Below are 288,358 nucleotides of genomic sequence, written 5' to 3' on the forward strand. Positions count from 1 at the left end.
TTCTTAGCCGCACAGTGCTCACAAATCAGAGAACTGTTTCTGATGCAGGACTTCAAGAATGCTACGTTTCCATGCAGGCTGCAAGTGGATTAATCCAGCTAAAGAGTAATTGCCCTTGCATTGTATTGACTCTATGCATGAGGGAATTCAAATCACCTTTAAGTTTCAGTTGTGTAGGATTGGAGCCAGTACTTGAGACAGGCTAAGGTGTTTATGTGATTTCATTTAATTTGGAGTAAGACTGCAACGGTCGTATTAATGGATTAAAGGGCTGCTTGTAAATGTAATGATGTGAATCTGCTGACTGCCTGCCTAGGAAAATATCAAAGGGGGAAGTAAATAAACAGCAGTCTGCCCTCTCTTAACAAATACAGTAAAAGTGTGCTTGAGCCAGGCACAAAGTGCTCAGAGTGGCTGATCAGCGGCCGACTGTGTGCTAGTGATGGGGATGAATCAGGCGTGCAACTGTGTGATTGTTTCTATTCTTGTGCCGCCACACTGGTAGGCTGTAGCTCTAAGTAAGCTGTAATTCTACACCCCCTTATTAAGCATCCTCTTAATTTCTTCTTCATTCTCTCATGCTAAGATGATGTAACCGGTGCAGATCACAAAAAAAGCTTCGGTAAGTGAGTTTGTCACAAGATATAGTTGTTTTGATTTTAACAGCCGGCAGTAGCTTTGTAGACACAACAACAGCCAAAAGCAGCAGAAAAAAAAATAAAGGGCTTCTATATGTGCATAACCAGTAGGAGATTTGTCAATATTTGGGGGGTGGACATGTTTGATGTTTGCACAACTCCCCTTATGCAACAGAAATATATATATATATATATATATATATATATATATATATATATATATATATATATATAAACACATGTTCTGGGAACTTTTTGTTCATTATATTTTGTAATATGCCTGAAGTACAATGGCGATATGTTGGATTGTCAAATATACGAGGACTCCTTCTCTATCTCACACTGTATTTTTACACATTACATTATATTTTTTCAGTATGTGTCAATAAGCTCAATGCTTGGTATGTAAGGGTCAGAGCACTGTGCGAAATACGGGCGGGTCCGGGGGGGCTCGACCCATGAGACCCCCTGAAAGCCTCAAAAGCAACATTTGAAGGGGGTCTCAAATTCTGACGAAAAAATAAAATACTACAATGGTCACTAAAATGTGTTTAAGCTCACAATGTCCAGTATTCAGAATTCAAAACATGTATTCACACATATGTTGTATTTGTTGCCAAGCGGAGCAGCCGGTCCTGCGCACGTATGCAAATTAGCCATGTGCGCCAAACAGAAGAAAGACGTGACGTTGAGAAGTCATGCTAAACATGGCTAGCAAGCTAAAGCTAAACCAGAGTGTATCGCTCACACACTTTGGGTTCACATCCAAAAAGGCGGCACTCAGAGATGAAGAGGCACCGGAAGACGATGCCGGTGCAGCTAGCACAGTGGGCCCACTCGGTACCAGAACAGAGGACCCTCTCCACCCAGTGACTCCCCAGAAGAACATCGTGAAGTTGAGGCCGAGTGCTCCGAAGACGCAGACGCAGGTGCTGAGGTAAGGTTAGCTGCTACTGCTACTGCTGCTAGCACAGGTGACCTGCCGGCTGGTTGGACATCGAAGCAGGTGGGCGAATGGAAAGACCGCAGGTTATGTAGGTCTTGTGGTTGGTTGTGGTCAGAGAGAGCACCCGCCGTGGTGCTGTTTGGCTTGTTGTAGGCTGTCTGTCTGTCTGTCTGTCTGTTAGCATCTGCCGTGGTGCTTTTTTCAGTTTGAGAGATGGCCTGTTTGCACGGTTAGGCCAATGTGCTTTGTGTATGTGTTCAATGGTGTATCTGTCTGATCGTACTTAAGCCAATGCAACCTCCTATGTCAGTGTTGCTTTACGAATACTATAGCATATTGGATTATCAAAAATTGTGAAGTGCATTCGTGTGTGTTGTCATGTAGGCTATAGACTGATTGTCTTGGCTTGCATCCATGAAATCTTGTAATGTTATAGGCCTACTGCATATTGAGAACATTTAGATTGGTATTTCGCACACTGGGTCAGAGCCATGTTCATGGCCATGAATTCTAACTCGCACAAAACTAAATAAGACAAAAGAATCAATGATTCTGGCCGACTAGACTAACATAGTCAACTAAGCAACCCCTCTCTTCTGTCAGGGGATGGAGAGTGGGGATGCCACCCTCCCCCCTCAAATTGCTCACTGTGCAGCAATTGCTGAATGGAGCAAATGGTCCATAGTAGGTTGATATTAATATTTTAACAAGTTCTATGAACAAATCAGTCGAAAAATACAACTGAAAATAAATATTTTTTTATGCAAAGTGTGCCTGCCGGGCCAGAAAATACAAATCAGAATGTCTGTTGAATCGACACATCAAGTTGAAATATTTGGCCAGTATTGGGAAATATCTGTGAATGAATCCTTAACAATGGGTGAGATCAGTAGACAGACTTGTACTGAATTGTAGGAGATCTGCAGCAAATGTGAACTAGTTCATTTTTTGGACTGTGAACTTCAAAATTCACTTCAGCTGTGAACAATGAAAGTGAACTCGTTGTAATCTGCACGAACTTTGAGCTAGCTCCTGTGAAGTGTGAACATGTGTCCTTGTTTCCTTCCACTGAGCTGAAGTAGCGTCTCAGCATGGCTATTAATCATTCATATCTTTTCCCTGAACATTGTACATTTTCCTGTAATATTAATGATTCTGCTTATTTATTCTCACTGATAGACAGAAGTGCAACATACACACAAACTCAAACATCATTTTTATTCTCCAAATATACAGAGCAAAAGCATCATAGATTCACAGACCAGTACAGTTAAAATACAACCATTTTTCTTTTTTTTCTTAGATACAGAGGGCCACTGCCTGAAAATAGTGGTTTACCCAGTAGAATTTACATGTTGTTTTTTCATTACAATTATGCTTATGGTTCACTATTTATACAAACTCTTGAAATGACCTTTCTAAGTTAAGTACTTTTTTAGACCTGGGTCATGCAGTATTTGCAAACCAGTTCGCCTCATTTGGAGTCGGGAACAATTCAACCAATCACAGAGAGGCGTACTCATTTGACTTACAAATGCTGTCCTGTGATTCTTTCAATTAGCTGTGACCTATCTGGATTCAGTGCGGTTTGGTTTGCAACGTACAGTGTTGCAAACCAAACTGCACTGAATCCCGGTGTGCCCTGTGGGCTAAAGCGAACCCCGAGGACTATTTGCAAACACCATTTAGCCCAGGCCCTTTTCCTTGTAGTTGTTTGTTATTAAAGTACTAACAAGGTATTGATTGGTAGAAAAGAAAAGTGAGAGAGAAAGAGATAAACAGTGATAGAGAGCATTTACACAGTAAAGAAAGGGCTTTTTTTTAATGATCAATTCAATGCTTCAAATGGCACCGTCCTTAATGTGTTCCACTGTGGACAGCAACACCTATCGTACAATGAGGGAGACTTCAAAAAGCCTTATGTAAACCACCCTTTGCAGGCATAGGCTAGATATTGGCAGTACTAATGTTCAGCACTTCTCTATGCATTTTTTTCCAGTTTATTCAGACCAAGCAAAAAGTTTTGTGCGGTAAACAAATATAATATAGCCAGTGGGCAGAGGAGCCTTTAGAAACCGATCTGATGTTTATAACCTCTGTCTCTTACCCCAGAAATGTCCGGTTTGCTACAGGCTAGTCTTTAGCATCTCTGAATAATAGACTGCCCCGCATCCTCCCGCCATGAAAGGCTTGCTTTGTTTTATGAGGGAAAAGGGCAGCAACCCCTTGTAATTGTTCTGGGTCTTTGTGTTTATTCATCTGTTATGCCCTGGCATCTGTGCGCCGCTCATAGCCAGGCAAACAGGCGCCGCCAGCACCAGCCGGAGAGGCGTTCGCAGGTGAGTAGGGCAGACTTTGTCCCCACACGGGCTTTGATTCCCAAAGACTGACATGGCACTCGCATCCTGTGGTGCTCTCATGCCCACTCTGGCTGCTGCCATGGGTGTATGGGACAGAAGGCTGGCCTATCAAATATTTATCTGTTTGCTGTGCAGTGTGCAGATTCTCTGGACTGGGAAAATGCATTATGTTTGGATCGGCTGCATCAGATAAGTAAAACTGGACCCTTTGGACGGGAAAGCAAATTTGTTTTGTTTTTAGGGAGAGACAGGCTGCAAGTCTGCGTTATGATAAGTTTTGAATAGTGAGCACTTTTGACACTGTGGATGTAAAATGATGCATAATATATGCAAATAATAACATAAATGAAAACTGTATCTTGCCCTATGCAAACTAGATCACACTGTAATTGACTGTGGCTGATATCAGGGCAAGAATGTCCTCCTGCACTCATAAATGTTGAGAGAAATAAAAAATGGAGCAGGCTTACTTGACAGTCATCATGGTGCCAAATGCAATATATTGCTGGGCATCTGGGCATCTCTCAGAAGGGCTGAAGGTATAATAACCTCTTACTGCATCGCACTTCAAAGCTGCACCAGCTAAGCTCGGCTTCTCATCCTATAGCCTCCTGTGTGCTCGGTGTACGGAGTCTGAGTCTTCCCCATGAGATCTGGGGGAAGAGAAACTGCTCACACAAGCCTTTCATGTAATTTGCGAGGGACAAGTAAGGTTGATGAAATTTTTTGGAAGGGAAACAAAGAGAAAATGATTGTCTGTCGTGCAGTTTTTGATGCCATGTGGATTTGTTGAGCTCTAATATAATGAAATCTGACTGAGAAAGAAAGAAAAGCCAGGAAAAAAATTATATACAGAGAAAGACAGAATTAGAGATTTATATACAGTCTGCTAAGTGCCAAGCTGGATTATCAGCGTTGAAACAGAGCTTTTTGTCTTAAGCTGTACAATGGGCGCCAATCCATTTGTAAAATTAGAGTCCAAACCACTGCCACTCAAGTGGAAAACCCCATTCAACTGCTTTGAATATAATCATATGTAAAGTGCTTACAACAACAACAACTTGCTTTTGTTGGAAGTGCCGCGCGTGGCTTTTTCATGGTTTTAGAAGCAGATTTCATAGTTTGAGGCTCACTTCATCCCAGCTGACAGCTGCACTATGAAAAAACTACATAATTAGATAAGATTTATCGTAACCTAATATACTTTCTGTCAAGTTTTTGTTTGATTCGACAGAAAACAGAAGTGACACTGACAGTGCGGGCCACTGTTTTAGGATTGTTTCACAACAGCAAGCTGTTATTTTCCAGGAACTCGTCTTTACCCTTCAAAGATCTGATCGAATAACAAACAAGCTGATTCTATAAAGTACGGCTGGAACAAACCTTGAAATACAAAGGGTATATGAGGCTTTTGATGGCTTAAATCAAATGTGATGCAATGTGTGATGTAACCAGGGCTGTTGCAGAAATGATCCGTGTTTCTGTAAAGGGTTGCCCTTCAATCAATAGAGGCCTGCTATAAGGAGACAACACTCTGATCACAGACTGTCATACTTAGAGGTCCGAATTTAACTCGACAAAGGGTGCTAGCGTGGTAGCATCCTGATTAGAAGACATTTTTGCCCACTTGCTGTACAGTATCTGCACTATGCTCAAATCGGCATGAGGTTTCTTAGTTTTTCGGTGCTGCAAAAAAAAAAGCAAAACTCCCCAGTCACCACTTTGTGTTCTGCCACGGAACAAGCACAGCGCATGACTTACGACACTCTTGACAACGAGGCTCACTTTGAAATTTCACATGAAGTATGAGTGTCTGTGTAGCTGCAAGTTAAATCACTACTCTCTGTCTCTACTCTCGGCTAAGAAAAACAAATACAGTGTCAGTGATTAAATAATAAATCCAATTTCATATATGTCACACACAGTGCAGAACGGAACGAAATAAAAACGATGCACTTGAAAAAGAGTCAGTGCGCCACCATCAGCTCCACAGTAGCCAAAAAAAGTGAACAGCGGACAGCAAAAATAAAAACACATTTTTTTCTAAATTTGCTTTTCGTCTCCCTTGATGACCGCCACGATCACAAGTAGGTATGCAGTCAGGATGCACTATGCTCCAGTGTCAACAATGATATTGACAACAGCAATGGGATAACCACACAATAAAGAAGCTCAGCTAAAATATGTTTACATTTCATTGAACAGGTACCCTCAAGTGTATGGCTGATGATCTGCGGCGTTAGCAGGGGAAACTCACAAGCACAACATATGTTGCAGTTTGTGGGCTTTCCTGCGTGCGTGCCTTGGAGCTAGAATTGGTGCTGTAACACCGTGGCGGATCCAGCTCTCCATCAACAGAGGAGCTGATAGCGTATGCCTATCTCGCTTAGTCAAAGTTTGTATTGACACAGTTCAAACATACCCTCAAGGCAAAGTAGATATGGACAAGAAGAGGCGCTCGTGTCTCGTTTAGAGTCCTCCGTGAGGAAAAACAGAGTCAGAAATTAGAAGCTAGAAAAGAAATTACAGTTACATATGTACACTGATATTCTTTATCGCAGAGTGTCACAGTAAAATAATGACTCAGGGATTTAAAATGAGATCTCAGCCCCTCTTTATCTGCCCGGCTCTGTGGCCCAGATACTGCTGCGGGGAGAAAAACAGCCATTCTTTCAAACGTTCGAGACGTCTGTGGGCACATGGAGAAAGTTTTCTTCCACCTACACAGGAGACCAGTTTCAACAAGAAAAGCTTAACATACAGTGTTTGAAGGGAAGGTGGGGGAGGGAGGGGGGAGTTATCGCTTTAACAACTAAAAACCACATGCACATTCATTTTTGTGCTTCAAACTACGAGTGAGCAGCAGGACATTGGCTTGCACTCATTACCGTGCCGTTCGTGCTGAGTTTTTATGAATGACAATCTTCAAAAGGCAAAAAACGGTCTTTGCCATGGGAGCTGATTGTCACACAAAGCCTTGTGGTATTCCTGTCCTCTGCAAACAATCCCACTGGAGAATCCAAGTAGTGAATGTTCAAAGTCCAAGCTTGTGTTGGCAAATAACCTCTCTGTGGCACAATTCTGATTATGGGTTAAAAAAGGAGGCGGTCGATGGGTTAAGCAGGAGGGAAATATAAGGCTTCTTGATCCACTTTTCTGGACATTGAGAAGTCTCAACAAGTCACACAGTGTGTTAAAGCCAATCAGCCCCTGCACCTCCAGGTGTCCAGAGGAAACAGTAACATAGTTACTTTAGGGGCTCCTGGGAGCTGATTCTGTCACAGTTTTACAATCCTGGCTGCTTGTTACACCCCGTTCAAACACCCTCCCTCCCTGGTGGTCAGACGTGGGTCTGCATGCGCTTCTGCAGCGGCCGGGTGAGGTCTGAGTTCTGCGATGAGGACTGGGAGTAGTGGGAAGAGGAGGAGGCTGATGCCTTGCTGTCTTTGTCAAACTGCACGTAGCCGTCCGGCTTACTGTAGCTGCTGACGCTGCTGTCACACTGCGTGTCGATAAAAGAGCTGGAGTCGCTGAGTGAGCCGCGCTGGAACTCCCGCTCGCACAGCTCAATGGAGCTGCTGCCCATGCCCAGCACGAAGCGCTGGCTGTAGTCGTACAGGCGGTTGGGACCTGCTCCCAGAGTGGAGTAGATGTTGGTGAAGGACATGCCCGTCGGTACCCGCTGCTTGCCCAGGGTACCTGTGTTGGTGGGGTTCCTCACCTCGGTGGACTGATTGCCAGCCATGGTGGGCGTGTGGTGCTCTTTAAAGGTGTTGACACTGTAGTAGCCGTTAGTAGGGTCCTATTGAAAACACAGGAAAGACAGATTAGCATTGTTAAATGGTTATGTCAAGGCTTTACCTAATTAAAATAGGAAACAGAAGGGGGTAAAGGAAAAGAAAATCATTCCTTTGTCTGTATGGATTTACGTGAATTCTTCTCAAAGCTTAGGAACCAAGGTCATTCTTCAGGTAATTACCATTCACATTTGTGAATAAATAAGGAAACAGGCTGCAGTGTGCATCATGAGAAAAACAGTGCTTAGTGCTAGGATTTAGTCAGCCCCCATGCTAACCTTTAAAGCATGTTTCTTGCTAATTAAACGGGCCTTGATTATTCATAGTTTGGCATCTAACGTGTCACTGCAAAGTTCACTCACATACCAGCCTTAATTGGACCTAAACGACTCGTAGTGTCTGTGACTTCATGTATGCCCTGAAAAGGCTTCTGAGGGTACAGCCGTGACACTTGTTTGTCTGCTACGCTGCAGGCATCGTGCTGTTGCTAAGGGTCCGGTTAGGGCGTGTGTGTGCGTGCGCGTGTGCTATTTCATGTTTTTCTCGTGTGAATGGATGTGAATGTCAAGCATGGTGAACATGGTGGCAAATCCCAAAAGAAGAATGCTCATAATGGGGAAAATGAGAGCGGCAACCTGAGAGGATCCTCGTTATGCTTGTCATTATCAGACGGCAGACGGGGAGATTGTTTGCGTCTGGCCTTTATCTCTTGTTCAGTCCCCCCTCTGCTCTCACCTCATGCTCGCTGCCATTAACAAGGATCAAAAAATCCGGCCCCCGGAGGGAGCAGGTAAGCAGGCGGACACAACAGAAGCCCACTCGAGGGAGCCAAGGCCAACATTGGTTTGGACAAGAGGCCAAATTAACTTCTGAATTTGTCTCTGGACAGCGTGTACAGACTGAAGTTTATCTGCACGTCCTAATGGATTTGATTTGACAGATAGCGCATTGATGGGAACAAATTGTTGCTTCAAAAGAAAGATAAGTATATTTCAAATTGAGTTTTGAATAATGACATACCAGGCCTGCATCATTGAAAATGGTGAAAGATGCTTCTGAGATAGAATAATCAGCATGTCTTCCTCCCTGTCCAATATGTTCTCCAAAACCCATAATTAACACCTTAAGTAACTTAAATAACAGCTAAAGGGCCAACCGGCTTCAGATTTCTCGCACCACCCTTGATGAGAGTCTAATTAATAAAAATCAGACCTCTAACGAGAGTCATTTTGCCTCCGGACGTGTCCTCGGAAAATCACGTGTAGCAGGAGAGGGATTAATGCTTTTCAGCTATTTTTGGTCCCAGAGTTGAAGACCACCCTCTGCCCCAAAGGCGTTCCTTCCCTCTCTCTCACCACCTCTCACTCTCTCGCATTCGCGCCTCCTTGTCGCCGCTCGTGAGTCGTACCTTAATGTGCTGGTACTCCTTCTCCTCCTCTTGTAACACCTCCAGCTGCTTCAGGACCGACTCCTGCTGGAACTCCCCTCGCTCGACCTGCGCGGAAATCAAGCAGAGCATACTAAGAGTCTGTGTAGCCTCTGAATCGCTTGCACTCAGAATGAAAAAAGACATTTTGAGATGGAAGGATCTCACATTTATCACTCGCGCTTCTATTTTATAATATCAGTCAGACAGCTTCACCTTCACTCAGAGCTGGCAGGGAGCATTAATAATGCATTTATGAATATCTTTTATTTATCTTTACAAAATGCAGATTTGTAAGGTGGGTAAGCTCATTTCCCTGCACTGACATCAAGTGCCGACTGTATGAAGTATTTTTGAAAGAAAATTTAATCCGAAACCGCACACTGCAAATAGCCCAGCCCTGGAGCAAGCCGCATGAAAACCAAAACACTGGTACAGATCCAAAGAGGAAACAGTTCTTTGTATGTCTAGAAGGCATGTAGATACAGAAGTACACCCACTGTAGGATTACCCAGTATGCATCAGCATCTCCATAGTTACAATGTATTGGGGTTTGTTCTGCTCGTTGGGCGAGCCGCATCATATAGGTAAATATAGCCCCTTTGCTTTGACTGCAGCTCAATATCTACATGCCTTTCTGTTCTGCCATTGCTGTGCATGCAAAACAACATAATTCACACAAAATACCCCTTAGAAAATATGTTACAGACAGCTCAAGAAGGACATGCAAAAAAAAAAAAAAAAAAATCCAAAAACAACAACAAGAAGTGGAAAGTAGTATGTTGTGACACTCACACTCACCATCAGCTGTTTCATGGAGGTGTGCTCTTCGTTTTCCCGTGCTGCATTGTGGTCCTTGTGCACAATCTCCACCCGGATGTCGTTTTTCGCCGACACCACTCCTTTCAGATCTGGCAGAAACAGATGAGACACATGCATCTCAATAAGCTGGATAAACAGCATTCTGTATTTGTTGACTTTATCATTTCTCCCCGTGCAGTTTGCAGCATTACAGAATTTAGCTAAAAAGATCCCCGGGTTTGGTCTGTGAGAGCTCCCCCATTCCCCCGAAAACAATACAAAGCATTATTAATCATTTGCTTCCTGCCAACACAAGATTATCTTTTTTTCTGCATACATATGCAATCTCACACAGCCTTTCCACGGTGGCTCATTCTGTTTGGGATAATGCTGATGATACTGTCATATAACAAAGTCTTACTTTCTGTCTTAATTTTGCTTGCAAGTTCTCTCTGGTGAGCACAGATGGAGACGGGCAGTGAGGGCATAACCAGGTGCGCTTCCTCTGTAGTATACAGACAATAGACATGCTGAAGGGACCAGTAGCACAAATCGGGTCTTGGATAGAGACAGCGTCTGACTGTCTCTAACCTGAGTCACTTGGTACATGGGTGGGTGGCAGTGAACATAACGCAGGATGTAAATAGCCTCACAAGCGAATGCAGCCAGACTGAGATTGCATGAAATGAGCCCTTATTACAATCTGGCTATCTGTGCACCACAAAAAGATGTCCATCTCCGTAAGTGATTTTATCTTCCATTAAGTGTGACAGCATGTTCCAGCAATTCACATTGTCACAGACATTTCTTCAAGATGCTGGCCATGTCTTTTTATTCTTTTGCAGACAACCAAAATTGTTTAACCTTAAGAGCAGATTCTTTTCCCCATTACTGTTAATTAAATCAATATCTCCATTTGAGGAGATGGACATTTTATTTGTGTGCTTGGGGGCGAAACAGTACTTTGACATGCATGCTTCAGTGGAAGTAACATGGACGAGGAGACGTACTTCTCTGGGAGCGGGTGCAGCAGAACGCCCCGATGGTGCCCATGAGGACAATGACGGCCACAAAAGCTCCCACGGCGATGCCGATGATCACCGCCACTGGGAGCGATTCTGCGGAGAGCAACGAGGAGAAATGTCATTCCACAATCCGATAGTACAAACATTTCAACTGTGCGGGGCACATGACGGAACGTACACAACAGAGCGCAGCCGTAATGAAGAGGCAACCGTTGTCTTTCAGGCACACACATGCACCGACTCTCCTCATCTCCCCCAACCTTTTCTGTCTCTGCAGCAAACAAGAACTAAGGGAAGATATGCTATATTTTATCCCTCTAAGTGATTCTGACAGTATCCCTCAGGCACAAGGCCATGCAATAAAAACACACAGGCACAATACCACAGAAGGAAACAGCTCTGTACCGTAGGTCCAAATGACAGCAAATTCAAACGAAAACTAATTACAAAACCTTTTCTCATCAGCGAGGGTGAACATTTTTGTACACCAATATTGTCCTACTCATTATCCTATTGTCTAATAACTTTTAATTTACACTCATTTAAGCTGAAAGAAGAATTTCACTGGAGGCTTTTATTTCCATTGAGTGTGGGCATTCGTCTAAGCATAACCACGTCTGCGTGTTTCTGCGTGGATGTTGCATTTGCGACGAGGAAGAGATTAAAACCTGCATCTATATGCTCCCCCGACATTAAAGGTCCTCATTAAAGCACATTTAATGATCTGAGTTACCAGCCCACGTTTATGACCTTCTCGCATTTTAAACAAATGCAAAACAACCAAGTGCTCTGCCTACACCATTAAAGCCTATTTAATGTCTTCATTGATCAATGTCACTTTCACATAAGCAGCTTATAATTTATCGTTTGTGATAAGTGGATGGAAAACACAGCTTCCCCGACGGTAGAGGGGAAAAGGTCGACGGATAAAAAGTATTCATGTTCGAGGCAAAAGAAATGGAGAATGCTTTAAGTTACTCTTCTACATAAAGACAGCAGGAAGCACAGGATGTTTGTATTCAGGACACAGCCTATGTGAAAAGGTTACCACTTCAAATTAAATTATGTTAACCCAGAAAACTAATTTGTCAGGAATGTAATGGTGTCATCACCACAGTTACAGTACTGTACATCAGAATGTAGGCCATGCAATGTAACTCTGTATTAACAAGTTGCAGCTGGAATTGATAAAATGTCAATTTTGAACAAATTATATCTTACAGAATTTAAAACAAATCTCAAATGTTGTTCATGCACATAAAAGTGCTCCATCAAACATTTACCATACACAGATACACTGAAAATTGTGTTAATATAATACATTTATTCAAGATTTGTATTTGTTATTGTGCATCAACTATCAATTATTCATTGGTGGTTTGTTATGAAATCCTGTTGTCCTGCACCCACACAGAAAAGCACATTCATACAGAAACCCAATCACTTTAAAATGTAGGGCCAAGGTCGCAGGGCAGGCACAGCCACAGCCACGGTGATGCACACAGAACACCACTATCTACCGTCTATCACTATGTACTGTAGGAAACTACAGTCATGTGATTTGAAGAAGAGGAAGGTGGAACTTGTCGAACCTTGGCTCCCACCTTGTTCCTTAAGGCGTATGATCTCGGTGTCAGAGCCAAAGCTGTTCCACGCCGTGCAGTTATAGATGGTCTGGAAGTCAGCCGGGACGATGTTACTCATGGTCAGCGTGGAGATTACTCCTTCTTCTGTGGTGACGGTCTCCACGGTGTAGCGGCCGGACGTTCCAGACTCCAACACGGTTTCCTTCCATGACCAGGCCTGAAAAAAGACACAGGGTGAAGAGTTGAATTGTGTGCCAATAAGACATGCTAGCAGTGTAGCTACTGTCCACTGTCATGGCCACTGTCTATAGGTGTAGGCCCACCATTTCATAGTAGACTGTACTCTAATTATGCATTTACAACAAGTTTTGTTGAGGATGATGGAATAATAACGAAACCTTGAAACCTCCACTTGTACAATTTTCTGTGATTTTGAAAAGCTATAGCTGACAATCCTGCTCCTTTGGTAAAGTCTCACAAGCTATCTCAACATGGTCAGCGAACAGAAGAATAGGAACTTGCTAATGATGACCCTAACAACGACTGGACGAGTGACCTATAGTATTCAAGAGCTAACCAAGCCAGCACATATCTGTGCTTCACACTGTGACCCAGTGTTGACCAGTGAATCCACCTTTCAATGAGTGCACGAGTTCACTGGAAGGTGTTTACTGTGAGGGTCATTATGTTATTTCACGTTGATGTTCTCGGATGATTCTCACACTATGGACGTCACCTGTATGTTGCTAATGGTACACATCTCCATGGAGATGCACGATGACCATGAATAGATGAACCTAGGGCTCAATAATAAATGGATAGCTACATGGTATTCTGTTATAAGCTCATTTTGCACGGTACATAACTCAGTGATTCAGAGAGTTATCAGATGGCACTGAGTCAGTAGGAATACACCAACAACGTTATATCTGCTTTGGTTAAAACACTTCAGAACATTATGGGTAAAAATGTTGCAGCTAAAATGTGTTTGTTAACCGGCCATTTGCTGCTGTTCATCTCTGTTTGACAAGCTGCCAGCTGACTGAGATATCGCTGGCATCTGTAGACTGAGCTAATGTCTGATAGATAATTGCAAACTGCGTTTACTCCAGGCAGATCTCTTCTCACCGTGGTGTTTGTAATACTGTGTTTTTTGGATTCTGGCTGTTGGGAGACTGAAAGCAACCATTTGCAGAGCAGTGCTTGCTGTGAACAAGAAGAATATTAGAAGGTAGGGAAAGCAATACTGTGTGTTAGTTGGACTACAGTACATTATTATGATGGCAAAAAGAGCAAGATTCAAAATGTTGTAAAATAAAAATACATGTATTTTTATTGTTTGGATCATTTGAGGTTCTTGCAATTTATAACTGGAATATTAGAAACACATATGTGGCAGTTTTGGGGATTTTGGCGTGGGTTTTTTGGAAAATAAGTGCTTGTCTTATTCGTAAAAGTATATAAATTGGATCTCACCGGGGCAAAATGTATTGTTCTTCACGCAGGACTGATGCAATGCTGGATACACCGCATGCTGGTGTTGGTGGATGTGAGCAGTGCTAAGCATTATTCTTCAAAAACATTGGATAACAATAGCTATTTGCATATACAGGATTTATTTATGCAGTGCTATTATAATGTAACACATGCCATTTAGTGGCTAGTTTTGTTCGAGGCGTCTTAGTGCAGGCTTGTTTTGGGTGACCATGGTGAGAATTACATTATTCGTTCTCTCTGATTTTCAACTAACAAACGACGGAAATACATTAAAGAGCGAGAAAGACAAATTGGTTCCCAGAGGATAAACAACACATTCAACATCAAGCTTGGAATAATGGACAGGTGGCCTAATAGAGTTGTGAAATGCGGTGTTACATTGTTACAAATTTTGCCTTGGCTCAAGTGCTTTCAGTTTACTCTGAAGCGAAAGAACACCGTTAATTGACTTCTACTGTAGGACGCAAAGTGAATAAAGTGAAGAGCTTTCCTTGAAGTTATTCTGAAATCATTTCGTGGAGTGTTTTTAATTGAGGTGGTTGAGAGACCGTAAAGCCCTTTGAGAAAAATGTGTGATTTCTAATCATTGACTTGACATCACCACATCTAAACACAATCCTATGACATGGAGCAAAAGAAAAGAAGATGGCCTGATACTTGACCCTGCAGCCCGGCCTCTACATGCACCAATCCCAAAAGATTCTGGTTATTAATTATGTTGCTTGTTAATGCCAGACATCAGTATAATAAAGACACACATCAGATGACAAAGTATGGCAATTAACTCACACACATTCACACACAAACTAATAATAATCTCAAAGTGAGCTCAGAGAGAAGACTGTTTATATAAGGTCCATAAATCTTAATGGGATCAGTGCTAACAGAGCATAAATGTGTGTTAAATGAGAATCTGAGCATTCAAACTTTCCATGCCCACCTTTTCATAGCAAAACAAATGATGGAGCTAATCCTTTAAAACCCTTCAACTTTTTTTCTTTTTATTTACTTGCCTGTGCTGTCCATATGTAGTTAACAGATCAATAGTTCAGTCAGGCATTTATATTTCAGATATGAAAAAAGATGGAAATAATTTGCATTGTTCAGGTTCCACAGATCCATAAAATACCTCTTCATGCATTACAGCACTGGATGTGTCCTTGCAATAACATAAAAAAAAAGTCAAAGTTGGCACAAAGCTGAAATCAGAAAAAATAAATAGCCCAGATGTACTTACAATGCGGTCTGGGGGAGGCGTACTTCGAATGAAACATTTGATTTGTCCTTTCTCTCCGTGTAAAGCCTGCTGAGTCTGTGTACTGGAGATAGTAGGTGGCCCTGAAAAAGAACAATCATAAAAAAGTTTGAAGATGAGTCACAGAAATTGAAACATGAATTATTAAATTCATTTTCACTTTCAGGTCTTATGACAATTCTGCTCAATCGAGTTTTTGAGGTACATTATATTCTCATTGCTCTCTTGTTCCGAGCAGTAACACCTGAAGTGTTCAGTAATTTGGGACTCCTGGGGAAGATTATATTGCAGTGCAATATGAACATGCCTCATCCCTCGGTACAGTCTACCCAAGGACACGCCAGGACTGAACGAAGGGCTTAAGTGAGGGCCCAGACCTCATTCTGGTTCAAGAAAATTGTTGATTTATGGCTGGCTTGATTTCTCCCATGGAGAAAGACATTGCTGGAGAGTGTTACAGCAGTTCTTCGGAGAGTATTCAGGACTGCAAAGATGTAAAAAAGAAAAATACCACTGCAGGGAGATGAGACACTTGTCCGCTTTATCTCCTCAAATCAATTTGCTTGCAGCGGATTTGATCCCTGAACCAATAGGTTAGCAAACAAGTAAACATCGAGCATCAGCGCTTATACACAATCCAACAGTGACTTGTATGAATTAATAAAACGGAACATCCAAACTCCGTCGAACAAAATGTTTTATCTCAGATTTTCATGCAGCTTTGTATTATTCATCGCTCACATTGTAACTACAAATACATCTTTTATAATCTTTAAAATTTGTTCTGTGAAATTCAGATTTCTCCCGGATGATTCAGCCTGATTCAATGGAATGACTTGATTGGAGTTATAAACTGTGTAAACAGTTCAGTCAACAGGAGCTGCAGGTATGGACTCGGAGCCAGCGTGTGTTAAACCTTGGTCAGGCTACAAGATCTCGTCTGACAAGGGCAGCTCGGCCTAAACGACTGGTCTGCTTGCCATCTGGTCCGGAGGCTGTTCACGCCAGGTGACAGCACTAATATGAAGACAAGATGTCACACATGACCCAATTCTGTCTTTCAAGTCTATTTTCCCTTCGGTCTTGAAGAGCTCACTGTAAGTACAATTCCAGCACAGCAAAAAATACAGAGGTTCACGTGTGTTTTCTATTTAAATAAATGCAAATACAGTACGAGAACAATGCCGTGGATGTGACCCGAACATACTTTTATATTTCATATAGTCATTCCAAGCAGTTAACAAGAGTGGTATGAAGACAGATGGTAATCTTGTAGAATTAAGGTACATGAGAATTTACACTCCGCAATCTGCATATGAATGCAGAATATGTAGGCAAGGGACAACTTTGGTTGAATGCAGAAAGTGTGGAGAGCAAAAGAGGGAAAACGAAATACAACATCTGAACCAATCAGTTACCGTCTGATGCAATTTATCTTTTCATTACCTTGTTTCAAATTACCAAACATACAAATGCAGATATCTGTTTGTAAAGATCAGCCGAAATGACGCAAGCAGTAGAGGAAGACTTTCCCTGGATATGTTGTTTTTATCCGACGGGGATAGAGAATTATTATTATTATTTTCAGCTGGCTGTTTCCATCATCACCGAGAGATGTCAAATTTGGAGCCAACATAATCAATCATGTCTGGAAAAAAAACACGTGGGCCTCAATCAGCAGTTTTCAGTTCGTTCGCAGTGCAGGATGACCACATCCTGGACGATTTGGGTGTTCTTTTGGCGAATCTTTCTTTTAGACCCTCGAGACGCATTGTGGGGATAATTCAATTTAAAATAATACACAAACAAACCGACATGCCCTCTTTCTCTTGATTTCGATTCTTAGATTTAGTTTGGTCCCAAACTGACACACAAAAAAACAAACTCAAGGCTTCCAGTTTTTACAAGGCCCCTTAAAAAGCAGTTAAAATCAAACATTTAGCGCGTCTCTTGTGATGGTTAAGGTTAAGAATGTGGGTTTAAGGGGGTGGCAAGCGAGGCAGCTTCTTGATTAGTGAGACAACTCGCTTCTCCGCCAACTTCCCTCAAACTCCCGCTCTCTGCCATCTCTCTGACGATACATAATTGCAGTTTATTACCTGTCTCTTATTAAAATGAATTAGCATTTTAATGAGACTTTGCCAGATGGCGTCTTGGTATGCTACTGGAGGATGCTGGAAGGCTGCTACTGCTGCAAAATGAATGCTGCAGACAATTTAAGAAAAATGTATTGAAAGCTGTTCCTCTTTTTCCACTGGTTTGCCAACATGGAGCATGCATGTACTTTAGCTCCTATCAGGACATTTATATTAACTTGTGATTCGGAGATGACAGGTAAGTTCGTAAAAGCTACAACTGTCAAAACAAGATCAATTGCTTGCAGGCTGCAAAAAGGCTGCTGGTAGTGACTGGGAAGGATCTATTCTATGGATCAGAACTGCAAATGAGGAATATAATGAGATAGCTTTATCTCCCTGGCTCAGCCTGGGTTGAAAGTATGCGTGTGTGCCCGTGTGTTTGCCACTCAGACTATGTGATCAGAGCACAAACACGTTGGTAGCGGGGAGGTGGGTGGCACTACAACATCAATGTTAGCAGCAGGGGAGGTAATCAAAACGTTGGGTGCAATGTTTCGCTCATTCATTTGAGGAGGTGTTAACTCTGGAGTGGACACTGCAATCTGATTACACAATATCGGTGTGGGAGTTGAAAAGGCCAGGGCTCGCATTTCCTTCCCTAAACTGAGGCGTCCGCTTTGAACAGGGGCTTGACATTTCCTTGCTAACTCGGCGCAACTCTTTTGATTTGTCTGTTTTCTTTTGTGATAAAAGAGAGCATGAAACGGCTAGAGAGCGACTTGAACGGAGGAAGAATATGTCTGGTGCGGTCACTAGTGGCCACATTTTCCTTTGGGAGAAATCCATGGTGAGGGGAAGCCGTGATATGTTTAAACTGCCAACCAGAGTCAGTTCTTGTTTTTAATATTTTAACAACTGTGATAAATTAAATATACCAAGCTCAGCTTTAGCTACACACTTCTTAAAAACACTCGAGATTAAGGGTGTTGTGCTAAAGGAGATTTTAAATATTTAACCCGATACTTTGTGTCTTTTAGTTATTTCACACAGTCCGGTCATACTGCAATGTGTCCACACATAAGGAGAACAAAGTAATCAGATACAATTTGGTTAGAGAGAGTGACTTTAATGTTATTAAGTGGCTTATTATCGTCAGTGCTAGCCTATAGCAACATTAGGGTAATCTTCCTGCTGTTTTATCTCAGCTGTGCTACATTACGTTAACAGCAGCAGGTCAGATTGGGGCCGCAACACAAATAATTTCAACTTCATCTCTAATTGGTCAGCCGAGGTATAGCTATCACGTTTACTTCTGCAGAACACACACTTTTCTGCCCTGAATGCTCTGACAGCCTCGCTGCATTTGCCTGTTTTGGCTCAATACATCTTTACAACAGGGACCAGAATGCATTTTCTCCCTGTCTCTTTTCCTGCACGCAGTGTGAGCCATACTGCCCTCACTTCACACTGTGAAATACATTTACAGTAATAACTCCGGACAGATGGCACAGGCCAAAAACAGCCGCCGGTTTTGTCTCCAGCCAGAATCAGTGCTTTACCTGATTTTACAACTTTATAGAGGTGCTGAAAGCATGATTTCAGGCAGTATTTGCAAACAGTCTTGAGTCATTGCGGTACGGTCACATTAACAGAAAACATCGACATAAAATATCTGGATCTGCCTCAGAAAGCGAGCATCTTGCTTGCATTATGTATACAACTGTGTATTTTAAGTAGGAACACACAAAAAAAAATTAAAAAACTTCTGTTCTTGCGGGGAACATTCTTCAGGAATTGGATCTTTGAAGGGAAGCAACTCGTGTATAATGAGGATCGGATTGGTTGGCAATGCATTATAAAGAAAGCTACTGGCAATTTCATGATGCTACCCACAAGAGCATGAAAAGTGCTCTGAAGAATGCAGACGAACACAAGCGAGAGAAATCCTTGACAATATTTATGTCGAAAATTCTCTTTCTTTATTAGCATGAGTTGAAACTACATCTGCGGTGTGAATCCCTCATTATTTGATCAGGTACGGATAAAGTTGAAACCTACTGATTATTATCAGTGGGCGCTGACCTCTAATGTGCTGCCTGTTTATTTATAGACTTCCTTTCCACTTCATTGGAGGTACCAAGGATGGTTTCTCAACCATTATGTCCTCCCTGGACAGACAGAGGACACCTTGGAGCTGTTGACCTCCAAAGCTGTTGTGCTCCAAAAATCCCGTAATCCTCTGTGAACACGCCTAAACTTCTGAATGAACTTCCCTGATAGAAAACTTTTAGCTGTTTAAACATGGTGAGGAAATATATAAATATATATATATATATATATATATATATATATATATATATATATATGACAGGTACAAATAAAGAGAAAAAGTCAGTTCAAAGTCTTGCAGAAAGCCTTGCGGATCATATCTCGCTATGCGCGAATTTAGCTGGTCAGATGAAGTGCGCTGCATCTTAAATGCAGTTTTCTCCTTCATTAATTTGCACTTTTCTTTCTTATACGGTGTTATTGCCAGTTTAGAGCAGGCTGGAATGCTAATTAACTAGGCACATAAAGGCTGTCTAGAAAGAGAAACAGCAGGGGAAAAAAAAAGATCTATAACAACCCAGCGCTCTGTGGGATATTGTGGGATTCTCAGGCCCTCCCTCTCCCTTACTGTGGTAATGGGCTTTCTCTCCCTAGGCTGCCCAGTACTGTGCGTGTGTCATTATACATACTGCCTTGCCCAAAGACACACACACACACACACACACACACACACACACACACACACAACCACAAACGGCTGCACAGATCTACTCGTACTCGTGGATACAATAATTAATATGTATTGCGTGAATATATGGTCCTTAAGTATACACAAGCTAAATCCTTCCAAGCATGTCAGATAACTTCTTGCCGGAGTCTGGAAAAAGCCATGCATATATATTGTGTGCCATGTATAAATAATCACACGCATGGACGTGCACCCGCCCGGTCATACATGTGACCACTTGATGGCCACATATGAAATGCTAAGGAGCCTTTCCATCCTGAAAATGTTTGACTAGAGTAAGCAATATGTATCCATTAGCGACTTAAACACAAACTGCCTCCCCTGCTAGCTGTTTGATTATAATTAAATTACATTCTTCCCCGGGGAAAGCAGGAATCCTCATGTCTATGTGGTGTGCCACAGTGGGAGCCGGTGACACACAACGGCGAAGAAGAGAGAGATACAGAGGGAATGACAAATTATAAACACATGTAATTTAAATGACGGCATTAAGGAATCTGGGGGGATAACTGCAGGGAAAACAAACAGAAAGAGCAACAATCAAATGTGCAGCAGACACCGTCGCGTCGTGACACATGCAAAGCGCCGCCTGATATTTACTGTATCACGGTCGTCCCCACCCAAAAGCCTGCCCCAGCCGCCGCGTTAGTTATTCACTGTCGGATTCGATTGAGTCCTGCTGACTGTCGGTGATGTCGGACGTATAGGCCGAGGAGAGGTAAGGAGCGCTCGCATTCATCAGCAGTTACAGACAGTGGCACAGGACAATCAATGAGCCTCGGGAGAGAGCCACACGCGCGCCCGCCACCACTCCAACCGCAGTGTTTGCACTTTCACAAGTTTGACAATCTGATTCGCCTCAAGGATCGGGTAAGAAATGACTCAGGGTTCCTCATGTGGTTTGGGGGGGGAAAAAAGCAGATGAATTTCAATTATTCAGAAGGGTAAAAAGGAAAGGAGGCTTTTTGAATGTCAAATACCAATTCGTGCAGGGAGGGCACGACGATGCCAAAGAAGAGAAGACGAATATACACATATAAAAAAGACGAGAAGACATCCAGGCCTTGCGTGAATGAAGTCTGCGGAGACTAAATAAACATGCCATTTCAGCTTTGTTGTATGTTTCCCAGTGTGCTCCAAGTTGTTTATGTGTTGTAATCTTTATTAAAACAATCCATCTCCTCTCTCTCATGGCATCGTTTTGGAAAGCAGCACAATCTCAGTAGTTACAAGAGCAGGAAAGGGATGGATCAAAATAAACTGGTGCGATGAATATTATGTATTCTGTTTACAAGGAAGGCTGGAGAAAGGATGCCAGCATAGGTTGCTGTGAACAGAATGGGAGACAATAGAATTAGTCATGATTTTTCCTTACGCCTCTTTCTGCCTTGATTCCCGCTGAATTCCTGGTTGAGAAGGAGGGGGCTCGCTGCAGTTCATAGAAAGTCACGGTTCTGATCTTGTGCTGGAGGGAATACTGGTATCCCACTCTCTCTGATATGCAAAGCTCGTGTCGGGTTTTGAAAAGAAAATCTTTACACACACTGTTTGCTACTTGATGTATCTTCATCCCCAAATCAGCACCAGTGTTGCTTACAGGCAAACTCTTTTGTTAGCTTTGGAAATGTGCTCCGATACACTGTCAGCATTAACTCCACATCATCTCGCCAGCCTCTTAAAAACCCTCTCTTGTTTTTCTTCGTTTTTTTTTTGTTTTTTTTCTCATATTTGGCCCCGGTTCCTTCAGATGGACAGGGGGAAAATAAGAGACATGTAAATTCCACAACTCTGCCACGCCGAAGCATGCTCCCTGAATATCAAGTACTGATAATGAAGTCATTTGTTTGAGAGTTGCCAGGTCTCCCACCAAGGCTGGTATTCATTAGTCAGTCAGTGCCTCAGAAAAGGCAGCTTCCCTGTGACTCACGCAGAATATAATTAACATTTAAGTACATTTCACCTGTTTATGAAATGTGCGGCCATGTCTTGAAAAGACCAATTCTATATTTATTGCTTCATAGACTTAAAGGCTTCATAATGATGAGAGCTGATGAAACGGGTCTGTTATATCACATTACCTTTGGGGGGGAGAATTAATTTGCATGGGCATGCTATGTGCCACATCCTTATGCAGTCTGAGTGTGTGAGTGTATGTCAGGGCTTGTGTTTTGTTTCAATACCTGCCAGGTAAAATTAGCTGCGTCTCCAAGAAACTGCTACACTGAAAAGAAGACTACAGGAGAGAAATAAGGCTGCATATTCTGTTGGAAGTTTCACAGACGGAAGGCTTTTGTAAACCACAGAGGAAGCAGAATACTGACTCCTGTGACAAATTGCTTTCTCCTTGCCGCCGTTGACCCCAGACATCAAGATTCACACTTGTATGTGGATGCATTTGACAACTTTTGTGGGTGTGCATCTGTGAGCCTTTTTTGTGTGAAAAACATACAGTATTAGTGATATAGCTCACCGTTGACCGTGAGAGAAACCTCCTTCTCGCCTGCTCCTACACGCGGGACCACGGCACGGCAGACGTATTTGCCAGCATCCTCCTGCCTCACTGACTTCAGCGTCAGGAGGTTCTCGTTGCTGAGAACCTGCGGCGACAGAGTCAAAGATCATCAAATGCAATGACAGCAAATGCACCTTCGCGTCTGACATAGCAACAAGGCAGTGCGATGGGGGAAAAAAGGAAAGGCAGCACATTGAACATTTAATACCTTAAAGGGCACCTCTCCTCAATTATTAAAATCCAATTTAGGGTTTGAGCTCAGTGGAGTAAAGGAGTTGGCTTCGGCCTTTGATGTTGACAAAAGAGAAGGTGGAATGAGTCAGAATTTTGGATCAAATCAACAGATCTCATGTGAGCGCGGGTCACATAGAGGCTGGGACCTTAATGGCCTCAGAATCTCAGGTTTAATAGACTTTTAGGAAAGTCTAGAATGCAGGCTTTATTGGAGAAAAGCAGCTTTTGTAAGCCACCGCCGCAGTATGTGACTGTTTATTAAACAGGTAGCAGTGCAGATCAATACACTCACCACCCCAGATCCCCTCTTCATCCACACTATGGTAAGAGAGGGATTTCCTGTCCAGGCGCAGTTGAACACAGCGTCAGATCCAAGGTCCACCTGCAAGGACTGAGGCTCGGCAGCCATGCGGGGACCAACTGTTGAAATAAACATCATTAACTGTTAATGATTCATCCATAATCAGGCATCAGCTGTGGTGGTTTGTGGAGCTCGATGTCAAAATATGCAGTAAAAGTAAAAATCCATAACGGTATCACGTTGCTGGCACCAATGAAAGGCGTGCAGTATTGCTGAAGGAGCCACTCACAGTAGACGTCGACGTTGCGGCTGATGTTGGTGCTGCCAAGAGGGTTGGTGACCTCGCAGGAAACGGGCTCGGTAAAGAAGGAGTGGTCCACAATAACCTCGTATGTGTCTCCAGAGACCTCCTTGATTATACTTCCTCCTTTGGCCCACCTGGTGAGAGGATTAGAAGGCGCAGGAAGGAGAAGACGGTGAGAAATGCAAAACTGAAGGAAAAGGGGAAAAGGCATTAAGACAGGTTTTCACACCTCCTTATGTCAATAGCATTCTTTTGTGTGAATAAATCATAATTCTGGGGGCAGGTTTTTCTGTGCTGGCTTCAGCATATTTTTGTGGCAGCCCTCCATGCTGTGACAAGCTCCCTGGCGACTCGGAGCAGACAGCACGTTCCTCATTACGGCAGGCAGAGAGTGCGGCACAGAGTGCCAGCTAAGAAAAACAAATCACAGAATGATAAATGGGTTGCTCCCCCACCTATGAAGACGTTCCTTGACACGTACTGTATTGCAGGCAACAGCTGATGTTAATAAATTGACACGGGATCACATAAAGAACATCTGTTTGTGTTTGTGAGTGATAGCTTCTGTGACAGGGATTCAGACACTCCCCACATATTTAGGTGAGACTTTTAGGATGTCAAAAGCGACGGTGCACCGCTCTGCGTGGTGCGGATGGCTCTCTGCTGCTACAACAGACGAGGCCCATTTATAAAAGCGAAGCGAAAGCATCTGCGGATGTCTCAGGTCTCTTTGGGAAGTTTAGACGGTGCTGTGGGACATGCAATGCATCATGCATCTAAACGCTGCCATCCTCCACAATAGAGATGTGGCAGCATGCTGATGTGGCAAATGAAAACAATGACGACGGCGCCGGCGCCTGTCTCCGTTTTATATTCCTGCCAGTACTGAGAGCAGTTTTCACGGGATAGGGACCCCATTTGTTTTCCATGACTAAGCTGGCCCCATGCTTGACTGAAATGCTATCATTTAAATGAGAACAGATTACCTCATTCAATCAGTAAGTGAAGTGAAGCAGAATTCTAATTGGGCTTCATGGGATTTTTCGGTGCTTTTTCTCCAGCAGTAGATCTTTTCGAGTTGTGTTCTTGTGTGACAAGGATACAGCTAAGGGCCCTGCAACACCTGTGTTTCCAAAAATGTTGAAAATAGGGCAGACGGGTGTTTTTGGCCTGTCTGATCTGGTAGTAGAAGTACTTATACAGTATCTGTGTGTGTCAGCAAGTATGAACAGATACATAGATAGCCTCAAGATAGAATATTTATCTATAGTTTAAATCTCACTCTTTCAGTAGCAGGATATCATATCCCCCAAGTATTAGCATAGGAAGTCATATGTCTGCTACACATGGGAAGATGAAAAGCATGTGAAAACCATTATGCTAATATCAATATGAATATCATTATGAATGTTTCCGCTGCTGTTTGCATGAAGATGATGATAAAGGTGATGATGATGATGACGGTGTTATTAATTACGCTGGTGATGGCTGTTGAAAACAATAATGACTATGATTAAGGCGATGACAACACTGGTAACGACGATGATGACGGCGATGACAATAATGAAGATGATGATGATCATCATGGTATGAATTACAGCAGTGATGAGTTGGTGCTGGAAACAACACTTGACAAAACCATTTCTCAGTAAGGTTCATTTCGTAACTGTTGCGGAGCTTTCTGTCATGTAACATGAGCTTCATCAGCAGACGGAGTTATCCCACTTGTCAAAGAAAAGTAGAAGTTCCAATTTTCATTATTTTTCGGAGCACTTTGGAGACTCAAAGTTCATTCTTGCTCTCGAAAACCGCAGCAGACAAAAGAACCTTTCATGATGGTCCATTTTGTGGCTGTCGTGGAGTTTTAGGTCACATCACAAGTAGTAAATAGTCCTCAGAAAAAATGGACGATTGGGCCAGCACACCCTCACACCTAAATGATCAAATAGATTGATTGTCAGTGATTTCTAAAACGACATCTGTCACCACTACCAGTCGCCAACTGTTGTAGCGCACCAGTGACAGGCGTACTGGACCTTTTGTTGCACAATCGCAGTTTGGCTAGGTTTAGGAAAAGATTGTGGTTTGGGTTCAAATAACTACATAACTTATGTAACTTAACTTTTGTACGTAAGCACATTACATACCTGACTTATGTTATGTGATGTCAGTTTACTATGTTACTATTTGCTGTTGACTTTTGGTTTCCATTCATCCTACATGGACCCATTTGCTCTTTATACTTCGTCACCTGACTTCCTCCTTTACTGCCATAATTTTAAAAACATCCACGAGAGTTTGCAATAAATGCAAATATGGGTTGTTATAAGCTGCTTGCATTGTCGATCAATATGGTTGGATTATTGATGACAGGCTAACTGTGCAAACCGCATCTGATGAAGATCATATACTGATGATGGTTCTGACAGTTTTGACCGTCACTAAGACAACAAAAATCATGCATATGTACATATAGCAATCAGTATCTGCCAGATTCCACCTACGCTTCAGCAGCTCATACTGTAGGAGTCGTAACGGGCTGAGCGCAGATGTTTGGGCAGCCGGCTGCTCCCGAGTGGAGGTTGCGGCTGCCAGATTTGGGAGCCCTTGACAGTGTTAGAGCGAGCGGAGACAGAATGCCGTCGTCCTCAGGGAGCATGGGAGCTCTGTTGGGGTGTTGGGCCTTGTCCAAGACTCATGTCTAAACATAGCTGGCCCAGGGTAACACAAACACCTGCATTCCCTTTGGGAGGTTAGAAGGGCCAGCGCAAGCTTACTCAATAGCTGACTCACTTTACACTGCTGTATCCTATTCAGGGATTTGATTCAGCCAAAGGGTGTGAATCCCGTACGCTAGACTGTGTGTGTGTGTGTGTGTGTGTGTGTGTGTGTGTGTGTGTGTGTGTGTGTGTGTGTGTGTGTGTGTGTGTGTGTGTGTGTGTGTGTGTGTGTGTGTGTGTGTGTGTGTGTGTCTACGTGTGCGTGTGTGTGTGTTTTTGCGCGCGCACGGGTCTGTAAGCTAACACTGTTATACAGATAAACAGGTCTGCCGTTAATGGAAGCCAAGGATGAAGGAGACGTGGAAGGGGGGGAGAGTTTTGTATTCACTGAATGTGATTAAGGCAATAAAACAGTAACAATTAAATTAGGCAGGTATCTGTGCCATCAGCATCGAGACCCACAGTAAATCAGGCCCCACAGTTATTATCAGCATGGTTAAGCACAGCGCAGTGCAGTTCCATTCTGCTTTACATGCATATTGTAAGTGATGACTGTTGAATTCTCAGTGGAATATAAAATAAATATGCAGGTTTTAGTAATGGCATGCTGTGATTTCGACATGCGCATACATTACCGAGCTAATTTATGTTCTGCCAAGGAATTGAAGTAAACAGATATGTACTTATATGTGTGTGCTATCTATTTGAAAACAAAGACAAGTGTCATGTAGGGTATGGCAGTTAACCTGGAAAAAAAAAGAAAAGGTGGGTATAACCTTGAAAATATACAACTTAATAATTCGCTTTTCTGTGGTATTCAGGGGATTCTTTTTATTTTATTTTTACTTCTTTGATATTACATTTTTCTGAACTTTTCAGGGTTATTTGAAAGTTTGAGGTTGTTAAATACTTTTATGTGTACTCTTAACTTTTCAAGGTAATTTCCAACCTGTCAGGGTCTCATTGATTTGTTTGCAGGAACGGTGCACATTAATCTACAATTTTGCAATTATGCTGTCAATTACTGGAACCAATTACATTTCAGGTGTTGCGCCCCGGCACTTATGTTCTTTTAAATAAAGCAAACACACTAAAAGGAGGTTTTACTCCACTATACTTTGTTCTTTCACACATTTTTGGTATGTGTGGCAGCAGCTGATGGAGGCATAACGATGTGGCAAGGGAATAGTAGTCTTGTCCAAAAACAGACAATGGCGTGTATCAATTAGCTACCTCCACGGTTTGCAAGGAAAGAAGAGATGGTGATTATAGTGTCAGTCAAAAGCAAACAAACAATCCGGCTGTAGCAACAACACTGAGAGTTTGAGTGTGGGGAGGATTGGGATGTAATTTGCTGCAGTTCCATGCAGAAGGAGGGGGTTTTGTTGTCGCTCTGTGCACGGTTGTATGTGCAGACGAGGGACCTGATTTGCTTTGTTTGTTATTCTTTCTCTTCTCTCTCTCGTGGGTTCTTGTTTGGATCTGAGGAAACCCTCTGTGTCTTCATCAGAGGGTGGTTGAGTGATTGTGATGTATGCCAGTTCGCCCTCCTACCATTATAAACAGTAATGAAGATGTTCCGACCCACTCGTCTTTCCCTCTCAGAGACTGTTGATCCCCTGAGTGCAAACTGCAACACATGCCCATTACTCTTACTTCATTCACACTTTCAGCACCACTTTTATCTTCCCTTCCAACCCCCGCCTTCACACCTCTAGTCCTCGCCGATCCCCTGACTTCCTGCCTCTGTACTCTCTCCTTGAGCCGTGCTCTGGCAAAGGTTCAGGTATCTGTAGAGATATATCTTATTTCCATTTTCACGTTTAAAGTCAGATTTATTGAACCAGTGTGGCAATCATCAGGGGTTACAGGCAGCAGAAAGCACCATGCTTTCGACTAGTGCCCCTAATATCTTGGGTCTGTGTCTCAAGTGTCCATTGAGTTGGAGGATGGCAAAGTGGCGCAGTGCACATTGGGAATGGATGGCTCTCTTGAGGATAGAAAAGAGGCCATCCGTCTAAGGACTACTCTGTCCTTGTGCCGTATCTGATCTGGGGTAGACGGAGTGTATTAGCACTGAAAAATGGCCCCACACTGCTTGACCAGCTTCCTGCTCTCCTCTGTGATATTGCTCTCTAGAGGGGGAATTTGTGGGGGGCTGTCCCTAGTCGAAGTCTCTCAGGCAAGCATTATGAGGCCTAAAAGTGCGCTGTCTACCATGTCCTGAGCTCCAACGGTGCACGGGAGTCCTGAAGCGCTTGTATAAATTGCAGATAAATCTAAATGGGAGACTGTGAAACTGGAGAACTGGTGGAGAGTATAACCTTGAAGTATCAAAAGTTATTAGTCTGCGCGGATATTATTTAATCCTACAGTGGATTGTGTCAATGACAGAGAAGCAGACAAGCGAGAGAGAAGAGAAAAGGGAAGAAATAAATTACATAAAGGGAAAGTTCAACCTCCAACCTTTTTTCATTCTGTAGTTTGTCAAAGTAAAAGAAAAAGTCATCGCAACAGGCATTGCATCTCAGCTCTTGATACCCCGGGGAGAGGTCTGATTCTCGCATTGATCCAGTCTCATAACAATAGAGGTGAAATCCCTTTGCAGGTGCAATAGACGTCCTGTCTATGCTCTGCACCTACACAATCAAATAGAAACCTTGTTTTCCACAATATCGCTGCCCTCCCTCCTCCTTTTCTTTTTCAAAAGGGCAGAATCCATCAAAAAGGCAACATCTCTGTTTTGCCACCTGTGAGTGTGTTGTACATCCATTTCATTTCCCAGTACCATTACAAGATTCAGAGCCGGCCAATTCCCTTTGCTATCGATTTCATTCCATTTATTTTTTCGCCGGGTTTTTAAAACCTCCCACACAGAAAAAGCATCTCTTGACAAATCACTTCAGAATTTCACTTCTAGATGACCGCGCTAGATTTTATGAGGATAATTACTGTTCATTTTGTTGTTTCATCACAAATACAGGTGTCGTGAGATAAAATACGAACGCGATTCTAACAAGATTGCAACTAAGAATGTGCCCATTAATAAAGGACAATGGGAGGAAGGCAGCATTAGATATTGCTGAAGAAAAGAAATACTTTACACTTATTTCTGTTTTTGGTCAAACTTGACTCAATAAGTGCCAGGTTGTTTCATTTACAACCGTGTTTTCAGTGGGGTTGTGAAGTTAAATTATAAAGGAAGCAGGAAATGGGGCTGCTTTGTGTACTTGAATTCAGCCTTGTTAAATCATTTTTACTTTAATTATTTGAATACAAGCCAATTTTCAAGGACTCTTGTACATATTGGATGATTCTGCAGTGAACAATTTATGTGTAGTGCCAATATTGTGCCAATGCAGGTAGCAGTGTACTGCGGCAAAGTGGAGAGTTGGGGTGTGCAGGTTGGGGTGGTGGATGGGTGTGCAGCGTGTCTGACTTTTATTCAGGATAACGCAGAGTTTGGCATAAACACATCTTTTCCTAACCTTGATCACACTGTACAGTAGGTGTTGGGCACAGATAATGTGCATAGAAATATTTCTTGAAATGTTAGCATTTGAAGATTAAAAAGTAAAATTGCAGAGGAAAAACTTCTGATATTGAATATCAGCAGTCTGTGTGGCGATAAGGTTGCTGAATACGTGTAAGATCTGGAGGGTTAGCTGCAGGATAAAACAGACAGCCATCTAAAGAAGTATCGACGCACTATATGAAAGGTGCAAAGGTGTTCTGATTGTGCAACAGCTTCAGAAACCATTGAAATCCTCTGTTATGTTCCATATCTTTTGCCACGTCAATTTTAAGTTAAAGTGAACTAAAGATACTTTTTTCCAAAAACCTCTACATGACATCTCAACTGAAAAACATGCTCTCTAAACTGTTAGAAATGCATACAGCAAAAACAAAATAAATACTGCAGGGGGGTCACACATGTTATGCGAGAGTAAAGAGTCATCTTTAAGTTGACTCTTTTGCCACATGTTTTTTAATCTTCCTCTGAGTGAGTCTTGGCCTCTTGGTCTTGTGTCTTCTTGGCCACTTATTGAGTTTAGTTAACTGACTTATGAGGACTTTGTTTTCATCCCTCCTCAAAATGTTCTCTTCTAAAATCTAATTTTTAGAATATCTGATTCATAAAAAAAATAAATTAAATAACCAAACAACATAATAAATGCATGGGCTTAAACACAAACTTACAGTATGCACTGTAGACCACATCGACCACTACTGCACAACACACACACATAAAAGCACCAGCAGAGCCCCTGGGGGGAAACCTGCCTTTCTTCTATATAGTGTGGAGCACAACCTAATCTCATAATCTTGACAGCTTCATCAGATGTCATGCACATTATGTTTCCATCTTTCCTCCAACACACTGTTGGACATTTAATGTTCAAGGGAGATGATATGACCACGAAGCAAACAGCCATGCAACAAAACACTGTATTGCTCTGCTGCAACCCAGTGGAACATGACAAGGTTTCCCAAATGATTTTTCTGAAGTGTATTTTCATTAAATGTTTCAGCATGATGGTGTTCCATTGTTTTTTCTGTTCTCCATTTCAAAATGTGTTGTGGGCAGATAAAATGTCATCATGGCATCATATAAAGGTGTCTGGTAATGATTAATGCTATCAATAGTGAAGTGTTAAATTGACCTAATGTGTAAATATATCATCCACAAGCATTAGTGATTACAGACAACCTCATTTAAAGTTAAGTGTAGCAGCTTTTCTTTCCAGTCTGCGTTGCACGATGGTCCACGTTTCATGCACTCACGGCGAGCACTCTAGCAACACTTCTTCTTGCGATCTCACCTGTAGAGCGTGACAGGAGGGTTGGCCTTTGCAGAGCAGTGGAATTTCACAAGGTTGCCCTCCAGAACAGGCTGAGGCTCCACTGAGAGATTGACAAGTGGGAGATCTAAAAAAAAAAAAAAAACATACAGACAAAAAGACAACCAATTACAGGGCTGGCAACCTCATCAAACATCCTGTTGTGAACTGTGAGCCTGAGACAAACACTATATTGTTGACATTTACTGCGGCTGAATAAGGCTCAGAAAAAAGAAAAAATATATATGGCAGAATTTTTCTGCAGAAAAGACAAAAACAGAAAACACGCAACCTCAAAAGAAAACAGCCAAACACACCTACATGCAAAATAAAGTCTCTGTTTTATTCAGGGGATCTACATTTTCCAACTGTTTTTCCTTGTGACCCAAAACTGGAGGCCTTTTTATGTAGCTGTACCACACATATAGTACTTCAGGTAAACACGTCTCGCTTAAAACCACCAGATAAAAAAGCCTTTTTTATTCAGATTATATTACAATACACCGGCGGAACCGTTGTGACAACTCATCACAGTTTGTGGCAGCATTTTCTCCCCAATAACAGGCAATTACTCCTGAATAATTTGTTATCTCCCGACCACCTACCCAGGGTTTAGGCCCAGTTGTTGAATAACACTCTAGTGTATTTCACAGGTGTGGGAGAGTACATGCTATTTTTACTCTTATATATTCATTAACAATGGTATAGTACGTATTAACAAATCAAAGGAAAACTTGACTTGATAATGAGTTTCAGTAAATAGCAATTTGAAAACAGTGAATGGTCCATAGCTCAAACCACTGCAATTAAAACAATGAGCAACCTCAGTGATACAGTACAATTAAAACAGTTCTTAGAATAACAAGCATAGAGATTATGCAAATTTAATAAACAACTTAATTTATCCTAATTGACAAAGGTGGGATCCTTTTTGAAGATACGTGTTAATTTCCATATCAATCCCGTCCCATGTGAAACAAACAGCTATTTACCACGCAGACTCGGAGAATGAATTTCAAGTAGGTGAAGCTACAGGATTTGTTGGGGGCTGCATTGGCATATTTTGTTGAGTGTTTCCAATGCAACAAGGGGAAAAAATGATCAAACTGACCTTGCTGACCAGTAGTAACTGTAATTTTAATGGAAAATCAAGTGGATGGAGAGTTCCCCACTTGTACTATTTATGTGTTCTCATTACGAGTAAGCTTTCAAGGAAACCAAACTCCACCCAACACATTGTCCTTCATGAGAGCAATTTTTTGCAGCCTTGATGCTAGAATTTAAATGTTGGCATGTTCAGGTTACATATGTATGAGCTGATTTTCCGGTCAGGAGGAGGAGGGGATGGTGGTGAACCTTCATCAGGGCGAGATTGGCTGCCAAGCCAGAGACCACTGTTGGAGATGGCATTTCAATTTTATTGAAAATGTATAATTTTTAGCGAGATGTCAGGACATTTTCCATCCGTGCTCATGGGGACGCAACCAGGGTAGACAAAACATGATCTTCTCCTAAACCTAACCAAGTGGTTTTGAGCCTAAACCTACCCAGACCGTAAATACAGCATTTTGAAAATATAGAATTTAAAGGTGCAATATGTAAGAATTTAATTCATACACAAAACATACAAAGGGCAGTATATCACCAGAGTAACCACTAACTGCTGTCAACTGTAGCTGCCATGAGCTAGTTAACTCAGTTAGCTGTGCAGACTGGGAGCTTGGAGCACCATGGAAGTGTTGGTGTTTACACCACTAGCACAGGAGCTTTGGACCAGGATGAGGCTAGCTGGTTAGCATACTACACATGCTTTGCAACAGTACATACACGGCATGGCATCTAATCTAATGTTATTTTTCTGCTGTTGATAATTTTAGTGAGGTTTTTAATGTTTTCAACCCACATTCTTACATATTGCACCTTTAAAATTGTTGCAACATATCCATGGTTTTCAGAGGCGTACATTGCCAATATTTATTCTGGTAATTAGGTTGGTTTTTCCACACGATGGTCTTATATGTGTGTCTCATCTCATATTAAACACACACTCTACAGTATGTACTATCTCATCTCCAACGCTGAATGTAATTTGGGTTTTTCCATTCATATTTGACCCTAACAACATGAAATAGTGCTTAAAAAACCACCTAAAATTAAAAATAGGATGCCACTTCAAGTGACTCAACCTCCACAGTGCCATAGCCGGTTGCTATTTGTGGTTCCAGTGGCGTGCTGGTAAGGCATCATGGGCAGTAGATTAGTCACATGGAGTGAAGAGCTGGTTCTGAGTTTGATGCTAGTGCAGCCATCTGTTTCAAAGGTGCACTCATGCTATCTGCGCTGTGTTCAATAACACTAATGTACTAGCTAGGGACTGTGTGGTGGGGCCTGGAGATCCACACAGAATTAAAGAAGCACACAAACACTGCTGCAGTGAAGCCAAACAACACTGTGTACAGCTATGTCATTCTGTGTGTGTGTGTGTATGTGTTTGTGCGTGTGTGGGCATGAAGTGTGGGGAAACTGCTTTTTACCCTGTGGCTGCGCAGATGCTCTGGGCTGGCTCAGCTGCCACAAAGCCCCAGAGAGGGGGGTGGTCCAGGTGCCATATTCCTCCCAGCTCTCTCTCTCTCTCACACACACATACCATATTCCCCATCAGCAGACTTATTTCCCTCATAGACAGTTGCCCCCCGCACCCCCACCCCCACCGACCACTCTACCACCTTCAAATCCGTGAGCTCCACCTGTGCCAGTTCTCCCCAGGCCAGTAAAGCAAACAACAACATTGTGGACCCTGGAACAATGAAAGGCCCAGCGCACCAGCTAGTGTCTCCAGGTACTGAGAAGACAACTGTGTGTTTGCAAGAGTGCACATGTTTGGGGGGGCGGGGCGTGGTATTTGTGCATACGAATGGGCATGTGGGTGTGTGTGATTATAAAACGGGAAAACTATCCACGCCTTGAGCGGCAATGTTAACTGCCCAGTAGGTGTTTTTAGCGTCCCGAGCGGTTAATTGTGTGGACAAAAATGTGGGTAGAGGGAACCTCAGAGGCAAAACGACAGATGTGGCAATGGTGAAGGTGGTGATAAAAATCCAACAAGAAGCTGGAGAGTAAAAAGAAAAGCAGACACAAGAAGAGCGCGTGGGAGATTTGGAAGTCTGTGTCTGAGCTAATAGACACAGAAGCTAATTGTAGAAGCTGATTCACAAGCCTTTCTCACTAAAAGTGTTCCTATAATGTACTTTTCAATCATGCCAACCTTTTTCTCTAGTCTCGCCGCCAAGAGACTTCTAAGGACACAAATGCTCATTACTGTCAACCTGCCGACTAATTAATGTTCTGTTCAAATTGATTGAAGCCTATAAACTGACCCGCCCCTTAAAAAGACCTCAGTCTCTCTCAGCGAGAGGTAATGGCCTGATGACTTTACATCTATTTCGAAGTCAGGCGGCCAGTTTTGTTTTGTAGTTTCAACTCCCCAAAGAACCACAAGCAAAGACAGCCATGGGAGCAAAGGCAACCAAATGTCCTCCAGCAAAGGCCTCGTGTGTGAATCAGGGACTGACACATCTTTAGCCTTTGACCCGTCAGATATGACAGACATCTGCTTAATAACAAAGTTTCCACTTTGATGTATAAATGCATGAGTTGCTGGGCAAATGCATTTGAGGTGTCTTGTGACAGCACATCAATATGCAAGACTGTTAATTCCTCAGATTTGTCAAGAGAGTAGTGGTGAGGAACAGAGGAGGAGGAGGAGGAGGGCTGGATGGATAGAGGGGGATAGTGGGACTGATGAGAGCTCCAGTGAAAACAACAGGATGAATGGGCGGGGTAGCGTTATAGTTGGCCGACAGCTTTTGATCGGTTAGTTCAAAGTGGAGACCAGATGGTGTTTTTGGAACAATCTTCCAACTTCTCTCTGTTTCCTAGAGATAGTGCCAACACAAATTGTTTTTCCCTTTTCTTAAAGCTCAATTTCCAATCTCTCCGGGTCACTGTAGACAGCTGTTCTCCAGTAGGACCAGCCTCCAACTCCAGGAGTGTCGGCTGCCTCTGAAGGATGGGGAAGCTGTTTGTGGGCCGTCCGATTGTGGCTTGTAGCCTTAGCAATATGGCCGCACTCGTCGCGTGGCGGGCTGAGAGGAATACTTGAGGGGAGAACAGACTGGAGGAGAACCTGAGGTCCAGCATATTGATTAAGAGATACAAAAACATTCAACCGCGTAACAGTGAAAAATTTGGTTTGTTTAATCAAGGCAGATGTTCTGCAGTTAATGCAGCTGCTTAAATGAGGTGTGCTGCTTTCCTCGTAGCACCTCTGCAAGTGTCTAAACGTGTGCAGGAGCATCAAAGATTTGTCACTGATTCAATCGATAGTGCTCAAATACTCAGAGCGCTGGAAGTATGATATTTAGAAATGTCTTCAAGCAGCCAAAAATATAAAACCACATGAGATAATTCAGTTTTGCGGCATCATTATAACTTAATCTAATGTACACAAAAATGTGCTTTTTATTGCCCCCGTACTCTCTTTCCCTCTCACTTTCAAATTCCTCCTTCTGTCATCTGCCTTCAGATGAATTTCCCATTATCTGCTTGATTAAGCAGGGAGAGCATGTAGCTGCTACCAAAAACAAATCCTCCCCAATTGCACATCTGCATGTTCTTTATTAATTAGTCTCAACAAATGGCATTCATTTTCCTCCCACATGGCTCAGCTTGTTTGCAATGCAAACACACGGAGAACCTTGGCTTTGCTCGTCCCCAGCGCATTCATTTCAGACTACATGCTTGAAAGAGTGAGTTTCTATGTGGGGCAAAGCTCTGCAGATATCCAGCTGGACTAGAAAATATTTGAGGAATATTTTAAGTTGCGTGATGAATGGGATTCGCGGGACATGAAACTGTGGCATCAGAATCATATTCCATCGCAGTGGTTTTACGTCGGGGGGTAGGGGAGTAGACTGATTTAAGTCCAAAGGGCATAATACAAGTTAAGTCATGCTGCCGGAGAAAACAGCATCAGGGGGTAGCCACCCCTCTGCTATCAAATAATTACAGTCTGCTAATGGACTGGTTTGGACAACTGAAGTCAGCAGTCTATCCAGGGTTCTGAATAACCTCTGTTGGCTCTAAATCCCCCTCATTTTGGCAACATCACCAGGACATACTGTATTTAGATGCTAATTTGTCTAACCCTAGGTCAGATAACTCTATATGAACTTCTGTGGGAATGAAAATGCTGAGGTGGATGTAAATCATGAGCATTAAAGTGATGATAAAAGGAAATACCGTTGTGAAATGCATTGGATTTTAGGCTGGTTTAAGCTGTCGAGCAACGTGCCGGGCTGTGTTCAGATTACTCTCATTTGGTTTGCTATAAGGACGGAGCAGGGACAGAAAGGGCGACTAAGCTTAGAGGTGAGCGGAATACAGAATGTTGAGAAGGGCAGACGGACTGAGAAGATTTTAATTACTTTTGTTGCCATTAATATTATCTCACTAATACGGTCAATGAGAAAACTCTTGGCGAAAAAAAATAAATGAGACTTTTTAATTCTTAACATTGGGACTTACATACAGAGAGACATGAAGTAAGAACGACCAGCATTTATGCAGAGAGTGTAAATGCTCAGTGGACGTGATTCACAGTTTCAGGGGATACACCAGCATTTGGAGAAAGCTGCTTATTTGCTGTAGATGAGAGCATCAATATCAATTTAATCTCTGTGCGTTCAATACACAGCCAGCACGCAGGGTGTCAGAGAAATATTTGCAATGCATTAACCTTGTACTCAATAGCTGTCAACTCATAATCTTCGACTTCTTGTTAGGAAAAGGAAATTAAAATAATAAAAAAAGAAAAAGTCGAAACTCGTACGTCTGACTATCCACAAATGTTTCTTCCCCAAGACTGCTCGCTTTAAATTCATCGCAAAGTGTGATTATTTTTTTTAGAGAGGCTATTGGAGGTCGTTAGGTCACACTTTCCACTTCTGACTTCATACCCCTGCCAAAAAATGAGGAAAAAGTTTTACCCAAAGATCAAAGAGACTTTTAGGCCAGCAAATTCTAATATAACTCGGTCAGATCTCGGAAGGACAGAAGGGGTTGCAGTGTGCAGTCTAGCTTCAGTGACTTACTGTATCCGACCCTCACCAGGGTCCCACTTAGACTAAGAGCAACTGTTCACCGGGGAATGCCATTAATCCCTCCATCTTTGTTAAGGGACTGCGGTGCATTGCTGCACCACTGAAACACACACAAGTCCACGGGACGCAGAGGACTATGGGATGGAATTTATTATGTGCAGTTAACAGGAAAACCAAAAAAGACACTTTTCCTACATCTGTGGAGGAATTAATCCTTGCATTTTAGCATCAATCTATGTATTAATTAGCATTTTTTTCATCTTTTCCTTGAAAACTGAACATAGATTTGCATGAGTCAATTCATTTCATTTTTATTTCACATCACAAATTCAGTCTCTAGCTCTGGGGAGTAGCTCGTCATATGTGGATGACAATGATTAGTTTTTAGCATGTATGCATACAGTATGTAGCTGGTACTGTGTATCTGGGTACAGATGACACGAAAAACACTAATTTAAATCAGAGACTTTAGAAATTCTTCAGGCTTTTGAATTTTCCAGTCTTAATATTCCCTAATGACATTTTGTCCGCACAAGCGACACCAACGATGACTTCATTGGCATGCCTGTCTTGAGTGAAGCACGTAGATGCACAGATGGGAGCACATTATTCACAGAACGTACAGTATGTTGATAGCAACAAACCATGTTATTAGTATGCCACAATTCCTCTCTCCAGTTGCTTTGACGATGCGCTGCTTTGATGGGCATGAATTACGGCCACAACTACCGTATCATCCACGGCTGAAAGCTTGAGATGGTGCCTATTACGGAATATGAGAACATCCGCATTTCTGAGTGATGAGTACCAAAAAGACTTCAAAGCCACAGGGGAAATTTGGTAATGTTTGATGATCTCCAACTTTACAAGGACCGATTCCTGCTAAATGTGTTGTATAACAGCGCTGGCCTGGCTACATATTTCGTCTCCGAGCATTCAACACTGCCAGCAATTATGAAGCCCTATTGTTAAATCCTGACATATGACTGGTTCTTGCTGTAGAATAGAAGGGACACCCAAGTGCTATTGTAAAGAAGAGATGGTCAAGTATTACATTTCTTTCTCAAGCTGACACCGAGCGCCTGAAGGAACCATTGCTTTGATAGGTAGGGTGATGGCTTACACCTCCTCCGAGAAAGGCTCACTAAGAAAGGTGTATTGTGATCAGAAGAAATAGGTATGGTTTCTGTTTCTTCTGCTATAAAAAAGGATATACACATTCTCCTGTCAGGCCTTTTTCTATTGCCTGGCACAGCCTCTGACTCCGTACAATGTCAGGATACTTCTCTGTTTATTATCGTGTTTTAATCATTATTGAGTAAGTGACAAAGAAACGAGAAATGAGTGGTGAGCACAAGTAATGTTAGCCCACATTATGACCAAATTATTTTTGTGAGAGAACAGCTATGACAGTACAAGGTCAAGGTTTTTTTGTTTGTTTTGTGCTGTTATTGTTAACAGGAATAAAGGATTGAAATGAAAATGAAATCTTCCAGCATCATTTCATTAGCCTTTTTGGACTTGGAGTTATCAGGTCAATCAGTGCTATCCAGTTCACCCTCTGCGTTATGTGTTGCCCCATGCAGCTGTAACATTTGCTGAAACTTTGCTGGCCATCTGGGGACAATTTCCTTCGGATACACTTAGAAATGATTGAATTATCCAGACTGTCTGATTTGCTTCAGCCTGGCCCTGAGATCCTTTAAAGACTCAGGGCACAGCTTTGTGTGCTGCCTTGTCTGTGTGACAAAAGCATCTTCCCATCAATAGTTACAAAGCTGTCTGGTCCTTAAAGGGGTGGAGGTCAAGTCTCATCTGCCACTCTTCCCCTTGCCAGTGTCCCATCATTTATTTATCCGCCACCTGCTTTTATTGTTCCGGAAAGACTTGGTGCTACTCTCCAGTCACCTTTTCTGCAACGCACTGTGGATGCATATTTAATTGGTTTCCAGATTTCCAACCTCATAATACCCTATTTTCACAATGCTATCATAGTAATTGGAATTTTATCAGTTGCAAAAGTAGATATTAACATGAGTAATTGCAGGAAACGCAGCTGAATACCTTTGTTTACAAGAAAATACAATAAATGCAACTGTAATTTGAATACAAAAGCATATCTCTACAGCAGATATGTATTTACTGTATGTATTCAGTGTATTGCACGTGTCTGCAGAACACTTCACAGCTCAGTGTTTTTACTCAAAGCGCAGCATCGGCGCACATTTGCACCGAAGCAAATATTTTTGTTTAAAAAACATGTGGTATTTCAGGTGCTGCGGTTGAGCCAGGAGCCTCGTAATCGAATTAGGCAGCATTGAAATTAAGCAAATTGATACCCAACACGAATGAATCAAAGTTCAATTACAGCATGTTTCATTCCAGGAGCAGCTTAATTTGGAAGTGGATCTTAGCAAAAAAAAAACTCCGGAGGCTCTGCTGAACCGTGCTGAACACTTTACCTGTCAAGTCTGAGGGGGAGGGTGTGTGGGGGGGAGTGAGAGGGAGAGCTGGAGGGAGGGAGGTAAACGTGAGGCTAAGCCTTGTGGGAGACAATTTGAATCTCGACAATTAGTCTCTGCTGTCGCTCAGTTTGATCTCACACTGTGAAAAATGTTGTCAGGAGCTTTAATTGTGTAAAGAGCACATTTTGGAATGCTAATTAGAAATCTGCTGCACTCATTTTTCAGGGTTAAATCGTATATTCAGAGGCGAGGATGATGCTATGATGGCGAGCATTTATCACAGACGCATCATTATACATGGTGACAAATCAGTTTACATGTGGGCAGACTTCCCTCTCAGACTGCATGACAATAAAAATGACGAGGACAAACTGCAAGGGTTGCAAACACCAACAACTGTTAATCATTTTCACTCCCGCGCCTGAGTTGGCCTGATCGTGCCGTGCCCGCTCTCGCCATGCTCGCCTCTTGTGGTGTACATAATGAAAAGAATGGAGCCGTCAGTCATATTGGCTCTCTAAATAGCATTTTCTGCTTTATTAGTCATACTTAATGGTGTTGAAGGGGCTGTGAGTGATGCAGAATCCCTTTGTTCAAAGCCCTTCTCTTACTGTGAACGGTTCTTGATCGAAAAAAGATTCCCTGACAATTGAGGCTGAATGTGTTTTACACGCTGGGCTTACTTTGCCTATTTTAGAGGGGAATTGTGCATGCTCTCATCAAAAAGATTGATGGCGTGAGCAAGGAAATAAAAGAGGTGGAGACAGTGTAGTGCCACAGCAGGCAGGTAGTCGGACCAAAAAAAGACAATCCCATTCATTTTGGACGGACAGCTCCTTTGATATTTCATCATAGTGAACAAAAAAAAAAAGTGATGCATCATCAATCTATCCACCCACCTACATGGTATGAAAGCAAAAAGGAAACCAATTATAAATATCCATCAGAGCCTAAAATGAATCCGAGATGTTTACAGAGTGTTAGTCACGTATGCCTGTCTGACAGTTTCACGCCTCTACATGTGAGAAATACCTCAAATACTGAGTAATGCATGTCAAACGCAGACTTTCTCCCCTCCCCATCTGTACTGATCGCAAACCAAGGGACTCCAAAAAGACAGTAACTTAAACAAAAACATCAAGAGTAAGAGAGCATTGTGAGACGCAGACAGAGAGGGAGGAGTGGGAAGCTTACGCTGGATGTCGATCGTGACACTGGTCTCCTTGCCGTTGGGGACCGCCTTGTTGGAGGCCTTACAGATGATCTGCTGACCCGTCTCGATGTTGGAAGGCGATAGGTAGAGCGTGCTCACGGTGCTTTCTCTCCTGCCATCCCGGAGCAAGGTCTGCAAAGAGTGAAGGAAAGTTGAGTAAAAGTGAAAGGTTACAATTCAGGCAGTTGAAATGTTTTGGGTCTCTGAATCCATAGCAAGTGTGGTTGGCTGATCTGATCGGATTGCCAGGCTGGAACCTTGGCGATTGAGTTTTCATAATCAATAAAGAGAATCTCAAACTATTTTGGTTTTGGGCGGTAAACCCTAATACTGTACACCCAAATTTTAGAGTCAAAAACATATTGGATTGTATCTTTAGCAGCTCAGATTCAAGGTTTCAAGAATGTTTAAATGATATCCAAACAGACAAGCTTTGATGGAGAAGGTATAAAACTGTGAGGAAAAATTCATGAATACACACATGTCGTCCCTCAGGGGACCAGAGGCAAACCATCAGAACACCCCAGCCTGTAGTTTTACTGCAAAGCTGACTGAAATGAAAAAATAAAAAAATGTAGCAATATGTTTTTTGAGCCTCTTTTTGTGTGTCTGGAGAGCTGCGCTCTAGTGCATGGCTTGTCATACTCCACAAAGGAAATCAATCTTCTTTTCAGCGCTCATCCTCTGAGCCCTACATTGTGGAAGCCATCTGGAATCGGTTGGTAGCGCTCAGTAGCTCTCACTCTCCCTAAAACGCTCAGGGGAGGGCTCCAGGAGTCTATGTTAACCAATGCGGCCCAGAACAAAGTCACTGACTAGAACAAATTGCGTGGGCAACAGGGCACAGTGTGGTCAACCACAAAGTCAAGATGCATTTCCCTGCCATCTCTTTAAAAGGGGGCTCACAGTTGCTTTGTGTTTTTGAAGGAAATAGGACCGCGCTATAGTGAAGTACATCAGACATTTTCTTTATATAGAAGCAGAACCTCTATGTTGACCAGAGGGAGCTGGCAGGAGACTCGCTTTACTGAGCTGCTACCTTTGGATTAGCCTCACAAATGTGTGGATTGCTTCCATGGATTTTTCCTTTATTTGGATTCTTAAAGCACATCATACAGCAAGAATAATAGTCACACCAATTTAATTCAATCCGCGAACAAATACTTCTTCCAGTTGTTACGGCTCTTTGCTAAATGTACAAAAGGTCTGAATTTAAAACAAATTTCCAAAAAGGAACAAAAGGTACGTGGAGGTGTCATGACTGAAACTTAGCCAGGTACTTAACGCTATATTAAAGTGTCCTAAGCAGCATATATATTTCAACCACCATAATCACTACCCATTAATCAGTAGCTGAGTCAAACTGGGGCTCATTGTCGATGTACAAACCATAGTAATTATCTCCTCATTTCTCTACTTCAATGCAAGGGTTTCTTTTTAATAAAACTCTAAGTATGTGCTCTCCTTCTCATTTAAGCATAGCTTATTCTGAATAATTAAAATGTCATTGAACTTGTTAAAATCAGACAGACATCTCTATAGAAATCTTTTTGTCTAACCACTTCATAGTTCGAGTACTTCAAGGTTCCTCTCTCGAAACCCTCCGTATTGTTGGATTGGAGATAAACAAGGGTTTTTTTCCTGAGCCTTTTCATAAGTATGAGGATATTATAGATGCCATACATGTTTCTGTGAAGTCCATTTGTATGTGAAGAACCATGTGATGGAATTCATAGTTGTGCGTGAGTCACTTCCAAAGCAGAACGCATTAGCTGTCAGACGCGGGATATGTCAATGTAATATCCCTTCTGACACAATCAGGATTGTTTCCCTCGTCGCTCTGGACCTGTCTGAAGTCATTAATCTTAGAAAGGGGGTTAGCTGGCTGCTGCATTGAATTCAACACCATGCCACATTACAAATTGATAAATTTTCATATCACTGCCTAGAGCCTATGTAGGGAATATTTTTAACCATGCTAGGAGAGGAATGGCAAAGAGTAACAAGATTGAGATGGAAAGCTTTGCTTTTTTCATGTATATTTAAAGCTGCAGCTGTTGATTTCTGACCACTAGAGGGTAAAGGAGACAAAGAAACACAAAACAATGAGCCAAGCAAATGCTTATCAAGTTGTGAAATGTGTTAGCAAGCAGAGGAGAAACAAGGGGGCTCTTTTTTTGGCAACCTGTTGTATTCAGGCTTAATATCTGCAGGCATGGGCTGTGCTTGTACAACTTCTCTCTGACATCCACCTTGTTTTGTATCACTTTGTGGGGGTACTTATTTTCAGTGTGCCTTTAACATATCTTCAGCTCCGCAGCCACAACAACAACAACTAATCAAGCTTAAAGGTCAAATTTGTAAGACAGTTGATTGTTGAGTCTCGCATTGGGTCGGTGGCTGGTCTGACCTACCAACCCAGAGCGTCAGTATCTGAAGAGTTGGAATGAGACTTAAGAATAAACTATCTTACAAATCAGACCTTTGACTCAAAGCTGTAACTGTCAAGCCAAACTGTCACTTAACTAGAAGGTGACCTGCCAGTAGAGGTGACCAGCCAGTGGCTTCAGAAAGCCCAGCCATCTGGATTATCTACTAATTAAAAAAACAGCTGAACCAAATGGATTATCTGCTAAATAAAACTTGATGTGCTGCCAGCTAAGCTCATTTACTGATAACCCTAAACCTTCACTGTGTTTACCTTGAACCTGCGTTCTACCTGTATTCATGTTAATGGTGCCATTAATCCATGTACGAACATTTTAAATGTATTTGGCCCTCCACATGCACACCAAATGCACCACCGTGTTTTCTAATATTTAAAAAGGCAGACTCTCTGTGAGATTTTTAATGGATGGATGGTCATGAATACCAGTGGATTAACTATAAAAGTTTGGATTTAATTTAATTTTTTTAAGCCAGGATCAAAACTTTTATTATTTCTCTCTGAACTTCTTTTATAAAAGCAAAGTCGGAACATATTTGCCAAACAGACTACAACAGACAGGATGTTGTAACTCAACTGCAGCGAAGTCTGAAAACCAACACATTGAAAAATTGGGCATTGAGTCAGAAGTTTAGTTAAAAGCGCTCCATCATTAAACAGTTTTTTTTTAGGTGTTAGTCACATTATGTTTGATGGCAGCAACTGTGATTTTAGTTAACTGTCACCGCAAAAAAAAAGAGAACCTGCTGGTGTTGTGCATGTAGAGAGAAGTCAGTCTATGACCAACCAGTGAACTATACAGCCAAATGATTTACTGTCAGTTAGCTCACTACTTAATAAAAACCACATGCATAAATGCTAACAATAAAAAGGACGTCACTGTTAATGGAAGACATGTTCTATGAGAACAGTAGTCTATGAATTACCACTAGCAAATAACAGACTACCAATACTGCATCACAGAAGGGTGTAGGACCGAGGTGAAAGGGGGATCTCATGTGAGGAGAGCCCACAAAGACAGTAGAGTGAATAGCCATGGGTGCCACATAGAAATGCCCATATATATAAAGGGGCCTGGATATAAAGGCCCTATATGTACCTTCTCTCTTGTGAATATTACAATTACATAAAATAGACCATTCTTTTGCATTTTAATTTCATTACAAAGCATGCAGTCTCAGATTTACCATGAATTATCTAATTTGGTCAATATATAAGTTGATATAAAACAATAAGACGTGCCTATTACTCATCTTTTATGAGTATTTGATTCATACCCCGAAGTAATCTCAGGCATAAATCTAAAACATTAAGTCAGAAATGAAAATGACCCACTGAGACCTGGCAAGCATGCAGGGAATGCCTTGATTGGGTCAGTAATGGGGAATGTAGTGGAGAGAAGCCTCCAGGGGATGGTACTGAATTTACCAAGTAAGCAAAAGATTATAATTTATACATCATTAATATTCTGCAAAGCCAACCAGCACGCCTTTGATTTGATACAAAATGTATATCTGGTTTGTATTCAGTCAGCCATTTTCTCTTATTTCTGGACCACACAAGTTCTTTAACATAATATATACCTTTAAGAAATGTCCCTCACCCTGGTCACTGTTTGACTTAACTCGCTACTCATTCCAAAATTATCATTTCAAAAGTTGTTCAAAGCCATTAATTAAAGTCATCTTTATTTCAGATCACACTTTTTAATTTTAAGGCTGAAAAAAAAAGACGAGGTTAATTAGCTAGCCAAAACCTTTTGAGATCTTTCAAGAGTTGCACAACAAATTACATTAATGTTGGAAGTAAAGAGCCCTTTGGCTTACTTCGCTGCTGGGAAAACTACACCTGTTTCATAATGAAAAAAAGTTGACATGTTTAATGCCCACTCAAATTTTAATTGGCTACTTTGTTTGTAAGCATTTCCCCACAATATTACTCAGCGAGTGCGATGATTAAAATGCAATAAAGTGGTCTCATTACACACACACACACACACACGCGCGCGTGCGCAAAAAAAAACAAAAAAGAAAACTTTGATGACGGATGGGAGAATGAAACTTAGATGCAGTAAAAGCAGCTGCTTTGAGCACTTGTAGGAAAGAAGGGATGGGAAATGGAGGTAAAACTAGGATTGGAAAAGGGATAATTATTTTTTTCCTGCTGAAAATGATATCCATCAATAGTAGCAGCTTCATGTAAACTTTAGCAATTTTACCTGATATTAAGCAGCAACACGATTTTACTGCAAAAGCTGAGAGGGTATACAATAAAAAAGCACTATTCGGCTCTTGCCAGCGAGAACAGCTCATAAAAATGTCATTATTTCTTTTTTTTCTTTTTTTTTTAAACCCCCTAACACTGAGATAACTCCCCAGACTCCTGCTCACCTCTCAGCTTGCCACCGGAGCATTCAGAAAAAATATGTAGCGCATTTAGGGAGGGGGAATGCATCATGTTTCTCAAATGATTTGTTGTACTACTCCGGTTACAAAAGTATCACAGAGCAAGTGTGCACACCTCCGAACCACAGCTCAGACCTGGAGGCTGCGCATTACAAACAGTCCTCTGCCGCTTGCCACTGAGCGGCTCTACTGGAGCAGATGGGAGATGAGTGTTTGAGGGAAGAGAGAACATTATTCATTAATTTCCTCTGCCCACATTTTCACAGCTAGACTTGAGATTTGAACCGTTCACCTCACTGCGACAAGCTCTGCCACTTAATTTTTTGGGCTGCCCTTTCTATAATATACTGCAGTTTTTAAAGCTACCCTCACAAATGATAAGCAATGCATCAATTCAGTGACCCTCTTATTCCACAAAACCAACACACACTTTTGCTTGGGCGATAGCTTTAATCTTACACTTTCTCTTTAACCACTGGTCCAGTAAATAGTTTTCTAAGAGGTCATAGCGATGAGGTTTTGGAGGCCTTAGTGGGAAATTATCTTTGGGTCAGAACTATCATTAGGCATGACACCATCAGGAAAGCCATTTCTGCGAATCCTCCACCACATCTGCTCACATTAGTCCTCTTCATCTGCGGGATATATGAGAAGACCATCAGAGCAGATGATTATGCTTACAAAATGTCCCCCTACTGCTCTACGGACCCCAAAAAAGAGTCATCTTCCTTTAATCGAACCCATTGCTTTTTAATGGTAGGCAATAGAGATAAGAGGGAAGAGGGACATACTTGGGCTCAGTGCAGGCATGTGAGCATCCATCAGCTACCAGCACAGAATGTCCTCATATCTGCCTTTGCTCTGAGAGGAAGTGAAGGCAGGAAGCGCACTCTCCGCCCACCATTAGCAAGCGGCACCTCCAGCAATCACTTTATTCAAATCGGCCTGGTGCCGTACCCCAGCCCAATCAATGGCATTTATCTGCTCTTTGAAAAAAGCCGATAATGGGATGAGGCAGCGCGGGGAGCGAGAGGAGGCGGGGGAGGTGTTAGTGCTCTAAAGTGCCTGGTCTCTTTATGTCCTTTGTTTTAATGGAAATAGAACATGACAGTGTTGATTGCATGATTAGCCTTGAGGGTGAATGTCAGTCAAGAGTCTATGGGGTCAGGTGATCGCGCCGGCAGACTGGTGTGAACGGTGGCGATGGCATACCAAAGCATCAGAGGTGGGAACAAGATCTGTCAGCGAGAATCAGACTTTGTTGTGAAAAGGTTCAGGCAGATTCCAGCGCAGAAAGCGACGAGGTAGATTTTTATAACAGGTTGGGGAGATAAAGAGAGACAAACGCCAATGAAGAGGAAGATCAAAACACCAGAGAGAAACGTAAAGTCACTGGCGGTTTCATGATCTCGCCATCTGCTTGTCTGAGTTGATTTGTATACTGGGGGGAAAAAAAAGGCCAGCCATCTTTTTGTAATCAAAACACAACCTGGATTTTCAAGGGATTTCATTTCAAAAAGCAGTCTGGATGCTGAAGCAAACGCCCACCGATGACTCAGGCTGTCACCCTGAAACATCTCACGGATGTTTATCACTTTTGCGGTAGTTATTTATGGCATAGCACGACATGCACAAATGGTAAAGTAACAGGTATTTTCTCTCCCTATGTCAGGTCACTTTCTAAAAAAACTAAAAAATGAAAAAAGGGTCTAGAGAGTGAAGGCACAGCCACCATGCAACCCTCACCCATCATTCCCACCCCACCCTGTCCCCAGCCGGTCCTCAAACCTGGTACGACACACACCTCTAAGCTTACCTTGGAGTACATGGCCCCATTAAGGACCTCTCCGTTGCGGATCCAGATGATAGAGGCTGCTGGTTTGGCGTTGTCAGCGTGGCAGGTCAGATTGAGCGGGTCACCAGCCCTCAGGCTCACCACCGGCCCTCCGCTGATGACTGGGTCCTCTGGGGGAACTGTCGAAACAGACACAGAGAAAGAGGAGACATTACACACATGATAAACAACAAGACAACAAATGTTATTAGGAAACCCATATGGATTGTGTAAAGCAAATAAAATCTGGACTACTAGTAAAGTTGTAGACATGCAATAGAGTTATCATGACCTCTGCCAGGGAGGTTGTTTTCAGTTCAGTTTGTTTGTTTGTTTGTTTGTCAGCAGGATTACTGAAACATTTTCCTGAAAGTTGGAAGAAGGCTGGAACATGTGCCAAGGAAGAACCCCTTAAAATCTGGATACATAAAATATGTTTCACTCTCGTTAACGTTGCGAAACAGGGTATTTGGCCTTAGGGACTCCTCAGCAGCAGACTCCCGTCCACTGAGCCAACTAGGTAACACAGTTAACACCCACTGAGCTGAAGAACGAGTGGGAGCGTCGGCAGCAACAGCAGAGGGGAATAATCTAGAGAATTAAGGGTTTATTTTGACCAAACCACAGTTGACGACTGTGAGAGTGGTGGGAAGACTAACAAATGTGGTTGTGGTGTGTTTTATGTTTCTGTTGAGTTTTACAACGTGTTTTAGTGTGTTTTACGGTGAGTATTAAAGTACTATTAAATTATATTATTTTCACATGTAATTCTGCGAGTTATGGGTTATTTTCAACCGAACCGCTTTCTCATTGTATGTATGTAGTTACTAAATGATTTGTGTGATCAACGTTCCTATATAATGGGCATTATAGATGCAACGTCTGTAATTTTATAGTTGAACATATTTTTTTCTGATTTCTGACAGATGCTTCAATTATGAATTGAATATATTTGTAAATATTGAAGGTCCAGTGCGTAGGATTTTTTAATGGCATCTAGCTGGTGTTTGCAGGCCGCAATCAACTGAACACCCCTTGTCTCACCCATCAACCAAAGGTGGCCTCTCAAAACACAAAGACCCGTGTTTGGTTGGTCCATTCTGGACTACTGCGGAAACATGGAGGAAGACATAAAAGGCAATACGAAAACACAACGACCCTTATTTCCAGTTGATTATACATGAATGAAAAGATAATCATGAATATTGTATTACACGTCTGCCCCTTGATCCCCTTATATCCTACTAACTGGACTTATACGTTAATGAATCAAGCTGTCATGTTCATGATGTTTTTCAGGCAAAGCAAGTGATATTTGTACATACATACATGATAATCAAGTGGGTTTTTTTTTCAGATGTGTGTCAAGTATGTGAAATATTTCCACTTTAGGAGCACATAATAGTTGCACAGCTGAGATGATGAGGCTTCAGCGAGGCACAACCATACTTTTACATCATTCCAATATATCCAGACATACAGTATATAGCATATCATGCATATCAGTTATTAAGTTCAATTTGTGTTATTTTATTGAATGCAGAATAACAGCACACTGGCATGTAATGACTTTGCTATATCTTTTTACATGCAGTTATTAGTATAATATATTGCCTTTCTACATAACTAACTTCAAATAGCGCCTGCAGAAATTTGACCACAAGAGCGTGGTTATGATGCCAACAAGGGGTTTTTGTATAATAATGTTTGTTTCTTCCAAAAATAAAAGCCACATCTGTGGTTACTCATTGAGAGAAAGTTATGACTTCCCTATGAGAAATATATTTACCCTGTACAAAAAAACCCGGCAATAGATGGTGCAGTTTGAGGCACGGAAAGCTTTACACAAGTCACAGCACGACTCTCTAAATAACAATCATCTCAAAGCAAATGTGATTTCTCCACTTTACATAGAATACACACATAAATGTCAGCATTTAAATGTCATTCTGTCAATGTATGACCCCCCTCAGACACACAGATGTAGATTTCTTCACCATATTTCTCCCTCTCTCAGCTTTGACAAATACAACACAGAGAAGGAAGCATCACAACAGCGTTATATGTGCCTGTAGATGGCACTGATCAAAGTCCTTTTCCTGTTTTACCCATGAGCTGATCTGTTTGTTTCCTTTTTTTCTTTATGAAACTGCAGTGAATTATTGATTGACCTGAGTGCTCATTACAATGCAGATCTGGGGCAAGATGAAATCAAAGGCTGCAGGCAGCTGCCATATTCCCCTGCAAAAGCATCGTGATTGGAAGGAAGGTCGTTATGAGCTAGATTTATGCTGTCAAACAGCGCTGAGATAAAAAGGGAGGAAATGTAATTTTGGATACTGTTTTGTACATTTAATGACAATAAGTATAAAAGGGCTCTTTTATGGCAGACATAAATTAGAGCATGGTGCCAGAAAAGATTGCATACAGTATTTTATGTTGCTCACTCTTCAGTGAAATGACTAATTTTGTTATCACTTTATTCAATTCAGTTTAAAGTTTCTGAAAAATGATCAAACAAAATTCCTCGTTTGATCTCAGACCTAGATAACAGCATTTACTTTAAAGTTATAATCCTGATGATTTTCATTAAATCAAACAGCATTTTTGATAGTATTTATGGTGGGCCTTTTTTTCAGCAATAGCCATTCAATATATTTACGTACCTCTTTATTTAGTATTTTTCTTTTGTTAGTAGCTAGTGTTACTGTTTTAATTTCAGATCACCTTCACTGCTGTCCACTCTCCTACAGATGTAACCAGTTGCTCTTAAGTTCTGCTGAAAGGAGTGATTACAACTCTAACATAATCCTACCACCTGGGCTGACACACCCTAGAAGTATACTTTCTGTCATATTTGAAAGGTGCTTTATTCTATCATTCAAGTGCTGCTGGAATTGGTCCTCAAACCCGTAAATGAGTTAGCATGTTTGCATTCCTGGTAGCCTTAAAGTCAGTGGGTTCTTTGAACGTGTTTTTCAGTCAGATGAAATAAGGTCTGCGGTTAATACGTACATTCAACAATATATCAATTATAAAGCATTTAAAAAAAGCAGTTGCTAACAGTTAAGTAAACAAGACTACAGAGGTTGTCAGGGACATTTAAAGTCATCATGCCAAACACGGGGACTCATCTACAAACAATTTTAACTTTTACAATAGATCCAACTTGTAGATTGATCAATTTAAAGTAAAGTGTGTACAGTTTACTATACAGTATATATGTTAAGGTTATCTTGAAAGAATTGTATGAATATCATAAACATGTTTGCCAGAGAGCTTGTTGTCTGCAGTGATCTAAAATCCAATTGAAAAATGTGTTTGATTGTTTGGCTTTTTGTTGTGCTAACTTAATGGTTAGCCTGACCCATGACTGTGGGTTTATTTCAATTATTTCGTTTCACCATATAAATATAACACGAACACTGTTCAACTGAAATTTCTGAAAACTAAATGTAACCTGAATCCTAATAAACTAATAAATTAGCACTTTGCGATGACGGTTGTTTCTTACAGTGCTGTAGGTCATTTCCAGTTAGCGTGTGTTAAATGTGTCGGTGGGGCGAGGATTAAGATGCAGATCTTAGTCAATTGCACAAATGATCACGCATCATTTGTAGCATCATCGAGAGCAAGAGGACCCACACATTCAGTCTGGTCATCCACAGTCACATCGCGTTCCAGCTCTTTGTCACGCACAAGCTCATCCTAGTCTTTGAGTGTGGGGTTGATGAGTGCACGTTGGTGGCATTTTGGTCTTCTGCTCTTCTGAGTAAGGCCGTTTCATCACAAAAGGTTATTGACTAAAAAAAAACAAAACATGGAAAATGTTTTTTTTTTTTTTTCCCAAGTGATCAGAGAACATATTCATCAGTACCACACATTTACAGTGAGTAATGACTGAATCAGACCAATGTGGGAACAATGAGGTCTGGACTCTGACTAGACCACACTAATAACTCTCACCAACTGGACCAGTAAATCTGCTATTACCACAGGCTATTCCTGCTCACCAGCTCCTATTGTGTATTTGAGTTTGAAATGCAGTCTGGCTCCCTTTCATCTGCTCCTCATTAACATGCAGAGGGTTAGGAGAGGTAGAGGAATCTCAGGTCAGCACCAGCAGATCAGACAACAGGGTGTGCTGATCTAGGCAAGTAAGAGCGAATCTTTATGAGAAAGTGGTCACCTTCTGGTCCTTTACCAGCAACTGGAAACAAGGTCAAGAGGATCGCATTAGTTTACTCTTATGCTAAAAGTGGAGCTGCTGCACGGTATGCAAATGAGACGGGGAGCGAGCAAAAAGCACCGTGAGCCGGGACTCTCGAATAGCTCTCCCATTCGTCATTAAGGAAAATGAACAAAATGCGAGGCTCAGTGATAGCACTGTGACAGCTGATTGCATAGATGTAGTGTTCTCGGCTTGCTGTCAGTGCTCTATCACACACATGACTGAAACATTAATTAAATGTCAAGCATATAAGGCAGCCATAAAGGGTTTTTTATGGAGAGGGGGAGATTAGAAAAGGAGAGTCTGGCAGTATGTGACTGATAGGTCTCCGACTCGACTACTCGAACTTGAATATTCTCCCTTTGTTGCTTACAAGTGCTCAAAACTCTCAGACATGCTTTGTATGCTCGCTTTCGGAAGAATAGCCGCATGTAATATCCATCCATATCTATAATGTAAATAGGTGCTACAGGGTCAGAGGGTGACGCCATTAATGAACAAGGTTACACCCTCGCAGACTGTCACTATGTGCCTCGCTTTGACCTTTAATAATATCCGTTGTCCACTACTATTCTACCGTATGTTTCCCAGTAAGGCATGTCAGAGCGCGCTCTGCAATAGGAGTTTATGATTTCGTGCATAGTGGAGCTACACGGTAGCGAGGAGGTCACAGGCAGACCAAACAGAGCACTGCTACACTTTCAGGTCAAGAAGGACATGGCTGGCTGCCTCCATCCTGCATCCATAACTTTGTATCTCTCTGTCCTCCATTGTGTTTTGAGGTCTTACTGTATGCGGTGGGTGCCAAACGCGGAGACTGTGTTTTGCGACAGACTGGGCTGGAGCTGTTTTCTGTGTAAGTAGCACATGTGCAAGCCTCTCAGCGTGTGCTCCTTTGGCATCTTTTTTGAAATCACCACCGCTAAAAGAGCATGGGAAAAGGCTCTCTCAGAGAAAAAAAAAGGGCAGCCAGACTTGTTTACACAATAGTCCTGTAATAGTGGAAACTTCTGTGCTCTTTTCACTTGGCAGGTGAAAGCCCTTATGTCTGCCGAAGAAATGGAAGGATTTGACCAATAACCCAACATCCATTGAATACAGATGAATGACCAGGAAAAATAATTTAAATAGATCTTTAGTTCTTTCTCTTCATCCGAGATCTTCCACCGATCCTGCCTTATGACTGCCAGGTCTGACAGTTTTACAGAGGCCAAGCCTTGAACTTGAATCAGCCATCATCATTACTGGGCTGTTTGCAAACTCGGCAGTCCCTAATGGTTCTAAATTAGCTCTTTACTGCAGCCATTCGATGGACTTGGCATAAGTAGTGTGGTCAGTGGTACAGATTGATCGCTCCTCTTTAATTACAGCGCTGACTCACTGCAAACTCTGCTCCACTAGCTACTTTTTTTCTTGGGGTTAATCATGTCATACCTTTCCGCGCTTTTGCAAATTTGCATTCTCCTGTGCGTGCGTGCGTGCGTGCGTGCGTGCGTGCGTGCACACCGACACCGACAGGCAGACGTAACAGTTTTTATACAAATCAAAGACCGACCGAGAGCACGTCAGTCGTGGAGGAGCTTGTGCCTTTTTTGTGCAAAGTCCACAATAATCAAAGATGTAAGGCATGTGGTTTCAGCGACAGACTAGACTGTGAGCTGCAGCAAGTTCATTATTTTTGTCGTTTGAAAGAGTTTGTTGAGGTCACTTTGGCCCATAGCTTCTTCAGATCAGAGATATCACGTAGGGTTGTAAGCTCCGAGCAGTCTTTTTTATGTTTGAGGGAGAAATCCAATTGGTCTTTCACAACTTACATTAACCTATCCGAGTCCCTTAGATGGGTAATTCTACCATTTTGTTTTAGGGCTGCTAACATTTTATGGAGGTCCATTACCTCACCCGGTGTGAGATAAGATTTGGAATTCATTTATGTATTTCCCCATATCTACAAATGGTAGACATACCTGACTTTAAACCTCACCTCAATCAAAAAGAAGAAAAAGACAGTGATGTCAGAGAGCCTGGACTTCAGTGAGATCATTTTGTTTTTACTGCATAATCAAAGATATCCATAAATGAGACCAAGGCATATTGATGTGTAATTAACTCGACAGTGCAGGGCAGTAACTCTGTCACCTCTGCTATGAGCCTGAATAAACCCTGGGGGTCATAAAGCTGCCTTTTGTCCCGCGATACACACGATCTCTCAAAAGTCCCCTGAACATGAAACACAAAATATGTTAGAGGGAAGCTGAAAGCATGTGCTGGAGCTGGCTGGGAAGTCCTCTTCAGTCTGGTGTTGCTGATGTTGAACCTGCTGAGCTTTTCCAGGCCAGACCAATATCAGGGGAACCTCTCCAAAGCAGCCGATGAATTCCTGCGAGCGCCCCGGCTTTCCAGGAGCGCAAGTAACGGAGAAAAAGCAATTTGGAGGCGAATGAATGAGGGAGCGCTCCTCACAAGGAGGCAGGACGGTGTAGGGGAGGGGAGGCCGGCGATGTGTAGCTGCTGTAGCGCTGTGCTCCAGCAGACGTGTCCTGAACAACAATGAGCTTCCTGACTTGCCTGTCTATTTCAGAGGAACGCTTGCACGGGCCGCCTGTCACCCCGTTGCGACAGCTTGCAGAGTTTGTGATAGATAGATCAGGAAAAAAAGAAGTCGAAAGGATAGGGGAGGAATGCCCAGCACAGGTGGATGCAAGAGACACACGTGCCTCACTGGCCCAATTCAACGGCCCTCGTCAGGTGCTGTCATTGTACATCTGCTTGCAAGCCAGAGGATCCTCAGCCATGTGTGCACACACGCACGCCCGCACAGAAGACGAGAGGAGGAGGACGAGTGAATGAATGAAAAAGAAAGTGAGAGAAATACACAGCAGCATTTTGCTCTCTCGCACAGGACGACAGATGGCAATCACAAACAGCATGGCAGGCTGTACAAAATGCATACACCAAATAAAAAAAGCAGCAGAGGACTGATTCGCAGGAAAGCGTGTGCTACCACATGGTAAAGAATAATAAACAGAGAGGGCAGAAATGTGATGAAAGAAGGAGGTAGAGGGGGGTAGAGGAAGAGAGAAAATGCAAATGAATGGAATATGAGACAAACAGGAGAAGATTCAAAGGCTGGGACATGTTTTGCTAACATTTTTAAGAGCAGTCTTGAAACGCTTAGTAATCTGCTGGCAGTGTTGGTGTCATGATCTATCAAATGAGCAGTGCCAAATAAAAAAAAGAGGGCAGTGGAGATGAAGATGAGATGAGGAGTGTGGAGATGCCAGAGCTGTCAGAGACGTGCGGAGCCTGCTCTTTCACAGCACAGCCATGTGCAGCCCCAGAAGCCGCTCGCCACAGATGGGGAGGGTGCTGACATCGCTGCTCATCACCCGGCTATATATCCATCCATGTGTGTACGCGTGTGTGCCAGTTTGAGGATGGAAGGCAGCGAGTTTGGGAGTCGGGTTCAAATAATCACAGTTAAAAATAAAAAAAAAAGCTTGCTTCAAGGTTCTGTCAGTTATTAGCCCACATTGGTTTTTACATTTTTCAGCACGCCAATCAGTAGTTTTCTCGCAACAATTACAGTTAGCTGAGGCAAACCTGTTTACTATGTAGCGTGAATTCAAATCAGCCCAGCACCTGTACACAGTTGGTACTGTTGTTTCGCAGAGCACAGATGTATTCGTGTCATTTCTCCTCCGTCTGTTGAAATGCAGAGGGAAAAAAAAAACAAGAAAAAAAACAAAACATCCTACATACAGTCTGTCTACCATAATCACGCACCTGCTCACAGCCTCTCTGATATCATAGATGTAGTAATCATTCCATCTCGCGTTCCAGACAAAATGGCAGAAAAGGCAGCATAATATAAACGTTACAGTCATATTTTCTCCCAGAATGACTGCCGTTTAGGACACCTTATCTCTCTATATACTTATACTGAGATGCTTGGCTAGACCTAAATTAACTTTTGTGGGAGACAAATTGGTTACTTACACCGGAGGCTCAAAGGCTTTTTTTTTTTTTTTTTTTACTTTTGGACTGATGGGAAATTTTTGCTTGAGTGTCTCTTGAGAATTTGGCACACACACACACACACACACATACACAGACAAAGTCAACAGCAGCATTCAGGAGGAGGGATGCAGTATGAATATGAAATATATGAAGTAAAGAAAACACAACTCACATGTGCACATGTGTGTAAAGTATGATTAGACGCAGCAATCTTTTTCCCTTTTACTGTAAATCAGAAAAACTTAAAAAAAACAAAACAAAACACTTACACTTGTTCTTAAATAGCAAGATAACTAGACGTCGAACCCTGCTGAGTTGTCAGGAGGCGCTACAAAGACTACACTGACTCTGCTTACACAAAACATTGCCTGCCCCAATCATAATAATAGCACAGGTGAAAACACAAATAGAGGATGGAGAAAATTACTTGTTTGTCGAAGCTCTTTTTTTTTTTTTCTTTCAAGGAACAACAACAACAGCTGCCAAATTGCACGCATTGTTATATAGTCAGGCCAGCAGTTGCAAACAATCCCTCTTATTACAGACCCATCGCTGACCAGCGGTTTCCACTCGCTGTGGACAGTATCACTGTCGGAGTTAGCAGTGAAACGAGCTCTCAGCTGAGACCGGGGCTAGCACCACGGACAGCGGACAAAATACACATTCATGAACTGTGCGGAGCAGCATCTGCATGCTGTTTCAAGCATGAAAACTTCGAATTCCTCGTTTCTATGTCATTTTTGTTTTTTTTCCCCCTGCCCTCAAAGTTCACCTCCATTAGCAGAAGGATGGCAGTGTGATACTTGAGAAATAATGAATTCAGACTTATCCACAGAAACGGCTGATTCAGCTTTGGCAGTTGGTAACAACAAAAACAAAAGATACCCTTGGGCTTTTGTGTACATGAATATTGTAGCTAAAGCACTGGTCCAAAACATTAACAATGCAGGGAATGGAAAACAAATATCTTGCACACAATGGCTCATTCAAATGGCATGTTATCAATTATGTTTGTCAGAAGACCAGCATCACACTGTGTTTATGAATGCCTGTCATTATGAAAGATCTCGTGCACCGTCTTTGATGTTTCACCCCCATGCAACAACTGTATGTACATTTCATTTTAATAATGGAGTGAACCAGATACGGGTTCAAATGTAAAGCTAACACAATAGCGTGCTGGAAAGACTAATATCACAGCAGAGATAACATATGAAGGAAGGAGAGGAGATCATCTAGAATCTAGAATTACACTTCACACAACATTTATTACTACCTGCTCTGTGTGTGGTGACGTAATTTTAACATCATAAGTACTGTAACAATAACTATTAACACGGTATAGTACAATTTAAAGTAACATTATTTATCTCTTTTCACCTTAAAATAACAGCCTCTAAATCATGTTGATGGCACAGTGTCTTGTAACAGGGTGAATGGTGTCTCTGTCACTTGTTTCTGCACTATGTAACTTCAGTGAGACGGTAGGATCACAGCATTACATACATGTTTACTTCAACATACAAGCTTTCAACACATAACATTATTATGATGTACTGAGTTTTGTGCGTCGTTACACCTACATTATTGTTACAGACCTTGGATTTGTATTTACGACAGTGGTGTTTCACTCAGAAACTGTGGGGGGCGCCAAATCACACACACTGCCAATTTTTACATAATGTTGCTTAAGATTTGCTACGTGATCCGGGTACATGCCGAGTGCTTTATTGCTACTAGGGAGCCCAGACAGAAGAAAAAAGAACTGGCTACTTTAAATAATGTTGAACATAAAACTGTCAATGTCTAGATGTTTAATAATTTTTAAACCTACAATGTTCTTATATGTACACGACGAACCAATTGTGTATGAATACCAGATTATAAGTAGATAAGCTAAAATATATACCAAGCTAAATTAATTAATGAGTATAATAATAACCATGTGGCAAAATGTGCATATACAGTAGGGGCACCCTGAAAAAAATGCAGTCTGCCTCGTGTAATCTGTCCATTTAAACACTGCTGTTCAAATGTTTGGAATTTTACTCGTGAATTCAATATTTTACACACGAAATGTACAATGTGATTTGTTACAGTCAGATGGCTGAGAAGACTACTCTATATTTACGATTTTAGCTGTCATGCTTTTATCTTGTAGAAAGTTTTCTTTACAAATAGATGTCATTTTGTAAGAAGGGTTTGTAAAAAAAAAAACGTGTATTGTACATGGAGGACACAGCTGTACAAGGGTTCAACTTGACCATGAAAAGGCAGAAAGAGACAAAGGTTCTTCTGAGCAACAGTGAAATAAGAGTATAAGAAATCACCAGTTACTGGTGAAAGAAATTGATGCTTGACATCAAAATCTGTGCAAATTTAAAAAGGAACAGGTTTCTCTGTCAGTCTCAAGTGCACAATAATGCCAGTAAAAGCTGGAAATAACAGGGACGTTGCTCGAGCAAAGCTATTCTTAAAACTCGCTTGGTCTAGAGTTAGCACTATTGGAATTGGATCGTGGAGTATCAGCTGAACAAACTTTGAACTGACAAATGTTGAAACTGTTTAAACCTGTTTAAATCTAACCACTGAGAGGACTGCAGGGTGCCCGAAGTACGACAGATCCCAAAATTTTTAGATCCCAGTTGAACAGTTTCTGGACTGGATTTTTAATCATTGACTTTTCTTTTTCAGGTGCCCAAGCTATTTTAAATGTTGTGTCTGAATCATACAGTTTCTATCCATGTTAAAAGAGCCATTACTGAAGCAGATAACAAAACCATGGAGCATATTACAAGCTTTTTAGTGGTAGTCTGGAATGTTCTCCTAAAGTTGCAGAGAATTACAGATCCTGACAGCTATATATTCTTCTGTGTTTTCAGTAAAGTGAACTATTTCCTCTTAATGAAGTGTCAAACTTTTTGTTTATTTGCTTTCAGTAATTTTAACCTCTTCAAGCGTTTTCTAACTTTTCCCTGATCTCGGTAGCATGGTTCGCAATATGACCTTCGTGACCCTGCACTGGGCAGAGCGGGGCCACGGGGATAAGTTATATGAAATGTTTGTCAAAAACGTATCTGAAAGTAAAACCACATTGAACACCCTTGCTTGCCCTTGCTACAGTGTGAAAGGCAACACTTTGTCACATGCTTCTTGCAGTAGGGCAAAAGAAAACAAAAGAACAGTCTCTTTTCTTTAAGTATGAGGATAAGGAGACAAAAGTTAAAGGACTTTTTAATGAGTTCGTGCGAGAAAAACCTGAATAAAAAATTCAGTGATGGTATTTCGACTCTGATTAATGGCTGGAGAGTGAGTGCAGTAGTGAGGAGTCATCTCAGCCACTCTGTTATCTCGGGAGTCTATCTCCGGTAAAGTAAATACCTGATGAGCAATTTTAAAACTTCAATTAGCAGAGATTACATGGATGTAAAAGGCGCCTCTGCATTAATCGTGCATCCTTTTAACGCAGCGTTTTTAAATTAAGAGGATTCAGTTATAAAAGAAATCCACTTCTCCGCATTAGCTAGGAGTGATTCAGTGAGTCATGGAGGGAGAAGAAGACCACGTTAAATAACGCATGAGAGAGATGGAGAAACAAAAACATTTAAGACAGACGCTGATTTATTAAAATGTCAGCAATGAGTCATTAAATGGCAGCTCATTTCCTTATGACATTACGACATGCTGCCGATTCGCAAAGAAACAGAACACCTTAAAGTAGTTTTGCAGCCAAAGACCTTAATCAAACAACGGTGATCTCCGTTCCCTTTGTTCTAGTAGTCCCAAACCTGAGGTAGAAAGATTAGAGCAAAGGTCTTGGAGCAGTGCCAACTTGCTGCAAGGGATATAATTAGCCTCAGGGGTCTTTTTTGGACCTGAAACCCTTTCGTTCTCTTGCTTCATGACTAATTCACAAGACCTTGATTCTCCTTTGGCATCTGAGGGTAAGCCTGCGAGCCATGCAAACGCTCGGATAGGTTAAGTTCACCTAACATTTGGCTCTCGGAGCGTTTTGATGAAGGAACTTCATTATTGTTTTGTAAATGTTTATGCGTTCGGTGTTGTCATCTTTAATTTAATCACTCCTGCACTGGAAGCTTTGACTGAAATGAATGAAAACCAAACAAAAAGGCTTTTGATAGTTTTATGCGTTTTCTTGTTGACAGGCGGGTCAGAGAAAGGTCTCAAAGGAACTGGTTTGACTTTCAAGGACAAACTCAGCCAATCATTAAGAAGAGAGGCAGGAAAAATGAAAAACACGTGGCACGGTAGTTGCTCTGTGGCAGTGATAAAGGTCTTTCTCCATGTGTTAGTAAATATTTATGTTATGTTTCTTCCGAGCCCATCAAAGTCAGGAGGAGAGAAGTTCCTCTGATATGGCACATGGAGGAGTTTGGGCTGATATTGAGTTATGAAAGATGGAGGGGAGAGTTTTAGATTTATTCCGCTGTCAGCTCCGAGAAGGGAAGCTGCGTGTGAGCGTGTGCACTGGTGGATGTGAGTGTGTGTGTGTGTGTAAGCAGATTGCGTATACGCGTATGTATATGTGTGTGTGTGCGTGCATAGGTGTGCTGGGCCGTAGCTGTCTTCCAAGTCGATAGACACACTCTGTCACCACTGGCAAGTAATTGACAGCTTGGAGTTTGCAGTGACACAGGCCTTGCATATATTTCCTCCATTACCTTGTGTGTATGTCAGCTTGGAGTTCTCCCTGGCAGTGCGTTCAGGAGTCAGCTCACTCGGCGGGGGATTAAACAAACACCTTCCATTCGGGCTTATGGGGAGGAATGATAAACTCTCTCCCCCTCAATCAGCCAAAAAGGTAATAAAGGCTTCCCCTTTTTCTCATTCTCACTTCCTGCTGCTGTACATTGCTCTCAGTCTGAAAGTCAAGCATTTGCAAATAATTTGTTTCTTTCTTTTAATTACTCTGAGTAGTCAGTGCACGGTTTGCCAAATCAGGAAAGCACAGTGTCAAAGGGATTAAAACAAAAACACGAGAATTATTTGCATCTGCTGTATAAAGCAGCTGTTCACTTCTACATGGGGCTGTTTTCAAATGAAATTGCAGTTGCGTATGTAATAAAATCTGCCCAAGGAGAATCAGAAGGCTAGAGGAATTGCCTTTAAGTATCTTATTCTGAAGCCCAGAGTGCTCCGAATGGAATGTAGTTTAATGGCTCATCCAGTCTATTGTCAATGACCTTGCTCTGGTGTGTACATCATGAACTGTCAGCGACTCCTCTTTCCCTCCTTGACACATGTTATCAAATGGCAAGGTTTCAGTGTAAAGCACTTTTTCAGAGCAGAGAATTAAACAACTACAGAAAGAAGGGCAGTAGCAGTAGGCAGAATAGTGCAGTTGCAACAGACATTTTTAGCCCTCTGTTGAAGTATCCATAATTATTCACTCATATCCATTTGCAGGGGGCTTGGCAGCCACAGAAACGTTATGCCGCAATTTGTCTTCCCCTCTCTCCTTTTCTCCTGCTGCCTTCTCCCCTACAAATCGTTAGTTTCACTTTTCATTAGGCCGGATCAATAAGGCGGATCAGTCGCTCGTGGCGAGGATACTGCGTGGCAGACGCCCCCCTCTCTCTCTCTCTCTCTTTTTCTCCTCAACTCTTTTCTTTCTCCTCATTCGTTCTCCCTCGTTCTCCTTTTGCTCCGTCATCGACTCTCGCTACCTTGCCAGCGGCCGCCCGGCGAGGGAGGCTGTGAGAGGCAGCAGCCGCGGAAGTAGCGGGAAGCTTGAAGGGCCCGCGAAAGAGACGTGGGCCGCCGATTGCACTCACGCTACTCAATAAGGCAGAAGTGGCAACGCTGAATGATAACCCAATAAAGTTTAATTAAGAACCAGTAACCTCTCAAGCTTATAGTAATAATGAAAATGGAGGCTGCATGCAGGGGGAGGAAATTAAAGTGGAAATGTAAAAAGTTCAGTCATATTGACACTCTCTGCCAAATGGGGAACACTGGCATTGATTTAATTCCTTTTTGATGGTTTTAACACAACATGTTTTTGTTTCAAGGATTTACTGCAAGTACTTTAGCACGTTTTCTGTATGACTGCATGTGATGTGCGCGTATATATACATATATTTTCTGTGCAACGAGGGCTCGTACTGTATAATTTCATTGTTGTGAAGCACCACTTTTGTCGGGGCTCTGGTTGCACTTCTGTCCACTGTGGGCTCGAGAGCCCAGATTTGGGTTGACTATTTGGGATGATGCATATGAGCTAATTTTCCTGCTCTCCTTCAGGACACCTGCACGTTGATCACAGGATTGTACCAAACAAAAGCAGAACACTGCGTGTGCTACATTTGTGCTGATGAATGATCGGATATCACACATTGAGAACAATTAGGACTGTGGTGTCGATGCCATTTTGTCGTCAAACTAGCATGAAAAACACATGGGAGTGTGAGAAGCCAGTGACGCCAGCGAAGCCTCCATGAGTTGCTTTGCACCTCAGTGACTGGAGGTGGTTGGTTTCTAGAGAGGTGTTGTTTGGGTTGTGCGTGTGTGTTTAAGTCGGACTCACCCAGCACGGTGAGACGGGCAGGACGGGACCTCATGGCAGCCTGGACAGCCTGGCACTCAAACACGGCGTCGTCCATCAGCTCGACGCGCTGGATTCGCAAATGATGCTCTCCTGAACTGTGGTCGCCAATCACCGTGTAACGAGGATAGCCTGCGGAGCGACAACACATTTGTTCATTTGAATCCCCTTCAGAATCAGAGTCCATGGGACGTTTGCCTTTTCGCATGTAAAAATAGTGGAACTGGAAATGTTCACATTTTCACAAGTGGAAACACAACATGACACATGGGCTCACATGAAATTTGTTACTTTGCATGTTAATTACAATTTTTCACACACTTTCACATGTGAACTAACAATTTAAAGGGGCAATATGTAAGAATTTTTTGTTGAAAACATTCAGAAATCAACATCAATTCTCAACGTAATGTGAAGAAATCACAGTTTTGGCATTTTCATTTCTATGTTTTCTGTTGTAGAGAAGTATACTGAAGTTAGCATGCTAACCAGCTAGCCCTGGTCCAAAGCTCCTGTGCTAGCAGAGCAAACACCAACACTCCCCCTGTGCTCTAATGTCAGCTGAAATAATGTTTCCGCATGAGAAAATAACGATCACATGTGAATTACAAAGGTTCATTATTTGCTTATTTTCACATTTGGATTAGAACCTTCACGTGACAACATACAGCCCATTTACCAAATGGCAAATTTATAATTTTAATGTTTTGCATATATAGAAAACAACAAACTGACACACAAGCTACATGTATATACAGCAGGTTCATTTTCAGGTCAATTTTAATTGGGAAACATAAATAGATGTGTAAGTGTTAAAATACAAAATGTTAACTTTTGCACATGAATTGTATTGAGCTGCTCAAGATAAGTCAGAAAGACAGGTGAGTATGAAAGGTTATAGGTGTGTATATTTTTTAATTGTTCATTTGCTAATTTACTCAGGCACTGTCGTACAAGGTTAAAACAGGAATTGCATGAATGTTTTTATTGCACTCCCGGCAATGTTAATGAGCTGCTGTGGAGGTTGCTGCGTTCTGGAGAACGATGTTTTACTGCAACCGTAAACAGGAACAGCCAGAGTTTGAGTTGTTTCAGCATTGTTCAGTGAAATGATTTACAGTTTAATAATGCAAGAAAGCAGAGCAATATCCAAGAGACCTGGGCATTTTACACAAGTCAAGCGAGACGGGGGTTTAAAGATATCCCCTTAACTATTATCGAAATATGCATTGAGAGTGCGCTGTGGAGTGCATCCGTCCACCGGGGCAAATAAGCAGGAAGAAGAATGTGTTTGACTGGGAAGCTTTATGGGTTGTTTCTCATGCTTTTGGAATTACTCGTCTCTGAAGATCCCTTTTCCTCCTCTCTCACTCCATCTTTCTAATTATTGGGCATACAGTATGTGGGATGAAATTAGACTGTTCATAAAAAAAAAAAGCACTTCAAAAGATGTTGAGAATATCCAGCTAAGAACTTATTTTTTATCTCCGCTATTCCTGAAGTAATTGTTCAATGATGAAACTAGTGTATAGGACTGGGACTGGATCATTTTACAGCAGAACAAGGCCAGGCTTTCAACAAAGCCTCATCCTAACTTTGGCCTTTGACAAAAGAAAACGACACGCTTTGTATTCGCACACTTAGTTATTGCCTTTTCCAAAAAGTCTATCAGTACGCACCCAACTGTAGGGTCATTGCCAACAAATGTTGGGAAGTAAAACATTGATTTCTCAGTAAAGGCTAACCACCGACTCATGTACACTTCAGAGAGTCACAAACTCAGGTCTTTCACTGCAAAGATTTTGCAGTTTTAGCACCCAAAAAGGGACTTAACAGACTGGGCAGCCTTGTAACACCTTTTAGGTCCTTGAATGTGTCTACTGCAAAAGCTCATTGTATGCTCAGAGTCCAATTACTGACTGTTGCTTCATTGAATCCAGTTGCCTTTAATAGAGCATGAAGTGGGCCTCATTTTATGCTGGTGGGGTGAGTTACAGCCGATTAAGCCGTCCTCCTACGTGTAGCCTTTAATCTTAAGGGTCCATACAGTGGGAGGATGAAGGACAAAAGAACACCTAAACATAAACATAATAGCTGGGGAGAAAATAAACCGAGGAAGGCAGAATGTGGCCAGCTAACGTAAAACAATAAAGAGCAAAGACGGAAGCTACAACAAGTGGATGTTTTGTGGGAAAACTGGTCACACAGGTGATTAAATGTCTCCTTTCTTTGAATGTTACATTACCTGCGACAATGTGTCCTACACTGAGCTATAGCAGGACTTCAGTCTGACCGGTTGTAAAGGTAACGGGGTTAATAGAGACCTGATCACAACTAAAAGCTTCCATTAATAATATTAATATCCATCGACTGAAAAGGAGCTTTCTGCTTGTTCATGCCCAGAATGATGTCTAAAATAGAGGACGCGCCATTATGCGCGCAAGGTCACCCGGGGAACCATTTTGCTTCAATTTTATGTTCATTGATGAGATCCAAAGCAATAATGCCATTGTGGATCACAAGGGTAATGATCATTGGACAATTCTGAATGATGTGACCTTGAGCTGACTCCAGTCCAACCTGTGAGCGCATCCGGTATCTGCTCCATGAACTACATTTTTCCCTCCAATGCGCTTTTGTTTTGCTCGTCTTAATTGTAGCAAGGTATGAGCCCTGTAAATTTCTGTTACACAAACAGATGATCTGGCCAATTACCTCATCCGTGCCTCCAGCAAGCTAAGAATAATTCTGCTGCGTGAGGATATGGCTCTGTTCCAGTTTCATCTCTGTGCATTAGCTGGTTCCAAAAGGAGAAGTGATTTGCATTTGCGGTGGACAGTTAATGATAAGAATTTTATAATCTCATTTCCGAACAACAGAAACACACTCTAATGTGTTTCTGCCACCTTATTAGCCCCCTTGATCATGCGTTGTGTCAATATGACTACAATTATCATGGCGCACATGAAGACTGATCACCTCTGCTCTGATGTGTACATAAAGGGCCATTGATCTTAGATCTCAGCGAATTTCAAAGACACAATGTGTTACCTAAAGCAAACAATGTAAAATAGGCCCATTAAGGAGTAATGAATCCATCAGGAGGAAATGGATTTGTCTCGAGGCTGGATCAATGGGGTACCGGGTGCATGTGTGTGTGCATATAAGTATACAGACACTTGAGGCGTGGCCTAGTGATTTATAGCAGTCACCTAGAGCATGTTTCACACACTGTAACCACCAGGGGCTGGGAACAGGTTAGCTGAAGCTGCGAACAGGTGACCGGTGTTCAATTCACTCTCATGAGAGGCAAGACTGACGCAGGCTTTGCTGCCCATTCTCCTCGCAAGAGCCCGTTCTCCTATATCCTCAGCGCGTCACGTACACAAACACTCCTTTCTTCATCTCCACCAGGAGAATTCGCTTATAGCTGCTTTTGTCACCGTCGTCGTGCGCAACAGATACGTCCCCTGTCATGCATATTCATGACATTGATTGGTATGTTCTGAGCGGTTGTGGGGCTACTTCACTTTTCTTTAATTAGAGTGGAGAAGCGTGACACAAAAGGGAATGAATAGGAAATTCAGGGGCAGATAGGAATCATTGGCTTTTGTGCTGTGATTTCTTGCGCTGAATGGTGAAAGAGTTCTCTCAGTTTAATCACTGCTCCTGTGAATGGAAACAGGTCCCAGGCGGAGCACAACGTTGCCGACACAGCTCCTTTCTATGAATAGCCGAGCAGACCTATATTATTGAAATGCTCCATGCGACATTTGATTCGTCGCACTTTTTATGTATACAGCTGCCACTTGCCTTTCATTGTGTACATCTTGCGGTGCATGTACCGTCACTCTTTTACTACCACGAGCATTGCTTTTTTTTTTTTTTTATGTAGGCAGGAGTGATAAAAAGAACAGCTGTGGAGCGCTTTATTTTGAAAAAGTGTCACTCCCCTCAATGGAAGGCACTCAGCCCCTGTCGGTATCATGCTGTCGATTCTACCTATCTTCTCCAGGCAGGCAGCAATTCCCCCTCGCACAGAACCCTGCGCATTTTCTAAATGGTTTAAGGAAGATCACTCCAACTCTGTGTGTTGTGCCTGACTATGCAAGGTCAGGATTACTGTGTCTTGTCCATAAATGTTAAACTATCCACAGACGTGATGTTAAAGGTCGATCTACTGTGGTTCCCTTGAGCTCTGCGACCCTGTTTTCTCTGTTCCGTTCCAATTTTGTTCATTTTTCAAAATAAGATTTCATCTTGATTGTGTTGTCCTTTTCAATCAATACAAATAGAAGAGGGTAAAAACAAACTCAACATCCCTGCTCCAAATAAAATTGTGCCCCATCTTGCTTCCTCTATCTCTTTCTATCTCGAGCAATCATAAGTACTCTCCCTGTCTGCCTCCTCCTCCTAAGGAGACTCAAAGACTGCAGGACCATTGTTTACTGCAACCCCTCGGGCTCCCCAGGGCCTGATAAGAAGCTGAGGAGGGAATAGGGTGGCTTTACTGGGGCTCTGTCAGCCTCTGAGGTTTAATTACAGACCACATCGGCGACAGGGAAGGCCTGTAAGAGCTTTTGCTAAAGGTCAGAGGGTAGAGGACCCCCAATCTCCAGTGAAATACATATTTAATCGTCCCTGATCATGTGAGACTACTGTATTTTAAAAGTGGCCGCAGCTGACTATTTTCTCACTGTGCCTTGAATTGCAATTATTTCAATTTCTCAGTGGTCACACAGGGGTGGTGTGTGTGAGGCAAATTAGACTCTAAAATAGAGACTGTGCCCTTATAGAGCACAGCATCCTGCTGCATACTGTGTGCACGGATTCAAATGGATCTCTGTTTCGTAAGAATTTAATGATCATTTCAGTAAATGATGCGGGCGTGTTACGCTTTAATGGATTTTCTCATTCAGGAGCTCGGCGCTTCAAAAAGGTTGTAAATGTTTATTTGGAGGAGTGATATGTTTCCTTGAAACTCATCAAAGTCATGAATATACATAAACCCTTGATTGGTGGAACAACAGGCTACTAAATGACAGTGCAGTAGTCACTTTTACTCCAAATTAAACAATTAAGGCAATTATACACGAGGTGCAGTGTAATTAGAGTACGCCAGCTACTCTTCAAAATGCCATTTAGCAGCCTGAAGCACCAGCAAAGACCAGTGCCACTATTGATTTTACATTTCATTTGGATTTTTGTGCCTCCCTGCCAAACACAAAGTAGAAAAGATTTAGGTCCACATCGCACACAGAGATTTTTAATTCTGTCTGGTCATGTCGTTATTGATGCTCCACGTGACACTTGTAACATAACACTTCTATTCAAATACACTATTATGAGACCTCTGTTATCTAATTATGTTCTAATTTATTTGGCAGAGGCCTGAGTGTTGACACGTGGGGGCTTCGGATGACAAAAAGCAGCCATTTGAATATGACAGTTATATTAGAGAGTGTTAATTAATAGGGGGATCGGAGGGTGATGGTGAAATCCGGGGTGACACGCTCAAGGGGATAAATGTCGTTCCTTACCAGAGAGGTCTCTGCCAACACCCAGCGCCAGGCCATCTTTGATCCACAGGACGACGCCGTGGTAACCGGGGATGGTGCAGGGTAACGTCACAGGCTGGCCCGCCACCACCACCAGGTCCTGGGGTTGCTGGGAAAACATGGCCTCGGCCCCTTCGGAACAGAAAAGAAGAAGGGAAAGGTTAGATCTAAGTCATTAATTTGTTATTTTAATATAAGAGAGCATTGAAAATTCAACATCAAAGACGGGAATAAGTGCTTTTACAAACACATGCTTTCAATGTCTTCAATGTTTGAAGGTCTGCGTGAAGGGAAAATGAAGGGAAGCGCACCGCATGCCCATTTCCACCAATTTCACTCAAACATCTTGTCAAAGTCACGTTGAAAGTAAAAAAAAAAAAGTAAAGGGTGAGATATGAACGTGGCACACTCTTCTACAGTTCCCGAGACAAGATACTGTACACGCATCAGAGGTGTCAGTGCAGCACCAGGACTGAAGCGCGGGCTAAGAGACAGCCGTCACAGCTCAGCTTGGTTCATTTATGAAGGATGTCACCGTACAGATGGGCCGGGCCCGTACACACCGCAGCAGATAACACGATCTTGTCTGCCAACACTGCTCTAGTGGCATACATTAACTCGAGCTCACACCCATGTATTCCAACTGTGCAACCGCTATTAGCTGCACTCCTCCGCCGCGTGTTCAGGCGGAAAGTGCTGTGCAGTGAACTCCATTAGAGGCAGAGGGTGTGTTAATGGTGAGGGGTACGGAGAGGGGAGGGTTAGTGTTGTGGATCAGAGAGGAGGGTGCAGAGTGGTACTGATGTGTAGTTAGACACACTGGCAGGCTGCCTATCAACTAAAGCCTACACACACACACATACAGACATATACACACTGGCATGCAGTCATACAGACACATTCGGGAGCACAGATTGCAGCGAAGGTTTAAAAAGTGTCACTTCCTCTCTCGCACTTTTTCCGAGACAGTTTTGTTCGCGGCTGTTCCTTTTTTTCAAACTTCGCAGTTCAGTCGCTTGGATCAGACCGTCTACCTTTTTTTCCCTGGAACGACTTAATATCCATCACGTACACAAGCACACATACAAACAGGAGCATGTACCCCAATTGTACACACACACGCACTTTTTAAAATTAATCACATGCAAATGAAAAGCTGATAGAAGAATAACACGAAGTGAATTACAATAATAAGCCGAGCAAAGACGGCAAAAGAACGTGAAAGGGTGTTTTCATCTTACAGCATCTTTCTATCATGCCGCAGCCACCCGCTGCAGTTCTTTGGATGCTTAGTTTTATATTCAAAGAAATTACTCATCCTATTGCAGACGAGGAAATTGATTTGCTTTGTTGTACGATTTCAAACCACATCAGAGAAGAGATTGTTGTCATACAAGAAACTGATTTTAATTTAGTTGGAAAATGCCATTAGAATCCCCACAAGTCATTTTTCAGCCTTGAACTGAATTCCGCGTGATGGATAGCTTGTTAAAGATGTAAGCAGAAGTTTTCATATTGATTTTGGGCACTCTCCTCCTCACGTACACTGTCACGCCGACAGAAATACACAACCCTGTACACTGCCTCATTTTAATATAGATCTATTACTAAACCGACATCAGGAACAGAAATAATGCGCCGTACCTCAAAGCATATAATGGGCTTTTCATCATCTTGAGACTAAACAGCTTCTCCCTGGCTAACCAGACCCTTCGTAAGTGTGTATGTATACTGTGGGTAATGCTGCCTGCATGAGACTTTATCTCCCGATATGTATTGCCCTTCAAGCCTAGACAGCTTTGTTCGGGCCTTGACTGCGTTCCCATGTGAGGAGCTTATCTCGGCTGTACTCTGCTACCCAGTCAGCAGCACGCCAACCTATAGACAACTCCTCAACAGATCTCTTGGCATGTTCCGTAAAAACACTGTAAACGCCAGGGAATCTTGTATCTGCTCAGTCATGACTGATGCTATCAAACAGTTCTCCCTGTGCTGTAATTGATTTAACATTGGAGGGATCTCTCTGTTGGCAGCACACAGGTCCATGTACTTCCTACAACCCACCTATTTTCTCAATCCTGCGTCTTATTCTCTGGATCCCTCTTGCCTCATTTGTCATGGAGAGAAAAAAAAAAATAGACTGGAGATTATTTTTCAGAGATAGACTTCCTGACGTGCTGCTCCCCAGGCAGAGCAGCGCGGTATCAGCTTGATTACAGCATTCAATTAGGTGAAAAACATTCTCAGCTGTCTTATATGTTGTTGAATACTGTCTGCACAGTGACAGATTTTAGCGCACAGTTTGCAGTGGGAGTTCATGCTAATTCCGTGTCACACTTTTGCCCTGAAACTGTTGTAAACAAATATCTGACTCTCAAACAGCCCCCTCAAAAATATTAATTAACTGCACACAACTGAATCACACGCTTCTCACACGACCTGCGCACGCATGTGAGCCATTACTTTTCGCTTAAGGAGCACGATTGAGCTCCACTGATTTTGAACATCGAGATCAGTTTACTCGTCACGGGGAGCGCCACGCTGCCTGTGAAGACAGTTGTGTAATGTCTTCCCCGGCTCTGGAGGGAGCTTTCCAAAGTCTTAAAAACTGATTATGTCACAAGTTTGGTCTGGGAGACTTCAACTTGGAGAGATAAAGCCTGGGTTTCAAACTGGAGGTGCAGAGTTTAAAAGACATAAGGATTTACCTGTCAAGGTGGGTCTAATACTTGATGAAGTTACATTTTGTGAATTATAGGCTCCAGTGCTGTTGGATCTAAAAGTTAGGCTGACTTTATGCACGTACAAAGAATAACTAGTGTTACTGTATTACTAGCATATGAATAGCACTTTAGCCCTAAAGGAAAAAAGTATTGGTATTGAAGATGAAATAGGTAAGAATCAGCCTCCTTGAATTCAGACTCCCAACAAATAAGTGCTTGTTAGCTCAGTTGTTCGTGCAGCTAGCCAGACTACCAGGGGATCGTTGGTGTTTACACTGCTAGCACAGGAGCTTTGGACCAGTGGGAGAAGGTTTTTTAGGCCTGGGGCTAGCTGGTTAGCATGCCAACTTCAGTAGTAATCTCTTCAACACAATACATAGACGTCTTTGACACGACATCAATACTAGTGTTTCTTCAAATTCTGTAGATAATTTTGGCAAATTTTTCAATGTTTTAAATGTACAGCACTTATCAAAAAGGAATATTTCTGACAATAAATGTAGTTAGTAATCAAAAGTACAAGTGTTTAGATACACCCTTTTCAGCCTGGCCAACTATGGAATCAGTTTTTCAGCACTTGCTGTTAAATGAATTATATTATTTGCACTATTTTTGGATCTGGTGCAGCAAGCAATCTGCAAAGCAACTAGGGACTAAAGTTATCAAATAAATGTAATGGAGTAGAAAGTACAACATTCCTCTAAAATGTAGTGGAGTGGAAGCATAAAGTAGCGGACAAGTACCTCAAAACTGTACAAATGAGGTGCTACAGTACATGGCACTGAAATCATCAGCATGGAGAGTAGTCAACAATAACCACCAGCCAATCAGGATTCAGATTGAGCAACACCAACACTGCTCTTGAACAGAGGGGGCTGCCAGTGAGAAACTCATGCTGAAACCCAAAGTTTAAGACCTTGAATGAGGCTTCAGACGCGCTCCTCTCGGATTGGGAATCGACACTTAAAACTTGGCCCTACCGCTGTATTATATTAATATCCTTCAAGTGAATTAGCCTAAAAGTTTGTACTGTGTTGCCAATCCAAGAATGATGTCCTAGCAGGGCTATTAAAACACACCGGTGATAGGGAGAATCAAAGCCTTAACTGACACCAGCTTGTACTTGTCACTTGAGCAGTTAAAAAGTGACCTCCTTCATTCAATTTAAAGCCTGGCTGACTCTTGCAACAAATGTGTCTTCACGGGGACACGGCAGTACAGAAATGGGGCGATGTGTTTTAGAGGGCTGGGGCTCACATCAAGGTGGCTACATTCATTCATCCATCCCCTCTGCGCCAAATAAATCTCTGTCACATCTGCCAGATTCATCCTTCACTGGGCTTCACAGTTTGGGCAAAAGACGTGTCGCTCCCTCTTTATTTTGTGCCAGGCATGGCATGTAACAGAGTAAAAGCAACCCCTGTCCCCCTCACTTATTCATGAAAAAAAATATTTTCATAGTTAAAATGCCCAATTAAGAATTAAGCACCTCACTTTCAACTTCATCGCTGACAGTAATATGAGGGGAGCAGGGTGATTGTGCTCAGGTGCCCACGGAGCTGGAGATCCACGTTAATAACGCCTTATTAAGCATCCTAATGGGGTTTACTAGAGAGCTTGGTAAAACATTAATAATAATATGAAAAACAGTCTAGACATGCTAGTTTGCTGTGAGACTAATGGGCCTCGACTTCAGGGGTTAGGTTCGGTAACTGTGTGGGCACACAGAGCGGAATCAGACACATTTTGTCTGTCGCTAGAGACAACAGACGGCCCCTGGGCTATTCTCTCTCAGCAGCAGCCAAACCTGCACTATGAATATAACCTGAGAAAAAAAAAAAGAAAGTTTTTTTGGTCTCTGTGTATTGTCTCGGAAGATAAGTGGCAGTAACAGAGGAATGTTTGACGTCAGCACTTTTTCTAAATTGAGCATCGTGCTTCTTTCATAAGAGCTTATCCATCCATTATCTAACCACCACCTTTCCTTAGAGACACACTGCAGATGTCAAAATGTAATCATATACTTTAATCAAGGTGGGTGTGACATAACAAACGGAGAACAACAGCTTTTCAACAATGGCAATAGTGCAGCATGAGGTGATAATGCACATCACCTTAGAGGACCAGTATGTAGGATTTAGTGGCATCTAGCGGTGCAACCAACTGAATATCCCTCACCTGAGGGGTGCAATCTGAGGGCTGAACTTGTGAAAGGCCTGCTTTAGAGCCAGTGTTTAATGTGTCCTTTCTGGGCAACTATAGAAACACGGTGGTGCAATATGGCAGACTGTGTCTGGCAGACTAGAAAAGCAACCACTCCGCTCCATCTATAGATTTAAAAGGCTCATTCTGAGGTCACGGAAACACAACAATTCTTAGTTTCAGGTGATGATGATGAATATGATGTTCCGTTTCTACCAATAGGGCCCTCTAAATCCTACTTTAACCCCACTTCTGGTGGACTTTACATGGCATACATCATGAATCAGTCAGCCAGCTCAGGCTAGAGAAAAACAAGTATTTGCTAAAAGCTTGTCTGTGATGAACCACATTCAAACACACAATTATAATAGGCAATGTTTTTATTTTTATATCCACATTCAGGTTATTCAGGTGTGAATGAGAGTGTTGGATCCCCTTGCAAATGTTTATGCATTATCCCTTACTGGATATGTTTATGTGCATCAAATCGTTTATCGCCCTGCATTTAGAAAGGGGAGGCTAGAGATGTTTGATAAGGACTGCCCAGTTGTTTCAAATGGTGGAAAAAAGGCAGGTCGTTAAAGACTGTGCACCGAGCCATATTCATAATGTGGACCGGCACTTTGCATCGCCTAATGTTGTCATTTCACTTCAGATAATTTGTTTACCATTGGACGGCTTCTGCATTTCCACACACTCCAGCACTATTTTCCCCTCAGTGCTAACTGCCCCCAATTTCATCGCTCTTTGCCAATCAGGCCTGGAAATTACCGTTACGGACACACATCCAGCCCACTTCAGAGAAATAATCAGCATGCCGTCTGTGCAGCATGTGGCCACACAGCACCAAAGCTTAGCCCAGGATCATTATCAAAAACTATTACCCCTCTGGCCTGGGCATTTTATACCAGCAATTCAGAAGCACAGGAGGGCTTCAGAATATGGAGGAGTGGGTGAGTTAGTTATAGGTGTTGTAGTTTGGTAGGCAACGACCACGGTTTCTTTTTTTAATGACTTTGCTGCTGGTGGTATATAAATGGACGAGAGAAACCATTGGGGGGAAGTGAGGGGGAGAGGTTTATTTTTATCTTCGTCTAATCCACTGGTCCAACGTTGCCATAGGTGACAGATGCTAGGTGCTTTTCATAAAGGTGTGAATTTAGAGCTAAACTGAACACATTCTTATAGATCCTACTGCGGTGCACAGCAGCACTGGAGGCAAATGAAAAAACATCATGCACCCCACAGGTACCAGAAATGAATGTTTTTCTAAGCACATGACCAGGCATTTTTTTTATTTTCTAGTCTTTTCGAAGCTCTTTAAATTATTACTCGATGCGTGTAAAAGGACTCCAGTGGTGTCTTTAATTCTGACTTGTAGTTCTACATAATCGCAAATCTCCAGCAATATTGACCTAAATCTTTATCCCTCCCAACTGAACTGAAACTCGCCTCTTGCAATGCACACCCTCCCCATCTCTCCGCCAGACCTCCTACTCCTCGGAGGCAGCGACGCACATTCGTGTCCTTCGTCACCAGACGCTGATTAGTCATCAGCCTACAGCTCCAGCATGCATGCTCTCATTCTCACTATAGGTCTAATGGCTATGATTTGTGCAATTTAATTATCTGCAGTATGATTATTAAGTTGACATTGTCAGTGAAGCGTGCTGTTGTGAGATTCATCAATCCACTGAGAGGATAGAAACCACAGAAAAGGCTGCCGTTGGTTATAGACTTCCATCCATGTTCGGAAAAGTCTGTTTCAGATTGGTGATAAACGCGTTCTGCAAAATGTCTGAGAAAGCGATAGAAGGAATTCGACAACGAAAGCGAGCCCAATTTCAGAGGTGTTAATGCAACATCACTGCATGTGTGTGACAGAAACTTGGCAGGAAACAGCCAATTAATTACCGATCATAGCCACTGAAAGTCACACTTTGATCAACTATCTTTCATAATCTAATTTATTCGCAGTGGTCACCCAGTATTTCTGATTGGATGTGATTGATTTACTGCCTGAGTTAAACTCGGCAACTATCACTTCTTGATATTTGGCACTGTTAACTCGTTAAAACCACAACCTGGAATATTTCAAATAACATTCTTTAGTACGCAATAAACACAGATGCATGACATGTGGAGCCTACACACACACACACACATACATGAGTCCTACACAGACTTTGTCACGGCGTGCTACTCTCAGCGTTCAGCATGCAGGCTTCGCTCACCTTGCTGGAATAAATCAGTGAAACTCCATGAACGGTACAGCATGTAGTTACTAAGAAAAGGAGGTCTGCACCCACAGACAGTGCACAGAGGATGGTTTAAGTACAACACCTTTTCATAAACTCGAGTCGTTCTGACAGAAATTGCCTTCAGTGTGTTCTGAAAAGTGAACATTACATGGGAGCATGGAGGAACAGCAGGAATGACAAGGCCTCAGATATTTGCTATAGTTCATTGTGGGGCTGCTCCGGGTGTTATTCATTGTAATAATGTGAACCTTCCTTCTCGTCGGATGCAGGAATTTTTAGAGATCGTGCAACCTGCTTTCACCGAGCTTCCAACACAAATTGTGAAGCCCTATTTCTCAGAGCTGCTTTTGTTTTACACGGGCTACTTCATTAAAACAAAAATGTAATCCTTCAGATGCAGCTGGCAATGTTGCAACAATAGTTACCAATAATGAATATTTCATAAAGCTCTATCAGCCCATTAGAGGAGCCATGTATTACTATCAATCTGTCTTCCTCATCAGAATGTTCAAATCCTTTTTCCCTGCCTGTCCACTTGTAAAAACAAACACTGTATGCAGACTGATAACACGCCAAGCCTATCTGCGCTGTGATGGCTGCCATTATGAGTAGAATTTGTCTGTGGGAATGCAAATTCATGAAGCAGGGAAGATAAACATCAGTGCTGCCGGAAGACGTTGTATTTATGCCCTCTCTCACACTGTGCATTAGTGGAGCATGACAGTTGCCAAGGCATAATCAAGACGGATCGCCTCCAATGATGACTTCTAAAAATTACAAATGGCAACAGCGGGGAGGCCTTGCAGGCACCCACTTCATCATCAGCTACACGGCCAGAAGTGAGATTTCATGGACATCAGAAACTGGAGTATCAGAGGCCACAAACGGTTTATTAAATCTCTTTAGGCTCCATCTTTTCTGGCAGTTTGAATACAGTCGGGTTCAAAGGTCATTGAGGCATCGTGAGCCGCGGAATGGATTCTTACCCGCCTCAGAAATTCAGAGCAGCGGACAAAACAAATCTGTTTCGGCGTCCCCCATGATGAATAAAGAGAGTGAGTGCTTTAATGAAGTGTAAAGGTCTTCAAGGTTGTGAGCCTCTAAGTAGCGTGAAATCAAACAATACACACATCTTCTTCCTGGACGTATTCTGAAAAAAGAAAGTCTGACCACTGATTGTAATTACTGTTGTAAAGCAGCAACTCCTGCGGGTTGGTTTCCAAGGTAACTACAGTTCAAAGAAAACAGTTCAAATATTCTAGTTAGCATAAATGCGACTGAACACCACATAACCCTCCTCCCCTGACTGGTATTGATTAAAAAAAAGTGTGGGGAAACGGAGCGAGTCGCTTTGGAAACCGGACTACTTTTTTAGCGTACACGTTTGCATAATGGGAAGCAGGGACATAAAAGGGATGCAAATGAGCTGTGGAGGGAGATGGAGAGGAGAAGAAGTTTGGGAGTTCAGATGGGGCCTGATTGAATAGGAAGGGTCCCTTCTGTTTCTCCACTATGTCATTAGATCCTCTCTTTGTCAACTTTCACCACTTCATCGCCTCCTGCCTCTTCAGGGCTCTCGATGACTGGAGTATTTGTTTGAATGTTTGTTTGAAGAGCCCAAGGCCAGTCTTGCTTTTCTTTTGCTGACATGTGAACACTTGAGTGTTTACCGCGTCTATAGATTCCACGACGCTTGATGATTTGCAAAGGGAATGTATTGTTTGTGCAGGGGAGGGACCTTGAAGGGTGCTCAAAGTGAGCCTACAGTGGGATTGATCATGTTCGTTAAGGGATGATGAGCATTTGAAACAGACTCAGGTGGCTGATTTGATGGATGCTGTGCGGAGAGGGCCTTAGTCCAATAGGGCATATCATATATTTTGAGGGAGAGTCCCATTTTTCTATTACATGATATGTCACAGGCACAGAAAGCCACATTAAGCTGCCTTTTGTCCAGCCATAACTCATATTTTGTAGGGCTGACAAGATAAAAGTGTACCTTGACTTTCGAGACTCGGAGCATTTTTTTTCTCCCTCTGAGTGAGATTAAATCAAGAGGTAGATCAAAGCCCTTGGAAAATAAAGCCAAAAGGGATGTAGCTGTGTGTCGGGAAGGTTTAGGAAAGGTGTCCAATCCACATGAAGGTTTTAGCGAGTCGCTAACAAGTCTTCATGCTTTAAAAAAAAAGAATCTGTAGTGGTTATTCAGATCAGATGTGTTGCCACTCTGGATACAAATAAAAGCTTTCAGCCTAATAGGTTTTGCATATTTTAGTAATATCCATTAATTATTTGTTTATTGCAAATAAGTCACAGTTAGAGTCAAATTATTACAGTAGATAACTCATGGAAGGGTGAACTGAGGGGTAAAGAGGCTCCATAAATAGGCCCCCGATCTCAGAAATATTTTGCCCAAAGCGGAGGTTCTCACAGTGCAACGGTGACGGCACTTTGAGTTGTTTACCTTTTTCAGCATTCCACTGAAACGCACGTCGCATCTGTCAAGGTTTCTCTCGCAAAGGCGTGTTGTATTTTTATCTCCCGCTCTATACAGCGTAAGCTGCGGGAATCAGGCGTCACCATTTTGTTCTTTATGAGGAAATATTCAGGTATACAAGACAACATGTTAAGTCTGTGCCATCGCTGGCTAGATGAACAAAGAAGTGTGTGGGATGGGGGGAGAAATATACATGTAGGCTCTGTGGGTTGTTGACTGGCATATTTTATAAGAAAAGGCCGCATATAGCTAGGTAGATAGCTAGGTAGGTAGGTAGGTAGATAGATAGATAGATAGATAGATAGAAACTGTTAAACGTTTTGCAAAACTGCATATTCCCCTCTGAGATGGCTTAATTCAACATTAAACACTGTTTCCCATTTCCTGTTGAGCTCAGTGGATTAGAGTAGAAAGAATGGATGACTGATGGAGACAGAGGGATAAGAGCCCTGCTACTACCATTCCTCAAGAGACACAGCAGCTAATGCTCACATGTCTTCACTTGGGATGGATTTATAATTATCCACTTTTAGTGATTAATGGTCTTATAATTATCTGCGATGAAATATATCAACATACTTGCGAGGCTTCTCACAATCAACTTCAGCGATTATAATAAAAACACCATAAGGATGAGGGGATAAGCAGTGTGCCAGTGATGGCGCGTCAGAGTTTAAACGGTAGGGAAGTAAACAGGAGATTTTCATTAAAAACGTGGTTGTCTTAGAAACACTAACTGCAATGTAGATAAAGTTCAAGAATAACTTACATAATGATGTTACTTTTCAAAAATACAAAACATGTATGTATTATATCTTGGCAAGCAGAAATCAAGATGGTCTACTGGAAAAAGGAATGCAGTCTCATTAAAAGAGATGCTCTCACTGAGCTTCCTCTGACTCATAAAATCCCCATTCGACACCCTCCAGACAGTGGAGACATCCATTTTCCTCTCATCGTCTTCAACAATTTGCTTCCCTTGGAGACAGCCGCATCTCATTCTTCTTCACTGGCTGCTGTGACATTGAAAGAGACCCCTAATCAAAACATTTGTCTTTCTTTCAGCCTGCGCTCAGACCGGTGAATGAGAGCTGACACCGGAGGGAGATATATTTGTACCAATCAGGGCCTCATCTCCGTGTCACCACCGGGCGAGTGTTTTATCTCGACAGGCCACTGATGAATCCGCCACTTAGCCTTGATTTGGAGGAGCGGCTCGCCACTGCCAAAGTGCCAGGTTAAATCACAGCGTCAGCGGCTCAGCTGCGGCCATTACGGGCAACACAGGCATCTGCCTTTACCATGAATGCTCATAAATGTTGCAGTAATGATCCTCGTCTTCTCTTTTGTCAAGTGAGCTGTAATTACAATTCTGAGTGTTGCACTGAATGGAAGAGAACTTTTTTTCTTCTTTTTATGTGTTATGTGAATGTCATGTGTCAAATATTGTATTATGTTGCCTGATCTCTTAATGTATTTTATCTTGTAAATGTGGCACTAAATGCCTTAACACCATTTCTTAGGTGGTGCTCAGCCATAGCTGTGCTACCACATTTATTCATTCTCTTAAAAAAGCTCTTTGCTCAAAGCTCTAATGCATTTGTCACATGTGCTGAAAAAAAAATAACAGGCTGCAAAGACAGTTTTCTGAGGTATTTAACAACTCAGTGGAAGGCTACTGATCTTTTGTGTCACTTAAAAAAGGGAGTTGTTTCAAAGGAAAGCCTCAGATGTTGGACCTCAGCATCCACATTTTCCCCTCATACTGTACCATGTGGCGTGCCTACCTTGTTCAGATTCCAAAACAACTCCACAAACCGTAAGCCATCTGAGATTTGATTTTCCAATAGATCACTGTCACCACCCCCCTAAAAATAACAGGCCTCTAATGACAGCCTCCATTGTACCATTAGAGCGTATTTAACCTAACCCTCTGTCTGGTTAGCGGCTTGTAAGCTGTCAGCAGCTCTACATATAAACGCAGGTGATGAGGATGAGTGTAATACACTTTGGATTTTACCAAATGCATGTCCATTGCTGCAAGTGCTATCCGCTACATTAGTGAAAAAAAGGCTTTTTGGAAAAGTGGAGAAAGGGTGTGAATGTGTGTGCGGAGAGAGAGATGAGAGGCAGGTACCCGCGAGCTACAGTACCTGTCAGACAGAGTGGAATGTTGTTACAAGACAAGGAAAGGAGGCTTTATCAAGGTGTGCAGGACACCACTGACATGAGATAAGAGGCCTGAGTCGGAACTACATTATGCCACACCTTCACTAAGAGGACTCTGTCAAGACAGGAGTAAAGAGATCCATTTCAGTGAGGGAGCCACCATAATACTTGACTGCAGAAAGCCATTACCTTTCAAGTATACACTCTACCTTTAAGTGCATATAAGGCAATAAGCAGACACTCTATCCTGTAATTTCATTTGGATTCCCAAAGCCTTTCTTTGAAATCTGCCCTTAAATGGACAAAAACATTATTTCCAGAAAGCTGTAGGCGATGTCTTTAAAGTAGCGAAAAAGGGTGAAGCTATATTGTGTTTAGAATGGAAATTCAGCTTTTAGAAGTGGTGTGGTTTACAGTGAGAACACCAGACCGGATTGATTGTCTGCAAAGTCGGCACGTCGTGGACGGCTCTCCGGTTAGGGGCTCAACGGCGCGTCCTCCAGCGTCCTCTACCATGCCTATGTGGTTCTTCAGCAATACATCACCGAGCTCTGAACGGGACCACAAAACATCTCCCCTCGGACCCGCTTTCCACACTGTCACCTCGCACACAACACCCTTTCCCCGGAAATCTCTCAATCAAAGCTTCATTTGCATTTCAAAGTAGCACTTTACAGCCATGGAGAGGACATAAAATCACACCTGCCTTCAAATAAATAAATGGGAATTCAAAACGGTGTAAAAAATGATATAAAAGCAGGAGCTGGCAGAAAACTAAGCTTGTCATATTTTATGTCATTTACAGTACATTAGCAAATGCCATAAAAGTGCACAGCTGTGCGAGATGCACTAGTCGTAGGATTTAGGGGACTTAAGGCAGTAATATAAATGGGAGGGTAATGATAGGAAAAGGTTTGGCAGAAACTCTGTCGGCAAAAAGCCTAAAAACTAATTGAAAATGCTCCCTTTTACTTTTTGCATTTCCTCTTTGGAGTCACGTAACATTCTAAACCGATCCATTTGCTATAAGAGCTGTTTATCGAACTACTTTACTTAAATGGAAATAAATACACCTCAATCGAGATGAGGGGTTTTTTTTTCCTGAAGGCCCTTCACCTCACTTGGATACATTTTCATGAAATAGTTTACCTTCACCAGATGCTTTAAATCTTCCCTGTTCTAAATAAACAGGGGCATTTTTCATCCATTAACTTAAACGTAATACGTTTTTAAAGGTGGTTTCCAAAAGCAGTTCTGTGAAACACACAACCAGCGTGACCAGCACTGACCAGACCGTCATCATTGCTCCTCCTATTGGTCATTGTTCAGGGGCTTAGCGAGCGAACACAGAGGCTCTAGTCTTCATTGGATCACAGAAGTGGTTTGATGCTGAGACTCAGGTACCTCTCATCTCAGGTTACTGTCTCTCAGCGCCCCTGGCCTCCCCCGGGGCGCTTTGCCACATCCAACTCAGCATCCTGGTTACTAGACTGTGAAGCCTGAAGAAAGCCTTTTTTCATGACTACTCCTCTCCTTTCTTTCACACCTCTTGAACTTTCTTTTGCCGACAGCACCGCCTGGGGCCATAATTCAGCTCCTGATGGGGGAAGAGCTTTGAACCCCCACACTCCTCCCACTCCTTTCTCATTTTTTCTAATTTAAATATCAGCTTTTCTCTTGCCAATTTTCATTCTTCTGTGCAGGTGAAACACTTGGAGGAATGCAACTTAACCTCTTATTTTTTTTCAGAGTGAAGATAAAAATTCTACCAGGCGGCCTCGCTCTGCACAACTTTGCCTCCTGCACACTTTTAACTCAGCTGGATGTCAGTTTGACTAATGACTGTGACAAGGCTTTGCAACAGATCGCTCCCACTTCGAAGTGTTTACCGAGGGAGCTGAGCTGTTTGAGAGCGGAGGTCAGACGTTATTGGGTCACTTAAAAAAAAAAGTCCGCTAACCAACTTCCGCCGGCTCAACAAGCGGTGATGGAGAGTGTGAGCGAATGATTCCTTTCACACTTTATATCTCATTAACATTGGAGGAAATAAGTCGGGTTACTGCCAATGCCTCTTACTCACAATTTAGCTCTGCTAGAAAAAGGCATGGCATACGAGAGAGAGAGAGAAGACTGAATTACTACTATGGGTTTTAGAGTGAAGAAACATCCTTGACTGCCTTTGCCTTATTGAGAGCTCATTGGGAATATAGACTGTTACAGCCAGAATGCCAAGCATGAAAAGTAGTCATAAAAACTGTGCCATCTACTGTCGAGTCCTCTCCAGGGACCCGGCTATACCTCATTATATCAAACGATCTTCCATTTAAACCTGTTCATAATCCAGGGGTAGGTCCTCACCACCTCTCCACTTAGTGTGCGTGGCCACTGGGTTGTGGAAGCGTATCTTAAACTGCTCTAAGTCATGATAACATGGGTTCTAAACCAATTAAAGGGCCCTCTCAGCACAGAGCAGTCACGGGCCTCTGCTGTTTTTACTGGGCACTTACAGGCACTTCAGCACTCGCTTTTTGCCTGGTCACTGAACTGCCTCATGTAGTTACCCTTGGCTATTACCTTTGGCTGCCATTGCCGAGGTTGTCAGAGCCTTTGTCCTGCTGCCGGGCAGGACGCCAGTTGCAAGCTGGAAAACTCTGCACGGCTCCCACACACACAAGCATACGGGCACAATCGGGTGTACACACAAACATACATATAAATATGGACATGCCCGCATATAGAAATGGAGTGCCGCTTTTTGTAGACACTAATGGAGATAATGTTGCGCTATTGAAGGTCAGGTCAGGGGAGATTAGAGTAGCTGCCCCGCGCTGACAGTCTGACCTTTAGTAAGCAAGTCCTCACAGTGTGACTTCTCTCCTGTTGCCTTGCATGGTGTCTGTGGCAATGCCTTACTGATGAAGCCAACAGGCTTGAACTCTATGATTGCAAGCATTAGATATATGATCTAATAGCTACTCTCAAGGCTTTAAAGAGTCAGCATTCAGCACTGGAATCTTAAATCTGATATTTCTTTGAAAATCAGAAAGCACCAACGTGGGAGGGAAGAACTTTTTGGAGGACAGGAGTTATCGGCCTTAATATTCAGCCTGCACATAAACCTAAAAAGGTGCACAGGTACCTTACCTGCTATTTGAAAAGGGCTATAAATGGAGAAGTGGCATGGGAATGTGAGGCTGCAAGTACATTTCATTTAGCGAGTTTGTTGCAATCAGTTGGATTGAGCTAGACTGGCGATGATGCCCTTTGGGATGACAAACATCAGATTCTGTTATGCCACTGCAGGCAGTGCCTGTGTGTGTGTGTGTGTGTTTGTTTGTTTGTTTGTTGGTGTCAGTGCTACCCTTCAGGTGTGAATGAAAAAGAGTGGAGATACGACTCCCAGGCAGTTTTAGACCCTACAGGATGACAACTCTCTCCTGCAGCTGGCTGCAGCGGAGCAATTAACATGTCACAACCTGAAGCTTCTGTCCTGAGCTTCCTGACTCTGCCTGACTCTCTGTGTCTCAATTTATTTCTCTCTGTCTCTCTTTTTGAAGCCCAACCCTTTCACTGCTTTTTTTTCCCCACCGCTGCCATATGCACCCCACAGATGACTGAATACAACTGACTGCGGAGGTTTGACAGCAGGTGTCATAACTGTTCCCAATTAAAAGAACAGATGCGTGGTCAAACAAAGACTGTAAAACCGCAAACATGTGGTGTGATAACCTATTTTCAGTAGTGAGCACACAATGTGAAATAACGTACCCCTAGCTACGGATTAACGGTGGCTCACATGCAAATGTAAAGTTGTCAAAAACCATTTATGTTTAGTTTTTGGCACTGTGCAATTTGCAACCGAATTGCAAATTGCTTCAGCCAAAGCCCTGGTAAATAAGTAAAGAATTTATGAACCAAAGCCTGATAGGAAAATTCCAGAGTGCTATATACGGTATAAGTGGGGATTCTGACTGAAATGAGCAGTGTGCATTAACATATATCCCTTGTAGTGACATCATTATTACCACTTTGTTCTCTTATACCCACATTTAACCTTGGGTGAAATAGTGCTGAATATGAATAATAGGTTGCAGGTCCTAACCCTGCGTGCCGGTGTTACCTTGCGTTAAAAATACCTTCAAATACATTACCGGGGTAGAGCAGTATGCATAATACCTCTCCATTAATTTGCAGGTGCATATTTTTTATGAATAATTATTACCAGTATCCCTGCATCTCTGAGGTAATGAAGTCGTCATGCAGGGAAAGTGCAGGGAGAGGGATGAGAGGGACTGGATGTGCCAGAATAATGTGGGGCTGAAGCCAGTGGAAAACAGCTCTGTGGAGAGGGTGATAATTTGAGAAAAGACACTTTCTCTGATTCTTAAAAAGAGCGCTATTTATAGGAGCCACCCTCGACTAAGTTCCACTTCGATTGAAAATAACTGTGCGTCGAGAAAACACTTGTGCCCAGGAGAATCCGTCCTCTTGACTACCCAGTCTCATGCAAGTGTGGTATAATATAAGCAGCCCATAAAAAGGGAAAACAACAACCTATTGTATGAAAACGTGTTTCTTTTGGGCCGCCACAGCATGGGTTCTTCTACAGCTGTTGGAATTACGTGCCTAATGATGCACCAAATGTCACCATGTTTCCAGTATTAAGCCTGTTGCAGATTTATTCATTGATCAGTATTAATCTTTTAAGCCATCTTTTATGTGTGTGTACGCACTCACACACAAAGCATGTATGTATGTGAACGTGCACAGAATTTGAAGTTGTTTGGTATTTTTTCGCTCAAACTGGTCGTCAGTACAGCACATCAACCACCGAGGCCAAACTAGTCCCCTTTTGTACTCACTCATGGACACGAGCCGACTAAATACACCTGATTTTTACCCTTTTCATCAAGAGCCATGTGTTATTCCAAGAGAAATAAACAAAAATGTTAAAAAAAAGGCAATGCAATCTTGCAATGTTGAAAAAAGTGAGATAAAAATTCCTGTATCCGTCTTTCGATCTGGAAAGTTAATAGGGTCTATTCTGGGCCGAGACCCATCCTCGATCTAAGTTTCGTGAAACCAACCAACCAACCAACCAACCAATCAATCAAGTAACCAAGCAACCAGCCAACAAACAAACCAACCAACCAGTCAATCAATCAGCCAAGCAAGCAACCAACCAACAATATAGACACGGGTGAAGGACATAACCTCCTTGGCGGAGGTAAACTATAGAGTTATAAGAAAAGTTTAATGTGACTGAAATCCAACTAACTTGATGTGTCATTAACGTATGAGAGGAGACTTTGAATGAAATATTTCTTAACTGATGATCTTGTGTGAGTAAATCACAGGAGACTTTGAATGAAATATTTCTTAACTGATGATCTTGTGTGAGTAAATCACATGAAGTCACAGTGACCAGATTGTTTTTTAACGGTGAACAAGTGGAAATCATGATACATCCTGCTGCTTGTTTTATAGCATGCGGGGTAGACAGAAACAAATCTTGAGAAGTGATATGAGTTGAGTGCCCGTGTGAATCAGATTAGCCCGGGCAGGCCAGACAGAGAACTGTGGCACAGCCACTGTTGCTTGAAGCCAGTGTTTTTGAGAGGAACCATGCTAACTCAATCATTGGTACGATTCTATCTACAACACAGAGCACAGAGCATGCATATGAACAGAGAGGGCAGATGTGAGGCTTACAAACGTTATCCCGCACAGCAAGGACAGATATCCCACTTCTGCTTAGCTAATGGCTGTTTGTATTCATTCTCACAGTTGGCTCTGAGAGATAGAAATGATTTATTTGTATTTTTCATCTGTATGGGGCACTATCAAACGCTGATGTTGATGTCCCTCTGGAAATGTTGATCGAATAGCCTTCTAACCCACAGTATATCTGCCAGCTGCCTCATCTGTGGGCAGCATGCATCAAAACCGGGTCTGACATGATGTGACTTTTCATCTGCAGGCTTTGGAGTCACATAGGTATAGATTATGTCTTCTCCCTCTTTCTCTCTTCTGTCTGTCGGATTCGCCCTCTGTCGCTCTCTTTCTCCAAGCCCGGAGCATATAATTTGTCATCTGGAGAAATTGCTCCGCTCTCGCTTGCCATCATGGCGGAGAATATTTTTGTGATCTCCAGGATCAAGGGGTTTTGAATAAAAAGACTCCATATCATCCAGTGACCCTTGCTTCACGCTGCAAGGCTCCTAATGAGCCCTCAGCAAATGGGCTGATTTTTTTCTTGTCTGTGCCAATTGAGCTGTGACCCGGCTAAGGCCTCGCAAATCAAAGACATCTTGAATCTACTCATTATTTACTTGTGACAGCGAGCAGAGAAACATGATTAAAGCGAGCCAAATGAAATAGAGGGGAAAGAGAAGAAGAAACGGTGCCGTCGAGATATGTGCGGCGATTTTATCAAATATTTGCTTTGCACTTCAACGCAGCTGAAGGTCATAGCTGCCAATTAAATGGAAGAAATGCAAACAGAGGCTGTTTATCACACTATTTTTATATTTATTGAAGATTTGCCCGTAAAAAAACGCAAAACATTCGTTAAGGTGTTCTTGCAATTAATTATGCCATCGTACTGTAGCTGTAGCGTGTTACGTGAAAGATGGAGAGTGATTGTTTCCCTGTATGCCTGTGAGGGAGACGGAAAACACGACTTAGCTGGGTCTTCGGGACCATCAATCACTGCTAGGTGTGCGCATGTCCGAAAGCTTTAATATCTCAGAGAGTCACTTTGTCTGGATGTCACCACACTGTGTCACATTGCTAAAGAACACTCAAGAAGGTTAGCTCACTCGACATGCTTCTCATATTCATCATGTTCTGTTTAGGAAAGTCATTCCCTTATCAAAAGGTTGAACACATGAGTCACTGACAGACACGTTATGAATTATAAACTCACAAACAAGATTCCCAGCATGCTGTTTGACAAAAGAAGTTATTTCTGAGCCGGTGGAACAAAGACGGTTAGAAAATACCAAGCCAAATATTGCTCCAATCAGTGAGATTCTCTATTAAGAAAGCTCCCTGATGAACAAAAACAAAAAAGGAAAAAAAAAAGAAACTGAAATGTTTGCTGGTTCAGCGCTCAGCGCCGCCAGAAGAAGGAAGCTGACAGTAGAGTTTGTGTTATCAAAGCTCCGTTGCTCGAGCATATGTTGGCACAGACAAACATACATGCCAGACACAATTTAGCCATTAGAGGAGGCTTTTAGATGTCAAGGCAACACATCCTAAAGGAAGAGATGGAACAGGCCTTCAGGGAACTGAGAGTGAGAGAGAGAGACTGAATCTAGCTTGTCCCCACCAATGTGGAGAGGGCTTAATTAGGGCCCGGGCATTTCATTAAGGCAGCCATTAAAGTCAGCTTCGTTTAGTACAACACTGGCATGCCACAGTGGGACACTTGAGCCATCACACACACACACACACACACACACACTCGCACACACACACACTCGCACGCATACAACCATGGCAGTGTTCATCCAGTGGATCAGAACAATATGCAGTGGGGCAAATTCCTTACACTGTAATTAATAAGAAGTTTCCCATCCCCCACCCCTGTGGGTGGAGAATACATATTGTACCCTCCATCCGCTTTGCTCACACTCACAGGGACCATCCGTCATTTTGCCTTAATGTGTTTAGTTGCACCACACAAGGACGAGGGATTTTGAATGAAACCATAAAGGACACTTAGATTGCCATTACATGGAAGAAGGGATCCCATGTATCACACCCCAGTGTATGTTCATTTCCAGGAAATGACTTGGGCCTTATGCTGTAATAAATGGTTGATCTCTCCCTCCATCTCTTTGTCTCCACCTCATAAGCATGTAAAAAAGAGGGAGATGGTACCCGGCAGTAATGCTGTAACCGTATTACGTTACTGATTGGGATGCATTTCATAGGGAAAATATTCGTTTTGTATTGCGTTGCTTCCCTAATCATAAACAAAACATAATTTGTCCTGTTTCAGAAATTCATAATCCTCACTAAATGCAAGAGGAAAATGGTGTACGATGTTACTCTGCTCAGTGTCAGTTTAAGCTGAGCCATTGACTCGCTCACTGCCAGGCTGCTTTCCATTCTTTCCAGTCAACTGATCTCTAAACCATTTGTTAGACTCCGCACGCAGGCAGTGCGCAAGTCATCCCATGAAGGAATTGGAAAGATGTGAAGACGGCAAAAAAAAAAAAAAAGAGAGGAAAAAAGTGAGTGAGAGAGAGAGAGATAAACTCATCTCTGATCTTAAGTGACAATTTGACTTGGCATTTTGCCAGGAGAACGCCATACTGATGAAAGAGTGCATAAATAAAGGATGCAGAGAAGATGTCAGCCAGCTACAGGAGAGTGGAAGAGACAGGGAGGGGGAGAGAGGGGAGGAGATACAGAGAGGGAGAGTGAACCGTTTGGACACTTCTGGCTAGATTCCCTCGCCCATTACAGAGTCTGGATCTGACTTCACATGTCATTAGAGGCAGTGTAAATCAGCAATTAGGTGCACAAATGAAGAAATGTCAGCTATTACCTGGAGCACAACAGGCCGACAGACCTTGCCACAGAGCATTCCAGCACAGCCAGGATTCCTCGTCTCACAGCCAGCCAGCCAACTACCCACACACACACACACACACACACACACACAGACACAAACACACAGACACACTCACGGGTCTCCACTCACAGTTCAATTGAGCAGTTCCTGACTGATTTTGGCAAGAGGATGGCACTGAGCTGCGTGGCTCGATTAGACATGTTGTTGTAGTTTACGGTAAGTATGACAACTGTTCCCCGTGGAATTGTCACAGTTTCGTCTCTTTGGTAAAGGCAAAAAAACTACACACACCAGTAACATAAAGGCAAAAAAGTAAAAAATAGATTAAGAAGAGAGATGTTTGCTTTGTGCCAGGATACCTATCTTTGATGAAAGCTAACGACTGGCTCACACAGAGATAGGTGAAACGAAAATGTTTGAGTCCTCAGAGGGTGGAACGAAAAATCTCTACCCACTGTCTGTATTCAACCCCCTCCACTTCTTCTTCTTCTTCTTCAGTCCATCTAGCTAATGCTTTTAACCCTGTGGAATGAATACATGGATGCATCCAAGCACCTATTTTCTACCTGCTTATTCCCCATAAAGGTCACAGGGAGCTGAAGCCCATCTCAGCACTGGATGAAAGGCTGGTTGAGGAACCCTGGATGGCTTGTCAGTCTATAGCAGGGTTAAAGCGTAAACACACAAATGCACTGACATAGACAATTTAAAGTTTCCAGTTGATCTGATGTGGACTTTTGGGAGAAGAAGTTGTGCCCACACAAGGGAAACAACATTAGGCTGAAACTTACTGTAAATCAGGACTCTTAAACTTTTCACCCCCTTGTGTTTCCAGATGGTATGATCGTTGGCAGATTAACTGGATCATTTCGGTTTTCCTCAGAGTAGCAACTACAAGCAATACAGAACAAAACATGACTTATACATTCTTAATGGAGACGTGAAAGCAGATAGGAATGGTGCCAAGCTGCCAGCCGACTGGGTGGCCAGTCATCGTTCGGCGATTCAGTGCCAACCAGACAGCGTGGTTTATAGGGAACCAATCTAAACACTGATGGTGTCATTAATCTAAAGCCATTAGATTGTTCAATCAACATTAACTTCATCATGATATGAAAGTTGAACCACACAGCCTCTATGCCACCTAACACAACAACCCTGCTCATTAAGCTCATTTGCAAACATTTTCCGTCTCTGCATTGTGATATACTGAGAGCTAAATCTTTAAACACATCCCTGCAACCGTCACCAGTTCTTTTTTTAGGTAGGTTTAGTTTCAAGGCTGGGCTTAATGTGGGGAGGCCTATAATGTGCAGGGACAGGACAGAGAAAGGAGGAAACTTGCAGTGTTGAAAAAGCAGGCCACTTTGCAGCACTGTCAACAGAGTTGTCCTAATTATGCAGCCACCCAAACAGAGGCCCCTCTAATCCGCAGGCACACTGGCCTGTCAGATTTCCTGTGAAGATCAAGAACACGCGCACACACGCGCGCACACACCCCTCCGCGCAGCAACTGCTGCTGCACACTCACCTCGCGCCCTAAGCCAGCGAAGGCATAACTTTACGCCGTTGAAGGAAATTTACACAAGTGTGATAAAATCGAACATGAGCACACAGTGCCCTAGATTTACTCCATGTCCATGTGCTGGCTTGCCAGTGTGAAGGATAGGATGCTGTGACCTGGGGAGATGGAAGCGTCAGACTTCATCTCGGAGCACTATCCTCCAGGGATGTGTTTACTCTAATGCAAGTTATTAAAGCAAACAGCTGCATTAGCCACGGGGAACCTTTTGTGTGAGTGTGCGCTCCACATGTTTGGGTGTGGGGAGCACAGAAATACAGTAGTGACATAAACATTCAGTGTTGATGGAGGCAGATATCGCACGCAGCCGAATATTCTGGCTTTTCCGTGACCTCTGTCTGTTCGCTGTGTTTGCTTTGTGCTTTGCTTTTTGAATCAGCCCACAGCCTCCTTGATGATTTGCCTGGTAATTAGATATATTCCCAGTGTTCTGTGCTAGCGCTAAATGTCATTATACACCTCATATAGCTTCTTCCTCTGAGCTAGGTAACACATTTTAATGAATGCCTTTTTTATTCCCACGGCAACCTCAAACATCTACAAAACCCGCTTTTAAACACACAGCACACACGCCTCCTGTTGACACCGCAGCTCCTGGTGCAAGCTGACATTTAAAGGTCATCATAGGGTCATTTTAGCTCCCGCATAGGCAAATCAAATTGACACCAATTCATTCCAATTGCAGGTCACAGGTGCAGCTGTCTAACGTAGAGGAGTGTGACTTGCAGATATGTTAAACACTGTCATTGATGGAGTGGTGATGTGTTGGCCTGAGTTGACCAAGTGGCACGAGGGCTGATCCAGTAAACAAGAGGGGGGAGAAAAATGAATTAACTCTAACTTATTCTGCTCTTTGGATAGCCTCCAGTCTGAATTTGAGTAACTCTGCCATATTCTTGTTGGCCCCTTCATGATTTTGTGTGTATGTGTGCGTGTTGTCTTGTTTCTGCTCTGTTTGTGCGTCATTGGTTAGGGAGGCAAGGCTGAAGGAAAAAAGGAACAGCTTGTTGACTGGGTGTCTGCGTTTCCCGTCTCCCTCTGACGTAGGAGACTCTTCTCGTTCAAGGTAAACGAAAACTGGAAGGGCCCTGAAGATGCAGGAGATACTTGGAAGGATGAGGGTGGAAAACAGCCATGATGCTGGAGGCAGCAGCAGCTCCCTGCATAGAGATGCGTTTTTTACAGCCTAAGCCTGGCAGTGAGTCTACACTGCAGCCCCTGAACGCATGACAGGCGTGGCATACAAAAAAAGCCAGCCCCAGCTCCCAGATGGAATAGGAGGAGATGCCTTATGAGTCCTGTTGTGAAAGGTGTGGAATGATTTCCCCAAAATAAAATCACCCCTCTAAGCAGAGTTTATATTCTTGCTGCATCTCTCTTCCCCCTCTCTCTCTCTCTCTCTCTCTGACACACACATACACAGAAACTCAGCTGAGTAAGCACAGATGCCTGAATGACTTTTTACCTTTGCCCAACTTCCTTTTTTCCCTTGCCAGATGCTGTTTGTCTCCGACCCTCTTGCTTATAGTATCTGGGGCCATCTGAGCAACTGTGCAGCAGGATCGTGTGCTGCTGGGTTTAGAGCAGTGTGTGGGAAGGATTAATGTGACAGAGCCTCCCAAACGTGCCACAAAACCATCATCTTTAGCCCTGGCAGCAAGAAATGCACACAAAGGGGGTTAGTAAGATGAGCTAACTGGCTGGCTGCTATCTTCCACAAACCCCCCACCACTAAAACAGGGCTTTGTATGCTAATGAAACTCCACAGATAAGCAACGGCAGGCAAGAGAAAAATGTGCGAGGCATTAAATCAAGCCTCTGCTAGCATTAAAGAATAATAATAATGGAGAACATCGAGACATCTCCGGTTATTGATGTGTCTTTTATGACATGCCTCTATTGAAGAGAGTGTGACACTAATGTGTGCCCCGTGGCAGGGAGAGAGGGAGCATCAGAAACAGCGGCCGCTGTTCATTTATTTGCATAAGAAAAAAAGGGTGCCGTGTCAAAACACATGTACAGTAATAATTTCAAAATCCAATTTAGTCCCTTTATGAGACTTGGGAGTATATATCAACAATAACACCCGAATTTACACACAATTCAGGATGATCATTTCACTTTTTTATAGATGTCTGTGCAAATGGTTTTGGAGATTGGGAGAGATGAAATACTTATCTATTGAGCTGGAGGGGGGGAGAAAGCTTGCAGTATATTGCGGCAGTTTCTCTTCAACGCACCCGTGGCCTGATTGTCACCGAGTTCAGTGAGGAGGCTCAGGCCCCAGGTGCCACCCAGTGACAGTTGTGCTCAGATGGATCTGAACCACCATTTGCACCGTTGGCAGCACTTTTCCTTCATATGCTGTGGAGTGGGCATGCAATGTGGGACGCTCAGCTGGCCATGTGGAGCGGGTCAGGGGGACATAGTCCTTTGCCCAAGGCTAGCTGCCTAGGGATTGGCTTTTTCTTTGTTGCGCACGCCATTGAGAGCATGCTGGCAATTTACTGGAGCCTGTATTAAGCAAACAGCGGGGAGAAATACTGTAGATTCGCATAACATCACCAGCTTAGAGGTGAAGGAGGATCAAAGATAACAACAGTGGTGATAAAAGTTGCTTCACAAGTCGTCTTTGTAAATACACCCAGTCAAGGTGAGAAAGAGGAACTTTTTCTTTTATTCAGAAGTCAATCCTGTGTGTTGCTGTAAGTTTTCATTCAAAACATTGTGAATGCTGGGGACACAGGTGGTTCCCACAGCAAATGTCCTTGCTATGACTGAGATTTAAAAAGATGCCTACTTTGGAAATGATAAAAGGGACTCCCTCTCTGCAGATTAATATGATAATAATAAGAGTACCTTTTATATTTATAATTGTTATTTAACACTCACTCACCAAACAGCTATGTAAAATAAATAAGACTGTTTTCCAAATATGTTTTTTTTTTTCCTTTGGAGAGGAGCTACTTGTCTCTCTCATACTTAACTCTTTTCCCACTAACACCACCATCACCTAGAGACCCCCCCGTCGCCCTCTTGGCCAGTGCATACACGTTATCACAGAGAGGAGCTCTATAAGAGCAGCTTAATGTATCTGTAAATACGTCCTTGCTTTATCATTCCTTCCCTGTCCCTGTATTTGTCTCCTAGTGTCTCCAGCAGTGCATTCTGACACCGGGGTCATCAAACAGTCAGAGTTTTGGTTCTATTTCGGATTCCAATCATCTTTCCGCCCTCTGCGTATTTGCAGCGCGCAACCTAAATTCTCGGAGCTCCACCTGCGTGACCCCACCCCAGCGTCGGGCGAGTCTGAGCAAAGTCCCCCCGGCAGATCTCTGCACACTGTACAGCTTCATCAAATGCGCTTGTGTGTCCCTCTGAGGGAGGAGGGGGTAATGGAATAGCGTCTTCCTGGGGCGAAGGCTGAGCGCCGAGACGGTGGAGAGCATCGTTAAAAGCATATGAGCATGCTCATAAGAGCGTGGGGCTAGGCTGCTCAGGAAAGGGCAAGCTTTTATAGGGACAACCTTTGGCTAGGAGTGCAAGCAATCAACATCTTTTCTTTGTCCAAGGCTCTCAGAATTCCTGTGTTTTTTCCCTTAGCTGTGGGTGTCCTTCTGAAGTTTGTTGATTTGTTCTCTCCGCTGTTTTTTTTTCTCTCTCCCTCTTCCCCACACACACTCTCTCTCTCTCAACGCGGTTGTCGTCGCACGGCCGTGACAGACTGTTGAACCAGCAGGTCAGAAGTCCCTAATAGGTTGTTGCTTCTCAGACGCAATAATGGCGCTGATTCACTTTCTTTATAACACCGCAGCGTTAATGGAGGGCCAAGGGTGACAGTAACACCATATGAAAATAATAGTGTTTGCCATGTACTGGCTTGTTGATTTGCTGCCTGATGGATTTTTAATATTCACTGCCGGGTCGTTCCGGATGGTTGGTTGTGGCCATTTAGCAGCTCAGTGCTTCTGGACAAGAGCTGTGCTGCCACCACAGAGAGGTGGCAGGGGTTGGGAGAAGACAGAAAGGGTAGACACTTGAAATTAATGATGGTCTGTGGCAAGTCTGCTCCGGTCTTGGCCGGTCTGAGAAAAGAAGATGTATGTTCGGCGACTAAAAGGTTTGTTCTAATTAACAGAAGTGACTGTGTCTGGATGGAGAGGCAATAATCAGGTTTGGGAGGACGGGAAGGAGAACGGGGACACGGTGACCTCTGGAAGGAGAGCGACGAGCAAATAGAGAGAAAGCAATGTAGACCTGGTTAACTGGCTGAGACAATCATAGTGCCCTGTTAAGGCCTTGTAGCAACGACCTTGAGGGACTCATTGACGTCCAAACACCTTCACTGCAAAGTCATATTGTTCTGTTTGTTAGAATGGATCGCTTTCATCAGTTCAAGTAAACGCTTCATGATAATAGGAGTGCTATACACCCATCTTTAGTTAAGAAAGTGTGGTAATTCAACAATATAATAGTACACATCCATAACGTACGTGGAAATTAAAGAAAGAAATGTCGAACTCAAACCAACACGTGCACTAAGTCCCTTTTATTGGCCAAGCTTCCTAAATGCTGGATCTAACATACCTTTGCAGTGTTTTTCATTAGACCTTCCTGATCTAATCATTCTAGTTATCGTGCTAGTTTACATAGCAGTTTCAAGTATATAAAAAAAGGTCTTTATGACATCATCACAGTAATATTGCTTAGACTTTATAGCCACAAAAGACAATACATACAACTGTTTTCCCAGACTGAGCAGCGCTGACCATGACGAATAAACCTAATAAATAAATAAATAACCAATAATAAGTATACCTTTTTGGTAAAATTGGTGGGCTGACCCTTTAAGAGGCACGCAACTGGATAAATGGAAATAAGCGGGGAGATGTGTGTAGTATTCTTTATGCAAAATGGCATATTACAGAGCAATATATACTATATTACAATCACATAAAATGCTAATTTCTATATAATGTTGCTTTAATGTTGAAGCTGGTAAAGGGGATTTAACTACTTCATATACTTTATCTGCCGGGTAGCTTGGGAATCTGCCCACGGTGATCGATAAAGTCTCATCTTAATCTTTAATAATACATCAGAATCGTTTTATTAATTCTGTCTTGTATTATTCAATCAAATCTGCAAAGTTATGAGTAACCACAGTTGTCAAATAAATGCAGCGGAGTAAAAAGTACAGTACTTCTGAATAGTAGTGGAGTTCAAGTATAAAGCAGGAGAAAGTGATAAAACTTGAGTAAATGTACTAAGTTACTTTCCGAGTATGTGAGTAGATCATTGGATGCTGTAAAACACACACATTCAAGACTGTAAGTGAACAAATGTGTGAGGACCTACAGCTGACCTGATGTGAGATTTATTGTGAAATCCAACAAAGTCACTTTACATTGCAAGTATTTCCCAGTTTGCGTCTGCACGGAGGTCACGACTTTCTGAGGATTGCTCTGAAGAGCTCTTGTTGTAACATTACTCTGCCACCCAGTCGCAACCTCTTCAACCTTGAGTCGAGTGAACTTGAACTCAGCACCATGCATGTGCACCAGCCGTCATCTTCCATCCACCAGGAGCTGATTTATCGCCGGGCATTTGCATTTCCGTCACCAACAGATTATTTCATGAAATCCCTACTGTCCAAGGTTTCTCTTACAGATTACAGAGTACATTCCTCTCAGGCGCTGTGTTATGAATTCCCCTTCATTTGTAGGTAGGACTAATTTGACACCTGCCTCATCATTTACAATTAGGCATTATGGGATGTAATTGGCCATCTGCCTTTGCCATCTTGTGTTCCTGGAGAGGGGCCATGTTTGTCTCCTGCTGTTTAGAGAGCCTGTACACTTGGAGATGCTGCCGCGCTTAACGTGACCCCTTGATTCCTTTAGCTTAACGAAGAGCAGCGTGGGGATTACCTGATATCTCATCATTCAGCACGCAGAGAGAGTGAATGAACAGGCCATCTGAGGAATAACACTTTTTTGGGGGTAGAGAATAATTTAGAGAGAAATAACACTGGCTGGATTTCTTTTTCTATGGCTGAATTCTATGCTGTAAAAAACAGTGAATATGATTTTAGGTTGGTGATAAGTCGGGCAATTTTGGGGCAATTTCGATGGGCAGTAAAAGGCACCTGAGCAGAGAATGAGAGTCAGTTATTGGTTGAGCATAATTGAGCCATTTTACCTGAGATGCAGAGCCAAGCAGAATATCAGACGCTGGAGAATGTCAGCCAAAAAAAAAACACGCAGAGATTGAAACTGAAAGATTTAAAGGAACAGATACATGTTGCCTGCTCAATTATCCTCACCTCCAGTGAACTCAAAACCCTTGGCAGGTACTGTAATTGCTCTGTTCTCCCTGTCAGTCACAGTTAACTCCCTCTATAGCTGTTCCCACTTTTAGCTCCACCTGTGCCCTGTCGTCTGCTCCATGTGATGACAGGCACCGCGTTTCTGATGACAGGCAAGAAAATCTTGAGTGACAGTGGCTTTCATTCCTTCATCCCTGTCATTCACACTGCCTGGCCACTGGGAACAAGTGTTTCAACTTAGCTTGTTGTCTTTGTACTGTAAGTGCTCAGCATTGACAGGGAAGAATTATGTCTACCCGTATGCGTTTTCTCAGAAACCCCGCGGTCGACGCTTGCGTTAAAAACGGACAAGCCGCGGCGCGACGAGTAAATGACCTCATGCGCGTCGCCGTGATCAAAAGAGTCTTTGCCGGCAGATCTTCTTCGGCCTCAGGCACATTGTTTCCCGCAGTGCAACTGAAATCACTATTCTTCCTCTCTCTTGAAATGGGTTATTTTGAGTCCACTATCAAAACACAGGGGCCAGAGTACCGGCGGGAGTGAAATGTGTTTGCCCACTAGCATACTGCACAAACAATAGCTCATTCTCTCCAAAATGCAGATTTATGGCTTGAGGCAATGAGAGTGCTGCAGGCTTCTTCCTGTTTTTTGTATTTTATTCCAAATCAAGATATTTTATTTATTCGCCAATATCGTTTGATTTGACAATTTAGAGCAGAGCGTGTGCACTCCAATCACAAAACTCAAAATAAAGCTGGTGAAATGAAAATAATGATTTACTCTATCAAACAGTACTAAAACAGTTAATGACAGCTAATGAATGCTGCATGTTGGATGTGTTGCACGAAAGATAAAAAGACCTTTCATTCAGATTTCAGCCCGAGATTTCCAGTGTGACCCCTGCACTCACATGCTGTCCTCCCTTCATCTATTAACATTTCTGTCCTGCACACTGCGATGGGTTAATTAACATAGCTTAAAGAGCACACACATCCCTGAGAGTTATGCGTGTGTGTGTGTGTTGCTCATGTCAAATGCCACTGATTTTTCCTTTTTTTTCACCTCCAGAGAAATACAGTACCGACTGTAGCCATGCTTGGATAATCCATGGGGGTACTGCCCATCACAATCCAGCTGAACACCCTGCGGGGAACCTCGACCACAGAGAGGTAGTGTTCCATATCTGGATGGCTCCTCTTAAATAAGCTTAAGTCTTTACATTCCCACTTGTTTTATTTGATACTTTTTAGCCTTCCAACTTATACCGGGTTTGAGTGTGTGTTTTAGGGTAAAACTGGAAGAGGTTGTTCAAGCATTGACAAGCCGAGGCATTATTTTACACATTTTTCTGTATGTAAGTTATTGATTGTGCATTTTCCTTTCAGATACGGTTGTAATTCCAGCCTTATGTAATGTACGTCCCTCAAAGGCAACAATAAAAACCAAGACCAAAGAGAATTTTCATCTTCGGAAAAACAGCAAACACATAAAACTTTAAACTTTTCCTTGGACTCTTTTCGTCTGATGCCACAGGTCAATTTTGGACTTGGATTTTGGATGCTAAAGGGCAAACGGAGGGCAAGATGAACATACCGTGCTGCGCTAGCCAGCAGACATCTTACCGATTTGTTTCACTTGCCTAGTTTTTATCTAATCAATTCCTTAGGTCATCAATACTGGATGAGCAACTTGAGAGAAAAGTGAATCAAAGAGAATAGTCTGGCGCGGGGTGTTAAATAAGAGTGGTTTCAGTGGGTAAGAAGGCTTGTGAAGTACCTGCAAGTTTTTCTTTTGGATTGATATTTTCACATCTCTCAAAAATTCTCAGATATTACCGTGGCAGTGTGAGAGATGGCACAAGCCAGATTCAAATTTTTGTCATCTCGCTAACGTTAGACAACACAGTACAGAGTGACAGGAAACATGGGAAGAGGAAAAAAAAAAATCCCTGCTTTGATTCAGATTGAGGAAGCTGCGTATTTAGGTGTAACAGTTTGGACCTCTGGGTCAGCAAGATGCCCCAGACTTGAACTTTTAAAGGTTGTGGGTGCATGAGCAGCTTGAGAAATGTGAATGATGCAATACGGGGGTTTATGGATGCAAGTATTTGCTTGTGTTTGCTTACATGCGCATGCGAATGTTAAAGGTGCACTATGTCTTTTTGGGGGAAGACATTTAGAAGAGAAGGATCTTCATTTACTGATTTTTTTTTTATGCCTTAACAACTAATTCTCTTTGTTTTCATGACTGAATGAACAAACTGACCTTAAAGGACAAAACAATATAATCCCTTTTTAATTTGTTTATATGTGGCAGACCCTGCCACCTTTCTAGCTTCAAACAGTGTTCTGGGGACCTTATTTTCCTCTGAGAACAGCTTGTTTGGCCAGATATGGAAAAGATACATTTTTCTGAGTTTGTATTATTACCTCATTGATATTGTTAATGTTAAAATTCTGAGTTTGAATTTCTTCCCCAAACCTACACAGTGCCCCTTTAAAGACGTGTTTTATGATGTGAACCACTGAGGTTTGACTGATGTGTTTTTACCACAAACAGTATTATTTTGCACAAATCCTTAACATTAAAATAAATCTGATCTATCTGTCTTCTGTATGATCATGCAAGTAGCTGTCATTTCATAACTACTTCAAAGTAAAATCCATTTTTAGTATATGTGCTCATAAGGCTTCAAATGTCCACACTGTGTATGCTGGTTACGAGACCAGGCTCGGCTCCCAAACTTGTTGTGATGTCACGAACAAATCATGCTTGTAGGCCCGCCTCTTGAAATCAGATCATCAGTGAGCACAGAGAAACTTTTTAAGCAAAACTGAATGTAAAAACATCCTTCTCGTGTCGAACTCTGCACATAAATCATTTAACACATGGTGCTCAAAGATTCAGGAAGGAAAAAGTCATATTTCTGAGCGGAGGGGGACTTTAGGCTGCATTAATACAACCCCGCCTCTTCTATCTCTCTCTTTTGCACATTTTCATGCACATAGATGCATCTGCAGTGTGATATAGTGTACGCTGTCACAGAGGTGGGAGTCGGCTGGTTGCTGTGTCACTATGACAAAACATGACAGATGTGTTTAGGCAGCGGAGTGCCGGACCTGCCACACAGCATTAGGCTCACACAGTCAGAGAGGAGAGCGCCGGGTATTCCCACACAGGGAGTCCAATCATGGACATAATAATGGTTTGTCCACAGTGAGGATCGGATGTCTGAGCGGGCCGGAGAGACTGCAGCCGAGCAGGAGAGCTGTAAGTCAAATCTTCCTGGATATCAGGGATTCACTGGTGGGTCTGTTGATGTGGAAAATGTCGAGGAAGACTTCGGCTTAATGGGCTCGCAGCTGAATTTCAATAGCGGAATTTGGAGGACTTAACACAAATTACTGACACGAGTTAACATAAAATGATCAAAGACAATCTCATTATTTTTCCATCATTCACTGAGACTTTTTCCAAAATCCTGATTAATCATTAATTCATCATAAGGAGGGCCACGCGCACAAGGTTTGGGGGGACTGACAGATTTGACAGGTATCCTCACGCTGCTTTTCATGTTCATTTCTCATCTGCAGCTCAGCCTGTCTGGAAACCAATCAGCGAACTACAAGGCAGCCTATTGTCGATAAAAATCTAAGCTGATGACAGATCCCTCTTGAAAAATTCAGTGTGTTTGATGAATTATGGAATGGCATAATTGAAGCTTTGGAAGACCTTTTCTTCCCATAGAGACTCGTGGTCAAATGAGTCAGGAGATATCCCACCCACTCCATAAAAGAGATGACGTGAAAACATAATGAACACAGCCCTTTTTGTCCCCATTATCAGCTCACCTGTGGTCAATTTTTACTGTACTGAACAATGGCAATTACACCGGATACCCCTGATAGCAACTTCAGCTCAGTTTAATGCCCCAAAAAAGAACAAAGACGCGACTTTGCGAGTGACCTTGGGAAAATGGGGCTTTGATTAGCATAAAATTAAGTGCCAGATTCATTACATCATAAGCACATGTACATAAAATGAGTAGCGGGAAACCTTTGCTCCGGACCATGAGGAATACTTATATGATTACCCAAGGCTTAATTACAATGTGGAAGTTAATCTCTGGCAAATGCCGAAATTCCAGCCAACACGTGAGAAAAATGATACTTTTAGACGTATTTGTTTGTGTGTTTGCACATTCAGCTCCTCAGCAATTAGCTTTAACGATGCCTAAATAAACTCGGTAAGTGTTAATGTGTTCAGTTGAAATCAGACTTCAAGTGCTATAGCAACTCGTTGGCCATTTAATTATGTCACTTTGGCAGAATATGATAAATACATAAATAAATAAATCAGTGCTGAATGTAAAATGAGCACATGCTGTTACACTACGCATCGTAAGCCACAAAAATCTGACAGAAAATCCATAACAAACATGAAGGCAGAGCAGATTCCACCTCAGTTAACTTTGGCACACGGATATTCTCTCTTTCTTCTGGTTTCATATCTTCTCCAACAGGGGGTTAACCAGCTGAGATGAAAAAGTGTCTGTGAAAGGCAGGCTCGGGTCTTTGTTAGTGAGTGATACACCACTCTGCAGTGTTGTTTTAGTGCCCGGGCTGCATTCTATAAGTCTTTCTATAGTCTGGTCTCATCTCTGAAGGATAGTGGACACATAAGGCCTCGGGGAGCACGTGTGGAGTGCAGCTGCTGTCAACATGACTGTGGTCACAGCAGAGGTCAGCAGCATCGGACCCTCTGGCTAAAGAGCGGGTCCCTACATTTAATACCACGAACAGAGGTCTCTGTTTCGTTCTCACTTACATACACACACTTGTGCATTTCCATCCCACTTCCCGATAACCCCACCATGCAAGCACACACAATGGCCTACGCAGACGACGACTCCCTCTTTATCTGTGATGCATGGGCAAATTCATAACACACACGCAGCTTAGAGTGCAGAAGATGTTGTTGTCTCGTAAACTTCTGCATGTGATGAAGCTCAACAAAGTGCTAATTAGTGAAACACTGACACCCAAAGGACCCTCGCATGTTTTACTGAATGACCGTTCTCCACTTCACCAGCACTCACTCAGACAGAGTATCCTTTCGTGGCGAAACAACAGCAAGCTATCATAAACAAAAGCAATATCAGCATAAGTGCCTGCATGAGCAATGTAAGTGCTTGCAAATATGACACAGTATGTCACAAGCCCGCCCACTGCTCCCATGGAGTCATGTGGCTGTCGCCATGGCAATCGAGTTTCCTGATGAAAGCTGTCCACAAATGAGATGCCTACGTCACTCTAATCGGTCAGACAGCCTGCTCATGCTTACAGCGGCGCATCTACCCACTAATTTGTCAGCTGTAGGCTTTAGAATCCGCACATTTCCTTTCTTGTTTTCCCCCCACTACACGTACAAGAGATCCTAATGAGAGTGCACATGTTCAGCTCCAGACCGAGAGTGGTTTTGACTTTATACCTTAAGCTAGGACTGAATTCAACACTTGATGCTGCGGTGAGGGTGTGACATTTCCCAAGCGAGGGCATATTCGCACACCTTTCACAGGCCTCTGCTCCGGGGCAGAGGCTAAAAATAATCTGAGGATGTTGCGGTGAAGCTGTTTCACAATAAAACCTCTCCTGAGCCCTGGTCTTTTATTGCTCCCTAATTGGCTGCAGGACCTTCTCACCTACTTTATTGGATGTTTTGACAGTGTGGCAGACAAAGTACTGGCAGCAACCTTGCACGGTGTTTCTTTTTACGATCGAGTGCAACAAAAAGCTTGACAAATTTCATCAAGTGGTCAGGCAAATCGGGCAAAAACTGTGTGTCTCAATGCCAGTGTTTTTCAGCATAAGTTACCTTGTGACACCTCATTGCGGGGATGTTTCATTTGTTTCATTTCTGTACGAGATCACAGTGAAGCATCTCCTTCATGGGATCTCAAAATATGTTAGACATATTGCTTAAATGACGCAGGAGTCTAAGTGGGCTCTTATTGATCGTGGAGGTAAATGGAGTTCATGAAAGTCAAAAGGCAGATTTAAGTAGATGAGTCATGGGAGAGGAATGCATTCCTCTTGAATCTCCGGAAATATCCGACACTATTACTATTCAAGCTACACGTCTTGTCTCTCACACTGTTTGTTGCCGGTCTCCCAGATCTAGTATCAATGGAAAGCGTGTTGCGCCTGTCACATGCACTGTGCAGGCCAAATTCCTCGGCTGTCAAGGATAGCACTGTTTATCCTTTAAAGCTTTGATTGGCTGTTTCCGTATGATTTGAAAAGGAGCAGCACGTACAAGGTGACTGCTAATTCCTAACTGAAAGTTCACATGAGATCACATCTCGTTCAATCGTCAGTCTAAATTTGTTTTTCCTGTAGCGGAAGACGGAGAAAGAGTGACATAGTCCCCGTGCTGGTGCTGCTCACGTCCAAGACGGAGCGTTTCGTTTCTTTACTGTTTTTCATTAGCCAGCTTTGACTGGCACTCAAGGTTTGTATATTACTGCATGTGCGGGAGCATAAGGCTAATGGAGAAACCTGCCTGAAGGTGTGGCTTTCCACCCTCCGGCTGTATTGTGCTCCCGAGCAATATGGCCCCGAGTAGCAGGAGAATTAAAAACAAGCCCTGTCAATTTTCATTATTAGGCATCAGGTGCTGTGCCAGGTCCAGCCGTCATGCTCGGCTGCTCTCCACCACCCTCGGAGCCTTTTAACCCTAATTGACAGTCTTAAGTCCACTATCCTGGTGCTGCCAAGGAGACAGACAGGGGGGGTGGGGGGGCGACTGAGGGAGAGGAAAATAGAGATACCATGGATACAGTAGAAAAAGTGAGAATGTTTTGTGTGTAACCCCGTGAAATGTTAGATTTCCTCATAACCAATGTGTCCCAGTATTTTTCCTAAAGTAAATCGACAAACTGCAGGGCAAATAAAGTCGCTTCTAAGTTGAACCTCCGTACGACATAGATTTAGCTGGAAATGCAACACCATTTCCAAAGAAGATGATTTCTGGGTTTGATTTAACCGGGACAATGCACCCTATTTCATTGTCTCCGACTCCTGAGGAGGTGAATGCATTTAACTGCTAAACACTGATGCGCATTTACCACCGAGCACGTTGACTCATAAGCTGCGTAACCATCCCTGCCGCTCCCCTCTCCTCTCTCCCTCCCGCCGTTGAATGCTAAACCGAGCGAGCCATGCTAATCGGTGGGAAGAGGCGACTAAAGCTACTGCTAATCCATTCTGGAATTACGGGGGAGAACAAATTAAGAAACTTCAACTCATTAGCTGAGCTTTAATTCACCGCCCCTCCTGGAGTAATCCCTAAACTCAGCCTCTCCAGTTAATTATACTGAGGCCCTGGATGAGAGGCCCTTCATTGTGTTACTGTTGTTGTTGTGCTGTGTTGAGTTCGTGAGGTGTGTGTGTGTGTCTGTGGGGGGGTGTGTGTGTGTGCGCGCCTGTTTGCCTCGCTGGTTTTGACTAAGAAACATCAATACCTCGGCAGTATCCAACAGTGAGAATCCCCTAATGCTAAATATTCTTCAGTTGCTAAGATAACTGCAAAGCTTTGACAATTCCAATGATTTATTTATTCGAGGGTTCAGGCTGTAAGCGAGATGAAGGGGTGTATGTGTGTGGAAATGTGTGCGCGCGTGTGGATGCACTTTTCTATTTGCGGCGCGGGGCTTGAAAGTAAACTACATGAAAATATAAACACCTTCGATAAAAAAAAAAAAAAAAAAAGCATCGATCCCTTTTCTCTGCGCAGGTTTAAGGGAATTTTCGACGGGCGCCTCTGTTCGTGTGGGGAATTGCGAGGTACTGCTGTGATGAGAGGAGGCAAAGTCAGAGAAATCAAAACAGTCCCTTTCAAGAAAGAGTCACCTGCGCCAAGCTACATACTAAATGATTTACACACTCTGGCATTTTCTCACAGCTCTGAGTATTGATATACGCAGACGTGTGATGCTGGCCCTTCTCGAGCGCGAACCAAAGAGGCATGAGATTTGGCAATTCAGTGAAAGTGCCTTCTACTCCTTAGGAATGTTTAAGCATCCGAGTGTAAATTAATGCAGCTTAAAAGCGGGACATCGCATGCTTGACGCGTATCTCGCTACATTTATATGTAGTGCAGACAGGTGCTGAATTTTCCCCTCATTTACCTCCTAAGTATAACTCTTCTGCATGTATTCTCTGTTATCGGACTTGTTTGCGATGCTTCATGTTCTCCCTATAACTCTCAGCTTTGTGCACAGAAGTGGAAATCAATAGCAACCACATTTGATAAATGGTGTGGCCACATCAACAAAAGGTGCCTAACAAGGGCACCTTTGTGCTAACTGAATATACTGGAACTCAATGTGCCGCGACTAAAATAAGAAATAACTAAATGAGTCATTCCTCTCAAAAACGGCGTGTTATAAAATGGATTTAGCTCTCGTGTCCGCGATGGGTGTTGAACTCATTTTCAATCTACAGCCGCAAAAAAATTTCAATCCGTTTGGACACCGGGTACTTTGTAAATTGACAGTAGTTGCTGTGGCCACCGGTACCTTTCAGAGAGGATTTCAATGGCTTTCCGAGCCGTGCGAATGGATTCACATTTGAACTTTGTCATTACATGGGTGATAAGCCACCCATAAGAGAGGCTTTTGTAATTTCAAATATGGATAAGTGGCAGTAGAGGATCAAGCAGGAGCGACGGATGGATGGAGGGATAGATGTGCAGGCCCGTGCTTTAAAACCACTTGATGTGCCGCACTTATCTTGCCCAGAGACACATGTGGTGATTGTTGTAATCAGCCGAAGCCCTCCGGGAGGCCTAATATGGAGGCTGTGTAATACCTGTTTCCAATTTGCTTTTGTTTACGCTCCGTTTGCACAAGTGGCCTGACCATTTGCAATCACCGCCTCAATAATTAACCCCAAGTATTGTGGACCAAGAGATAGGACGGATGCTCTTGTCGCCCCTCCCTCCCGCACCCCGCCGCGAGCACATTGATTTGTGGGCCACAGGAGGTTAGTGCGGGGGCTGCTTGCCATGGATCTCCCATCAGGCTAATGAGGCGCGGCGTGACAGTTTTGGTGATTGGGTGAACAGGGGACGCTCCTTGTGGCTGTTCTGTCACTGAGTAGTACATACTGATGCCAATCCCCCCTCAGCGCAGCGCTGTTGTCCTGCTAAGGGCCTTATTAAAAACAGGGGGGTCAACATTTACAACAGCTCCGATGTGCATTTCAATGTTCGCGTCCCAGTAAAAAAAAAAAAAGCACACAGCATGACGTTTGTGGACATCAATTATAAGATCAGACCAAAAAACAGACGCGCTGTATAGCCGGAGATAAAGCTGACGAGTTTGTGTGTCTGCGGTGTGCGTGTGTGGTCGCATGAAAGGAAACGCACATTGTCAAATTCAATTAGAAACTGCCTTTTCAAGAATCTACAGGCAAAAAGTCAGAAAGAAAAGAGCTGAAAGGAAACAGAATAGAAAGCCTTGATCCTTTTTACTGTTTTTAATGAGTTTTTCTGCACATGAAAAATAAGCTTTTGTTCTGTTTGGCACGGCATTGTTCTGCACTGTGATAATGTCCATTGTGTGGCGGATCTCAAGGTATAATAAATGTTACTGAATGCACACAGAAGAAAAAAAACAAAGGCATTTCAACATGATGGCATTGTCACAACACTTGAACCCTTCACACCCTGAACTCTCTTTCACACACACACACACACACACACACACACACACACACACACACACACACACACACACACACCATCTCCCCTAAAGGCTCAATCTGACGCCAGATCAGATCTCATCTAAGGCAACGCGACACCCCATCCGCACTAACGCCGACAGCTAGAGTGAGAAAAAAATAATCTGTCGTTAATACCTGAACCTAATTAGCTCTGAAATCTGAGGTTATTTAAACAAAAGGAGGTTAAATTAAGTGACTGGGATTTAAGTGGCGACACACCGGATTAAAAACCGCCCCCGTCTTTCTCTGAATCACTCATCCCTGCTATCCAAAAATCCTCTTTCTCTCCTCGTCCTCATGTATTTTTAAGACATTTGGACCCTATACTGTAGTTCACCACCGGAGACGTGTTTTGAGGACATTCATTCATTTTCACACCGCGGAATAACACCAGATGAGCCTGAGAATAGCACGTTGCTCGCATAAAGGTCAACATAAAGGCTAGTAATTATTGTCCTCATCCCACCACGGTGTATCTGTTTGCACCTCTCTAATGGATGGAAAGACACAGATCGGAATTAGGAAACCTGTCACATACTTCATCTAATAGGCTAACAGTGAGGGACAATTACCATCAGGTTCCTCACATATAGACAGAGGGCAGCCTCAAAAGGCATCAGAGTGCTCTAATGAATGCTTAATTGACATATCAACTAATGGTCATCATAAAGCCTCCTGAGTGGGCTCACGACTCGGTACAATGAAAGCTTTTGTCTCGCCATAATCAACTTTGATCTGCAATAATGCGCTGTCAGCAAACTCTGAGGTAATGGATTTTTTTTTTTTTGAAGGGGAGACACTACAGGTGAAGACATCATTTTTTTCATGCACTCAACATATTTAAACAGATGTATCATTTGCTATTTGAACAGACGTTCAGTGGGGCTGTATGGTGATATCTACGTACAAGTAAGATTTTTACCCTATTGTTTTTTGTCTAAAAATGTATAGACCACAGTACATCTTTAAAGACTCTCAAGATTATTTCGTCTCATACTCTGAACCGGAAATCTCCACTTTAGTGACACTTACATACACCAAACGTTCCTGTTTTATTCTGAAATTCTGAAGTTCTCACGGAGGGGTTTGGTTATATATCATTCATAGTCTGATTTATATGACATTTGTCAAAAAAAAAAGATCCTGGCTTATCCAGTGCTTGGATTTCTGATAGCTGGTTATCATGCTACCTTCAAATAACACCAAAAATCATATTTCTTCACATTCTGCTCATAATTTTGGTTGATATTTTAACTTTCTTTTAATTCAAATTCATATATATCCTTATTTAAGTAATTAACTAGGCAAGTTGAATGGCAACATCTAATAATTTACATTTTTTTACCCTCTTTTCCCGTCTAATCTTAATATCATTAATTGGAGGTAAGACAGAAGAATAAGCTTGTGTTCCTCACAATTGATGTTGCAACCCATACAAGATGAAAAAATAAAATATGAGTTCTGATTTAGTGAGTGGCATTATATCTCCTGTTGCGCTGCATGAGGTTAACATATTTGTTTATTCATTTGCAGGGTGCACTAGCCCAATCACCACATTCAGGGCTGCAAATAACAAAACAGAAATTCTCCTCACTCCCACTCATGCAGTCTCCTCATCCTCCCTCACTGGACTGTAGAGCTGCATGGAGTGTTTTCAGCACAAGAACAAATGAGACACACACACACATTTCCAATAATGCTATTTTAAAAGAGTTATAAAAGCTGTCGGAATGAAACCAAAACCTTAACTGGGGAATCTAGATTGCGGGATAAATATTTTACCTATGCAGGCGCCTCTGTACTTCCGCCAAGGCCACCAGAAAGAAAAACCTGCCACATTTTGTTTGAAAGCTCTGCCTCTCTGCAAATGACCTTTCCGTGGGTGGAGAAAAAAAAAAAAGCCGATTGGCCATTCAGTCCATTTTATTTTTTTTAAGGGACAGAGGTGACATGATGATAGCCCAGCCACCGCCAGCACTTGAAAGCCCACTACTCTTATTGCTGCCACCTGCGCTTGCTGCTCAGGTCGGTCTGCGCTCAGGCTTTCAGCGGTGGTTACTTTCTGTCTGCAGCTAATGACGTTCGCTAGGCTTATGGGGGGGAGAAAGCCCAGCTCTTGATGATAGGCCCTAGGTATCTTAAGCTCATCAATAATACCTCTCACCACTATAGCATACCGCTGTAAACAACCTAAAAAAACAAAATGACAGAAATAAATAAATAAATCCTCCATTCTCGAGGTAAGGTTTCTTCCACTAATGGGCCCTCACGTAACCTGTTGCCTGGCGATTTTATTCCAGCAGCCTGAGTCAAAAAGGATGAAGGCAACTTTTTGAGCCGCTATTATGTTTTCACACGCAGGGGAAAGGTGTTACCAGTGGGCTATTTTGCTAATGCTATAACCGCGTTGCTAGACTGAGGGAAGTGAACACGCTGCTAAGAACGGCAACAAAGAAGACTACTGCTGGATGTAGCCCTATAATCATTGGATTCTCGTGTAGCTAGAGCCCTTAGTTTAACCACCATTCTCTCCATACCTGAGTTGTATCATTATCAGATAGAGAGCAGCACATTTCAGCCCCTTTATTCAGGAGTCTGTGGCCACCTCTGCTGGAGTGCCTCCACATGGTGTGTCGGTACAAAAATGTAACCCTGTTGAACCTCTCTGAGTCTGCCTGCCTGCTCTGTCCTTCCCCCCCCTCTCCGACAGGATGAAAGGAACGGCCTGAGGGGGGTCATTTGTATCTGCTGCCCCTGTTCCTTGTCTTAGTTGTCCAGCCTGTAGGCCATCTAGTCGCATGGAACCAGGTGTCAAAAGGAGTAATGGCACAGATCGATGTCAAAGGATGCTCCAGCGATGGGGGAGCTTCCTTTCTCCCACGTTTTTTTGCTCTTTCTCACTGGTTCGAAACAAACCGCCGGGGAACGGCGAGCTGGCCGTGTCGAGGCGTCCTAAAGGGTCAGCGGGGTGAAGTGCAAACATTTTTTCCTTGTCTTAACGCGAGACGTCTCATGCCCTCCGGACAGAGCATACATCAAGTGAATGAAGGTTTGGCTGTGGCTATTTTTTGGACGATTTGCAGCCACGGCACAGAACGTTACTGTAACAGAGTGTTATTTAGGGCTCTGCTGCTGTGGAAAGAAAATCCTCACCGCAAACACCTCTGAGGCAAAATTATTTAATTTGTTGATTTAGTATAACATCGATATCATGAAATTCTCATAGAAGGTGTTAAGAACGATGAAATTGCTGAGGCCTGAAAAAAATCATTCACTGCCGGTTAAATCCCAGCATACATAGCAGCTGGTTCAACTATACGAAAAAAGATGAACCTTTTACGGGTGTTGTCATCATCCATTTCCTCGACACCACCGAGAAATGTCCAAACTACTGTACTACTGCTGACTGATCAAATAGACCAAAGCCTTTGGAAGAGATTACCAGAGTAATCATCAGAATGTGGTTCCTCCAGGAATCAGCTATGAGAATGAATGGATTACATGAAAGTAATTCCAAGCTCAATATCAGGCGCTATCCCAAAGCCAAGAAAACAGATTCTGATCTCATACTGTTGCTGTGTCCTCGGGCTCTCTGCTGCCGTCTAAGTACCTTTGAGACTCTCCGGCGCATAAACCACCTTCGGTTTATAGCACTGTCAAGGTCACAAGTTCACGTGGATATTTTGCACGTCTCCTTCTACACACTGGCCCAATGTTTCTTTGAATATTTGCGAATTTTGCAACAGCCCCTGCAGCCACTTTCATATCACACATGCATGGCCATATATATTAAGAAAGACATAAGCACGCAGATAAAACACAAATTTAAACAAGTATGTCTTGGAAAAAAAAAAGAAAGACATTCCTTGCACAGTAATGATATGGGTTCGCATCTGTCACTCTCTGCCCGTGGCAAGACCCCATCTCCTGGGAGAGAAGGTAACAGGCGGCTAATCAGCTCCCTCTGACATCTTCATCACAAACAGCCACACGCAAACACACATGACCGCTCAGTCGCACGCACACACACACACACACACACACACACACACACACACGTGTGCCCGAACAAACACAAAGACTCGCAAACACACAGCGCAGACAGATAAAAAGGATTAGGGTCTAACAGGCCAGCAGACAACAGGACAGAGGAAGGACATGCTGTGTGTGTGTATGCGTTGGCGAACTACAGCTCCCTCTCTATCTGTCTGTCTGTGCGTGCTAGATTATGTCTGTCTCTCTTACCTTGTGCACACACTGTCTCATCTCCCCCTGCTAAACACGCAGCCTCTTCCTCCTCCTCCTCTGCCTCCGTCGCTCCTCTGTGATTAACAGACGAGTAACGTAAAATTGCTTATTGACTCGAGGGGAGGTTATCTGTAACATCAATGTCTAATTCCCCTCGGGCGTCATCATGCAACAGCTTTGTGACAGGTTTATGCTTCGGCCAATGCACAGGTTTGGGCAACAAAAGAAAAGCTTTTTTTCTACCCGCGTGCCTGATTTCATTATCCCCTGCTTTGCATACTGTATATGCACAGTGTGCTGCACACAATGGCGAGAAAAGGAGTGTGCATTTTGATGACAGTCATTTCAGTTTTAAGCATTTAGGGCGATGCAAGTATCCGACTACAATAAGCTAAGGATTTGAACAAGCCTCAATAACACAGCGCCTTCAAAGCAAAACAGTACAACAGTATACGTCAGTCATCATCATGTAATGAAATAGCTGAACTTGTTGTAAAGCTCGGAGCTTCACAGTTCATCTTCAGCACAAGACAGGTTTCTGACAGGGACTATTAGGCCCGGCTCCTCGCAATGATCACAGGAGGTTTACAGAACGCCGCATAGCCTCATGTCCTGATGACCCCCCGATGATTGTGCTTAGCGTGCGTTTGATACAGCCGTGCTAAATTATCCTACATCTACCAACTCATCGATCAAAGTGTGAGCAGCAAAGACAGGACAGCAGGACTCACACTGACATCCCCTCTCATCTCTGGCTGTAAACGGGAACATGTTTCTGGATGCCGTCTGGGGAGAAATCACTTTTGGAGCAATTTTTGAAGAAGAACAAGAAAGTTTCCACCATCTTGTGATGGCACTAATTGGGGTCCGTAAGAGGTGACAGAATTATTTTGGGATATGAAAAATGTCAAATGTTGTTAGTTCTCGCCCTTTACGGTAATTTAAAGTACAACAAAGAAGGCAAAGTTACGCTAGTGATGTGGCATCATCCGCTATATTACTCCTGTTGCCACATGGCTAGCACAGGTTACATTACCACAGATGCAATGCTCTATATAGACTTGGTGCTGAAAGCCATTAAGGCTTTGACACTTCTTAGTTAAGTGATCTGACAGAAAAGGTGGCAGCTGTAGCTGGTTTTGACGTGTTAAACTACATCAGTCACTGTTTGACAGCCCCGGTTTGAAGAAACTTTGTTGGAATTAACGCTAGAAAGGTGGCTATCTAAAGCAGTAACACTAGATACAAGGCAACAAATAACACACTGGTAAATGTGGCAGTAAAACATGACCAGATCACATAAAACCATGTTTTCCCCAACCAAACTAAGGAGAGAGAGGAGAGAAGTACCAAGGCTCCTTTTCAATTCACCCTTAACATAAATAGGACTGATGAAATGCGACTGTTTTTTTCCCAGACTGATTCATACTCTGAGTACTGCCCTCTCTGCCAAGTCAAATAGCCCTTTTGTACCCTTTGTGAATATTTTATAGAAGAGGACTCTTCTGTCAAGAGACAAGTGTCTGCTCTTAGTGATACTATTCTTTCTCCTTTCTGTGGATATATCCCTCAACAGAGACCAAACAAGCATTCTGCAAAATGCCAACAGTAAAGAGAGGACTGAGCATTCACGCTGACCACAAGTGTTTTTAAAATGGAACTCTTTCGGAAACAAGTTAACTACTTCACTTGCTTACGTCCTGCTGATGCCCTTGAATTATCGGCTGACAAAAACTGCCCACCTGCTGCCAACTTGGGCGAGATCACCATTAGCCTGACATTAGCCCTGTCTCGGCACCCTAATCCCCGGGCAGAGGGCAAACACCTATTGGATGCTTTGCTGGGAGCAGCTGCAGAAATGACAGCTAATGCTGGAAGGAAGAGGGAAAAGACACGAGGTTAAAAAACTTTCTCCATCTTCCTCCTTCCACTTTTTATCTCCGCTAACCCTTACTGCCTATTGCTCACCTCTCACCTCCCCCTCACTCTGCTGCAGGTAGACTCGCTCTCTCAGTCTCTCCCTCTCTCTCTGACTGCTTCTTTCTTTACTCATGCATAAAAAAATATGCACACACACACACACATACAAAGTTGAACCCTGACAGCCACTGGGCTAAACCTAGCATTTACCTCAGCAGCTGGGTTCACCACCAGTAACAATTACAACCATTAGCATGCTTAATTAACGGATTCGCTGGCAGCTCATGCAGGCTGAACATGTTTCCCCCTCTCTGCCCAAACCACCAGGCCTCCAGAGATCCAACTCCCACACAGGAGGTGGTAAAATCGTGGGAAGGCTGTGAGAATATCGTCGTCCCGCTTGGCCTCATAGGCGACAGACAATACAATGACTTCTTTTAATTTTTTTTTCATTTTAAATATTTTTCTTGGCTCCCACTGACCTGAGCGGTGCTGATGCGGATTGTCGCAGCGGTGTCTTTTGACTTGATGTGCACATCCAGAAACAGTAAGCATGTTAACAAGAGCCGTGCGAATAAAAAAGATCAAGGCTTCCTCATTGTGGCTCGCTGGGTGAGAGACACCGGCAGCAGTGCCAGCTCTGGCACATGTCCGAAAACACTTGAACGCTGCCTGGTGGTACCAATAAAGACCCACTCTCTGAAGAGCTCAATCCACCTCATGTTGAGAGAAAACCTTTATCATAGTTGCAAGGGATGTATACATTATTTAATGTCCACCGCAAGTAACAGTTATTTTTCTGTTCCCTCATACGGACTCCTCTTTTGTTGCTAAACACCTTTTGGCAAAGTCACACTGACTCCCACACAAGTGGTATGTGGAGAAAGAGGGAGCCGAGACACTAAGTGCAGAAAAAGATTTCTCAAAGAGCAGCTCTTGACCACTCGTTGCAACATTTTTGTTTGCTGGCAAAAACCTCCCGCTGGACTTAGAGTCTGCAGCAATCAGTGCGCTCTTTACACAGAGACAACACTGGAGGTGCACGGCAATCTGTTGCAGTAACAATATCATCACAAACATTCCCTTGTTTTATTTTATAGACAGTAAATATCATACATTACATACAGTAAGTATCAGGCATAGTCCAGAGGGTGCTTGCAATGTTACTTCACTAAAGGTTAAACAACATGTATTAGACAGAAAGGAATACTATCAAACTTACATGATGCATATTTATGAGATTTAATTTAGAATGATGTGCCATTTGTGCATTAGTAAAACCAATGCAAGGCTAGCAGATACTAGGCACTCTGCTGTAATGACTATGTGGTACAGGTAATGTACCATTTGAATAAAATATCCACAGGAAAATCTTCACTGGGTAGCTGACTAAGCTTTCAGGCTCATAAAAAACGTGTTCTGTAAATAATCCTCATACTCTTGAGATCAAAACTTATCTGAAGCTCAATCGAAGGCTGTTCTTTGAATAGTTTTCTAATTAATAATACATACCAACTTCTTTTAAGTTCGGCCCACTTCCCCTTTAAGCCGCACCCATTCTGAGTATAGAGATGGGTAATTGCCCCTATTCACATGGCGGCCATTTCTCTCTAAGCCACGCTCAAAGTGGGCAACTTAAATGATGGGATAATGTTATGTTGCTGTGTTGCAGGTTCTAGGGTTATTAATACTACATTGATACTTTAGAACTTTTTCATGCCTTTTCTATCATATCGTGTAACACTATCAAACAGTAATGCTAGCTAGGAAGCGGTTGAACGCTAACTTTAGCTGTTGTCTAAAGGAAGCTAATGGGTCATTAAATATATTTGTTGTTTTACCATGAAATATGGGCTGATGTCGCTACAGTTTTTCACTTTCCACTGTCTTTTCAAATGCTGATCAATCAGGAAGCAGTAAAACGATAACAATTAGTCAGGTTCCCTATTTTTCTTCAGCTTAAAATCTGGGACACCATGAGTGTGATGTCAGAGGAAAATAAGGTTGGACTTCGCTCTTGGTAGGTGATGTCACCCAAACTTGAACAGGAAAGTAAGACAAAAGAAAGACATGAAGTTGAGAGGTAAAAAAAAAAGAAAGGTGTCATGGCTGGACAATCCTCAGTAAACTACTTGGGGATGAGGATATAACTTTATACAACAATAATGTAACGCTACAATGATGCTGGAGGAAGGGAAAACCCAATTAGATGTGGGCACTGGTGCAAAGTCCTCCGGAGAGACCGACCGGCTCTGTTAAGAAATGTATCACAGGGCTCAGCTTATTAAGATGTCATCTGTGCAAGCTCCGCAGGTTCAGGGTAAATACCCTCATGGCATATTCTTCTGTGGGCACGTCGATCCACCCTGTCGCCACTTTTGCAGTCGATGGCTCTTTAGTGGCTGTCATTGGCTGCCGAGAATGCTTCATAAACATCTTGTGCTTTTTCACCTAATTAGGCTGGAGGGATTTCGCTAAAACACGCGGCAAGGGGGGCATTTTACTCGCATCCACAGTACTGAGGAAGCTACGGCACACACTGCCGCCAAGACACTGGCCCGGTGCTCCTTTCACTCTCCTGCACCGTTAGCTCTCAGACTTCACGGTATCACATCTTCGTCAGAAGTGCTTGCATGCATTGTAACATTTCAAAGTCGCAGTAACTGTTTGTGGTTAGAATGCCGTCGGGGCCAATGCTCAAACCGCTTGGCAATTTTTCGGGAAAAACATAGTATTTGCTTTTATCAGTGCAATGAATAGGCCACAGTTACCGAGATTCATCATGTTAACTGTGCACAATTTATCTGCGTTATACACACAAATATTCCCAGACTTAATGTGTAATATAGATTTTATATCTTAAGCATTATCTACTAAACGCAACAACAATTTACATTCCAATTACAGTCCTGGCAGAGAAAATACCAGCCAACCTAATGCAGTTATAACATTTGTGGACTGACTATGCATGCAGATACACACGCTGTATATTCATGAGCATGCATCACACACACACACACTGTGTGGACACGTGTGAACGAGACATCTCGGTAACCGGACCAGCTGACCTGAGACTTGCAGAGCTGCTGGTGACTCCAGGGAGAAGGATAATAGAATTTCTCCAGCCGCCTTCCTGTTAATTACAGCAGACCTTGGCTCTGAATAAATATTTATTCAGAGGGTACAGCAATCTGCATGCATATTGTGCTACACCAAGCCCTGGCCAGCCAGAACAATGGCTGGATATGCCACGCGTAAACAGCATCAGAAAAAAAAAATGACAAGAGTAATAACAGTTTTGTATACAGAGATGTGTGGGTAGAGCATTACAGCGCTTTTAATTATTGCCATGCCACGCATGCTAAAAACAGATGCAATGACACTTCTGTCAGGTACTACATATAGTGCTAAACCTGTGGAGGCTGATGAAGGTTCTCAGGCTCCTCTGGAACATAAATGTGATATTGTGGCTGTAATTGGGACCAAAATGGACAAAAGAAAAGTTTATTTCAGAGTCTGGAGTTACTTTTTTTTACCAAACATTTGGTTTGGCGACAGGGTTGGACGACACTAAACCTGCTGCAGCATTGAGTGAAAAATAACAGGATCTTCAATTAAATAAATGACTTTTCTACAAAATTGTAGCATGAAAGTAAAAACTTAGTTATACAACTAGCAATTTATGTGACTATTAAGAATCAGCAGCATCTGCAGTGACATTTTACACTGTCTAAATGTATCCACTAACACCACTGCTTTTTATTTGAGTGCATTGCACATCAGTGACTACGCTGTATTTATATGGATAATTTTTTGCAAATAACATCTTTTTCAAAAATACATAAAAAAAACTCTGCCCATGTTCCTAATTTGTTATTTGCCCATTAGCCTCACACAGAAAATAAGGGATCACAGTTCAAGCTCACTGTTGAGTTGCAAAAGTTTTCTTTGACAGATGATGAAAAAAAAAAAAAAGAAATCTGAATCTATACTTTGCCTGGTTAGCTGGCTGTACTACAGAACAGTTGGCAGGGAAATATTGACGGGATATAAAGAAGGAGAGGCAGGATCCAACGCCACACTGAGGCGACTGAGAGGAGGAAAACAGAACGACGCGAGTCTCCGCTCCGAAACTGCCTCATCTCTGTATCTACACAGACAGACTTGAGATGCACATGTACGACAACACATGAATATGAACGGAGCGCTCATGCTCTCTCACACACACACACATAGATACATTCCCCTCTGCTCTGTGGGCCAGGCAACAGCTGTGTTTGGTGCAAGTGGAAGAGCAGCTAATGAACCAAACAGAACGCTTGACAATTCACATCTGCTGACACTCTCCAGCTGCTGCCAGCAGGCTGGCCTTCGCAAGCCTTCCTAGACCAAGACCTAACGCCAGGGTAAACACCTGGGTAAGACACCACAGACACACACACACACACACACCCTCTCATGCAAATACATACAAACCCACGCACGCAATCATGCGCCGATTCCTGAAAATCACCCTCCGACTACGATCTCTGCCGTGACAAAAAAAGCCTGAGTTAGCTTTTGCTTTTAACTGAACTTGCGGGCGGGAGCGAATGGAATCCATTTGACCGCAGTTAACATTAAACGCAACCGCAAAAGTCATAAATGAGAAGTGTTACACCTACTGTCTGTAGACGCATAAATTACTCCATACATTTTGTCACATGCAGTGTTACCTCGTTATACCTCGGAGCCCAACATCCCGTAGCAACATGCTGTCTGTGCCATTATCTCTGATACGGCACTGCGCTGTCTGTGTCTCTGTAAGCAAAGACTTTATTTATAGCCAGGTCTGAAGCGGAGAAAGCCTTGCTGTCATCGCAGCAGACAGGTCAGTGGACCTCCTCCTCCACAAGGCCTCATTACAGGACAAAATGGACAGCCCCTGATGTCTCCTTCATGCGGACTTTAAATATATTTTCATAACTCATTGCTAGCGACAGTGACGGCTCTACTCACAGCACAGCGACAGGTTTCCTAGAAAAAACATCAGATGACACGACTGCAGCACTGACTAGTGTACAGCACTCGGCCCACACACATGTTGCAGATGGAAAGACGCTCCATCTGCTGCGGCAACACGGAGACGTGATGCAAGCGTGGCGGGGAAACACTGCAGCGAATGTAAAAGCAGTCGCAGTGTGAGGGATGCTAAGATGCTAAGTGTTCTCCCGGGTGTTTTGTAGCTGCCCTCCTCTGTAGCCTCATTTAGTAAGAAAGCGCTCACCTGTTCGGAGTAACATATAGATACGCTCACACACAGATCGGTCCCGTGTGCCTCCCTCTGTCTCCATGCCTCATTTCATAGGCCCGTTTCCTAAGCAGGCACTCACTCACACATACCTCCACACAAATATGTTCTCACAGAACACCCTTTTGTCATCCTATCCCTTTCCCATCCACTATCTCCAATTTGCCCGTGATCTTAATGCGGTGAAAAATGGCTCAGTCTTTTCTGATTGCATTTGATAACAATTTTGTCAAGGCTCCTCTGGCAGCCGGCGAGGAGCAGTCCCATCAGCAGCTGTAGCTAATTAGCCACTATCGCTAGCTCTTTTGGCTCACCCTCCGCTGCTTCCCTTGGCCCAGTCGCTTCTAAGTATAAATTATTGGATTGTCGAGATAAACGAGGGCTGGCAAATAAGTGAGCGAGAGAAGGGGAGAGATGAGAGGGGGGGGGGTTCAAGGAGGAAGCGTGTAGAAGAGGAAAAGGAGAGAAGACGCTGGTAACTCTTCCTGTTTCAGATTGTCAGAGTTTACCAAGAGCTGTGGCCTTGGTCACGAAAAAAGGACTTGATGTGGTGACTATTTTCATTCGTGGTCAGATGGATTCAGTTTACTCCCACCGCTGCATCAACAAGCCGCGACCTTTTTCTAACCACTCTAGAAAAACCCATCCGCTCGAACCAACGTGTATGATGCTTTTTTTTCCGTGAGCTGCTAGATAGAAGCTAGATTTTCAAAGAAGACACACAGTAATTGTGTTTTCTACACAACAACTAATGTGTGGGATTGTTCAAGAAACACAGTCGAAAGCCCCTCTCATTGCATTACACACAAATTCCCGAGACTGAGTTAACCATATTGGAGATAACAGCAAAACATAGCGAGAACCCAAACTCCAGAGGACTTGGACCTAATTTGCTGTGCACCACTAAGGTGCTGATAGTTGCTGACCGTGGGAAATGGGAAAATGCGACTGAATTACTGTGATAAAAAAAAAATATGTGGCCTGATGAAAACACAAGGCAATCACAGGGAACAGAAAGTCTAGTCAAGGACAAGCGGAGAGCGATAACACATAGGACAATCTTTTATCCCCCTCTGATTAATTCCAGGTCCTCGGCGCTGTACACTGGATACAGTGTCATCAGCAACCTCTATGTTAATGGGAGTTTCAGCAGGGTTGCAGGAATCTGGCCCCGTAGAGGGCCGTTTGAGTATACAGAGATTAACCCCCTGGCCATCAAAGGCACATATCTGCTCTTTTTCATCCTTCATTTCGTGGCAGATATTGCATCTTGAACCCGAGTGGCTTATATGAAAAATTGGGGCGCTCATAATGGCAAAATCAATAAAAAAGGACCCACACTTATGAATCTCTGAATTGTGCACGTACAGTCGTAGAATCAGATCTGGGAATCTGTCTTTCTTTAATGTACTGTAAAAGGGAGCGAATCGGAACAACCTGAGCGTATCACCGAACGAAGCGGTCTCGCATCGATGGTCAGCGGACAGTTCACTTAAGGCAGGGGAATAAATCCCACTTTTCCAAGATAATGGTTCTTTAGAAGATTTGCTTCACAGCCACTAAAAGGACAGTTTTACGCTATGAAATAATTTCAGCGGCATGTGTTAATCAAATTGTAGGACCCTTGAGCAAATGAAGAGGCAGTTGAAGGCAGAGGGAATTAATAACACGAGGAGAAAAACAACACTCATTTAGATTTAAATGTCATCACGTTGCATTGCAAAGCTTGGCACCTGTGTGCGTACAGGACCCACAGCAATTACTCATGTTTCTGAAAAGCTCAGGTTTTCAGCAGGTAGTGCTCATCACCTGATTGTATTTTTATGACACACAACTCAAACTTGTACTTGGATTCAACTTTTTTTTTATTATTAGACCCTAATCTTATAAAGTATAGTCATCACTTGAAAAATAACTCAATGAGATGGATGGCTGAGTGCAGGTCCTTTTTTTTCTTTTTTCTTTTTTGAAAAAGTTACTTAGGTTTTTGGAACTGTCTCTCAAAAATGCATTAAGGCATGGTGCATCATCGGCTAGCGTACTGTCTGAGCCTCACTGGCTGCAACCCAACAAAACTTACAATGAGTCATGAAATGCAGAACTCCAGCCCATCAATTCCACCTGGTCATCGAGTTGATGATAAATGAACTGTGACATAAAACTTCAGATGCGTATTAGGGGCTCTCCAATGCGTACAACAGAGGATATGAGCAGAAACTATATTATATCCCCATTTGGCCAAAGCCTAGACTGGATTTGATGTTATTCGGGGGATTTCAGTGAATGTTCTGTTTACAGCGTTTACTTTGGGGAGCATTCAAGTCCATATTTATTTTGTACTAAGGTTTGTGCTTCAGAAAGAAAACCCCTAACACAAAAGAGCCGGATCAATCTCACAGTTTTGGGAAAGAAAGTGTCCCACATGCTTAATTGCTAAAGGTATAATGATTTACCGTATTCCCCATCTTGTTGAATTCACTGGACTTGGATCAAGCATCTATCACAGCTATGCATTTAATGAGGCAAGAAGCATGGATATAAAATGCAACAAAGTCTTCCACAGGTTCACTGACAGGTGTATATGTGCTAATTGAACATATGCCAGCAGGCTTATTGGTGTCAAAAGCAGACATACCCCTGGTGACTGCGATTCAGTAAAGGTGAGAATAAAAATTTGGTTCAGCCAGCTTCCTCCTGACGCCTACACACACTGACAATCTTTTGCCACATCTGAGCTGGAGAGTGTGTTTTCCTTGTGCGTGCTAGCAGGAAGTTTTTTTTTTTTCTTTTTTTATGCCAGGATGAAAGAAAACAAACAAACAAGTTACTGGCAGCCCTCAAAGGCCGCTAACCAGTGTGTGATTTGCAATTCTTGTATTGACCTTCACGTGTCAAATAAGCATACATCAGAGAGAATAACTTTCCTCCGCTCGCACTGTGTGTGTGTGTGTGTGTGTGTGTGTGTCTGTCTGTGAGAGAAAAAGAAAATTCACGGCGTGTTATTGTTTATTTTTCTTAGGTTCCAGCTGTCATTGACTATTAAACATTTACTGAGAAAAACAGGGTCTGATGGGAGAGCGAGGGGAGGAAATAACATTGTTTTTGTCATTTAGATGAGGAAAAGTGGATTTCTGCGAGCTGTGAGTGATAAAATAATCATGGGGATTGGATCATTACTGGGCTAACTTAAAATCATTACATTTTAACTTGACCTTCATCTCTGACAGCATTAAAATGTATTGATTTCCGCTTCCTCGTTGGCATCTTGGAACTCTCTCCACAAACACCCCTCATTCCTATTCTCTCTTTCATCTCCCATCCTCTCCCACTTAAGCTACCGCGGGTCTATCGACGCATCAAATCCTGGACGCTTGTGAATGACAAACTGCCCCCTCAATGAAATTCTTCATAAATCACACAAATAATGGTGTGCACCCCTATGCCACACTTGACAGATAAGAGATGGATTGTGGATGCCGCGGGGGTAGCGGCAAATGACGCACCCCATTAGGTGTAGGGTAGAGTTATTCAAATCAATAACGCTGTCTTGTAAAAAGAATCCACCTCTCTCCCTTGAGGTCCAGACCTGTCAGATAATGACACCTCTATTTGTTTACCTTGTCACTTTCTAATCACACTCTTCCCCCTCACAAGTAGGCTGTGAACCCTCGCCTGTACAGTGTATCAGGCGCTAGAAGTGACTGCAAGTGCATGACCTGTTGAACTCAACATCAAGAGATTAAATAAGAAACATTTCCAACATGAGCTAGATTTCTGTTTCATATCATTATAAGATAATATATTTGGGCAGTCATAACAAGCAATGTGAAGACTTTTCAAATTTCAGGTTTAGGTTATACTGCGTCATTAGGCATAGCTCAAAGCAAGAAATGCACTAGATGCTGAACAATGAGGCTGAGGAGTATAATCGTGAGTTTCATTTGTCACTTGCGGAGAGACATGACAGTGTTAATCTGGTCATCTCAATGTAAAATACCCGATAAATGGCTGAACGCACCAGAGGCCAAGATGCTTACCGCTGCAAGAGCCTCATTGTCTCCAATATATTGTGTCACACTGTCAGAGAGAGTTGATAAATGGGCCAAAGCATGACATTAAGAATAACAAATTACTCTTTATGTTGTAAAAAAAAAAAAAGAAGCTTGTTTAAATTCAAGGGAAGCCATCCTGCTGTGCTCAGATCTTCTGAAGCGGTTGAAGTACAAAGAACAGAGGGGGAAAAAAACAAGAAATAAAAAAACATGAAATCGGAGTGGGTTGTGACTGATTGTTTTTGAGTAATAGCTCCACACACTGTGTTAGATCCTCCAGGCCCGCTGCACCGCATCTGGCCAAAGACAAAGCTAATCGCGGAGGACGGCGATGTGAAGGATGGCGGTGGATGGGCCCACTGCAGGGCAGCTTGGCTCATGCTGGGTGTGATGTTTGTGTGTGTAAATGTGTGCGCGTGCCGCTTCGATCATGAGCTCAGTGTGTGTGTGGGGGGTCAGAGCGCAAACATCACAGAGGCTTACCTCAAACCCGGCATCTTGTGCGTGTGGCTTGTCTTTTTTTGTTGTGTCTGAGGAGGGGCGCATTGCTGTTTGCAAGCTTTGCCTTAAAAGCTAAGACCACCCCAAGCTGCGATTGCTTTGCCAAGCATAAAAGATACTTTTGCCCATTTTCTGTGGCTGACTGTTTATAAGACAAACAACATTAGTCATCCTCGACAGTTGCTGCTATCGCTCTAGTTTAATGTTATTCCAAATAGTGTGCTACATTGTCTCATCTTTTTATACGACTTCTATATGTTCGCGAACGTCCCTAACGTGAGTTGACAAGACTTGGGAGCACGAGCGTGCCGATGACTAGTTCAGCGCATGCTGTATTTTCTACGGAAGGCTAAAGTCAAGCCTGTTCTTGACTGAATTGCAGGGCTCTGGAATTGGAAAAGACCCAAACTATTTCAGTGCAATCATCCCTTTTTCCTCAGCCTCTTCCGCTACCATGCTTCTCTTGTACTTCGGCATCAATATGTATTTCATTCCTCAGGTCCGTGTTTCAAATTATAGAGAGCTCTTGGGATAATGTCCAAGGATTCGATTCACTCTGGGCACATTTGGAGCAGAAAAGAGCTAAAAGAAGCTTGTCACATCTTTGTGGACTAGCACACCTTCGCGGGATAAGGTTAGTAAGAGCGGCTCTGTGTGGCTCTAAGCCTATGATATCACTGACTCCCCGGTGACGGATAGAGACAAAAGCTTCCAAGCATCTCCGGTGAGTGAATGATGAGCACAGTTGTATTGCTGTGGACCGACATCATGTTAGAAGAATGGGATTCGGAGGGAAGTAGTCATTTGCCAACTTTGACACCACAGGGAAGCATTGTCAAACACGAGTGAGAATATTGAATGAGGGATGTGTGAGGGGGGGGGGTGCAAAAAAGAGCAGACTGCTGGCTCTTCTGTACCAGGGCAAACAGGGAAAGTAGTGGAGGTTGTGAATAACAAATTAATTAGAAATGGGAGCAAGATAGCGATGGATGAGAGGCCCGACGGACAGGGTTGGGGGAAAAAAAGCCAATCACTGAGCAGTGAGCTGTGAGCCCCATCCATTATGTGGGGACTGACAAGTTACCAGCAGTCAGAGCAGGAGCTGCACTTAATAAATCAAAGCTGACAACTCCTCCTTGGCCCTATCTCAAGTACAGCTTTCCCACTTCCCCTTCCCCAGCTTCCATTAAGCTTCACCTTCTGCGGATACCCGCTCCACCGCGGTCCACCTTCCAAGGGCTTTGCAAGCGCTGGATTTGTTATTCCCCAGGTTGTTTCCGAAAATATGTACTCCATACTGGATTAACCAGCGGTGGTGACAGTCAGAGGGTTACAAGCGTGGGCCAAAGAGGTTGTTGAGTCATGTGATGTGATAAGTTTGGCAAATCACCAGGTAGAAATCTTCTCTTATTCAAGTGTCAAGACAACTTCTTCCATTTAGACATTGGGTAGTGAATGGGCATGTGGTAATGTAATTATTTTTAATAGACATAGATTACTATAATTTGAGTACGGTACAGTTTTATTTTTGTCTCATTATCACCTGTGGTGATAATTGTTCATGTGTTTCTGCAGCCCTCTCCTTCCATAAGACTTTTACTCCACAATGGTTCAACGTAGTCGAATTGCCTGTTTCGGAGCTGGGGAAAAAAAATCCATTGAAGTGCTAAATAATGGCACCCAATGCCATTATTTAGCACTTGTAATTTAGCACCATTTGTTCTTAATGAAGGCTGAGCTCCAGAAAAGTTACATTTTAATTAAAAGAAGTTTGTGGCTTCAAGCAGTAACGAGTTTCTCGTTCTTTCTTTCATTTTTTTTTGTTTTGTTTTTATTAAGTCAAAAATCTTTTAAAGGCTGATCAATTAGCAACCGGCAGAGAGGCCTAGTGTCTAAACGAGTCCTGTGCAGTGCAGCACAACATTTCCAGCAATTAAAACTCTTGCTTGTACTAAGTGGAAAAGGCTCTTCGGGGAACAGTTACCCATACACAAACAAATACACAAAGGAGGGAAACAATTACTAGAGCAGATGTTTAGACTGTAGACCTTGCTGGGATCAATTCTAATCAAGTGTCTAAAGGTTGGAAATCAGCCTTGGCATTACCTTGTTTTCACTTCATCTTCTGCTCTCAATAACACCGTTGGGGCTTGTCTTTGTCCTGTGCTTGAGAATCTTCATTGTGGTTCGGTTGTAAGCAGTGCTTTTAATCATAAAGGTCGCAATTCAAATTCTATGAGTTGAAAAAAGGTGAAACTAGACAGGAAAGGTGAACCAGTAACACTCAAAAACACTGAACTTATACAGAAAATGACTCTTACTTACAGAGAAAAGCAGGAGCAACAACACTTAACCCTGAGTTGTGCAGGTAGCGCTACTCACTGACCTATGATAGACCTAGCAAATCAGTTTGGGTTTAACAGGTATAAATGTGAGGTTTTGCTGAAAAGTGGATGCTCACTCAGCAGGTACAAGGCTCTTCCTGCTACACAAAATAACACTGGACATATCGAGGCCTGTGATGATTTTTAAACCTGATTTTTGCTAAAGTAATTTAAGTGTTTGAGAATTGTTCAATCTCTTCATTCGTAAATGATTGACAAAGGTTATGACATGATCATGAAAAATTATATTTTCCAGCCGTTTACTCTTTAATGCCGGCTCTCCGGATCTATTATCTCTGTTCACATGTGGCAGATTTGTCATAAAACCCCTTTGTTCAAGGTAATGGAAAGGTTAGTTGCCTTTAAACAATCGCCATCACGCTGTGCCTACAGTAGCTGTGGGCTGAGAGAGGACAAGTCCTGCAGAAAAACTGGATAATTGCAGCAAGCACATTGTTTTCACACATTGTTTTCACCCCCGGGCATTTAGAGACTCTCTAGCCTGTGCTGACATACAGTATGAACTGTACACCTGCAGTTTCCTGATAAAGGGAAGAGAGATTTCAGAGATTTACTGAACACAACAGCTCCCAGTGTGATAATGGTAGTAAGAGGAAAAGCCACTATTTCCCCTCCACAACAGAGCCTGGTGGGAGGATATGAGCAGCGAGATCTTGTTTGATTTGATAATTAAAAATGCAAACCCAAAAAAAGAAAGATAGAAGGCTTATGAAAGGCAGAAGCAGGTGAACTGAAGTAAAAGCTGCAAATTTCTGTGCAGAGGTAATGGAGAGTTCATTTGGAAAGTTTTTTCCAATACAATGGTGCATGCTTAGCATGTAAACTAATCATGGTATTAAATATTAAACAAACAAATGCATGCACACATGGTGAAGGACACCATCACACACACAAAAACAAGCTCACTCACACACACAGTCCAATTTACAGAATCCAGTTAGGGCTGATGTGTGTGTGTGTGATTCCCATGAAGGCCAAAATTAACCTTGGGAGTCCCCCGGTCCTCGTCACGGTCAACGGTCATGTAACACACAATTTACACACAAGATCTGCCCTCACTTTGTCGCAGCACCCAAACATGAACAATTAATGCACACCACCGCCATCTAATGCAACTAATGCAGCGTTAATCTCACTGGTATTTACTGAAAGTACGGTGCAATGACATTCCAATGCCATCAGAATAATCCCGTGCGAATAACGAAGCTTGTCCACGACACGTCTGGTGTAGATCTTGTGGTTGGTGAACGGTCCAAAGTTCCTCCTTATAAAACTGATTACGCCGTTATTATACGCCGAGCAGATTGGTGCTCTAATTTAGCCATGACCTCACTGGCACTAGAACTCCAGCAGCATGTAGCAACATGCCTACCAGACCACTTTAACCCATATTTCGGGTTTAGTTTAAGCCTAATACGATAAGATGGAAGAGTATGCATTTAAAAATAATTGCAGTTCTTAATGCGTTTTTAAATCTACATCTACTTTTCCCATTAGGGTGCATCATTTTTCGATAGTGAAGCGAGCACTGTGGCTCAGGACCAAATGTGAGCAGAGGTGTCTCCCCCTGCCACACACCCTGATCAAAGTGATTTCTTATTTTGAGACAAAAACAAGATTTCTCCCCTCAAAGGACAAGGTAATTACCAGCCGTGAACCCCAAGAAAGACTCCTCCTAATTTGTAGCTTTGGGTTTTATACGCGTGGGTGGTACACAAGTTATCACTACCTGAAGCAGTGCTCCACAGCACCGTTCAGTATCTCCTCTGCTCATCAGTACTCAGTATTCGCCGTCGCTGATCTCTCGAGGCACCACTTGCTATACATGTGCTTTTGAGGAAAAACGTATTGAGGCTAGATGGGACCTTTCCCATGCGAGGTAAGTTGTCACTTCACTACATATGACATTAGCTTCTTCCCTAGTTTAAGTAATTGGTGTTCCTGTCCCTCAGCCCAGAAGGCTAGGGGTTAGGGGGCTCAAAAGGATGGAGCAGGAAAGGAGGTAACGGTTCACCGGCAGCAGGTATGCCTTCACAGAGTCTTTCTGATGAGGTCCCATGAGCTCTGTGCATCTGCTGCTTCAGATAAGCATACCTCGGATGCCACTGGGAAAGTTGGGGGGGGGGGGGGATAGAAAGATGGATCTTCTCCTCATCTTTCCATTTTTCAGAATGAATTCAAGAGAGAACTTGTCCCAGAGTAATACATGGAAATCCACAGACAGTCTGTTCCAGGTTAGCCTTGCTGCAGCCAGGCTCATGGAACGAGTGATGTTGTGGTCATTTGAGACAGGGCGGAGAGGGCGAGCCTGGCGCCTCCTTAATCTCACACATATATACAAGTTTTCTCTTCAAAAGACTCGCAGCTTCCCTCTGAATTTGACTTCAGGCATTATCCCTGAGCAAAACCTGCAAGCAAATAAAATTAGAGTGGGGAAAAAAGTGGTGGAAATCTTAGATAAACTCCTCTCTGTCAACAAACCGGCTTTGCAGTGTAATTCTCAGGTGCTAAACAAGGATGTGAGTGTGCGTGCCGACACAGATCTGAATTGGAATCCAGAAAAGTAACAATCCATCTTTGTCTGGTTTGATTCTCTCCTCTCGAGTCCCTGTGACAGACAGATGGCTGCTAAGATTATACTAGTTGGATGTGCTGCCTGCTTCCTCCCTTAAGTCACTCTGTTTGATGTTGCAAGGCCAACACTTTCAAAATAATAACAGGCCCACAGTCTAGCTCATGCATTATGAAGACCGGGAAGGAAACAGCTGCCGAACATCAGCAACAACATTAGCTTCAGCAAGAAAAACAACACAGTGACAGTAGCCTTGGTTTGGTGTTTAACTTTGCATACTGGAGCTTAATCTAGTATTTTCTTTTAAGCTCACTGTCTGCCAGCATCAGCCCACTGCATCTCAGCCAGCATCTCAGCCATTGCATGTGAATAACCAATTTCACAGTGGACAAAAAAACCCCACTAACATCTGGCTTCTTTCTTTACTGGGAAAGGGTATAATCAGCAGTCATCCTGCAGCAGTCATGGGTCCTCGTTTGATGCAACTTCAATTGGCGATGATGGAAACATGATACTCGGCTGGACACACTAATTTTCCCCCAAGAGACTGAAGTTAAAGATATAAAAAAAGGAACCTCTATAACATTGTCACTGACCTCCATGCAGCTTTCCACTATTCTCCGTTTTCCAGCACATTCGCGACACCGAACACGACACATCAGACAACAGATAGGCAAACTTGTCTAGTGCCAGTGGGAAAGCTGTCAATTGCCTAGTTTTGGCGGGTTTACCCACATTTAAAAAAAGGCATGTAAATTCAAATTTTGGTGTTAAAATGGCACGCTCCATAGTGAGATAACCCCAGGATGACAAGTTGATTAGGAGAGATTATCTTGCAGTAAAGCTATAATAGCTCCTCACTAAAGTTAAGCTGTTTAATATTCCAACGACTAGACGCTTCTTCACTTTGTCTGGTTTTAGTCGAGTTGAGCGTGATAGAACTTGATATTTAATCACTTGCCTGAAAATAATCACAAAACCAATTTATTTTCAGAATATGCCTATAAGATGCACGGCACTTCAGCAGAGAGTCATCCTGCCCTTCATTGTCTCTGCCGCCGACATTGAATGCTCATACAGTATTAACCCAAGTTTGTGTGCACATGTGTGTCTCTGAGCATACCTAATGCTACGTTGACAGCGTGGATCCAGATATGGTTGAGTGGCTACAGGGGGAATAACTCCCTCTCCCTTTTCTTTCCTACTGAGGCTATTTTTCACGGCTAGGGTGCGTTCAAGGTCAAACAAACTACCTTGGAGAACATAGTTATTCAGCACAATAACGAAAAAACATCTAGTTACCAGGTTATAATAATTTCCCTGTTTTGCTACATACTGCGTTCTTGTTGTCTGTGTACTGATTGCACAACCTCGTATAAACAAAAACATCTCAAGTTTTCCTCTGACTCATGTACCGTGATCCTGGAGCAACTGGGAATGGCTGTGCCAAATACTACATGATTTAGCATGAATTATGGAGCACAGTGAATTTGAATCATTCAGTAAGACAAACTGAGAAAAGGTCAACATCCCCATCCCTTCAGGTCCCATTCCCCTCTATGTGACTTTGCGTCTCCTGTGTAAATGTCTGGCTTAATTAAAACATGGCCGAGACGTCTCTCTGTGAACACCTGTACGACTGTAAATCAAGTCGAACTGTGGCGGCACGGTGAGAGCAAGGGGAGAGAAGGAGAGGGGAGGATTGAGTGTACGTAGGTGAGGGGGTGTTCATGGGGGGCCATTTTCATTCTTCTACCTCCGTGTCTGGCCTGCAACACCCTTGACCCGCTTGTCACCTATCCGTCATGATGGCTGAGTGACGGCCCCCAGCGCATCTCTTAACCTTCTTTTAATCAACCTGTCCCTCCGCATCACCTTAAACATAAGAAGCGGCTGACGGGGGACAGGGGGCATTTGTCTTTGCATTACGGGCGGACGGCCTCTCCTTGAGAAGCCCACCAGATTCATCAGTGTGATGAAGTGGTGTGTGCACTCCTTAAAGGAAGCCTTGGGAAGGAAAGGAGAGTGAGAGGAGAGAGTCAGAGACTGAAGGAGAGGGACGGACGGAAAAAAAAAAAATGAAATGGGAGTGAAAGAGGAGCGGGCGTGTGAGTGCTGTGTGTTTGTGTGTGCACGTGATGGAGTGTGTTGTGTTGAACCTTGAAACTCAAAGCTTGTGTTTATAGGGGGCAGCCAATCAATAACGGTGTGCAGTCACCGAATGGGTGTTAGGGAAACACAAGTGTAATCCCAGCCTTTGCTTCTTGCCAGCCCATCGATTGAATCAGTGAAGACTGTGTCTGTTGTTGTTGCGTTAAAAAGGCAAAAAAGGTGGGGGAAAATAATTATCAATAATTGTTGAAAAAAAACAGCAACCAAAATGTGTCCAGGCTTTAATACATAGAGCGTGATGGGCACACAGGAACAGGACTAAGAGTCTACAGTCATGCTAGCAGCTCTGCTAGACTGTATACTTAGGCACAGCGGTTTGAGCTACACGCTAACATCGGCATGCTAACATGTTCAACATGTTCAACGACAATGCTGACAGGCTGATGTTAGCCAGGTAATGCTTGTCATGCTCTCGTCCTTAGTATAGGGTGTTAGCATGCTAAAAAAGGAAAACTTTAGCCTGCTGTGGGTGCCAGATCGGATTATCAAAGTCAGTGGGATCCATCCTCTGGCAACAATGGTTGTCTGTAGAACATTTCATGGCTCTCCATCACATATTTGCTGATTGAATGATCCAGGCTGCTGTTGTCACACCTCTCAACAGCCTTCACCTGAAATGGCTTCCCATTTTAACTGCATGATTTCAGACAGCAACAGGCTGGTTCCCTCTTGAAGCCTCCACCTACCTGTCATCTCCGATCGACTCTAGCACCGCTTTTGTTTTACCTCCTGCCAAACCTGAATCTTTATGACTCACCCAAAGCTTCCTCCTCCAAGCTTCGCATCAAGTACAAACACACACTGTTCATGCCAAATAACTTTCATACTTGACTATAAACATCGGCAAATCCTTAACCCAGCCCACCCACTCGAGAGGAGGCAGCCATGGGCTTCCGCCTCGACATCCCAACAGACTTCGGGGCTCCTTTACAGGTTGAAGGTCAATGCTCCACCAAACAGGCTTTGTTGTCACCAGGGAGGCCCACTTCCCCAATCAAAGGGCACGCTTTAATCCTGCAGAAGAGCTAAAGGTCCCTTAAAGCTTTTTTTTGGAGACAAACCACAAACTCATTAAGAGATAGATTATCAGACGGAGAAATAAAAAAAAAAAAACACACAAAAAAATAACCTAATCAATGTTTTGAAAGTTTTTCTGCACAAGGTGGAAAAAATGGGTTCATTAGATAAGGCTTGACACACTGAATTATCAGACTCTGATAGTGTATTTAGTTAATTAACTTAGCCACAGATTGAGAAAGGTTGCCTCCATTCCCTCAACCCTTTGCACAGAGCAAGTTTAAGCGTTAACAATCTAAAAAACTCCCTAGACATTTTCCCATGTCCTTTCATTGTCTTCAAGGACAAACCCCATCACAACACCGTGCCCACTCCCTGCACACACCGAGAGAGTTACAGGCACTCACTTCATACCTCAATGCACCTTACATACCCCAGAGACCCGGCAAGCTGAGAAATCATTAAAAACAATATTTCATACAATGCCTACCACCGCAGTCTGACTCACCTTTGACTGTGATAATATAAGTAGCAGCTAATTGATTACCTGCTGCAATCTAAAAGGACTGAAAAGGTCAAGGTATGGCACCATGCAAAGGACAAACACCACAGGCAGCGAGGAAAGGTCACAGCCCCTTTGCCTTTTTGAAGAAAGGAGCAGTGGATGAGCTAACAGGAATCCCAGGGGAGACACAGCATGAGTAATTTTGGGGCAGACGGCAGCCTTGTCTAAATATAAGCACTCAAGCTGTGCCGGCTGGCACATGTTGAAGACCCAGTCTTGAGACAATGTTGAAATCCAGGTCAGGAGATAGATTTTCTGTAGGCTATAAGCTGCTTCTAACAGTAGTTAAGTCTGTATGTGACTGCTGAAAGGTATTTAATATGTACAGTATTAGATGGAGGGTTTTCCTTTGCAAGGTGTAAAGCATCTGCTTTCCAGACTGCCAGCATGTTTATTTATTTCCATTTGTATGAAATAATTAAATTATGAAAAACTGGCAGTGTCTCTGGCTTCACCTAGCTTGTCGTATAGATATTATGAGTACTGTCTTGCCAGCTCGCTCTACCTTACAAAAGCTTTTTAAATTCCTCTTCTTAATGGCCATTATATTCTCTGTTGAGAGTGAATTTCATTTACGTTGAAGTCTGGCATTATGATGGGTAAATGTATTCCTACACAGAGTAAAGTGCCGTGGTTCAGACTAAATCCCCGTCTTTGCCTCTGTACCTCTCTCGTCCTTTGAGATGTACAGAGTGTATAATGATGCCTAACTGAAAGCACAGTGTAGTGTAAAAAGTGACATTATGACACTGCTCAGCAAAAACTCTGCTTAAGAAATGAATCTGACAAATGTATTGTGGCTCAAACAACAAGCATGTTGCCGCAGTGCATGTTTCTGTGGCGACGGCGTTACTTTTGTAATACAGAATACGAAGAAAACCATTTTCTGAGAAAAGAAGCGACACTGTTATAAATCCAAATCTCTACAAAACCTCAGCTGCCACGTCTGTGTGTACTGCCAGAGATTTACATCTGTACACACACCCTGCCTACTAAATCCATTATCACGGCACATGGCCACTGTCTCTTCCCTCAAGAATGTGTATACTCAGGTGTCTGTTATTAGGATTTGCAAGGCTATGTTATATAAAAAAAATAAAAAAATAAAAAAACAGCGGTTCCATTTATTTGTCACCGTGGCTGCTTTTAGCTGATGTCTGACGACAACACTCCACTTCGGCCTTTTATCCACCCCTCCCCAAAAAGCAATGAAGTGAAATGGTGGTGACAGCCACATCCTTGCCGGAGCAGGCCAGACATTGCTTGTTAACACACAGAGAATGAAACAAGACTAATGTACACTTCAAGGGCAAAGAAAAAGGTTGAATAATTGAAAGCCCCACTCTCGCTAGGACTACGTGTTAAAAGAGCCTGACGATCACATCACATTGCCTTCACTTTTCCAGTTGGTTTCCGCTCTAGCGCCGGGCAGCCCCCGTTGGCACACAGGCATTAGGTATTCTTTCACGTAAGCTCGGTTTCTCCCATGAGTGCCTGAGCTCTATTCAAGGTACAAAGGGGAGATAGTGTTCGCAGTCTTTGATTTACTGATGGGGGCCCCATAAGATAAAAGGAGCTTGGGAGTCAAACTGCACCAAATACTGGGCTTAGTACACAGCAGTTAACCGACAAGGCTCCCTCAGGACCTGCGGGTCCTCCTTGTCAGCTTGACATACTTCATGTTGCCATTTGCACTTTTACCAAGGGGGTTTTCCTCCCTATGGGGCCTCCAGAGGGCTCTCCTCCTTAGACAGAAGCAGCCTGACGCCGGGGCGAGAATTCATGGGTGTGTTGTAGGTTACACGGGAATACAAATGCTCGGCCGAAGCGTTACTTGACCCCAAGCTGTAGCCAAAACCCCAGAGCCCCTCTAATACACTAACCACACAAGAGGATGTATCTGTGTAAACACAAACACAAATGCATTGCAGCAGGTGCAAGCACACACAAAAAAATGAATAAAAAAAATTCAGGAGTTACTGCTAAATTAGCCTAGCTGACTATGGCATAATCTGACACCTTCTGCCAGAGTTGCAACTCTTAGCCTTTTTTATTGTTTGCTTCATGGTTTTATAAAGGTATTTTAGGAGTGCTCCGGGAGCTGCATATACCGCATTTGCTGACACATGTATATTTCACAAAGTGTCAGGGCTGCAGATCAAGGTGGGAGGGGAGAGAGAGGGGGGGGGGGCTGTAATAACCATGACATATAATATTAGTCTTAAGACTAACGCACTGCAAAACACTGCAGTGCCTCGCTTTGATTATGAATCGAAATGATTTGTTTGTATTCTTGCATTCAGAAGTTAATGTCAAATTCTGCAGATTAGGCGGGACAACCCACTGACACTCACTGATGATCATTCACTGCCACGACCCATCAATCAGACGTGAGGTGTCGGGAGATACAGGCTGCTTGATTGATACTATGTGTCATTGTGCTGTGAACAGAATTCGATTTAGGTGGTGACTGAGAGCCTCTGGGAAGTTAGTCAATATGTTGCTTGCCAAACTATAATTAGCCCAGTGGGTCCTTTGTGCTGGGGCAAGGTAACATTGTGAGTCAATTGTCAACTTTGATGTGAATGTCAGTTTTGAGAAGTGCTGGTTTGACAAAGGTGCCATGGCATATTATATGTTATAGACAAGAACGCCTTCTACTTGATGACATAAAGCATTGCTTCGTGTGCTTTACTGGTTGCAGCACCGTTCCAGTCATTGGGATTGTCGGCTTTCCTTTTGAAAGCACTCTACGTGCTGTATACAGAGTTCGCTTTAGAGCGATGGAAGCATTTTGTTATTGGTTGCTGAAAAACTTTCCATGGTCCAATTATTATCATAAGTTTAGGGCTAAATCCATGAACTGTTATGGCTAAGAAGCAATCTTTTCATGGACTTCGACACAGATTTTTTTTTCCGTTTCAAAAAACAGTCAGAGACACACAGTAAAATGTTGCAAACGAGCCAGCATGCTGCTTCTCCGCTGCTCTGTTAAAGATACAAAGGGCATCGGACACAAGGGAGTGACTGATTTGCGTAGTTAAAGTCTCAAACCATGCTGGGCAGCGTGTTTACCATGCAGTAAAAAAAAAAAAAAACTATTAGAGTTTGTGCGTGGGCTCTGAGAGATGCTGTACACGATGAGCTTCAGCAGAGTGCTTTCCGAATGAGAGGTGCTGCTGTTGAACTCATTAATGGACGGGGAGGAACGAGAGGAACAGAGATCATATTTATGGGATGAAACAGGCAGATGAATTTGTGCGCACGGACACACGCACGCACACAACAGAACACACTTGTTCCAGACAGTAGAGTGATGGCATGTAATTATTTCCTCAATGGCCGACCATGTGTTTATCAGAATGTTAATGTATGCATAATAACAGGCTCCACAACGCCTGCAAGAATGTCAAGGCTGCCAGCCCGTCAATCAAGCCTCAAAATAGAATGGCAAATAAGTATGCACTGCTGTCATGCAGCCCTTAAGCTGACAAATATCAGGCCAGTGCACAGGGTGGAATTATTGTATCACGGAGCATAGTGAGCAGGTGGTCATTTGGCGACAGGCGAACTAGCACCTGAATGTGGAGCTGAGCTGAGGAGCCAGTGGAGAGAAGACAGTAGGGAGAGGGAGAGGGAGAGGGGGTACAGATGATAGAGACAGAAGAATGGGCCGAGCAAAAAAATCAGACAGGGAATAGACATTAAAAAGTATCAGCAGAGATTTCCGTCATGCAGTGCAGGAGACGCTGAAGAGCAGACAAACAGTAAAAAAGCATCAATAAGCTTCCCACTTGTAGCTGCTATTGATTATCTGTGAGTCCTCTGGGAGACCCCTAACCCCCACCCACTATTCACCTCACAGAAAAACAGGATGGAATAAAAAAAGAAAATACCATGAGGAAGGAACAAAAGGAAAACCGTGGGTTGAATCCCTCTTAGACCCTGCGAGCAATGCCTTACGTTAGAAAAGATAGTCTGAAGTGCCAAAACCTTGATTTCTTTTACTTCTGCTGGATATTGGTTGACAGCATGTAGGTGTGGAAAGCGTGCAAAGTTAGTGTACCTGCGGCAAACTTCGAATGCTTTGAGGTGAAATTGCCAAGTCAGTGATAAGCTATCCCTCGCTAGATAGGACTCTTTGCTCTGAACTAGTTTGGATCTAGCGTAGCAGTGATAAAAGCGGCATCGACGGGGAAAGAGGCAGCTTTGTCCATCTGACGACCAGGGAATGAGACTCAACAATCAGCTGTATTACATGTTGCACCCTGAACTGCAACTGAAATGAAGCACAATTAAGAGAGACATAAGCATAGTTAGCTGTCAGCCAACTGTTTTTTGTTCCCCGGTGTACCTTCGCCCCTCTTGGGTCTTATAAATAGTTATCAACATGACAGCATTTATCTGCTTTGCCTTATTAAAGAGTACAACCTGATTATCATCATCCACAGGACAGATTTTCTTAAGACTAGTTCAAAGACAGGCTATTTAAGGAAAGGCTATGTTGGATAAGGAAATGGGGACAGAGGCAGGAGAGGGACACCAGTCGGGCTCCCCGGATGGATCTCTGTGTGCGTCCATAAACCCTAAAGACTTATCTCAAGATTTTAGCCCCTGTCTGGACCACACGTTGTGCAGGATTACGACCAAGGTGTGAGGATGATCTGTTCCCAATAGACATATGAGGTCAGACTGCACACATACGCAGAGCATTGGCTTATACTGTACATGTAGTGATATTTTTATCATTTCAGTTTTCTTGGGGCGGGGGGGGGGGGCTGCAGTGTTGGAGATGTTCCAGACAAAGTTTGGCTGTACTTTTGGATAAAAAAAGAGCTGCATTGATTGCAGTCATTCATCACGGCGGAGACATCTGCTTTATTGAGAAATCCTGAGCTTGAGCCACAACAGTGTGAGAGGAACCGCAACTCATCAAAGATACAAGGGCTTTGTCCTGAAAATGTTTCTCGTGAGAACATTGCCGCCATACCTGTCACTGATTGGCCGCCTGCCACCACAATGCAGTGCATCTCGGCGTACACAGCTGTAGAGGAGACATATGGGAGTCTGCATGGCAGATTTCCTCTGTTCTTTATATGTTATGGCAACTCACGAGCTCCGGGGCTCTCATTGCCAAGGACACTGCGAGCAAAGTCTCACCAGTGTAAATCTTTAAACAGTGAGGTCACCTGCACAGATTTAAGAGAATTAATGCCAGGGCCCGGGGGACAGGATGGCGCGTCAGTCTATATGAGTGAATGCCACTGAATCGAGTTAACCAAGCAGAATCGTCTTACAATAATCAATTCTTAATTTCATGCTGAGTGCCTCAGATTAATCTGTGCACCAAGGAGAAGTGGGTGAGCTTTGATTTGGGGCTGTGTTACCGCGCTGCTTGTTAAACGCAAAAGAAACAGAGGTGGCAGAATTGGAAAATGACGTGGGTGGACTACTCTTTACCATTCAGGTGTCAACAAAACCCCAACCATATGACTACAGAAGTTATGATATTGAAAAGCATCGCAATGATAGCAAGTAGACCAGTAATGTATGGCAATTACTGTAGGGGTGATAAAAGTCCTCTGTCACGCTAGATAATAAAAATATGCTCTGGAAACGCACTTTCGGTGTTGGTGGCTTTAAATTAGAGAACCAATAACATGCGGTTGCAGTAGTTGTGGAAATTACATTATGCATCGCACACATTGAGAGCCTCAAAATCATTTCCTATAGGGATGCTTAGCAGTATGTCCTGCCATGCATTTAAATGACCTCATCTCATAGAGCGATGTAAGATTTATGAGCTTTTTCAATGTATAATCAGCAATATCCGAGTAAGATCAGTATGCCTCGGTAAACAGTTTATTGAATCAAAAAAAAGCAGATTTCCCCTTAATGGCAGTGTTCAGCAGGCAACACTGACAGCATTGGTGGCAGAGATACTGATACGTTATATATCGTCTTATACAATCAGGCTCTCCTCCAGCGCGACCTTGATCAGAGGAGCCTTCAAACTGCTAAAAACACACGCGCAGACATGCACACACATGTGCACGCAAATAGACTCGGGCTCGGGACACACCGTCTAATCACTGGGGCCAATCTGGTGAAAACAATCACCCAGTTAATTGAGAGCAGTTTAGAAGATGAGTGTATCAAACACACAAACACACACCCCCCACACAGAGGAAGGGAGCTTACAGGGACGTCTTAGTTATTTACTAAGTCATTTCTCTTATCACTTAGGCTTTGTAAACAGCCAATGGGGAGGTAATGCAATCTCCGGTGCTGCTCACTCAAGTCTCAGATCGGTGAAAAAAAATAAAAAAGAGAGGGAGAGAGAGATCGGCACACCCCCGTTCCCCCAGTCCATCACTCATGACAAAGTAGCTGCCCCACGAGGTGATGCCGAGAGGAAATCCTACACAAACACTACAGCCTTCTCCCTGCTTCCATTTATGACAGTTGTAGAAGTTTTTTTCATGTCCCAGGTCTGTGCGTGCTGAGCGGTACGCCTCAGTCGATGGCCTGACACAGAGCTGCGTCTGCCAAAGATTGATTTAGTCACTGACCTTGTGTAATTGAATCGTAACTAATTGTAATTAGCAATCAGAGGGTGGAACCACCCACCTTGTAGGGAGCAGTACGTCTGCCGTCGGGGAGGCTCACAACCCCGCTGTCACTTTTACTGCTTGTCAATCGAGAGGCCCGGCTTCAGAGGGAAAATGAATCAATCACCCTATGCATGTAGCGGAATTAATAAGGCATACGGTAACCTATTGCATCGGGAATAAAAACACATTTCGTATCAGCTGCAATGTGCGATCGTGGAGAGCACATTCATGTGACAATGCAGCGTCTGCTGTTTGCCTGACACAGGAATCTACCTTTATTTTGCCCATTTTTAAAGCTAGTATGGCATGTTCACACCGCTGCATCACAAAGACAAATCTATAGCTCTGCAGAGTGCCATAGTGGCAGTTTGATTGCTTTCAAGTGAAGAGGTGTTGGAATGAGAAAGAGATGTCTCGTTGATGATTTACAGCAATCTTCTGGAGCAAAAACTCATACTAATGGTACATTTCATCCAAGAGACGCTTGAGAACGGATGGAGAGTAACATTTAACTAGCCATTACAAATTACTGGTTTGAAAGTGACAAAGTGGGTTGTTCCATTATGTTATATCCTTCTCCTTAAAACTCCCTCATTTTACCACCCCCTGCCAGCCGCCCACATCAGCTTCCCCTACCCACCACCCTCCACATTCCACCACACACACACACACACACACACACACACTCTGCGATCTGGGAAAATGCTTTCTTTTCGCATAATACAAAGATAAGCATGCTATCTCACACCAGTATCTGTCAAGTGCCATTAGTTTCCCAGCTATTCCATTTCGCTCTGTGGATCCATACTCTGTGCCTGGTAATGATAAAGTCACTTAAATGGATGGCTCTTGGGCCGGCTGTAGATAATCTTCACCCAAGAACAGTCGTTGGTGTTCCACTACTTCAAATGCTCACCTTGACTTTGTTACTGTGTAGTGATGCATGTTTCAGAGAACAGTAAAGATGGAAGTCAATTTATTTAACAAGTGCTACGTTTACTCTGCATCTGTGAGCGTAGATTAGAAATATTGGGCTTGTCCCCAGAAAAACATGACAAGAAAATGAAACCTCGCTGTATTTCATTTGATGAAATTGCGTGCAACCTCTGCTTAGGCTGCAGTTATGAGAAAGGTACAGAGCAGCATGTCCAATGACATATGATGATAGGGCTAATTATTTTTGGTTTTTATGTTTAAAAAATTGTGATTTTATTGAACGTTAACGATGTGATTCATGCTTATTTTCTAATGAACGACAATGAAAATAAGCTTTTCAGCTTTATTGTTTTTTATTGTGTCATTTTTTTAATCATACATAGGCCTGTTACAGGCATGCAATTTGGACAATCAATGCAATGAATCAACTTTGCAGCAGAAATGTGCTCTAGCTACTCAACTTGTTTGCAATTTAAGCACGTTTTTCTCTTTGCTCTCCATTATCGGAGTCAAGGGAATCATGACTTAAATAGATCTGCTCCAACAATGAACCTCATCTATAAACAAATATATTAGAGAGTTCTGCTGTCAGGTTTTTTTTTTTTGTAAGTGTTTTCCGTGCAACATCCCCTGAGTGCCATCAAATGGGGAGGGACACAGTATGTATGTGCACCCCTCTAATCCCGCTCGCGTTAAACGGAGAGAGGCTCAATCTTGCATAAAGATATGATCTCTGCATCTACAAAGCTGGTTGAGCACAGCACGTCCATCCATCCATCCATCCATCCATATCGCGCCCCACATTGAATTCCCCCAACAACATGCCTGCTTCACTTATTGCCATGGCAACTTACACTAAGCAGTCCCAACTCACAGTGAAGATTTGGTGTCTGCACAGTAAAGTCTCTAAGTCCAGGCCTTTTGCTTCCATATCCCCCATACAAGCATATGACAATCACTGAGCAAAACCAAGAATTTATCCTGATAGTACCTAAAACATAATGTAGACATCAAGCTTGCATTGTTTCTTGCCAGGGTTTTTGCAGACTGTGAACCCTCAAGCTGCATAAATATCTAAAACGATATAACTGCAGCGAGCAATAAATCTTTTTTAACCAGATGTGAAGGGAAGCATCTCCTTTTTCATGTCATCTCTATTCATTACATTAGATAAGATACAACATCTGTGGTCATTTTCCCAAATAGTTCTAGAGCTTAAAAATCCACGCAATGTTTCGCAGCATTTAGGGTGTTTTAAAGGCTAATCCCCCACAGTCGCTGGCAGCTGCTGTTTGTTTACGTACGAAGCAGATGTTGCAAATGTTATTTTCGGGCACATTTCATGACAGACTTTTAAGTGGAGAAATGGACAGTGATGACCAAAAGCAGACCAAGTTATCTTAGTCAGTTAGTGCTGTGAAGCAAAAAACATGGAGTTGGGGCGATTCCAAAGAAGACGTTAAAGATTAAGGAGGTATTGTGAATAAGCCCTGTCTTAAGGAAGGCCCGCACTGAGTTATCACTGACTCATGCCTGCCATCATTCAGAGGGTAAATCTGTTTCAGGACCCCAATCACTACAGATACTCAGTGAACAAAAATCTGCAAATGTATGAAAAATTAACCCTCATGATCACTTCATCAAGTGCCAATCAGGGTTCTCAGTTGCAAAATGTCAATTTGTTTTTGGTTTGGTTTCAATGTGATCCCAGGTGTTTTTCAGACTGAAAAATGATGGTAACATCCATGCTAACAAAATAATACACACAAATAGGATTTGTTGTTATATAAAATGTACATTTCCAGGAATCTTTCTGGGTAACTACATTGTTCTGTTGCAAGACTGATGTGTGAGGAATTGTTTTTCCTTTTAACAGATCAACTACTCTATTAAGGAACGATCTCTTCAACAACATATCAACAAAAGGACCTTGAAGTTCTTCCCATCATTCTTCCTTTGGAAGGCACACTTCAATTCAGAACAAAGAGAGCAAACTTGCATAAACAAATGACTATATTCTGCAGTCTAATCCTACTTAAGTTCAATGCTCTTGGGGTACTTTTGTTGGAAAGGAAACCAGAGGTGCTTGCCAGCTTCCTGGAGACTCCACTGTCTCAAAAGAAGATGTGAAGAATATAAGCTTGCCGCAGTGAGACGGTCAGTGCTTTTGTTCAGCAAGGACAAGAACTCTTCTATCTTCTGTAGGTTTGCAGTCAGCACTTGAGCTTAGCTGGGTGTATTTGAAGTTAAGCCGAATAAACAAGGCGATAACTCAAATGCAACCGTACACAACAGTTTATCAGTGTAAATGGTGTGTAGTTCCCAAGGAGAGAGAAGTTGTGGATGAGGATCAAAAACCAACTAAATCAGACCTTCAGACTTTTTCAGCTGAGATGTATTTTTAATACCATTTATTTTTCTTGTGGATGACCATTAAATGATGATGAAACCAAACCATCTATATTATATATGTTAAATCAATGATGGATTTAAATGAAGTATTTTGTAAATGAAAAATGGAGGCACTTGGCAGCAGGACTTGAATTCAGACACTATTTAACTCAACTATCATCATTTTTTAAAAAGTTATAGCAAGATCATGTCTCTCATTTTCAGTCAAACTTGCTGGCAAATTCATAGCTAATCAACATTTGACAACGTGCACCTTTTCAAAATAACTGACGGCATGTCTAAAATACATAAAGAGAAAGAAAGATTACTCAAAACAGATCCGAGTGAGATTTGGGCACGGTTGACAAAAAGTAGACCCTAACCCTAACCCTCCCTTTCCAAAAGTGACAGTGTTAAAGATGTGGAAGAGCCCCTTTTCCATGTACTATAATGTTCCTTTGAGGAATGATATATTGAGGACAGTAGAAGAAATCCTTCCTTTGCTATGGCATATATATGGCCAGAGAGACCTTCACATTGTTATAGGAGGAAAGATAAAGCTACAGCATGCTGTAGTCAGCCTACTGTTTCATGAGCACAGATTTACAACTTAAAAGGAAGCATTAACTAAAAGCATAATAAGAGCGAGGCTGGCATAAATAAGTGTTAAATTGCAGGGATTAAACTTACTTGTCAGAATGCCACAAAACAAGTGTTTGTTTTATTTTTCCTTTTTTCCCTCACAGATACTGTGCAAAAAAAGGAAAAGTCCCTGGAAAGTCATTCCCTGTTTGTACATGTGTCAAGGAGAAACCGCTTCATTCCTTCTACATGACTTTTCAGGGGTTTTGAGTACATCATTTGCTTTCTGATGCTTTCCAAGAGAAAATTATTGCTTGCTGACCTCTCTGGCGGTCACACCAATCACAAACAGTAGGATTCCAGGCAATAATAGGTGCTAGGGTTGAGGCTTGCAGCCGAGTGGATTCATCAGGAAAAGTCAAGGTACATTTCATTTATCAAGATTTCTCATCCTATCAAACACAACAGTGAGCCAATTGGTATTTCAGGTCCCTGAAATTGCCCTTTAGCCACGAGGCTGGGACCCTTTGTTTCCAACTGTGCTCAAGCAACACTTTCGCTCTTTGGTGCACCATTATTGGTTGTACTTTGTCTTTTACTCGTAAAAAAACAAGTACATTATGTTGTAGCAATACAGCACATTCCCTTCTCTCTGGTGGCAATATGTATTTGAAACACAGCATTCCAAAACACACATCCTTTCATAAACCTAAACATATTCCACCCACATCAGACTTGCTGTCACGGCATCTCCTTGCAATCAGCAAGTCCTCTTGTTTTGCATTTCCACCCTGCATCGCTGCTATTTAAATCAATATTCCAGCTGTTGATAAATAAATGGATGCTCAGTACTAAAACTAACTCTGCATATTCCGATGCTTCTATCGGTGTAGATATGACCACATAAAAAAGAGTTTACACCTGCTCACTTTCAGAGGAGGCCATCAAACAGCAAAGGATCAGGGACGTGGAGTATAAAAAGAGGACATAAAGGGCCAAATGTGGTTTCTAGAGGGAGGAAGGGTCCAAGGGGATCTGGTACCTTCCTGTCCAGTAATGTGGACTTGCTAGGTGGATTAACAGAGGTTCTAAGCTGAGTGCTACAGATTGTCGGGATTTAGGGATTTTGTAGGGAGGGATTGACGGTAGTGCGTGTAGATCGGGGTGGAGATTGAGAGCAGATTGCTGTGATTTGGGCATGATTATCCAGCCGGTATTGTCACTGATCTCCATCATCCTGTTTCATTTTCTCAGGAAGTGCAGCTCATCTCAGACAGCGAATCCAACTGCCCCAATCCGAGGCAATGGACTCTATTAATGGGGAGGATTAAAGGTACCTCTTCCCCTGTTTCTGCTGTGCTTCTGTTTCTCTCCTGACCTGACGAGACCCATCTTCAGTCCAAACGTCATAATTTCTGGCCACATTATGAAACGTTTGACGTTCAAGCCTCTTGATTGTCTTGTTGGGATTGTTTACTTCACGGTACAGGGTGTGGTAACAGGGGAATGACCCAAATGTAGACAGAGGAGGTAGCAGGATGATTTAAGTGATTCATTGGTAGTGAAAGGTTTAGAGGCAGGTACAAGTAGGCAGGCAGGCAGGTAATGACTCAAGTGGGCAGACAAGTTCCAGTCCAGGTTTAGATTCTGGTTAGGTGGCAGAAGCTTGAAAGCAAAAAGACAAGAGACAAGAAAAAGTATTGCAGCTAGGATGGGTGATGAGGGGTCAATAGCTGGAGGACTGATGATAAAAGTGAGATGAGCAAGGGGCATGCAAGGTCGAGTAACTGCAGGGCTAAACTCTATACCCAGATATCTGCATACGGATACAGAATCTGTATCCGCTGGCTACATCGGAAGCGCTGAAACATTGGCCCCGAGGCTAGATCCATCATCAGATGATGACGAGAAAAGTGGGAACAGGTAAGTAGATGGCAATGGGCAGTCAGATGGCGGGGAAAGGAGGGAGAGTCTGAGAGCATCTGGTGGACTAGAAGAGAATGGCATTGGTTTAAGGACATGTGAATGTGGCTGGAGGCAGGGGCAGAGAGGCAGAGTGTGACGAGAATAGACAAGCCTTGACACAAGAGGTGCAGGAACTGTTGACTCTCGGCTATAGAGATGTAGACTGTTCCTGGCTAAGGCAGGTGAGATCAGAGCAAATAACAAAATTAGATCATAGTCATTCTGAGAAAAAAAAAGAAGGGAAAAAAAGATCTGATTCAGAGAAGGTCTGCCAAGGGACAGGGGCCAAAACGACTTGCCAAAGAAGGAAATTAATTTGAAGCTATAGCAAGTAGTGAGCGGTGGAAGGCAAACGATATTAATCTCAAACATGAGCATATGTCGTCAGGGTGTTTCTTGGCACTGTGAAGTCCATTAACAGCCAGTTTCTATCAAGTGCGATGGTTTGTCCAAAGCCTAGGTCACAGTGAGGTCAACCAATCTTTCTCAAACGGCACATTTAAAACAAGGTTAATCCTGGTGCTGTCTCTGCCTTATAGAGGGCGCACTAATCTGAGTGCTCCATTAAAAGCCTTGGGAAGGTTAACTCTGCAGCTTCACAGCAGACACAAATGCCCACTTGGAAACCCATGCCTACAAACATTTACACACATCACACATAGTCATGTCTACGAAGACAATCAGCGTTTCAGCCTTCAGGGATACAAACATAAGTCAACAGTAATGTTTTTTTCCAATTTCATTCTTTATGGTTTAAGTCTCAGTGTCTTAATGTATATTCCTGAATCTCTGTTTTCCACTGAGGTACAAAGCAGTCAGTTCCATTCATTTTCATCCTTTCTTCCCCCTAATTACTTCATCTTCAAATTGAATAGCTACAGGACTATGAAGTAAATCAATTTGACTCATTAAAAATGTTTTTTTTTTTCTCATTCTATTCCACTCTTTTCGTGAAAAGCGCGTCAGATAATTTCATCAGCCGTCGTATGTTCATGAAAAATAAAACAGATGCTCAATTTTATGACCACTGGCAGGTTCATTATTAGATTCCCTTCAAATACATTTAAATAATTATGTGAAAATTGTCAGTGAAAGATAAGGTTCAATTAAAAGAGGAAAATTGGAAGCAAAAAAAATTGCACGGAACGCCATTACCCGTGTCACCTCGCCTTGCCTGCAGTCCCACTTACATTAAGCTGCTTTGGCAGACTGACACTTCGTCTCACTTTTGATATCTGCCCAATCTTTGTGACAGGACCCTCTATGAGAACAGCCCTTGGCACATTTACACCAGCGTGGGGTGTGAGTGAGACTCCCACCACCACAAACCATTAACAAAAACCCAAAAAAACACTTGATAGCCATGCCCTGTCTGTGATGGGAGCTTGTATGTGTGTGTGTGTGTGTGTGTGTGTGTGTGTATGTGTGTGTGTTGTTTGTGTGAGTCTGGGCTGATATACAAGGCCCAGGGCAGGTGACAAACACAGGAGCTCTAAATTTGGAGTCGGTGGCACCTTAATAATGAGAGTGAGCGGGCACTATAGGGCAGAGACAGGCGAGATTACAACCCCCTGACTGTATGGCTCTCTGTGCTACATCCACTGTATTACTGCCACAGAGTCACTTTAGTCAAACAAAAGTGAGTGCACGGATTCCATCTAAGAGTAGTTGCAATTGCCACAGAGTGTCTCGCACAGACTCGCTTTTGTCTGGTTTTTTTTTTCTTTTCTATTGCCTCCTTTCAGCCATTCAGCCGGGAAAAAAAGGAGAAAAAAAAGTTTGCATAGTTGTGTTACTTCAATGTCACTTTGTCAGAGAACTGTTTAGCTACTTGTCAGTGCAGATTATTTCTAATGCTTCAGCCAACTGTTTCAATGTCAGCGCATTCAGTAAACAACGTGATTCATTTTCTGCAAACTTACAACAACAACTTTCAGTAAGCATTATAAGGTCTTAAAGGCTTCAATCTCTTTTGTTCTCTGGATCTACGGGACCTGCGTTCTGTATTCTTGGCTTTAACGGTGAGAAAATAGAACGAGAGCATTTCAACATCTGTTTTCATGACTGAGGAGAGTGCTCTCTCGATCATGTGAATCCAGATAAAACCCTCAGCATTAGAAGTAAAGGAAGAAATACAGACCCTTAAAATATGTCCCTGCTATGTGTTACACTAACCAGGGAACCCTCCTATTTACTAATGTTAATGAGACATTTTCAGCAGAGGTTAACATTTCTCTTCACTGATTGCTACACTACCTCTAAGTATGACACGATATGGCATGGAGGGACAGTGATATTAAAGCTTGGGGGTGTTTATGCCGGTTTTGTTTTCAACCTTGGAAAGACAGTCTTAACTCCGTGCTATATAGGAATGGAAGCATTATGCTAATGAGCGCTTGCCCTGTGAAGAATACATTTGCTGTTGGAAAACATTTTGGCTTCCGCCTTGGGAGCTAATTGAGTACTCTGACAATGCAGTGCTTGGCTGGTTCACGTACACACAGGGGTGGAAAATTCAATTTCGCAGCTGGTTCAGAGCACTCTGCAAGGAGAAGCGGTAGAAAAAAGGGGTGCCTGGATTAAAGAGTCGAGCTGGCTCTGTGGCTCCGTGTCTGGCTCAGTGGGCATATTCTTTTCATTACAATGCTGTGTTTTATTGTTTTATTGACCAGTTGACAGTGAGACTGAACACGTAAATATACAGTACAGAGACAGTCCAAGGTTTTCAAAACCACATTTTAGCATGATACCTTCAATGGTCGTGTAACATAACTGTGAGTTTATTTTTAAATACATGAGCATTACTAAATGTGTAGGTCATAAGTGAATGTAGACTTTTTGTTTTGATCCAGGTGATGCAAATGCTGTCTACGTTATCTGCCCAGGCCAAGAATAGTACTGTTTTCTTTTTCTTCCTTTTCAGTGAGTTGTTCTGTCTATACATCTCAAGTAACACGTTGTACATCGACAGCTGCTGGCGAGATTGGTGACTTTTGTGTCCTGTGGACTTTTCTTCAAAATTAGGCCAAAATGTAAAGCCTGCGAGAAAATAGGCTGCATAATCTAATAAGCCATAAGATATGTCAAGCACATTTATGCTCAAAAGGGAGGGAGCCATTTTGATTTAATCCATCCAATCACCAGTTTGTCGCTCAAACCAGCCAACAAGAGCTCAGACCTACTGTCTTTTAATGATCAATGCCTCTCATTTCTAGATGCTTCAGAGTACTTTAAGTGTAAAGTGTGTCAATGATTTTATATTTGTCAATGTTTTTGTAAGACAAAATGCTACACAGTAGTGCAATAAATAACGTATGTGTAATGATACTTGCCTCCCATGATGAGGACTGAGTGCCCAAACACGTATATCCTTATATTTGTGGATATACTAATTTGCAACCTCTCACAGCCTAATGCGGCTCTTAATTAAAGCCTTATTTAAGGCAGGCGCGTTGGAAAGGTTCCTAATTAAGCCTCTATATGTTAAAAACACAAGGTTCAATTGTGAGACAAGTACACCGATACACATTATCAGCCTAATTAGAGTGATCAGGCTATTGTCACTTAGAGGTGATTTCCAATTACGTACAAAGTCACATAGATAGACAGAGAGATAGATAGATCAGAGAGCTCTTCTATACCATCACAGTGGTCCTCAAGTATCTGTCACTATGACCCCCACATGCTGTCTGTAGTTGTATGATGCTATCCGAGTATGTATTGCAAGTGGCAGAGGGACCCAGCTGGTGTCAGTGGCCCGGACCTTGACCCAGCCACAGCACTGGGGCCGGTATCAGTCATAGAGAATTGGTCTTTATGCCCATCTTGCTGATACAGCTCAGACAGAGGGCACAATGAAGTGTCAGTGGATGGCCCGGAGAAAACTGGGGATAGTCCAGAAACCGGAGCTGCCCTCTCACACTGATCACCCAAAGCGCACGCACATATACACATACACTGACTGTGAAATATTCAAAATGACACTATGTAGGCTCAATGATGGCATATTTTTTCCCCCTCTGTCCATATGACCTTTGTTCTACAAAATATCTCTACACACATGAGAACACACAAATGATCCCAAAGGCTTAAACATGCATGCCAGGCCAGTAGGTGGCAGTAAATGCAGCGTCAACCACACGTCAAACACCAGAGAAGAACATTCTGAGCGTGCGTAGCGAGTTTATTCGATTTAAATAAAAGAAAACCTTTTAGCTGAGTTGGACAATCCGACCTAGCAGTGCTAACTGTCCGCTTTTATTGATTTAGGTGGATGCTCATTAAACAAAGCAACAAGTGGGCTGGCATTGATTGAGCTGTTGACATCATCATTTCCCAAACATTTCCAAGCACCGGAGATGTGAGAAATCTGCATTCTATGCCTTTTTTTAATCTCACTTTCACTTTCATAAGAACATGTATGAAGACTTAATAAATACATTATTCACTTGTATATCTTTCATCTATTTGCATTGCATGCGGACTAAAAAGGCATCAACATTTATAATCAGCTGTTTCAGTGCTGTGATGCTTTGTTGGTGTTGCCAACTGATCTCCACAAATAAAAGACTCAGTCAACATAGTAAAGACAGCTGCAGAAGAAAAGAGGATGTTGGGAAGGAAAACAAGTGTACTTTGAAGGTAGGGTTACAACACTCTTGGGACAGCCTGCAGATTTCTCATTGTCATCAACATAGACATGCCCTTGATCAAAGGAGCACACTGCCCCCATTGTGTGCACCAGTGTAAGGGGGGGGAAATACTTCCTGCAGTGCTCCTCAATACTGAGAAATCTATTTGTTTCAATTCCCTTTGAAAGGAACAGCTGAATCAAGTTCTTGTCTGACAAATTAAAATCTGTGCAAAGACCAAAGTGCTGTTTAGTACACATTGATTTTGGGCCCTGAACATAGACAAAAGCCATATTTTCTCACAAAGGTAGTATTCTTGTTCCTCGTTTGATGGAATACTTTGAACCTATTAACTGTGCTGTTTTGTTCTGCCATAGTAATTACTGGTGAAGCTAAGCACAGGTTTGAATTTGCATTATAATGTGGAGAGAGTGCGTTTTCGCTCGCCACTACACTTTTAGAGCTCCATGCAAGATTGCAGAGACATTAGCTCGTAGGCATCGCAGCGCTGTGCTGAACTCAGTCTCTCGCTAAATGACTCTTAATTCAGGGAGCCCTTTTCTCTCTTCGAATACTGAGCAATTAGCATTTGATGCTAGAGGTGCTATAGATTGTGCTTTGGCACAGCAGTGGGACTGTAGAGCCTGTGGAGGAGAGGACGAGTGATGTTAATTTCAGTACGGGGGTGGCCAGTCGTGGGAGGACAAAGTTGAGATGGCAGGCTTTTTTTTTTTTTTTTCCCAGCTAGTGAGCAATACTAACCATGTACCTGGCTTTACTGAGGGCATGACTGCGAGCGATTCTCTATCTCTTGTCTCATTTGCACTTCATGCCAGAAGTTTTCTATGTGGGCAGCCTTCAGTATTGTTAATGATGCTGCCCTTCTGCTATATACCAACAAGTCTGCAGTGCTCCTCAGTGTGGCAGAGAGAGATAGATAGAGAGAGATAGAGACCAAGTAGGGCACTTCAGAGCAGCCAGGGTCCCCTGAACAAAGAACAAGAGCTCATCTGTTAGTCTGGTGGATGATAGGGCCACGTGGCATATAGTCTGTTTTTCTTTCTAGACCTTTCAGAGGTTCTTGGCATTTCCGACACATACAGCGGCAGTGACAGGCAGGCCAGGTCTCGGAGGGGACTTCTGTGTTGTATACGTCCATGTTTCAGAAAAACATATTGATCAATACATCCTCAAGTTGAAAACCGCTGCTCGTCGGCCTGTTTTTTCTCAGAAGAAACTAAAAGCAGAAGTACGTTAAGGTAGAGAGAGATAAAGTCCGTGTTCCATATACTGTGTTTTCTCCCTCCCCCTGAAGACATAGTGCTCTGCCATCAGTCATCTATTTGCTCCACTGTCACACAGGCATATGTTAGACTTGTCCTGTCATGTTGCATTTCGTGAACTTTAAGATGCCCCTGACCTGCTTTATGTCGCCGGAGGGTGAGGACGCTGCGGGGTGGGATGATGGGATGCAGGCTGGTGTGCAGTGTCCCAGCATGAGTCTCCAGGGTCAGGTATAAGTAAGTGCACATGTGACATGCAGTCATGTTAATACTTACATGTTGCTATTTATTTCTTTATTTCTTTGCTGTCATACCATGCTCCCCTAGCATGCTCTGGTTCAGTTTCCCAACTCTCACTCCAGCCGTGTGACTTAATCAGTCTGACAGACTCTGGGTGCCTGGGGAAAGTCTCTCTCTCTCCGCAGTCCCCTTTCTCCTCAAGTTTACGCTCTCTGTGACAAACTCATTCTGGCACCTTTCGAAATGCAGTGCTCTCTGTTGGACGGCACCTCCGCGGTCTCTTCACACTCGCACACGAGCGTACACACAAAGACTAAGTGCACAAACTCTGTAGAGAACATGCGGCACACGCGGCATGCACAGACGCACACACGGGTGCATGCAGGGACGCACGCAAACGGGAGAATTATGCGAAGACATAAATGCGGCTGAAAAGCAGGACTCGCAGTACCCCCCAGGCACACATATTATGCCTCACACCCCTCTCCCCCAGTTACCGTCCTCATCCCACTTTAAGTGCTTACTCAAACAGCTCCCATGCATAAAAGAGGAAGCAGTTCTGCTTATTGGTTTATTGTTGTTGAGTGACATTCTCAATTAGTTTTCATCGGAGTCTCGTGGTGTCTGACCTCTTGAGTTGTTTTTCAGAGCTCATTATAAAAGCAATGGGATTCCACGTCCGCGGTGCCGGCTAACCTTGGCTCAGGTCCAATACATTCTGGCTAACAAAGTGGGCTGGAGAAAACTTCAGCCCGTGGTTAAGGACCTCCCCGCAGGGCTCAGATGCTTCACTATTTAATTCAGCAACACAACAGCACCCCTGTGGCATCTTCAACCACTCCACTTAAACTGAAAGCTGAAAAAGATTTCTATTTTCTGGAAGAGCCGAATGGCAATCTCACCACCTCAGTCTCTCATCTTCTGGGACCTGATTAAATGTAGACAGAAAGCCTTTTTTCTGAAAGGGGCAGATATCATTGCTAACAAAGCCGAGGGAAGCTTTTTAAAAATTAAAACTAGTTGGTCATAAAATGTAATGATTGAACTCGTGGCTTTACAAATGAATTAAAAAAATTAGAGTAGATACAGGAAGCCTGTATCTCATGTCACGGGGGAATATAACATCAGCGAATGAAACAAAAGCACACATAGGCCAGAAAGAGATTTTCACTTGCGTATGTGTCAGATGGATAAAAAAAAAAAAAAAGAAAGTCACACATATTGAGAAAAACCTCCGTGATTGACCTTTACTCTTCACAGTGCCAAATTATTAAACTCACCTTGGACTGCTTCAATTAGCTTTACTTGAATTCTGTTGAACGGATATGACTCAGCCTTGACTCAGACTCTGTTCCCCGTCTTTTCTCAGAGGCAGTGTGTTCACTTTCCCAAGCTGGGAGCTTTCATTCTTTCAAATTAAGTTTCACAACATTTAATGTGCACCTGGCAGCTCATGTTCTGACAGGTTCTTGCATATTTGGGGGCTATTTTTGCATTTTACATTTTTGCCTGATTACACTTCCTTCTGCACTTTTCCCTCCCCGACAAAGTAACAAAGTTGGAGCGGTTCATTTGGTCCAACCTCTCTGACCTGCTTTTCCTTTTGAGGGTCTCTAGATGGACAGCTTTCATCCTGATAGCACCTGACAAACGTTTCCCCTGACATACCATTTCACCCTCCTCCCATCTCTTGTCGTTCCCTTCCACATGCCTAAGCATTTTAACAACATAGGCTTGCAGGCTTTCTCTGGCCTGGCTGAAATTGATGGAGCCAGGGTCCTACAGAGCAGAACAATCTGCAGAGCTTTTTTCTGGAAGGCAAAACAAGGAGAGAGGAAATCAACAAAGGGGCAAAGGGGGGAGATTTTGAGGAGTCAGATAAAGGACATGTGTTAGGTCTGTTCAAGGATTCTCTCATTATTCTCCATTTTCAACAGGCGCAATGATGAGAACAAAACATTTCCTATCTCTCAAAGTGGCAATTTGCCCACTTAATGCCTGTGTTATGCGGGCCTGACATCCTTTCATCCACCGTCTTTGCACTAATTTAATTCCTCTTTCCTTTTATTTCTTGGCTGATAATTCTCACTTTATTTCCATTAAGCTTTGTTTGTTCACAGCGATCTGTTGCTGTAATTTATTAGAGCTGTCAGCTTAAATGATGTGGCATGCCGACACGGCCCAGCAAATAGTGGCTCCCCCACCCTTCCTCTTCTCCTTTTATGGAGAGCTGCCCTAGTTTTTTTTATGGGGAGGAAGAGGGAGACATTACAATTAAGGTGGCGACATCGACCCCCTGGTGGCCACGCTCAGGGACCAGATGTCCTGTCAGAGAGATGCCGGCCCTCACCTCCTGGGAGCTCTGGGTTGAAATCTGGTTCACGTCTCAGCGGGGAAACGCTGCTGCTCCTGTTCCATCATTAATTCAAGGATAACAGATTCTGGATGTACGAGCCTCTTTTCTCCTTTTTTTTTTTCCTCCATCGTGAGCTGCGCCACAACAAAATTGACTAATTCAGTCATTTGTTCGTCCTCTCTCTTTTTACGTCACTCCCTGCTCTGCTCCCTCCATACAAACGCTCCGGATCTTTGTTGTTCAAATCAACCTGATGCATGGCATGCATTAGCAACCCAACAATACCAGAATCTTCAAAGCACGAAGACCACTTGTGTATTGACAGACGAGAAGGCCATAATGGCTCATGGCGAAAAAGGGAGATGAATCATATTATACCGAGTTCAATAGCATCAGTATGTCTCTGAGAGTCATTCTCCATTACCTGATGAAGCCCTTTCATGCATAAACACATTCTTGGTCTGTCTCCTCATTAGTGGTGGATGGAATTAGCGTGAGTTTTCAGAAAGCAAATAATCTGCTTGGCCTGCTAAATGGACTCCTTTTTGTTCACAGCCTTGCCTGGGCTCGGGATGTTTGACAGATGCCCGACTATCAGTGCTGCATGAAGTGCATGTCTTTCCCCTCACAGGAGGCCATAGAGGAAATGCGATCACAAAGAGACCCCACAATCTTCACTTTTTCATTTCCAAGCCCTGGATACTGCCTTTCTCTCTCATTTTGTCCTGTTCTCCTTTTGTACAAGGCGGCTGCTGGTTTTGGAGATGAAAGACACTTGTTTGGCAGCCTTCAAAGAGTCACAGAACTCTGAAAGTCACTTGTATTGCAGAGCCGTTCATTCTCCATTTTATATCCAATATGGAGGTGATGATCAAAAGGATCAGAGCTGAGGGAAAAGCTAAAAGATGTCTGCTTTGGAGTAAACAACAACAATACCAATCCCCAGACCCGCATGAGGCTCTTTTAAGCATTGTCCTTCAGCTAATGCCAGGCAGCAGACATATTGCTATTTCTGTATCTGAAAAATGGCATCAGCACTGACCAATCTAAAATGCTCCAACACATGTAACTTTCCGCTGTTTTTTCTTGCCATGTTAGAAATCTGTTGGAAGAGATTTGTCCAATGTATCCATATACTGTGTTTAATTGATCCATCAACTGATTCTGCACATGACAAGGCAAAAAATGGAGGAAACATCAAATCAGAAAAAGAGCCTGCAGATAAGAACTGACAGTAGACTCCAAGCCATTAACTCTCTACTCAGTGTGGAGCATACCCATCTGGAGGAGACACTCTGGGCTGCAGGAGATCCAACATAAATTTATGAGATGTTTCAAAAGAGGCTATGTTGGAGTTTGTACAGCTGGGCCCGAGCAAATTGCATTTTTTAATGAAAGCCTCGTTAATAATTCACAGTCATAACCTGGGGAAAGTTTAGGGGCCATGAACTGGAGGTGATGTGGGGATTGGTGACACCCCTGAACATCCCACTGTGTGCTGCCACGATCATCTTTGAATGCCCTTCTGCATTTTTAATGCCCTGCTGTGCCGGTGTCACACACGATTGGGACAGAGACATTGACTTGTCCCAAACAGATCACAGTGAAACATAAGCTAAAAGTCACACAAGGGTATTTTTATAAATAATAATATAAATCTCTTGTGTTACTCTACAGCTCTGCTGCAAACAAACAACGTGGTGTCCTTTGAAAAACCATTGACAATAATTTTGAACCAAAGCTGTTTAGAGTAAGATAGGCAACAATGTGAAGTAATAAAATTAGCATACAACGAAAGCAAGGAATAATCACATTTGGCGCTTGTTGGCACATACATACAAATACTCTCCTCAGACAACAAATACACTGGCATTAAGGATTATGGCTGCAAGACGCAGATATGTTTTAATTTGTGACAAGAATGCTCTTCCTTTTGAGATTTCTTTTTCCCTTTTTATTTCTTTGTTGTTCTTTCTTCTCCCCTCACTTCCTTTCCCTTGCCTGAGATATATTTGTTTACCTTGGGAGGCATTGTATTGTCATTACCATCATCCGTCTACTATTAGATAACATTGCCTTCCAGCAGGAAGAAAATCCTCTAGTCATCCTGAAAAAAATGAGCACAGGACTTTTACCTAAATGCTACTTTGCTTTCCCCCAAAGACTCCCTGAAATCCTTCAGATGTACTTTCTATTTTCATTGTACTTCCATTTCCTGTGTGCGTCAGTAGTGACCATTTCACTCCATATTCCCAACAGAGCAATAATTTCACATATAAAGACAGCACGGTCATCATATAGTTCTTTATATATCACAAACTCAGCTGCTGCACATATCAGTGCTGTTAGGGAGACTACAAATCTCAGCAATACCGCCACCATTTTCCCCCAAAATGCCTCATGGGTATCAGTGATGAAATGAGACCTAAATTGCAGTGAACCGGAGCACTGAGCCTGTCTAAACCAGATGCACCTGTGATGATGACACTGCAGGGTAACCAGGGTGCCAGAAATTGACAGTCCATTTTATACTAACTACCCACTGGTCCTACTTCCTGCTCTTAAGAGAAGATGAGTTGACCATAGTGGACCTGCCTATCCACCATACGCATCTCGTCTGATGTTCTTTACAGGGCGCTGTCCACTCATCCGTCATTACATGTGCTTTTCTGTAGTAACATTATCGCTTTAGATAAGGCTTCAATAAACTGCGCATGGCTTTTAGGGTTCTCTCTCCTGCCACTCTAATCCAATCTCTGATGTGGAGTCTGTTCATCATCGTGCACCGCAGGCATTTTCTGTGTCCCTGTGCTCTTCGCTGCACAAGAAGTAATGGATGGCCTTGCCCTTGGTTCACCCCAAGGCCTTCTGGTGCCTCCTCAACTGTTTGTCTTCAGGTTGTCTCAAATGGGTCTGCACTGTGGTATTTTGATTTGATTAAATCAGGTTTAAAAGGTTAGAGACGGAAGGAGGCGAGGGGGTTGCCCTGCCCCAGTATTGTGAGCCAGTCCTCTCTGCCATTTAGCATTGGGCAGTGGCCAGAGGAAAGTGGAAAACTGAAATGACTTCTGCGCTCCTTTGTGATTTGCACTAATGTCCCCCAGGGACTGAGCAATGACCACTGTGAATTCCCCCAGGACGCCAGCCAGATTGAAACCCCTGCCAACAGATTTGAAAGGATAGCAAATCATTTAAACTCCCCAATGTGCATTAGCATTTTTTCACTGCCCCGGCCAGCCTCCACAATATTAAATTGCACTTGATGAAATAAAATAAAAATCAGAGAGTGCGACAAGAGCTCTTCAACTTCCGAATCTGCAAAGTGAATATTGGAGTGGGCTCCGAAAAATTAATTACACCTTAATTCAAATTGTTTACACTGCCACGTTTCTGACATGTAGTTGAGGAGCCCAGCTGATAAAGAAAGGACTTAAGATAGAAGAGGCACTGAGGCGTTGAAAGGTGCGATGTGTCACAGGGCAGGCAAATATATCTAGGGATTGCCTTTAGCGAATCCTGCTTGTGACACCACATTATTATGGCATATAAAAATAGGCCACGCATTACAGAGGGCAGAGTAATTCCCAGCAGCACCATATTAAAGAAACATCAGAGGCACCAGGTTACAATCAATACAGCTATTTTCTTATATTAGGATATATTAATGTTGGGGATCAATACAAAACTTTATTTATAGCATGTTACATAGCACACCGATACTTTCCAACCCTCGGCGCTCACATACTGCAGGCTTTCTCATCCGTTATTGTGCTCTGGCAGATTGCTCTTTGGTAATGCAAGTGAGGGTAGGGAATGTATGTGTGAGTGTCTTTCACTGCACGCCTTTCTGTAGGTGGGTTGTGCCAGATGAAGCCCTGCCTCGTAAACAACCATAATGACACAGAGCCACAGGGCCTCACGCTGAATGCGTCGGGAGACCAATAGAGGGATTTTCTATCAACATGCAAACCGAGCATCCAGTGTCACAGATTTCCTCAGACTGGTGTCAAATGCTCCTGGATTTCCCTCAACAAACACACAAATAGGAACGAGGTTGGCACAGTGCCACAATGAGTGGTGCTGAAAGAGTTTTTTGTGGGGGAGGGGTGGCATGCAGGGGCCGTTTCTGGCTCCCATGCTAACACTGCGATCCCCACTAGTGAATGGCCCTTTCTTCCCAATTGCTTAATTGTCTTAGTGGGACAGGCAGGTGGCTCAAAGCCGCATTTGGCATCTGGTGAAAAAAAAAAAAAAAAAACATGTACATCTACACAGAGTATGGGAGTGTTGGGGGAGGGTGACTGCATTAGACAGTTTTCATTCTCAAAGCTGCATATCCCCCCCTTGGCAGATTTCAAAAGTTTTGGCTTGGATCAAGAACAAGTTTGTGCCGCTATTGTGTCTGATGTGCTTTGCTGAATAAAACATCTTTTGGTATCAGTACCAGATCAAATAGCCTTTCAAAAAGCCATGCCTCTCACCATTGGTGTCTGGTACCATGGAGAGAACTGTTTTCCTATCCGTTTATTAAATAGAAACTACCGAGCACTTCCATTTAGCACTGCTGAGCACAATTTAGAAGCATCTCCTAAAATGGAAGCACACAAGTAGGGAGGTAATGCTCGAGGCACATCACTACGTGTGACCGTCCCACAGCATGGTGTTTTACAACTGTTCCCGAGAGTGGACGTTATTATTTTGGAGTCCAGACACATACAACAGCCTCAAGGTGTGCTCACAAATGTACACACAACCGCTGCCATTGTCGTTTTCTAAAACATGCACAGCGGTTGTAATGGCGGACAGAGACACATCCACATTCATCCACAGGTGAGAAGACTCTGCCTCCCTAGATTCTGCTTGTACAAGTTAAAAGGCTGATTTGCATTTATATTGCCATTCAAGGCTTGCAGCTGTAATTGTCGTGGCACAGTGGCAAATGCACAGACGCCACACGAGCTCACGTGGATACCGGCGCACACAGAATGCACGTGAAGTGCGCAGTATGAAAAGCTTCTTCCGAGAGTTCGTTGTTTTGAATCTCTGGCGTGGGAATGTTGGGAGAGTGAGAAGCAGAGACAGAGATGGGGAGAAAAAACGGGCTCGGGGAGAGAGGGGGGAGTTCATCCATGTGTAATATTGAGCTGTCCCAGAAACTTCCCGCCAAACACTAGGAAGTCGTTATCAGATCAGCAACCCAATTCCTCAAGTGCCTCCTGCGCTGAGGCACCACATGCATCTTCCAGGCTCTTTCCTAAAGCAGCCATTTGCAATGATGTCGACGCATTGGCTTACTGGTTTTACTCTCAAATGTTTCGAGCTGTAGCAGGACATATAAAATGATACAGGTTGCAGAACCGTGCTCGCATGTGATTCACTTTATTCGAGCTTATAGCTGTACATCGGCACAGATCGCACCACCATAAAGAATAATGGGACGGACAGTTTCAGGCTAGGACGCTCAGTTTTACTCGAATGTTTTTCACACGTGGCACACAGGTCTTTGTAGGTCGCAAAAGCTCTCTGCAAAGGTTACATGCACATCACTGTACATGCGTCACGCTCTTAGGATATGTAGCAGCATATGTAAGTGGCCGTATTTCATAATGAGGAGGGGTGTGCATGCACTCAGCATACTACTCAGCTACAGCAACAATGTGCATTTAACCTTAGCCTTCACACTTAAAGCTGCATCAGTGCAGGTGTCAAGTTAAAGAAAGAATGTATTAAATTGCTGTGTGACTAACACGCTGAATAATTAAATTAAATCTTGTATTATAAGCAAAACCTCATTTTGCGTCCACTTAACCTTTATATCAAGGCTGCAATCTGTAATTCTCTGCACATGCAGACTACAGCAGAGATGATGGAGCATGCAGTTGCACCTTGTTGCGAAAATGCCACTGCATCCACCTTCTCATTTGGTGACAACAAACTTGATGTTTCACTACATTTCACCACACAAATGTACATAATAAGAATGCATTTACTCAAAACATTACACCTCTCGACCCAATTTTAGATTTTAGCTTAATTTTAATGTAGTTTTACACCTTCGACTGCCCTGAGACAAATCTCATTTGAAAATGAATAGAAAGTAACTGAATAAGTTGGTATTTGCATAAAAAAAAATGATTTTCTTTTTCCACCATCCTTTTGTTCACACATTTTGCATTTTCACCCACATAACCTTGTGTTCTTGTTTTGCTCTTCTGTTTCCAGACAGATGTTGAGTCAAGCTCAGTGGTGTCACCCATGCATGGTAAACAAGGTGCACTGTATTTCTGAGAACACAACAACGGCAGAACTCTGAGTTATGGGCCTTTTTTTTTCTTTTTTTGAAAATGAGGAGTGCCTTTTCTCAACTAAATGCTTTGGCACAGTATCACTCCTCAAACAGGTATGACTGTGTTAAATGGAATTAACTCATCCCTGTGGTGAGAACTTTCATTCAGTTACAAAATGAAAAAAACATGATATTTCAAGGCTGAATGTGAGACAAAATGAACATGTAACTGCGTGGATGTCTTGAGCAAGAGTCGGATTAATGCCTCAGATCTGTGAAGCGGGGCTTTGACGAGAAAAGAACCAACTTTGTCTTGTAACAACGTTTGAACCTACCTGTGTTCTACCAGCAATCACAGATCCCTGTAGCAGGCTTGAAAAATATCTATCAAAACCTCAGCTAGGTAGAGACAGGATTAGCAGACACAGTCGAGCTAAAAACACCAACATTTCTCTTTTAGCCCCGCTGTGCCAATGCTTTGTCCTCTCCAAGGAAAAATAACACCGTATGATCCACCACTACTCTACTTACAGCACACCCACAACTGAACACAAGGCGCACTGAGGGGCTGCCTTTAGTTTCTTTAGCCGGAAAAAACATAGCCTGTTGTTCCCTGTGCATTAAACTGCAATTTAGAAGCCATTAATCCATCCCGTAATCCGTCACCAAATAAAATCCTGACGAGGTTTAGCGAGGGATTCCGCACACTTCTCCTACATTTGACTGTATTCTTACATGCAGCTCTTTTTTAACAAAGTCGCCCAACTTCAGCTATTTCTCTCGCTGTCTTCCAAGGAGAGAGTCTCAGATGGATGGAGATGCGGGCGACAAAGAGCTGAATGAAGACGTGCAGATGCTAACCCTGCCCTCGCAGGTGACCTAGTGATCACAACAGCATCTGGTTGAATTACTTAACACTGCCGCCCAACAGACATGTAATCCGGGATAATGCCCTTTTGCTGAGTGCTCCAATCTGGATAAATTCATCCCCGAGGAATGAGATCCAGCGGCAGAGTCTCAGAGAGAGAGAGGGGGAGAGAGGGAGAGGAGATGAGGGGGCTTGGGGTTTGATTGGTTGGTACTAAAGAAAACTGTTGGGGCTGGGTAGAGAGTCTTCTAGATGGATAATGAAGCCCAGCAGTAAACAGCTTGATTTTGTTGACTGGCTGACTGACTGCATGAGAGGAAGCAGATCATTGCCTGGTTTTCCAAGAACACTCCAAACTAATCATATTCCCTTTCCCGGCTGACCTGAATCCTGACAGATTCGAAATGAGGCTTTGATCCAAACTGCAGTCACAGGGTATACTGTACTTACTTACATACCGCATTTTTTTCTTTCTTTCTTTTTTTTTTTTCTTTGCTGAGGCCTGGAACGGGAACATTTACTAAATCCCCGCATAAACACATATCCACCACTTTGGTTTTATATCTATCTCTGTGTTTAGTGATTGATAAATATATTAATTTATCTAGTATTTTAAAAAGTCACCCACCAAACTTTCTTGCAGGGTATCAACAAAATATAACTCTCAGCCAAAACTGATTTTTCTTGGAAATAGCATCTCTCGTTAATGCCACAAGCACTGCCAAACACTAGGACTTACAAGTTCCAGCTGTCCAGCGGCAGCCTCTTAGATTATTTATTCATATGTTTACTTATTACCATAAATATCCAACAGGGCACTCGGCTCAGAGGGATTACAGTGGGCTTAATCTATCGTGGCACAGAAATGAGCAGGGGTCACAGCGGCTGAGGTGACTTAAGCTGGCTAGCCTTGATGGGACATGCAGCACAAACAAGAAAACAAACTGCACGCCACTGGGCCCCATCATGGGCTGATGACATCATCCGTCACTCACTCTGCTTGCATGGCATGATCCAGACAGGGTGAGCATTACTCAAGCCAACTGTCATGTATGGCGAGTGGGTAAGTCATGCAAACAGGACAAGGACATGTCTGTTTTTATTTTTTATTTTTTATCAAGGATATTCATTGTGATGTAGCAGACTCCCATCATAAATACAGGCCAAGCTCCCGACAGATTCTGTTTTAGTTCAGTTTGTCAGTCGTGTCACTTGTGTTGAAGATACAACAACTGGAACAGCAAAGCATGTGACAACATATAAGAAAAATGCATCTTGGTTTTAGCATTCTGATAGAACAGGGATAAATCAATTAATTACCTCTGAGTTATTACGGTCATAATCCGTGCATTAGACAGCAGTGTGTCTTGCTTATAAATAAGAATTCATAATTATGAGGCTGAAAATTGGTATTTCTGTTCGAGTCGTGTTGTGCAATGTAATGGGCTGTATTTCTCTCTCTTTTTTTCTCCTCCTTACAGAAGGGAGAATGATTTCCCCGTCTATAAAAAATCCACACATCCAGACATGACATTGGAAAGACATTTAATTATACTTTGCTTGAGAAATATGTATCAAAGCCTGCCGCCCATGAAAAGCGGATTTAGAGTCGTCAGACAGCAGTTAATAGACAGCAGTAAATGAAATAGAGGCTGTTGGGGGTACTAAGACACGCTTTCCAGGACTAAGAAACAGCTTAGTCTGGCTGGGTGCTGAAATCGGGAGTTCTGACACGAGATATATGAGGGGGCGGGAGATAATGAAGGCGATTGGGGAGAGGGAAGGGGCAGGAGATTTTTAAGAAGATTGGGATTTCATTCCTGTGCAGCAGCACTGCCCCTAGTGGGCAAACCCGGAGCCGAGGAGAGCTCGGAAATTGATTTCCCTGAGAAAGTGGACCGAAAACCCAGTAATTTCACAAGATGTCATTCAGACAAAAACAGAGATGAAGAGACAGGGAGACACAGAGGGAGAGAGGCAGGGGAGACGGGGACAGAGCCCGTACACTTAACATCGAGGATGTGTGATTTTTCTCGAGCACATTTTCTTCAGAGCCTGGCACATCCAGTACAAGACTGTTCTTAAATTGCCCCTCCTCCTCTGGGACACTATGCTCTCACATATTTCACCCTTTCCCCCGACAGAGGCCAGGGTTCTCAATCACACTGCATCACACGGCAAAAGAATGAAAAAAAAGAAAAGGACCGAACAGAACAGGAGGAGAGAGGGACGGTTAGCCAGAGAGGGAGAAATGTGCCGCTGCAAGGTGAGGAGTGAAATCAGGAGCCAAGTGTGGAATGTGCGAGACGCTGGACACTGTATAGATTGGATGGGAGGAGGGATGGAGAGGAGGTGGTGCGAGGAGATGGACGAGGTCCTGGACAAGTTTGGCCTGAGGTGAATGTGTTCCTGGAGACTGTCTCCCAGATCCTCCTGGCTCCTGCTGTGTCATCTGTCACTGGCAGGGGAGGTGACAGGGAAAGAAAAGGTGCCCTAGATGCGCCAACAGCACAGTCAGGATGGAGAGCGTCTCGGAACAGCTTTCCCTCTCCTTATTCTCCCTCTCTAGCCCGCTCGCTCTGGACCATTTATTTCTCAAAGTTGAGAGAAAAGAAACTGCTCAGTGCCTCTGCATATGGACTGACTCCTCTCTCTCGCTCATTCCCCCGTTTTCACGCTCTCTTTCTTTCTCATTCTCTCGCAGGATATCTGCGTCTAAGTATGTGACTGCTATGGCCACAGCTCCCCTCTGTCCCCCTGTTCATAAAAAGAAAAAAAAAAGGAGATTGTTTTCCGCAGCTTTCTGCTGACACCGACTCGGCACATAAACAGAGCCGTAATTTGTACAACAACAGTAAGCTACAGGGAAGCACTTTTTTCTCCCCAGAGGCATGCATGAGGAAGGTACGTTGTTATCCCCTGTTTACCTGGCAGGGAACGCAGTATTTTATATTATGGTAATAACCAAGTGTGCTGAAATGCACGGCAATCTCATCTCATTCCAGTTGCAGCAATCGCCTCATTCCAGCTGCTTCTGTCTGAGATTTGGTGTCGGTTGTTCCCAGGATTGGGGGCTAAGCCTGTGATGGTATGTGAATGAAAATGTGATGGTTGCCAAAACAAAAGTCCCAAAACAAAGTGTGCCGCACGTCCACAAATCAATCCCCCTCCTACAGTTTTAATGTCTTATATAATTAGGATGTTATTCATGGTCTTGATTTGCAAGGAATTGAAATAAAATACAGGGGCAGCAGAGATATAAAATGAGTCAGATGTGGGAACTAAACCCAGCAGATGCTTAACAGAGTGGAGGATAAGAGACTAATGACTGATCATGTATTTCTGCATCACAGTAAGCACAGATGGTGCAGAAAAGACTTGACAATGAAATCAGAGGAACAGAGCACAGCAAAGCAGCAACATCAGGGAACAGTTACAGCACCTACAGTACAGCGCCGCGTCTGATGCACTGTAACTGCCCCGTAAACCAGGAGCCGTGACCTAGAGAGGGAGCTTGACTCGTGCCACTCTCTGAGTCCACTTGCACAGCTTGTGTCATTGTCCCAGGTCATACAAAATCATAAAAAGAAAAACAGTCAAGATGACACCCTCGCCGGAAGGGATCTACACCCGTTAATGAGTGGGAGACGCTCAGAGGGAATTAGAAGCTTCATCACTCCAGTCGGTTTTAAATTGGTCTGTCACGATATCATTATTTTCTCCCGGTTTCTACGCGAGAAATGAGTCGTCAGAAAAGAATAATCACAGTGAATTGTTGTATTTGATGAGCAGTGTTTCTTTTTTTTCCCCCCTTCTCTTCTGTTCAGGCTATAAATCAACATGTGGAACAGCTGAATCGAGTGCTGTAGAAAATGATCTTGTTTACCAAGTTTGATTTGTTTGCCGCTGCGTCGGCAGCGTGTTACCGACTTTGAGCTGTCAATTCCAACACAACATGTGAACAAACTGAGACGTCAGATTGGAGAACACTGGGCTTTTTGCCTTTTTCTGTGCTGTTTCGCAACAAAATGGTTACAACCCCCCATGGGAAAACGGCTGTACACAAACACACACGGATGCGCACATTCATTCAGTCTGTGCCCTTCTTGGAATGTAGTCCAACGTGACGGGGTCAAACTCTGAAAGGAGGTGGTGGCCGCGTCGTTGACCCCGACCCTGCTGAGCGTAAACCAGGGCGCTCGTTGTGGGCTGGCCGTGACGCCGAGAGCCGACAAACATCCAGTGTCTGATTCTGCCGTGTGTGCGTCTGTACTTCACAGGGACTCCAGAGGTAGAGTTCTGTTGTACTTTCTTCACCTCTATTGTTTTCCAGAGACAACCACCTGGTGGCAAGCTGGGGAAACAACTAATCCATCCTCATTCTGTCCACAACCAGACTGTCTAGGAATAAAAATAACAACAGCAGATACTGTCCAAAGGGCTGCAATTGCCTGGCTATACTCCTGAGTCTGCCTTCAGAGGCGCTTCACCATTAACTTTTTCTCTCTCTTTTCTTTTGAGCAGACCCCCCGTAGTCGGACTCAATGGGGAAGGGCTGTCAGTTCAAAACAATGTGACTCGGCAGTGAACGCTTGACTGAACCGGACTGGGGTTAGAGGGCTTTTGTTTGTGTGTGTCTGCGTGTGTGACAGGAATATCAAGCCCGCATAGGAAGTATTTAACTAGTCTGGTCTGAAGGCTATGACGAACGACTGATGGGGAAAAGTGCAGGCTACAACTACCCGTAGCTCCTGAACCCCAGGAGAGCCGCACGCACTTTTTCCTCCAATTTCATCCTTTCTCTTTTGCGTCACACACAACAGTGCACACGGGAGTGCTATATATATTACAAGCGGTTTTAAAAAAAAAACACACAGATGGGTAGGACAAGCTCAGCCATCACAGCAAGATGAATTCAGAAGACACAGTTCCCGGCCAGCAAGTCACATAGCAAATCACAAGCACGTAAGATGTGATGAGGAAGCAACTTAATGTGGAAAACTTACCATGTCCGGAGATCCACAGGAGCAGAAGGACCCAGGGGATCATGACTGGGGAGTGGAGAGGGCAAAACCTACGGAAAACAGTGGGCGAGTGTGAAATTGAAGTTGGCAGGCACAAACACATGCACGAGATGAGACAGTGCTCCTCTGTGCTGCTGCTGGGGGGGTCGGGGGGACGGATGCTACAGTCCCTCAGTGCTGTCTCCTTTTACCAGTGGAAGGCTGGTAGTCTGTCTTCAGTCCGTCTTCTCTTCCTCTGTTGACTCGTCTTCTTCTCTGTCTCTCCCTGTGTCTCCCTCCTCTCTGTGTGTCACTCTTGTGTTGAGTTGCCGGTGGACAGCTCTGTGCCTCGCACGCTCTCTTGTTGATGTGAGCTTGTAGACTTTCTGTGTCTTCGCCGCCGACTCTGAGCAGCCAAACCACGCACACACACGCGCTCCACACACACACACCCTCACTCTTGCTCTCTCGCTCGCACGGCTTCTCGTCGCCCATCCATTCTGAGTCTCTTCAGCCCTCACTTGCCCCCCTCCTCCTCCTCCTCCTCTCTCTCTCTCATGCTCTCTCTCTCTCTTTTTGCTCTACCACTCACAGCTCTAGCAGACACAGTCAGGGGATAGAGCTCCACAACTAGACTCCTCCCTCCCTTCCTTCCTCCATCTCTCTCTCACTCTCTCTTTTTTCTCTCTCTCTCTCTATTTCTGCCTGGCTGTCTGGGTGGCTGTGGCTGAGTGTGAGGCTGGGAGACTCGGGTCCTCACTCTGGGAACGAGGGGCTGTCATGGGAGAGACGGAGAGGGAGCAGTTCCAATTAGAATGAGAATAGGAGCGACTCGGCCTCTCCGGCTACAAATAACACAGACATCCACAAAACAAAAGTGCAATTTCACCCCTCCTCCTAGTTAAGACCCCTGCCTTTTTTTAGGGATTCCACGGACAGCACTGAATATTCTGGGAAAAGCTGTGAGCTCCCTTTCCTTGAGAATGGATAAAGAAAACATTAGCATTCAAGACCGAAGCTGTGGTATTCAATCGTATCCAATTCTTATCAGGGGGTGAATTAGATTCACAGTCAGTCACTCAAGGAGCCGTGATGCACGACGTCATAAAACGGCTAAATGCACCGCGTACTTACTAACAAGTTTTTCCTGGTTGCGCCTGTTCAATAATTAAAAAGGGGTTTTTGTCTCTTCTGTTATGTTCCAGGGCTGGCTAGGTCCACATAGAAGAGATCCCTGCATGTCTGGTACTATCAGAACACAATGCTCTATTGTAGAGTAAGGAATCTTGAGGAACCAGCAGGTTTGTGACAGGAGGAGCAAATATTTGCAACCCTCCTGTCAGGAGCGAATAAAACTTTATTTTTTTAAAATAGATTTTGTAGCTGAGAAACGACCACAGCAACAGGTGATGTTTTGACACACCATTTGACAGTTTTATCTCGTCTAACATTTCATTATGAAATAATGTATTGTAGTTCATGTTCATCGTCTCACCTTAGGGAGCTGGTAGTTTAAATACAATGGATATTCCATTTGTATTGGTAATTGGTCATGTTAAAATGCACTAAATAAAACAGCAACAGAAAACAGTTATATGAAGTCATTAGGAACAAAATGATTGACAAAGCCATGAAAAATTGGAGTGTTACAATAAAAATGGCTTTGAGATATGATAAAAAAGTGCTTTTGGGTATGCCAGTCGGTATTCAGAACATTTGGTCAATAATCTCCAGTGTCCTTCATGATGTTTTATTCATGCTAGCTGCATGAAAATGTTAGTCTGTGGATCACCACCAGTGGACGGATGGATGGATTGGTAATCCCCGAACCTTTTCTCCAGCAGCGGAGTGAGGTCCGTGTATCTTGACGACAGCACTTTATTATCAAACACCTGCAAAATAATGACATCCCCGCAAGGCTCTGCTCTGTTAATTTAACTACATAACGTTGGAGGCAGTGGTTAACGCCGTACCTGTTGATATAAGCACTTCACTCAAAGCACTGTTGGTTGTACCCACAGCATCAGCGTAGCTATACACTCTTGAATAGTTAATTTTTAACAATCGCTATAATTTTTGTTCATTTTGACTTCCATCTCTTTTGAATTTCCATCTTTTTCTTAATCATCTAGAACAGATAAACGCACTGTATGTAATTTCTGCGAAAGAGGTCTCTCAATCAAAACATTAACATATCCATAAATTATATAATACTATCTTTATTATAAAAAATGATTGACATTCAAATCTGGACTAACGGGACAGATCCCCTATTAATATAAGACGTACATTAATGTCCAGTACTTCTAGATCAGCGCTCTGATAATGACACAGTAAGCACTGCACGAGGGCCTCTTCTACGTCATATCAATTTAATCCTTTCCTTTGACTCCTAATCTAATCAAAGGGCCAGAGGATGACAGGTGGTCTTTTCATCAGTGCAGCTAACAGCTACACACAAAAACAACCCCAGTGCGGCCAAACCAGAGGATAACAGATTTGCATTCTGCCTAAGAACATGATGAGTAGGGGCAAAGAATAACAATGGAGCTTATGTGCTTGAAGGTTGAGCAATGAGGGTAAACGAGGTAAACAGCCAAACAAATTTGAATGTCCACAACCCACAATCCTCCACTTGGTACACTAAATCCTTAGTCTGGATTACATTTTTTTTGTCTGAAATATTTGGACACATTTGAGGATGGTGAGCTGAACTGAAGTCGTCTTTTCATTGGTATTAAATGAGATCAAAATCCTACAATAACGAGGTTAAATCTGACCCGGGCCAATTTAGAAGTGTAATGTCTAGAAAGGCTTTACTCGAAAAGGTTTTCAAATGTCATTTTCACATACGTAACAGACAACACCAGGGCTTTGCTTTTTTAACACCCTGACGTAAAAGTACCAAATTCCCTCGGCCAGTCTGATGAACGGAGCGCACAAATTCCACCCAAAAAAGATATAAAAAAAACATCAACAACATTTTTTGTACTATGACATCCTTACACAGGCGGAGAGGAAACATTAAGGGATGTGAGGTCTAGTAAAGGGCTCATACACTGTTAAACCCACAGTGCACCCACAGGGGGCATAATCTTAAATGACTCGGGAGACAGGGCACTCTTCTTCTGTGCTTTTAAGAGCCTCTTTATACCAGCGATGACCATAATCCACAGCCAAAAAGACATGCTAGGAAGTGAGCTAAAACAAGATGAAGATATAACATCAGTCGGACAGCGCTGCCTCTTTCATCTCTACATGGATGACATGTTATAAAAGCTTTCAAAGTCATTCTCTCCTGCACTGATAACTGATTTGACACAGTTTATGTGTACTTCATATGTATTCATAAGAAAGCTGCTGGAAGCATGCTCTCTGCTCATTATGATAACTGTGTCAATGATATATTCTATGTCAGTATTTTAGCAATGGGATTTGCTTATCTTGCAGCTTCCATCAACTGGAATTCAATAACAAAGTGTGTCAACAATCCAGAGAAGTACATTAACATTTTGTCTGCTTGGGTTTTCCATTGTGATCATCAATGCTGATCACATTTGGTTTGATAAGAAATACCCTCTCTTCCCTCCACGCACCACAGCCCCTGGAGGGAAAATGGCAAAACTGAATCCACACCTGACATTTATTGACAAATTGCCTGAAGTTTACCCATAATGTAACTCAACCGCAGATACTGTAGTTCCCTGGGAACAGGGCCGCCAATAGTCTTGCTCGTGCACAGGACAAGACAATCTCCAGAGGCCCCGCCAGCCGATATTTTAAGGGTTTGAGGGCCGTTTTGGACCCTCTCATGCACCACCCCACAGCTCGAGACAACTGACCTTAGCTGTGTTGGCTTACCGTAACCCTAACCCCTACAGGAGCGGACTGCAGAGGTTTGATAAGTTCATTTCTGTCTAACACACCCTAAACCCCACACCCCTAGATCTAGATTTTTTTTTTTTTTCATTTTCAAACTTGTAGTCCTCAGCTGCAAAACCGATGCTAACTCAAGTTATGTCACTTGAGACAATGTATTGGATTTTGTTCAGCTGCCTTTTGGAGCCACACAAACTTTATACAACTTTGTTAACACATGCAGCAGCACTCCCCAAGACTGGTAAACACACTTGGATGTATAAAATCAATGAAAATGCGCTTAAAGATTTCAAGACTACCTCGATAACCTGGAAAATTACAACTTAAGGTTTTACATGGCACAAAGCCAAAATTCCATTAACATGCACCAGAAGCCTGAGGGACAGGCCTTATCATTTAATGTAGCTGTGCACCAAAGACAAACATGTCTATTAAAATAATAACACTTACTGTATGCCAGAGGGTTGTAACGCGGGGATTAGAGATTGATTTTCATGTTAGTCCAGCTTTCAAAACAGAGTTTTATGCAAGGCAGCCAGCAGTTTCTCTTCAAGTGCGAAATGGCAATAAATCTTATTTATTCAGTGCTTTCTCAAGCCTGCATGTCAAAGCTCAAGGAGCACATCTTGCACTGCACAGCAAAACAGCAGCTCCTGACTAATTTAATTAATAAGGTGGGGTTACAAAGTGACCTTTGAAACTTGAAGGCTTAAAAATTACCAAGAACAGATTGAAAATCAATCCAAAACTAAAGGCTAGGAGAAAAAATGGCAACTTGGAGGACATGAGAAATGCTTCATGGGACTTAATGTTAAATTGTTTATGGCAGATAGAATACTTTGAGAAACATGTTATTGAGAAAATAATTAGAGCAATGCATTAATTGTAGCTTTTATTACAGTATGGCTGCCATGGGTATAAAAAGAGGGTTTTGAAGTGCCAAAGCTGCACTGCTCTCCTTTTTTGCTCCGTGCTACCCGTGAAATATTTTGGCTCGTCTTCATGCCTTCACAAGATGAAATGCAAAGTCTCATTCTCAGCCACAAAAAGTGACACATTAAGATGATGGACAGCCACTCTGTGTTTGAGCTAAATAGAAAGTGACATATCTGTTTATTTCTCTTGGGCCTGCATATCCGCTGTTGAGACACCGAAAGGTCTGAAACACTGCTGTCTGTGGACGTGTGTGTGTCCCAGTGTGCATGTGTATGTTAAGTGTGTGTTACCATCAATTTGTATTTTGAAATTAGCAAATCAGCCAGTTGTCTTTCAATGAAGGACATCCACTCAATCTTTGTCAGTCAGATGATTCCCCAGAGATGCTACACCTCGAGCCCCCAATGCCTCAGATTCTCATTCTAATCAAGTCTGCAAAGTGGCAGAGCAGAGGATCTAAATGAATGGAATTAAACAGTATGGAGAGGTGTTGGAAGAAAGCTGGAAGAGTGACGACATCTCATTTTCATCCAGAGCACTTTTTTTAGACAAGGACCCTCAGTGGAGGAAACAGGACGCTGGTGACATACCCTTCATTTACATTTTATTTAGTATTGAACAGTAAAAAACAGCATGAGTTTATTGTTGGTTATTATGTGATCTACTGTATTGTATAGCTCCTTGGGAATTATATTGCCAGTGTATACTTCTGCCTTCATCAGATCTGATCCAATACTCACAATGAAAGATAAAGAAACATATTTCTACTGTTTTCATTAACACCACCGCAAAGTCAAGATCATAACCTTAGCCATCGGTCTTTTTGCTGCACTGTGCTCCTTCATCTGAATACTTTTGCTCTACTGATGTCCCACCTACATGCAAGATCACTTGCCCTCCTTGGGACGGCACTCTGCTGACTTTGCTGATATCAACTTAAGACATAATTATGCTTTGAAATGAAGCGAAATTCAAGCTACACAGCAAGAACTAAAAGAGGAAGACTGCAGGGTTCAAGAGAGGAGCAGAGCACAACTAAAGAAGATGAGGCTTCAGACTTCACCAACCATTACTTAAACCAGCATGTGGTTGCTTGATAAAACAATAAAATATTAATACAAATTGCCATTTGATTTCTATCAATTAACAATCATACCAAAATACTTCCATGCACTAAAATCCCTTTTTGTCTTTTGTGATGCCTTTATTCTTAGAGTTATATGTATAAAAATAAGGTTCTGTTCTGTTCTGCTTGTGGCAGGTTTGCATTCAGTTACTTTATAGACTTCACCCCCCCATAGCATGACTATAATGTCAGAATCTAGAAGTCATTTTGTCAGACACAACCAAAAATGCAACATTTTAGACTACACGTTGGCTACATGTTCACAAACTGGGAGCTGGTGTGTTAGGGTTCCCGCTGTCACAGTTGGCGAGCCTGTTCACATCGAAGTCATGCAGCATTTCTTTGCAAACATGTCCTTTTGTTCATGTAAACTGAGCAAATTCCATCTCCAAAGCAAGTGTACAGCCTGCTTGAGCCTGGAGCTCTTCTCTGACTCAGTTGAGTTCACACTGCTACAGGGCGGTTGGGTCATTTGACTCTTCCCTATTTGAATTTCATCTTCATTGCACCGTGGAATTGAGGTTTTTACATGGTATGCAAAATAGCGGTATAGATTTGTTTGCTGTGCTCATCTGAAGATAGCCTAGGTAAAGAGCAATGGTCAGCAGTATGCACTTCAAGAAACCTTGTCAGGGGTCATGGGGCTTTGCATAAGTCAAGCCGGATTGGCTTCTTGAGAGGGAAATAGGTACATGTTGTTTTACATCTGACAGACCGACCGTCGACATCTTCATTGCATGCAATACCCCTGCTACTTCTCTTCCCTGACATGGTGCACGGTAAATAAAAGCAGTCTGTTGAACTATGGATTTGCCCTCAGGCTTGAAGAGGACACTCGGCATGTCAGTGGAAGAGAGTTGAATACATCAGCTGAAGGGGAAATATCAACCAAAGAACTAAATTTATGTATGTTATTCCAATCACTTTTTTCTAGGCCAGTCTGTCTTTATGAAAAGAGGTTATTAATGTGCCTGACATGGTCCAAACTCAAGGATTAAAAGGTCAAATTTTGGAAAGCAAATATCTTTTGAAAATTAATCAGAATTAGGACAAATTAAATCCAAAAAAGGAAAATGCAATTTAAAACCAGCGATTATAATTAACTTAAACCTTTACACGCATTTAGGATTGTTCCTTTAAATTCTAATTAAAAACATTTTCTCATGAAAACATTTTGTCGAACAGTCAAACATGGCCATGTTGGTTTTCTCTCACTCTAACCTGGCAATTAGTTATTTTCCCCCTTTTCTTAAATAGCAGGCAGACATTTAAAGTGCCTTGGGGTGAATCTCCAATGGAAGCTTCCCCGTGGAGGATATGTTGCACTGAACAGGGGTAGCATAAACAGGGGTATGGAGCATTTCTTCAAAAAAAGTAAAATGCTGATGTTGTGCAGAAAAAAATAAAATAAAATAACATGACAAAATATGCCTATTCAGCCTTTTACCAGCCTACACTAATGATATTCAGTTAACCTACTCTAAGTGTTTTGCCAGTGGTCTTAACTGCAAATGCAGAATGAGACGCTAAGTGTAAGCAGCTCAGATGCCCAAAGCCAAGCCTTTTAACCGCCATACACAAATTACTCTTGAGAAAAAGTGAAACGCCTAAGAAAATGATATGCAGGGAGCGACTCTTTTAAATTTAATGTACTCCAAACTGCAGCACGACACGGGCCGGTTTTCAGTTGTGTGATTAAGTGATGAGGTAAATAATAAGGGTTGACTACGAGCCTCACTAATAACACTGCACTGACTTGGTAAATCACTGGCATAAGATTTGTTTCCTTAGCTTAAGTGTTTCATTTAATCCACAATATAAACTAATCACAGGCTTTATTATATGCATACACTCTTAAATAAAATGATGAAAAAGGACAATTAAATTGTATGTATACTAGTGTGTGATGCAGTTACAAGTTACTGTAAACAAACATTATGATAAGCTCTATAGATATGATGAGCATGATGCATAGCTTTTTAAATTATGAATAAATGTATTAAATGATTATATTTTTTGATGAAAAATCCAAATGTATATTTAATGCAACAACGAGTTGATGAATAATAAAGACTTGTCCCTGAACTGCACACCAGCTGGCTTTCTGAGGGTTCTCTGTGCTCAACAGTTGTTAGTGGGGATGTCACTTGCTGTAGCCAATTAACACCATTCACACATTATCAGTTCATATGTGTACACCTCAGGCAGGCCCATCTGAAATTCACGCAATTGCACATAGGTGTAGGGATACAGCAATACAACACACACCCCACAACCATATGCATAAACCACATGCTGTCATGTTATATTGACAGATCGTTTAAGTCACAATCATCATTTCAGTCCATAATCTGTTCACTCATCGTGATGAGTGCACAAGGCATGAACTGAAATTCAAATACAACAATTATAGGCTAACATTAACCGCTGGGCAGCTTGAAACAGTGTAAAGCCTCACACCATCTGAGAAAGTGTATTTTTCTTACTTCTGTGCAGATATAATAGATCACAGTGGTTGGTTCTCTGCTGTTTGGCGTTTATCATTTGCTCGATTACCATTGATATAATCACTGTGGGGCTTCTTAGCATTAGGTTTGCAGGTTTTATTTGCTTTAATGACAAACTTCTGTGTTGAGGATGTGCTTGTGTACATGGCAGACGAAGAAGCCCAGACAAGGTAATCAGGTTTTGATCACAATAAACCAGCTTGAAAAGTTGCGGGTACTAAAAAAAGTCAATACAAGGCCTCATCCAGTTTTCTGAGACTTAGGTTTTATGCACCACCATAACTCTATGATGTGATGAAGATGTGGTATGTATACAATCATACTTTACATTTAGAAAGCATTCCTGAATTTGAAACTAGGTGTGGTATCACATTTTAACTAAGGTGATACCACACCTCTCAAGCTAAAGTTAGCACACTTCTCATTTAAAGTTCTGTGTGTTTAGTAAATGTTAACACTGAAAAATGTTAATTGCTAGAGATGGGCAAACAGAGAGAGTACCATTGGATGTTAGAACATGGAATGCTGTTTGCAGCTAAAGTTTGCTGTTTTGCACCAAGAAAAAAACCTATTTTCTTGACTGGAAACGTTCACTCCTCTTATATTCACTTTGCTGAAACTATGACCAAGAACCAACTAATCAAGATTGAAAGGATTCAATAGTTAAAGATGCAATATGTAAGAATTGGCCACCTGTCAAATTCATCTTCAAAACAAGTAGGCATATCACCAGGGTAATCGCTAACTGCTGCTAACTATACTGCTGTTAGTTATATACATGGTTAGCAAGGAAGCTTTTGGCCGGGACTGGATGGGGCTAGCTGGTTAGCATGTGAACTTAAGTAGATAGGCAATCTCTGCAACACAATAGCATACATGGATGCCACAACATCAGTACTGTTGCTGCTTTACCTTCTGTTGATCATTTTGTTAAGTTTTTAATGTTTTCAACAAAAACTCTTACATATTGCTCCTTTAATAGTCATTCAATACAGTAATGTCAAAATGTAAGCTGAATGCTCCTTACACTGCATGTACCCTACATTTCCTACATGTTGAGTACACAAGATACAATGTGTAAATAAATAATATTGCTCTTATACGTAATGCTTTTGTCATGTAAAACCACAACATTACAGTTAGGCTAGACTTTTGTGAAAAAGACTTTCTGCCCTGACATCATTGTAAATCTTGACGTTTGGTCGCCAAAACAATATGAAGAATAGTTAAGAAATGCTGGCTACTTTAGTCATCACCTGACAACACAGAGTTGTCACTCATGACAAGACCAAAAGTTTTAAGTGCTGCTGTTCGCTGAAATATGCAGTTGAACTTAAAAATCCTTGAGAAGCTGTTAAAATCATTCCTGCCACAACAGCTCAATGGCCCTGGAGAAAAATGACTACAGGAATCTATACAAAATATTAAAGTAAACCATCTGGAAAGCCCCTGCTGCTCCCATTAATGAAAACTATGTATATATACATATTTATATATACATATATAGATATATGTCACTCACCTGGGGGTGCAGAGCTTTCTACCTTTCCTTCCTCCTTCCCACTGCTTGGCTGAGTGCAATGTGACTCTGTGGGATTTCTGAGGGACCAGCTGCACCTCATGTGCACCTTACAGCAGTGGCGACTTTCCGCAAAACTCACAATGAATTTCCACACATTGCAGTGGACTGGGGGTGCATGTGATGCACCATGGGTGGGCTTTACACCCCAATGTGCCCATCCTCCCATATCTTTTTAATGATTACACATTTGTTTATTCGCATTGTTCACGTCAGCAGTCATAGTCGTAGTAGTATACTCAAACTGCAGTGGAGTAAATATGCTTTTGAACCGAACTGCTCTTCTGGCTTGGATTAAGTCTTTGTTGATGCTGTGACTGTGTTAATCATATTTTCAAAGTAAAGGCATTCTCTCCAGTTTGAAGGATGCCAAAGGTTTCTTTGGCAGGTGTGGACAATCCTGTTAGAGATGGCGTTTGTGTTACACCTTAACCTCTTTTTCCAGTAAATCTATCTTTTGTTTGTACAGCTTCCCAGAATGAAGCTTTTTCTGCCAAAGAGATTTAAAATATATAACCGTGAAGAAAGGGCAATCTTGTGCTATCTCTGTATCCATATCATATCCATATCCATTGCTGCCTATATTCTCCTAGTTTTTACTGTAAAAATCATTCACTGTGTATTTGTGATAGAAAGCTGTTGAACACACAGCACGTATGTATTTGTTAATGGTATGTAAGCAGACATGCAGTGCATACTTCAGCAAACATTGTTCAGATGGTTTGTAACATGAATGCCACAACAGTAGGCAACTCATCGATTAGAATTAACACAACACAGTACAACAGTGCACAAAAAGCCCTACCACAGAGAGCAGCCTGCAGCCGACTATTTCAACCAGGTGCAATAAAGCATGCTAAAACACTCATATGATGCTTGAACATTATAAAATATGCAAGCGTTAAGAACAGGCAACACTAAAATTGCTGGTCTTTAGCCAGGTACTAAGCAGCACATAAGGGAGGGAGTCAACACTGAGCAAGGGGAGGCAATGGCCTAAATTGCAAATACTATATCCTGCTCATGCGTAAAATGTAATTGGTTTCTATTCTGTTTGGATACTGGTTTATCTGGGCTATATGCACAACAGTCAAATAAGGAAAAGAAAAGAAAAAGACATACATAAACATGATAATATTATAAGATACACGATTTCCTGGCATTTCAGACCTAATGTGGTAACAGTTAACATAATTGCACACTACATCACAGAAGGGATAATTGGTTTTGGGATAAAAGGTACTATTTCATCCATTTAATAATTTAATTTAATAGAAAACACTGCAATGTACTGCTTTATATTATTGTCTGTATTACTGCAGGAGCTGTAGCATTAAGTTTTTATCAGTTACTTTTTCTTCATGCAAATCCTAAGGGTGTTAATGGGGCTATTTTCGTTTAAAATGAGAGCTTATGTGGGTCAGACTGTGTTTTCCTTTGACAACCTCAGAACACTGCTGTTCTGCTGCAGCCTTGATTAATGGCCCAGAGAGTGTCACGCTGACCTGAGATGGAAGGTGTTCATCGTTGTCAGAGTCAGAGCAAAACAGCCCAGCTTATTGTCTTTTTTTTTTTGTTTTGGTTTAAATTCTACCACTACCCTCATCGCCTAACAGTAGCAATGATGATGAACAATAATTGGAAAGAAAAAATTGCTAGCTTTATTTTCTTGACAAATGCAATTACTGTTTCTCAACATTTCCCAGATACAAGTCTGCTCATTTAAATGGTACAACAGAGGTGATCGCTCTCTGCAAAGCTGAGTAACGTCTGTGTGATACAAGAGGAGCCGAGGCATTAACATGTTCTCTGCTACACAGAGATGGAGAACCAATCTATGAACTGTAACCTATAGTATGATGAAAGGCTCCTTATAGGAGTGATTTGTTTGCATTAGATTGAGGGTGCCCGTTCATGTTTTCATTGCTTCCTTTCAAAGGCAACAGCTATTGTTTACATTTTGATCAAAACCCTTTTCGCTGAAAGAAGTAGGGGAAAAAATACATACATATATATAAATATGGATTTCATCCTGCTTCTTCACTTATTAAGGATTATGTTATGTGCCACTATAAGTGTCTTTTCTTTATGAATACGCCTTTGGAAATTATCAGTGGCTATCTCTATATTTTCAAGTACTGATGACTTATTCAAATGGATGATTCTTCTCTCTCAGCAGAAAAAGGTAAAAAGAAAGACACTTTAGCGCTGAGTGACACTTCAATTAGCCCCTTGTCCTCCACTACTAATAATCAGATTGTGAGCCGTGTAAAGGACAAGGCAGGTCATTAAAATATCCTCAAAAACCCACAAGATTTACTGTAGGCTGTAGATTTTGCTTGTATTTGCTGACAGCCGTATAGAGCTGCACCCCCGCCCCTTGCCCTCCCCGGATGAAATAAAAGCTATCTGGCTGTAATTGCTGAGGAAAACTGATTCTCCAGTGTCAGAAACACTTTATGTGCTCTCTAATTTCGTTCAGCTCTTTCTTCAATTGCCAGGCCCCTTGCAGGGGCCCTCATCTATTCCATTCAGTGCTCTTCAGTGTGATGTCGCTGCGGACCCAGATAACCAAATTACGTAGGCACAGCGTTATGACAGTGTAATCAGACAAGCAGAGATTTGTCGAAATTATCTAACACTTTATGTCGACAGCGGAAAAGGAAAGCTACACGACTGGCTTGCAGCCTTCATGCGGCAGCAACATTTTAGGAGTGAACTTTGTTTTAGGATGTATTAAAAGATTGTATTGTATTCAACAAACTAACATCATTTGGATAACATAAACAGCTAATTCAAGATAAAATGTTGCAAGATATTCACATTCATGTGACCCAGAGCGCCGCTCAGTTACAGTAATTGGTGCTTTAGAGTTCAGGCTCGATGTTTGTTGTAGCATATTACGCTGCAGTGTGTTTCTGCTCAGGACTGTTAACTGTAAGCAGTTCTAGGCTGAGAAATGTTAGAGACACTGGCAACAGTCAATAGGAGTTTAACTCCAGGGGTTAGAAAAAGGAATGAAACAGAAGAAAAGTCACCTTTAACAACAATGCCCACTTATGCAGATAGCTTACATCAGCAAGAATCCCAGCTCCACTTGCCTCACTCGGAGGACCTGCTACTATTCACAGTCCCACTTGAAAAATAAAGCCTTTATAAATCAAGATTAGTGAAAGATTAAAAGTTACTCTGATACAGTCACTTTAAAATGTTTCCACGGGGGGTGATGTGAATGTTACTGTAAGTGTTCAGTGCTGTGAAGTTCTATACTGTACCGGTTTGTACAGTGACGTGCTCCAGAACAATGGGAGAGTTATTCTGAGTGACAGAATCAGGTTGTGTGTGATTGTCGTCTTCATTTGTGACGCACGTCTTTGTCTTGTTGACTGGCATGAACAAACCGACTGTTTCGACTGAACTAACCATGCACCAGCAAAAGACACATTTCCTTCATTTTCTGGCATTAATGGACAAAAAAGTTCTTGAATCTTGAATCTTAAGTATCAGTGCATACTAGCCCACAAGAACAGGCAGAAACTGTGTTGCTAATGCCAGCATGTAACCTCATTTCTCCCAAGCAAGGAGTAACTTCCTGTACTCTTCAGATTGTTTTGTTTCCAAAAGTGTATTAAAATGCAGTAATGGAAAACATTTACTCAAGTAAATGTGGAATTTTGAGGTACTTTATACTTGAGTATTTCAATTTTCTGCTACTTTGTACTTCCACTTTACTACACTTTGGTGGTATAAATATTGTACTTTTACCATTTATTTGGTAAGTTAGTTACTAGTTACATCGCAGATTGCATGCTGCATCAGAGCCAAAGTCATTTTTAAATTCATTTATTTGATCTGCCAAATAAATGTTAAAATTAAACAAAACAGCAATTCCCATAAAAATTCTGAATGTAACATCTGATAATCGGCCAGGCCGATAATTGGTTGCCCCCTAGAATACACTATATATGTTCGTATGTAGATACAGTATATGTATAATTTACTTTTACTTTTAACACTCAAGTACATCTATTACTTTTAAGACTTAAGTATGTTTAATACCAGATACTTTAGTACTATTGATATGGGTGACTTTCACTATCACCAAAGTAATATTTTTAACATATGTTTTACTTTTACTCACATATGACTTTTGTGTATATGTACACTTCTGTACATGTCAAATTATGATCACTTTCTCAACAGTCAACCCTTATTTCCCCTGTCGACAGTTGCCGATGCCTGTGTCAAGCCTGAGACTTACTAAACACTTACATAATGTGTTATTAGACTGCAAATTATACATTTAAAAAGGTCATTTTACCTGGTCTTTTGCGCTGATGGGGTCTCTGAAGATCATTTTGTACTAATCTATCCTCTTTGAAAATTAGCAGGATAACTGATGTTGTTCGGCGTGGATGTTCACATCATTGTCATTATAGTTATTGTTAGAGTTACAGATCTCAGTGTGGACAGCCCCTTTACTCTTTTTAAGTGGCAGTGACTGTTTAATATGTGGGCAGAGCTAATGTTGTCCAAGGTATTCACAACAGTACTAATCAAATAACCGCTCGCATGAAATTACAAGATAAACATTATCATTTGTTTACTTGCATATGGTTTAATGAGTTGAATGCAATGCCGTACTGTAGGAATATTACGATCCATGTCTCCTGTGAACAGGTCCGTAAAATTAGAATGTTTCAGTCAGATGTGATCACATTGGTAGGCAAGGTGTTAGCTGGAGACTCACTTGATGCAGTCTGGCTGAGTAGTGGGTGTGTGTGTGTTTGTGCAAACACTTGGTAATTTGTGTATGTGCAATTAGACCATACCTATCAAGCTTGATTTGTGTTATGGCTGGACCATCAAGGGGCAGTAGGAAAGTCCATTGGTGTTAACTCAATTGAGTAAACTGGGCCAGAAGTGTTTCATCTCCTCACTTGGAAGTTAAAAATGCGGTGCCCAGTGTTTATGTGAGTCCGACTGAATTTCCCAGTGATCACTACAGCAAACCACTTTAAACTAAGAAACTTGTTCTGTTTCTACTTGTGAAATCAGAAAAAAACAAGTTCAAAGTGTTTCTGGACCTCTTCCATCACTGAACACTCTGGCCCCCGACAGATGCTCCCGTATGTATAATGGTCGCCACATTTCAAGCAGACTCTGCTGTGGGCAATTCCACGATAACATCTCAGAATTGTTCATCACAACAGTAGTGACTTGCTGGATGGGCACACCAATTGAAGTTCCTCTGAAAAATCATCTTTGTGATAAAAGAACTGATTGTTGGAAGATTGCCAAGAACACACTTTCAGCGCTCCCCGACAAGACCTCTGAAACCTGTCTGGAGATTTTATGCTGTATGTTGGGTTTTATAGTGTTCTTTAAACGTCCTGATGCAATTGTCTCATGTTCAGAAAAAAACATACTTAATCATCCCTGATGAATCAGTGTATCCCTCTGATTTTATGAGTGCTTGTTGCTGTATACAATTTTGTCATAAAAATGAGAAATATTTTTAAAGATTTCTTTCTTGTCTAACTCAAAGGAGGCTTCCTGTCAAGGAAATCCTGTGTCATTAATCACTACAAGTTGTTAGTGATGCTTTACAGATTTATCTTAATTTTTCAGGAGTCCTTTCTAAGTTTGAGACCTATCAATTGCTGCTCCCACACCTTAAGTTATTCGGCACAATAATAATTGAAAAAAGAGACTGATTTACATTTAAATCGAAAAATCACTATCTCTCTAATAATGATGCGCTCTAATCCACCTTCAACTATCATCCGAGGAGGTTAAATTGTGAAATATTACATGCAGTAGTCAGAAGATCCCATTCTTTGAGTGTCTCCTGGGACCTAAACCCTGTTCTTGGTAGTTCCCTTTCCTCTTTGAAGATAGGGGAGGAGGAGGAATAGAATTGGGAGGTGTGGCAGGGAGTTCACACAATCTCTTTTAGGTTCGTCTTCACGTTGCAAGACACAGTGAATTTAATACCTTCTTTTATCTGTTATGTGTGCAGCAGTGAGAGGGAGGAGTTGCAGATGTCAAGTCTTTATACTCAGGTAGGTAGTTTTCACTGCAGTGTCTTTAGATGCCTTGTTGGTGTGATTTCATGCCAGTGGATGCAGGTGCTAATTATAAGGAAGCCTTGGAGTAGGGAATGATAAACACACTTAAGTGATCCTGACTCCTGTTAATCGTTGAATGTTTTTATTTTTTTTATGTCAACAAGTAAATATAACATGAAAAACAAGTCTAATGCGTTAAGCAAGGGGAAGCGGTCCTCCTTTAAATGGAGCTATTTAGAGAAGGAACCTTTAACCAAATGATTTTGAAATCAAGCTTTTGTCACTTTAAATGTAAAAAGAGCAGTCTATGCAAATGAGCAATAGAAACACTCATATTCAATTCAATACACTTTCATTGGTTTTGCTGCTACAGTCTGACAGGTCAACAAACAGCTGTCAATGTTAGCTGATGCTAGCCAACTTATCTGTATAGCACAACTGAAATGAGTCAAAGACTTGTGATACTGTTGCATTTTATCATAACACACGTTAACATTTCAAAGATGACAGAGTAGCCTAATTGAAGAAATAAACAATTTTTGATCCTTCATTTGCTCTATGTCAAGTTGCCTATTGAAGAAATAATTTAAGCTAAGACAATCAAGAGAATCTTAGGAAATGTAGGGAAACCCAAGGAGCCATCATCCCTAAATTACTACATTCGGCCACAATTAGACTGGGACATCCATTGGGCATTGTTGGCTCAGGTTCAGCAAGATGACATGCAAGCTAATCCTGAGGCTACCTGGAGCAACCCACTAGCTGAACTTCGGTCAAGCCTGCTGCATTTCACAACTGAAGGAGCAAGTAGCCAGCCTCATCCCATGATGGAGGCTAAGGACGTAAAGTGTGCTCCCTCACTGATGATTTTCTGACCTGACACCACCAAAACTGCGAACATTTTTCACAAGACTGGATTATAGATACAGTATATTCACCCTCTGCAGGGAATATCAGGACAACACTATCTAATCCATCTTCAAATACTAACAAAAGGCATCTGCTTTATCCCCACCTCAACAATGTACCCAGGCACTAGCTAATCCCTCATAAGACTTGTACAACTGTAGAATAGAAGATTGAAACTTTCATTGTATTATGACCTCACAGACAGACAGACCCAGTTGACTACATACTTGAGTAAGTCAGTCGACTGGGAACCAACAGATGTTTGTGTGGTTAATCTGATTTTCTGATTTATATTCTTGAGTTTGGAAAATGTCTTGATTCGGATGACCCTTATGACCTCATGCCACACAACAGTGTAGATTTGCTTGTAATCAAAATCGAAAAAGAAATTAAATGACACAATCAACATGTACTTGTACGTGGCGTGTATGCACATGCAGTGTGGACACTAGACAATGTCAAAGATGCTGTTGGTCAAATACATTAAAAAAGGTCATTTGGGTCAAATGCTCAATAATGAATGTATTATGTAAAGAAGCTGAAGCATTACCCATAATCTCTTCTATGAGGGATATACTGTAAATAGGCTTTTCAACAAATATATATGTGTGTGTGTGTGTGTGTGTGTGTGTGTAGTGGTAAACAGTTGCATTATATTGTACCGTCGAATTGGTGGTCTGCATTCAATATTGGGTTTGCAATGTTCTTGAATCATCAGATATCGAAAATGGTCAAACTGTGCAGGCAGAGTATTTATTTAATATTTTTTTACTTATTTTTCCTTTTTTACCTCATTAACCCTACGACCTACTAATATACAGTCACACCACCCACACATATTAACATTTAAATCAATGGCAAAAAGACCACACAGCCATTAAAAACATGGGCCTCAACCGCTCGCCTTGCCTCCAACAGCACCGGCTCAAATCAATACAAAGTTCAATAGCCTTGATTCAAGATCTGTGCTGTTGCCTCTAACATCCCCTCTGACTGTATATCAGTGACTATCTTACAGTATAATTAATGCACAAACGTTGCACATGGCTTCTAAATCTACATAAAATTCAACAGCACACTGGCGAGTCGTGTTAAGCATGATCAGTGAGCAGTGATTCAAATTATTGTTGCCGCTAAAAGTTAGGTATGATCTCTCAAGCATAGACGCAGCTGGTGCTGCGGAGGAGAGTAGGAGGAAGACAATAGGATAGAGACCCCTCTTGACCTGCCTAGAAAAAAAGCCAGTTGGTCCAAACTTTGATTACCCATCATATCACATGAGGTGTTACAACTTCTCTTCGCCCACTCATGCACCAAGAGGATTACCAGATCCAAATAGAAACAGCCTTGAACAAGCAAACACAATTGTTCAAGTCATATGGAATCGTCTTATTGTTCTAACCCTTGACTTCACAGGCTTTATTAGGCATATACTTTCAAGCTGCTTTCATAAAAAAGGAAGAGATCAGCTACACACACAATTGCAGTCGACAGTCTAGCTGTATATTCCACTGATATCACATTACACCGGGCAAGACAGAAACACATTTGTAAGGCATAAAACGTATAATACTTAATATGTTTTTGCTGCCTATGGAGATTTTATTGAATATTCCAAATCCAATGAGAGTCAACAGACATTGCAGGGTTTCAGCAGTATACAATGCAGTTCAGTTTTACAACAGTAATATGTTTTTTGGCTCCCTCCCACCATACTGGATTTCCAAATGAAACAATGACTATGAGGATAAAGTGCTGACTTTCACCTGGTGTTCACATCCATTGTTGTTGAACGGTGTAGGAGTCGCAGCCCGTTTTGCCCTTGGGGAGTATGTTTATAAAAAGGGCAGCAATTTCTACATGGTTCACTGAATCTGGTCGTAAACACCCTCAAATTAAACCTGAAAGGGAACAGAATTGCTTCTTCTGATCTGTGGCATTCTGTATGGTTCACTGCTGTTACAGAAACAGTGTTGTTAGCATGATCAGCCATGTTTGTAGCCCTCACTGCTGCCAAGCTGTCCTCTGGAAAACCAGACAGCTACATACAGGGTTATACTGAGGGAAAATCCTTACTTGTATTCATGACATGATGAAAATTTGAGATTTGCCAAAACAGCAAACATCTCCATTTAACCTTTTCACCTGAGTGAAGCTACGTGTTATTTCTTCTTTCTACTCAACTGAAATTTTAAACCATAAATGGATAGCCCACAAAATTGCTGCAAACATTCATGTTGCCCAGATGAATCCTACTGCCTTGACTCAGGTTAACATTTTGTGACTTTAGTTAGATATCGTGATTATTGATTATTACAATTTAGTGTACATTCATGTCCTCTTCATGGGGGACTGTAATAACTTGATGCTTTAACCTTTCATATAGAACCATCCTCAGGTTTATGGTGAAATAACTGCAAAAAGTCCCGAGATTCCCATCAGCCTCAGCTTTGCTTTGAGTTCATACTAATGAGCAATTGGTACAATGCTAACACACCACTGAGATAGTGAACATGTTAAATATATATTTAGCAACTTAGCATCAGACTATTATATATTATATATATCAGAATATATAGTATTGTGAATATGAGCATGTTAGCATCGCCATTAGCATTTAGCTCAAAGCACCACTGTACCTAAGTACTGTACAGTAAATCCCATAAGCATGACAATGGACTCTTAGGCCCTATTTGCAAGGGGGCAACAGACATCTCCCTCACATCTGTGTTTCATGTGGCACAGTTGCATGGGCTCAGCAAAGTCTGTAGTTCACTTTAATTCACTGACACTATTCCCTGCATACAATGCCAAGGTTCCTTCTGCATGTGCTACAAGCATAAATACACATTTGAAGCTCAGGTGGACGAAGTAACAGTTGCTTTGTGTCTGCGATTCAATATGAGAACCTTGTGTTGCTCTTAACCTTCTCTGTTAACATTCATTTTAAACAAAACGCCGATCCACTGTTGACATCACATTTGACACTGGTTCAGTTGTCTGAGAACAGAACATGTGTTTTAAAACTACAAAATCACAAAGATGCCGTCACGAATGGGACTTTTTACAGGAGCTCTGTGTTTGGCTAAATACGGTAGGTCATTTGTGGTGGAATTTGTACAAATAACAGACATGGTAGATTGGTATAAAGATATCAGACCACATCCATCCAAGTATTACAAATTACTAGAGGTCCCAAGGTTATACTTGTCCCTTAAATAAGGTGGATCAACCAATGATCGACACCTCCTTAGGTGAAGCCAATCAGGGACCATGAGCTGTCAGACAATCAGACCTACAGGCTGTATGAGTTCAGCCAATTAGAAGGCCCATCCCATCATCAAAAATGGACATGGAAAAATCAATGAACAGCAATAAACAGCAACCACATCAATCTACACACAAACACTGATCAATATAAATGAAATAAAATGTATCCAAAGTCTCTCTCTTCCATTATGAACACAAAAAAATAATATAAGACTAATGGTAGATCTCTGGGTAGAGGGCATTGTGCAGGATGTTTCCACCTACGCACTTGTCGGCAAGAAACCAAAGGTGTGCATGAGCCTTTACAGCCAAGTTCTTGCAGGGTTTGAGGCACTTAAAAAATGTTTAAATCCTGTTTTTAGTTAAACTTTCTCTAGTCAGTTTTTGGGAGCTAGCCAACCGGATGTCTTCCTTGATGATAAATATATCATCATCATCATCATCATAGATATCCACCCACACATGCACATTTTAATATGGACATGCAGATACACACATGAATGCATGAATCCCTTAAAATGAATATTGAGCCACATAATTCCTAAAGGCTCATCCGCAGGAGATCTAGTTGTGTTGATTTGCTCCCATGTTTCATCATGGTCTATATCACTGTCACTGTAAACAAAGGAGACTAGAGGGGCACTGGGCTCAATGAACATGCACTCCTAACACCGCTTGTTCCACATAAATCAAAAGAAATCAATGCCAGATTGAGGATTGTGGCCTCTGTTGTGCAAATGAAGCTTGGCTCCTGAATAAGTTAATAAATCCCTGCCACATTATTTCAGCTTTTGATAAATGGAGCAAAGTGAGAGAGGGGGGGCCTCAGGTGGGAGCAGGGGGCACACATCTGACTGTGAACACCTCTAATAAAACATGAGGAAGGCCTTTGATACGCCAGCACAACACTCCAGTCGCTATACATCATGAAGCACTTTGGCATCTCCCTGTCTGCAAATGTTTGTATTTATGATTATTAATTTCTGATACTTTCACTTCAAAACTACATCATCGTTAAATCCCATTAAGTATTTACTGAGCGTACTCTCAATCACGCCAGCTCATAATTTGACTCTTTTTGGGTCTGCTAGAGGAGACTGGTCTGGTCATGTCTTTGATGTTGCTCAGCAATGGCCCAGATGGCCAGCGCTCCAGTCACTAGTCGGCCAACGGGTGTGAGAGGTTTGCTATCAAAAGCCAGGCAGGTTTTAGCCTCTGACAGATGTGAGATCAGTGTCAGATGCGAGCTATGCCAAAGGGCTGGATTGGTTTGGACTGCAGAGGGAGGAAATGACTTGACTGTCCTGGCCCCTGTATGTCTCTGTACCCCGACCCCCAGGGCAAGTGATGGCAGGAATACAGAAAGGAAAACTCTACTCTGGTAGATGCCACCAGCCACCCATGCATCCATTCCATCATAAGGGTCTCCGCACCTCTTGATTGCTACCCAAGACCATTAGATCACCTTTAGTTCCATCCATGCTGTTGCTTGGCATGCACTCTCCCTTACCTAACACCATGGCTGCACTCTGCTAGAGGAAAGTAATGAATCAGAACCTTATCCCGGTCACATTTGCAAGATCAAGACTGCTTTTACAGATTTGAATTTCATACCAGATAGGAGGGGTGTGTGTGTGTGTGTGTGTGTGTGTGTGTGTGTGTGTGTGTGTGTGTGTGTGTGTGTGTGTGTGTGTGTGTGTGTGCATACATGCATGTATGAAGGCATTGTATGTGTGATAGCTACACTTTTCAATTTTAAAAGAAATAGCTAGACTTTGGAACGCTGTGTTAAACATAAATAAAAACAGAATTCAATCACTTGCAGACAAACTGTGCCTACCGATGTCAGTTTCACAAAGTGTTCCTGAGCCTGTGTAGCAAACCATTTACACAATCATGTATTTCACAAAGTGGTGATCATGATATCGTCACCTGTTATCACTGAACCTATTTGCCTGTGGAATGTTCTGAACAGGTGCTTTTGAGTCTCGTGTTGCCTTTTTGTGGCTGGCAAGAAAATCAGAGTAAGGATATATTTATGAAAACTATGACAACAACTTCAAGCAATCATTTATTGCTGGACTTAAACTACTTTTCGGGTGCCATATGCCTTCAAAGAGGGGGAGGGATGCAGCATTGAAATACGTCAAAATGTGGGACTGTCATGCACAAACCAGTCCTCTAATGTTAGCTAGGTAGCTATTCAGTCACAGAGACAATTGGGAGACCTTACCCCTCAATGTGAATGCTCAAAATGGAGGGGTAGGGCTAAGTGGATGGGTCAAGGGTGTATTGGGATTGGGCCTAAATGTGTAATGTGTGTATCATTTACATTCAGCCCTCAGTAAGTCAGATCATACATGCTGTCTGCAGGCTGAATTAGTATGCAGGGTTAACACTTTTGTTGAGTTTTGTTGTTCACTCAAAGCCCCCACCACTGTTATCAGCAGTCACTCAATGGTGCCGCCACTGTCAAATTCCAAGAGCTGTGAAATCAGTGGAAGTTCACAACAGAAGCAGCTGCCATGTTTATTTCATTGTATCCCTTCACTCCACCCTTCCCTACCCATCTATTCTACACAGAAATGTTTGCCTCAAAGGCATCACTGTTGAAAAGTCTCCTGTTTCTGCTGTCTCTCACTTTGATTTGGGCACTTAGCATTCAGCTGAAGGTTAGGCATGAGGGGATTGTTGTACCTGGCACAAATATTGACAAGTGCTATTGTAGTTCTATAAGCCTCGTGATTTACATACACATGGGAGGATATATTACACACAGAGCACAAAGGCATGGATGCCAACATGAATTCATTTCAGGGAGAGGGCGAGACAAGTGATTTTTTAAGTGTTGTTGGTTTTCTTTATTTTTTATTTTTTTCAACAGGTTTAGAGCAAGTTCATTTTCAACATGTTGACTATGACCTTGTACTTTATTGTTTTGAAACAGCATTGGTTCAAAATTGAGATGTGATATTGTATGATGACAATAATTCAGTCAGTTAGTTGAATTCAAAAATTCCATTTTGTTTCTAATTTGTTTTTTGCTCTGAACCTCAGCTACTTTATCACCATCAATCCAAAGGTAAATCTGGCACTTCTGTATTTTGCTTGTGTGTTGAATATTACTCTCCAGCATCAGGGGGCTCAAAAAAGGCCTATGACTTCCTGCTATGTCAACATCTTTGGAATTCCAAAGAGCCTCCTCCCTATAATTTTCATTTGCTGGTCCCCCTCCCTCCTCTCATTCCTTGACATCCCATCCCCCTGAAATCATCTTCCTCCACCACAAGATCTGCCACCCTTATTCCCTTTGCCTGTCTCCTCCTTCCAACCAACTCCTAATGGGCACAAATAGAGAGTGACAACTCTTCCTGTTCCCCTACAAAATTCATGATTAATGTTTCATTAATCATGGGTTTTTTAAAACATTCTGCTCCCCCGGGCTTTCTTCTATACTAAAATAAATTCATAAAGGAGCCAAGTGTGCACAACCACTGAGAGACATTGCTTTTTCCATGCCATCCTTCCTTATCGCTCAAATAATGGTCATTGTTTATGGCACCGCTGCACTCAGAGGTGCTTTCAGGAGAAGACTATAAAGTGAGCCGGTGTTCCACTGAGTTTTATGTGTTGTCTAAATGTTGTATCTTGTCTTGCCAAGGACTACCGCCTTTACACCTCTGAATACTTATTTTTTATTAGAACTATTGAGAACATATTATATACTGCATGTGATCAAAAGATAGGAAAATGTTAGACACCACGGTGCATTAATGTAGAACAATGCATTACGGTACGCTCAGTGTATTGATCTTATCACAAAATATAGAGTGGTGAAAGGTTTCCTGAAATAACAGAGTAGAAGAAAACACAAGGAGGCAGATATGAAGAAAAACATTGCAGTTTTAAATGAAAGCTTTTCAATATAAGTTCATATGTAACATTGGGAAAAGAATGAAGAGTCGGTTTAAGGCTCATCTTCAGTCTGACTCCATGACATCAATCCGTCGATATGTCACACCGGGTCATTGTGCTGCAAGAAATAACTTTCAACACGCTGTAAGGAATAATATTTATAACTGATTGCCAGACTTGGAGTGAGAGAAACAAACATCACTGTCTCATGTCTTCACTCAGCAAACAAGCAAGTCTGGCATTTCATCCAACAATCCATCCGCACAAATAAACTGGAGCTGTACGATAAAGGGGGCATTCAGAGGTTGTGAGTGTTTATGTTCTTGTCTTCATCTTTGCTGCCATGCCTGTAAAATGTCTCATCTAAGTAACATGTTCATCTACAGCTGAAGAGGTCAGCCATAAAATCACGATCAACTATACCGGCTCAACTGTTCGAAGGCAATGACCTGTGGCCTGATCTTGAGAATTATTGGCCCTACTGGAGTTTGCCAGCTCTGTAATTAACTGTGCAGAACAGGGTGACTTTAAAGGTTAGTCTCAAAATGTATCCACTGAATTTGATTGATGTATAATTGCCTCATCTAGAAAGTGCTTGCAGTTTTTCCTGTTGATTTGAAAAAAAAAAAGTTGAAGAGGTCATTAAAGCACATTCTGTTAACCTATTAGTGTGCAACTATGACTCCACATCTGCTACGTTTATACTCTTGCCTATAAATGTGATGGGCAAATATGAATCAGGGCTGATTTATGTGTAGCATGTAGTATTTAATTTACAGGCTGTCCTTCTGCCATATTCCAGATAGCAAAATTGCTGCAGCTCAGATCTTGCCCACATCAGACACGTTCATCTTGTCCATACCGCGTGGAATGATGGCACTTACGCGGTCTGCTCTTGTTTTCCAGATCTGAGCCACGAGCAGGCCATACCATGGCCACATACCAGACCTGGGCCAAAACTCCATCATTCCACGCAGTATGTGGGCTGGATGAGGGTGTCTGGTACAATTTTGCTATCTGGGATGGTTCATCTGTGTACCAGCCCATATTTATGTTTATTGTTAGGCGGTGACCCCTAGTGGCCACAGTAATTAGGACAGAAGAAAGGAGGAAGTTACGTGACATAGTATAAAGAGCGACAAAGTCTCCATAGGTAAGAGTGCAGGGTGGATGGATGGGTCACACCTGTGTGAAACCAATTTTTGATTTAACTCATTTTATCTTAAGTAGGTAGGCTAAAGGTGCAATATGTATGAATTTGCCACCTGTCAATACCTACTCAACACAAAAAAGGGGCAGCACATAACCACATTAACTGCTATTTGCAGCTGAATGTAGCTGCTGTTAGCAGCTTCTTAGCTCAGTTAGCCATGCATTTAGCGGTACAGACTGGGAGCTTGAATCACTGGGGGAGTGTTGGTGTTTACATACCAGCACAGGAGCTTTGGACCGGCATGAGCTGGAGCTAGCTGGTTAGCATGCTAACTTTGGTAGATATCTCTGCAACACAATACATAGATGTCAGAACATCAACGTCATTACATATTTGCACCTTTAACTTACATAACATACTCTACCTATGGCAAATACTGCCATAATGCCGAATATAATCAACATTTTACATTATAATAATGATGTGCTAGTCACAAATCAATAGTTAGTAACTCCCTCACTCACTCACTGAGTAAGTGCTGCTGTGTGTGTTGGTCAGCCGGTCACGCTCGTTAATGTTAATGCTGCAGGCCTTGTGCTCTCTGTGTGACGGCGTAGAAAGTACTTCCAATGTATTTCATGTTCGCCTCACAAAGGTAATTTTGTATGCATGAAATGCATGCAACTGCTGCCTTCTATGAAGATAAACTACAAACAACGTCAGCATGTGCGCCTTGCATATTGTCCGGGTGCTGCACTCCCTTGCAGTTGAGTTCCTCCTTTATTCTCCCGTCAACATCATGTTATTTATTAACATTTTGAAAACTGTTTTTTGACATTTGTCAATCGATTCAAAAGCATTTGAGAAATGTAATGTGTGTGTGTGTGAGAGAGAGAGCGTGTTAGAGATAGACAGATATAGTCTGTCGGTCTCATCGTGTGAATAAATTGGGACTTAGAGTGGGTGGCACTCGTTGATTCAGCGGGTGTGAATGAGTGACTGGATGTCCTAATACTCAGCTGTCAACTCGAGTTGAGCCTTAAAACAGTTTAAGTGCTTCTTTGCAAGCCTCCAGGAACAGCTCTGGGCTTGGAAGCCAAGTTGACATAGCAATCAAACCTTGTAATTACAACTTCTTGGTCCAACAGGAGCACAAAACATATTACACATAATAATGAAAAAAGGAGCGGCTGTAAAATGGTGGATTTATATTCTTGAGCGTCATAACCTTGGTTCAGAATTTGATCCATTCCGTGCAGAAGAGGCTTGTTCTATGGGAGTTTGGCCTCTTGACTTTAAAACCCAACTCTCTTTAGTGAGTGACTCATACAAACTCGACTCAGGAAAAAGAGTTTAACTTACCATCTCTACAGTGTAATGTTAGGCATCGTTGAGTACCTATCTCATTCCTGATTGCATTTGTAATGACACACAATATATGACATGCAGCAAGTTTCTACAGGAGGAATCCTGCATAGTAAAATCAATCCGACTGAATCGGAGCACCATGCTTTCCCACATGAAGTGATTGCTGATGTCTGCTAAGAAAGGGACATTAATGCAGAGAGTAATCATTGCCCTGTGTCCACTCATTTATTTCTGGCATCTTTTCTCTTGTGTGGATCAATGCAATTTGCCAAGGGGGTCAACCTTATTAGAATTTGAGGCTATTGATCAACACCACCTTATCTGCTGTGTTGCATCTGTTTTTTTTTTCCTCTTCTACTTACAGCTCCCGCTTCTGTCTTGTGATCACAAAGCCTGTAATGAGAAAAATCCCATATTAGTTACTGCAGGGAGATTCAGCTCGTGCTGGTCTTGCAATAAAGGCAGCCATAAGGTTGAGAGTGAATCTGCACACGTGCTCTGATAACACAATACCGCCATGCTAATATTGATTTTTCCCGCTGGCAGGACTGGTGGACATACAAATGATTGCACACATTGGCTGATTATTTGAGTATTGCATTTTTGTCAGGGCGGGCGGCGACTCAAGACAGAAGCGGCGTCTGACAATAGAGACAAAAAGTTCACACTCGAGAGAAGAGGATTACAATGCAACCTGAGCCAGACAGATAATCAGTATTTTGTCTTTTTTGTGTCGCGTGTCCTCTTTTGGGTGCTTAGAAGCGGGAGTGCTACTTCCAACCGATGAATGTGTCCTTACTTAATGTTCTGGCTTGCTGACAAAGTTTATAAGTTAGCATCAACAGCATGTGCATATAAAAGTAAAAGTCTCTAAAATAAAGTAAAATAAAGAATGAATAAAATTTAGAGAAGTAAGCATGTAACACTTCTCAGAAATGGACGTATTTACCTTGGAGACTCCATTAGAGGCTATGAAGCATTGTTAATGTTTGAAAGCAGATGTCTTACAATGGCAGAAAGTCTCTAAGTGCTCTTGCTGTGCTGGGATATGGGGAGTGTGTCATGAACAAAGAATCTCTGTCTGGCTCTGTTTGGCAGCTGTTAACTGGGTTTAATAATGGTCCGCACAACGAGCATCCTGGAAAAGTATCACAGTTAATGGACCCCGACTGCATCCACAAGCAGTATCTTCAATGAATCAATGAAAGCTGAAAGAAAGACACTGAACACATTGAAACATGCACTCATCCCCTTGCACGAATGACTGAATGAATGTTAAACATGTTCTTACGTTTATTTCCCCTCTGTTTGAGAGGCACACGTCTGCTTATCTTTCATACTTGACTTCCATGTTGCTATGTGGGGCAAGTATCAGCAGTTCATAGAGAAGGCAATGAAGCCTGTTGGTTGCGCTGATTATCTGAATGGTAGCACAAAGAATATTCAAATGCTTTTTAGTTATCAAATAATGAAATGTCACATAGACACGATCTTCTGAATAACTTCAGCAGCATCAATAATGCAAGTGCATAGAAGTTGAAGCAGTGGCATGCGGCAATAATAAGGAAACTCATTAGGCCTCTCTCAATGGTTTGGATGATACACATCATCTTTTGTCAGTGCTACTGCCATATAAATCTATCTGATATCAACTCTTCCACTGTATTGTCTGCAGCAACAATTATGTGCTAATATTATTTTTTGCCCGTGTGACTGGCATTTAATTATATTTCTGTGTTAATATTTCCACTCTCTCTTTCCGTGCCCTCACATTCAATCTGATTTTCTTATGTTGCTCTGATAATTGGAAAAAGCAGTGCAATGTCATATTATGATAATCTGGTGAGGCGACCAAATTATGTGGATGTTGAGTTGACAAATTAAATATTAACACTCAGTGTCAGGTTTGGTTCGCACTCCTTTAATCGGAAATAAATGCGTATGCATGTATGTGCAATACGGTCTATAAATAAAGACCAAATGTGAAGGAAAAAAATACAGTGCCACCATAGCTTCATGTAAAGTCTAGGACATAAAGTACAGTAAGTGCAAAATTGATTCTAATGCTGGAGGTAGATACTGTACATTGGTGTAAATTCAGTGCAGCAGTGTATGAAATTAGTGCAAATTGGATTTTGTGCTAGGAACAATGGGATTAAGGGCTAGGTCCACTTAAAGAAGCAAGAAATAGCATACATTTGCAGTGATATTCTAACAATAGTTAACGTTCATTGCTTGGCAGGATAACCATCCGTCTCAATATTCCTTTTGTCTGATTTAATATAAAAATAAACCATTTAACGAGTCAATAATTTTAGAGTGAAGGAAAAAATAGAAGTAAGCAAAAAATCAAGCATGAAAGGCCCTCACTTTTTGAAGAAATTCTGTTGAAAAGTAAACTTTTTTATTCAACTAGGTGTTACAGTAATTAGTTAATTCTTTGTGGTTGCCGTGTTATTGGCTCCAATGTTGTCAACACACTGAGGCAGATACTGCAAAGGGCATGAGGGGTTACTGAATGGTTTGATGACTATGAAAAGGAATAATTTGTATGCTGCGATTCTTGTTCTACTTCCTGTCGCTACATTTCAACCCCAATTAAACACCTACAAGATTTTGGAAGCATGTATTAAAAAGCAGCATTATCCAAACATCATATTTGGAAATCTTTTGAAAAATGGCGTTGGTCCCTCCAGTTGAGTTTCAGAGATTCAGAAAATCTGTTGAAGCTGTTGTTGGATCAAGCTCATACTACGACGTTCTCATTTCCCTGAAACAAAAATTGTTTTCGTATAAACTATTGTAATACTAGTTATTTTGTGCCATTGTACAAAACAACTTCGACTAATTCCACTTTTACATGAGCCAAACCCTTCCATTGTGGATGAAGTATGTATGATCTTAGGATTTCTTGAATTTTTCCTTCCCTAACCTCGGCCAAGTTGCATGACGAGTCTTTAAAAATCATTCTACAGAATTTCAATAAGACTCAAGTCTGGGCTTTGGTCTAAACATGCAGGTGCCCCAATTTCATGTCTTTGATGCTCTAATGCAAGTTCTTCTATTCTCGACTCTGTTCATTACAGGCACTATTGCTCCTTTCTCTGCCTCTGACCCTTGGAGGCAGACACTGCTTTAGGTGAGCGGTTGCAGACATAGCATTTTGTATTATAACAAGTTTTATTGTGCCAAAGTCCATTTTTACCTACCACTTCAGTATTATGTCTTACTTTGCAATGCATTTAAAAAACTCTGTTGTGACTGGATCTTGGTTTCGGACCAAGAGTCGAAGAGTCTCAGTATAGCTCCATATTCTGGCCACGTCCGAAGGCAGATTGTTCTGTGTTTGTGTGATCCTCTAAAAGTAAATGTCTATATTTTACAAGCTGTACGCCGAAGCATGAACTGTACCCTGATCTGGGTGATCAAGGCACTGATAGAGATATCGCACTTCCTTTAATTACATTTAGATGCATCTAACTTTGGTTCGGACTGCAAATTGGTTAAAATGTGGAAGCCCATGGAAACAAAACATTTTGGATCACAGAGTGCATGCATTAATTCCACTGACATTGAAAAGTCCGTAGAGAAAAGTGGACTACTTTAACACTGATCTTTTAGGCTTTCATTATTGTTGTTTTTGCTTTTATCTCGCACACAATTAAAACAGGAAATGGCTTCTAAACACTGACATGCTTCCAAATAGTCTAAAGTGTTGGTTTTAATTGGAATTGACTCATATTCCCTTGGAAAATGTACTTTCTTTTCATTTTTGCTTTTAAAAGTAAAACATTTGATAGCCCCATGGATATTATTGTTCCAAACACTGACATGTGACAAACCACAAAACAACATAAATAAATACATACAAGAGATGACATACAAGACAGTAAGGATACAACATGTATGTTCGCAGATGAAAACAATGCCTCGGTATACGTAGTCACGCTGACTACAGATGTAAAATCAGTTTAGTCTTGATCATATAGGTGGTAATTTCCCATTGGAAATGTGACAATTCTAATGATATCGACTTTGATTTCATTATCATCTATTTTTATGTTTGTATTGAACTGGGATTCACATCACTTGTTAATGCATTATGCTTTCTATTGATCGAAATAATGAAATTTCTGCCTCCTAGAAAACATAACATCATACTGACTGTGTTGGTGGTGGTGGTGTGTGTCTCTGTGTGTAAGTGTGTGTCTGTGTTGGGAAGGGTGGAAGTTGCAGGAACTGTGCACAACTGTGAAATGGGAGTGAGAAAAAATATTAACACCGCCTTGTGCCATGTCGGAATCTGTCTCAAACTATATCAACATGTTTGAGGTCTCAATAATAAAATGTAAAGAAATCAGCTGATTTGATGGCGATGAATTGGTGATTTGGTCCGTATAAGGAAAGGGTCAGTTCAGTGAAAATGTGTCTAGATATTATCCACTTCCAACATCTGCTTTAAGTGCTGTTTGAACATTTGCCTGGTTATTTCTAGTCGATCTAAAGGGTTTGGGATTTTTTTCACAACTAGTTGAAAATGTTCTTTATATGATTCACTGGGCTCTATAATTAACTTCCACTATAAGTTGAATTACTGACTGCAAATCCTTTCCTTTCCATTTTAATTAACCAAGGCTTAAAGAGAGTGGGAAAGTGAGGGAGAGGAGAAATGAGAGTGAAAGAATGAAAGAGATCGGATCTTAAGTAACTGGCAGCCGCTTTGACAGAAAATTAGATTAATTTTCTGCTGAGAGTAATCAGTGTGATTTGAACTGATTAGTTCGCGGAAGATTTCTGAGGAAGCATCGGTTGGCTTCAAAAGTACTTTGTGTGTACAATAAGATGTGCAGCACACACATGTACTCATGCCAAATCAAACAAATTGCTTGTCCGCGTTCGGCATCTGTCCTGTTGCCTCAATCTCCATGTTAAACCAGCAAGAGCTTCTCTGAACCGCTCCCACGTCTTAGATTTTTATTGAGAGATTAAAAATAGTTCTGGTGTTGCTCTTGTGAATGGCTGTGCTCCTGTCGGAGAAGCAGCCAATCAGTGGGCAGGACTAATGTTATTTTTGCTTAACCGAGTGCGGTCCAAGTCAGACAGATTGGAACAGCTAAAAATAGTTGTGGTCAACAACTGAATCACTGCTCCAATTGAATGATCATAAACTGCTTTTGGTCTTGATTATACATGCCTCTATTGTTTAAGAAAGGTGAGTTTATCATACAGTGTACGCAGACACACGCTGCAGTCTACACCCTTTCCACAGCAGACACAATAGAAAAAACTCAGGTGTAATTGATAACATTAAAACCAACTACTGAGGTGAGTGCCGTTGTGCATGCTGGCTCACAGTCATGGGATATGTAATGGTTCTGAGCTATTGTTAACACAATTTGTTCCATCAGTCTCCTTCCTGCTATGACAGTAAAAGGCTTAATGAAGACAGCCAGGTTATGTTAGCTGGCTAGTTGTGCTGCATACAGTTTGAAAAGCTGAATGGCAGTGCGTGTAGGATAAGCACTGGCTAAAAAAGCTGGAAAACTGATTACAACTCAGGAAAAGTGGCATGTTACTAACACACCAGATGTGCCAAATAGACAAAAGAAGTCATGGTACCGTAGCCAGGATGTGACAAAATGCCGACATGTCATGCCGACTTGCAAACACAACCGGCCAGTGTCACGCAGTGTCAAATACCAAAAAAAGCCTATTAACACACGTGTATGAGCCTTTAAATCAAAAACACCACACTGGTTATATATTATTTACCCATCACATACAGCTGAGCACGATAATTTCTCATTACAATTAAGATGGCAAATGCCTGTATAATGTATGAAAAAACAGCCTATAACAACACAGACAGGTGAATACCAACAAAAGTAGGTCTGGCTGCCTACCAGGGATCCAGCCCTCAACACCCATCACAAACAGTGCAGTGTTAACAGTGAATATTTGAGCCCTTACCTTAAAACAGAGGTGACCACAGAGGAAACAGCTTTCCCTTTTGACATTACGTTATGCTGACTACAAAATAGATTTGAGACTATGACAGTGAGAGTAAAAAAATGTTTGTTTTTTTCCTTATCTTGAAGTTAAAGTGAGTGACATTTATGATATTGCGCCGCCACGCTTTGATGGTGATGACGAGAATCACATGCGTGCCCGTATCTTTATTAAAGTGAATTAGGGATGAAGTGACGCATGAACGATATATGAATAAGAGCCTAATTGTACAGATTATCCATGATGATAAGGACACAGGAAAATAGAAATTCTTGGCAAAACAATAGTATACTGTTAATATTTTAGAGGCCACTCCAGCGTTTTACAAATCATGTTTTCAGGGGAGTTCATGTCTTATTAAGAGGACCTGAGCTCCCCCTGGCTCCCCTGCAGTTCGCACCCTGACTAACTGGATGGCTGTTTGTCATTGTGTGCAATTTCTTGGTTAAGAAATACTAGTTACAGTCGAGCCAACATGTTCTCTCACATTTAGTATCATAATGAAGAAACAATGGATGCCAGAATCTACACCAGCAGTTCCAGGTGATGTCCAGTAGGAATCTAGGGCTATTTCATTCGCTTTCATCAGGTGCAGGTGTGGTATGGTAGACCGAACTGAATACAGATGAATGAAAGAGTAACACATTTGTAGATGAGTTATTGTATTGCACATCATTTGACGGTTACAATATGATAGGGGAAGTCAACCGAAAACAGCTGAGTCACAGCAAAGTTGATCTTCATTCTGAACATAACGCGAGGTCTGGATTCTGTCTGTCTGAAAGAGATTGTAGATTCACCTGGCATAGATTTTAAGGGTTAGGAGCTGTTGCTTCTCCATATTGACAGAGAAAGTTGCACCCCTGGGTGCCTTCCCTTGAATGTGTTCCAGGCATGACTGGCTGCAGAGAGACCAACCTGTGACATCCTGGAGGGACACACTTTCCAGAATAGCCCGGAGAACCCCAGATCAAGAGGAGTTAGAGGAAGCTGCTGGGACAAGGAATGACTAATCAGCTCGTGTCTCTGTGACCATGACCTGGAAAGAAGGCTAGAGAATTATGGGATAAATAGAAGATAAATAATACTTAATGAATGTGTTTGAATTTGTGTCAGTGTCTTATAAACAGCTAGGCTGTTTTTCTCACTCCATATGATGTGAAAGTCTTGTTTTTCACACATGCATTGTGCATGAATATATTAATTATGTATTGTATCAATATACATAATGTGTCATTAAACCAATCTGTACCAATTAGCACCTTTCTAGAGCAGTAAATAAAATTAAGAGAAGTGAAACTCGTGCAAAAACATGTTATAAAACACAATTTATGTATTATGAGTGATTTAAAACTATTTAAAACCATGTCATTCTCAAGTGTGGAGGAATTAATTATTACCAGTATCTCTTTACTTGTTGTTAAATAAATCAAAATGGTTTCTTTTTAAAAATAACAAAACAAAGTAATTCACTTTACAATGAAGCAATTTTTACTTTTGAAAGCTGACAATTGCTCAAAAGTGTCCACAGAAACCATTTATGAAAGACAAACAAAGACATGAATAGATACTTAAATAAATAATATTACATTTACCTTCTGGAAGAGGCATGCAATTCAATTATCTGCCCAGGTCACGACTTTAATGAGTGTACTGTCAAACAATAATAGGTTCGTAATGAACTTCAAATAATGAGGTATCGATTCCACCCAGTTAAATTACAAGTTATAACATGACAGATTCAATGCCAGTTGGCACACTGGCCCCGTCATTGGAAAGAACGTTTCAACAAGGGGAAACAAAAAGAAGTGTACAAACTCATAAAAAATAACAAACTCATTAAATACTCACTGTGACTACATACTGATAACAACGCTTTGCCTATCATCTCTGTTCTGCACAAACAATACCCATTCACAGGGAGTGTTGTAACCAATCAATAATTAGCTGGGAGATGTGTATCCCTTATATCAGAAGCCCCATGGAGATCCTTTGATCTGCTTCGTATCGAATGATTACGCTCAAAATTAATTGTACATAGATTACAGACATCGAGTCAAATGAACACAGAACACCAGAGACAACCCATTTACATGAACATTAGTTTCATTTTTATTTCAATTAACACATTTATTTATTTATTTGTTTATTTATTTATTTATTTATTTATATATTTATTTATTGTTTAGTTTTGGTTCGCTTTGGTTTCACAGCTGCATATTACGTAAAGAAGGTCATTTGGCTGATTAGTGGGATCTCGTGCAATGCTTATTAATCTAATGAATCAGATTTAAACACACAGATTACACATGGTGATTTATATGAACATATGGATTGGAAAACAAACCAGATTATGTACACACTACAAAATTGGATTATGCGATTACTGAACAAAATACACACAGAATTTGCCCAGTTGTCATAAGAGTAGTATAGGCTCCATAATGATCAAATATAGGCAAGTTATATGGTTTGCTTTAAAGTTTATGATAGCTTTAACATAAAACATAACATAGCATAATAAATGTTAAAACAGCAGCTTGTCTGCTAGTCTAGTTATCATGTGGTGGGTTCATTCAAGATCTCAAATTATATATTTGAATTTTCGAAGAAAAAACAATACTACATGTGTACAATGTTATGCTCTAGAAATCAGTACAGAACATAACTTAGCTTATTACAATCGAGGTGAAATTATGAGTATGAACCATGTTTGCTATTGATTTGATGAGAAAGGAATGGGTGACATAGTGCTTTGTATTGACTGACAGACATGAGCTTGACAGTTAATGAGGTGAGTACCACGACTAACCCCCCCACACACACACACTTTTACAATGTTGAAAATGTATCGGTCTATTCACTCAGAGTGCTGCGTCTGTGCTTCATTATCGAAACTATTCCACTTTGACATGGGGAAAATACCCAAATTAATGAAACTCCATACCACATTCTCACTGCTACCTTACACCCAGGCAGATTGACACATAGCACATACACACGGGCACACTGCTAACGTTCACAAGTCATTGACGCCCAAATGCCATTACCTGAGTTAAGGTGGGTCACACACCATCACCACAAAAAGCCCCAAGCACAGAGCTTAAACAGGGTTGGATGATGGTAAACATTACAGGACACAGGAGAGTAATAAGGCAAATGAGACTAAAAGGGAGAAGAAGAAAGGGATGAAATGAAGAGGCAAAGAAGGAACAAATGACCCATACAAAAAACGATGAAGGGTATCAAGGCATGGAGGAGCAATAGCTGTAAGCTTTTTTATTATTATCTTCAAATCTTTGAATTGCTGCACCATCATTACATCCTGACCTGATGAGGTTATGAAATGTATTCGATAAACAACCCCAAAAAACACCAAACCCCTGAAGTCATTGTTAGTGATTAATTGTGTTACATTATTATAGATATTTCATTGGATTTTTGTGTTTATGTGGGTTGGCTCTTAAGTTATTTGCAATTTGAAATATTAGCAAATTCTGTGCTTTAAGCTTTTCAGTATCTTCAAATATGCGATCTGGATGAAATTACAAACATAATAACCCATAATTCTTTTCATGCTAGTTTATTTAGATAAAAGCACCAATCCACCTGTAATAAGGAAACAGAACACATGAAATGACCCTGTTAAAACTGTTCTAGGGGAGGACCCAGAGACCCTCGTTAGATTGTCCCAGCCACATTTTAAATGCTTCCTACGCCCATGGTGTGTATATACAGTTTATCAATCCTGTATGATATCCTACATGACATACCCTCTCTTGAACTTCATTTACTGTTAATTCTCTTATATTCTGTTTAACACATGCATGAAATACTCCAAAAATATGTCGTATGCATATTTTTTAATTAAACAGGCTGTGTCTCTGTGCAAAACAGTGAGTCATAATACACAACAAGCATAATTATTCTTTAACTCCCCAAATTAAATACAATTGTACTTGTGTTAACTTTGATTAGCACACCCAGTAGTTGGCCCTGTGTCAGTACCTGACGCAAAGAGCCAATCACTGACAATCAGAGAGTTTAAAATTGCAATCAAACTGTCAAGAATTAATGAGTAAGGTTTAAAAGTTATCGCTACTCGGTGTGAAACTAAAAATTATTCATTTTTCATGCATCTGCAAACTCCAACAGCATCAACCCAAATACAAGGGCATCTTTCTTATTTGGGTCACACAGACCATTGCTCACCAAACTTCTAATTTAGTGTTTTGGGGAATAGCAGCATGCAGAATTTGTGTCACACTGACTCCATATAAAAAAGGCTCCAGTGATCTGAGGAGAACGAAAGAGACAAAGAGAGAGAGACAAAGAAAGAGAGGGAGAGGGAGAATATTCCACTGTATTGATCTCTTTGAATACTATGGTCGGTCTATTGATATTCCCTGTGGTGGAGCATATAGGACAGCCTACATTTGAGAAAATGAAAGCAGAGAGGCTGTCGCGGATAGCTTGTACACAGGCTGATATCGAGCTTGGCCTCAGTGGGTTTGTGTTGGTGTGCGTGTGTGTGTGTGTGTGTGTGTGTTTGTGTGTGTGTGAGCATGTGAGTACCCACAAGGTGTGTGTACATCTATATTTTGATCCAAGTGCCTGCAGCATGCATTCATGTGTGAAGAGATGGGAGAGATTGTTCACCTAACAAAATTAATTAGAAGACAGATATTAAGGATACGTGCAAGGTTATTTTCTAGAAGCCTATAAATTGGAGACGAAGTACAAGATTGATGCAGTTATATTAGTTATATATATTATTATGTGTTAAAATGAAGCAAAGGGACTGCATTTCATTCCATTCACACTTTATTTCAGTCATAGTTTGTGATTTTGTTTATTATTAGTAATAAAAATTGATTTTTCTGGCATTGCATTACATCGCTGTTTCCTTTTTCTTTAAACACTTAAAATATGTGACTTAAGCTCCAGATATTGTATTCAACGTGCTCTCTCCAGTCAGCAGTAAATGTTGATTGTTTGAGCCGTGAAGAAGACCTTTCCCTGACCTTAGCCATATAGATTGAGCTTAGGTGATTAGATGGGCGATACGCTCATTCACTTTCTTGTGAGAGTTAGATAAGAAGATTAATGGCACACTTGCACGTCCATATGGCATGCTAAATATGAAGCTCGAGCAAGCAGCCGGTTAGCTTAACTTAGCACAAAGATTGGGATCAAGAAATAGTCCAGCTCTGCACCCTCTGCAACATTGCAACTTGTTGTTGTTACGCTTCAGTTTTTATGCCGATTGAACAAACAATATAAATGTACAACATGCTGGTATTTTGTTATCGTTGGACAGAGCAAAGCTAATTGTTTCCTCCCCGTTTCCAGTTTTTGGCTAGGTTAACCAACCAGATGCTGGCGCTAGTTTCATGTTGCCCACACGGACATGACAGTGGTATTAGTGTCCTCGTCTAACTCTGAAAAAGAAAACAGGAAGTGTATTTCCCTCAAAGTCAAACTTTTCCTACAGCTAGAATTTAACCATAGTGGCCATTAAGAAAAAAAAAAACAGCTTCTGTGAGTCATTTCTGAAAATGGTCATATGGATCGTTCTGGGCACTGACAAACATCCATTTTGTCGTTAAGGTAAGGGGACTTGTTGGGCTATTGAGCTCCCCCTGTGTTGTCAAATTTAGGGAATTATCTAAAATGACAGTTAATGGACATTGTAAAAGTTGCAATCGATTCAGGACAACTTCAGACTTTCTCTAGTGGAAACACTTTATCCTTGAATGCACATTGATTTTATACCAGCTGGCTGTGGTCCAGATAAACAGGCTATGTGGGTATGCATGATAGCACATGCATATATATTTCTGATGCAAGTACAAAATGTTAGATAAAAATTTGAACAAAAGATTCTGTGTTTTTATCAAATACTTGTTTGCATGAATTATTATTTTTTGTGTGTGCAGAGCCAGACTGCGCCCTCTTGACATCTCACCTACCTTTTTTTTTTTTTTTACACTAATTCAGCCCCTTTCACCCACCACGCTGTCTCACCCTCATCCTCACTCTCTGTCTCTCTCTCTCAGTGTCAGTGACAGGGTCTGTTACATGAGCAGACTGCCAGCGTGCTCGGTGCCAACTTCTCCCAGCTCTGGGGATGTGGTGAGCAGCCCTTTATCTCCGGGAAACAGACGCGTCCGATCACCTCCTCGGGGGGCTGGTGTGGGCAGGGAGGGCGAGGAACGGGAGGAGACCAGCAGGTTTTTTTTTTCTCCCCCCCTTCCTTCTATTCCAAAGTCAGAGTCATCCAAATATCCATGCACACACACATGCACACGCGCTCAGTACGAAGGCCTCGGTCCCCAGTCTAAGGAATGGTGATAATTTATGATTTACATATTAATTAACATACCTCACCATCTCCCTAAGGGCAGTGTTTCTGGTAGTGTTCGAAAACCTCTCTTGTTTCTGCTTCTAAAGCATTCTTTCCCTCCTTGGCAACAATTGGAATATCAGTTGCAACCACGCTGACCTGTAAGATATATTTGCAGAAGAAAACTCTTGGTTTCGAAATCTTTCTTCTTTTCATTCGTGCTCAGTCATTCATCTGCCTGAAATAGGCACTCCATCTCAGAAGATGATAGAAATGTATCTTCGCGGTGGATGACTCTAGTTTGCTCTAGGCCAAGCTCTGTTTGTGTCTTACCAAGCGAGATAAAGCTCCAGTGCATCAACCAACACGCTGGTCAAAGGTAAAGATTACTGGCGTGTTCACTTGCAGGATTTTACAAGGATGTGTTTAAAGACTGCTTTTTGTTGGGTTACAGCAGTCATCACATACACACGTATTGTGTCCTCCAAATCCTCAGTATTTATCCACACTAACCTGAAACCTGTTGGGAAGGAACGGATGCTTCCTGGGTTGCCTGGCATTTGTTGATCACTATGCAACATGCATTTGCAGCAGTGTGCTTTATCCAGCAGTCCGCTTAATCATGACCTGAGGCTTTTACTACCTGCTTTTCATTCCCCTATTGCCATCTGGCAGCAGTGGCTCTGCTTACAGCATCAATTTCCCCGAGTTAAATGTTTTCAATGGTATCCAAAGACTTGTCTGGTGTGGTTGTCATGCAAAACACTACCAGGGTCTGTGTTTCCCTAAGCCAGACAGGTAATGAATGTAGCAAACACATCTGTTAATCTCTGGAAATGACAGTGCACAGAGGAAAGTTCTATTAAGAGACCCACTAAAACCCCCTCATCAATGTCTTTCAGAGGCAAAGTAGAAATATGGAGGCAATTAAGTCGTACCTCCTGAATATGGTGTATTCCAAAGAGGTGATAGAAGAGTAATGTGCTCAAAATAAAGTTAATAAAATTTCTGCAGGTAGTACTCCTGTGGGAGGGTACTGATTAATAACCCATTCCTTTTTATGACTGTATTCTTTATGAATTATTATTGTAATTTGGTGAGGTTGGGATAGAGGTCTGCCCTTTTACACAGGGTGCCCTTTTCAGATCGAGATAGTTTCTGAAGGGGCATTGCTAACACTGTTCACCTCAGGAGCTATCAGCTAAAAGAGGCTTATAACCAGTCTGAAGGGCAATATCTCCGCTGTGAAGTTTTTTTTCTTCTTTTTTTCAGTCCAGGCACCTATGTCTTATCTGTTTTCAAGGGCTTACAACGGTCAGCAGTGAGCAGACATAGCTTTGCTTTCTTATCTGGCATGAACGAAAAAAAAAAAAAAAAGTCTTTAGTTCTTTTGCTAAAAATGCCTCTTCACTATCATCAGCTCGGTGCAGTCTTACTTGGAAATCCTAATAATTATAAAAGCACCAGAGAATGGAAACATACAACAGCATGTGTGGGAGAGAATTTCAGTTACTGAAGGGCTAACGCAATATAGCTATGCTATGTGCTGTATAAATGAAGGTCTATATTTTAGATTCAAACAGAAAAAGGAATAGTTGCTTTCTTCAGATGAAAATATTGATGCAACTCGTATGACTGTACAGTAAATATGCAGCAACAACAGGTTAGCTTGTCTTAGCACAAAGGCTGGGTTAGAAAACAGGAAGTGTATTTCCCTCAAAGTCAAACTTTTCCCGCAGATATAATAGGAAACTCAGTTATTCATAGCACACCACCTCCTTTCTTTGTATCACGCTTAAATTGCTTCTGCTAAATGGGCTCTCATTTAGGTTGTTTTACAAGTTTATACATCAGTCATTCGCTTTATTATCATCGACTCTGCTTGGATACGTTCATAGGCTAAAGCACTTTGATCACTCATTTTGTTTTAAACGTGCTATAGAAATACATTTGATTTGACTTGACGTTGATTGTCCGCTGGTTGCCTGGCAACCTCACGTTGATGTCAAGACCTAGTGATTGTCGAGAAATACAACACAATTCCACTTTAGCTTTTACACGGCTAACCTGTTAATTGGTGATCTTGCTGGTGCTGGTGGGCAGATTTCGACATATTTGAACAGGGCCAGGTTAGCATATTTCCAGGTTTAGCACTAAACGAATTTGCTGCTCGTGGCAGCTTCATAATGGTACTGACCTTCTCATGTAACACCCTTAAAAATATTGAGTACATCTTCTTCAAAATGTTGAATTTTTCCTTTTAAGAGCGTTCATGTCATGACCTTTGCTATTAAATTACATTGTGAGTTAAATATGATGATGAGTGTGAATCTGTGAGCCCTGCGTACACTAAAATAATCTTTGCTTTTAGTCATAAGTAAGCCTGAGATGTCCAATCATCCATCAATTACAAAGACATTGGTCCAACAATCCACCAGTGCATTTGCAGCCATTTCCAGGATCCAATGCAAATCAAATACTACTTGATTCTAAACTAACAGCGACTAAATGTCATTATGTGCGCACTTATTTTGGGGTTTCTGTGGTGAGCAGCTTGACTAAACGTACCTCTTCTTATTAGGCCTTATGTTTGTCTAGATCTCGTTATTTAATGCTTTGGACAAGTAACAGGAAGCTGCGAGGAATGAGTTTGCTGCCCAATTATTTTTTCTTTTCCCAAAACTTACAAAATGTGGGATGCGGGAGACCTTTCGTATCCTGTGTGTGACGGTGTGCCTTGTTAAAACAGGCCTCCAAGATTTTTCTGCTGGTAAAACAAAACTCTTGGCAAACAAACTCTGATTCACCTTGCCCAAAACACATCGTTTGACTAAATTACCAGCATAAACAATTTACACACTGCAAGGAAAGCTTCATATTTTGATTTGTACACACACATGCAGTACTCACTGGCTTCTAGAAGACTTTGTTTTGATTCCCATCACAATCTGAAAACTGGAGTCTGGAGTTTGGCATCAATAAGTCAGTGTCGTGTGCGCTGTGCAAGCAAAAACAAATACGATCGATACGATTCCTTTTATTTGTGCGTAAACAACTTACCTATGTGAAACAATGCCATTGTTCAGACAGCTTAAAACTGTCTGATTGCATATTTTCATTTAAAATACAGAGCATTGAGGGACATCTTTAAAGACAATATCCTCAGTCAGCAAAAATTAAGTGAAATGATAGAGATGCAGATCCCTGTGCAATAGTGTCCTACTGCTGCCTGGAAGTGCTGCTGCAAATTTGTAAGGAAGACCATCCAACAGAGCAGTAAACAGGTCAGCTACACTAAAAAAAAATTGCATACTGACATTTTGTCCTTGTCACTCTTGACTCTGACTTTAATTTCATATTTCATTTAAAGGCGTCATATGTAACATTTCTGCAATGAAAATGTCTAAAAATTTTGAGTTTGTTTACATTAATGCACATGTTCCAAACAATGTCCAAACCCAAAGAAATCTGTCATTTTTATTCAAGGTAACGGTGCGTTTCATTTGGTCACCTGTAAATAGTGCCTCCTCTACCCCAGAGTTGCTATAACTTTCAGGAAACACCAGATGATATGAAGGAAGTCGGTGAACCAGCGAGCTATCCAGTCCATTGTTTACTATTTTTGTTTACTGCTATTATTTGTGTTGCTCACTCGTGATTGGAGCACAGCTATTCATTGCTCTTTGCAGCATGTGCTGTTTAGCAATGACGACGACAACTCAAATCCACGCTACTTCACGACATCATTAAACTCCGTCTTTCGGTGCTGTTTTGATGCCAGACTCCTATCGTCAGAAATTACATGATCTACTGCGTGTTCAAACATATATATTTTTAAATTCTTTAAATGAAACATAATTCTCACACATGTCCACTTAACAAGAACCTCTGTCTCATATAGTAGAATTTAAACTACGTTGTTGATGAGGATTTTCAACATTACATTCCTCGAGGCCAGGTTTGTAAAAATAAAATAAAAAACGACATCACTGAATGTTTGAAGATTGTTATTAGCACTTCAGTGAGTAGGAAGTGACCTGACCTTAGAAAAAGTAGTTTCCGAGAAGCACGCAGGCAGATGAATGAAAATTAGATATCAAATTAAAATGCAATCCATCAAATTAGTGCATATATTTCTAGCCATTTACAAAGTTATGAATGTCTCTTTCATAAGCTCTTGCCTTTGTCCTTCAAAAGTAATAGTGGTCACTGTGCATACCATTGCCAATTCTCAAGTGATGATCTAAAATCAAACACATTTGAAGCACACTGTCTAGGTATGAAGTTTGAAGCCTCCTTTGATGCCTTTGGCGCTCATTAGTCCATTAAAAAAGTTGAGCGATTCGAAAACTTGTACCTTGCTTTACAGTCATGTAACGTTTCTGAAAGATAAAGAACAAAACCAAAAAGTAATACTGCAGCCACTTTATTAGATGATAAAAAAGATGGACTCCATACCCCTTGAGTGCTGTTGATAGGTCATTTCAGGATCCAGACAATGCGTATAGTCCTTGATAATTCTTAGTCAGAGCGACAAAGACTGGCAAACAAGCTGCATGGTTCCTTCATATGAACTTGACAGGAGTGTAATGTAATAATGACTTCGGGGACTTTGGCTGCTCCCAGAGGAGGACTTAGTAACTCCATATACCAAAAAGTTTGAAAATACCATGTCAGTGACAGTGTAGGTGTGTAAAGGCAGGCTCCCAAACCACTCAGAGATTTGATATACAGTACAATATCTATCTGAGTGTACCAGTGCCTAAAGTGTGATCCCATTGCCCCCGTCATTCCCCCAAGTAATGAGTCATACATCATTCGGCGTGTATGCTATCACTTTGAAAATGACCACATGGACATGGCTGGTGAGAGCCTGTCTAAAACACCAGCAGCTGACTGACTACCTTGCCTCAGGACAGTGATAGTTGGACATTTAAGTCACCTTGCTGAAGTTTCACGTGGGTTTTAAAAGAGAGGATACAAAGGTAGAGGTGGAAGCAGGGGCGCCGAAAAGGGGGGGTAAAGGAGACGGATTCTAGGGGCCCATGATTGAGGGGGGCCCAGAGAGGCCCCTAATGATGATGAAATTATATGCTTAAATAGCATCAAAAAATTTTGCCGCTGTGTTGGGGGGCCCTGTAAAGATTCTTTTCATGGGGCCCAAAATCCCTAGCGGCGCCCCTGGGTGGAAGGCATATTAACTCAAATACAACAACGGCAGATGTCATTACTTTCACTGTAAAGGGGACTATGTGCCTATACTCCTGAGCTTGCTTTGCTACATTTGATATTACATGTTCTCACTCCCAACCCATCAGATTTGGCAGCTTTAATGTACTTGCCCACAGGATCCTACGTTTACTCGTCCCCCATTCATTGTCTATATAGGAAGCCATGTTGTGTTTCAAGAGACAGAATGCAGTGTTGCCAGTTCCTCATTTGCATGAAGTGGAATTCTGGCTACTGTATGCAAATCATAAAGTACCCGTCTCCCCGGACACAACCTCTGGAAACTGTTGAACAACTATAAAAAACTAAGCGTTAATCGTTTAGTTAAATTGAAGACAGGTTCTGCAACTGTATGGCTTTCTCTCGCCTAAAATGTCTTCAGTAACACATTTCGCTGGGCTATTTTTGTAATATAAGAGATAGTTTTCAAACGAGCCGCCATGTTGCTCCGGTCTGAAATCCAGGTGCACACAGCCCACAGGTAGCGTTTGTCCAATCAGATGTCAGCCAGTGAGTGTTTGTGTGGTTGCTGGAGATTGAAAACTGCTGAGATAGGTTTAGGAAAGAAAAACATACTACTGGTTAAAATGATTTAGTCTTCTAAGGTCAGGTAAGTAACTTAAGTGACGTAACTCACATCACGTAGAACTTAGAAGCAAGGGCCACTGAGCAAGCTGCTGTATTTGACGCACTGGGAGTGAGAACAGGCTTGATATTACCACTATGAGAATTTAAGGTTTGTAATGTTTTGTAAGTTTTGGTTGACCTTGATTTAACATCTCAGAGTTTAAAAGTTTGTAATGAAGTTTTATATAATAATCAGTCAATGTAATCTTAATTTCATATCTGCTGAATGTCAAGATCCATTGTTGGACAAAAGCAGTTTACTTTGCAATACAGTTTTCGACACAAAGTGTCAATATTTCATCATCGTGGAATAACTTTGTCAGCATGCCCATAGCTTTTTGGCTGTACAAAAAGATGTTCCATTTCAGTGTCCGCGTGTGCCGTAATGAGTGTTAGGGGGTCTTTTTAAAGATACCATCTCTGCCAAGAGGTGCTGACACGCTGGAAATAGAAATTGTTACTGTAAGGGCACATTAATACGGACACTTGAATTACTATGTCTGTGTGTGGCTTCAACAATTACTGGCAAATTAGCATAAGAACAGAAATAGCTCCAATGTGCCCTGCTGGGTCCAGAGTTAAGAATAGTATGGACTCGAAACTCAGTTTATACTCTTGAGAAAGGGAAAGCCACACATTTCCTCCTAATGAAAAGGGAAATCATTGCAATGCAACAATGAATTTTAGAGAGTTAGAGCCTCCCCCCTCCTCCACTTCCCAGTAACCAAAATAGAATTTTAAATTCTAATGGCTCATCAAGACGAAGTATTCTAATAGCAGTGCATGGTATCACATTTTCTCCGCCATGAATCTCATTACCATTCATTGGGTAGAGTTATTTAAACAGTAAGGGACTACATACACAAGTATCGTGTATGAGGCTGTAATTAAAGAGGGGCTCATGAAGTGTGCAAGGCAAAAAGAAAAAGCCTGAGGACGCAGTGCTAGATCACTGTGATTAAGCACTGAGTGCCATATGTCCAGAGCCTCCTGACCTATCATCAAGTTTATTAACACCGTCCTCTAACAGCACTAAAGGTCAAACTCCCAGCAAGTCACCCAATGACTACTGTGTGGCTAATGTACTACATTTTATATGCCCTGACAGAAAACAGAAACACTGTAATTATCTTGCAAATACTGAACACCGACTAATATACACTACAGTAATACTGTGCACCAAATAATAATAATGCATTTTAGAAAAAGTGTAAATACTTTTGCTCTGTCAGTCTGTGAGCCAAACTGTGGATGGAACGATTGATAGATGTGTATAAGAAGAAACAATAGGCTCCCCGATAACCTGAGCTTTCTCGAGTCAGTCTGTGTTACAGCTGATGAGGAAGAAAAGGGGATCTCTTGCTGAAAGGGGGTTACTGCAAAAGACCAATACTGTCACTGTGGGCAGTCAGCCTCATGATGGCGGAGAGTGATGAGATGTATAGGAGTGGGCAGTCTATTAACAACCCATAGAAATCCATTTTCATACAGTCAGACAGGGAAGCACAGAGGCTAAGGAGACCGAGGACCTGCATGCCCAGAGCCCTCCGGGGGTGAGATGAGCCGACTGAGTCAGAAAGAGAGAAAACATTGGCTGACAACACAAAGAGGAGACTGTTTGGAAAGGCAGGAGGAGAGGGCACGAGGAATGGAGGGATAAGTAAAACGAATGGAAAAAACAGAAAAAAAAGGTACAGAGCAGAGCCAATTGAGCTGTGGGAGAAAGGGAAATTGCTTTAACTAATTTTAATATGATACATTCTTACACATTCATCATTTTGGACCTGCAATTAAAGCCAGGATAGTTATCACCATGCTATACGCAAACAACCGCGATGACAATGTTACATTCGGGAAAAAAAATAAAAATCCTTTGCAATTATCACCAAATTTTCATTATTACATATGGGAATACATTTGTGCTCATTACTCTCTTGGTTCCTTGAAGTTCGCAGTGAATACATTTTCTTCGCTTTGTAGAGATTCATTTATTTTAATTTCGCCAACATCCTGTTTCTCTCAAAATGCTGTTGTTTCGAACCGGGTGAAATCTAAACGGAGACTGGACAAAACAAAACCTAATGATTGAAACCCTTGCACTGCTCCTCAATCAATTACATAACAAATGCTGTGGTGTCTCTGGCACCTCGAGAAATGCCTTAAATCACGGCTGTTTACAGGCTGACTGTTTACATGAAATGGCTTAAAGGCTTTCTCTCCCGTTTGCCTGTGGTAAATGAGTTGCCATCTGCTTTGGAGTCTCTATATCTTTCAAGCACACAAACAACCCCCTTCGCTCTCATACTCATACAATCAATGGTTGAGCTACCAAGACGATTAACCCATGGGAAGGACACTCCTAGAATTTGGTTCCAGATCCCGGCGCATGGGAACAATCATAGATCCCAGCATATCAGGAGAGAGAGTCGGTGTAATAGCTCCCTTATGACTCCCCAATGTCCCTTATAAGAATTCAAGGAGGCTGCTTTCCCCTCTTTTTCTTTGCTTAATGTGAATCTCCCCTGAGCTATATCCTACCGAGTCCGGCAATGATAGCCGAAAAAGGTTTACAAGCACTTTGCAAGAGAGGAGCTGTTTTATAGTTTGTGGATGCTGTTTTTTTGGTCATTGATTTTACCTCTCGGATTACTCCCCACGGAAGATGATGTTATAAATCCAAGAATGCTTTAATAATGTACACCTCAAGGTGTCCCCGCAGTTTCAACCCAAAGAGCCGGAGGACTGAGAGCGGTGCATTGTCACAATTCACTGTTGTCACCAGCTTTAAAATTCAGATCTGTTGACTATTACTGTGGGATGGATATATTATTTCTGTTTTGCTTTATTATCTAAGTCCGATGTTTTATTCAACATGGTTTTATTCGCATTATCTGAGAGGGTACAGCATGTATGTGAAAAGGGCAATTCATCCTGATGTGTAAAAATTCGCCCACATACCCATGGGTATGCTAAGGGTTGAATATCGATAGGATGGCAAGTATAAAGGGACTGTAAGCACTGTTAATAATTCATGTAGGCGCACTCCATTAACTATGCCACAGTAAGGGCCTAAGGGCCATTTTAGAGTAGGATGGAGGAGAGAGGTTAGCTCACTCCCCCATGAGCTAAGTGCTGTGATCCCATCAATCTCTTGGGTTAAAACATACCTGTGAAATCTGATGTTTAGGCAATAATGGCATATTATCTTATACATGGTAGGAAACATATCTGCTTTTATTTGTTCTATTTTAAGGTCTTAAGGTCAATGTCTTTATATCACTCTTAAGCTATTCTTCTGATTACAAAAAACTGAAAGCAGCTGCACTCGATGAAGCAGGTTGCCCTTTGATTGTTGATTTACTCGACTGATTTATTATGTCCAAACAAAAGTTGATAATGACTGCTATCAAAAATAGTGCACCCCACGTCCTCAGCTTTTAAAAAACGGTGCTTGATTGTTGGTTTCAATTGCCTCTAGAATCCTTCTTGGTGTTTAACTGTTGTCAGAGCTTCGAATACTGTATATTGAGGTCATGGCCTTACTTTTATTACTACAAAGAGTGAAGAAGAAAAGGCATCAAGGATTTAATAATATTGAGAATTGCAATTTTCATTAGATGGCATAAAATACAGCAGAAGAACCAATAAACCACACCATCCTCCATACCTTTCTCATTCTGCTTCCTTTTAAGCCCTTATATTATTTGTCAAAAACCCCAGTTGGCCTAATTGGCTGGGCTGCCCTGCATCAAGCCAGCTTTATTGATTCAAGCCTCCAGCTTCTACTGCACCTAATCATTTAGAAATTCAAATTTTCAGGCATCTAACATGCTGTGTATCTGAGCGTGTCTCACAGCACAGTAGGGACACAGGGAGCTAAGGTCTGAGCAGCCCTCAGTCGGAGGGAAGTGTTGTCTTAGCTTCAGAACACTACAGGCCCCAGAGTGAATGTCGAGAAAATAGCCAGCAGAGACCTCCGGCTCTCCCAAGCTGGAACTCATTGCCCCCTACACCCTCGGCTGGGTGAGAACTCAAGGAACAAGGCTTGTCTCTGGCTGACCTCGACGAATACTCTATTTCCAGATCTACTGGCCCAGATGATGGCTTTTTCCACATCAATGGGCACAGTCACAAATATAGCAATCCGAAAGGTGGAAGCAGCAGTAGTGGTAGCGGCGGCAGTTAGGGTAGGTGGAGTGGAGAGGAAAGGAAAGGACAGTAGGAGTAGTGGCAGTAGGAGTACCGCAAATGAGAAGTGAGTCACCCTCAGCAAGGGCTCTCCATCTGGTCAGTCAGCTGACGTGCAGCCCATTACTTTTCATCTTGTCTTGGTGTAGATTTCCGAGCCATCGTGCATTGTGCAGTTCAAACATTTTTCTATTAAACCTACAGAAAGACGAAAGGGACGATATGTAAGAGATGCTTACGCTGTAATGATCTCTGTGACCCTGGGGAGACAGCAAACCCTGTATCTCTAAAAACGGTGCCCCTCTTGTACATTGCAGTTGTTGGATAAAAATAGGCTTTCAAGGCATTCGTGCAGTATATCAAAGGCGTGGAGCTGCATTTCCAGTGTCACTTTGGTTGAATTTGGGCTACGTTTTCTCTAAAGACAATCAATTCAATAGGGCATGTTCTGTACAGTGAAACTTACTTGCAGCATGATAGTGTAAGTGAAAAAATGTGGTACGGCTGCTCCCTGCAAAGTAAACAAAAACAGTGGAAGTGGATCTGAAAAAGCAATAAATCTCCAGACAACCTTCTAGTGATCTTTAATGGTAAATGTCATGTGGGCAAGGAAAGAGATAAACACAAAAATGTAACAAACATAAGACAGCCACTTTAATCAAACTATGTTCAGCAGAAGAAGGAACCCGAAGATGCAACCATCTAATTCCTTTTGAATATGATGGTCCTGTACTCGCTAAAGCAGACTGAAATCGCCATGGCTACACTGATTTCACTTAACTGTTCAGAAAGCTGTCAATATGCATCTCCCCATGTCAGATCTTCTCACATCTAAGGCCCTATCCACATGTACAAGGGTATTTTGTACACACCCAAACAGCGTTTTAGGTAGCTGAAAATTGATCTTTTGGAAAACTCTCTCCAGGGTGAAGATATCCAGAAACTGTTTTCAGTATTTAGGGTGGGCAGAGACTGAGCTTTTTGGAAAGGATGATGCAGACACCCACATTTGTCAGTGTTTGTAGCATCACTGGCAACTGTGAACTCAGAGTATGTGTTAATATATCAGAGTATTTTAGTTTGCACCGTGACGGAATGGATGACCTTATAGACACAAAATCTGCTTCCAAAAATTCACGTGTATGTTTGGACTAGGCCTAAATTACACTGTAGCAACTAAACACACTTTGGTACCAAAAGACTGACAACATTTGTTTGCTAACCGTAACATTTTGTCACTCAAATGACATAATCATGAGGTATACAATAATCATCACTATTGTCTTTGAAGTGTATTTAATGGAATATTCTTCTTTTTTTTTCTTCAGTTCACTTGATTTTTTAAACAACTGAATCAATTTTAATTGCTTTGACACAAAATGTATTCACTATATTCACACTCCATTTTGGACATGTTTACATGCTATTGTTAAAACTGCTAAATTTACATTTACAACACAGCATAACTACCCCGGGAATCACACAAAACCAGACCGAATGGGCAGGTGGCCAGATACGTCTGGCCACCTGCCCATTCAGGCAGATTTCCCTGCATCCCGGTCTGTCACGGGCCAATTACAACCATCTATCTAATATGGGGTTGGCTTGATACAATTACTGACAGAGGAGTCACCGGCCCATATTTGAAAAGTCACATATGACATGTTCCACTGCTCTGATTGGTTGTACGTTTATCCAACAAGTCTGCAAGTCCGCCCTGCACTTCACAAGGCTCACGAGAATCAGATCAAGCTGTCGAACTCAGCTGTACTGATGAAATATGGATCAAGATTATGTTACTGCATAGTGTATTTCCCACCTCAGATGTATTCAGAAACACTTTTAGTGTACTGATTAAGAAAGCTTGTGACCAGGCTGCCCTTTTTTTCTGGCTTGAAAACAGACCGGTCAGCGCCCCAACTTGGATAAGTCGCTCAGAGCTACGTCACATGTTTCGTTGCTCTGATTGGTTGTAGGTCACTTTTTATTGCTCTGATTGCATCATTGTGCCCTAGGGCCCTTTTTGGTCTGTGCCCATTGATAAAGCCCCTCAGAAATTAACACTGAACTGAGAGGAGGTTCCAGTCTAATACATATTTGCGACTAAGTTTGGATAACATAATACAAACTTACTGCAAGTTGTTACATTCTGCTACACCTACATCTAAAATGAAATTGAAAACATTAAATAAGTAAATTACAGTACAACACTAAGCGGCTCATTTCAACCCTGGATGCCCCCATAAGAGACTTTTGCCATGTGAGGAAAGGGATAAAGTGAGTTGGCATCCAGAACATTTTGTAATAGTACAGGATGATGTGGTGTTTCACCTATTCCAGTCGCACAGTGGTTTACAGCTCATCCCAGCATAAAACCACTGTGCCTGCCACAATACTTCTCCATAGATAAACTTTTTTCCCTATGAAGGTGGAAAATTAATGACTATAATGCTCCTCCTGGATAGAATAAATGCTGGATGTCTGTACATATCTGCAAAAGATTGTCAGAGATGGATCAGGCATGCAGAATATTCAGAAGTGCTGCAATATGCTTCAAAAGACAACTGCATCATCTACAGCAATATAGTTAATGGGACACCAACACCGGGTATTTTCTGGTCATTTATCATTGCAATTGAGGTTGAGGACACAAGTGGGGCTTTAAGAAGGAGTCTACTTGTAATTATACAATAAAGGATCTTGAGAAACCTCAAAACTAATTAAATGAATCCAACTTTATATAAAACATAAAAAAAAAACTATGTATGTGTAACTGATGGGCATGAATTAATCTGCCCTTAAAAATGCAAAATGCTCACATACATTATGGCCACACAACCACACCATTCATTACTTTGACAGAATTCTGGATCTGATTCTCCGCAGCCTCCAAGTCAAGATATACCAAATTACTTTACATCTCAACCCTCGTTTCCCACCTGCCTCTCAGAATCTGAAAACAAATGTATTCATGAGAAATATCTTGGCTTCCTCTCCCATGCTTCATCTTCCAAAGATAGGGAAAATATACAAGTGACCCCACCCCTTGCTTGATAAATTGTACCTTGTATTCTAAAAGCTATCCATTATTTCTTATATAAGTGGAAAACTGAGTTAAGATCAATCATGGACTTTTGATGTTGTTTATGATGTTGTTGGGGTGATGTGGTTGAAGTGGATTACGGGAATGGTGCCTTACGGATTGGTTGACATGTTCAGTGGTTCAGAGCAGCAAAACAATACTGCATGGATTGTTTTAGCTAACGAGGAAGCACACCGCTACGCTATCCTGGGAAAGCACAGGCCAAGGTGCTGGAAGGGAGTATCCAGTTGTCAGATACCAGATCCAGGAAGAGCAATGCTGCGAGTCCCAAAGCACATATCAATTTTATGGTATTCAGAGATGATCTGGGTTGTGCTGCTTCCTCTTTTTTGAAATATGAGAAAAAATATTTATGCATTAAGAAACAAAATCCGTTCTATTTATTTTATATTGTCAAAATCCCTTGAAAGGATCTGGGTATTTCTTGTGCCCTGCCTGGTCAGTGGATTGCAGTAAGTAATGATACTTACTCGTTAATAGTTTAATAGTTAGCTTGAATTGAATTAGATATGGTTCATTTCATTTCCCTGCCTGAGCCTACGCTATGAACTTTGTCTGTAAGTCCCTTTGGAGGTGTACCGGCAGGAAACTGAGGGAGATCCTGGGACAAAACTCAGTGAAGGGACTACATCTCCCAGCTACCCAGAGAGCTGCTGAGATCCACACTTAGCTGATTTTGCAGGGCAAAGGTTAACCTGAACCCAAAAAAGAAGCTGCAGAATAATTGAATCTGGTGCACTCAAATGCGGGATCATTAATTTCATGGCGTCTTTTTCAGCTAGTCTTAAAAATCCATCTGATACAGAGGAAACACAGACTGATTATAGTCCATGCTGTAGTTATTTTAAGTGTAGTAATTAATCTGATAAGCATCAAGTTAATTGGCTTGAAATGAAGGCAAAATTAAAGTGAGAGAAATTGTCAGTTACAATACTGCCTCTCACATTTTGACACATTGGTGTATAGAAACTTGTTTTAATTATTATTTTCAATTTTCAATTATGATATTGATAGCTACTATATTGATTCAGGACACTGACTTTCGCTTAAAATGTTTTTGTCAACATAGTGACAGACAGATTATTATGATTTACTCTGCCGCTTGTTATAATATTTAATAGATTGTGCTTATGTAGCAAAACAAACAAAAATCTATATGTTATAATTGCAAAAATGTTTTTGAGGCAACATACACTTTGATGTGAATAAGCACCAGTCTTAAATAAATCTCCAAAGTAAAACTGAATGTATTAAATATTGTTGATTAACTATAATACCATTTAATTTAGAACTCAAGCAATATTAGTAGATACTTATGGTTTGTTCAAATGTAGTTTGTTATCTGCATTTAGGCTTTGAAAAATGGTCACTGTTTTTAGTTGTATATTCAAACTATATATGTGTGTGGCACTTACAAAAGTGTTAAGGTCACACAACAAAACACTAGCTGGTTCAGATTGTGCTACTTCACTCGGCTGTTCTTCACTGTTGAGAATCTATGAAGTCTACAGTTTCACACTTGAAAGCTGTGTTATTGTTAAGGTTCACCTTGAATCTGAGGGAAAGACGTATACGTACAAGCATGATTTTGTGGCATCACAACTAGTTTGGAAGCAAATTGTGGTCCAATATGTGTGATTATAAAACCTAAAGCCTCAAATACACAGACACTGAGACACTGAGCAGGAAACAACAATTAAATAGAAAACAGAGATTATTTTGCATTTATTTATTTATTCACTTGTGTATTTTTTGGTCTTTCTACCCAAAATGTAACTGCTAATGCAAAGTAGTTGCATATGATTAATGATTGAATAATTGGTAAAGTCTTCTCGACTTCTGTACATTACGTATTCTAATTTCTTTGTACCATCTGTCTGTCTGTTTTTTTTTATTCTAAGCAATATGATAATGACGAATCCTGGAGTTTAGCTTGAACCTTTATCACTTGTTTTTCAGTTGAAATGTTCAACTTAATTGAGAAGAAAATGATTCCTTATTTTGCTGATCAGGTTAAAATGTGCTGGACTCACAACATACCCAAATATATATGCCATTTCATGTCTGGATACACTGCATACAGTATGTAGCCTGAGGCAAAGTCGCTGGAGTGAAACTTAGTTTGTGGCAGCCCACACATACTCTCAGTGCATGTAAACCGCTGCAGTCCCAGGTCTTTCTGCCGGAACAGCTTACTATGCATACGAATTTTAATGTATGGAAATACTGGTATGGAGCTACTGAACCAGACCCATATCTGTGTGTCTGGTGTGGGAATGCTAATAAAAAGCTGGAGGGGATGGAGGAAATGATTTGTGATTTTTTGTATTTGAGAGTTGGAGCAAAGTGTACAGAGTGGATAATCTGGGAATGATTTCCATGATGTGAATCTGGATAAATACGAGTGTCATCAACAGCACACCCACACTTTTCTGTTATCGTCTGTTATTTTGATTAAAAAGAAACCAATTCAATTAAAAGGCATTTATCACCACTTTTGCCAAGCCTAATAGAGTTAATTAACATACCTGCAGTGTAATTGCTCAGTAGGATAAATGGAACAGGTCTCTTTCTCATTAATTAGCAAGAGCAACATAATGTGGGAACAGTTGATAAAGTCAATAGCTTACTATTATTTAACAATCACATATCCAGAAGATGGAATGATGCCAAGGAGCAACTCATTCGACATCGAAAAGCCTCCACTCTCATTTTATAGACATTAGGGGTGCAACCATAATCATGTCTGACCAATCAACCCAGTCTCATCAATCTGCCTACAAATAACACAGCTTTACACTTCCAAATTTCATAGCATGCATACGCTGAAGTTCAATTTTGCGTGCAGGTGATGCGCTAACCCTTTCTATCAAACTTGTGGAGAACAGTTGCAGTTTGGTCAGACTTATGAAGAGATGACGTTTAGCATGTGATGTGTTTTGTTTGACTCATCCATCACCCTCAAACTCCATCCTGCTAAGACTTCCCCGTAAGTCTGAAGTCATGCTCTTTGCATGCAGATTGAAGTGACTGGGACTGACCAATATAGCCATCGTTCATTATCTGATATTGCTGTCAGTGGGCTAATGACTTGCCAACTTAAGTCTCGAAAATAAATAAATAAATCGAGCATCTTCCTCTGCTTTTAAATTATGCATGTCATGAACGCTGATATTTTCTCTTAAACTATTCTTGGATCACTAACCCCCTTTCACAACCCATGATGGATTAGATTGTTATTGTTTGGCTTAGACGCAGTCTTTCAAAAAGTTTAGATGGATAAGATAAATTCTTTATTGTTCTCCAAGAGGAAATTTGTTTTTACAGCCCATGGCTGCATGGTAATATTAAAGAGCACTAATGCAAGACATTGACAGTTCATAGCACACAGACGTGTAGTCTGCACATTGGGATGAGACATGCTTCAAAAGAAAGACAGGGTGTAACAGGAAGGTTAAAAATTAAGGGCTGAGGTCCTACCCCATTTCTTGATAAGCTCTTGTTTTGTATTTTTGCACTGCAAGTTTCTTTGTTTTTGTCTTTATGAAAATCTAAAACTCGACCTCAAGTTATTGGTTCATTACGTTCTCCTGTACCTGAACCCCTGCAATCAATCTTACCTTTGTGAAGGTGTTAATTAAATTACTGCATGGTGTAGCGTTTGGGTATTTAGTGGTGTGTATTGAGTTTTCAATGTTGTGTGCTGTTCCGAGTTCTTTGTGCTCAAGTAAAACAGCATAATGCAGATCCTTATGCGTCTAAGGAAGGGACACAACATGACATGAATGGGTTTGAATCATCCTGCCAAATGCAGAGAATGGATTATATAGGAAGGGAAAAGAGGGGATGAATCACTTGACAAGGGGGGAAAGAGTATTTGACTAGGCACTGTTTCTCTGCCCAGATCTGGCTCTGAGCGCTAATATTTTCTGTTTTACATTAATCCCTGCTTGGCAGTCACCTTTGTGGGGCAAGCTTATTTGTTAGCATCTCCAAAAACAGCACTGGCACTCCCTACATCAATACTCTCCAAGGTTCATATTGAGAGGCATAAATGTAACAGTGAAAAGGGAGAGAGAGAGAGAGAGAGAGAGAGCAAGGGAAAGAAAGGCCGTGAGAAAGAGAGAGAGAGAGAGAGAGAGAATCAAAGCCACAGAGACAGAAAAAAAAAGCCTACAATGAAAAATAACTCCGAAACCAACACGTCGAGAGGCTTGGCAATCACAGCCGGGGTTTTGCAGGCATCACAGACAACAGATTCGCAAACAACACTCTGGTCTGGAATAGTGTCACCCCATGATTGATTCCCCCAAGCCGACTGATAAGTTTTCTGGGGTAGGCAATCTGTGAAGAAACGAATCAGTTGAGGTGAAAGAAAACAATGTTTGAACCTGATGCATGGCGGCCAATACTTTGACTAGTAACATTTGCTCAGGGGTCAGTCACCTTGGAAAGGCAATCTGGGCGGAACAACAGTGCTGACTGTACTGTAAAGTAACTGCTCTTACCTCAGGGCTTACTTTTTTTCCTTTGGGTTTCCTGATAAGTTATCACTGACAGATTTGTCTTTGTCTGCCTGTGTTAGAATGTCTCTTTTGGAATATCACCATCATGGCATGGAGCCTGATTTTTATTGGCAAGTTATGACTTGTTTGTTCATTTCAGGACTGAGAAATGTATTAGATCCCCCAGTTAGGATTACCACCATGTCTCAGAACAAATGCTTGTACATGTACTTGCTGTTATTTTCATATCCTAAATTGAATTCCCAATGTTTTCTATGAGTCAGCCAACCACGTATGACTTCATCACCAAAACCAGAAGCACTGGCCTACTTTTTTCCGGCTCTGCATGTGATATATCCCCTGGTTATTTCACACACAGCCCTGGCCAGTCAGAGTCCAACTGTTTGAGACTATTTATGGGACAGAGTGGGCAGGTTCGTGGTCCAATAATCCATCCCGAGCAATATTCATCATCACTTCTTATAAAGCAGCCTATGTCTGTCTGTCAGATGCCAAATACAGACATTCACTCCCCCATACTCCAACGGGAACTAAATTAGGACCAGACTAATGGGGCATGCAGGAGAAAGAGGTACTTTTATTTCTTTATTTATCGCTCTCAAACCAGTAGGGATGATGAGATGGAGATATGCTGCAAAGAGCTTCAGAATATCACTCAGTTTTCCAAACAGCTCGAGGCAGCAGAAACAGTGACAATCACACATGAAGAGATCTGGATATCACAGTCTTCAAACATGGGGAGAGTCAGGCTGTCCCATAAACAAACACTCACAATTAGGAGACAGAGCATGTTGGAAGGGGATGTTAGGCGGTCTTGAGGGCTCATTACGGGCTAGGGTGACACGGCCAGGTGACGGGTACGAGTGGGGAGAGGCGAGGGGAGGACATGCGGACTCAAAAGGGATAGAGGATGTACCAAGAGATAGGGGAGGGGGGCACCAACACTGATTTATTCAGAAGCTCATTAGCGGAGACAGGCCTGGGCACAGGGGAACAGGGAGTTCACCCTCATTGGGGCTCATTACACACTGGCAGGAAACTGACCCAGCCGGGGCCAAAGTGGCACTCATCAGGGTAACACTGACTACCTTTACTGAGACTGAACCAGATTTGGCTTCAGTCCATGCAGTCTGTGGGAAGTCTCATCTATCTCTCTCTAACACACACACACACACACACACACACACACACTGTTGCTCCCTAATTCTTTCCTCGACCATTATCCCTCACTCCTGTCTCTGTGGGTTGACTGACATTCAGTGAAGCACTATGATCTTCATATGTAAACATCACACAGGATGAACTTAAACACACGAGGCAGCGCTGGCACAGATGCTGGCATGTGGTCCTACATCATGTGGAGGAACTGCAGAGTGTGAATAAATTACCTTTTACCAAAGAAGGCAGTAGGGTATTGGCTTGAAGGGAGAGACAGTTTTTTTTTTTCCTTTCTTTTAAAGTGCATTGTGGTTGTTGTTGGCAGAAATGTAGTTGCGGTTCAGGAAACTGGTTGAGAGATAGCCCATGGGCCTTTTGTCCCAGAATTCATGTGTGAGTGATCACCGCATCCATAGCGACACACTGTGTACCTGAACAATGGCATTGGCTGGGTGGCTAAAAGGGAGCCAATTACGATGGGGTTGGGGTATCTTGCTGATGGGAGGCGAGCCAATTAAGCTGACAGAGCTGAGAGTGCTGTGTACGGAGAGAAACTGGCAGGGCGTGCTAGCCTCGGGAGCTACACAGAACCAATGGGGGGCTTGCGCTCACTTTAGCCCACTCACAAGCCCTGCTGGGGTGTGAAGTGACATCACACAGCTCCAAAAAAGGAATCCTGTTAGTGATAGGGAAACTGGATCTTTTTAAGTTGCTGTGTGTAGGATACAGCCAGAGTTTTAGTTTAAAACATTTGAAAAATGAACTAACAGTATTAAAGACATCTATGTATTGTGTTGTATAGATGTCTACTGAAGTTAGCATCTATGTCTTGTAATACAACTTTGTTCATCAAGAGGGTCTGATTTTCCTTGTTAAACAGAAAAGTTGCTTCTTTCATTGTCAAACTAAGACAAGGTTTAAATATTATTCATAAAAACTTGACAGATGTGAAAATATTCCGGCTGCTCCCTCACAAAGGTGATGACTGGCCTTTCTCTCGCTCCTCTTCACATCTCTCCCCTCTCCACCTGTCATGTCTTTCACGGAGACAGAGCCACTTTAAATCACCTTGGCATTGGATTCCCTGTCATCCAAACGACTTCCGCAGTCTCAGAGATGCGTGTTCGGTCCCCATGTTCACCGTGAGGCTGCTCAGCCAGACTCTGTTGCCTGTGCCATAGGCTGCACTCACACTATGCAATTCGTACCATGCCCAAGCACATTTGACCAGTGTGAGCGCTCCATACCGTAAACTTCCTTGGCAGGGTACGGTTGCTCATGCATGAGCACAAGCACGGACTTGCATCGTGGACATGAAGTATAATCATGTGTATTATGCCGCCTTGCACAATCAAGAAATCCGGGAATGTGAGAGGGCGTGGCTATGACCAAAACGGCACAAAATAAGCCACAAAAAAGGCAAAAAGTGTCATATTCTCTGTGTTGTTCTCCACTGTGCCGCAACCGCGCTAAGATGAGGAGAGGTAACCGTGCTCAGGCCCGCTTGTGGCCGAAGCAATGTAAGTGCAGGCCAGTGGGGGATTGGACAGGAGGGACAATCGTGCTTCGGCATGGTCGTGCTCTCCCAGCCAGTGAGCTAACAGTGCCACTAGCTGCATGGCTAACTGAGCTGACTAGCTAACAGCAACTAATACTTACAATCAAAGATAGCTCAAGTAAAGAATATAGGATAAAGTATAAGAGGAGCAATCTTTGACAGTAACCCAGTTTGCTTCACTTCCCCGTCGCTACCAAACCAACTTCCTCTTTAAAAGTTGTTTACAAAAAAACGATTTGATCTCGAATATAAGCATCGCCGTTCCTTTAGCACAGGGGAAAAAAACAAACTATAACAGTCGTGGTGCAGTTGTTCTGCAGAGTTCTACATATGATTTTGCCTCACGTGCTCTGCTTCTGTCAGGTGTCCATCAGATTGATTCAAGATCAGCCATGAGCCATTAATTAGTTGGGAATTGAGTACTGTAAAACAAAAGCACCTTGTCTCCTCCCCCTCATCTCACCAGCAGAGTTATATGAGATGTTTCCAGGGACATCTCCACGTCAGATGTATTATTCATCTGTGCTTTTTTTTTTTCTTTCCTAATGACACGATAAGACTCCTGTGAAATAGAAAAATGCTCATTAAACTATCATCAATTGAAAATAGATCACACCTTAAAGAGAGATGGCTGGAAAAGAAAGTGGAGTGGGAGTGAGAGTGATGTTGTGCAAGGGAGATGAGAGTGACTGTGGGAGGGAGGTGAGACAGGGGGATTGTGTGTGTGTGTGTGTGTGTGTGTGTGTGTGTGTGTGTGTGTGTGTGTGAGGGAGTAGGCATTTTAGGAAGGCAAGAAGGGAGGGATAGGTGCTAACCAAAACAAAATCACCAGTTGTTTTGGGACTGGTCATAAAAAATGAAGCTGGAATTAAAAGGCACAGCTTTAGAGATTACTGCTCAGTTTCTGCCATACATCCTTTAATTAATTAGAACCCCCTAAAAGCAGGAATAAGGGATTAACAATGATGCACACATACTTGGCAGGGCTTTCCTTCTTCTTCATCTCAGCTTTTCATGCATCTAATCCTTGACGTCAGAATTCACGGATCAGTCTAAATTAACTCTTTGACTCATGAATGATTTATTCTTCTTCAAGGGTTTGTCAACAGGAAATATCTCATCAATCCCCGAAGCTCATTTTCTATTCACATATTTTCAGGCTTTCCCCACTTTCTAACCTTAATGTTAGATTAAATTATGGGTTAGAGTGCATTTTCAATTTTACAAATAGCACATGTAGAAAATCTGTAAGATGAATTGAGCGAGCAAGACTTGCAGGTTTGCAGCTCAAGGTCAGTCAAATTGCTGACTGGTGACTGAAATTAATGGCAGGTAATTTGCAGTCTGACATTAGATCTTCTGGAAGCTTGGACAGATATGTTTCGAATGAGAATGTGTGTGAAAAAAGTGGATTGATTGCTTCTTATGTAAGTCCATGAGGTGAAGGTTAGGGCTAAAAAAAAAACAGTCATGTCTGTATTTCATTTCTTCTCACACTGCCATCCCTTCGTCTTTCTTCAAGTGCAGGGATTTAACAAGCAGATGCCTGGAAAGCTTGTGGATCGGTGTTGCCTAAAAAGGTGAGTTGGCTTCTAACCGAATGGCAGCCCGGCGTGGGTTTGCCCGACCTCCATGCTGGTGAGCTGTCTGCTCACACATCAGCAAACCACTAAATAGCATGATTGATGTCTATAATGGGAGAAAGTTCAGGTCTGAGGAGTAGGTTGTCTCCAATCAAGACTGTCCATCACACAACAGCGTCAGCGGGAAGGCTTCAGAAAATGCTGCTTTTGCTCCCTATCATTTTGATGGAGAAGCTCGCTGCGCATTCCAAACCTGCTTCAAGACAACGCCGTAGATTCCACCGGGAATGCAGCCATTGCTTTCCTACAAGAAAAAAAAAAAAGAGAGAAAGAAAAAAAAGAGCAGGCATCCACTATTGAGTAAGTTTGTCTCCTGTCCTCTCAAGTCAGTGGCCAGTGGCTTAAGAACTCTTCCCACTGTTACTACGTGGGTGGAGGGCACAGGCATTTGATGTGACTCTGTCTCACTTATGAAGCAAAAGCAAGAACCAGGTCACAGCATCAACTTTCGAACTACACTTTTTTTGTCCTTGACTGGCTTACTGGCTTGGTGAAGGTATTGCCTTATTAACAAGGGGCACAGGGAAGGGCGAAGGTGCTTAACTCTGCTACCTGTTGGCAGATGTATTTTCGTTAATCTAATTAACCCAGGTGAGAAAGGAGATTCAGGAGACGTGAAGTATTTAATGAAGCTCGATCGAGGAGAACGTAACTCAACAGCACATGTAGTAACACAACGCAATTCTGACAGTTCTGAAGGACCCTTCCCGGTCCGGGACTATTTAACGTGCTATACTGTGTGGAAACGTGCTCACCTCAGTCACGTTGCATTTGATGGGAGAATATGGAGTTCGGTCTATCACGGTGCGTCTCTCGTATGAGATATAGCAAAGGTTAAGTTGCTGGAGGAACAGTGTGTGACCTTGTTTGTCTGGCAGGCAGCATCTTATCTCTACAGCTGCCCAAAATAATCTTCCACTGTGCAAAGGGACATGACCCCGAGCATGACCTCAGGACAACTCTATCTCCTGGGTGAGCAGAGTATACAGACAAATGTATGACTATAAACCTATGAGACTTAACATATGGTAATTACTTTACACTACCGAGTAGAGCCTTCGATAGTTCTGCTCGTGCTCAGGATAAGATAATCTACAAAGGCCCTCCCAGCACATTATTTTAAGGGTGAGAGGGCCGTTTTGTGCCCTTCATGACCCTGGGCCCAGGGCAACTGGCCTATTAATGTTGTGGGCAGCGACTGCCTCAAAATGGTACTATATTGTTGGATAAAACAATATGAAAGAGGTTGGCCTTTCAACTTATGATCATGGTACATTATTGTATAATAATTGCCTCAAAATAATAAATCACTGAATATAATAATATATGACTGACCTTCCTAACACCATTAGATGATGATGATAGACTTGAAAGGTTAAAAATCTGGTTTAAATTGCAAATGAACTGCATGTAATGGGCAAAACAAACTCTCTTTCCAGTCTTTCGCTCACCAGATCATGGCTTTATAGTGGTAAGGTACTACTACTACAGCTTATATGGCATGTTTATCACTTAATCAGTGGTTACCTCATGAGGAGTCTCTTAATCGTTTGTCAGATAATCTGTTCCTCCTCAAGTCAGCACAAACTTGCCCAGACTGAGGGGCCTCTCTGTTGGCACACTAGGTGGATATCCAGAGAGGTCGGATATCGGAGATCCAACTGCTCAGCGAGTGTGTATGAAAAGGCTTGTTCCATGTTGTTGTTTTTTTTTTAAATCTGTCCGCTCATTATGCAGATAATTGAAGATATTATGTAATGCAAATAACTACATAACTGTTTGATTTGTAACAGTAATGTGATATCAAGGAACAGTAGCCTGTTACATCCCTGTGTTTCAGACAAATGTAATGTGATTACAGTAGCTCCCGCACACCGTCCTCACTGCTTTGCCACACATAGAATCGCAGTAATATCTGAATTTGAAGAGATTTTCTGAGTAAGTGCGAGTGTGAGGTACAGACGGCACTGCCACTGTGAGTTGATCGTGGCTGCTATTCTGGATTAGAGAGGTATGGATTTGCGCACTCAAGATAAAGCCGTCCTTGGCTAACTTGTTGTTTGCTGTCACTGAAAAAATGTGTTTGTGAAATGGATTGAGCGCTGCCCTTTTATAGTGACAGTGCCTACTGGGATTAATGGGGTAAGCAAATTTATAGTGTGCGGATTTGTAAAGACATATGGTCAAGCCTATAAAGCTCAGCATGGAGGTAAAGCCTGTGTGAAAGAGAAACGCTAATAATGCAGGAAGATTTACTGAGCATGCATGAGCATGCAGCAATGCCCTGCTCCACTTTCATAATATTGTGAAACCTGCAACCGTTCAGTGCATCCACAGCCTTCTAGATTTGGCTGCTGAGCATCTCCACTGCAACAGCTGAGAGTTAAGTGCCTTACTTAGGGGCGCCACATATTACTGGTTTCCTTTCACTGCCTACAGTTTCCAGTTCTGTTTTGGGGATCCAAATGTTAGCAATGTTCCAGTTCTGGTCACAAAGTAACACAACTAATGTTTGTTTCGTTGTGACGCCCATCTTGGTCAGCCTTCTTTGTAAAGCATGAGTTATTCCTATTTTGCCCTCAGAACAGATCTACTTCACAAGGCACACAAGTACTCCAAGAGCTTCGAGCAAATCAGGCTCCCGAGCTGCCAACTGTTGTTTCCAACACAGAGCCTGAGCTGTCACCTATAATCACATGTGCCCAACACACCTGACATGGAGATTGAGAGACAATGAACTGAGAGTTGTATAAGCCAGGCAGTGTTCTTTATGCAAAATGAGACTGCAATGAGATTATAAGTCGCCACTTACTCGAAATCATCAGGTCAAAGCCACTCTCTTGGTGAAATTAGAGATAATATGAGAATGCTTGTAGTTGCTGGAGCTGCAGCGAATAGTTAGTTAGAAACTAATTGTTTCAGTTGTTTTCCGAGCCTCTTAAATGTCAGGATGCTCTGCTTTCTTTGTCATTTATGATGGTAACTAAAGAGTGTTTGGGTTTTGGACTGTTGGTTGGACAAAATGAGCAATTTAAAGACTTCACTTTGGCCTCTGGGAGATTGCAATAAGCATATTTAACTTTTTTCAGTATTTTCACTATTTTATAGACAAAATGATTAAAATATATTGATCGTGAAAATAATACTGACAATAAAAGTAGTTGCTGGTTGCCTGAGCCATTATAGAACTATCCCATAGCTACAGAGTTGAAGAGCTGCTGTCAAGACGATGGGGAAATGTCCTCTCATTTTTGAAGAGGAGAGTTTTAGGGTGTGCAGACTCAGATAAGCAATCAAGGTGCTTTCCGTCTTGAGTTGGACTGAAACTTGAGGAGTGGGAGAAAAGAGCAGTTTTATCAGAAAATAGAATAACGTTCAGGCCCTGAGGGCTGGACTCCAAGTTAAAGATTGTGCCGAAAGTTATCTTGTCTTTTTTTTTTTTCCCCCAGGGCATTGATTTTCAACCAGTTTGCTTCAGCATTTTACTCACAAACTTAATTGCTGAAATCTGCGGAAAGGGGAATGGAGTCCAGTAGACCTGGCAACACAAGCCGTCATCACACATTATAAACCTTGCACACCTTGTCTTTTTTACAGAGACAACAAAATGTGCAATGTGCTCACTTTGCAGTTTTCATCTCGCCTCAGCATAACTGTCTTTGTTCCTCCTGTTTGCCCACCTTAAAATAATATGACTGACACCTATCTGCATGGGTGGTGATAGCCTGAAAATGCAAAAAAGATGGTTCTGTAGGACGTGTCGCTCATTTTAATGACTTTAAACTCACTCAAACCATATAAACACTCAAGTAGTCATGCTGACGCTAGCTGATAGATATTACTACTTGCTGTAATAAGAGAGAATTGACATTACCTGAATGAGTTGCTGTAAATGTGCACAACATAAAGAGTTTTGCCATTAAAAACAAAGTGTCTTTTCCTCTGTTTTATTCTTTGGAAGAGTTTGGTGTATGGATGATCAATGGTGCCCCAGTGGGACCTTTGTCTCCATGGATCTGGTTCTGGTTTGTGCTTGCCAAGCTCAGTCAACCCAGGCCCAATGTAATCATACCATACTGTGGCCTGGAGTAATTTCTGAGAGAGCATACTACAGTAAAATAAAAGCAATTACTCAAACAAGCCCACCATTCAACCAACATGTCATCCACTGCACGGCTCTGCACTCTCAGAACAGTGAGAAGAAAAAGAGTAGAAGAAAATAAATCATAGTTTTTATATTTCTTTTCGCAAATTTACCCCAATGCACTTGCCATTGCCTTAAGCAGTAATGTTGTGGATAAGCCACAGAAAATGTTTCCCTCAATTGCAGCAGGGCTGAACAAGATTAAATTGTAAGCTAATAAGACTTGATTCAGTCCGCAGCCATCACATTTCTACCTGTTCATTGTCAAGTCAATTTGGCATCAGTAGTTTGTGTGGCAATTTCTGCCTCACATCCATCAACGGCTCATCCCAATCCTGGGCAACCATCAAGGGACAGTTCTAATTCGCTGGTCTAATTAAAAGATAATGCATGTCAGCATTCAAAGATGTCAATGGAGTTCATGTGCACACCTTAATCACAAGATGACTACTTTGATGCAGTGGGAGACATTGACAAGGCTGCTTCTTGTTCATTCTCTGCTTGCTGCCCATTAAGGAGCTAAAAATTAGCTCGCTCTGATGAGCAGTGGGGCTTCCTGTCTAGGAGGAAGACATGGACTCTTCTTTTTTTTTTTCATTTGGCTGATTGATGTTATTTTCTCTTAAAAGAGAGAGAAAAAAAAAAAAAGACTGAACAGTGTAGAGACTGTACCGGTAACTGTATGGAATGATAAACAACATCAACCTTTTCAGTTTAATGAAGGTCATTAGACTATTAATTCTCAAAGTCTGATGGAGAGAAGTTTGCGCCGACTTTGTTCTCCAAACAGCGTATTAAGTTATGCAGCAGCTTGCCTCCCACATATTTGCGCTGCTTGACTAAGCTGCCAATCATCATGACCGGCTTATTTAAAAAAAAATAACACCACAAAATAATTTTACTCCTCAATCACTGTCAACAAGACTAAATACATACCTGTTAATTGCACAAAACTTTACCTCACACCAATGAATTACGGAGTTGGAATTAACAGCCTGCCTGCAAGAGGGGAGAAGGAGGTTTACATCACCTCCTTCATCTACTTTTTTCCAACAGCCAAGATTCTCGACTGGTGCTTGACTTCATTTTGATGATGGCCAAGAGAGGTGACCATTAGCCTAAGGCTGCCTCTCAGATTTGTATTGTGTTGCATGAACTTTTGCCCATCAACAGGAAATTGCTTGAAAATGTCACCTGGACCCAGGCACTGCGTCTTCGACAGAGAAGTTTGACAAAGGCTGTATACTATTTCAGACATGCCACTGACATCGGGCCTCACCTCCAGCAGCCTTTCAATAAGCGATCACACTGTTTCTTCAGGCAGCTGTTTTTCCCTTTCTGTTTCTTTGATGGCTCTGTCAGTCATTCAGCCCTTGCAAGGAGACGTGATTTTCCAAAGCTTTTCGCCCTCTGGTGAAATGGAAGGGTCAGTCAAAACTCCATAATAATTTGAATAAAGGAAATGCAGCACATTATAGCTTCATATCATTATTCACTTTAACTTAAAGGAGCTATTTGAGTCTCATTCGCTTTGGGATTGTAGGGTCGGCCACCATCCCAAAGCATCACTTTTGGGAATGAGACTCAAAAATCAACTTTTCTTTCAAATAGCACCTTTAAAGATATACTATGTAGCAATTCTGCATTTAAATGCCTAAAAATGAATTTGGCCCCCGTCACAACTTCTGGGTTAGGAAAGTCAGCATATGAGACTGAATTTAATATGAATTGAACTTTTAAAACTACCTTGTGTGTCAACATGTGTGACCGAGTCATGTCAGAGAGATTTCCATCAGCAATGGTGGTTGTAAAATGGTGTATTAACCGCCAGCAAAGCAAGTTTAACTGCAGGGTCATTTGTGTTTATCCAGCACAAACAGCCAGATTGCTTTGGTATATTAGCTCTGAGTTAGCCAGCAATGGCACACAAGTAGAGTGTGTGGGTCTGTGTGTTCACATTCAGGTCAACTCTCACTATTCAGCACTCATCAGGAGACTGTGCTTCTCCCTCTTCTTTCCCCCCTACCGTTCCGTATTGTCTCCTTGAAATAAAGTACATTTCCCATCTAGCTCCAGTCAGAAGTCAACATTACAGTAATGTGACATAAACACCGACAACAGAGATCTCTTTAGCAGATCGCTGCTGCAGTCAGGTTGATAAACAGGAGTGAAGATGAATCTAATTTTTGAATCCCAAAAGATAAAAAGTAATCTGTGAGCTCTCCTCCCGTCAGCGAACAGTGACGGATCAGAGCAGAATCTAATGTGACTGTTTATTCCTCAGGTCTCGCTTAACCTCTGACACTCTCGTCGGCTCTGAGCAGTTGAGCGGCGGCTCCGTCTTCCAAACACTCTGCAGATGTCTTATGTTTTGTTTCAATAGGGAGCCCCCTTGTGGTGGGATTCACACATTGTACGTTTAAATGACCCAAAGCTACAGATGATATTTGTTGAAAATACAACACAAAATAATAAAACATTACAGAGCCTTCAAATCATTACAGTTACCAACATTACCAAAATTCATACAGGCGATTAGGTTGTTCTAATACAATCTACCAACATAACAAAACTCTGATGATCATAAAAACCCAAACGATTTTGTTTTCAATAACTCCCAGGCAGAGATTTTAAATGGTTGTGTTTTTGCTCTCATCGTATTTTTGAGAAAGGGTATGTCAGACTGTTTTACAGGAGGAGGGAAACATTAAGTGCACCATCAGTCTGTAAAAGGGCTGATAAAACACATTCACCTTCACACCCAGACCCATTACCTAGATTGAATACAATATTTTATTTATTTATCTCTCTTTAATTTAATAACAATAATCCGCTACTTGTTTCCCTGGGTCGTTTTAATACACTGAAACCTGAGACATGACTAATGAGGCGATTATCACTCTGCCAATGATGTACATTACTTTTGAACTTCACTTCTACAACAAAATGGGGACAATATTCACCTCGATAAGGATGTCACAGAAGCTTTTCATCTCAATTTTAGCAATGTGAGTTTCCACTCAGAATCTTTTTGCTATGGTATGGTAAAACTTTATGAGTTAGGAGTTTAATTTCAAGCCCTCAGTCTACTTTTTTTCTTATTCAGTCTATCTTATTTATCTCAGAGGGAGAAAAAGAACAAACTTAGTTTAGTTGTAAAGCAATGTTCTTCTCCCACCCACATTTATAGAGGATGGAGCCATTTTGAAAGCTGCACTATGATGTAATCCTTAGTGGTGGTGATCTGAGGACCCCTATGGTCACTCCCTCTGAAATTAGCCGCTGGAATGAATTCTCGCACTCATTAATGAGCAGCCTTATCGCAAGCTTGCAGATCAAGATTAATGAGTTGTAATAATGATGCGTACCTGTAAAGTGACATTCACTTCAAGGATATTTAATCAAGCTTTATCCGTCTCTGTTCTCGGCGAGATCCATAATTGAGACGCAGATTGTCTGGGATTGTTCCTCATAAACTACATCATGTGTCTTATAAAAGGAATCATATAAGCTAATAACAGTATGCCAGCAGTAAATATTAATGTGATTTGCATTAATCTCCATTAAATTACTGGGTAAATGATAAGGGGGTTTTAATATCAGACAAAATGATCACCCATTAAATTCCAAGGCCATTGTGTATTGTATTCAGTTAATGTGATATTGGGCTGATATACTGTTATGCGCTTATCATAAATCACTTCCCTAAATATTATAGAAATGCATATTAGAGTTATTTAAAGTAAAATTAAATCTTAAAACTTATTTAAAATGCATGCCACAACAGCTGTGGAACATCGCCAAGGCACAACTAAAAGGCAATTAGCAGGCAGTAATATGATTTCTAGGGATGCTAAATATATATATGCCTACAATATGCAGATAAACTGTCCAATTAAACTGAAACACCACAGTATGTCATGAGGCTGCCTGATTGAGGGCTTTAAGTTAGCATTTATAATGTGCTATAAGAAGAAGCACGACAAAGGCAAAGGTTTCCACAATACTTTGCTCTGTAGTTGTCAAGAGGAACTTTATTGAAATGATTGGTATGTTTTAATCAATCAAAACATCACCAGCATTTTTTTTCTTTTTCATATTTTATCTTTTGCTTGTCTTCTATTCTGTATGGTATGCAAGGTCTAGCAAACAGTGGACAAAAAAGAGTCAACTCTCTTTTTCATTTGGCAAATACTCATCATCACTCTCTAAGGTTTACTGTAGGTTATGAGGAATTAACTGATAATGAGACGCTTATTGTAACATCAATAATAGATGTGGGAAGGGGCATTGAAAGATAACTGGCAGATCACACCTACGTGTTTTACATAAATGGGTACCAGTGGATCTGAGATCTGGTAGCACTCGAAAACCACAAAAGAGCTGAGCTTGTGTGAAATACAAAACCAGAGAGGGCGGCTGAACCACATTCATCAGCTTGGTCTTTATTTGGAAGACAAACAATAAAAGCTGAGTGAGAGAGGCACCTACAGTGCACCTGCAGTTCGCAGGCTAATTGTGTGCAACATATTTAGAGGTTGATTACAAGTATTTACAGTGAAACACTATATTTTATAATGAGTCACAATTGTATATTTTACTTTGTTGTGTATAGCCTGAAAATGAAAAGAACATTTCAACATTTTTCAATACATTTTTGTTTCAAAGCAACCTAATTTGATTTAGAAGAATAAGTGTAAACCACTGATATGTTGTAATGTTACAATGTAATGTTGTGATTTCTTTAGGTTTAGGCTCACAAACCACTTGGCTAGGGTTAGGAAAAGATCATGTCAGGTAGATTATGTCGCCATGCACGAACACGGCTGGAAATGTCCCATTGTTTGTTAAAAGTACCCAGTGGTTTTGTGCTTACAAATGTTTAGATGCCGTTGCCCCTCATCAGTAATATCCAGGGGTTTCATTCTTACAAATCTTTGATACGCCATCTCAGACATTGGCTTGGCACCTGTCTCTTTCAACCCAGATGCAAAATTGTTGCGGCCAAGGTCTGGCCCACACCATATACGTTCATCTGGCCCACATACCGCATGAAATCATGGCATTTAAGGTGGTCCGCTCTGGGTGTCTGGTCCAATTTTGCTGTCTGGGAACTATTAAGCCAACACCATCCCCACCGCCTCCTGACTTCAAAGTCAGCTAATACTTGTACTGAAATTGTGAGATGACACATTTTGTAGAAATGTGGTAGAAATGACACTTAGACATTTGAAAATATGCATGTGTTGTTTGCAGAAAGCTAAAATGCCAACATTTTATTCACGCGACTGGGCTGAAATAAAAGAATTAATGCTCTTATGGCTGTAACTCTCGCCCCTCCTCTTCAGTCCACATTAATTTAATTTAAATTGTACAGCTCACACCTTAGATTAACCTTTTTATTTTCTGTATGCTACTGTTTACTGTCCAATTATTATAACAATGCTGTTTCCTGTGCATTATTAAATTGGTTAAAAGCTGCATGCTCTAAAATTAATTCTTCCTGTATTCCTGTTGGCACAGTAAGTATTTGAAAAAAATAAATCAATTAATCAATAAAATGCATTTGTGAGAAATGCAGTATGCAAAATTCATGACAACCACAGACCAGGTAAAAGGTCAAAATAAATATCATTCATTTAAACACTCAATTGTGTTTTAGGGCAGTAAATGCTAGCTGTGTTAGAGCACCCGTATGAAGGGTTCGAGCATCTTGGTTGTTTATGGAGGATTTCTGGTGAAGGCTGCTGTCAAAGGGAGTATGGCATTATACAAACTAAATGTACACAAATTAACCTTTTCAATTGACTGTTACATTCTTCAGCACTGACTGTTTTTGTATTGTTTGGAAATGAATTTGGAGCCTTTCCAAGGTAATTAATTTATTTGGATGGCTGTCTCAGGAGGGAGTTTCTTAAAGCAGTTTGGGATTGACTGTGGGAATCTGTCCTGCTTTACAGCAGCCGTTACTGTTTCCGTACAGTTTTATGGATACCACATGCACTACTTTAAAATGAATGTCTTCTGTGGCATTTTGAATTTAAATGTCTTATCATGCAGTACGCACATTTTACATTATTATCCATGACCCGGACCATCTTCTTTTCCAAAATGACTTTGACGCTTCAGTGCTTAAGTTAAGTATTAAGAAACATACAACATACATTATGCATACAGCACATGGCACTCCAGATGGCTGCAAAAATACTACCTTTCTTTGTACTAAAATTGTTTTAGTTATTTCTGTTTTATGAAATTATCAATGTCCTGGTAACTTTTGAAACCACTGTTATTGAGTGATTGAATTGTGTTTTATCTAAAGATTTTGCCGAACCTTGTATATCTGTCTCATCCCCATGAAGGTGTGATCAAACCTGGCATCTAGTTTCTGCTTCATGGGAGGTAAAATTGTCAATCAACCGGAGGGCAACAGCCTCGGGCGGTCATGTCATGGGCAGGGCTATATTGGTTTTAATAATCATATTTCACACTTCACTTTGATAATCTGATGAATCCTTCCTTCACTCCAAGGACCTACCAGACCAGCGCCGACCCCTTGCTCAAATCAGAACGATTTCTCAAAGAGAGAACATGATTATGTCTTAGCGAGGCTGGTTTTAAATTCAGCACTGGTAGAGCAGAGTTCTCCAACCAAACTAGGTCCCCAGTAATGATTGTACCTGCTTATGCAACAGCCCACATGAGTCAGATCCTCATCTATTGAACCAGAGGAGAGAGCACAGCTTTTCTAAACAGGAGCTCTAAGCATTTTAGATGTGTTCCACTCCGGTTTCCCATCTCTATACTGTGGGAGTTTAATCTCATTCCAACTGACATATCCCCAGGCACGGTTTTTCAAAAAAAAAAAAAAGAAAAAGGAAAAAAAAAATCTGAAACAAAAAAATTAGGACAGATTGAAGAAGATTTTTTTTATTTTTTTTTCTCTCATTCAAGAGCACTGGGGTATTTGGGTATCTCTCTCTCCCTCTCTATCTGTCAGGCTCTCTCACTCTGTCTCTCGGTCCATTTTTACAGAGATTATTTTATCTTATTTGCTGGGGCTCTGGCCGTGCTGGCCATGGGGCTGAGGGGGCTTTTATGGACTAATCCCCCACAAAGCCAGTAATAACCTGTCAGTTCATCCCCAGCCAAACCCTCTTACCCCCACCCCTCCTGCTACCCCCCATCCAAGTCCCGCTAACCATCCACAAAGATACCAGAATGCGAAAGAAAGGCGGGGGGCCAAAAGAGAGAGCCGTGTTGGGGGTAATGCCAGGCTTGAGGCACAGGGCCACGCATCCTAACTGAACCGTGAGACTTTTTTTTTTTTTTTTTTTTTTTACAGGAAATGGACGGATATCTTTCCACAATGAACTGTGACGGCAGAGAGCAGGTCTTCAAACAAGGATTCTGTCTGATATTCTGCCTACAGTCTGTGGAGATGATAAGAACTCATGGGAGGGAGAGAAAAAAAAAAGGCCGGGCGGAGCAGTGTTTGGGTTCTCCGGAAAAGCAACTTTGACACGGAACCGCAAATGTAATCGGGATTAACACGTTCAAAAAGATAGGTGTAACATAAAGCAGCAGGGCAAAAAAGCAGCTTGCAGAACACAATCTATTTTACGATTTAGATAATTTTCCACTTTGTCAGATTCCAGATTCAGCCGATGTCTTTACTGATCTCAGCAACAGACATCTACTTTCCTGTCATGAATAATATACTAACAGCATATGTGCGGGGGTTTCAGTTATATCTGATACCTGTGATTCACTTTATTTTTCATAATATCACCCCTTCAAAATAAGATTTCAGCATTTTACTTCTGCAACAATTTCAGCTGACAAAAACACTCTGAAAGGCAATATTTTAACCACCAATAAAGACATCCATAATGATGACGCTGTCTTTGATCCCTCTCAAAATGACAGATTAGATATTAATCCGGGTTGCTTTATGAAAATGCCATTCATTTGTCCATCCATCGTAATGATATTGTCTGAGCTGACTGAGAATGAGAAAAATGAGCTGTGAAAAGTCAAATGCACACCACTAATAGTTCAATGGATTAACAAGTGGATTAGCATTTGCTACACATTTCTTGTATATTTTTCAAAAAGGCTTAGCTGTCAGGATTATGTTTTCATTTGAACCTTATTCTGTCAGAAAAACAAAACAAATCAATAAAGCTTGTTTGCCCATCCGAGGCTGCTGTACAGTTCTGCCTCAATGGCAGCCTACTACTGTGCGTGCATGCTTTCATCTCATCCCTGCCTTGTCTTTCTGCCATACCTTCCCTGTTGGTTATTTTTAACCTCCGTTCCCTTGGTCTCATTTGGGCCAGATGGAGTATGCCCTGCAGCATGTGTTTGGGGCGAAGCTGCACTCCTGGTTAGCCTCTCTCACTAGTGGAATGAGGCCTGTCAGAAGGCATCAGGGTGACTCATCTCAGGAGGATGTGCTAACACATCATTGCCCCGGACTTTTCCGCGAGGGTTGATCGTCCATGAACAATGCAGTTCCCGTCGCAAGCTCACACTTGGCCAATTCATCATCGAGCCTTCGACGTTGGGCAGGAAGGGAGAGTGAGAGGAATAAGTTTTAATTCATGAATAGAGAAATGTTTTGTTTGTGTTTGCCCCCACAGGGATTGACAGCAACACTCAGTTTGAACTGAGTCATTTTTTATTTGTTGCAACTGTGCTGCGTGACCTTTCAGTCTGTAGCTCGTATATTCAGCTTTTTCTTTTCAGTGGGGGTGGGCAAACACGCATCTTCTTCTTCACCAAGGTATTGGTTTACACACAAACTAAAGGCTCAGCATTGCTTCGTGTGGCCTTACTGGAGCTCGCACATTTTTGCAGGGGAAACCTGTGGTGTTGATTGCTTGTGATTGTGATTTGTGAAGCCTTAGTGAGAGTTTCAGTTTGGGACTGGCAGATGGAAGCCGGAGAAGACCGCTGTCTGAGCCTCTGCTTTTGCTGTGTGCTCACCAGTCAGAGCCTTCGAGCTGCACACGCTGCCGACGCAGCTGTAATGCATAAAATAAGGTCCAGTCACTGAACCTGTGAGGCTACATCTGTCCAATAAAATATCTGCTTAGCAAATATTGAATTTCAATCCTTTTTTTCCTTCCTAGGTTGTAAAATGTATAATCAGGTACCTTACTCAGTATTGCAGTAATCACTGCGAAAAACAAACATTCATATCTTGCTCTAAAACAAGGCTCTTATAAATAGAGAGTGTTAAAAAGAAGGGGAAAAAAAGATTAAAATGCGAAATGAGGAAGTGTGGGACAGATTAAATTATGCCACTGACAAATCAAGAGGTTTGGAACAGCACCAAAAACAACAAAATGCTTCACAAAACCGAACAAATGCACTGATTCTTTTTACTGCAGTACACTTCTAGGTTAGTGAAAGATTATGTGTGTGATCTCATTCCTTGAAGACAATCGCTTGCATATGTTGTCCTTGGATTTCTTCTTTCTACATACATTAGTTGTATCGTCCCAGGGAGCATAACACAAAGAACATCCCTCTTGTGCAAATGAAAAATATATATTATTGAATCATATTTCCTTTGTGCATCTCCCTCTGGAAAAGTGAATAAGTAAATAGATATCATTTAGGTTGAAGTAACAGAAGTGCTCATGTATAGCACACCCTTGGGCTAGGATTATATTAACAGAGTGTTATTGTTGTTGTACAATGAGTTTAATTCTTGCGAAACCATTTGGTTAGTTAGTTATTTACTGTCATTGATCAGTTGCTGACAGGGGTTGAAAAATGATCAGTGAAACGACATCTCCTCGCCGCGATAGAACAAAAACCTACAACGCTGTGGGTTTTAAATTGTTTTGGGCATCTCCTCTGTTAGCACTATCATTTAGATAACTCTTATTTCAGTGCTGGGAGAAAATTCATATTTTGCCCCAGATGAAACAACTATTGCTTTGAGAAAAATATATTTATTTTGAGGAAACACACACTACACAGGCTATGCCTCGGAGACATGTTCATGTAATGGAGTGATTATACCAAAATAATCAGCAGCGAGGCTTGCATATGAAATCCATTGCCTGGAGCCAAAAGTGAAATATGTACTTCTCAACATTTTTTACAAATGTACATCTACACCAAGTCAGGAATGTAACACAGGCTTGCCAAAAACAAGTAATTGAAGGGCGGGTATTAAAGTCTTCCAGTGTTCCCGCCCCCCCCCCCCCCCCCCCCCCCATGTGTTGCAAATGATATTGCTTCATAAGAAACATACATAGACAGATTCTCACATTTGACTCATGCAGCCGTCCATGGAGGTCCTGGCAGAGACATGAACAGGCAGGAGGGCAACATTATTTGTCCTGAGCGTAGGATGATTCAGTGTAGATGCACTTAAGGCAAGGAGCAGTTCTTCATTCAAAATTGCATTGTTAACTATTTCCTTAGAGAGCAGGGAGAGCAGACAGACAGAGACAGAGAGCAGTGGCTGTGCAGTGTTTCTCCCGCCATTGAGTGACTGACGAGTGACTGACGTTGCATCAATTACAGTATCATCGTCTAGTTGATGTTTTGTATTTCTGCATTTCAGGTAATGACATTCACTGTAATGTCGGTAAAGACTCAGAAATTAGCCTCGCTAATTGTTTAACTAAGCTAAATGCTAAGCTAAATGGCTACCCTAGCCAGCGTGCTCTGAGTTACTGTGCATGGTTCCACAGTGATATAGCAGTAGTGGTTAGTTCAACAGCTGGTGTTTGGCAGCTGCAGTATCAGTGAGTATGTCGATCTCATTTTTACAGTCCCTGCTGGCCATCAGTAACAGCTCACAGTTGTGCATGCATTTGTTTCTTTGTGCTTCATTTCAGAAACTAGGGAATTATGCACCAGTATGCTGAACCGACTGTTCTACTTGTGCTATTTTGACTGCCCTGATGCTCCTCATTACTAAGAGTGCCCACATCCTCTCTGCTAACTTTACACACGAGTCAGAGGCAGGCAGCGGTAAACAGGGTAGTGCAGTATGCTGTATGTAGAACAGAATTTTAAATGCGCTGGTTTAAAGTTTTAAAAGTTCAACTTTATTTTATGTGTGCAAGGAACATAGTTAATATGTGTTGTAGTAAAAATTTCTATTGCATTCTCAGTGTGTTTTCTTTTCAGTGCATCTGTTAATTGCTCTTTAAAGTTTCATCATGTGAGCTGCTGTTAAGTTTCGAAACAAAAGTGATGAGCTAGATGAATTTGGAGATTGTAAGATGCAAAATCCAAGAGTGTAGCTTAAAGGTGTTTTGTAATAATGATTACCAGAGTACTTTAAACCTTTGAAAAGCTAACCTACAGTAGCATTGGGATGCTGGGGGCTTCTAGTGTCAAGTACATCAGTAGCACCTTTACCCATTAATATGGATTGGAAAATAGCTTGTACAGAATAGAACAGCCTTCCAAATGCAGTTGGGAACATACATTTTTAATGGCCAGTATTTGCAGACAGTGAGCAATAGGGCATTATCATCTTTTATGTGTTTGATGCATTCGACTTGAAATTCCGCAAAACCCCACATTCAGAAGAACAAACAGGTTTGAGGCCAAGTAGATTTTCACATACAAATAAATGGTCTTGGTCAAAAAGATAAAAATATACAAACTGAAGAATGCTACTTTTGGCTTGAACCACAACCTCGTCTGTGTATTGCTATCACTCTCCACAGAGTAAAATACGAGATGTGTCACAAAGAATTTTTAACCCATAGCATTGTGAGCACTTGACATGTGTCTTCGCTCACCAGGCAACTGATTTATAAAGCAGCCTAACCAGCCTGAAGGAACAATATCCTGTACTGCTCCTCACTTCTGTCTCCCTCATTAGAGCCATGATTGGCTCGGACATCCCCGGAGATAGCCGTATTAGGGACCAAAATACCAATGGTCCCCTGTCTCAGAGATGACAGCCAGTTGTCAGAGTTTATAATCTAGTAGTGATCTCGACCAATCTAATGAATCAAATCGCCGCCATTCACCACTCTCGAAGTCCATCCCTTATGGCATACACTGTCTCCACTGCCCTCGAGCTGAAGGAAATGAAGGCAGAAGGGCAGCAGAGAGCTGTCGTTTTTTGAGAGGATGAGGAGAAAGAAAGAACCGAATAAAAGAAAGACAGAAAGAGATTGAAAGTGTCCTTCCTTCTTTTTTGGGAAGAAGGTTGGGAAGGGGAGACAATCTTCCTGCTGCTTCATTCCGATTAATCAGTCCAGAGGCTCTCATGTAGGTGCCACAGAAACAAATCAAATTGCTGGATTTCGTAAAAATCATCTTCTTTACTTTGACGAGTGGGCCAGCTGTACACAGATGTGTGTTGAAGCGTGCGGAGTAATTGGAAAGTCTGTATTCCATAAAGGGCCTATTAGTTCTACTGATGCTGATTGGCTGTGGTGAGCAGTGCCGCCCCCGTCGCTCTCACTGACCCATATCCAAAAGGTCAGATATTGACTCTAATATGGCTCCATTATCCCACTCATTAACCTCACGGGCGGCCGCTGGGACTTTGGGGATGTGATTGGTGGCAGAAGGGGAGACACAAGCCACAAAGGAAGCTGCTGTCACCGGGTGGACAGTGGTGCAGGGGACTGGGGAACCAGCCAGCCAGTCTGCTATTGATCTATGTGGATTAGGCGGCCCTTGTCTGTGGGGGCATCTCCCTCAGCTGACAGATTATTACAGGCTTTGCTGGGATTTGGGCCTTGAAAAGACTCCCAGCACAATAACTTTGTATGGCAGAGACATATCTAATAAGATACCAATAAGCTCAGAAAGAGAGAAAAGAGAAGAGAGGGAAAGAAAGGATTTTTGGAAAGCTTCCGGCAATGGGAGGCAATCTCATTTCTTTCTTCCCCCCTTCTTGTTTTTTTTTTTTTCTTCCTTCGTTCCTCCACTCTAATTCTCCTTCAATTCTGGAATTGCACAAGTGGGATTTACAAAACAGATTGACTCTCTTTATTAGTTCAGTATGTCATTATACATGCATAGGCTTTGAGGCTGTGCTGTGTTGTTTCTAGTGTATGCGGATGTATGCGCCGTACGGGGAGTGCAAACGGGCATCACAATGACCTCAGATTTCTCTCATCAGGGCTGATGAGAGAGACAAACCATCAAGGGCCAAGTCCAAACTGCACCCACACTGCATCCAATCCTCAATCTGCACGCAGAGCACACGGTGTCGGCCAAATACAGCAGAAGGAGATGAGAATTCTGTGCCAGGCATGACTTAGTACGTAATTAAGGCCCTGGCTCAGGAATGGCAAATCAACTTGCTTCATTTCCCCAAGGAGTTATGAGGAGAAGTTAGGAAGGATAAAGGCAACCAAGGTACTCGTTTTCAGCATGCTGCAAGCTCACTGTGGCGAGGTTTTATAAAACACAGAAACATGCTGTACACCAGGCAACGTTGTCAGAAGTTTTGGTGGCAGAAGTTACTTTGCAATCGATGGCAGAATGGGTATGATGGGAGGCCAAGGAGCTGTAGCCTTTGAGCTATGGTTCATCAAATCAAAACTCTGCGGTCAAAACATGGACGCCTTTTGGAAATGCTGTGCCGTTTCTCGTCCACTGTGTAAAGAATTCTCCCTTTCATTTTCTCTCTCTCTCTCTCTCCCTCTCTCTCTCTCCTCACCCTCTCTTTTTCCTCATCAGACTTCAGCCTCTACTGATGATGCCCTGAAGGAGAGCCTGTGTGGGTTGCATACCAAGCAGTATAAGGCTGCTTTAAAAGCAGGCGGCCAAAGAAGTCGAGAGGGGTATCAAACGCACTGCTGAATATGCATATATAAATGACCTGTTCAGTAATCATGAACAACCGCACAGCAACTTTTCTGGGGGCTGTTTTGACACAGCTGGGCCACAGCCCCATTAGTCCCACAAATATGTCTTTCAAATCAGTGGTTTGGAGGCATTTCTGTATACATGAAGACTAAACTCAGATTGCGTTCAGTCGGCATAACGCTTTAATTCCTGCATAAGCATGAGGTAGAGTTTGTTTCTTCAAAGGGTCACCAACTCTGATTACAACTTAATATTCCGCCTGTGCAGTAGTTCAGCGCCTATAGCATTTAGCAAAATAGGTCTGATTGGGCGCCTGGTTGTTGGGGTTGAAAAAAATGTGTTTCTCTATGATAATAATAATGTTCTTTTCTCAGCTGTGCATAATGAAAGCAGATTTATTCAGAGAACATAGCTTAACCGGTGTGTACAGTACACATATACTGTATGCAAGTATATTACAAAAGAGACCTGCGTCCAAATTATACCGTATTCATTTCTCTGTGATGTCAACAAATAATTGCGATTGCAAGAATGCTGTTGATGTATGTGTTAATGTCACATCAGTTACACAAATTACTGTGTCCCGACTGTGGTAATTCAACGAATGACGAATTCAACGAATGACGTAATTTGGAGACTCCCTTGGCTTAACCGTGTTACACAAACTGCAAATCGGACTGTGGCACCCGCCCTGTTACTTGGCAAATTGGCAGTTCAGACCGAATTACATTTTCCATTAACATAATGAGCAAATGTTGTAAATCAACGTACCTGGCAAGTGGCAAAAATGTTGATACTGAACGTATAAGGGCGTATTTAATTTATTCATTTCCGTCAATATGGGCTTTCTTTTAATACACTAATGACTTGTAGTGACTGCAGCATTAAGTACATACAAGTTAGGGTTAGTGAGAGATCATAATGACACATTAAAGTGTGTTTACAGGTCTTGAGGAGAACTGCTGCATATGTGAAAGGTAGAATTTAGCCTTTTGTGACTCCTGAAGAAGCTTCATGTAATCTGATAAATTGCCTCTAGTAATGTTGCATTGTGGGTAATGTAGGCAGCAGGCTTTGAAAAGGAAGAAGAATGCGTGGAATAAAAAAAGGTGACATCTGTGGTTCTGCTGTATCGATTTGGATCTTTTGTTTCTAAACTGTTCATACCGAGTCTGACAGTGTTGTAGGAGTACAATGCCAGACCAGTGGACAGCTTCTCAAAACCTGGGGCATACATTACCCATAATGCAGTGAAGCCACAGATTACATGCAGCTTCCTCTGGAGCCACAAAAGGCTTTATACTACTTTTTTCACATATTCAGTAGAACTCCCCAAGACCTGCAAAACACACCTCAATGTGTAAAATTGGTGGAGTTGCCCTTTAACCAAAGTGCTTCATGGCCTAGACGGGAACCCTGGATTCTGGTGTCACAGTCATGCACTTTTATGTCCACCATCCACTGTGACCTCTCCAATGCTGTACATAAATGTTAATCCAGGCAGCAATTACATTTGTAACCAGGACATAATTATTAATTAATTTAGTCAAACAAAACATAATTTCTAGGAGGCAGGATTTGTGGGCCCTATGCCAAAATAGCTTCCACATTCGCAGTGTTGTCCCTGTATTGATTTGAGCAGATATTGGCTCAACAAATGTGAAAAATTCATTTAAAAGCCACTTTTTCTGTTGACATTATGCCCTTTCTCTGTTTTTGTGGCCATAGGGCTGCAACGTCAAGTCAACATCTCAGCTGCGTACCTCTTCAGGCAGAGGTCCAAGATGCAGACACAGACTAGTTAAAAATAATTGCTGGACATAGTGAATGTTTTTTTAATTTTTGTATTAATATTCATGCTTTTAATATCTGTGCCTGGAAATCATTGATGATATTATCTGTGGGTGATGAGTCACAGAAAGTGTGAAAAACGAAAGATAAGGACGATGATAAATGTATCAAGTATGAAAATATCTACTCAGCTTATACTCAACACATTTTTTTCTCAGCTGCTGTCTCCTGCCAAGGGAATGAGCAGTGTGTTTTCTTGTTTGAGTGTTCATAATTGATATGTCTACGAAGGGAAAAAAACTCCACTATGTTTCTCTTTTACCATGCACAAAGTCCTGAACACGGAAAAAGAAAAAAAAAAAACACCTCGTCATTGGCAGTTGCTGATGGCCACTTCAAACAGCAGTCCTGGTCGGAACAACACAGCATCTTGTCTGCTAGCTAGCTCAGTCCGAGCTGAGGCCCCTGCACTCCTGTCACACAGATAATACCTATTTTGCTCGGTTTAAGAAGAAAAAGACAGACGCAAGCGCTACTGGGGTCACAGTGGGAGGTGAGTGCAGTCCTAATCTCCACTGTCGAGCCGTGTAAACCTCTCTCCTTCACTTGACCATAGACCCTTCTGCCTTTCAAGATGACACACCAACACTCTCCAAATGCCCTGTTCTGTGGCAGACTCTGTCAGCATCTTCACACGCTCTCACTTTCACCCACTCCCCATGTGGCCGACGCTCCTCTGCCAGTGCTGACAGTCAGGCCCGTGTACTAAAAGACCCCAGCAGAGTGCTCTCTCCATCGGCAGGCTGTTTAGATGCTGATAGATTCTTTACTCTCTCTCTCTCTGTCCCGCTCTCTCTCTCTCTCTCTTTCTGGATTTTTCTGTATTTAAAACCCAGCAATCTGTTTACTGTAGGATTACTGCTATTGTATGTTTCAAATTTGACAGCTGCTTCATTCAACTCCCCAGTGTGGAGGCTGCACGATAAGGCCGATATGGGTTTCTAATCTTTTCCCTGCCTAAATCCTTTCCAAATCTTCTATTTCTTTCTCCCTCCCCATCATTCCTTGCTGTAAGATTAGAGCATTTTCCAGCACAACTCTTGGCTTTTGGCGCAGAGCTGCTGGAACACTCTGGTAGGACTGCTAATGAAGGGAGCTGCTCCTTTGACAGCTGTTGCATCTGACGCAAAGGTTCCTGTATAAAGGCCGCAATCAAACACCCAGCACAACCCTGTCTCCATGTACGTGGGTGTGTGTAGCGCATACTGACAGCATGCTAAAAATAATTGGGTGACTGGTAAATATCACTCATGGAGGCAGAGTTTGATCCCTTTGGGAAAGTGTTTTTATAGAGGATATGTTTTATTGAGCTATAGCCAAGGCACTAAAATGTACTGACAAAAGAGAAATGTAATGCTTCTTAATGTGCTTCTTTCTGCTTGGGGCCCCTCCTAACCAAAATGACTCTTCATTCACAGATTGTACCAGCTGATTAATTCTGCTTAGAACCAGCAGTTTGCCTGTTGTGAGCCCTCTGAGGGCCCTCAAAGCCTTGCACTGCATAACACACCGTCTCCTGACTAGAATTTCTATTTAGGCAAGGCTTCAGGGAAGCTGATGGATTAATATTGGTACAGTGGCAGAATTTACCAAAAGCGCATCCATCACAACTTTTACAAAGTGTCTGATTGTATAGGGCACTAGCCAATGCACTTGCTTAGCTCCCGAGGTATTATTTTTCTTCTGTGAGGCGCTTCCAATTACGCATAAATCACAGTAAAATAAATGACAGGTATCGTTAAAATGTATTGCTGATGGCAGCTGTATTGTCCTTTGTACCTTTCACGCCCTGCAGATGATAAAGAGTGAAATATAATAAATGGCATCCCGGCATTTTAGATTGATTTATTCCAGGTCATGTCCCCCCATATGCATGGAGACTCTCCATTCATACAACAACATATTGTTAGGTGGCTGCTAGAATAATGGGTTTACGTCTTGTTTGCTCACTGTCACCGTTCAAGCGTTTTCTCAGGTTTGAGGAGTCTAATCTCCAACATACAGGTATATGCTCATTGTGTGATTTGTCAACACATCCTGTGGCTGTGTTGCTGGAGCACTTCAACCCTTTTGAGACAGCTTCAAAAACACAGAGAATGAACTCCCTCACAAAAGAAAATAGACTTTGCCGAGCGCAAGCCTCTGACGAGTGTCAGACATCCCTGCACAAGTGTCATTTGGCTGATTTACAAGCATAACCCAAGGCTAACGGCGCCTTTGATGTGGAATAGAGTAATCTATAGATATCAGAGGAAAGCTGCACTCTCTATCCAGGGATTGTGAAGACCAGAGCTGCCTCTCTTATTGTGGGATTTGTAAAAAATAGAAAAAGAAAAAAAAGAAACGCAACTCGGCATATTTTAATGTAAAAATAACACTTTGTATGAATATCAATGGCTGTTGTCTTTTTTCTTTCTTTTTTTTTTTTCATTCACCAAACGTATTCCTTGCTTAATTAGCTAGTTAGTTTGAATATGCGCGTTGCTCTTTGTTAGTGGAGGATTATGTGGCAACGCAGTTACCGACAACACTTGAAGGTTTAAAGAGTAAACACAGGCGGCTTCAAAATGGCCGTGCATAAAAGGGATGAGGGAATGCTGTGATCACTCAGTGCTAAAAATTGACTTCAGATTGATACTGTCAGCCATTTCTAGATCATTACCGCATTATTCGAGCCTATTTCTGTAAACATCAACATAAAGAGGAAGTACCTTATAAACCCAAAATGAAGAGAAAGTGAGACACACAAAGAGAGGAGAGAAAATTATTCCCCACAATCAATTCCATCTATAGAGACTGAAACCACGGATAACGAGCTCAGGCTGAAGAGGCTCTCTTGAAAAAGGCTCTCTGTAAAGTAGCAGTTAAAACCACTGTGGTCAATACCTTTACATCCGATCGGAGGCATTGTAGCGGCCGCATTTTACATGAAAAATGTGATACAAAGTGGACCACTAAATCTTTCCAGTGTACACATACGATGCAAGCATGACAGCGCCAAGCAGATTTACACTTTGTGATGACAATCCATAAAATATTGAGCCTCTTAATCAGCAAAATGGAGCAGCCGTTGACTGCCAATTCAGGACTTTTGGACAACAGATGCGTATTTACCACTGTAATATCCTCAAACCTGTCCGTCCTGAGCGGAGCTCCTCTCATCATTTGTCTTGGCCATGCAGCTGAATGCAAGTGGAGGAACTCTCGAAGCGGGCATGCTGAGAATTAATGCTGCGGTGTGGAACTGCTTCTTCTTCTATTCCTGTCCTCTAAAAACCTTCGATCAAAGCAGAATTTTTTTCAGTCACTGTTTTTCTAATTTATTTTCTCCTTTTTCCTTGAAAACCTGTATTAGTCTATAATCAGGTGAAGAAATACAAACGGCACCGCAGTTTTTAAGACTGTTTGAGCGACTGGCTTTGTTGTTATTTTTGTCACTTCATATTGCATATATTGAAATATAACTACGTGATTTATATTATTCTGGTACCTATTGCATGAGCTAAATATGGAACTTGGAATGTGGACTCATTTTGTATGGTCAACTGGGAAATAAAACCACAGCTCCCATAACCTAATATTGGCAATAATTTATACAGTATGACCCGAAAGTTTGGACAACCATATTATGAATATGGATTCATACGAGGAAAAAATTACATTAAAAAGTTTCTTGCCAGCCTACAGTTCTCATATAAAACATGCAGGCCTTGGAGTAACCCAGAAGCTCTCGTAATGAGAATCACGCTCACAAACAAGTCATGTGAATGTCAAAGTATACGTCCTGGTGACAACTGTATGGACTTTCTTTAGTTTCATTCACATACAGAAATGACAGCCTCCTCAACATTAGTCAAAATGAGTCAGAGTCAATTCCCATTCGCTCAAACTTTCATCCTGCTCTGACTCTACGGATCACTTTAAGCAGCGATGAGGCTGCAGCAGTCTGGGATTACAGCACCACATCAGTCCTGTCACTTCCCTCACAGGTGAAAATTAATTATAATCAAGGCTATTAAGAGCGCCGACACTATCATCATCTAAAAGAAACACATTACCTCCCTTTACCTTTAATCATTTATTCACGTACCTTTATTACACTGCCCAAATTGGCAACGGCTAATGAAAAGTTTTGTATCGTGTCATCGCCATGATAAATGCGTATACTGGAGGGACACCTCATAACAGGCACGTTGTTGAAGTCTTGTGGGCTACAGTTAAACAGATCTCCACCTTGAGGTCGAGATAAAATTGGAATTCTCCTCACTTTTTGTCATAGAAATTCAATAATACTGCAGTTATTGTGCACATTTTTATTTATTTTTTCCATTTTCCCAAGATTTCTAGGCTTCGAGCTTCGAGCTTTGTCAAAGCAGTGTTTAACTAACATGTTAGAGCCGGTGTTGCTAGGAGACTCACGGTCAACTTTTGTGGTGCGCGACTTACTGGAGCACGTCGTCGCCCTGTTTGGGCTACAACTATGGATGCAATGTTTGGCACTAAATAATGGCTAGCAATGTCACCCCCGTAGCCTGTAAACAGCTAGCCTGGCTGTTGGAATTTATCTATCTATTCACCAAAAATACATTTATTACTTTTCAAATGTGAGTTTTGTGTGTTTTTTTGTTATTTTTTCCTGTAGTGAAATACTTCCCCTAGATGTTGATTTTATTATAGGGTTTTAAGGTTGCATCTGTGCTGCTGTATCGGAATACATTTTATTGGAAGGGTGTTGCTTTTCGGTCATTATAATCCATATTACTGTAAATCTCCATCTCCTCCATTATTCTTTCCTTCCCCCTCTCATTTGCTGTATCCCCCTCAAACTGCGCTACAAACTGCCCACTTTATCATGTATTAAAATCTCCACCGCCATAAAGGTGAATCACTCATTGACAGTGCAATTTAAATGCTATTTTTAAGAAAATCCAGCACATTGGAAATCCTCTCGCCCCAGTGGCACTTTTTCATTAGTTCTTAAAGACAAATAGTTAGATTTTAACTGCTGACTTCACGTTTTTGTGCAGCGTCTTCTCTCACCCACTTGTCTCTTTTCCACACTCTATCACTTTTACTCCCTGCCAATCTTACCTCCCCTCACCGCCATCACCACCTTCATCGCCTGCCCAACCCCCCCTCTGTGCTCCAGCCCCCCCCCACCGCGCTGCGCCGCTTTCTCCCTGCAACATTTGTCTCTCATTTGGAATGAAGAGGAAATGCCTCCCTGTGGGCTCACAAGTGGCCCATCCTGAGGGCTGGCTGAGATTGATGCCTGTGATCCAGCTGTGCTGATTTACTCCCCGCACCCACAGGGGAGTGGGAGATTACACTGTGCTCTGCTGGAGAGGACGAAAGGCAGACAGACAAAACGAGACAGAGAGAGGGGGAGAGTTAAGGAGAGAGAGAGGAGGGGAGAGACGGATGTCATGTGGTAGATGACGCCCTGTGGGTCCGCCATAAGCACTCCATCTTTTTGTCCCGGACCACGCCTTTCATTATCTCACAGTCGAATCGTTCTGCAAGGTCTGTCTGTGATGATCACCATTTACTTTAATTGTTGCTGGAACAGAACACACCGTGATGCAAACATATTCAGGATGCACTCACTGGACTTGTAAAGTAAAAGTGAAAAACACTCTCAGCAAATAAAAGAGAGACACAATTCAAACCGTGTATTATCGGCATTCAATAAGGTAAAGACATGTCTCGGCTGACCGTTTCCTCAGTAGAGCAGTAACAATCTATAGCTGTTATCTAAACATTGATTCTTACATTATCCTCTTGAGGTCATCTGTATTCACCCAACAGGCACGGCTGCCCTAAATTTACTTTGTCTCATTGTTGGCTCATTGGCCCCTCCCCAGCCATCAGCCTCAAATTGAATCTGGTGATTGATCACGGGTCATGGACGAATGATAACACTCTATCACTTCAGCAGCTGACATCATACTGCCAGTAATCTATTGCAGCGTGACACAGAGAGAGGTGAGCTCATGACACTTAAATCTATTGTAGACCTCCAAATTAAAAGTCCCAATGTGTTTGAGAAAACACGAGGTGTTCCTACGTTGCTTTAGTGTCACCTTGAAAATAAGGTTTTTTTTCATCTTTTAAAAAAAAAATGACATTTCAAGCTGTGGCTTCAAAACCCCCAAGAGGAAACTTGCAGAAGCCGGATGACTTATTTACTCTAAATGACTTTAAACAAAATGTGTTTGTGCTGTCACATTTATTTATTGTTTGTTTTGCCATGCTAGCGTGAATGTTAAACGTAGATTAATCTTTCCATCTTCATAGTAAAAGACAGGAAAGTAAGGCTTTGTTTTGGGCATTTATTGACACTTTAAATCTCGCTGTCTGCCAGAGCGTAATCTCACTCGCTGCAAGAAAATGTACTTTTTTCCCTTTGAGAGTTTTACTCCAGTGAGTTTTATGCACTGAATTTATGGTTTTAGAAAAATAAGCTGACAGCACACTGCCTGCTCTGCCCATTTCACCTTTAACAAGATAGACGCTGGCACTGATATCGTTCCTTGGAGATTGCACACAAATAAGGAGTTGTGTGTTTACATGTATGCTGTATGTGAGTGTGTGTGTGCATGTGCATGTGTATTCCATGCCCATTTGCATGTGTGACCATTATGCATTTAGAGTCTAGCACATCCATTGCAAAGAAATGCCTTTGCTCTTTAATTCGGTAAACACAGAGATCTGTAATGGCTTCCATGACCTTTTAGGGGGAACCCATTGGTTTGTCTGTGGCTCAGGGGGCATTGATTAGGTGGCAAAAGGAACAAATGACTTGATGGGACTTGCTGTGTGCGCTCCTCACAAGGCAAACACTCCCTCCTGCTACCTCAGGCCTACAGTTGACTTTAACTCTGCTGCGTCCCCCCGTGTAGGGTTTAGTTCCAAGGTCTGATGAGATGAAGCAGTATCGAACCGTTTGCTCAAGACTTTGTGCAAGAATGCAGCACAATGGAGAACATTTGCAAAAATATCAGTGTTTATGTGTTTTACCTGCAGTATGATCGCGATGTGTGGAGTAGCTGCCCAATCAATAGAAACCCATTAAACTCCACATACTTTCACATACGCATACGTGCATGAATAAATGCACGTTCACGTGCGCACGCACAAAAAACAAAGAGCACACTGGATGGACAACAACCCACATTCCTCCCACCTGTTGTCCACAGTTCCTTTAAAAAAATTCCTGAGCGATTATATCAGATATTTTAATCTCCTTCAAAGAACTGACAGAGTCAAGATATTCTTCACTTGCTCAGAGTAAGCACAGTTATTGTAAACAAAGATAAATGCAAGGCCACGATGGGCTCTGAGAAAATGGTATTTGCGTGGTCTCTAAAAGACAGATTGAATTTTACCAGGCTGGCTTTGCTACTTTAAACAATTTTCCAATTTCCATGCTAAATTGCACAGGCCAGACCAAGAAACGGGAAAAAGCACACATTGACAGTACATCCACACAAATAGGTGTTAGTTTAAGATTATAAACAAGCTGAGAATAAAATTCAAAATAAATTGCTTTTATACGTTCAGTCCAGTCAAAACAGTTCAGGCTGGAGAAAACAAAACACCTGAATAACTGCCCACAAACTCAATGGTTAATTATCATCAGTTAATCAGTTGTCACCTTTAAAACAAATCACATTCATTAATTGAAGTTTTAAAAAAATATATTATTTCAAAAAAGGCAATTAAAGCCCCGAAAATGAATGTGACGTTTAATAATTGATTCATTATTCTCATCTTTCAACACATCATCTTTAAACGATGACTTCATTAATTTATTTTCCTAATGGATTTGCCAGTGCATTTAAAAAAAATTACAGTATCTATTTCTGTCATGATTCATCTGACGATTCGTTTGTCCTCTGCTCCATTCACAGTGAAAGCGGAAGCAGTTAAATGCTTCAATCAATTAACTGATTATAATTAACCAATGTGTGTAATTATTCCGGCATGTGGCACACTGTGGCTGGCTCCCTGGAAGACCGGCAGGTGAGCCAAAGCTTCAGTGTTTTGAAAATTCTCCGTACGGCGGACACATGAATCGGTTGCCCTTTATGTGGATGTGAAGGGTCAGCACCAGTGTGACGTTTGCAGCACCAGTAGAGGGCATTAGCTGGTCAATGGAATGGGGACTGATGCAGCTGGACAGCTTATGTCAAAGACGGACACAGATGAAGGGTCTGAATGTGTGCATTTACAAGTTTCTTTGACTGCCAAACAAATTTGGTCATGTGAGATGCGAACATTTTGAATAATCTCCAGTGTTTAAACATCCAGTGTACCATTCTAGTCCTTCCTGTACTGTTCAATGCAACACTGGCATCTCAGCTCTGCAAGCATGTTGAATAATGTAAAAAAATAAATGCTTTTATTTGCTTTACTAATTCAAGTACTGCTGTTTTTATTAAAACAACCGCAGCAGTTGGAGAGTTGCACATGAATAATAAATCCAGTTTTAAATCCAGTCTATTTTAAATATCTATACATATGGTAGCAATATTGGTTTGAGGCGCTCCTATTCACCCAGCGTGCCATTTCACGGAATTACAACACACACATCTCCCGTGACAGTGCAATCATAACACAAGATGCAGACAGGAAGGCAGAGATATCCTGTGGAGTTAAAATGAGTTTAAAACAGAGATCCATTAGGAGGGCAGTAAACATGTCCCTCAGTTATGGATTCATTCATATCCACACATATAACTCTCCCCCAAACCCCTTTGCTGCCCGTTAATGGACTTCTTGACATGTGGTTTAGGCTGCTTAGCTACTCTTTAATCTGCTTCTGCTGCCCCCCAGTTTATGGGGTAAGGAAAATCAAATAAACAGATGGTAATCTGACTAAATTAGAACACAGGCAACTCTTCCAAGCACTAAGTACCGCATTATCTATCACATGTTTGAGTGTGTTTTCCCTCATGCATCTTATTTATTTATATATTTTTAGAAGAAAAGCTCATGTTCACAGTTGTTTACAGTTCTACTGCAGTTCTGCTGAATTTGTAATCTGGAGTAATGGTGCTGAATTCATTGTAAGGTTGTGTGTGAGAATCATTATTGCACAGCATTTGCATCATACGAACACCTGACTGTGTGCGTGTGTGATTGTCTGTATTTTGATTTTTAAAGTTAAATGTACATGGATTTTTATTCAAATGTGGTTTTGTTTTGGCTTTGAGTCAGTACATTTTATGTCTGCGAGGCATCCACGCATTCGTATCTGTGTCCGTGTGACAGTCGGTGGATGTTTGCTGTTATTTTGCCTGCGTTCAGAGCAAATATCAGCACGTCCCAGCTGAGGAGGCATTACGGGCTGTTGATATGAGTGGCTCTCGGGACTCACTAGCATAATCTGCGTCTGTTCTTAGGTGTGTTGTACAGGTGGCTGTTCAGGAGAGGAAGGCTTGGGGAATTGGGTTAATTAAGCAGGGTAAACAGCAGATAACTGCAAGCCATCCTGGTGGGACCACAAAAGCATTAGACCCCAGATATAACCTAACTACCCCAACAACATAGCATTCATTCTTTTTTATGTTCTTTTATTTCTTTTTTATATGTCTTGAATTTTTTACATGAGCATCAGCGGCTAAAAATTCACTTACAGTTTGCTGCTGTTGAGGTTAAGGGTGAGCTGAGCAAGTGAGCTATCATCCGTGACCAGATTTCATTCTTGGAGTAGAGGAGGTGGGTGTTTTGCTAACGATAATGATAATGCATGCCACACAGATGGCACAAATTATTTATTGCAACAAGAGGGCGGTACTAATTGGGCCAAAGGTGGCTAGCAGACAAAGGAAAATATGTTTTTTATTATTGTTATTACTATTATTATTATTCAAATAAGCATTAATATAGCATTATTAAAAAAAGCAGCCTTTGGGGAAATATCAGGAATGGCTTTGCTCTTGTTGCTTGAGTGAGTTTGTCAGTGTTTCCATGCTTGACTGACAACAGCTGAGTAGGGACATAGAGAGACGAAGAAAACAAACTTTCTTTGTATTTTACCAATTAAGGACAGACAGCGTTTTATTAGCAGTGGCACTAAAGAATAACCAACCTTGACGGTGTTAGATTTTAAGTGCGCTACAGCTGGCTAACTCATTAGCAATCTAGCCCCAAAAATGTTGTAAGCAGTGCACTTTTCTTTTGCTTGGTAATTTGTGTGCGTCACATACAGCAGCTTTCACTTTTTGAAATGCGCCTCTAGTGTAGTATAAAGGGTGGGAAAAGACGGGGAGGGGGATGGTTGGAGACTGGGGTTGGTGTCCCGTTTGTGTCCAAGAGCTAAGAGTGCTTCTTTACCTCATGTCACCCAAGTAAGTTAACATATGCAAATGTCATAACTTATGTTACGTGAGTGATGTACTTATGTCCCTTCCCTGAATTACAGTTCAAAAGTCATAAAATGTCATACTATGTAATCTGTTTGTACTGTCTGTTTGGTAGTTGCATATTATTACATTGCTAACTTGACCACAATGCCATTCACCTGGAAAACTAATGGTAGAGGGGTCGATAGAGCGACATAGTTTAAAGCTTAAAGTTCCCATGAAGTCAAAATTGCTGTTAAAGTGTTTTCATCTGTCTTGCTCCATATCTCACCTGTATGGCAAAAAAGCCATTTTGTAAGTGTAAGTATAAGTAATAAGTGTAAGTAAGTGCTATAATGCTGCTAAATGTAGTTTATTGCCAGTAGCGCAGTAAGCAGTCCTTGCTGACTGCAGCCCTGGGTTGCCAGGTTCCTAACCTGGCAAGAAAACCACCTTGGTACTGTATTCACTTGGTCAAATTAGCCTCCATCTTCTCGGAGGCAGTGTTTTTCTGTTCCGGTTCTACCATGTTCACTGGGAGCTGCCAGTCCATGGAGAGTCAGCGCTGGCAACGCTGCAGTTAGGGGGTGCGGTGGGGCGTAATGTACATTCCACACTATTGGCTGCTGCCTATTTTTACAGTAAACACATACACTAACTATGCAACTACTATCCCATTAGTTGGACTTTAAGGTCACTAACCAAGCTGCTGTATTTGCTCAGTTTGGGGTGAGAACGTGTAGGAAAGGAAACTGTAACTTTGCTTTTAGTAGCTCGAAAGCTAATGTGGGTTGAATCTTAACTTATTCTTGCAGGTTGGTGTGTGGCTGTTGGTCACTGTGGCTGTTTGCCAGAGCACTTATATTACTGTGGTGTACAAATACAGTTCAAAATGTGGATCTATTGGCAGAAACTGGATAATCATAAATTATGTATTACGTTCTCAATGTTGTGTGTGTATAACAGACTAAAAATAAAAGTTGTTCTGTTGCCGTTACCTTAAAATGAGCCTTTTACATCTACTGAGGGAGCAGGTCCTCCACCATGGAGACTGCCGTGTTTTCTACGGTAGCCCAGAATGGACAAACCAAACACTTGGCCTTTTGTGTTTTTCACATTTTTAGTGGCCACCATAGTTTCTCCTATAAGCTTGGCGAGACAAAGTGTACTCAGTTGCTTGAAATTTGCAACCTCATCACTAAATATTGCTAAATCATATAGACTAGTCCATTAATTGATGATGTTTTCCATCTAATTAAATACAATTTTGAATTATATTGATGATGATGATGAGCAGAAAACAATAAGTAATCCATGTATTTTAAGGCAAATTGTTCACTTACATTTCTCATCATTCTTTTCCAACTGTGATACACCCCAAACATTTGTGGGATGGACAGTTTTTGCTGTGGTAGTAAATGATGTACTACATGTCAACCAGTGCGCAGTAAAAATTCTATTTGTATCAAAATAAATCTCTGTAAAATGGAAGTAGCCTTCCTTTCGGCCAGTGTTGATACGCTGTTGCTTTCCTATCAATTGATGGCTCCTATATTGTCGCACTTACAGTAGATCTAATCAGGCTTTCACACCAGAAATGTAACACAGTGCTTTGCGCTATGGTTTTTTATCTAATACATTATCTCCAACCGAAATAGGCTCTGTACTGTGTTCCTTTGATGGCTTGATTTGTCATATCTGTAGCAAGCCTGTGGTCTGTTTTAAAATTAATATGGGCATTTGAAGGAGGCAGAGCATATCATAAAATCTGGGCTCTAATAGAGTAAAAGCCTGGCATCGTATAATAACCTGCCTGTAAGAGAATTCTGGACAGTCTTTATGATTAGCTATGATATGATATGTTTTTATTTCTCAACAGTTCGTCAAACATAATTCATACCTCTGACAGTAGCTCTTAAACTATTAGCAGTAAAAAAAAAATATATATTCCCATTATATAATCAACAGTGTAAAGACCCTCCATTTTCACCATTTCTCCAGGACTTTATCCAATCATAATTATTAAGTCCCTGCTATTTGGTAGTACATGTACGACCAATAACTCGCCTTCTATCCATTCACACTCAATCATCAAAAAATGCCAACGGTTAGAGCCTTTACAATATAGTATACTGGTCAACGGCTCAGACCAGATGATAGTCACCATCTTATCAGCAGCTCTGGGTGAAGTTGACCCCTTCCGCTCTCTCTCCCCATCCTTATCAAGACCACAGTAAATGTGCTCACCAGGCTGTGAAATGAAAATCATTGATGGGCCCTCTCTCGGCATCAAAGAATAGCCTTCCCTTTCCCCTCTGTGTCCCATTCATAGGCATATTGAAAGCCATAAAATATGACAATTCTGCTATATCATCCGGGTTAAACTTCCCCATAATTGCATTAAACCAATCATACGTCTTTTTACTTGGTCCGTTCTTTTTCCCCCGTGGTGTACATATGGACAGTGATGCATTAGCTCATATCAGGGCGGTAATGAGAGGACCTTGGTCTCCACTGAGGTGACACAGTGACCCAAATTAACAGATATCTAGGTAGAGTGAGGTGTGTGTGTGTGTGTGTGTGTGGTAGTGAGGGCACGGTTGCATTTCTAAATAGCTTTTAGACTTTGTAAATGGAAACAGAAGAATAGTATGGTCAAACCTAATGATAAATAATGTTTGTTACAAAAAATGTGTTACAAAAATCATAGTTAAAGGTCCAGTTTGTAGGATTTGGTGGCATCTAGTGGTAGTTGTCACAAAAACGCAAAAGAAAAGGGTTAGGGCCCTTTCTTTAACCAGTGTTTCTTTTGTCTGTTCTGGGCTACTGTAGAAACATGGTGATGTAACATGGTGGACTCATGAGGACCATCTCCCTCTATGGATATATGGATTATATATACATAAAGTAACAACAACATGATTCTTAGTTTTAGGTGATCACACACTAACAAAAACATAATTATTAAATATTATATTCCGTATCTGCTATTGGATCTTAAACACTGGACTAAACTTAGACCATCCTGGAAAAGAGTCAAGTTAGCAATCATTGTAAGACACTGCCATGGCTGATTTGCCAATATCTGGATAAACAAAACAAAAACTGAAATCGCAAGCCAACGGTTTGACTTGGGTTTGGTGGTGCTCTGTGCCTGTGGTTGTGTGTGGCGGATCTACAGAGGTCTGAGTTTTGTTTTTCTGGCACAGAAAAGAAAGTGGCAGACTTCCAATATAATGCTGTCAGGGTTGATAACTGAAACACAGCCCAGGTTGTGCTCTGACCGCGTGGTCAGGCTGTGAGATTTGGCGGGATTACCAGTGAGGAAATGTTGCTGTGGGGAGAGTGGAAGGAGAGCAGGGCAGGCCCTGTAAAACATGCAGCTGGAGTTTCTTATAGATTAGACATACATGACCACTGTCAGCGGCGCCAAAGCATTTATGGACATTTTGAAAGAGGATTAGGAAGTGAATCCCTTTGCTCAGTTTCTGGCGAAGGATTTCTCAGGGAAATTACTTTTCATTCATTTTCTGCTGCACATTACAGTGTTGTTCTGGGGACATGAAACTTGTAAACAGGCTTATAAATAGCTTAGGCTGCGCTAGTGTGTATTCCATGGTGTTTAATTCAAGATACAGAGGATTTTACTGCTGTGATAATGTGTGATTATCTGTCTTACATTCACTTGCAGCGTGAAACGTAAAAAAAAAAAAAAAAAGTTTTAAAAATGTATCACAGTCAGAGCTGTTAATAAATAATGCTAATTCGTCCCGTGTAATGATTTTCAAACCGCACTCCAGCACCTCCCAGGTGTAAACGCATGCATGAGGAATGCATATTTATTAGACATAGTTTGTTCAATTTTGAAAGGTTTTCTCCACATACACCTCTGCAATAATTGTGGTACTCTCGAGGTAACCCTAACCAACTATTATCTGTAGTCTTAACAATCACTGTAAACTTGCTTTTCCTCACCTCAGCTGTTTACTATGCAGCATCTGATGGCTCTCGCAGTCTCTCCTTTATTTTCCTTCCACAGTGTTCTGAATCAGGCAAGTCACAAATCCCAAGTTGTTTTGTCACGCATTTCTAAATTGGCCATGGCAATTTTGTCATTATTAGATGCACTTTTACAATCACGCAATTGTTGCGGGGTTCATTTTTCCCTTTGTGAGAATGGAGACACGTGGCCTGGGTCTAATCAAAAACAGCCAAACACATGCTTACAGAACAGCAATTTGCACTGCGATGTACACGGCTCTGATCGGCGTTTTAGAGTTTTCTGTCACCGGCTGATGATTATTGGTGATTTTCAAGTTGTGTTCACATTAACATGCAAAAGTTCTGGAACAATTTTGTGCTTCAAGTGATACAAACTTCTCCCACACCTCCTTGTTGTACACCTTACCCCACATCTGCCACATTTCGATCTCACCTGGGAGGTTGTGTTTCTATGTGTCTTATTAGCGCAGAAGACAGCCTCTCACAGGGCTGCTGGCTCTGCTCTATGTCTCCATATGAGTCCATAACGCCTCTACGTAATGAGGAGACTTGAGTAAGAAAAGTGTATGCGTACAGTGTGTGACAAAACATAGGAGACAAACTGAAGGTTTAACGGTTTAACAATAGCCATGTGTAATGCAGATGATGTTTTTCTATCTGTGTCACAGTGACACAAACAGAATCTCCAGTGAAAAATTATGTTTTTGTAGCCTAGCCTTTTCTTTTATTTACAAAAGCTATATGGGTACATGTGTAGTGCTCTGTAAAAGCTTTGGGAAAGTGCTGTGTAAATGTAGCCATTTACCAAGTAGTTTCAGTCCTCAACTTCACCGAACCTTCACCATAGCTGGCAGATCAGAAAGCACTCATGGGTCCTCATGGAGGCGATGACAAAAAACTTTTTTTTTAATGTGTAGAATGGACCCTGACATAAACATTACCTTTTATTTTGCTGTCATGAATGTACACCACATTTCTTTCAGTGCAGTTGCTGAATTTCGCAAGTTTAGTTGCAAAAGAATGGCATTGAAAGGAGACTGTGAAACCGGTACGCTGCATGAGGATTCTATAAAGCCAGAAATGTCACAGTGCGTCATAAATATCCATCTCAATTTATGACGGGAGCATTTTTTGTTCTATTTAAATTTATTTTGCAGAACAACACAGGACATCTACAAAAGGGGACTGAGGTCGCTGACCATCCCGGACAAGTGTAAAATGCCTGAAGGAGTCCTCGTGTGAGTTCACAGTTTTAAATTGACACCGCTCTGCTTTGGTTGAAATTAGGCCACAAAACCGCAGTACAGCTTCACTACAGACAGTTGCAGCTGATGTTGTGTTATTTGAAAGTACAGTAGAACAAGTTAGCAAAACCAAAACAAATTACCAGTAATACCAATTACCCAGGCTTTATTTCTTTATTTTTGTATTATCTGATTGTTTACTTATTAATGTGCATTATACTCTCATCCGGCGCAGTTGCATAGTTTTTCTTTGCTTCATTACAGATTCCATACACAGAATGAGGAACATCATTAGGGTACATGCAAATGCGGAGGCAGCAGCTGCTTACAATGCCTGTTCTCCGCGTTGCTAACAAAGATAGGTCAGCTGTGAATATCTCTACCGCCTTAAAAATGAGTGCATCACATCGAACACATCTGGGCATCCTGGAGAGCACACGTGCGTCTTACCTTTCAGAACAACACGTACAACAGCAACACGTATAGATACAACAAGTCACGCAAACACAGGACGTTCTGACACCTCCTACAGAAGTGCATTCATTATGCAGGCGCACAAACGATGGGATGCAAGAGGGATGCAAAGGCAACATGGGCCGTGGGTCCCCACTGTAATCTCACACAGAATGGCAGGAGTGACAGAATGAGTTTTCTCCCCATTGAATAGCGAGACGGCTCTTTGTGTCTTTTTGATTTTCTCTCTTTTCAGATGATGTGTGGGGAAGGAAGGATCCCCTTTGTGTCAAGCCACAAGACTTAAAAGCAAAGTTGGATCTGGATGCATTTGAGTTGTGTGAGACAGAGTGAGAGAAAGAGGGATGAGTACACAATGCACAAACTGCCTGGATCCATGTTTTTCTATGATACCCCGCACAAACAATGTTTCTTGAGAAAAATAGCGTTACTGCAGCTAAGTTTGTTGACAGTTTGTTAAAAATACTGAACACCGAACAAGAAAATGACAAGATTATTTTTTCCCTCTTACAGACTTGCATACTTCTTTGCCTGTACATAAACAGCAACTTTCAAAAGGCTGCTGCATGTACAATTTATTATTTAGCTTCATTAAATAGGGGGAAATGGAAGTGAGTAAAATCATTATACCTCAAAGGGCAAACTTTTGCCCTCATTTAATTTTAGTTTCTCAATTACCGAGTCCATTGTTAAATCTCCTCAGGGACAGATGCTACATTAAGAGGAGTGGAAGATAAAAGGATTGCGTTTCTCAACACCACTCATTTACCTACAGTAGCATTCCACTTAACTAGAGTACACCTCCTCCTGTTCACCTTGATTTTGTTCTCATTTAATTCCACTTCCCATGATGCACAGTGAAATGGCCAATTCAGCCTTGATTCAACTAAAGTGATGTTACAAAAGCTGTATCCGGCAAATTATGGAATGACCCTCTACAGTGCATTCACCTGCTACCTTATTGTTCAAGGTAAGAAGTAAGTGTATTTCTATATAAGCGTTTTTTTAAGGCAGATGTTGATAGCACACAGGTGTCTGTAGCCAATTATGCTATTTACCCAGGGTGGAACAGTCAATGTGGCTATTTACATGTGGCTGTAGGTCACCTAACAAAGTAGTTTTGTTGCCTAAATCTAACAAGACCGTGACTGCAATCTGAAAATAATTTTGAAAAATGAAAATAATAACTTAACTAAGTCTAAACAAAGTGAGTCAAAGTTGATGTTGGCTTCAGGCAGGACACAAAACCCCAGTCTCCTGTGTGAAGGCCTCGTGTTTGACCCATTTGTCAACCGCAACCTCAGCCCTAAAGTCCTCCCAACTGCTGACATCTACACTCGTGCTTTCGACCAGTATAGAGCAAAGAAATAGAACCAGGAGTTTGTTTATCAAGTTATGGCGATGGTCAAAAGTTTCCTACTTAAACAGCAGACAGAGAGCAACATGAACATCTCAGTGGAGTCTAATATCCACTCCCACTTTTGTTGGCACCAATAGTCTGGTGGCTCACAAGATGCTTGAATTTCTTTAATAGTGACTTGTGTACCTGAGCTCTCTGTTTCTTGTGGAAAACCACAGACCTGGTTCATGTGAGTTCTTACTGTACATGTGCCCAAAAGAGCAACTGTGTGGCTCTGTGTGTCCGTGTGTTGGCACAGCAGGGCTTCATGATTAATACGCAATAAACACAAAGTACAGCCGAAGCTGATGGGGATATCAGTAGTTATGTGGGTATTTGGTCATAAACAAAAGCATTGGACAATGTAAACATTTAACCTGATGGTGGCATTTGATGAGAACACAAGTTAATACAATAAATCACGAGGGGGAAATTAATTTCTGGACGAAATTAAATGGAAATCCATCCAGCAGGTGTTGAGACGTTTCATTTAAACCACAAATGTAAAGAAAGTCAGAGGATCACCAAAGTCAGAGGGGTTTATCCTCTGGGAACCATGGATGTTCATGTTAAATTTGCCAGCAACAAGTTTGGCTCGACTGTGTTAGAAAATAGTTCATAATAAAGTTTGAAATGGTGAAATAACTTATGTGAATAGACGAAGGAGCCAAGATGAATATTCTGTCCAGACGCAGGTAACAAGATGACAACATGTTGTATGCAGCTTACCGAGCCATTACAAGCTGTGACCTGCACATTTTTGGATTCAATGGGAATCACAAAGACTGAAAACCTTGAAGTCAACACAGTGAAAGCCAGAGAAAAGTATGAAAAATAATAATAATAATAATAATTATAACAATAATAAAAGTAATAATACATTTTTGAGTAATATGACATTGTTATTTTGAACATTGACTCTTCCACATAAAAAAGTTTCAATGAAGTTACAATAATCCTTGGTAAAATACACAATCAAACTATGTTATTAAAGTTTTTACAGCACCAAAGCTGTATTTAGTGAGATCTGTGACACAAAATATTGGAAAGTTCAAACACTACGTCATATACATTTCATTTGACTGCAACTTCCTGTGTACTGTTACCACTTCAATCAATTCAGCAGTGAACACATGCACCATCACATGACCTGCTGATGAACGGAACTAGATCATACAATAAAGAGGCACACACAAACCAACCAACCTCATTCAGACGATTTGTTGTATGGATACAAGGCCATTCTGTTTTTTACTTCTACAGTTATGTAGCTGTGTTGTCACATACCGATCTTAACATGTGTATTTAAAAAACTATGTTTTTTTAACTGTTCTGTTTATGAAAAGAAGTATGGGAGAGGAAATGTAATTTTCTGTTGCCAAGAACAATAAGCAGCAGCATGTTTCAGGGAGGGCATTCTTAATCTGGCCGTCAAAACTGTTTATTATTTCTCTGTGATGCATTAATTGAAGCTACTATGAGTGGGACGTGTGTGAACGTCATGATATTTGAGGATGCTTAGGGGAAAAAGTGTCTCTAAAGCAAGACGGGCTGTAATTATTTTCTCATAGATACATTTTTTATTAATTCCTGCATATGGTTAATGAACATATGTGCAACTATTTTTATGCAACAAAATGTTCTCGGATGCAATGACATTTCCAGACAACAATAGTGGTTATATTTTCAGTTTGGTTGGTTATCATTATTAATGTATTGACATAGGTAAATTTCACACAATGCATGTATAGACATGTTATAACCTCAATATTTATGTAGTTCACCTTTGGAAACTTTTGAATGGCAATCACTCAAGTCGCTTAGTGGGATGCATTAACCTCAAAAACACAGCAGTGAATCTGAGAAGTTGCTAAATTTGCAGAGTTTCATGTAAATGAACTCCCAGGGGAATTCCCCTTGAGTGTGCGTGTAGAACAGAGAATGATTATATTTAACAATGGAAAAAAGTTCCTCTGCGTGAGCCAGTCGTCACATTCTCTGTGCGCTTCCTGTCTGCTATTGTTCTACTCTGCCGCGTTTGTTTTGTACCTGTTATTGCTGCCATCCACTCCATATCTGAACCAGGGCTTCAGATGCCTGCAAGTCACCGTTTGTTCCCTCTCAGAGGCAAGGAACTGAAAGGAAAGAGAGTTTGCGGGAGTGCAAGGGAAGTAATTGATACCCAGCTTAGCATGCTAGTGACTGTGGCTTTCAGGACATTAAGGAAATGAAAATGTACGTCTTTGTACACATTAGGAAATAGGCAACCAAAATAGAACCACAACAGCGCCGCTGTTTGTGTCTTGTTTGTGTCTAGTGACTTGGGATGTGAGGATGTATGGTTGTTTCCTTGCAAACATAAGGGGTAACAGAGGGTGCAAGTATTATTATTAAGTGTAGTTTTTATCTCCACTCGAATGGATTTCTTACAGACATACTGACAATGTTCACAGTACAAAAAAAAAAGCCTGACATCTTTTCTCATGTCTGCCTAACCTGAGCACCATTTCCACTGAAACCCCAATCTTATTGCTCATTTTAGCAGAGAATTTTTCATCTCCACCATTACCACATTTTTTATTTATTTTTTTGTCTTGAAATACTTTAAATGAGGGAGCAGGTAGTTTGACAGAACATACTGTATAAAATATGTTAATGGAAGCAGTGGCTGCTGTTAAGTTTAAACTTTAAACTCTCTCTGTAACTAATAGGTTTCTGTGCTAGCTGTCTTAAATTCTCTGCATCCTAATATAAATACTAATATACATACTGAAATTCTAATGTAAAGCCATTAATCGGGAACAATGGTTCTCCTACACATGCTACTTTTAGAGTTGTCATACAGGAACAAGCATTCAGTATGTCAATAAGAATATGCCGCTTTACGGAAAACGATGCTTGTTTAAGGGGCTCATTAACAACGTTAAAGGGGCTCTGTGGAACTTTAGCTAATAACGTTAGCTGCTGTTTCTCTCTGTTAGCGGAGCGGAGAGAGGCACTGAGACGAGACACTGGAGAACATGCATAGAGTCAATTCCTTTGGACTGTTCCGGAAAATCCAACATGAGTCCTTGACAAAGAAATCCACGGTCCGGCAGCATTAAGAGGCTTAAACGAATCATCCACAGGCTTGTATAGGCAACCAAGAAATACAAGGAAAGTTTATTTTTTCAAGTCATGTTACAATCCGCTCACATATGGCAAATTAAAAAAGCGACTAATACATGTAAATTGCAACATAGAGAACCTCATAGAGCCCCTTTAGCAGTGTGAATAATAATAATAATAATAATAATAATAATAATGATAATAATAACAATAATAATATGTGAAATGTTTGTCAGCAAGTTCTAATTTGAAAGTCTAACTGGATGTTGCATATTCATTTTTGCTAGCTTGACTACGCAGCACTGCACTTGCACAACTGATGTTGGAGGACACGTTGGTATGATCGTCTGACTGCTTGTGTTTGTTCTCTCATCTAACCTATTCATACAGTAGCAATCATTCAGGTGAGCGATGTTATATTTTGGTGTGGTCACTTTAAACTGAACGTGCTTTAGTCGAATCCTGTTTAAGCACTCTGTCCATGCTTTACTAACTCACATCAAGACATTGTGCTTAGAGCCTTTAAGGAAGCACATATATGTTAAAAATAACCTCGCATTCTGCATACTGCTGCTACTGGTATTACTACTATTGCTTAATGTTACACTTCTCTCTCTTAACGTGTTCCTCTGGTTCTTGTAAATGACCTTTAGACACTCTACACTAGATGACTCAGTGCTGCTGAGGTGCTGCCATCTGGGAGTCTCTTCAGGGTTCCATGAGTAACAAAATCTCTGTTTTTGCAAGTGCAAGCAGCCTCCCACTGAAAATTATGAACCTCACCTCTCATATTTCCTGAGATATTTTTATGTTTTGTCAATTGATTTTAACTTCCTGGGATTTAAAGGTGAATCAAAAGACAGTGTCCAGGGTTAGTGTTAGGGTTTCTTGTTCTTTTTTTCTTCTCCGCTCCTGCCCACCTCCCACCCGCTTGGAAGCTCCAGAGGAGCAGATGGCTTGGCATCACCCTGACAGCCCAGTGTCAGCCTGTCTCTTCGGCTTGTCATCCAATCCAAGACGAGCTGTTAGCCCTGAATAAACACAGAAAGTGGCACACCAAAATTAGACATGAACAATTTGAGGGCACTATTGAATTGAAATATGAAAACCCAACAAGCTACGCCTCAATCAGGAAACAGGTTCGCACAGCAGGACGCCCCCTTGAGGGACAGAGACCATTAAAATGTGACAGAAAAAACAAACACATTTGCTTTGCACAGTTGGTGTGAAATGCCTTTATTTATTTTATATCAGCTCTAGGTGAGCGCAGGATGTGCAGAGTTTTCTGTGATAATTTCTTCTTCCTCGAGAATGCCAAAAGAAAAGCAGCAGGCTGGTGATAAGAGTGCAGGTACCAAGAGCAGATGGACCAAGTGGGCCTGTATAGAGCTGTTTATTTTTTTCTGTTAACTTACAGACACTAAGATAACCTGCCAACAATTATTAAGTCTCGTAGTAAACATTTACTTTATCCGGAAATGCACTTGGCTCCTCTCTAATGACACCGAACGTGTGTTCTGGGTTTGATCCTCCTGAAGAAAGTCAAAATAACCTCAAAATGTTTTCCTTCAAAAACAGATTTGGCGAACATGACGTCTGCATGTATGCCCTTCAGCCTAGACAAAAACTGCATGAAGCACTGACAGAGACACTTATGGTCTAGCATATGCTGTGCACAGACAGTAACCATTATCTCTCCCCTGTGCCTCCCAACAGGGTTGCCAGATTCTGACTTCGGTATGCTCACACGGATTGGCGAATCAAGTCACACTTTTGTGAGGTAAAGAATTAATTAATTCATCCAAGACCGCTGGGTAATGAAGTGAAAGGGAACAAAAATAGACAAATTGCTTCACAATGTAAAGAGTTTATGCTGAGACTGTCTATGATCTTAGTGTCCCACACAGCTCAGGCTAGTTAAACAATTACTGTATTGTAACTCTCTCCCTGTTTATATGTCCATGTAACATTGCTGTTTTTTTGTATGTGTATATTTGTTGTTTTTTTAAATATATCTGGCAAAGATGAGGAAGTTTCTTGATGTATAATATGAAAGACAGTAAGTAAAAATACAGACACTATTAAATAGACCAATGGGCAAATTTAAAGGAAAACATACCATACAAAAAGAAATAAATCAAATGAAGTTCAGGATATACAGTAAGTGCGTGGTGTATAATGGTTTCAGGATTAGAATATTAAAATGGAGATAACATTTTTTTCCCCAACCATGGAGCAATTTATAGACCATGGGTCGTCTTTTTCCATGACAAGCTGAAAGTCACTGCTGAGACATGAGAATTGGCACAATTTGTTTAGCTTGTTTTCTTTCATTTTATTTTCCTTGCAAAAGCAGACCTAAGAAAATTTAATTAAAACAAAATCAATTTTTTTTTGTCTTTCCAGGACATGACTTCTCTGATTTTAGATAAGACTTAAAGCAAACTTTGTCACTAACTTGATGCGGTGATGGAATTTTAATCTGAGTAAATGACACCATTAGTTTTTAGACAGACTTTAAATGAGTTTGTTGAGACCGAGCCTTTTTAATTTTGCACAAATGAAAAGTTTTGTCTTTATTAACCTCAAGGGGGTTGTAATCAGTTATGGTTGCTTGGTAACAGGGCGAGATATATATGTGTGTGTGTGTGTGTCATCTGGATAAATATGACTGATGTTCAGTATTTTTGTATTATCAGACCTAGAGCAGTAACGTTATACTAAAGGACCCCAGGACTGAGCCTTATGGAACTCATGTTGGTTCACTTGTATGACTAGTTGCCCAATGAGACAAATGATCTTGTCTCAATATCATTCATATTATTATTGGACTTGAGGCCCTTTAGGACTGTTAAAAGGTCCAAAAATGTTTATTGTCTGTCTATAAGTAGTTGTAAATGGTGTTTATAGCATGTCAAGGCACCACTGAGATCTAGGACTAGAACTGATACTGCCTGAATCAGTTGTCAAGATGAAAATCATCCAGGACATCATTGAGGGTAGGCTCAATACTCAATAATGATCAAAATACATATTTTCAATGTGACCATATGAGGTTAAATTATTGCTGGCTGTTCCATGACTTTCAACTCTTTCACTGGTTTAAGAAATGACAAGAACCATTGTGTGACAAATGATTTCATCTGTGCTTTGGACAGAAAACAGAATTTTGCTGCCTTATTTCTGGTTCTTTCAAGGGCGTTTGATTTAGTGTTTTTGATTCCATGGGTCTTAAAGGGACATGGAGCAGGATCAAGAAATAAGACTCAACAGTGACACGATGGCTGTTGCGGCCGTTAGGGTAACTGCAGCCATCAGCCAAGCCGGCACGGGAGCGCGCCTGAACTCCTCACTGCAGTGCAGCTGATGCCTTCCCCTACACACATGAAGCAGCCGGGAAGCCGGCTCGCTGTGTGTAGCAACACACAAGCGCTGCGATTTACCGTTACGGTTGATGCAGTCTGAAAGACACAGGCGAAAGCAAAGACGAAAATTGGGGGACAAAAATATCGTCTGATATGGGATTGCTGTGTGTAAGCGGCTAATGTTGCTACACAGACACAAACAAACCGTTAGCCTGTGGCTACAGCCAGCTGCTAACGTCACCTCCCAGATAACAGGTTGGGCTTTCGGTCCCATATATAAAGGGACATATTTCTAACTATTTGGTTTCAGACTAAAGGATGCTAATGCTACTTTGCACGTTAGGTCACTCCGAGTCCTCGGTGATCTCGTATGATTTTCAAATCAAGCTCTAAACATGACCTGTAATGTTTTCTTACCTGGTTACTAGGAAATGAGCCACATCAGCATCTGTTTTCAGTCCCAGTTCAAGTTGAAGCTGCCTCCATGAGTGGAACGCGTATCCGATGTTTATTCGGGTGCCAGCCCGGCTTTGGTCGGAATTTCGTTTCGACTCACAACATGCCGCTGATAAAACCTTTGTTTTCTTCTTAGTATGACTTTTTAGTGGACTTTGTGTGATGGTGGGTCGTTTGCTGGCCGTAGCAGAATCCATTACTACCCTAACACTAGTTTGGGTCCACTGCGCTTGTCTTCTTCGCGTATCCAAGTCAAAAGCTGTCGAGGACGTGCATTCAGCGTCATTGGACGTCATTGTCCGCAGGACTGCGCAGGAAATTTGGACCATGAATTGCAGTACATTTTGCAGCACACAGCCTGTTCAAGGCAATGGAGAGATACGTGGGTGGGCTCATTCTTTTTGGTTTTAAATGCTTCATCACCCATTAGCATTAAAACACTTAAAATGCATGTTTATTTTTTCACAAATCCTGCCCCATGTCCCTTTTAAATGGTTTGAAAAATATTTTGTAGATCGGACTTAACTAAAGGTGTCCCCCATTGTTCCATTCTGGGGCCTCTTTGCTTCACCATTTTTAAAAGTGACATAGGTAAGGACGTTCAAGCAAAAACACACCTTTATGCTGATGATACTGTCATTCATTCAAATACTACCTCTATAGAACAGGCAGAGCCAGAGCTTCAGATAGAATTTCAGTCATTGCAAACTGCCCTGCTGGATTATCAAATTGGTTTTAGTGCTCAGAAAATGAAGTTCATGGTACATGATGATTTTAGCATTTTCACATTCAATGGTAAATCCATTGTCCTAATACGTACATACTTGATTTTATTTACTGAATTTAATTGAATGTACATGTTGTTTATCTGGTTAGGAAACTCAAAGGAAAGACTGGCTTTTAGTTTATATCTGATTAAATAATAGATATGAGATATTGAATAAGATATTGTATATGCATGCAGCTTCATCCATGTTATTGAGCCTTGACTCAGTGTACCAGGCATCTTTATGTTTCATTACAAATGCATTCTTTGTGATTTGGTGGCTTGGACATCATTAACCAATCGCAGACAACAGCTCAGGTATCTATTTATCTATAAAGCCACACAGGGTATACTTCCAACTTATCTCTGCACATTTATCAGTCTTAGCTATGCTTACCAGATAAGCTTCTCCACGTGGTGGATTTTTAATGTTCCCCCAGGTTTTGGCAGATTTGGGGAAAACTGCAATGTCTTTGTTTATGGAATAACTGGCAAACAAAACTGAATTTAGTCACACAAACTCATCCATTGGTAAATTCAGGGCATCATTAGGAATGTGGTGGCCAATGTGTTCGAATAGCTATTCTGTTTTATATTTGATTTTTGCATTTCATGTTTTACTGTATGTGTTGCATTTTAATATGTCGTGATTTTATACCTTGGCCAGATCTCACTTGTAATAGAGATTTAGATCTCAACGGGACTTCCTGCTAATAATAAAGGATAAAAGGGAAAAAAGGGAAGGTTGGTTGGTTATGGGTCTGTAGTTGCTGATCACAGATACTGTGATGTTACAAATTTAAGTGTGTTTACAGGTCTTGGGGAGAAAATGCTTAAAGATGCTTGTAAGAGAGTCTTTTCTGTTTCTTTTGAGAATTCTGTAGGCAAGAGCAATAAACATTCAACCTTATTCCTTCTTTGTGATTACAGAATGGATTTCTCTCCTTTGACATACAACGTATATTGACATTACCTCAAGTCTAGATTTTGTCTGTTTTTCCATTATTTACCAGTGTTGCCATCACACACCAGTATCAATTTTTAATCAGTTTGTGCAAGGTAGTCACTAGAATATGTCTTTCTTAAAGCTTCTAAAGTGTTTGCATTTGACAGGTGTGCACATATCTAGTGTTTGATTGCCTGTCAATATGTCAATCAAAACGGTTGAGAATGGAAGATATAAACCGACTGTACAGTTTTCAAAACAGCTGCGAGATTTACTAAACATGCAAAAAAGCATTCTGTGAAAATAAGGGAAATGTATTTTTAGCGACTTTGTAGTACTTTAAAATTGGTTTACAGAGGGCGCTTGAAATTGACTGACACATGTGGCTGCATCAAAATTACTTCATAGTTTGTAGAGCTAAAATATGCTGCATTATCAACATTATTATAATTTTATATCATAACGCCTCCATCATTAACATTATCATCAACATCAAAGGCTGTTGACCCATAAAGACGGATATCTGGACCGGGAGCGCCCAGAATACCAATTGAATTACCAACGGGAATCCTGTATTATCCCTTTCAGATGCACAAGCCAAATGCAAATTTCCAGATAAATCCACCAATAATCATGATCTGCCAAGAGACATTCACACTTGGTTTGTAAACCAACCCAGACAACTAATGATCATTAACATATAAAACAGTAAAACATACAATGTCCAAAGAAATACAGACATGCTTGCAAACTTCTGTAGACAGACGTATTGAATGCAGTTTTTCTATGAACGTTCCATAACACAACATTTGGTGGTTTGTCTCCACAGACAAAGTGATGGACCTGTTTTCATGAAGCTCGTTTGCTTTTGGCTCTCATTTGTCTTTGATGGACAATGCTGTGTAAATCAGCCCAGTAATTAACTGTCCCTGCTTTACAAAATCAAAGCACAGCTTTACTGTGCTTGTTTTAGATATTGCGATGCTCCTATTTACCTAAGAACCTAATAAATTCCATGTCTATTTTTCTGTATTTCTTTGAATAACAGCCTATAATTAACTAAAACTGAATAAAATTACCAGAGTATTTTCTGCTACAAGACTGACATTTAGCATTCATTATAAGTTACTGCAAATATAAAGACCAAAAGCCTTACGTCAAAAAAGTTGCCATGACCTCAACTACTTACAACCTTGAAATCATCCGCTTTACAAATATTTTAAATTAAACCCAAGCAAGAGCACACCATCTAAAACAGAATGCAATTAGCATTGCTGATTGTTTTTTTCCAGATGCACCTTGTGATTACAAGTGTCCTTTGTCTGATTTTATATGAATATGTCTTTGCTTTCATGATAAAATAATCAAAGCAGTAAAAAAATAAAAAAGGAAAAAGGAAAAGAAAAAAGTGCCAGCATTACACAGTACGAGGCATTACATTTGTCTGTGCAACAGTCATGAGTTATGATTAGAGTGGACTGATTCCTGATTAATGATCTCTCAAGCTCATGTCTTCTGCCACGGACTTGGATCTTTTTTCTCCTAAAAACTGAAAACAAATGACGAGATTGCAGAAACAAAGCAGTGTCGGTACACTATGTGTGCGAGTGATTGTGTGTGAGAGAAGAGAAATGTTGGGAACAGAGATTAAAGACAGAAAGAAAAAGGAGTCAGAGAAGCAGAGAGGAAGGGAGCTATAGAACAATCATATTAGGGAATTGGGGTGTATCAGTGCTGTTACATGAAAATGAGGTGCCCCACTACAGGTTGGTTCCAGGCAGTGAAATGATAGATGAAAAGGAGAAACAACAGTAGTCAATTACTGCAGTGCATGATTAACCTAAACTAATTAAGACCTCTGGGTAATGGAGGGAAAGGAAACACCAGCCGTCCCTTCACTTCTACAGTGTGAACTCCCAGTGCAGAATCTGTGCTGAGGCCGCCTTTGTTCTCAGTGTCCCAGTCCTCAACCCAGCTGAACAACTGCCAGCTCTACTGTAACTCTCTCTCTCTCTCCTTCTTTCGCTCGCTCCAATTTACTGTACGTTTCAATTTGCATGTTTGTGTGTATCACTGGGCATGTTCTTATACAGACTTGTTATTCCCGCCTATGGCCTGGAAATCTGCTGTTTGACTATCTGAATAAAAGGAGAGGACGTCATTAATTAGTCCTTATTTAGTGATGACAGTGTTCTCCTTTGTACATGCTCCTTTAAAAAGCAAATGCCACTGTGTTTGTTGACATTACAAAAAACACCTTCAATACAAAAAAATGTGAGAACAGATTAAATGCCAGCGTGTTTGTTGATATGACATAAAAGCACCTTAAATGCAAAATTGTGATAACAGATTAAACATAAACAGAATCAAAATAGAAAGGGTTCATAATTGCTCCAAGTTTAAAAACTGAAAGGAACAGTTCGACATTTTGTAAAAATATGTTTATTTACTTTCTTGTGGAGAGTTCAATGAAGGGATTGATACTACCCTTATGTCTGTGTCGTATGTATTATCTCGAATATAGGTTAGCTATAACTTTAAAGTTCCCATGAACGGCTAATGGAGTACTGCTTGCTTCTGCATAGTAACCCGTTTCCTGTTAAAACAGGCATTATTTACAGTAGCTAATAGTGCTGACTTTCTATTTGCAGCTACATTAGATGCAGTTAGCGGTCACTTAAGAAACAAAGCAACCGTACATATTAATTCATTCATACAAATTAAAGAAATCATTTGTTGGACCCGACATGAATATTACCTACAGTATGACTAACTCTAAAATAGCATTAAGAATACCTACAGAATGAAAAATGAAAAAATGTCCCTGATACTGGCCTATAGGTGAGATATACAGCAAGATGTGACCAATAAACGTAAACAGATTTATGACAATATGGGTAACTTAACTGTGGAAAACCATATGCAGTCCTTCATGATTCAACAAAAACATTAGAGTTCATCTTTATGGGTTTTCTCTATTTTTTCACTTTTAGAATATTGCTTCTCTAATTGCATATTTTTATAGTCTAAATTATTAACACATTTTGCTAAAGCACTAACAGACAAATGTGTACTCTAGAGGCATGCGAGTAATGGTCCTTTAACAATATCAATCGCATAATCAAAACATTGGCTTTGAGAATGACATCCAAGAGAAAACGTTGTGCTGTAACCAGGGCCGTAGCCAGGATTTTTGAAATACCAAGGTCAACATTCGGCAGACTCCACATGCATCTCGCTGGTTTCTTCTCCTGCTCTTTCTCTCTCCTCCTGTCTGTGTCCCTTCAACCTCTTCGTCTCTCTCTCCTGTCTCATCCTCTGTTGAATTTTTAAAATGAAAAGTCTAAGTATACTACTGAGTCATGATTACTATAATTTGACCTAATATATTTAATATTTTAATGGCACGTTTAGTCACATTATACTTATCCATCCAAACATCCAAATAATATTATTGATGGATAATTCATACTGTGACTGAACATGGCCTTAAAATATTCTGATTCATTGCATGTCCTTTCATTTTTCAGCCTAGGCTACATTTACAGAAGGTTACAGTTTAGCATCTCTATTGGCTATCTGTTGCATTTGTAGGCTAGTTCACTATTTTTCTCATTCTCTTAGTTTATTACAATTCTCACCTTTCCTCCTCTTTGCCTGATCATCCTCTGCCTTTCTTGCTGCAACAAATGATAACTTGGATTGATGCAGCGTCTAACCACTACGTTGCATCTTTGCTCCGATTCATTTAATTGCCGTTTTAAAAATAGACCTGCAGTCACGTCGCGACCGTGTTTACTTTCGGTTTTAATGAAACGAAACTTAAGGAAAAAAATACCGAGGACATGACCTCGGTGTCCTCAATGGTGGCTACGGCCCTGGCTGTAACACTGCAAAGAAAAATAAATAACCCAATAATTTCCTCACTCTGTTTGTCATACATTTTCGCATTTCTTCACCATGAATACACTACAACACACAGGCATGTTGTGTTTATCTGAAACAAACTCGACTGTTGGGGAAAGAGTCAGAAAGAAGGGGCAACTGCACTTAAAATCCCTGTCATACCTAGACTGACTGCTCTAAAAAGCAAGGGGATGTAGCATTGCGTCATGCTAATTGCACTGTGGCACTTTTATGCCACCTCACCATGTTTAGGATTCCTGCTGTGTATCAGTCAAAGAATGCCAGTGGTTCAAGTACAAAGGCTTGTTGGAAAGCCGTCATGCCTCTTGGTCCACAGCTTAAGTAACAGAATCACAACAGGCAAATATATTTGCATCAACTATGCAAAATGCAGAAACCGAGGACCATGGCAAGGTGCCTTAGCTTTGTGAATTTAGAAAACAAAGTGTAGTCCAATTATGTTAGTTCTTAACATTGGCTAGAAATAGTCAGTTAATGCTGGATGATTGGCTGTTTGGGTGTTTTTGTTTTTGAGAGACCTTTTCCTTAATTAAAAACTGGTGCAGAATGACTGACTGGCAGAATCAATGCAGATTCTTCTTTAATCAGGACACATTAATGCATAAACCGTCTCGCAGGTGACCTGGATCCACACAGCTTTGAAGTTGTCAGTGATCTCTACCAGTCATCGATTTGCAAGAGCTCATCACTTAAAAAACTCCCATTGCTCCATCTCTTTGCATCATGGGAATTGAAAGAGGCTTTTCCCCGTCTCTGCTTTGGGTATGCATGGTGCTGCTTTAGAGCCTGCAGGAAGCAAAATGCTGACATCAGGCAAACTATTTGGAATTTCCTAATGTGTTTTCTCAGTCTATGTACCCTATACATTTTACACTTGAACTTATCTTAATTAGTCCATGCCTCCCAGTTGTTGTTGCTGCCTTGATCATTCTCAGTGTCACGAGTCAACTGGATAAAATGCCCAACATGTGAATTAAAGATAAAGTTATACTTCAGCCCCTTGAAATCCAGGCATATAAAGACTTTCATGGAAAATTCATCCACCCTCAACTGAGTAAAATCAGATTCCTCCTTTAACACAACTTTTGTCACATTGTAACACGGTTTCTGTCACTCAAACCACGATGAGGAATAAAGCCTAGACAGGGAATCACCACATCTCCACTAATGATAGGGATTCTTTGACATTACATTATCTAAGCTGATTTTATTTCCCCAAAAAAAGGCTGTCTCACACAGGGCCCTTCTTTGACTTGCCTAATGAACTAACTTCCTATTCAGGTTGAGTCTGCCGCAAATGCCACCTTTTCTGCCATCTAATGTCACATTTCCATGTTCAAACGTCAATGTTTAGAATTCAGTTTTTACATGGTAATAGTCTGTGAGGACTAATTAAAGAGAGGCCAGATGTCACAATGTATTGTTATGCATCAACTGGTCTAACCCTTGATATTAGAATTAGTGAGGGTGCGATCAGAATTTAAATAATAGATTTGACATTAGCTCGCCACTGATGTTATTATTGAAGAAAAATTAGTATAATTCGGACACATGGGACTGTTAGATTTTACACTGCTTACTGATGAAAACCCCACTGCTTACCAGCCATAATAAAGTGTACTGCCAGCCAGCAATACAATTTCTCCTTGAAATAAATAGTGCACGCTATTTCAGTGTATGCATTGTTTGCATAAACAGAACCTTAAACATCATGAGAATGACACATGCAGAGATAAACAAGATAGAAAGACTGTCTAAACTGTCTAAACTGTCTCTCAGTAAAAAACTACGTCCAGCAGTAATATGTTTTTGGGTATTAAAAAACACCACTGGATCAAGAATAGTTTAAATTTAGGTGAATTTCTAAGATGGACTCGGATCAATATAAAAAAATATGACTACTAAAATATGTGGGCTCAAAATGTCAATAAATGTAGTTCTTACAAGCTAGTTTTTAAAAGGGATGTGCATAGTATATAGCATATTATAGTTGTTATATCAAAACCTAGCGAAGTCCTGACGGCTTTTTTTAAAGGCACAATTTAATGGGCTGGTGCATTTCTCTGTGAATTGAGTGTTAAAATTCAAATTTTCTATCGTATTGGACCTTTAAAATCATTAAAACAGACATTCAGTATTTCAATTTGATGTTAAAATGATAAAAAATATATACTTATAAATAATGAGATTAAATAATTTCTTCAGGTGTTCCGTGTAAAAATAGAAAAAAGTGATGATCGACATTTCAATATGATATATGAATTATGCAAATTGTCTCAGAATGAAAAAGTCCCATGAATAACAAATTCTATATAAATATGCAAAATGGCAAAATGTAAAACAACGAGGGATGAAATTGAGTCATTGGTTTCAGCATGACTATCCAGGTCTGAAACTGTACATCAGGTCAGCTCTTCCAGACTAGAAACACAAAGCCTTTGCTACCGATGACCTCACTTGTTAAATGTAAGAAGTTTTTTTGATAAACTTTAAAAAGAAAAGTGCATCTGAGTGGCCTTTTATTTACTGAAGTTTACATCTTGTGAATTTTTGAGTTTATATGTATTGATTCGATGATACATCTTCTGGTGAAAAAAAACAAACAAACACATTTTATTATTTCTTTTTCTCTCACTAAGTGCTTCATTAGTGAGATATGCCTTTCAGCTCCAACTGTGGGAGTTGAGTTCAAAAGATAAGGCAGAAAGATGACAAAAAGAACAGGGTTAAGCTTTACATAAAGCAGCAGATCAAAGGCATTTACAGTTTTCTGTGTGTTACTGTATTTGTTCTTTCATTTGTTTTTTTGTTTATTTGCATTTGTCGAGCCTTTGTTATTAGAGTCCTAGTTGCCTCAGGTTGAGATCTCCACTGGGTCTCAAATAATGTATTTTTTAGAGGCACAGTGCGGGGTGATGCTGAACAATAAATATTCTAGGGGCTGTATAGATCAAATCTGGCAACCAGAAGCTCCTGTCATGACCAATTAGAAATGCTTTGTGACTCAAAAACTCGCTCACAGGCACGAGGCAGCTGTACCTGTGGCCATTGTCAGTCAACGGACAAAACTGCACCGGTTAACCCTGTGTGGAAAAGGAGGGAGTCGCAGCTCGAGTACCAGAGCAGTTCTAAAGATGAACTCAATGAATATTTTACAATGCCTTCATTATGGGTGCATGTAATTACTGCCTTCCCCATGATGCTTGACTAAGCCTCAATGAGTACAAGTGAAGTGGGGAGCACGGAAGGTTTGAATTTGTTTTCCCCCCAACAAAAACAAATTACTGTAATGGTTTAAAACTCATTTAAGTACTTTGATCACTAAGTGATGCATGTACTGATACTTTCTAATTCACTTCTGAATGAACACTGCTGCTTTATTAAGCCTCTCGAAAATTCGACCCACTGAAGTGGTACTGCTGCTCCTTCAAAGCTATGTGGAATTTGATTTTTCAGATTCTGTTTTTCTTCGCACTTCAATGAGCTCCTAGTTTGCCTGTGGTGATGCGACTACGAGGAAGACTTGGGGATTATTTTCTGTGCCGGGGTTGAACCCACTGAATGTTTATGGACTTAAGAGATAGAGATAAACAACTCATAACAAAATATCTGAGGTCCATGTCGCTAGTTCCTTCAATTGTCTGACCTTCAGTGTCTACTTTTTGTAATGCAATTACATGTCTACAGATCATCTCTTCTTTTCTGAATCCATTTAATTAGGTGGGTTTCCATCATAAAATTTGTTGGTGACTTAAGATGTGTCAAAAATGTTATTTAATGCTATTTTGAACTGCAACGTTTTCATCAATAAAGGCACCATGTGATTAAAAAAAAGTGACTCCATTAAATTGCGGGCAGGATTTCCATAAAAATATATACTTTCTACAATAAGTTAATAAGTACATTTATGCAATGTATTTTAATTGAGTTTGTCCAACTCATTTTATCAAATACAGCTAAAATTAAATAATTACATTGCCTCAATGAAATTGATTTGTGTCCATCTAACTAAAACCAATATATATTTAATTGGAAATGAAATGTAAAATTAATTTCCTCCATTAAGACGCGCATGAGACCGAAGCAGTTTGAGGTGTTTTTATTTAAAATTGCTCAGGGAGAAAGGCACAATTCTCAGTATTTAGTTTGTCAATAGCAGTCCAGCTTTATGACCCCACAGTCCTGCTTGTTAGAATACATAGCAGCACGACAGCACCAACAACATCACACAGCCACAGCGAGAAGCATTGTATATTACATCACATGCAATGCACACAATAGCACATTAATGCCTACAAAATGCAATAATAGCATACGGACATGACCACAATACATATCATGGAACATATACATAGAGCAGAACACAGATACACAACAACAATGCAGTGAAAAGGAAGCATGAGTTTTGTATCGGGGAGCAGCAGGTGCTGGATGAGCCGGGGATCAGCGTCTTTATTGCAATGGGGGAAACTGCTTTATAGTAAAGTGGTTTGTCTCAGTGGTGAATGATTTGAATTGTACTGTAGCATCTCCTAAATAATTATAAAAAAGATTAACTTCCCAATAGCTTGTCTATGCTCACTAGGATACATTATTTCTCACCACTACAGAAAATATATGAGCTCATGTTGAGCTTCCGTGTTGTGATATGACTAATAATCAGTGTATTGGAAACAGTCATTCACGTCTTCAGATGGAAGCAAGACCAATTCAAATCTCTGAGGGCTTTTGTGTCTTTTTGAATGTGTTTACCTAAACCCACCTGATTGATATGTTTTTATTATATTTATTTCTGTGGTCACATTTCTGTGTCTGGCATTTCTATTAGGTGTTATCAAGTAAATGGCCCATTGAAAATCCAAACTTAAACCTCCCATCATACCATTTCTAAAAGGAAGTCTGTAATGTGCTTCCAGTTTAAATATTTGGTGAGATTCAGTATCAAATGGCCAAAGAGCGTATCTCCTGATCTTTTCTGATGGTTTAATGTGCTAACAAAATGTACATAAACATTCCTCTTCAATCTTCAACATATTTTGCAGAATATCCAGCCTGTGCAAAAGTTGTTTATGAGGTTTCATCTTTTGTCAAACAGTGCATGTCATTATTTAGCCAAACTGTGCAGGATTCTCTGTCTGTTCTGTTTTCTTGATCCTAACACTGATCTCTGACCTGTGTTTTTTTCTAAAGAGCTCTGCAAGGAAGCCCATTAGCAGAATCTTGACACGAGGCAGCCACGTGTTTTGTTGAAGCAGTGCATAATAGCTTCATACACCAGATCAATAGATCAATCGGGCTTTCATTACTACATAATTTGCAGGTTTCTCTCCTGCAGCACGGCATGTTAAAAAGCGAAGGTTTAACAGTACAGTCCACTAGATACATACAGTCACCTCGCTAAATTACATCTACCTACATGCCGTGCCTCTTTGTGTTGCTATGCAGTCCTATAAAGCAATTACACCTTGAGCGAAAATCAAAAGTTGCTCTCAGTCTCCCAAGGTTAATCGGATGATTTATAACAAGCCTGTTGCTGCACGGCAGTTCAGCTGAGGTAGCAGTGGATGTAAAGGTATGCAGGCACCCACACAGATATCCATGCAGGCATTTGCTGAGTACACACAACACCAGTTTGGCATGACCCTTATCAGAGTCTGACAGTGTAATTACAGCTCAGGCAGTGGGAATCCATTGATTTGAAGATAAATGTTAGCACACCTGTGTGCTGAATCCATTACAATCTTTATCTTAATGGCTCTGGGAAAATGCTTCATTAAGCCTCATTACAATAATGTGAGGCATTAAGCATTAATTAGTTTACCATTGTGAATTGTCAGATTTACTTTCAGACAAAAACAAAACACTCCCTGTTTCAGTAGGCAGGACTGGAGTAACGCTACTATCTGTACCAAACACCTTGTTTCATAAAATATTTAAGGTTTAAGGTTTTTTCTGAGAGTTTATTTTATTCCACATTCAACACCAGATGGGTGGCACACCAGGACAACTCAAATATTGTCAAGCACAGCAGAATTTGCTGAATTAACTTTTAACATGTGAAGTTTGAAAATATCTTTCCATGATTGTCTTAACATTTGGACAGACGATGAGGAAGAGCTAAGAATGATTTGCAAATACCGTATGACCCAGATCTGCCAGGTAATGTCTGGTACCACCGCTGACACCATCTGAAGGGAATGGTCCTCGGACTATAATGAGCTGTGAAATTACATTATGACTAGAGAAGCCTAGGCTTCGGTCTGCCCAGTTCCTCCTGTTAACTATGAGAAACTGAGCAGAGGACACCGGGGATGAGGACAACACATCCAACTTAAATTCTGATGACTGAGTAGAGGGATATGGTGCAGGAGGCTCTCAGAGATTTGAACGCTGAGAGCGACATAATCATGACGGCTGGAATAGTGAATATTATGGAGCGTAGTTATTTCAGGAGCTGGAGCCCTGGAAGAGAGGTAATGGCAGGGAATGATTGACATCTCGCGGGTCGCACTCAGCCTCCTTCGGAAGGAGAGATTTTTGGTCGATGAAAAATTGGCTTGGATTTACATCACCTTCATTATTTTACCCAACAAGGAGAAGTTACAAGCGCTATAACAACTTTGTAACTGTTGCAGCACAATTTCTGTCAGCAGATGGCATGTATCGAAGGAAAAGATGCAGCAAAACCTCTGAAATGACAATTTGTCTGCACTTACGCTGGCAAGACCATCTTTGACCTCAGATGATGGGGTGCAGGGTATCTGTCAAATTCAGTTTTTATATATATATATATATTTATATATATTTTTTTCCCTTGAAGTTGTTGTGACATACGAGGAAAATAAATAAGAAAATTCTAACAACAAGGATTTCAGAGCACTGTGCAGTCCCCTTCTTATTTTTTCCCCTACAAAATAAGTCAATATTGATGAATGAAAAGAATGCAAGAATGGCTGACAACTTTCCATGATATGTGTGTACCCTTGTAGTTTGAGTCTTATTGTCCCTCATTCAATACTTTAAAGCATCTCAATTGAATTTACCTCTGCTCTTTCCTTCCTTTTTTTTTTTTTTTTTTAAAGTGCTGTCAGCATCCCGGCAGGACTACGATAACAATATATCAAAAAAACACAGAGAGACATCAGGGAGCAAATACCAAACATTGTTTTGCTCCGGCAATGAAAAGCAAAGGAAAAGAGACAGGAATTCCTTTCACACTCAATGTATTTCCTCCTAAAGATAAGATGTAATGGTGATGTTGTTTTCTGATACTGTTCACAAAAATCGGCTGCCAAAGCCAAAGTAAATAGCTCAGCCAGCCCTTCACTAACTACTGAACCAGGCTCTCTGTGAGAGCAGGTGGAGACTACTGAGGCAGAACACATCTCCCCTCATTCAGGTCATTCCTCGGTTATCCCATACATTTATATACAGTACGTATTTATTTATTTTTTATTCCCTCTGTCACGGCTCTGGCAGTCACACTCGACCCTCCTTTTAACAACTGTAGCATCCCCCGGTCCCTCCTCCCTCCACCTCTCTCTTTGCCTTAGGCCCGTGGGTGGTTCAAATAATTTGCTTAATTTGTTGCCATTCACTCTCAGGACATGGATCAAAGAACTGTTAAATTGCACTGACGTGGCAGCATCTCAGAGTGACTGAGAGTGGAGGGAGGGAGAGAGAGAGAGACAGAGGGAGGGAGAGAGAGAGGTAAGCCTGCAGCTAAAGGAGGAGACTTCCAACAGCCTCACTGCCACCACTGTGTATGTGTGTGTGTGTGTGGGCGTGTGTGTGTGTGTGTGCGTGTGTGAATGTGAATGCCAAGAGAAGATGAGGATGGAGACACCTACTCTCTCAACTAGCAGGCCAAGTCCTGTTGCTGTGTGGATGCTGCTGATAATGGCTGCAGCCAAGTGAGATAAAATGTCAATAGACATCAGAGCACTACTACACTCGCCTGTTTACTGGTATGAACACAGAATGAGTGGTTATTTATACTGGGAATGTTATGGGATTAAAATAAAGGGGTTAGCCAGGAATGATGTAAACTTTTTGGATCCGAGCCTCATTTCCTGATCCCCTCGCAGTCCCAATACCCCGAACCAAGACAATTGCAATTTCTACACTCAAACTACGGATCAGCACTTTCTCTTTACTTTTCTGTCCTATTCTCGCTAATTCTAATTAATAAGCCGCATGAAACGTCAACTTACCACAGAGTGTGATCATGAAAAAGACCATTAGAATGATGCAATTAGCCAGAGGACTCCGATGAGAGATACATGCAATCAAAGTGTGAAAAGAGGAAGGGAGGCAATGTAGCAGTGGCTGGGGGAAGGAGAAAAAAGCAGATGCTGCAAAAGGAAAAAAAAAAAGGATCTTCAAAGAGAGGGATGGGGTAGGAAAACCCAGGAGAGGGAGCTGCGGGAGCACTTGTCTTCTTAGGCATAAATGTGACAGTGCTCCTCCTGGACCAGGGAAGACATAGAGAACCAATGAGCAGCAGGGGATAGGCTCTCTTTCTTCATTTATTTCCCTTTTTTTAATTTCCTCTTGACTGTATTGCCTTAAAACGTGCAAATGGAGGAAGTGAGAAGCATCTGTTGTAATTAAAAGTGACCTGTCATTTGAGAGGAGGGATGCATACAGATAACAACTCATGTTTTAATAAGACACCTTAACTTTGTTGATTGGTCTATAATCTTAAACAGATTCACTTATGTAAAGCATTGTATACCACTGCATTAGACATTTGTTTTCCCCCATGAGACAGTAGGTTGACAATCCACTGCTGTCAAGTCTGATGTTCCACACAGCAACAATTCTCTCAGACACAGTAACATGTGCATTTACTGTATGATGCAACTGTGTGCGCTGTGTTTTAAATCCTGTCTGCAAAGGCTTTTCTCCATGCGGACTTCAGCACCACGGACAGAGACATTTTTCCTCAAATAGAAAACTCAACTCTACATTCTGAAGTGCACTGTTGAGCTTACACTACATATTGTACACTCAAGCAGCGAGTCAGCGTATAATTAAAAGCACACTATTCGGATTGAAGTGAACTGACAGCACATTTAATTGCTATTTATTCGTGTACACACATTTGTTTTCTCTATTCCTCCTGTGTTTTACTTTGCATTTAAACAGTCATCACTTAAAGGATTTTTCTTTTTTCAATATCGCCAACCAGATCTTTCTACTTTAAGCTGACACTTTCAGTTATCACCATGCCTAGAGCAAACACATGCTGACACACTCCATGATGGGCTACATGAACTTTAGAGTTATGCTTTTTCTTTTAAATGAAATACACATCAGCATTTGAAGATTATATAGACTGCATTGCATGATCTGATTAAAATGCACGACCACAACCTCAGTACAACAGCTAAACATGGACTTGAACAACAGCACATTTATGCACTTCATCACTATGAACACGGAGCTGCAGACAGTAAGAGACGTATGGAGAATACAAACATGTACCCAATTTTTTACAGTAAGTTTTAAATGGTGGAGTTACTTAATGGCATTCAGATTTATTCTGTTTGTAATTCTGCCATTAGAAATGCAAGGCTAACTAAGGAAAGCTAATCACTATTCTTCATGGTGACTTACACATGCAGGCTAAAGCTAGACTGTAGATACACAAAAAGGAGTAACTCGAATGTGAGGTAACACAGGCCAGGGCTATACGTTTGAATCCATGTAGGATAGTTGCAGAACAAAAGATTGCATCTTGAGGATGCAACTGCCTGTTTGTGGATGATAAAACTGAATCTCATTATTGATTAATTCACCTGCCTACTGTATGTATGGAACTGGCAGAGATGTTTACTCGCATGCTACTATTCCCTCAATATTTCAGTCTCAAGTATAATATTTATGAGCAGCTGCATGTAAATGCCACATCCCATTTTACATAACCAGAATAAGCTATAAATATCCCAAACAAATAAGAGCCATCTTAAAGGTCGTTTCTGAGTCAGTGTAGTTGACTAATATAACTATTGTGCATGTTGCGTTTCTAAATTGAATATCTGTCCAGGAGATTGGTCTAAACAATGGTGATCCATTGGAGGAGGTGGAGTAAGGGCGGTGTGACTTCCTTTATCATCTCAAGTCTGGCAGTCGTCCTCTTCCGTTCCTATTCATATACTGTAGCCACTGCCTGATGAGTCACTTTGGCAAGTTTTGTGTTTGTTTCTGTTAATTGCCATGCTCTGATTTTTGAGATGACTTTCAAGGTGACTCATCTCCATCCACACAAAAGGGTGACACAAAGTTTGTGAGAATAGTCTGTGTTTGTGGGCATTCAGTGCCAGCCACGATGGCTAGTTTTATATTGAATATGGAAAATATCATTATAACTGAAACCAATTTTTCACTGATGCTCTGACTTCGTTTTCTTTTTGTTATTTTTGTCTTCATTTGTTTCTGTTGTTGGTTATTTTGCTGTGCTTTCAATTTTCCCCTTTCTTGTATTCTTCGCCTTCTATTTTTGACCGTCCTCCATTCTGTTGTTCGCAGAGAGAGTCTTGTTTCTGTCATTCCTCCAATTATTTATTGTGTGTTTGAATACCCTTTTACATCCACAGCTGTGTTTGCCATTCTTTATCTTTCCCTTTCATGATTTGTATCATACGGCATGCTGCTCTCATTCTAGTTTCGGTCTTATTGTATCCGGAAAATCCAGCTGTATTAGAGTGAATTATTTTAACATTGTTTCAGCTCTTGTTCAGAGGCAGATTGTGGAGCAAGTGTAAGAAAACTGCCAAGAACGTAGTCAGAGCTCCCCCTCCTTTTAAATAGCATATTGGTGTGTTAATTAAAATAACTGAATTAACACTAATGTTTAATAGTGAAGTTCTTTAAGCCATTGTCTATATTTTTTTAATTAAATCTCTGCTATTCAAAGTTAAACATTTGCTTAAAAATGAGGTTAATAATTCACCTTTTAAATGGAGCGCCTAACAATCCTTTAATAAATCAGTGAAACAATCTGAATATGAATTAATGCTCAAAAGGACACTCTTACCCTGGTGCTTAAGTACACAAATCTGTGTGTCATTAACACTGTGTGTACAGTATGTGGGCAAGTTACTCATATCTATATCCTTGGGCACTATTCTCTGGTCAGGGTACTTGGTTTCACTGCCCCAAGCTGGCCTCACATATAAACATCCTATTTCAAATAAAACCTTCACTGGGTTACGAGTTAATATCCAGAATACTGTCTACAAGTAAAAATGGCTTCCTATTTCCTCAGAGTCAGTGATGCTAACTGAAAAACAGTGCAGTCTGTGGCTGAGTTGGGACGACTGGACCTCGAACTGGTGGAATTGATCACTCGGAATAGTTTTGGGAAACTAGAAACTATAAACCCCATTTCGCTGTACATGACAGTTGGGTTATGGTCCACGCTCGTTTCACGTCTCTTGTGTAGATTCCCAAAACCCCACAACTGTACCAAAGTAGTAAGCTTTAAAGGTCTGGATTTTTTCGAGAAAACTTTTTGCTCTTTTTATTATTAGACAAAAATGTTTTTTTCAGGCACACTGCAAACTGAGGGTTATGATACATACAGTAACTCTGCCATGCCGATGTATTATGGTCCTTTTCTTTATAACACACACAAAACAATTACGACCAGTTTGCTGATTTCTCAGTAGCTAACTCGATAGCTTGCTAACATTTAATTGTTATTGCTGATTTGTACATGACAGTCCCACATTTTGATATATTTCAATGTTAATTCCTCCCCTTTGATGGTATATGCAGCCTGAAATTTAACTAAAGTCAACAAAGTTGCTGCGCTTGGTACCGCTCCTCTAATATCAGTGCAGACTGGCAGGGTAGAAGCACTGGTTGCTAATATTAGCCCGTAAAGCACCGTTAACATTAGCTGCCAGTAATGGAGCAACGTTCTTTTTTATATGATTACATGGTTGATAGTGTGAAGTTGTGACTGAATTGAGAGCATCCATGCTTTTCTATCCCCATCAGATAAATGTTAAATGGCATTGTGATAATACCAGCATTGCCAAGGTAACACAACAGAAATCACCAAAGCTACGGCGCCATATTGCAAATATTTCACCCACCATTCCTTGTAACTCTCTTCTGATGGACAAGGGAGCACTCAAAAACAAGGGGCAGGGATAAAAGGTAATGGGATTGGGTCCAAGTTAAGACCAGAATGTGTTGAGATCGAGTACTGTACTATGTAGCACACACAAATGCGTGGATCAACACAATACATATACAGCAAAGGCAATATTACAAGGATATGATTGATATGATGTTGTCAAACAAGTTATTTTCTGACCATAACGATGAAAAACATCCATCTTTAAAGCAACATTATATAGAAATCTGCATTTTGGTTGATTAGGCTCCCCCATAGTTTCTGAGTGCAACAAAAACTGTCATAAATACACATTTCAGGTCTGTGACAAATTGTCAGATGTAATTGTGAATATGCCTCAAGCAGGCAGATTTCCATAGCTGAGAGGGGAGCAACTGTCAGCTATCTATCTATCTATCTATCTATCTATCTATCTATCTATCTATCTATCTATCTATCCATCCATCCATCCATCCATCCATCCATCCATCCATCCAAAGAAAACATGAAATAGTCAACACATGTAAAGCATTGCAATATTTTGAGTACAAAAATACCAAGGGCTGCTTTTTGACTGTGAATATGTATTGTCTGAGAATTCCCTTGATATTTACACATACAGTCACAGAACAGCAGAGTGAATATAAAATGCTGTTTACCAGCATTCTGCCAGGATACAGCTTCATCCTAACTGTCTAGACAGGTTCTACCACCTTAAATACAGAATTCAGACATCATCACAGAGGGGAGCATGCACAGTCTGTTGCAAAAGTAGACAGATGTAAAAAAAAGAAAAGAAAATGGAAATAGGCAGAAATAAAAGCCATCCCTATGCAATAAAATGCACTGGTAACACTTAACAGTATGGTACACGAATCAGAACAACCTGATTAATAAATCGTTAGTAAGTAGTTCCTGAATAACTCCGAATCGAGACATACAAGCGAACAGACTAGGCTCAAAATATCTTTGAATTGAAATAGTGGTGACTGTCTTCTTGGGTCGTTCCTGGAAAACTATAAATCAGCAGCTGAGCGCTGCAAAACTACTGTAGTAACGACTCATTAGTTACTCATTACTTAATCATGAGTTACTCTTTTCGTGCCCCCAAGAAAAGTGATACATATTAATGAGTCGATGAGTCGATTCAGACCACATACTGTATATAGTTTAAAGTTTACATCCATGTCATAGTCTGTATCATTATTGATGCTGGTTCCATTTTAATGAACAGTAAT

General features: G+C 41.7%; 1 protein-coding gene across 11 annotated transcripts; it reads right to left on the reverse strand.

Annotated features, from left to right (window-relative positions):
• Positions 1-2,788: 2,788 nt before the first annotated feature.
• kirrel3b (kirre like nephrin family adhesion molecule 3b) lies at positions 2,789-164,617 on the reverse strand. 11 transcript variants are annotated; one of them, XM_084351633.1, is made up of 16 exons: positions 164,048-164,617; positions 67,996-68,145; positions 62,438-62,587; positions 47,625-47,782; positions 40,939-41,089; positions 31,101-31,206; positions 23,543-23,691; positions 23,245-23,372; positions 22,677-22,803; positions 15,314-15,414; positions 12,598-12,796; positions 10,979-11,086; positions 10,390-10,473; positions 9,969-10,078; positions 9,150-9,236; positions 2,789-7,746 (listed from the first exon to the last, which is right to left on the reverse strand). In XM_084351633.1, exons 1-16 carry the CDS (start codon positions 164,166-164,168, stop codon positions 7,285-7,287), a joined length of 2,391 nt encoding a protein of 796 aa, XP_084207759.1. In that variant the 5' UTR covers positions 164,169-164,617; the 3' UTR covers positions 2,789-7,284. The 11 variants fall into 11 exon arrangements, with proteins under 11 accessions (XP_084207759.1, XP_084207758.1, XP_084207756.1 ...); XM_084351632.1 differs by having other exon boundaries at positions 9,963-10,078; XM_084351630.1 differs by having other exon boundaries at positions 12,586-12,796.
• Positions 164,618-288,358: the final 123,741 nt, after the last annotated feature.

Source organism: Pagrus pagrus (assembly GCF_965226575.1).
Source record: "Pagrus pagrus genome assembly, chromosome: 4".
In the NCBI taxonomy this organism is placed as follows: Eukaryota; Metazoa; Chordata; class Actinopteri; order Spariformes; family Sparidae; genus Pagrus; species Pagrus pagrus.

Bases quoted from the DNA above. Each gene is read 5' to 3' on its own strand.
- kirrel3b (XM_084351625.1), bottom strand. From the start codon at position 164,168: ATGTGTTTGTGCCTGCCAACTTCAATTTCACACTCGCCCACTGTTTTC. The intron at 23,373-23,542 runs GTGAGTGGCTCC...TTATTTCAACAG, and splicing joins CCGCAACGTCGACGTCTACT to TTGGTCCCCGCATGGCTGCC. The intron at 7,747-9,149 runs GTACGACTCACG...TGTTTTCAATAG, and splicing joins AGGAGTACCAGCACATTAAG to GACCCTACTAACGGCTACTA.